Source organism: Rhopalosiphum maidis, chromosome 1 (assembly GCF_003676215.2).
Source record: "Rhopalosiphum maidis isolate BTI-1 chromosome 1, ASM367621v3, whole genome shotgun sequence".
Lineage (NCBI taxonomy): Eukaryota > Metazoa > Arthropoda > Insecta > Hemiptera > Aphididae > Rhopalosiphum > Rhopalosiphum maidis.
This window is the reverse complement of record NC_040877.1, coordinates 24,946,448-25,234,805: the sequence shown is the minus strand read 5'-3', so window position 1 is coordinate 25,234,805 and position 288,358 is coordinate 24,946,448. Positions and strand designations below refer to the sequence as shown.

At 25.9% G+C, this 288,358-nt stretch overlaps 21 protein-coding genes across 34 annotated transcripts in view; 11 read left to right on the top strand and 10 right to left on the bottom strand.

Annotated features, from left to right (window-relative positions):
- The window catches only part of LOC113547885 (eukaryotic translation initiation factor 2 subunit 1), a 2,619-nt gene extending 422 nt beyond the window's left edge, over positions 1-2,197 (top strand). For all 4 annotated transcript variants that reach the window (XM_026948452.1, XM_026948454.1, XM_026948451.1 and 1 more), the window contains exons 2-6: positions 1-103; positions 171-399; positions 1,290-1,522; positions 1,618-1,733; positions 1,951-2,197. The exon at positions 1-103 is cut by the window's left edge. In XM_026948452.1, coding sequence (XP_026804253.1) covers positions 1-103; positions 171-399; positions 1,290-1,522; positions 1,618-1,733; positions 1,951-2,124 — 855 coding nt within the window. In that variant the 3' untranslated portion in view covers positions 2,125-2,197. The remainder of the gene's footprint in view (positions 104-170; positions 400-1,289; positions 1,523-1,617; positions 1,734-1,950) is intronic.
- A 5,459-nt stretch (positions 2,198-7,656) lies between these two features.
- LOC113548019 lies at positions 7,657-12,188 on the top strand. Its single transcript, XM_026948657.1, has 2 exons — positions 7,657-8,266; positions 11,769-12,188. The coding sequence occupies exons 1-2, from the start codon at positions 7,929-7,931 to the stop codon at positions 11,875-11,877; spliced, it is 447 nt and encodes a 148-aa protein (XP_026804458.1). The 5' UTR covers positions 7,657-7,928; the 3' UTR covers positions 11,878-12,188.
- A 12,424-nt stretch (positions 12,189-24,612) lies between these two features.
- On the bottom strand, positions 24,613-31,637 carry LOC113560396 (troponin C). The gene is made up of 5 exons (XM_026966248.1): positions 31,508-31,637; positions 31,041-31,068; positions 26,379-26,522; positions 26,059-26,310; positions 24,613-24,998 (listed from the first exon to the last, which is right to left on the bottom strand). The coding sequence occupies exons 1-5, from the start codon at positions 31,508-31,510 to the stop codon at positions 24,970-24,972; spliced, it is 456 nt and encodes a 151-aa protein (XP_026822049.1). The 5' UTR covers positions 31,511-31,637; the 3' UTR covers positions 24,613-24,969.
- Positions 31,638-40,249: 8,612 nt separating this feature from the next.
- On the bottom strand, positions 40,250-48,491 carry LOC113550620 (ribosomal protein S6 kinase 2 beta-like). Its single transcript, XM_026952572.1, has 16 exons — positions 47,815-48,491; positions 44,292-44,579; positions 44,150-44,231; positions 43,935-44,095; positions 43,725-43,831; positions 43,473-43,650; positions 43,250-43,415; positions 43,016-43,171; positions 42,813-42,961; positions 42,566-42,688; positions 42,408-42,497; positions 41,989-42,147; positions 41,634-41,872; positions 41,445-41,562; positions 41,246-41,383; positions 40,250-41,180 (listed from the first exon to the last, which is right to left on the bottom strand). The coding sequence occupies exons 1-16, from the start codon at positions 47,881-47,883 to the stop codon at positions 41,067-41,069; spliced, it is 2,337 nt and encodes a 778-aa protein (XP_026808373.1). The 5' UTR covers positions 47,884-48,491; the 3' UTR covers positions 40,250-41,066.
- A 17,609-nt stretch (positions 48,492-66,100) lies between these two features.
- LOC113549747 (uncharacterized protein DDB_G0285917-like) lies at positions 66,101-69,475 on the bottom strand. Its single transcript, XM_026951205.1, has 7 exons — positions 69,349-69,475; positions 69,129-69,272; positions 68,899-69,044; positions 68,643-68,837; positions 67,055-67,177; positions 66,847-66,976; positions 66,101-66,202 (listed from the first exon to the last, which is right to left on the bottom strand). Exons 1-7 carry the CDS (start codon positions 69,385-69,387, stop codon positions 66,101-66,103), a joined length of 879 nt encoding a protein of 292 aa, XP_026807006.1. The 5' UTR covers positions 69,388-69,475.
- A 40,588-nt stretch (positions 69,476-110,063) lies between these two features.
- LOC113550190 (ATP-dependent DNA helicase pif1-like) lies at positions 110,064-110,267 on the top strand. Its single transcript, XM_026951891.1, has one exon. It carries the CDS (start codon positions 110,064-110,066, stop codon positions 110,265-110,267), a length of 204 nt encoding a protein of 67 aa, XP_026807692.1.
- Positions 110,268-121,871: 11,604 nt separating this feature from the next.
- Positions 121,872-157,541, top strand: LOC113549286. 2 transcript variants are annotated; one of them, XM_026950513.1, is made up of 4 exons: positions 121,872-122,539; positions 135,887-135,934; positions 156,255-156,415; positions 156,969-157,541. In XM_026950513.1, the coding sequence occupies exons 1-4, from the start codon at positions 121,999-122,001 to the stop codon at positions 157,026-157,028; spliced, it is 810 nt and encodes a 269-aa protein (XP_026806314.1). In that variant the 5' UTR covers positions 121,872-121,998; the 3' UTR covers positions 157,029-157,541. The 2 variants fall into 2 exon arrangements, with proteins under 2 accessions (XP_026806314.1, XP_026806315.1); XM_026950514.1 differs by lacking the exon at positions 135,887-135,934.
- A 13,363-nt stretch (positions 157,542-170,904) lies between these two features.
- LOC113548519 (protein max) lies at positions 170,905-172,928 on the bottom strand. The gene is made up of 2 exons (XM_026949449.1): positions 172,734-172,928; positions 170,905-171,853 (listed from the first exon to the last, which is right to left on the bottom strand). Exon 2 carries the CDS (start codon positions 171,811-171,813, stop codon positions 171,388-171,390), a length of 426 nt encoding a protein of 141 aa, XP_026805250.1. The 5' UTR covers positions 171,814-171,853; positions 172,734-172,928; the 3' UTR covers positions 170,905-171,387.
- Positions 172,929-173,128: 200 nt separating this feature from the next.
- Positions 173,129-179,995, top strand: LOC113551330 (kinesin-like protein KIF23). Of its 3 annotated transcripts, none has more exons than XR_003405115.1 (16): positions 173,129-173,284; positions 175,244-175,798; positions 175,871-176,023; positions 176,090-176,282; positions 176,376-176,514; positions 176,571-176,779; positions 176,843-176,947; positions 177,009-177,109; positions 177,174-177,313; positions 177,383-177,486; positions 177,556-177,660; positions 177,908-178,054; positions 178,751-178,930; positions 179,000-179,251; positions 179,322-179,586; positions 179,715-179,995. XR_003405115.1 is itself a non-coding variant. In XM_026953514.1 (15 exons), exons 2-15 carry the CDS (start codon positions 175,245-175,247, stop codon positions 179,532-179,534), a joined length of 2,595 nt encoding a protein of 864 aa, XP_026809315.1. In that variant the 5' UTR covers positions 173,129-173,284; position 175,244; the 3' UTR covers positions 179,535-179,822. The 3 variants fall into 3 exon arrangements, 1 of the variants encoding a protein (XP_026809315.1); XR_003405114.1 differs by having other exon boundaries at positions 179,653-179,822; XM_026953514.1 differs by having other exon boundaries at positions 179,322-179,822.
- Positions 179,996-180,948: 953 nt separating this feature from the next.
- LOC113551341 (BTB/POZ domain-containing protein 7) lies at positions 180,949-186,861 on the bottom strand. Of its 2 annotated transcripts, XM_026953536.1 has the most exons (11): positions 186,683-186,861; positions 185,911-186,075; positions 185,046-185,831; positions 184,834-184,969; positions 184,579-184,742; positions 184,284-184,510; positions 183,905-184,224; positions 183,308-183,470; positions 183,065-183,243; positions 182,782-183,000; positions 182,522-182,719 (listed from the first exon to the last, which is right to left on the bottom strand). In XM_026953536.1, exons 2-11 carry the CDS (start codon positions 186,057-186,059, stop codon positions 182,522-182,524), a joined length of 2,541 nt encoding a protein of 846 aa, XP_026809337.1. In that variant the 5' UTR covers positions 186,060-186,075; positions 186,683-186,861. The 2 variants fall into 2 exon arrangements, with proteins under 2 accessions (XP_026809346.1, XP_026809337.1); XM_026953545.1 differs by lacking the exon at positions 186,683-186,861 and having other exon boundaries at positions 180,949-182,719; positions 185,911-186,059.
- A 375-nt stretch (positions 186,862-187,236) lies between these two features.
- Positions 187,237-192,520, top strand: LOC113548087 (protein SHQ1 homolog). Its single transcript, XM_026948755.2, has 2 exons — positions 187,237-187,424; positions 190,739-192,520. Exon 2 carries the CDS (start codon positions 190,747-190,749, stop codon positions 192,124-192,126), a length of 1,380 nt encoding a protein of 459 aa, XP_026804556.1. The 5' UTR covers positions 187,237-187,424; positions 190,739-190,746; the 3' UTR covers positions 192,127-192,520.
- A 12,290-nt stretch (positions 192,521-204,810) lies between these two features.
- Positions 204,811-215,379, top strand: LOC113560533 (myophilin). Its single transcript, XM_026966462.1, has 4 exons — positions 204,811-205,093; positions 213,822-213,958; positions 214,360-214,564; positions 214,657-215,379. Exons 1-4 carry the CDS (start codon positions 205,040-205,042, stop codon positions 214,825-214,827), a joined length of 567 nt encoding a protein of 188 aa, XP_026822263.1. The 5' UTR covers positions 204,811-205,039; the 3' UTR covers positions 214,828-215,379.
- Positions 215,380-226,255: 10,876 nt separating this feature from the next.
- LOC113549359 (N-alpha-acetyltransferase 38, NatC auxiliary subunit) lies at positions 226,256-227,495 on the top strand. The gene is made up of 4 exons (XM_026950619.1): positions 226,256-226,334; positions 226,578-226,638; positions 226,972-227,137; positions 227,211-227,495. The coding sequence occupies exons 2-4, from the start codon at positions 226,588-226,590 to the stop codon at positions 227,342-227,344; spliced, it is 351 nt and encodes a 116-aa protein (XP_026806420.1). The 5' UTR covers positions 226,256-226,334; positions 226,578-226,587; the 3' UTR covers positions 227,345-227,495.
- Positions 227,496-229,444: 1,949 nt separating this feature from the next.
- LOC113548711 (cytochrome c oxidase assembly factor 6 homolog) lies at positions 229,445-230,509 on the top strand. 4 transcript variants are annotated; one of them, XM_026949735.1, is made up of 4 exons: positions 229,445-229,722; positions 229,807-229,830; positions 229,957-230,113; positions 230,265-230,509. In XM_026949735.1, exons 3-4 carry the CDS (start codon positions 229,958-229,960, stop codon positions 230,349-230,351), a joined length of 243 nt encoding a protein of 80 aa, XP_026805536.1. In that variant the 5' UTR covers positions 229,445-229,722; positions 229,807-229,830; position 229,957; the 3' UTR covers positions 230,352-230,509. The 4 variants fall into 4 exon arrangements, with proteins under 4 accessions (XP_026805536.1, XP_026805535.1, XP_026805534.1 ...); XM_026949734.1 differs by having other exon boundaries at positions 229,445-229,830; positions 230,265-230,508; XM_026949733.1 differs by lacking the exon at positions 229,807-229,830 and having other exon boundaries at positions 229,448-229,722; positions 230,265-230,505.
- LOC113548708 lies at positions 230,265-241,824 on the top strand. 2 transcript variants are annotated; one of them, XM_026949726.1, is made up of 9 exons: positions 230,265-230,397; positions 230,738-230,846; positions 231,467-232,201; positions 232,273-232,454; positions 232,789-233,813; positions 233,873-234,000; positions 234,066-234,377; positions 239,572-239,792; positions 240,110-241,824. In XM_026949726.1, the coding sequence occupies exons 2-9, from the start codon at positions 230,763-230,765 to the stop codon at positions 241,821-241,823; spliced, it is 4,401 nt and encodes a 1,466-aa protein (XP_026805527.1). In that variant the 5' UTR covers positions 230,265-230,397; positions 230,738-230,762; the 3' UTR covers position 241,824. The 2 variants fall into 2 exon arrangements, with proteins under 2 accessions (XP_026805527.1, XP_026805528.1); XM_026949727.1 differs by lacking the exons at positions 230,265-230,397; positions 230,738-230,846 and having other exon boundaries at positions 231,640-231,760; positions 231,954-232,201.
- Positions 231,726-235,756, bottom strand: LOC113548710. 2 transcript variants are annotated; one of them, XM_026949731.1, is made up of 3 exons: positions 235,235-235,756; positions 234,854-235,077; positions 234,334-234,776 (listed from the first exon to the last, which is right to left on the bottom strand). In XM_026949731.1, the coding sequence occupies exons 1-2, from the start codon at positions 235,438-235,440 to the stop codon at positions 234,882-234,884; spliced, it is 402 nt and encodes a 133-aa protein (XP_026805532.1). In that variant the 5' UTR covers positions 235,441-235,756; the 3' UTR covers positions 234,334-234,776; positions 234,854-234,881. The 2 variants fall into 2 exon arrangements, with proteins under 2 accessions (XP_026805533.1, XP_026805532.1); XM_026949732.1 differs by lacking the exons at positions 234,334-234,776; positions 234,854-235,077 and adding an exon at positions 231,726-231,917.
- A 1,414-nt stretch (positions 241,825-243,238) lies between the features above and the next one.
- Positions 243,239-245,040, bottom strand: LOC113548709 (calcineurin subunit B type 2). Of its 2 annotated transcripts, XM_026949729.1 has the most exons (6): positions 244,716-245,040; positions 244,611-244,650; positions 244,359-244,535; positions 244,158-244,279; positions 243,861-244,034; positions 243,239-243,351 (listed from the first exon to the last, which is right to left on the bottom strand). In XM_026949729.1, the coding sequence occupies exons 1-5, from the start codon at positions 244,716-244,718 to the stop codon at positions 243,864-243,866; spliced, it is 513 nt and encodes a 170-aa protein (XP_026805530.1). In that variant the 5' UTR covers positions 244,719-245,040; the 3' UTR covers positions 243,239-243,351; positions 243,861-243,863. The 2 variants fall into 2 exon arrangements, with proteins under 2 accessions (XP_026805530.1, XP_026805529.1); XM_026949728.1 differs by lacking the exon at positions 243,239-243,351 and having other exon boundaries at positions 243,816-244,034.
- A 299-nt stretch (positions 245,041-245,339) lies between these two features.
- On the top strand, positions 245,340-248,800 carry LOC113556576 (elongation factor 1-gamma). The gene is made up of 9 exons (XM_026961613.1): positions 245,340-245,500; positions 245,574-245,723; positions 245,879-245,942; positions 246,257-246,399; positions 246,473-246,636; positions 246,910-247,218; positions 247,276-247,445; positions 248,396-248,520; positions 248,584-248,800. The coding sequence occupies exons 1-9, from the start codon at positions 245,489-245,491 to the stop codon at positions 248,737-248,739; spliced, it is 1,293 nt and encodes a 430-aa protein (XP_026817414.1). The 5' UTR covers positions 245,340-245,488; the 3' UTR covers positions 248,740-248,800.
- Positions 248,788-259,688, bottom strand: LOC113556568 (protein MMS22-like). The gene is made up of 21 exons (XM_026961601.1): positions 259,415-259,688; positions 259,084-259,291; positions 258,865-259,014; positions 258,656-258,806; positions 257,847-258,005; positions 257,611-257,724; positions 257,431-257,550; positions 256,313-256,530; positions 255,158-255,264; positions 254,328-254,500; positions 254,009-254,267; positions 253,811-253,939; positions 251,517-251,718; positions 251,365-251,449; positions 250,644-250,832; positions 250,265-250,435; positions 250,054-250,201; positions 249,722-249,945; positions 249,458-249,660; positions 249,198-249,389; positions 248,788-248,845 (listed from the first exon to the last, which is right to left on the bottom strand). Exons 2-21 carry the CDS (start codon positions 259,278-259,280, stop codon positions 248,803-248,805), a joined length of 3,234 nt encoding a protein of 1,077 aa, XP_026817402.1. The 5' UTR covers positions 259,281-259,291; positions 259,415-259,688; the 3' UTR covers positions 248,788-248,802.
- A 2,096-nt stretch (positions 259,689-261,784) lies between these two features.
- Positions 261,785-265,792, bottom strand: LOC113560808 (N-acetylgalactosaminyltransferase 7). Its single transcript, XM_026966894.1, has 12 exons — positions 265,607-265,792; positions 265,265-265,455; positions 265,002-265,210; positions 264,772-264,938; positions 264,489-264,696; positions 264,229-264,405; positions 264,023-264,140; positions 263,733-263,858; positions 263,435-263,656; positions 263,276-263,374; positions 263,003-263,128; positions 261,785-261,959 (listed from the first exon to the last, which is right to left on the bottom strand). The coding sequence occupies exons 2-12, from the start codon at positions 265,430-265,432 to the stop codon at positions 261,813-261,815; spliced, it is 1,767 nt and encodes a 588-aa protein (XP_026822695.1). The 5' UTR covers positions 265,433-265,455; positions 265,607-265,792; the 3' UTR covers positions 261,785-261,812.
- Positions 265,793-275,161: 9,369 nt separating this feature from the next.
- Positions 275,162-275,707, bottom strand: LOC113560493. The gene is made up of 2 exons (XM_026966394.1): positions 275,372-275,707; positions 275,162-275,311 (listed from the first exon to the last, which is right to left on the bottom strand). Exons 1-2 carry the CDS (start codon positions 275,609-275,611, stop codon positions 275,162-275,164), a joined length of 390 nt encoding a protein of 129 aa, XP_026822195.1. The 5' UTR covers positions 275,612-275,707.
- Between the last annotated feature and the right edge of the window lie 12,651 nt (positions 275,708-288,358).

The window sequence follows — 288,358 nt, the reverse complement described above, 5'->3', positions numbered from 1 at the left end:
TTGTTATCAGAATTGTCCAGGCGACGTATTCGTTCAATCAACAAATTAATTCGCATAGGCAAGACTGAACCTGTAGTTGTAATTCGTGTAGACAAAGAAAAAGGTAGATTGTTATTCTTAAACATAGTTCTTTTTACAGAAAATAATACTTGAATGTGTGCATATTTTAGGTTATATCGATTTGAGTAAAAGAAGAGTTTCTCCTGAAGACATAGAAAAGTGTACAGAAAGATTTGCTAAAGCAAAAGCTGTTAATTCAATTTTACGGCACGTTGCAGAACTTTTAAACTTTGAATCTGATGCTCAATTTGAAGAGCTATACCACAAAACAGCTTGGTTTTACGAAGAAAGAACTAAAAAGAAGTCATCAGCTTATGATTTTTTCAAACAAGCTGTTCAGTAAGTTGTTTTAGTAATTTTTTTTAATGATTTTAAGGTTTTTATCATTAATAATATAAGTTCATTATCATTATTAATGCCAATTATGTTCGTTCTCTTTTTTCAATAATGTAGCCATTCAAGATCTGATTAATGAAGTGTTTAAACAAACTTATATACTACTTTAAAATTCTTGTAATTTTTTGTACTACTTAAAGAGTATACCCTAACCTGTGTTATATACAAATTTGTTTTAAAATGGAAATGCCTCTTTTTTCTACTGTAAATTATCTAATAGATATTTTTGAAAATGTTGACATATAAAAGTTAAACAAGTTGTTTTTGAGTTTCCTATTTAACTTTTACTATTGTAAACATTTTATTAACTGAGAACGTACCTGTTTTAATCTTTATGAGATATTAATATTTCAAAAAATTATCTTTGATATAACTTATAGTGAAAAAATAAGGGTAGGGGTTCTTATTGTTATATATTATCCTTAAATAGTTGATACAAAAAAATTATAATTTAAAAGTATGGGTTTTAAGAATACATTTTTTGAATAAATTCATTTTTTAAAGAATAAAGAAATACATAGAAGTGACCATACTTTGTGAATCACTTTGTATATATTATCAAATAATACAATTATTCAAATATATTTTGTAAAACAAATTGTTATTCTTTTAAAAAAAGTAATGGTATAAAGTTATGATCTTATATTTTTTTGTATTTTTTGTATTTTGTTAATATTTTACAATATAAATCTGAAATGTAATATAGTAGAAGTCCCTATCATTTTTTTTAAGTAGTTGAAGTACATCATATTGTTATTCATATTTATTTAATTATTTTTATTTTGCTTTTATTTAATACAAGGAATTATTCAATAATATTTTGATTATTTTAGGGATCCAACTATATTAGCTGAATGTGGATTAGACGAGAATACTCAAAATGTATTGCTTAATAATATTAAGCGAAAATTAACTTCTCAAGCTGTAAAAATAAGAGCTGATATTGAAGTTGCCTGTTATGGATATGAAGGAATTGATGCTGTTAAGACAGCTTTAAAAGCAGGTCTGGCTTGTTCAACGGAAGAGCTTCCAATTAAAATCAATCTAATTGCTCCACCATTATATGGTATTTATTTATTAGTTATTTGTTCTTAATCATATGTACAATATGTTAAAATTACTTTTTAATTGATCATGTTTAATTAATTTTTGTTTATTTAGTAATGACAACTGCCACACCTGAAAAAACTGATGGTTTAAAAGCATTGCAAACTGCTATTGAAGAGATCGATAAAACTATTCAAACTCTTGGTGGTGTATTCAAAATCCAAATGCCGGTAAAGCAATATAATATATGTTTTAAATATTCTTAGAATTAATTTCACAAGATTGTTTTTTTTTAATTATTACAAAATACAACAATTTTTCCCTAACAGGTATACTGTTTTATTATATTTTAATATTTTATTTAAATTTTAAATACATTATCATCTATTGTTTTATATAATTCCATATAAAATTAATAATTGAATATTTTTAAATTTAACTTTTTAGCCGAAAGTGGTTACAGCTAGTGATGAAGCTGACTTAGTGCGACAAATGGAAAAGGCTGAATTGGAAAATGCTGAAATCGCTGGTGATGATGACGAAGAAGATGAAGAAGGTATGCAAAATGGTGATGTGGATGTAGATGATCAAGACGGTGGTGAAGAGAATGAAGAAGAATAAAAAATCTAAATAATATTGATTGATAATTGTAATATCTTTTTGAAATAATATATTAAAAATAGGATTTTATGAATTTATACTGTATTTTTTACCTCCTCGGTACATTCAGGTTACTTGGTTACTAAATTTTTTTTTAATCATAAGTTTACAATGATTATTTTATTGTTTATTTGATTCTGTATTATATTAATAATTATTAAACTAATTTTTTTATTTTATCAACAGGTGTTACTCACTACTATATGATAATGAAAAATATAAACGCAGAATTAAAAAAGTCAAACTTGTTTAATTTTTTCATAATTTCTACAACTTTTTACTTTTTTTAAATTTAATTATCTACACATTTGTTTTTAAAACTTGTACACATAACATTATTAGTAGGTATTACAATTTCAAAATTTGAGTACTTGTTAATGAAATTATTGTTAACAGGGCTCAAATTTCAATGCATTTGCATCTTTTTTTGGAATCTTACACGATGCTTTCTTTGCTACAAATGTGTTTCAAGTACTCTGTATTCTAACCACAACATTTTTTTGGATGTTTTTATACAACTTAATTTTTTTTAGAACATTTTTGACCTATTTATTGTATTATGACTAAACAAATTGACTTCATTGAAGTATAAGTACTACATAGTACTTTTATACCTAATATAAATTATTTTCATTTTGAACTTGCCAGGTAATCTGGTTTTAAATTGGACAAGGTTAAAATAATGACACCATTCAATTAGCCAAATGTAATTTTAATTTTTTACTCATTTGTTTATATTATATTTTTTTTACTTAATCATTTGAATAAATAATTCATATTTTAATATTTTTAGAAATTTGTTTAAAGCTTTTAGGTTATAAATGTATTTTTTTAAAGGGCATTTTTTGGTATCTTTAAGTATTTTATTAAATAAATGAATCCAATATTAATTCATTCAAGTAATAATTATAATGTAGGTACCTACTATATAGCAATGAATATACATTTTATAATATAAATGTAAATTATACAATATGGATATTGTTTAATGATTATATGGTCGCGGGTCCAAAAAGGTTGAAGACCACTCGTATAATCAATGGTAGGTTAGGTACCTATTATGTCTATAGCTAGATGGGATCTGAAATAAAAAATTATATTATACCTATTATGTTTTAGGTATATTTCCAATTTCGATTTATGATACGTTAATATGTTAATATGTTAATATAAGCTACCTAACTTAATCTGAGTATAACATGCGTATAAAGGGCCGTACAGTTTGCTGTACACTTTGTAATCTGCAGCGGGGGCGGTAAAATTATATTGTCTTTTACCGCGACTATAAATTGTGTCCGGTTATATTTAACCACCACTACTGACCACTGCAGTGTGTTCGGGGCTTCGGGCCACTGTTTAGTTAAATATATAAACTTATTATTGATGAGTACCTATATTGGGATAATGTGCATTCAATATTTGATACGGATTGTCAAATCGAATTAACTCTTACTTCGGACTTTATGTAGATATTTGTTGTGCTCCAGGATTAAACAATGATGCGTTTAAATAAATGGCTCAATGCGCATTAATATATTTTTGACGTGCATTATTAGTACTTATTACAGTATCTAAAGACCGTTGTCTGGTTTTGTATTTAATTTCAGTACTTAAATGAAAATCGAGTGAATTGAGTTAATTTGAATTAATAAACGTGTTAATGCTCTGATATATCATACTAATAATATAACACGCAATAAGGATAATAGATAAGTCCATTGTCCAATAATGATTTTTATGTAGTAAAACTAGTAATAGTGAATTTATAATATGTTAGTATGTCTATATAAGTACTAAGTAGGTAATCCTTAGTTATTTTGTCCAGCTATTGGTTTAAAGTTGAATAACAATTAACAATTATAATTGACGAACCGTGAGATTCCTGGTTAAGTATGAGTAAAACTGTAGAATTTCGAATCTGTTAGTTCAGTTTCATATTTTTAATTTACTGGGTGGTACCTATAAACATCTAATTGTGGCAATTGTGCTTCAATTCATTTTAGACATTATTATTTGTGTTTAGAAAAAAATAATCCAATTATTATTAGGGAATTTTTCATAAACTCATAACAATAACTTTTCAAATTGTAGTCACTACGTATTTTATGTGATGCCATGTTGGTATGTTTCTGTTTATTAAATTGTAGGTAGGTTAAAATTAAGTGACAAATTCATATAAGTGGGTTATACACATCTCTTAACGGTTTTCTTATTATTATTTCTTTGATAGATTTTAAATTGTTTTTCATCGATTTATATGTGTCACATTACTTACATTTATTTTTGTCAATAGGTACTTCGTACCTACATCGACGAATTTGATAGTGTTAAAACGTAATAAACTTTCACTAAAAAATAATATAAACTATATTACCTATATTGTAAACATTTTTTTTTTAAATTCTTAAGTGAAATTAATATTTTTCATGTGATATTGGTTGATTATATAAGTGTGTTGTACTCTTTTACGATAACTTGTGATTTATATTATTAAACAGAATATCATCATTAGTCATTACATACATAATATTGCTTTAAAATATTTAATTTTTAGATGATAAACTATTAAAAACAATGTTTCAAAAAGTATAAAGAGAAATATTCAAATATGTGGTTTTATAAATAAGTAATAATAAAACAGAATAGTTTTTTTTTCGCGTGCTCATCTATATTATAACGTGAAATTGGCTGAGAACAATCAATGAAACATATTTATTATTATATTACATTTATTTAAAATAAGGCCTTTCTGGTTCATTGAATAATTATGTACGCATCACGCTTACAATCTTTTAAAAAACAAATTTACCCGATACCTCGTATTCACCGTTCATTTTTAAGTGATTGACAGACAATTTCAAATTAATCTAAATTTAAATCAAATTGGTTATTTGGTATTTATATAGTATAAAATTATAAACAATTAGTTATACAATGCTTTTTGTGGAACCAGTTTATTAATTGTTTATACACTAAATAAAATAAAATAATATTAAATACTGCACAAAGCATACCTTTTTCATAGTAAAGAAATAAATATGTTTTATTATTTATTATGGGTACCTACCTATATGGATAAAATTGAGAAATATAAAAATACGCCATTATCTTCTCCGCACAATTATGAGTATACACCGAACTTCTATATAATAGAATATTATATTATATTATGTTTCGGCAAAAAGAACGCGGTGGAACGTGTTGTGTTTAATATTTGGTACTTACGTCTTTTATATTTATGTAGAAACCTCCCATATAAATAAATAATAGTATTTATATATATATAAAAATAATATATGTTATTCGAAACATGTGTAAGGCAGTCATTATATATAATGACTACAGATTAAGTCCTAGCAGGTATTTAAACAATTAATTTCAGTATAACTTTCTTAAGCAATAAATATGTATTTTCAAGAGATTTTTTGTAATGCCTTTACGTTAACACATTTTGGCAAAATATTTAAATAATATTATTATATTAATATATTATTATTTACTTACTGAAAATATACAAATTAAAATATTGAATTATAATATGTATTATTGATAAATTAATAAATTATTATTATGGATAACTATACTTGTTATAACAATTTAAGCAGAATAACAACAAAAGTTACTCAATAGTTTATTATAAACATTTGTCATTTATTACTTTGGTACCTTGTTTTACATGTTTACCTACCAATATTTTGTAAGTCCTTGTTTACTATATAACTGCCTGTTGATTGTTGACCAGCTACAGATTTCAACGTTAACTTATCAGCTGGTACCTTATCAAAAGGCAATAATTATTTTTGACAATCAACAAAATGTGACCTATTATAATATAATTGCCTTAAAGTTTCTTCTTTGGCATACAGTTAATAGACACTATAATCTATAATCTATTAAAAAGTATACTATTAATAATAATTACAAACTAGTTTTAACTTTTAAAGTGTTTTTAATGTATACTTAAATTATAATTGCTAGCATATAACAGGTATCTAGACGGCCTTTGCAAATATTCAGTACCCGGGTAATGGAATACGAATGAACCATTTTAAACAAGAAGTTTTTTTTATCTTATATAATTTTTATTGTTTTTGAAGATCCCAGTATTAAAAATTCTTTTATCATACATTTAATTCTATATAAAACCTTTTGGTTATAAAATATTATTATCAGTTATTGAAATAATATTATTAAATGAATATTTTCTATAACGGGTTTTTATGATAATTTTGTTTTCAAACGAGTTATTCTCATTTTCATAATAACGTGATTTTATAAATGCATATAAATCGCTAAAAAATTGAAAAATCTTAAAAATCTATATGTACGAACACTAATATAGTTTTTGCCATTATATTTCATGTATTATTACATTATATTTTCCCTTAAGAAAAAATATATTACCTATCTAATTTTGATTATGTATTATTCTAGTTCCTAGTCTAACAACTAGGAGATAAATATATTATATAATATTTCACCTGGTAATTTTAGTATTATTGTTATAAAATGCCTAAACATTATAATATGTATTGCTAGAACGTATTGTGTATATAAATACACAATATTGCTAATAATATATATATATATATATATATATTGAATGGGACAAAACCCTTTTTACTTAAATTGCACAAATTTTTTTTCGGCTAAACCTAAAAGTTTATTTATTTTTTTATATTATACATATAGAAGAGTATTAAAAATTTAATTGATATAAGTAATAAATTTAACAAAAATATACACCTATAAAATAATTATTGTTTGACCGGTGCATTAGGTTTGATTGTGACAACAACTATGCACTATAAAATAGGTACACAGTACACATACCAAAACCGATTGTATCATTAGTGTCACTATCGTAATACTATCTAAATCTAAGACACTGATTAAATTATAAATTATTGTCAAAAATGATATACAGTCGAGTCGCGATAATTCGATTTTATTTTGTTCCCTTAGTAATATAAATTAATGTACATTCGAATTATATATCTCGAATAACATATATCTCAAAGAGAATTTTTATCTCTCTTCAACTTCGAGTTATCGCGACTCGACTGTAATATTATTTATGTAGTATTATATCGTTTTTAAATAACTTATATTTTCAACACTATAATAAGTAAATATTTAACTTTTTAGTTCGGTCGAAAAGGGAAGTGTACGATTTTGGTGGAAAACGGTTATGTCCATTAAACTTACTGGATGTCGGACACACAGGTACATCATAATATAAGGTATTATATTATATGCACGTCGTAACGGTCATGTCGTATGGAGGTTACGCGTCAATGACCCGAACTGCGATAATGATATATCATTATTATTATTATATATATATATATATGTATATGTGTATAAGCGCATATAATACACAGGTGGGTACACCGGGCAGCGACCGGTTTTACGCGAAGTAGGAGGCTGCTCCTTCAACACACGTTCTGCGAGATCTCCGCGCAGAGATCCGTGTCCGTTTCTTCCACTTCCATCTGCTCCTTCTCTTCTTCGCCGGAACACGTCGCGGTCGTGGACCCGCGGCGAAGGAGACAGAACACTATTTGTCCTTGCAGCGGTCCACCGGTCCAGTTAGCGCAGTTCCTCCGGTGTAACGTCTGCAGCGAATCTCACGCCGTCACACCCGCGACCGCGATCTGTGCACGACTGCCCACATCGCGCGCATACACTCCTGCACATCACAGACATCCTGCGAGATCTGTAGCGGATCTATACAGGCGCTCTTCTGCCCCGTCGCCGCCATCATGCGCCGACAATTGTTCTGGAGCGGTTGCCTGTTGGCGCTGACCGCCGCGGCGGCATTGACGGCCGCTGCCCCGAAGACCGCGGCACCCGCCGAACCGTCCGACGAGGACGTGGTGACGTACGATCAGCGGCAAAACGGCACGGAGAACGTGCGGATCAGCCTGAGCGATCTCAAAGTGGTGCTGGCCCCGGCCGACGGGCTGTTCCAGATAATGTCCATGGCCGGCGCGCAGTTGCTCAACTCGGAGTTTGCCGGCGCCGCGTCCGAACACCGTCCGACAGAAGTCGAGTGCACCGGGTTCAAGTGCAACAATCGGCATAGGCAGGCCGCCAAGAAGTCAGTGTACAAAACAGTATTATTACCTTATTATCATCCGCATTATATTATTTTGTTGAATATAATATTTTATTGTCACGTCACGCGCGCATCGCCGCGGCACCATAATTAATTGCGCCGTATTGTACGTTATGTATATAAACGTATTTGACCACTGGTGTGTCTGGTGCGTATGTGTACCGTTTACATAGGTCATAAATATTCTGTATACCCATATGCGATTGATAATTATTGTGAGTAGATCATATAGGTATTGTGAAAATTATGCAGATGACGTTTAAATAATACTCCATCGCCGCAGGTATATTGTGCATGTACATATTAATATATTATACGTACGTGTATATAATGTGTACACGACATAATATACGCACAAGGTGAGATCTGTTTAACTGACTATGTATATGTATATATATATTGGTACATTAATTTATAGCTTAATTTTCATAGGCAATTTTGAAGAATAGAGTTCTTACATTGTATTCACATCTAATTTCATACTTGGTTATAATTTTTCTCTAGTTAATTTGTACTTTTTTTTTTTAAAAAAGAAACCTCTGTGACGTATTTGACAAATAATAGTATCATGGTCGAAAGCAGAATAGTTTTTTAAAAACATTGATATTGCTTATGGATATTAATATTATAAAACAATTTTTCTTCTACATAAGCATTAGTGCATTATAAATAAGTAAATAAGTTTAAGCTAGTGAAATAAAGCAAAATGTGATTTTCCGAAAAAGTCGTGGTCCACTATAGCTACTTTAAATGCTTACATATAAATTATAAATACACTATACATAAATAGTTTAAGAAAAATAATAAATATTAATATGTGTTTAACAATAGAAATCTTTTAAAAATATTTAACACATTTTGTGAATTTAAGTAATTGATCATGATTTCATCATAATTTACGAATAAAAGGATAACCTTCTATACTACACATTATTGAATTACGAAAATAACGAAAAAGGCGTACCGGAAACTGGCAGCGATAATAAACAAATAAGTATCTCGAGTAGTCATGGACAAAGTAGACCTACATAGACTATAAAGATTAGTACAGTTTAATTACTACGATTGGTGATTTAATTAAAATTTTTTACACAATGTAATATACTATAAACTTTATATATATATATATATATATAAAAGCGCAGATAGATACTTTTAACGACGATTATTCGTTATTTTTTAAACAGATAATTTGATATTTTATTTTTGGAAAATTGTAGATAAATACAATCTTAACCTTTTATATTGTCATAATTCTTTCACTCTTTTGCTTGTTAGTGAATAAACCACTATATAAAATATTAATTATCAAAGGATAAGCCCGTATCTATATTTCTTTTTAATTTCGTTAATTCAAACAAAATTTTTTTTCAAACATTTTATCAAAAACCTTAGACTAGATAATCAATCTTCAGCTATTAAAGTTGAAATTGTATGCGTTTTTAATAGCAAAATATTTATATATTTTCATAATTTTAACGAATATTTGAACTTCAAAGTTAATAAAAAAAAATTATAAAAACTATAAATTTTGTATAAATATCGTATGGAAAACTTACGAGAAATCTTGTATTACATTTTCAAGCCTTTCGAAAAAAAACTTTTAATAAATATCTTAAAAAGAACAAAAAAAAAAAAAAAAAAATATATATTTTATGTTTAGAAATTTATAGTTTTAATTAAATGGAAATTTTAAGTATCTACGACTCTTCATTTATGAATCACATAATGAACAAAATCGATTTAATCTAAAATTGCTAGTATTTTTTTCGTTGCCCCACAGTTTTTTCAGTTTTTGGTTGGATTTTCTAAATAATTTTTATTTTTGACTTCTCAAAGCTCTATAAATACCAAATAGTAACAAGATCTAATTTTCTATCGTAAATCACTTTCAATGTGGATGTTTGTAATGCTTTTATTGCTCAAAATAAGTGATGACAACTATTAAAACAAAAAAATAAAAACGTGCATTTTTGTAAAATCAGTCCATGCTAATAGTCTAAAATACAGTTTCTAGTTTAAAAATCAAGTTGATAAAATATGGTTAATGGAAAAACAGGTTAATGATAGAAAGGGTAATCAACAAATTAAAATTGTATGAATGGCCCGAAAATATTATTTAAAACAAAGGTATGTTTGTCGTAATGAAATTGCTGTTAGAAGAATCAATTAGGTATCACTAATCACACTATAGGTGATATTAACAATACATTGTTTTTATTATTATAGGTAATTTATTATCTATATTCTATGTAATGTAATATTATATACTCCGTATATAGTCTCTCTAGTCTCACGGTTATGCAAAAATTGTATGTACCTATGATCTATCTATTGTCTACGTGCAAAATATACAATAATATAACGATAAATCGTTAAAATGCGCACCTACTTGCTTAAAATATATTTTATTAATAGGAATTTACCACCTATTTGTGTATAATATACACATATAATGCATATATTATGCATTATTTTAATTTATATAAATCACGATACATATAAATGTCTTATTAACAAGAACGGCATGTAGGTATACACGTGTATACTATATATAGGTACCTACTATATTCCGAGCTGTAAGTTAATATTGGTATTAGAAGTATAACTAGTATAAGCAATTAAACGTTCTGAGCTAACGGGATATATAGTAATTATAAAATAATATTTTATCAAGCTAGATTCATTAGAAATCATTTAAAAAATGTTATACCTATCTAAATGTTGTTTTCATTAACATTTAAAATTTATTTATTACGCTGTAGTTATACGCGTATATGTAATATCACTGCAGGTTTTAATATATTATGCTCAATCGATCCAGTTTAAAATTATTATATCAGAATGAGTTCTGTTTGTATAGATTATTTTAATCAACTAAAATGGAAAAATGACATGAATAAATTATGAAAAATATTAACGGTTTCTAAATTAAAAATTATACTTAATTTAAAATTTTTACGAAAAAATCAATTTCATAAATTTAAAAATATATAATACAACATTTGATAAAGAATACAAGTATGTCCTAGTTTCACTATAGAGTATACAATGTGTTAAAATATGTTATTATTTATTTTTCTATAACTTTTGTGTCTTATACTAAAATAATATATGTATAGCTTTAGTGAAAGTTATTGGATATTTTTCATTTTAAATAAGCTTATCGTGATCTGATAAAATTATTTTTCATTCATGTTATTTATCATATGTTCCTTAGTAATTATTAAATTTCAATAATTCATTGTCTTTTTATTTGCTATTTCTTAAAAGTTATTATAATACTTGGTTAGTTGGTTACTTAGTTCATTAATACCTAACATACCTATGGCTTCTAAAGATGTACTGTAAACGTATACAGTGTATAAACTGTAGACACACGTAAAATATAAAGTCACCATAATATTGATCACTGGAATAATACTTATATACACATGTCAAATATTTATGAAAAATAAACCTATTTTTTTTTATTTATTTTTAGGAATCGTTTCAAACTATCGAGTCTTATAGCACCATTGTTAAACAACCAAGCTGAAAAGAAAATTGCAGAAAAAGAAAGTATTAGTCTCAACCACAATGCTAATTATTAAACATCGAATAGCTTTGAAATACTATTTATAATACCGGCTCAAATAGTTTCATTTAATATCAATACAAGGGTGGATACAATTAAATTACCTGAATATTTTATAAAACTAAAATATTGTTGTGCGTTATTATGGTATATTTGATAATTTCAATATTTGTACTTAGCATTAAAAATATGAATTGTAAAAAATTACGTAAACATTAAGTATACTTAGCTTAGTAATTTATTTGTAAATTGGTCGCATTTAGTGTCTATGTAAAACCATAATTAATGTATAATATTAAACGCAGTTTTGTTAAATATAGAACTTCAAAAAAATTAAATATTTTGTGTATTTAATTTAAATATATATCCTATACACCAAAGGATGAAAAAGGACATCCTTCCATTTTTTTTTTTACATATTTACATGTATCAACGTATGTAAATATAACATATTATGTATGTAAAATACATTAATATAATAATAAAATAAAATAATTATAATTTCAGCCTTACACTTCGTATATGTTATTTATTATTTATTTATGGGCAAGGAACCTAATATAATTCACAGAAGTATTATTCTAAGTCCTAAGTGGGTGTTATACATACCCAACTAACAATTTTATAATTAGTTGTTTCATTAAAAAAATAACAAAGTATTGTAAATAACAAAAGCAATAAGATACAGCTAATAATAATATAAATAATATATACAATAAGATATATAAAAAAACTAAAAAAATTAAATAACATCATCAGTAATAAAATTATAAAATAAATGCGGGTACTCATTGCCAAGGCGGATCATCCTAACAATCGGCTGGTTTCTACTACAAATTAATACATTATAAACTAACTAATTATACAAATAAATAACAATATAGGAATAAACTTATAAAATAACTTATAATTAATAATAGTTATGACTGTTTAAAATAATGGAAATGAAATCCGTTTACAATAGTTATATTTACAGGAAAAATATCAAATAATAATACGTCAATAATGTTGAATATTTAAAACTAGCATGACATTTACATGTTTTATAGGTAGCTATACACGATTTGTCGATAGCAACTGTTATTTAAAACTAGTTAATAGCGATGTATGATGTGTGAAATTATAATGTGTATTTTTTGTATGAAAATAGTATAAATATATGAAATATTTTCTTTTTGTTTTTTATTTGTTATTTTCGTATAAAATAATGATTTGATCATAGTACCGTTTGACAGTTTTTTCTTCATCACGTAGATTGAATATTTTTATAATAGTTATTATTATTGAAAAAATGTTGATTTTTCGAAGCATGACGAAGACGTTTGCTTAGAACAGTTGTTATTGCGGGCTAGCCCTCACCTGGCAGTACTGATGAGACTATACTAGTCTTTTAATGCTGGTACACGAATTATTATTGAATTGCGTTTCGAAGTCGGTGAATATTAATATAATAATTGAAACCACATCGAGCTGGTTGTTATTCAGACTTCTCGACTTCTGCGAGACATCGTGTGTTCATAACTCTATGGTCGGATTTAGTCCCAACGGGTCATAATGTCTAAAACATAAAAAATTAAATAGAAATACCATTAACATTTTATTAAATCGTGTGTGCGGATATATTTATACTTTATAGTGCACATTTTAAATGTTAGAAACATCATTTTACAAAAACACATTATATATTTTTAAATCAACTATTTACATTTTTAGGACGTTCTCTATCATATTGGTTGTTCATTACCATTTACTTTTATATGACACTCAATATATGCCGCAGGTCAACAATACAATATATGTAGAACCAGAATTACTTGTATGTATAATGTTGAGTTTAATGATTATTGAATAATATTTATGTTTCATATATTAAAAAATTATAATATATTAATATCCATTTGACAACATTGTCTAATTTTTCTAACGTAGAAAACACGGATAAATTCTTTATAATATATACACAAATAATTGTCGATTACAATGACCTAGATATAAAAGAGTAGGTATAAGAGAAAAATAGTAAATAATAACATAAACAAAAAGTTTACGGTCAGGATACAGAATTGCTGCAGGGTATCTGGTGACTCGATTCAATCGTCTTATCTAGCGGCATAAACAAGTTGATGTTTAATATTAATTAATCATTAAATAATATTAAATAACTGGTTATAAAATTATTTTCAAATAATTCACTATTTAAGTTATAAATTATAATACAATATTACAATTAAATATTTTCGTAGATTTACAATAACACCTAATATTAAGTACACCTAATAATTATATATATTTTCAAATATTTAGTTAAAAAATAGCACATTTGTCGATCGTATTGAAATTCTTTGAACACCTTATTGAAGTGCTGAGGTCTAAATATTAAAATATCGAATACCCACACTCAATATAATGAATAGTTTGCGATTGGGGTGTATTATAATTAATAATAACTGTAAATAATATCAATTATAAAGAGTAATTTTTGAAGCATACATGTCTCCTTTTTTTACAATAATGCAGTTATTTAAAATCTTTATTTTTATTTTAAATATGTTTAAGGACCACATATTCAAGTTTTTGAGATTTTAAAACCCTCTTTTTTACTACAATTGGATGATTTTTCAGAAAATTTTGATTTATTAAAATAAAAGATCAAACAAGTAATTCTTGGGTTCTTTAAATTTTTTTATTAATAATAGTTCCGAAATAAAAGCGAGTGATTTGAGAATTTTAGTAATTAACACTTATCTATCAACATTTATAGTATGTTAATGGTGTAGTACCGTAGTAAATACACAATTAAGAATAACATTTATTTTATATTTTAGTAAGACCATCTTTAAGGACAATTTTCGTTAATATGCACATTTTAATAATTGAGAAACTACTCATTCATTTGTTCAATAAGGCACAAAAACATTTTTTTTTAAATAATTTAATAAATAACTTACAGTAAAAAATGCAAAGGGTATTGATATAAAAAACCAATGTTTGTATTACCTTTGAAAAAAAATTAGTGGGTTCGAAAAATCTCAAGAATTTGAACAAATTTATTTTTAAAGGAAAAAAAAGCGTGCATGCTTATTGTAACTTGACTAATCACCTTGTATATAAATTATAAATATTGTAAATTAAAATAAATTTATAGGCTTTTTGTTATATCGATAAATCGATAAATATGATTGTACCAAAGTAGTTACGAAATTAAAATGATTATAATTTTTTTTAATTCTAACATAACAAACTTAATTTTGTATGAACCTGTATTCTGCACATAATTATAATCTATACCTATGTATTATTATACATATAATATGTACAGTATAATGTGTATACATTTAAGCTCTTGCGATTGTTCTTTACAATTATTAAAAAAAAAAAACAACCATGAAATGTTCTTTTTTTGCCTAATGCACGAACGTTGTTTGATATACAATATACATATACAACAAAATGATCAACTATTAATATATTGCAGATTTAAAATTAAAACGGTGTTTTGAAAATTGCAATTCAGTATTCGAGTAACCGTGATCTCAATTATTTTTCATTGCTATACGCTTAAGGACATCACGTTTTAAGATTATGTTTTTTTTTATCCGGTATGCTATTAAATTGATTCAAAAACGTTTTTTTTTACATTAAACTGTTTTGGCAATGAATTTACTATGACTTAATAATTTGTTTCTTGCCGTCTACATCATTTGAACACGATCCGAACGTTGTTATCGTTGATTCAGTAATATACGCTGCATGTATATCTATAACTATTTATTATATAGTAAATAACCATTTCATTTTAAGTGTCGGCGATGATATGTTTTAAGCATTCTAAGTACTTATTATGTATATACATATACACATAATAAATTATATTATTATATACCTATGCAAAATTACGAGAAGGGGAAATATGGTATTTGGCAGTACCACAGTTATATTGGTGTATATATAGCCATACCGTTCAATAAAAACTGGAAATAAAATATTGTACAAAAAAAAAGTGAGTGGTTATTGACCTTGGTTGTACTTATATTCAAATAATTTATAGGTGTTTAAAATGAGAATAATTTTGATTAAAAAGTAAAGGTATTTTTTGTAACGTAAACATATATTTAATTTGATAAATAAGGAACACAAAATTATATTTAATCATATAATTATTATATTCTCTATTTATATTAGATAGGTAGTTTTAATTTAATCTATGAATAAGAAAATAAACCAATTTTAATAGTTTTGTATGTTTATAGTATCTACAGTTAATAATAAAAAAAGTAAAAATTTAATTAGATTAATACTAAATCTGTAAAAAGTAATTAATAAGTGTACTTTATTGGATTTGATCTGGTTAAACAGTAGTATTTATTTTATATTTCTATAGTATTAAATACTTATATCGTGTGCTATATACACATACCTATTAAAATCGTATCAATCGATAAATATATAATAATAACAAATATACGAATTACTAGAGGTGTATGTAATATCATTAAATTATAGTGATTCTAACGTATGATAAAAACTAGTGATTGTAAAATTATTATTAGGTAATTCTCACAGAGTAAGATGAAAATATTTGTAAAGAAGAATAGTTGGTGTTGTTGTAAATGATTTTTTTACGCTATATGTATACAGTGTGATATACCGCCGTTCGGTAAATAATACATTTTAATTTTGAGTTACTGAGTACCATTTATTTTTTATTTTTTTGAAAATCACTGTTAAAGCTTATACGTCGGTGTTCCTTGTCCGAATATAACATAATATAATATAGTTTGCGGAATCGTACTGGTCATATGTGTGCGCGCGTAGTGTCGTCGCTAAGTGAAAACACTTAAAGTACTTATACACGTTTATTTCTAAATAAATATAATTAGAAATAATTTAGAAGTTAAAGCGCTTTCGATTCGTTCCCGCGTACCGTTACCATGTATTATATGCTATAAAAGAATCACGGCGAAGGCTATTTTTTGAGGCCTGTGCATCAACCAAAATCAGAGGGTGGATCCGGGGTGGTATCGGATATGCGTATAAGTCTATAGACCAGTACCTATATGTTTGAGGTAATAAACTTATCACAAATAAAAAATGTATTATACATTTAACTTGATGGTACGATTTATGAAAGTGTAGGTTATAGTATAAAAATGGTACTTATCTAGCCATGATGGTCAATCATGATATATAAGTGTTATAACTAACAAACAATAAGTTAGCCCACATGTCTACATATAATCTATTTAGACCAAACTCGGCACATTCTGTGGCTTAACATTATTCAAATCGTTAAATTTTTTTTTATTATATGTTTAAGTTTATTTATGTGGTCTCAATGAGAGTGCTTTTGAACGACGGAGTATCAAAAGAATTAATGAAAAATTATTTTGCAATATTACTCTACTACAGTTATAATGGAGTGAAACTGTTCAAACTATTTCAAAAATATTTTGTTGTTTGTAAATAATTGATACCGATTACGCGGTTTGAGGAATAAGTAAAAAATCCAAAGTATTGATTTGAATACGACGGGGGCGGGGTTGTATAGGTATAGAAAAATGCCTGGGCCTCACCTAAAAGAAAATCTCCTACACGCCACTGGTGTTGCTCGTGATCTGACGGTGAATCATAATAATATTATTATGTTCAAAGTGCCGGACGGCCACGGCGTCAGACAAACTGCATTTGGGCGCTCGCGGACCCGGCGAACTCGTGGTATACCACGTGCTGGAGCACTGTCCTGGTGGCGTTGTCGTAACGGAACGCGTTCAGCCCGTTGCCGTCCGGATTGCCCAGGCAGTACTTGAAGAACAGAAATATGGACAGCGAAACGAACAGCACGGTCAGCGCCGAATAGTCGGCCATAATAATATATTCGGTGTGTATTACGCTGTTCTGGGGCGGGTGCGGTGTTGCACTCGTATGGATGACGTATATTATATTGCACTACCGCTGCACCACACTGGAATACACGTTGGATCGAACCGATTCCGTGCGCTGTACCGTCGTCGTTCAACACCTGTCGGATCGCGTTTATGCCGAGTGTATGTGTGTGTCGCGCGCGTGTGTTGTTTGGATGGTTCGCGATTCCAAGCTCACGGCTGCAAAGCCGTATCCTCTCTCCCACCGACCGACCGACCGACCAACCGATTGGCCGACCGCGCGAACGACAATATTATTATTTTATCGTGTGCTTTATATAATATGATTGACCAGGTATGCGGTGACTTACGCGCGGTCCCCACCCTGTCCACGGACAAAACGCGTGTACAAAATAATAATAATAATAATTATTATTATTATTAAAATAACGCTCGACATTGGAATGTTATTAGGATTTAGAATGTCAACCACTCGTCGTCATTGATAATTAAAAATCGACGATGGATTTTTGTTCGAGCCGAATGTGCATGGCATATTATGCAGTTACCGTGTATACACACATATGTTTTACATGGGCACAGGGTGCGCAGCATCAGCTAGTACACATAATATATTATATACTAAGAATGTACAGTGACTTTTTTAAACGCAAAACATTCGTGGTTTCGAAAACTGTTAAAAGTGTTAAAAACGTTTTTTGCACATAATATGATGAAGTATAGGTATAGTTAAAACAAAACATTTTCCAAAAAACATATATTTTTACTGTTTTTAATCAATATCGTGTGTTGAATTTTGTACTTTTTTGAACAACAGCATATTTTCCGGAGTAACAGTGTAACATTGCGAATTTCGAACGAAAATGAAGCTAAATCTAAGTTAAAAATAATTATTACTATTATATCTAGCTATTCATTCAAAATTCGATTGTTATAGATATACTTATATGATCATATTCTACGTAGACTTTATAATGTATATCGTGTCGTGACATCACGGTAGGTATTCAAAAAAGCAAAAAATAAAACAAAACAATAAAAATATAATTGTTTTTTTGAGAAATATTTTTTTTAGTTACTTCAAATCAAATAAAGAATATGTTTAAATAGTTTTTAAAATAAGTGCTATATTTGATTGCCTTCCGTTAAAAAACCATCCTGTATATAATGCATATATATTATTCTATGTCTTGTCGATATTATTATTTATTAGGAACGTAAATAGTAACTCCATCGACTACGTTATATTGTTCCGGTGAAAATATTATTCATCGTAAAGTGCGCCGATCTATATTAGCGTCTCTGTGACGAATCCACCCGTAAAAGTAGCTTGCATGTTTCGATATAGATATGTTAAGCATTTATTATATTGTCCTGCGCGCTGCGCACGTCTAGGTCGAAATCGAAAACAGTTATTATACGTTATACTTATAATAATATATATGGTATACGAGTATATAACTAATATTGGATTTTAATTTAACATTTGTGCTATTATATCCCGCGAACTGTTACACCATTATAAGTATATGGTATGTCAGCTTTCTTTTTTGATGTCGATAATGAAAAAGCCAATATATTTTATGAACCCATGATATTATGTGTATACATACTATACATACTACCGTATCTTATTATTATTTGCGATAGTGATTTAACAAATACGAGTGGTTGGCTTTTTTAAACGTAGATAAGTATACTGCAGGGTTGGCGGTGAACGATTAATATACGTTTAATTCTAAATCTGAAATCTAAATACAATGATAAAATCATTAAATTGTAAAGGAATACAAGTTAGGTAATCAAGACTTTTTATTTACTAAGTTTCGATAAAGATAAAGTAATATTACTCATTGTAAACGAATTTATCAATAATTTGAAATTTTAAGCTTTCTCAGCTTTCAGTTAAATCGCGAAAAGTGAAATATTAAATTATTTATCTTTATACGCTCGAACGGGTTCAATGTTTGTCATTTCATGGCTGACGGTACTTGATGATTTCTTCAAACATTAAGTGTTCCAACCTAGTCCATAAATTTTATACTCTTCTGGAAAATTACAAATGGCGTTGCGTGCCGAACCCGTTGACTGATGCGCATCTCATGGATAAATTCCACGACTAGTTTATTATCTGAATTGGCGGCGAGATCACTCCATATCGAAATTACGTCATATGCGCATGCTTATTAAAAATATCGACATTATATTTTATTATGTTTACGACATTCGTTATTATATTGATCTACCTGTATCGTACATTGTCTTAATGCCCCGTAAGTTGGCCAACACCTAAATTATTAATATTTCATTATTCTTGTTTGAATTATTATTGTTCAATAATAGCATAGATTATTATTGAATTGTTTTATTAATTGGTTACCCTTACCTTCTCCACAAACCACTAGCCGTCATCTGATAAATCAAATTCTCGTGAATAATTCAGCGATGCATCAGTATGTGTACTATAATATTAAACATTTCTTTTTTTGTAATTATAATAATCATACAACTGTATAGATTTATTTAATTATAATATCAAAAATCACAAGTCGATATTTATTTTCATCTAAATAAATGCTGTGCAATTAAAGATTATACCGCATTAACAATGGTTTATGATTGATTATACAATAATTTATATTTACATGTATTAATAATATGTATATGTGAGGGGGAAGGGTTGAGTGAATATTTTATAATTGGCCCGCGTGCAAAATATATCATAATGAGACGGCAATGTATATATATAGATATAGTTGGTATGTATAATTATAGTTCCATATTATAAATCCAACTCTATAGTAATATTTTCATGATATGTCTGATATACTGATGTACAATATACATAATATATAATATACCGTACATTACCGTGGCGATTTTAATTTAAATGACGATTGGTAGACATAAAAATATTATGTAGTTAATTCGATGATTAAATCGGTATGATTATTTATCTTTTTTCATATTATTTGGAATTTTTTACGTATCTATGGTGCAATGGGAGGATTTGGGGCGACCGTGCAAGACGTGCAGAATTGCAGTAAACCGGACTTACCACAATGAATTTCGTACAATGTATTCTGATTTCTGGCACACATCGTTTCGGCCATTGTTTATTTTATTATTTCTTATTAAATAATAATTGATCTTGTCAATTAAAATAAAACTCATAATTCGCGTGCACGTTATAATATATAAATATGCATACAAAGCGCCTGTTTACGATTTATTTATTTTATTATAATAATATGTATAGTGTGTGCCATGTGGTATACCTACATGTGTCAAAAAGAAATACATTTTTCGGATTTTGCCTTGAAAACAGAGCTATTATCATACAAATTGTGAGCTACAGTGTCCTTCTATGTCTCGCCAAAATGCTAATTATTGAAAAAATTTCTTGCTTACATCATTAGAAATTAGAATAATAAATTCAATAACACGGATTTACAACCGTTCATGTTTGCGTTCTCGAGTGAATATCAACATAGCCCCAATGTACGTATATGTGTGTGTCTATAATATATCGGAGTAATGAAGTAAACATGATTTTTGGCAAACGTCAAATAAATAAGATGAGATTCCATGATTGTGTTTGTAAATATGATATTCAATCAACATTTACATATTTACCGTTAACTTATATCCAATAAATATAATGATTATTATTTGTCTTTGTATAAATTGCGTGCACATTTCAAGGACCATAAAACAGTTATTGTTTTGCAGTTAAATGATAAATTTGCGCAGAGTCTTTATATATGTTTAAGGTTTCAAATAATATCCTACTATCCTAACTATCTATCCTATGTTTCGCTAGAAAAATCGTATAGTTAAATAATTATATATATATATATAGTGTATAGCTGTATATCCAAGGAATATCTTATTAACAAGTTTTGAGCGGAAACTACTTCGTAGACAAGTAAATGTTAAGTAAAACTCATTATCTCCCTTAAGAATAAATTGAAAATAAATTATATCAAATACTAAATATGATAGGTACGATTGTGCAAAACGTATTGAAAAAATATGTAAAATAAGTTATAATGAGTTGAATGTATGTTATTCTGTATTTCTTTGTAACGTTTTTAATGAATATGAACTTATATAGTATGCGTATTATGTTATTGGGCTCGTTTCTCATTTAAATTTAAATAAATAAATCACTGTGCATAGGATGTAGACCAATAAACATAGATATAACCTAAATTTGATCGGAGTCCGGAGAAATATTAAAGCATAATTACTATTATACAAAAGTATTCAGTATATTTGTGAGTTATGACTTAAAATAAATGGTTACAAAAAAAATGTTGGTTGATTATTGACTTCGTATAAGTGACTATGGAGTATTGCAATTTACCAAGTATTAACTGGTGGATAGTCACGGAATAACACAAGTACACAAGGATTATATAATTTACTATTTTGAACAAAACATTATTTTCATATAAATTAAAAAGTTGATTAGATTAAATCATTAATGTATATTATTCAAACTCAAAAATTAAATTGAGATTCTATATTTACTTAATTGTTTGTATTAGCATTATTAAAACAAGTTACACTAATTTTTTTAACCTCGTGGATTTTACGTTTATTATAATACAAAACATTAAATTATAAATTAGCACTATTTATTATTTTAATTCGATCAATAAAATAGTTTAGGCTAAAATAATTAATTCGATATTTCATATTATCTAACATAATATATTTTTATTTATTATTTTATTTAAATTAATATTGAAAGATTACTGGGCCTTACTGAGAAAAACTCGTGTGGAGACTCAGAGTTATCTTAGGTTACAAAAAATTTAGTCTTAAAATATTATATAGGTACAAATAAGGTTTTTCATAAATAAATCACATAAGTAGTTTCAATAATATTACAAGTGTTAATTAGTATGTTACATGCAATATTAAGTTTTAAATACATTATATTAATATCGGAGCCAGGGGTAATTTTTTTTTAATTTAATTTTTTTTTGTTATTATCTAACATAATATATTATATACTATAATATATTTAATCACTCAATGTACGTACTTAAACTGTAGCTTATTACGTACAAAGAGCTTAAGGGTTAAGATTATAACTTTTAAGAGATTATAAAAATGCGTTTAAAAGTGCCAATAGAAGCACTGTATTGAAAATAAAGGTCATTGAAGGTGATTTATTTAAATAGTCTATACTATACCTTTTTACAGAATGTTTAATACATTTTTCCTGAAAATTTATTGAAAATTGTATTACAACACATAGTTATGAAAAAAATCTAGTTATCTAATATTTCTATGCATAATATTTGTACTATTATATGGATAAATAATAATCATTTAAACATAATTTTCTACATTAATCAAATAAATCATCACAGATAGGTATTCAAATTCCTGACAATTAATGCACTATAGCGGGGTTGGCAAACCTTGAAACCTACGACATGTGTGCCAAAGGCGGCACGTTGATCAAATTTCAATGGTACGTGGAAAAATTAAAATTATTAAAATTATTATGCTATTTATAACAATTTGATTATAACTGTTGTAAGAAATTCAAAGAAACAAATTATATACATGTTGAAAATTATAATCAGAAAAAAAGGTGTGCCTACTTAAAAAAACAATGTATAATAAATATGTAACTTTATTTTTATCCTTAGAAAATATAATTGACTTTAGGCACTTTCAAAACCTTGATTGGGAAAATGTAGTACTTAACCCCAAAAAGGTTCGCCATCCTTGCACTATAGTAACTGCAGGTTAGTGAATGGTTTTTTATGTTAAAAAAATGTATATTATATATTATGTTTCTCATTTTTAGATTTTCAAGAATAATAAATAATTACAAAATATTTTAATATTGAAATTAAAAAATTCAAGGCTATTAGTAGTATTAGAATATTATACCGGTATATAATGAAACTAATAAACATATTAATGAATAAGACAAAAATTATATAATTATTTTACTATAACATGTAATTATATATTTACATTCATTTTTCAATAATGATGGTGACCAATCTAAGTTCTGTATGTAAGTTAATTTCTATTAATTATTTCTATTAGCAAACTATTATTAAAGCACAACTGTGTAACCCTATTCGTTTTTACATTTCCTGTGGTTCGTATGATAATTCTAAAATTTGGTCTTACAATAATTGATGTCACAGTTAGTGAACCAATTTATATAATCATACTGACCATGATCCTTCATTTGTGATTTCGTTTACGTTCACACAGAAATTATAATATAAATTGTGAATAATTATATTAGTAAATTATATTCGTTTTTACGTTGACCACGATTAGTGAATTATTTTATTTAACAAAATATTAATTATGAATTTTATTTCATAAATTTATAGTCCATGTTGGAATTAAATGCTTAATTATGAATATATATAGGTAAAGGTAATAGGTATATATTAAATTAGTATAATATAATGTATAATAATTAATAAAGTAGTAAATTATATATTTGCCTAACGAATGGGAAGTGAGGAGGTCGCCTCGATCATCGGCCCATGCTGCAGTATCCACCATTTCAATAAATGTATAATATGGTAGGTATAATAAAAAACCTTATACAAGGATTTTTAATTTTTAGCTTTATTTCTAATAGAGTAGTAGATGATGGATGCATATCAAAATTTCAGTATTAATCTTTAAGAATTTCTATTTTTTGATATATTGATTTTCATATAGTTACTTATAGATATTAAAGATGACACATATAAATGTAAGAATAGGTTCCTACCTATTTTATAAGTATATATATCATACATTTATATGTAATCTGTACTTATATAAAATACCTTGCTGAGGTTGGAGTTTTACAATTTTTTACTACAATAGAACATGATTGTAATTCTTATTTTTTTTTAACAACAATAAATTAGTCACAGTTTATTTATAATAATGGTATTTGTTTCATCCAATTGTTATAACAAGTGATGTCTATCTGAAGAGATTTTCTCCAGTTTCACTAATCGAAAATTTATATCACGTAGCATGATTAGTTAAAACTTAATATTTTATTATCTTTTGTATTTTATAAATATAATTTTTAAGTATGTTAAATTTGGTAGAAGATTATGTGATTTATATAAAAAAATTCTGTTTTTGTACAAAATAAATAACATGCTCTGAAAGGTGTTGACTGACGAACCCATTTCTCGAATGACTCCAGTTTGGTACACCATCAGATTTCCTTATTCTCCAGTCATCATTTCCATGAATTCTAAAAAAAAGTTTTAATGCACATTTAATACTTATTTTAGACTAATATTGCATTTAAATTCACTAAAAACTAAACTATTGATTATTAAAGTATAAAAATTTGTTTTAAATACATTTAACAGTTACTTTTTTGCTTATATTACAGTAAAATATTATAAAAGTAATTTTGATTTTGAAAGTAATTTATTTTGATATTTTAATAGTTCAATCAATTTATCAACAAAGTATTATTATTTTTATGGCGACAACTCAAAACCTAAACTATATATCCATCTGGAATTTTTAAATTATTTATTTTATATTTTTTAAATGTTTATTGCATATTTTAAAATTGTATAGTGATGTATTAATGTTAATACATAACCCGGTCATATTTAATTAAGTATTACTGCAAACAATTAGAATATTTGTTTATTTTGCATGTTTAAGTTTTTTAATTTATTTAAAGTAAAATAATTATTTTTATACCAAAAAATGTAACTGGTTTTCATTATATTATGTAGTTAGATCAAATAAGTGAAATACGGACAAATTTCACAGGGAAATACATTTATGTTGTTATAGATTCCTTTGTAACTTTATGAATAATAAATGTATATCTATAAATGTACTCTATATTAATTCTTCACACAAACACAATATGAAGAAAATATTAAAATTTAAAATACTTTCTATATGATTTGATATATGTTAAGTGCTAACAATAGATATTGTAACATACAATGCTTACATTGTAGATATGTAACTTCCTTTTTGGTTATAGCTTAATAGCTTATAGTTGTAAGGGAAACAAATTTTCCAAACAATAGTGAGAGTTAAAAATGAAAGTATACTTAGGATAGACAATCATGATTGAAATCTATTATTGTATATTGGTATAAATTAATTTAAAAGTATGTTTTGTATGTTAATAATAATTCATTTTATTGAGAATGTGGGTTGAGATTTTATTGAGGGGCTTTAAAATTTACATTTCTGGATTTATATAATAAATTTATATTATTCTACTGAATAAATAAAAATATGCAAGTCTACAGCACATGAAGCCTTTATAAACTTACCATCAAAATCTACTGTTCCAGAACCATCAGAATCAATTTCGTCAATCATCATGTCCAATTCTTCGTTGGTCAGCTGATCATCAAGCTCTCTCAAAATTTCTTTCAGGCATGATGTAGGAATATAACCATTTCCTTCTTTGTCGTACAACCTGAAAGCTTCACGGAGTTCTTTTTGCATGGCTTCATCGTCTTCTTCGACAATAAACTTAGCAGCCAATGTTACGAATTCGTCAAACTCCAAACGTCCAGATTCTTAAAATTTAATTTATTTAGAAATTGTGTTTAAAGACGAATTATTAAAAAGGAAAAAAAATATTTACTGTCTGCGTCAACTTCTTCAATAAGTTCGTCGAGAATCTTCTTGTTGAACGGCTGTCCCATAAGTCGTAAGATATCAGCAACCATGTCTGTGGGTATACTGCCAGATCGTTCGCGATCGAATGCATCGAAGGCTTTTCTGAGGACTAAATATTAACACTAATTAAACATTTTTTCTTTGAAATTTAATGTAGTAGACAGTAGTGATAAGTTTCAAAAATAAAGTTTCACAGTTTTCTTTACTACATATGCCCTTATTGATTTGAACAATTCAATTTTCGAATTAATACTAAATCTTCGAGGAATTAATACTGTTTTTTAATTAATAATATTTCAAAGACTTATCTACAAGTATCAGTTTCTAATATAATGATGGAAATAATAAATACTACGGAAGTAAATGTTGGTTGATTGTTATTTATGGTTATACAATTTTTTTAACAAATGTTTATTTTGTGCTACCGAGATATAGATTTTATTGTAAATTAAATACACTGCATATTTCATTTTTATAGAAATCATTTTTTAAATGAGTTTTTTTCTGTCAATAAAAGATATTACTATATGATAATATATTAACAACGGGTTCTTCGAAATTTGTAATTAACTATAAATTTTTTTAATACAATTAAATCTATAAGAACAAAATAATTTTCATTTTATAACAGCTATTTAAATAACATTGATAACTATATTAGTTCAAAGATATATTAAATCCTTAAGAAATATTAGTTTATTTTTCATAATCAATATAAAGCTTTTGAAGTTTACGTGAAAGTTATGACATTTAAGTTTCAAATGTTGATTGTGATGAGACTTAACAATTCTAGAATTCAAATATTTTTAGTCTACTGATCAATCCATGTTAATTTGTTAAACCATAAATTTATATTATACGTATTATATACATGTTTTTTCGAAATTCGAATGCTGAAGATAAATTCAATATAAATGTCAATAATCATTTAAATTTATAACGTATTCAAAATGAATGTCAACATTTTGGATTTAGATCAATGTTTACAAACATTAGTTCGTATTTAGCATATAACATTATCAATACATTCTTTGATATTGTAAAATACCTAAATAATATTGTTAAAAAATATAGTTGTAAACATGTGTATTAAATTTTAATCATAAATTCATAACATTAACATATAACAATAGTCAATATGATCTAACACGAAAAAACAATCGTAATTATAACTACTGATTCTATTATTTCAAGAACTGTACCTCATATTTTACGTGTTTTGGTGTATGATAATTGATAACAAAACATAACGTAACAATTTTTGACAATACAAAGTTTTAGGTAAATTAGATAGTAAAATGATTAAAATGGATTTTTAGGTATAAGTAAATGAAGTGGTATATTTAGGGTTAATAATCATTAATCACACTGTTTTTTTTATTGTTTAACATATTTTTATTAAAATATTCAAGCATATTAATACAATATATATAAATATATAATATATATATTATATATTATACTTAATACATAGGTACATAAATCTAAGTGATAAAAATATTTTATGACATAAATAAATTGATCAAACTAGTTTTATTTTAATTTTATAATTGGTCAAGTATAGATACTAATATTATAAATCTAATTTATTACAGTATTACCGAAATACAAACCATTTATAACGACACTACTTTTATACATTTTATCTCAAGTTAAAGATTTAAAAATATTGAAAAAAAAAACAAATGAAATGTATTACTTATTAGCGTAAGTTATATGAATCTTTATCAAAACAATACTATAATATTATACAATAAATTATGTTTTTCTTTTTATTATCATATAAGTATTGAATAAGTAGTGCATTTAGAAAGTTGTGGATCAATAGTTATCTATTTTTATTATTTGATGTGTAATTTAAAAAAAAAATAAGGAATGTTTTTACATTAACAATATGAATTAATTAACTGTTTGTAACTGAATGTTAACCTACTAAGTTCTAATAATATCCATTGTGGAAATAATAATAATTATAATAATATTTTTTAAGATAGGTTGAAAGGTACGTTATGAACGGTTTCTAATGAATTGATATATTTAACCTATCGTGATAAATTTGTATAACTACATTTATTATATATCTATAGAATTAATTAATTTTTTTTTATAATTATTTTAATGCCATACATTTAAGTATAAATACGTACCTACTTTAATTTTAATTCATCCGTATACAAAATTACAAAACTAAATGAATTTTGGAATATAATTTGACTAGTTAAACAATAAAAACGAATCTTAGTGATATCAAAACATATTTTTGTGAATGACTATCTAGCCTCTATAAGTTAATCTAAATTCTAAATACATGGAAGTATATTAATTAATAATAATAGTTAATAATCATTTTAAACCATGTGGATGCCATGCTTCTAAATGAGTCATTTTTTTCATTTTTAAATATAGGTCTAATAAATCTAACTATACAACGTTATGTATTTCAACTTAAAGCGACTAAATTACATGTTAAATGTTGCTATTTATTATATTTAATTATTAATATTATGGAATAATTAACAAATAAAAAATATAATGATTTATGGAATAAAAATTTAAGTTGGGATGTTCGTGAAATTAAAAATAATTTTACAATTTTACAAAATGGTGATAAATATTTTCAAAACATTTTAATTGTAAAAGCAGTATCTGATTAAGCAATACGTCGCAGGCATAAGTTATAGGTATATATATATTATGCAATTTGGTCGAATTGTTAAAATAACAAAAATAATCATATGATTGTAATTTAAAGTGGTAACAAGACAAGCAGGAATGCCAGGAACTCATTTGAGTAGGTAGCGCAAATTAGTGTAATCAAATAACGTTTGGATTAATGGAAAAAAACAAATAATATGAGGCATATCAATAATATGGTAAAAAAATATGTGGTTTTTTGAAACCGTTTACACCATAGTCGTATACTGGCTAATCGATAACCACCGTCAAAACCTGAGAATAACAAAAATAGAAACTGAATAACAAAAACATAGGTAATTGAATACGCACAAGTTTCTATTTTGTATTAAGAACTTTGGATAAATTATTTAATTTTCATTAAAATAATATTAATGGTTGGCATATTATTATATCTATTTGGTTTAAACTAATTTATAAAATTAATTATACTTATTACTTATAAACGTATATTAAATAATTATACGTATATAAGTAGGTATAGGTAACAAAATTTTAAACTTCAAAAATATTTTAAATGATTTCAATTTTAATATCGGGTTAGTTAAATTAAAAAACGTCTACCTCTATATATATTTATTAGATTATCTATTACTTTACTCGCTATGAATAATTAAATAGATTTGCAAAATACGTATGTACTTTAATAATTATAATTCTATTACAGTCAAATGTTTTTATATTTATATGTTGTATATTTTATCTAGATTTGTACACTATTATGTGTATGTATACATTATTATGTGGTGTATAGCGTATGTATGTTTTTATCCTTTATTCTAGAACAAAATATTGTAAAAGGTGTTTGATTCAAATTTAGTTTGACTACATGATGTATTTTAATATTTTATGATATAACTAGGAAATACAAGTAACCTAGGCAAATTATTATAATAAGAGCAATGCTAATTTTAGGTTGTGGTCATAACACACTCATTTAACTGATCCAGCGCTCAGCTATTATGGATGTGCCAACACTTGGTACGACTTGTGCCAAGAAGTTTATTATTATTATATTAATAAGCGTGTATATGAGTAAACGACACTAAAAGCTTATCGAGTGAGTGTATATAATTGGAAAAAGTCAAATTTGCACATGTAAAAAAAAGAACAGAAACCTAGATTAAAAATAGAACATAAGTATATCGTTCATAAAACTAAAAATTATAAATTAATATTCAGAGATAAATTCTTTGAAAATAATAATATTACTATCCAATTATATATATATATAATTCATATTAAATATAGTATGTTAAAATATTATTATATAGTATAATATTATTTACAAGACAAAGTTAATTATTTTTTCAAATATAATATATGATTAGTATGTGCATATTATTATTAAAAAAAAAAAAAAACTATTGCTTGATTATTTACACAAAGTAGATTTATTTTTATAATTTTTTATGTCTTCAATTTAGTATTTATCTAATTAAATAAAGTGATTAAATATTTATTACTTACGTTATATAACAATTATTAAGCACCGTAAGCGTGTATATCTATTATTCAGTTCAGTGCTATAGATACTTAAAACTCGGAAATATTATAAAATAATAATATACGTGAATATAGGTAAAATAGAAGCTATTTATATTAGAGTATTTTTTTTGTCAGTAAAACTACATCTGTAACGACAAAGAAAACAATATTTATACATTATAAACGCTAAGAAGTAAAAATTGAAATGCATGTAACCAATTACAAAATATGATTATATAAAGTATATAATCGAAATCTTCTCTATTTAATAAATCATTTCTTTATACTGAACAATCCGTTTATAATTAATTATTATATAAATAGTAGTTGATAATATGTTTTAATTTTTTTTTTGTTTCGAAAATTAATCATAGAAGATAGAACGAAGAAGAGAAAAAATGAACACGGCACATGACGTTCACAAATAACGCGTAGGTATAGTTACCTGAGATTTGTTCTGGCGGTAAATCTTCCTACAAAATAAATAACAAAAAACAAATTATAGATTTCAGCCAAGAACATTTTATACGCATGTACATAGGTGTAAATAGGTGTAAATAGTAGAAGAGATACTGAATGAAGATATTTATTTGGCAACTGAACACATACAATTGTAATTTTGAATCGAATTTCCAACGATTGGCAAAACAATAATTGTCTGCCAATGTGCCAATTTATCTTCGCTCAATATCTTGGCAGATGACAAAACTCATCCAGCAGGTAGAAACGACAATAATATATATGTATATACGTATACGTGTCTTTCTTTTTTTTTTTTTTGACACGAGCTAATAATTAAACAAACAACCATTTAATATAGTATGGTGAATTGCCAAAAAAATTTTCATTCATCGACGTATCTACGTAAACGATACAGAACACAACATCAAACATTATTCCTATTTTACTTACCATTTTTCAAACTAGGGAAATATACTTTAACAATCAACGGGAACGTTTCGAGGAAAAAAATGTGTCGTGCGTCCGCCGCTTGTGAACTGGAGAAGTTAGATTATTACACTGAATCGCAAGCCTGCACCCCCACTGTTTCTGAATTTTCTATCTCCGGGTCTGCGTATAATGTGCTCGCCGAAGTCGAGGAAAGGGACGATGTGAAAATAAAACCGATAAAATTAGAACTTTTGGAAGACGATCGTCTACAACACACTACAACACTGTATTGCCCGCGTGATGTACTCAATGGCATCATTTCAGATTAATACGCGCGTTTGGTATCCGATAACAAGTCTATATAATTTCTAAAAAAATTGCGTTACCTAACTTAAAAACAGATCGAAATTTTTATACTATGCACATAGTACATTAATCTGATGAACCGTCCAAAATCCATAAAAATAAAAATATCCGATTTCCTATTGTCGGTATGCCGTTTTGCATTACGGGAACCGCGAAAATTATTTCCAACTATTCATATTATACGCATTACTTGAATAGGGTTTTTTAAATGTTATTATCAGTAATAGATAGTAATAGGAAATAGGTAGTAACTGTAAAATAGATATTTCAATGTCGCCGGTAAAGTTTTACACCGGTTTATATAACTTGCTTATTAAATATCCAGAACACTGAATAGATACTAATGAAAAACTATTAACCTTTCACATAACATTGAATTACAAATTATATATCGGACAACAACATAAGGTATACACCTTATAACTGTTTTTGTATAATACGTAAAAAAAAACAAAATGTATAAAACATTTTTTACACAACGTAAAATAAAATAATAATTGCGTGTGTCCTTTGACTTATTTAATGATCAATATTGGTATTAATCGCTATGATTATATTTATTTATTTATAAAGTATTTTAAAATAAATTGTTAAAAGTATTTGTATGACAAATACTTAAAAAGTCAAAACAATTATATTTTTAAAAGAAATTGGAATTGAAAAGAGTCGGGATGATGAAAATATAAAATAGGAACATTTCCATAAAATCATATCGTTATAATAGATATGAGGCCAAGTTTTGCGGGTGGCAGTATTACTAAGACTTAATGCGGCAAAGATATACATAAAACAGTTCGCAGAATGTTTATACGATTTAATAATAGATTCTGTGGACTAAACATAATATCCCACACAAACCCATTTAGTCTATGTTGCACTCACGAATTTCACACTGACACCATTTCGTCCTTAAAATATTATTTTAATTAACAATATATACAACTACAATTTTTACTAAAACACGCCTCTAACACTCGTATAATATAGTATAGGTATTATCTGATCTTTTGATTGATTTAAGTTTAATAGACTTAAACATATTATTGGTATAATAAATTATAATGTGTACTTTATATTTGTCTAATACAACATAAACAAGCAAAATATGTTTAAGGTAAATACACCGCATGTTGAAATCAATGAATTATAATACTTAGATAATATATTTAGGTACATTTTTTTTTAATCTCATCAAAGTATTGTTAGTTGTTACATTAAAAATAATATTTTTAAAAGTTATAAGTTAAACTTTTACATGTATTTTGTGGCATAAAATATGTCGTTAATACAATACAAATATAATATACAATACATATAATAGAAATTGTTTATAATTTATGTTGCCAGTTATAAACAAGTTATTTTGTTTATTACTTATTTTTGTAATTTAAACAGAAAACTAGAAAAGGAAAGAAAAACCTTAAACATCAGCTTTTCCTTAGTCTATTATTACGTCAGCAGGTCCGGTTGGAATGATCCTTAAGACATCTGTAAAACGTCTGTACTTTTAGGGAGGATTTTTTTAATAAAGAAGCAACACTTTTACAGATTTTCTATTTTTAAGATGTGTCCACACGAGTTCCAATTTTTCCTAATTATACATATACGTATCAATTATCGCGTCACGATGTAAATCTATCATTACATAAAACATGTCAAAATAACATCACGAATAAAGAAATGTATTAAAAAAATACGTTTGGGTAAAATGTTTTTATTTATTGTCTTACTTCCTTCGAGTATGCCACTAATGTAGCATTTTTACCATCCACAGATGAATAATATACATTACAGTTAACGAACTTCTTGTTTTATTTGTCAGACGGGTGTGGTACATTCGAATCCCACTAAGACTAATGGCTAATACTAGCTAGAGAGCTGGCTCCATTTGGCTGAATTTCATACAGCCGACATGATAAAAGGCCAAATTTACAATTTGATCAAAAAATAAATAAATCAGTAAATCAGTTGTTTTTAAGTTAAATGTACATATATTTATTGTATTGTATTAATATAAAATATGATAATTATAATAATTAAATAATATAGTATGAGTGAAATATAAAAATAAAATATTAATATTACAAAATATAAATATTTGTACATATACCTATTTTAATCTAAAAAAAATAATATTAACTAAAAAATTATGTAATATAGGAAATTGCAGAAAAATTTGTTATTTATATTAGTTCCTATTGGAGCATGAATCGTATAGGTATAATTGTAAACAAATATTTGGACCCGTTTTAAATGTTTCCAAGCACTGCACTAGAATTATTTTCCAGGGGGGCAGAGTGGGGCAAATATTTTTTTTTTTACATGGGCTAAGGTTTTTTCAGCAATCAATGTGGTTATTTAAATAAAATATAAATATTTTCGTATCATATAACATAACATAATATAGCTATTAGCTATATAGTACAAACTTTTGAATAGTTAAAAATGTTTTAAGAATAATGTCATATATTTTTTATGTACCTTATGTAAGAAAAATGTTAATCACAGACCTTCAACAACTATATTAACAATGATGTACAAAAATGACAATTTCTTTATTGCTTTAATATTACATACCTTCGTGAATGAATGATAATTCTTTTTTACTTACGTTTCATAAATATAAACTAAAATGATTGTGTTTAGTAATGAACAGAATTTGTTTGACTCAATTTTAATGCAATGATTTGGGATACATTTGTTTGTTTATTTTTATCCAGTTATTAGTACTCAATAAAGGTAATAATAAAAAAATAAAAGATTTTTTCCTTATTAGACAATACTAGTGGGTCAATCCATAGTAAAAAGACCAAAGATGTTATTTGTTCAAACTTCATTAATTTAATTATTACAATTTATAATAAATTCAATTTATTCCACTATTTATAATGTTTTATGACTCTATTATATATCGTACTTATTTTTCAGTGGGAGGGGGGACTGGCGAGGGGGCTTAACTGTTTTCTAGGGAGGCTAAAGCCCCCCCTTGCCCCCCCCTTGGCGCCGTGCCTGAATGTTTCATCCCTAATCCAGTGCGGAACATTAACCAGTTTATTTATTTTATTTTTTATAGAAAATATCAATATCTTTTTATTAGTAACTGAAATTTCTCTTAGTAAAAATTGATCACCATTTAAGCAATTTTTTTTAAATTATCAATAATATTTATTTCTTCTACACTACTTATTGACACTTGAGGCAAGAGTTTTCTTGCTCGTAATATTATTTTTCTTGTTCCTTCTACTGAAGGCATGTAAGGACGAGAAGTATTTGGAATTGTACAGTGAATATCTTGAATAATTTGAGACGGTTTTTTCTGAGTCAATTTAACTTTATCGTTTATATTTTCAATAGCTATTTCCATAATCGAGCGGTTCACCTCTGGCGCGTGATTATGCATAAGAACTTTATTATCTCCAATCACATGTTTTTTATTTAATAGAAATGTAACCATTCAAGCATTACAATTTTCAGAATTATTATTTTCTTTCTTATGACTACGGTTTTTACATTCCCAATAAAATATATTTTCACATTGCTTATTTTGATCATAACATAACCATTAAAAAATAGTTATTTAATATTTTTATTATTTTTATTTCAATTTGTCCCATTTAAAAAACCACACAATTCACGTGTATTATAATTATACTTAAATTACTACATGAGACAGTGAGAGTGTGAGACACGGCCATAGACATCGCGATGGACATTTCATAATCAATATCACAATAACTGTATTAAATGATCTAATCTTATCAATTGCCTACTTCATCAACGACCAAGTTAACTAATAGTACACCTGGCTATAATGCATTTTTCTTATTATTTACTATTTAGTTTGTTTCCAATTTGTCGGTCGATAATATGGTGATTTTTATTTTTATAATTCCAACATTTAACGGAAATTTTGCAAAGATAGAAAATAATTTATACAGTTGTATAATGTAGAATAATCGCATACATTTTCATCATAATATTTACCGTTGCATTTTTGGCACACGATTTAGTCACAGTTTCCAGTTTGTAGCTAAAAGCATGTCAGTCTGTAGATTTTTCGGCTCTTTGGCTATAAAAAGTTGTCGGCTAATTTGATTCGGCCCATTGTCCACCGCCCTGTCTGACAGCAATAGGATGGAAGTAGGAACAAATGATGAAACATAATATTATAGTGCGCAATTGATGGAAGTATTTTATGTATACTTCATTTCCCTTCACATCTACTAACTATTGCTCCTGTAGTGGCTGTAGTCCTGTAGCTTTATCCTGGGCCCTGGCTATAGCTGACCGGCGTAAACCAAATACGTTTATGTCTGTTTCTTGGCTATTTTTTTGTTAATTTATCAGATTATTATTATGCAACTAAACATTATGACCTATACTCTATGGGTACATGTTCCGTTTCTTACAGGATTATTTTATACATAAGTAGGTTGATATTGACGCGTATCGTGTTTAAATATTTAATCACTTTTAACTGTTACGCTTAAGCATCAACGTCACAGAGGACAAACGGCTAACAAGTTATAGGGTACAGTCTATACTCTAAACCACTAAGAATATTTTTGTATCGACCCGATTATTGTAGATATATCCATCAACCCAATACTGACGTCTAACGGGCTGCTTTAAAAAAGCGAAACATTTGCAGTAAGTGCTGCAGCAGCAAGACAGCCAGCGAACACACGCATCCTGCAACTTTAATCGTCGCTATTGTCCAAAATCAAATATTTGGTCTTATTTGCACGCGCTGTGTGTATAATTTTTATAGTGTTATTACTTATTACGCAAGTCTCTCGTGACATGTCATTGAACGAAGATAAATTATGTTTGTATAAATTTTATAAGCATTTAGTGTATAGATTAGGTACATTTTTAGGACACCACTGTACTACTGTAGTAAAACTCACACAAATACACTGAGTACTTATATTAGATACGACGAAACCGGTTCGGTCGGTTAGGTTAGCATAATATTGCATTTATTTTTATTAATCATACACCTAAGTAGGCATTAGTGCATTACGGTGCATATTATCCGCGATTAATCACAATATGATTCGTATAGTAATGACACAAAAAAAGTAAGTATATAAATATATAATGTTTGCACACAACGGGGTTCAACCACCCTCCATAGACACTTGACAAATATATAGATTATGCATCACTAACAGCTGAAGAAGTATTCGATGAATTGAATATAAAGTCTCGTAAACTTTTTTGATTTTGTTCTATGGTTTCTAGTCCTATATTTTATAAGCTAAATATTTAACACATATTTTGTTTGAAAAAAAATGTTAACCCCTCAATCCAAAATTCTTAAACACAACTCTAGTTGTTCGATACCTATCACGAATATTCATTTTTACGTCGTTTACATCTAAAATCACTTGTGCATGGTTAGATATTTATTTAAAATTAAGCGGCCCATGAAGAGTGCAAAAGTGTAAAATAGCAGTCCTTTGGAAAATTTAAAAATTTCTTTTTGTTTTCTATTTAAATTTTAGATTCTGATCGGAGTGATGAATGTATCGATTTTATAATAATGTATATACAATAATAACCTTGGTTTTTGTGTACCTGTGTATACTGTATACACGAATTGATAAAATGTATCGATTTTCAATATCGTGGAGGATGGTTTTGTATAGAAAATTGAATCTAGTTTGTACTTTAGAGAGATCAAAATTAAAAATTCCCAGTACTTTGTTGTTAAAAATTCATAAAAATTTTTGTTTTATATTATTATTTTTAAGTTTTGAAAATGTAATACAAGATCTCTTACAAGTAGTTAATATTGTTTTAGAACCATAAAATATAAAAAAAAATGTACCTATACAGACAATTATTTTTTAGATATTTCAAATTCAAATCTGGATGTAAGCACTTATTTAAATGATAAATAACGATATTGATTATTTTGTTATAATTTAAAAATATTATTTGAGGGAACTTAAAACTTTTTTCTTCTAACTTCTATGATAGTATTATCTATTTTTACTATTTTAAAGAATTTACATAATAAATTATGTATTAAAATGTAACATGAAATATTAAATCTGTATGATAATATTCCTCTATCTTCGGATATTCCTACACCTACTTATTAAGTGTACAGCTATACTCGTTTAATCTAACAAAAATATTAATAACAATAAATAAAACACTTAAATAGTTAATTTTGAATTTTAAGCGACTTGTAAATAAAAATGTCGATATTTTTTAGTTTAGGTAAACCAAATAATACCTACTAAAAATTAATAATAACGCGTCGATTATTTCTTAAATAATATAATAACACAGAAGGTGTAATAATTTAAAAAAAACTTTATAATTATTACTATTAATAATTAGTAAAAACATTTATATAATGGCGGAACAATCTACTTGATAATGTATTCAAGAGCACCTGCAAACATTTTTCTGATTTGGTCGTAGTGCCAATAATTTAAAATGTTACTCTCTCTCGTCTCCCTCCACAACTGTATCGAGAAAAATTCCTTTTTTATTATAGGTTGTCTACCATATTTATTATTGATTTTAGGATTTCTTTAAATTTTAAAATTTCAAATCAAATTTTATTTTATTACTTAAGAAGCTCCTATATCCGAGTTCTTCTGTTCTTCATCAATATTAATTTTTTTTTATAAATAAATATCCTTTTTATTAAAGAAATCCGTATAAGGCTATAAGGCAGGTTTTTAAGTTTTTTTTTTATCTTGCGAGAACTGAAAAACACGATGATGCTATAACAAAATGAATATTTATATTATAATTTATAAGTATATAATGAAAAATAAAATCTAAATGATCTTTTGATACTCTTAAGATTAAAAAGGTAGGAAAAAAGTAAAATATATTGAGAGAATCCTAATAATATTTTAAAAACCAAATTAAGTTCTATAGTCAAATGACTATCGTCGGTCAATCGTTAACCATTATATCCTTACCAAGGTTAATAAAAAGGTTTGTGTTGCAAACAACTAAATAACTGTTGGACACGCGTAAGTCATTACCTATATTAAAAAATGTATAATGTAATAAAAATATAATTCCTATTATTATATTTACGTAATTTGCACCATAAAATGTACCTCATTTTTACTATAACTATCATTTTTCACATTCAGCCCCTGATTGTATACACGATACACCTACCTAAAAATAATAAATTATTATAGTCGTATTTTTAATAATTATTCGTAGGTAGAAACTAAAAATATGCGTAAATGGTAAAATCGCCATGTTTATGACAATCGGATGCAACACCTATCGGCTAATGTTCGTAAAAATAATTAGTCATACTTTTGCGTCATTATTACAATAAAAACTCTTATACTTTATAGTTGTTTGTTTGCGATCTGCTTGAACATTGAACAACAAATGTCACGGTTTATTTTGTTACGTACCTAAGTGAGTCATGACTCATGAAGAATAATTATCGTCAATTGACACGCAAACCTATCGATTTAGCAAATCACCTTTATTTAATAAATTATTGGATATATCATTGATTATAAATACTAGTAGTATTTATAATCAATGGATACATCTACCGATAATTTGTTATGCATTTTACTGGCCAAGTTCCTTGAAAATATCTTTCAACGATATAATAGGAATTTGAAACGAAAGTATCCACTTATTGGCAATGTACCTACGTCTCGCCTGCAGTTTGTACGGTACATAAAAAAGGAAATAGAAAGGGATACCTGATAGGTAGAACGATGAACGGCAGAATATGTGCATGTCGAATTTAAAACTGAACCCAATTGCAGCGGAGAATAAATTCACTCAAAATAACTTGTCAAGGGCAAGGGCATGCCAACAATAGTTATTAGAAGTATTTTAATTATTAATACCTATAATACTATATTATTCTTGGCGGCACTCCAATGTGTGATCGAACAATATACCGTTTGATCTACTTAATATTAATAAGTAATAACTATTAGAATCTTTCGTGATATGATGGACCACGTATCATCGGTACAATTACTACAGATCTAAAATAAAATTGATGATATTACTATATTACTTATTATTAATATTTAAGAGGAGGCCACACTCGTGTGAATCTAACAAATGTACAATCTATATCAAATTTGCGATCAACCAAGGCTTAAAATATATCTGATTTAAAAGATTCAAAGTCAAGACTAAAACAGTTTAACTAAAGCTTCAAACGACAACAAAAAAAAAATAATAAAAATAAAAAAAATAACATCATTGTAAAACCAATATATTCATTACTTTGTGCTTAAAATCTAAAATCAATGTGAACAAAGTAACAAAGGAACAGATTAGGCATTGGGTATTAAAAACCTTATTAACAAACGGTAGGAAGTATATTTTCCAGGAATAATAACAACAAATTGTTTGAGAAAACAAATGTACCATATCAAATACATAATAATATAATATATTTCTTAAATCTGATTTACCAGAAACTTATCTGATAATACTGATTTTCAAAATATTAATACAAATACAATTTTAATAGAAATATAAACATGTAGTAATTTCAGTAAATTACCTAAACTAATCACTAATTAATACAAATTGACTAAACTATAAAATGTACCAGTATGACATTTCCTTATTGCATAAAATTGGCCATTAGTGGCCCCATACACTGTTGTAAGCCAATAAAAAACTGCAATATGAGAGATAATCTGAGTAAACAATATGTTTTAATACTTATAACAAATTTGTATATTTTTAAACATAAAAAATATAATTACATTCTTGTATACTTTGTAATTTTAATTAATAAACATAACAACAAACTTACTAGGAATGTTTAATACTGTTTATTATAAGCATATGTAAATAAACCAAATGTAAAAAAAAAGTTATGAATATCATAACGTCAGACTTGATAATTGATACTTGTCTGGTTTTTGTCACTATCAGTATATACAAATAATATAATAATTGAAGTCCATTACATTTATATTGTCAATGTTATCATGTTGCTTATATACCTTTTGTGCCGCGGTAAACAAACAAGTTTTCTCTAAACTTTGAGAATTAATAAAATAATTTAAATATTATAAAGTCAGAAAGATATTTTAAAAGATATTAAAATACATTAAAAGATGCTAATTTAAAAATGAAGTATATAACGTATACAATAAGATAAATGTAGAAGTTATAGAAATAGAATAAAAAGGAATATATAGTATCATGTATAAGTAGTTATAAAGTATCATTTAGTACGTGACTTGTGACGTCTTTGAGCCAGTTGACTTAAAACTACTGGTCCTAAATTAGGGGTTGGTGGTGACTGACTAACTGCTCGATAAGTTGCTTCCATTGCCCCCTGAAACAAAAATAGAAGATTTTAATAAACACCATTATGAGAACGTGAGCAATAATTTGAATAACCTTAATCTTGTATGATTCTTGCAATTGTATCTGATACGTTGGTAATTTGTCTCGATTCATTATCCATGGACTTGATAAAACTTGACAAGCTGTTGGTCTTTGATGAGGATCTATATGTAACAACTTTTTTACCAAATCCTAAAAAATAAATTTGATTTAATCATACAAACAAAACTTTTATACTACACAAAAATCGTACTTTAGCTTCAGCTGACACTACTGTCCAGTTGCCAGACTTTAAATCTAAATTACTGTTGCCAATGCGATTTAATATTTCAGTTGGTGTATCTTCAGGTCCATTAGCAAATGGAGTATGTCTTCAAAGAATATAATGATTAAGTCAATTTAAAAAATTTAATATTTATTTTAAGTTTTAAGTAATATTCACCCAGCTAGTAGTGTAAACAACAGTACACCCAATGACCAGATATCACAAGCAGCATCATAACCTTGTCTTTTCAAAACTTCAGGAGCTACAAAATTTGCAGTATAACAAGGAGTCATCAAAAGCCCATTATCAGCACGCAGTTGTTTGGCAAAACCAAAATCACATATTCTTAAAGCCTCAGGTGATGCACTTTCAGTAGCGTACAGAATGTTTGATGGTTTTAGATCTCTATGCACAACCTAGAAATTAAAACCAAATAACGATTAAGTGAAGTTAACAATAGAATAATCAAAATATTGGTTAATTTTTCTTTCATTTAATGTACTATTTCCTTAACAAATAAACAATAACTTACTCCACTTTTATGTAAATAACATAAAGTTGAAGTTACAACTTGCATAATGGCACTAGCTTCTCTTTCCGAAAAATATTTCAACTTATGAAGTCTGTCAAGAAGCTCACCACCTCTCATATATTCCATTACTAAATACACAGACTTATCATCTTCATAAACCTGTAATCAACATAAATAATAAGTGAAAATGTGATATTAATGAGAATAACATTTAAATAAAGTATTTTAATCATAAAAATATATTATTGATTATAAATCTAAAATGTAAACACTAATTTGTTTCAAACTTGACCTAAGTACTAGAGAATAAGTTTCTAAATTAAAATTTTTAAAATTAAAATAAATCCAATCCAGGAATTAAATATTTAAATCACACATTTTATGTTTAAATTTTTTATAAAGTATTTAAAAATACTAACATCTCTTAATGTAACTATATTATTGTGATGTCCATAGCGTAGAAGTATTTCAACTTCTTCTTGGCAGTCTTTTTTTGATTTATCAATTATCTAAAAAAAAGAAAAAAAACATTAATTAAAACAATAAATATAAATATTCCAATAATAAATGTTCCCACCTTAACTGCATACTCAATACGAGTAGTTTTATGAACACATAATTTACATAAAGAATAACTACCACGGCCAATTTCATGTTTAAAATCATATTCATCAGCAGCATTTCTTTTAGCATAAGGTAACTATAAAATTGTTAAAAAAAAAATATATATTAACATATTAAATTATAACTTTTATTTTCTTGAAAAAACATATATATTAATGGTATTGTCTTATGGAAGCATATTAATTATTTATTTATTTTACCTTTGAATAAGGTTCAGTTGCTTTAGTTGGTATTGTCGTTGATTGTTGAAGATTTACTGCATCCTCTTCACCAATTAAACAAGGAGCAACAAAACTGAATCCTCGAAATAGTTCATGGGCATTAGCACTTGGTGGAACACATGGAGAATCTAAAATATAATTGATTATTTCTACATAATTTCAAAAATAATTTAAACTCAAACCTTTAGGAGTTTTAGAAGTAAATTCACTATCAAAATAAAATGCATCATCAGCCCTACTGACAGCTGGTTTAAAAGGTGGATGGATTGTTTTACGATATAGGTTGTCCCAATTTATAGATGCAAAAAATGGATGATCTTTCAGTTCCTGAATACCAGCTAAAATGAAATAGAAAATTAACTGTAATTAGGTACTATGTTTTGTATAATATTTATGCAAATATTTTTGTCACTTACAAGCTCCTAGACGATTACTAGGATTTCTTTTGAAAAGTACACGTAATAGAGCTTGAGCTTCATTTGACAAGAACTGTGGCATACCAAGTTTAGCACGTAATATCTGTGACATTGTTTCTTTACGGTTAGCGCCTTGGAAAGGTAAGGATCCAGTTAACATTTCATACTAAAAAAAGCAAATATTAATTTATAATATTTACAGTATGAAAACTACACAATTTACCATTAAAACTCCAAATGACCACCAATCTGCTACAAATGAATGACCTTTGCGATTTACTACTTCAGGGGCCATATATTCAACGGTTCCACAAAATGAATACGCTTTTTGATCATCTAAAGGTAACTTGCTTAGACCAAAATCCGTCAAGGATATATGACCATCAGCATCTAACAATATGCTAACATAAAAGATAGTTTTAATATTCATAATTAATCAGTACTCTAATAGATTTAAGTAAAATTTACTACTTACTTTTCAGGTTTTAAATCTCTGTAGATAATTCCTAGGCTATGTATATGATCAAGAGCTAATGCTAATTCTGCTAGATAAAACTTAACGTCTTCTTCAGTAAACATAACCTGAAATAGATTTATATATATTTAATAAATTACTATAGTTACTTTTATGGTTAAATTTCACAATAAAAATGTATTAGTAGAAAATAAATTATATTTTAAATACCTCTTTAGAAAGCCTTGTAAAAAGATCTCCACCACGTAAAAAATCTAAAATTAGGTAAAGTTTGCCTTCAGTCTGAAATGCATAGTGTAACCGCACAATGAATGGATGTCGGACATCAACTAATATATTACGCTCCATTTTTGTTCTTATTCTATCCCTCACTAAAATAATTCAAATAATGTAAAATCTTTCAATAATCTAATAATAAACTATACCTTTTAGAGTTGCTTTTTTTAATACTTTCATTGCATAAAGTGTACCATTATCTGGTCCAACAATTTTTCGAACCAAAAATACCTATATTCAATTTAAAATTTAAAAATTTGTTTTTAGTATAAATAATGTATACAAACTAACTTTTCCAAATGATCCTTGTCCAAGAACTTTTAACAATTCAAACTGAGATCGTTCAGCTCTTTCATGTCCCTCTTTTATGAGTTCTTTTAATTCAATTTCGTGACCACTATTCTCATCAGAATCATTTTGATTTTCATCTTGATCATCATCTAATTCATCAATGATCTCGTCATCTTTATCTGGTCCTATATTTGTAGCATCATGTAGACTTGAGGGGTTGGATTGATTAAATGGTATTGGTTTTGACTTAGATGTACCTACAACCATGGCGTTGGTGTTAACTAGATTCTAAAATATTAAACAAAATTATATATTAATAAAAATAAATAACAAATGACTACAGGATAGAACACACCTAAATGTTCAAGAATAAAGCCTTCAATATGAAATTGAATTATATTGTTAAAATAATAAAATCTGTTGTTTAATATTTAAACACACACTTAGCAGCCTATTAAGATTAAGAAACCTACTAATAACATCAGTAAAGAAGCCATTTTAAATATACTTATGACACATAAAATATAATGTCTGATGGGTAGTTGTATGTTATTACTTGCTACTGGCTATCTAAATTTCTCAAAACCTCCTCCTTCATATTTCATTTAAAATTCAATACATGATAAATGATAGTAGAGTAAACTTGTAAACTTGTTTAATGCATTCTAAATGATTAATTTTTATACTTTACACTGCTATTAGCTATGAAATAAATACAGGGAATTTTTAGTGGTTTGTATCAATAAATTATTATTTCATTAAAAATTGTACTACATTATCAAATGATTATTATAGGGTAAATAACAGTGAGTAGATGATATAGCTTTAAACTGAAAGTAAATACAACACACAAATTACAACGAAAGAGAGAGAAAAATATTAGTTGTTTTTTTAAGTTAATCCACAGTTTAAAATTTTTCAATTAATAGTTAAATATTATTTTAGATAGGCACTTCTTAGAATAAGGTATGTAAAAAGCCTACAAAACAAACACCAAGGACAATATTGTATTGTTATTAGCTTTAGTTATTTTTTCAAGCTTTTAATAATATTTTTTTTTTATCAAAACCAATGGTTTTATATAAAGTTTACTTAAAAAAAAAAAATGATATTTTAATGAAAGAAAAACAATGAACCAAAGTATAACAAATATTTATGTTTTTAATACATATAATTTTTAAATATACAAAAACATAAATTATAAACATTATATAATTTTAAAATAGAATGTCCTAGAAATTAACTCAACCAAAAAAAAAAACAGATTATAATTAACAATTATGTTAGACAACCTAGAACATTAAAAACCAATAAATAATAATTTAAGCAATTACCTCGACGATTACCTAGTTTATTGTTATATCTTGGGTTAATTAATAACTTTAATTTTTTAAAACACAGTCATATGGTGAATAAGTACATTATTTGCTTATAATAATCTGAGATGGGCAAGTTATATGCAAAAAAGTAAACTAGATAAGTATATGAATATTTACCTCTAGATACAAGATACATTTTTATTAAATAATCATGTATTTTAGTAAATAAAATTGGTAAGAAGTAAAGTATTTTAATATTCCGGTATCATTTTTATCTAGAATTTAATAAAATAAAATACCACAACATAAAGCAGGGACTATCAATTAATATCTTTAAAGCAGTGTTTTCCAACTGGTGTTGCGCAGAACTTAAGGGTTCCGTCAGCTGGTGCCAAGGGTTCCGAGAAATTTGGGAAAATATTAATTAATTAATTATATTTTTGATTTGAACATAAAAAACCCCAAAAATTATACAGGTGTTCCACAAAACGTTCAAGCTCCTGCAAAGGTTTCACAAGTAAAAGAAGTTGGGAAACACAGCTTTAAAGGTTCACTTTACATTTAAAAATTTTTTGAAAGAAAGAGTATTAAGATATAAAAGGTATCTAATACACTAATATCTCTGAAAATTATGAAAATTATTATTCTAATGCTGTCTAATAATTTTTATGAATTTTTGATGTGAAACATCTAATGGTGCAGTACGGTAGTGAGACTACAAAAAGAAAATTGTTGATGTTTCACATCTGCCAAGCGTCCTGCGACGGCTCATTTTTTTTTTTATAAATAATAAGAAATACAAAAATTTTATCTGAGATAACAGTCAAATTATGACAAAACTAACATTTTATTTCTCCATTGTACAATTAAAATAGAAATATAACTAAAAAAAGTTTCATCTTTGTATTTGATTACCTAGTCGTGATATTCAACTCCAGTTTGTAGCTGGTCATAAGGCGATAAAAAATATTATAACACTAATATGCTTATACACTGTGGAAAAATCGAAAAATCAACTATAACTAATTGATTTCTGGTAAAAAATTAGTCGGGCAAAATTAAATACTTAAAATTTTAATTTTAAAGAAACCAAAAAGTGTTTAGAAATTAACTTAAGTTCAACATTTTTTTTATTTAATAAAGTAAAAAGTATTTATTTCTATACTGATGTAATTTTTTAAATAGTGTGATTAATTATATGGAATAAAGATAATTTAATTTAAAGCATAGTACATTCAGTATTCTTAGACCTACTATTTTTTATTATACCTAAGAGGAAATAGGTATATGGAAGTATTTTAAGGGAAATCACATTTTTTCTTCTGAATTTGATGGAGGGATACCATTTTTGAGATTTTTTGTTTTTTACACATATTGATATTTTTAAGTATTTTTAATTATAAAATGAGTTACTTAATTCTTGAACACGACAAGTTAATAAACAATTAATAATACAAAAAAAAAAAAACAAGGAAAAGATTCCAATTAAAATTTTTTTTTTTTTTGAAAGGTTAGACAGTTTCTAAATTAAATTGACTTATTTTAATTTTGTCTACAGAAACTTTTCATTTTTTAATGTGTTTCTAGATAGTAGTGTCCTTTGGTTGATGTTAAACTTTCAATGATTAAATACTATTCAATGTCGATAAACGTTTAAAATATACAAAAGTATTGTTAAGCCTATAGGTAATATAACAATAATATTTCAATTTGGGTTTAATTTTCCCGTTATCATGTTTTGTTACAAAGCTGTTAGAATAGTTAAGAATATCTATAACCTTATTAATTTAAATTTAATTATAAAAATATAACACGGTACATGCTATCAATCCGAATCATATTGAAGAATTTTTTTCGACTATCTAGGTACCTCGATAATGTAGTAACAGCAAGGTCAGATTACTTGGATTAGGATCATGAGCTTCAGATTGATCACAAAACCACTTTGGCAATTAAACCAGTTTCGGTAATAAACAACAACGCTAATATAAAATTCATTAAGCATTTGAAATAAGTAGGTGTGTATAAAGACCAATGTCTATTTACTTGATCAATCCCACACGAATTCGCCCAAACCCCAAAAACTTTTTCCAATATACGCAAAAAGCATTTTTCACTCCTTTTTTTTTGTCGGTAAACCCCATTTTTAACTGCATTTTAGAACGCCACACACGCTACAACCTATGGATTCGATAAACACTTACGTTGGATTCGGTTTGCAGCGACACTCGTTTCCAAGGATCGACCGAATCTCCGAGTCCAGCGAGTGGCATAATATCGCACTGGAGTACGTCGTCGGGTGCACTGTGGACAAAGCTGTGGCGTCCGCGAATTCGATTCGTGCGGGACGTGGAAGTTCAACGTTGAGGTGACACGTACGGCGAGTATTCTATCGTCCGGAAGGATACGCGCGCGGCAGCACGTCGATCGATGTGTAACTGCTGTTGCTGTTGTTATTGTCGTCGTCGTCGTCGTCGGGCGTACCGCGACCAGACATTGTACGGGTACGACACCAATACCGCGGATCGGGACGTGTCGTAGACGACGGATGTGAAATACGTTATTACCGTGATAAACCGTTTATCACGAGCGGAGCGAAGACTATTATTGGAATCGACTAAAAATTCCCGTCGATCACCGGGCGAGTGTGTGCGGTGCGCGGATGCAAGTGTGGATGGAAGTGGTAGGTAAGGCCGCGCGGTTGACGGGAGGTGGTATAACACCGGAAAAGAAATAGCTATAATGACTTTAATGACAATACGATATTAATATTATTGTTATGCGTTACAACGACGATTTACATGAATGTCGTGTTATCGGGCCGCCGTCGGTGTGACAGGACGTGCGATAGATTCCCCGGAGCCTAAACAACAGGTACGGCTGAATAATAATACTACTCACACTATAGCGCCAACGTGCACACAATATAATACACCCAACACACACAAACACACGCGCACGCGCGCGATCGCTGCAGATGATATCGGTTATCACGTGACAGGTGTTTTCGTGCGTACAGTGTGCCGGCGGCCATGGCGTGTAAAAACGTTTGACGGCAACCGGCGAGTAGGACGTATTTCCGGCCGTCGTCGTAGTATTACAATTTAATATAATCGCATAATATTGTATAAATGTATGAGTAATGATCGTATGTTTGATATTTGATCCTGTTACGATCGCTAACGAAATCCATTCATAATAATATTTTCTACTACTACTACTACGACATATTAATCGTATTATGCAATCGAAACGCAAACTATTCTTTCACTCTTAGAGTGTTGACCGGCATTCCGGAGCAGAGGACGACCTACTATGTATTATGTCAAGTCGCACTACACGGCACATTTGACATCAGCAATGGCCAGTTTTGCGATATGTTGAAAAAGAAACCTTTATTTTTTACTCGATGGTTATTTTATTATTATCACCGTCATATCGATTACAATATTAGCCAACATTTGCCAATTTTTGATAACCAATTGCAGTTTTTTTCCATTTATCTTCTGTGGGTTCAAACATGCATTTAGTTTTTAGCTCCCAAATATTGTTGATTATTATATACATCTCCTCCAATAACACCACTTATTATAGAGACTTGAGATACCTATACGATATGTGAAATGGAGATCAGTAATACGTATTAATAAGTGGATATTAACGAAATTACCTAACAAAAGTTTATGGATTTAGAATTAGTAATTATACAAATACAGTGAATAAAAATATATTAATGTAATAAAAAGTAAAAATAATAATTAATAATGTAATTTATTTATTTTAGAATTTGAGTTTTTTTTGCATATAAAATGAACAAAAAATTATGAAAAATAATGAAATGCATGCCAAATATATTTTAGCTATTTCAATTTTTACTTTTTTAAGGTTTTAGTTAAGAAACTAAGAAGGGTTAATTGTTTAAATTACAATATTATCTAAATAACATTTTTTAGGAATAAATACATCATTAAATTGTACTTTAATCAAAATCGTATTATTTAAAAACTTTTTTAAAAACTTTTTTTTTTTTTTTAAACAGTTGAAAAATTCTAAAAACTTTGGAAAAGTGTGAGGGACGCTAAAATGAAATTGATTGTATAAAAAAAAAAAATATTAAAATCTAGACCAGGAAAAAATAATACTAAAATTTACATGGATGACCAACATCTACAATTTATTTTTGGAATCTTTGACTCAACACAATATGTAAGTAAAAAATAGTAATACGGAAATATTGCATATACAATTATTATATATGATATGGATACAAGCCACAAGGTAAATAAGTTACCTATTATGAAGTTATTTAAAAAATATACATTTTAAATAGGACGATTTTTTTTTAAGCATTTATGTTGAAATTTTGTTAAAATTCGTTAAAATCAAGAAAATTATTCTTTTTCGTATCATAACTCAAATATAAATCACAACGATCCTTTTTATTTGTCACATCAGCAACAGTATTCACTTTTTTTACCAACAAATTCTCAAATACAACTATTTCCAAACGCCTATATCTGTACGGCGATACCTTCTTCAACCTAACTAAGGTAAAACTACTAGTACTTATTATTGATACACCAAATCCTTTATAAATTCTGACGGTTGTAAATATTGTTGTTATTATTCTTTTGCTTTGAATATAATGTCTACATATTTTTAAAGATTATTTGTTTATTTTCATTGGAAAAATTAGTTTATATCTAAATGTTGCAGAATTTTAATTAATTTTACAAGGATTTTTACTTAATAAATAACTAAATAAGAAACTAATTGAAAATTAGCGATATTAGTTGTTTTATTTTATTAAATTGATAAAGCTTTTTTATATATCCATTATTTATTATCGATTTTGTATACTTATCATGTTTTATTTTAAAAATATTAATTATAAAGAAACGGAAGGACGTTTTGATTTAGTTTATAAATATCAAATTTTTTGTTAATATAACATAATATATCATTTTAAATTAAGTTATAAATATGAACATATTTTCACGTAATATAAAAATAATAATTTATTATATTATAACATATTTGTGTTTGGTTGAATAGTTTCCTTTGTTAATTTAATATAACTTTACAGTTACCTAACATTATTTTATCATAACTAAAATATAGGTGATTAAAATTTAAAACAAGCTCACCTGAACGTTACACACAAACGTTTTGCTGCTCTGCTGAAGTTATTGGTATAGGTACTTTGATACAATATGAACGTTCTAAATTTTGCTCAAGTTTATATAGTATAGTTTATATAGTTAGTCAAAACTTTAGACGAACATCCGGAAATAATTAAAAAAAAATTTTTTTGTGCCCTCGGAGATCAGAAAACATCATGAAAAATTCACCTTTTAAAGACCTTAAGGCCATTAAAAAGTGAACCCAGTCTTATTGTATAATTTTTTTGGCCATTTGTTTTTTTTTTTAAGTAATAATACTCAATAAACTGTATAACTCGCTTTTCTTTGTAGTTACTTATATTATATTATTTAAATTCTAAATTTTAAATGATAGTTGACTATACTGAAGCAAAACCTCAAATTACAACATTTCTAACCCACCTAGCCATTTTGAACTTTGATATGTACTCGTTTTGCGTTTATAGTAGTATACTAGTATGGTCCGCATTTGTGTGAATACGTAAGATAGTCGCGTTTTGGATGATTTGATACGCGTGGTATGCGCGAATTCATCAGCACGTACGATACGCTCTCGTGTGAAACGGGCCTGACAGCGTGCGACTGTGCGAGAAAAGTTCTGGGAATACTGAATAAGTCAAAAAGAAATAATATTTATTTATTTATTTGTTTATTTACCGAAGGTCAATCTAATTTACACATATATATACCTACCTATAATTAGATAACTGTTTAGATTAGATAAATACAATAAAGAATAGGTACATCTTCATAGTATTGCTAAAATATTTTAAACAATAAAGAAAGAAAGAAAGATAAAATAAAATAAGTATATAATAATAAGTGTTAATAATTTAAATTAATACAGTAAAATAAATATAATTGATTTACAGAATTCCCAGTAGATAGTAAAATATTTACAGGTGAACAAGATGACATGAGATATATTATATACGTTACCACACGAATGGAGCAATGTGTAAACATTTATAGGTGTTAACAAAAATGAGATGTGTACCTAAGTTTCAACGCGGCAACAAAATGAGATTATTTAATTATAATTTATTCATTTAATTATTATTTACATTTTAAATGCATTTAAGCACTTGAATTAAGCACAGATAATATTTTAAATAATAAAAGGTAAACAGAATTGACACGTTTTAGTTATCTTACAAGTGTACCTATATAAGTTAATATTTTTATTACTTGGTATTATTATTTAGATATTTTTAATTACCTTTAAGTTAATTATAATTTATGTATGATATATTTAAAAGTTTACTTCGAATTCTAATAACAGGTAGTTTGATCTAGATTACGATTGTATAGTTTAAATGTAGTTAAAATTAAATTGTGTTAATTAAAGCAGTTCCTGCAGGCGTAGAACAATTATAAAACAAAAATATTTTATAAATATAAAAAAACTAGCGAATACACTAATCGCATGTTTCGTGTTATTATTACTGAGTTTACACTTTACAACTATTTACTGTACAGTTTGAAAACTGTAAAGTTGTATAATATTTTGTAATTTAGAAATTATATGAATTACTTTCATTAAATTTCATCATTGATGATTTTATAATAGTATAATATTATAAAATCAATGCTTTCATTTATATTATATAAAATTGAACCAATTTAAAAATTGTTGCTTTTTCTGTTCGTATTATCAATAGTAAGTAACTCTTAAAAATTGCCATTTTTGAATTAATATATATATGTGTTTATGAAAAAAATTAAAAGCCTTTTAAACCGTTTTTAATACCTTTTTTTTTGAAAACCATAGTTAAAAAGAATAGAAAATTTAATTGGTCATAAAATTGGTTAAGTTGAATTAGAGCTACCTACTGAGTTTCTAATTAATTAAAATAATTGCATTTTGTATGTTGTATTTTTAATTTAATAATATCGATGTAAAATACTTGATAGTTGACATAAAAGAATTTTTAGTCCTAATCATACCAACGTTGTTAAGTCCTTTTACCTAATTTTTACTACTTTTTTTATTTCACTAATTTTACAAATTCGTCGTGTAGTTTTTAGTTTGTTAGAACTATGAACCAACATATTAATATTATCTATATTTCAATATTTGTCACTTGTAGGAATTAACATAATTACATAATATTTTAATTTTATCACTGTACCTGTAGAAGCTAATATATCACAAAAATACCAATTGGTATATCATAAATATCATAGGTGTCATTTGAGTTTTAAATTTGGGGAAGGGGGCGCTGGGGGGCTATTATAATTTGCATGTATATACTGTGTGTATGCTCCCAGAGATATATAAAAATGGAAGGGGATATAAATAAACTATTTTGGGAGGGGGTTAGCCCCCCGCCCCCTTCCAATTTCGCATATGCCATGTATAGTAACTAATTTAATATGATGACTTTCTTTTATCTGTTAATTGATAAGACTGATGTGCAGTAGTAGATCTAAAAGTTTTTCGGTTGGAGAAAGATTGAAAAATAAAGTACTTCTATGGTAGTACGAGTATATGAGTAATTTATGAGGAATTTGTATAATATAAAAATGTTAAATTCTATTGCCGACAAAAAATATTTTTTTTCTTATTATAGGTTATAATAACATTGCATTCATATTTATATTTTATACTTATGTATAATTATAGTCTATAAAAATTTATAATATAAAAACATGACCCAAGGGGTGAGTAATCGCACTATCTGCAAATGCTTGTTGGTCCCACTGGACTTTTACACTAATTTAGTCAAACTTACCATTTTTTTTTTAACCATAAGAACCTTTTTATATTGGTGGTTTCAATAGCCTTTTAATTTTTTAATAAGATGTCTATTATTGATCGATTTATAAAGAAGAATTACACTTTCTAAAAAAATTACTTTCTTATGGTTATTTATAGAAATTTAGCTCTCACTTATCTTTAGATGCATGATGTTTTTGCTAATTGTTTGCTTATGTACATAAAAGTGTAAGCTTGGTTTAATACAATTTAAGCTCTCTCCTCCCCTTTTAAAATCCTTTTCGTGTATACATAGTGAATATTACTATTAATTATTGACATTAATTTATTTACATCTATTAAATCAATGGCGGTCTTCCGAAATTTGTATTGTTATTTGTTATTATTCTCATCGCGTAGCACCTTCGTTTGAAATGGATTTCTGACGACGCAACGGATGTGTCGCCGTGTATGACTGTTAATAGGTATGCGTCTTACACAACAATATTATTACATAGGCATACCTACGCTACGGTACGCTGTACCGGGCAATACCTGGTTATACAAATACATTCAATATTGCATTAACGCGGCTGAAAATTGTTTTATCGGCATGATATGTGACGAATATAAATGTAATTCAAACGCTAACCTATAAATGTACAAATGTACAATAGACAACAAGTAGTTATAATATTATATATATATAGGTATTTTTGTATATCTATAAAGTATAATATAAGGTGGTAGTAGCAATATTCCATATTGTTATTACAATAAATTGTGAGATGTTATATATAGCTATAGACTTTATGTTTCCTAGCCCCACTTGGAAATTCGATATTAGCAACTTATATTATTGTTTACAACTTCATAAGTACCCTTAAGGACTTAGCTAGACGCTAGCAGGTAACTCACATATATATAGTGAAGTTCTGAGGAATTTCTAATGGGGAGATGGATATACAAATTATATGAAAAGTAATATATAACAATACCTACTTGTTATTAAGCAAATATTAATAAATATGTTATTAGAAAAAAATAAAATAGACTATGGAGAAAATCTATCCTCCGTATCTTTTCGTGAGCATACAGATACACATAATAAATTTAGTAAATCGAGGACATTTAAACAGTCAAAACACGTCTTATAAACGTTGATTTCATATCGTATTCTTAATAACTGCTCACAAGTCACAATTTACCTATATTGTTTAAAATATTAAATAATATTTTAGGTATTTTAGATTGAATAGATCTATATACAATGATTATACAAATAAGAGCCAAGTCTTTTATTTGATAGTTAAAACAAACAAATTGAGTACCTACCTAATATAAAATATGGGCGTATAAAAATAAAATGTATTTTATATTTTTGTAGCTAAATAAAATGCAATGTTATTAAAAAATAAATAATGTTATTTCTTAGCAGTATAAGATTCCACCAGTAATATAATAATAATATGCTTTTAAATATTTTATTTTATGTACCATAAAATCGTTGTGGCAGAATATACATTTATTTAAAGTCGTTATAAGTTTTTATTATTTTCAAATCCCACAACGAGCGCGGAGACTCTCACATGATGATGTCACTGGTCAAAATTGATCAACTATAATTTCGTTAGTTATAAAGGTCACCTTTAGGCATATAGGCGTAACTAGTCCTTTAATTAGGGGAGGGGCTAGATTCCTAAACATTTTTAAAAGCAATTTTTTTAATTCAATTATTATTTATTGTTTCTATTGGTGTTTACAACTGACTTGAATAATTATTCGTTCATATGAAACATTATGTTTTTTTATATTGTAGGTAAAAATGAAGCCTACCCAAGCCCTCCCCCGGTCCCCCCTAGTTACATCTATGTGCTTTAGGCACTAATTAAGTGACGCCTCTGGACACGGGGACATATACATATAATCCGCATGAGCTGTACGATAATCTGACATCTGTGTACTTAATTCGACTAAAATAATATAAAACTACCTACATATTATGTACATGTACGACGTTATACTGTTTAGGGTAAATACATGTTTTGGCTTACGGCGGTGCTAGACGATATATTGTGTTCATATAATAGTATATAAGATGTCAGAGACATACATGTGTTTTGTTAATTAATAAATTAAGGGATCGACTACTTTGTTTTCAATTATCTTACAGTAAAAATCTTCTAGTACACAATGTTAACTTCCAAATTGAAACTGTGGAGTTAGTTTAATAGTTACGTTATAAATCTATACCTATGAAAGAGAGAATCATTATCGCGCGACGGCGTGGTTTTGACCGCTCTCTCATTATAATATCCTTGATTAGTATTTGTATAATAATACAATATGTTAATATAGTGTAAATTAAATATATTAAAATACATTTAAAAACTTGGACAACAATTAAAATACCGTAGAAAAAAAACAACGTCTAACGGTCTAACACATACAATGGTTTTATACCTTTACGTTTGATGTTAGATCCATTCATATTAATAATATTACACATACTTATATACTCACCAAGTACGTTCGCACCCTCACCCATATTTAGATTCTGGGCGGATCAATGAACGTATCGATTTAAAAAATTTAAAGTGTATTATTTATTATAGTAAAAAAATGTATCATTTTTTTGTTTGTTTCACAAAAAGTAATTGAAAACTTAAGGAAAAATTGAAATTTTATGCAAAACAAATTTTTGATAAAATCGATTTTGTCATTTTAACTCAACCCCCCCCCCCCTATATACTTGAAATTTCACCAAATGTTTATATGAACAATTCTACTTACATGATACAATTTTCAAATTATTTTGAATTATTTATAGTCATATTTCCGTTCTGTCAAAGTGTCGAAAACCTTGAAAATTTAATTAAAGGTGTGTCTCATAAGTTGTTCATGTCATGCAGTTATAAATCAATAAGAGATAAATGAGTTGGCCAATGTATAATCTGTCAGATTGTCACGAGACATAAGTTGTTATTTTGTAATTGGTAACTATTTGAAGTGCTATGTTTGTCCGAATAAAATGTCCAATTTACAAAGAAATCGTGTTTGTGAAATTTTTGTGGAAGATGGTTTTATGTACATATATTTAACAAATTTCATTTTAATCGTACAAAATGTTTTTGGAGATGTCGTAATAAAGATATGTGCAGACCTGTCATGAAAAGGCTGCAAGTTTCGAAGTTTAAAACTCCGTGTCGAAATGTCTCATTCTCAATTATAAAGTATCAAAAATACATTAATATCTTTTTTTTATAATATAAGATATGAAATTCAAATTTTTACAAAATTCGTCAAATCATGAAAATTTGCAAAATTATTTTATAGTTAATAATTTATTAAACGCTCAACTTTTATCGCTTAAGGTATGAACATTTAATACACAGTACTCTAAGTAGTTAATGTTTAAACCAAAAAGTCTAAGAAATAAATTAGCACAATTTTTTGTATAGACATTTGAAGTAAAATGATGACGAAATAACATTTTTAACAAAGATAATAACGATATTCATTATTTTGTTATTATACATTCATGAGAACTTTAAAACTTTACGCATGTTATGAATTTTACTATACACAATGGAATTTTCAAAATGTAAATAAATTTTAAGTTATTACCTACCTATTTATATTATGACTAGTTTACGCTGTTTTATAGTAAAGTAGTATTGACTCAAAAGTTAATAACAATTTAAAATATTATAAAATATGGTATTAATAATTAATATATATATATATACTATTACTAGTTGTATACTACACGATTTCACTTGGGTTTTAAAATGTATTTATCCTTCTCGTTTTCCGCTTTGCTTCAGTTTAATTGTTTAAAACTATAAGTATTAACAGTTTAACACACTGCAATTATAATGAATAATTTTATAATTTTCCATAATTGTTTTGGATATATTTACAAAAAAACTAGAGACCGATTCAACAAATGTTTAAAAGTCGACGTTCATTGAATATCGTTATTTGTTAAGATAATATGTATTCGTGTTTATGTGTTTACATCAAAAATATTGCTAGATACTATACAGGGACGGCATTATATAATATTTTGAGTGGACAATGAAAATGACGACTTCAATTTATGATGAATAAATATATTGTTTCTACAAGACTAAAATTCCATACTATATAATATAATATTAATTTTAAATGTGTATTGGTATAACAAAAATAAAATAAGTATTATTATGACTATATTATGTATTAAAAATTATGAATGAAAATACCAAAAAATATAAATTCTAATAAATATCATAAAAAATATTCTTTCTTTTAACGAAGCCCATATTTAATCATATCTGTTAAATCAATATTAGGTACCTATTTATAAATAAAGAAAATGCTTTTTTTACATCTTCTATTATTATATTTAAACTTATAGATACTAATATTAATTTAAAAAGCGGTTGAATACAAACCAGACTGGATTTCTGATGACAAATTTATTAATGTAAAAATAAACTTAAAAAAAATTTTTTTTAAAAATTCTTTTCTATAAAAGTTTTCATAAGTCAAGTATATATGTTATTGTGAATTTGAATACATTTTTTTTGGTTTTAATCTTTTTCTATGATGTTGGCACAATAACAAGGATGTAAATATATATCATTCTATCATGATTAATTATAAATTATATTTTATAACATTATTATTATGTTTATTTCTATCGTTACTACGTAGCTCTGTACGTACGATATTCATTAAGTATTGGTGGTGGCGGGGGTTGGGGACACAAAATTCATTATATTAAGCTTAAAATTAGAACATTAAAATTTTAAATTTGCATTTAATTATATTTATTTTTTTTTGTATTTGACAATGTGCCAACTGAAAATTGTGGTTTAATCAGTGAGGGGTCGTCACTAACCCTTAAACCCCCCTCCTTCCGGCCCCGTAGATACAGTAATAATATGTTACCTAATATGTAATGCGTTAAAGGTGAATGAATATTTCTGAACGAAAAAAATATATAGACATGGCGCTTATTGGTCTTGAGGTTAAAATTTTTAGGTTCTCCAACGGAATTTAAAAAAATGCTATAATAATAAATCAGCCACCCAGTACATGTATGTATAGTCTATACATTATAATTAATTACATAGTATACATATATTATACCTATATATTACGATTTCTAATTATTTTTCAACTACTCCACAATACTTTTGTAATTTTTTTAATAGAGCACACACTCATGACACATGACACAATACCTACAATAATTGGTAAAATATTGCACTACTATAATCAAGCCACGATATAAAGTAAATATCTCTTTTTATTATCCGACTTTTCTTCATTATTACTTAGCATTTGGTGTTGGCTATTGTAAATGTAAAGTTATTAAGCTTTTCTTTTAAACAACTTTTAGGTTAGGTACTTTGTTCCTATTACATTTCTAAACTCCAGAAAAAAATATTATACAAAATAGGTATTGAGATTTTTCGTGTTTTAAATGTTTTAATTTTGGCTCTTGGAATTTAATAACATCTGTATTTTAAAGGACATCACAACACTAAAAACAAGTTTGCTTAGATTTAAAGTATGTCATGTTAAATAATATTTAAGAAATATGGTGTGGGTCTTGCACTTAAACACTAATTATTCAATGAGATACAGGCGTTTGAAAATACCCGTGTGATGTCATAGAGCCGAAGTACAGCAACGTATGTTTTACGTGAAAAAAATGTCTGTTTGGCACAACAATTTCAGTCGTTAAATATAATATTTAAAAATTTTTTTTTTATGTAACCTTAAGCGTTTTTTTGTGTTTATAACACTGATGTGATTATAATTTTGATACACTTTCTAGTTTTTTTTATAGTAGATAAAACAATTATAGTCAATTTCGTAAAATTTGGTTTGCGTGGCAATACAACGTGAGTTGTTAATTATAATTTATAATATGTATGCAACAACAAGATAAATTCAATTTTAAATCACACCATCGTCTTAAGTACATAAATATACTTATAGGATTATAAAAAAAATATTTTGAAATACTATGTTAAGTTATTTTAAGTGTAAATCAAACAGGGACGGATTAGCAGAATTTTTTGGCCCAGAAAAATTATGTAGACCGGCCCTCTATATTACCTATAATATCTAATATTATACATAAAAACAAATATTAGGTATACTAGTGTTTTTTAAGACAATAGGTGGTTTAACTTTTCCCTCCGCCCCCATATATAATTTCAAAAATTAAATTTTAATTAAAAATAACAATTTAATATGAATTCCTTATTAAGTAATGTGCTTTTTTTTTAACTCAAAAAACCTATCCAAAACAAGGGCACCAGGTTTTTTAAAGAGTGATAAACTTAATTCCTTTTTACTTAATTTTTTCTTTAATTTTAACATAAATATTTATTTATTTTATTTATAGCTTGATTTGCGGCTACAACGTTGGTATTATACGTAGGCATATTATACACGTATAATCACCAGTGTTCGGAACGTTTACTTAAAAAATGAATTCGTTCTCGTTCACGTTCAGTCCTTAAAAAAGAACTCGTCCACGTCCACGTTCATGTTCGTGTTTTTTCAAACGAACGTGTTCACGTTCTTTTAAAAAATAAATGCGTTCATTGTGTCGTTCGTTTAATTTTTAAAATTTTTTTTTAATGAATCGTTAACCTGCAGTAAAAACAAAAACTCATAAATATAGACGACTCAACACAAAAATAAAAATACAATTTATACTTTAAAGTATATAAAATTTATTAAGTATCTGAATTATATTTTTAATATTTGACATGTTATTTGAGTTACAACAAAATAAATATCAATTATAATGGGAAAACATTATTATTATTATTTATTTTAAACATATATTTATTAAATTATAAATAAATTGAGAACGTCTTAAAACTCGATCAAATTCATTAAAAATACAAACGTCGTTCACTATACATGAACGTAAACGTGCGTTCATGAAAGACGTTCTTTTCAAACACTGATAATCACCGTAGCCTTGATAAGAAGTCAGAAATCACGATTCACAAGCTAAGATATACTATAAGTTATAGTCTATAATTAATAGTGATGGGAACTATCGATAGTCACTATCACACTATTCAATAGTAGTTCTCTATTCGAACTATTCGATAGTTTCCATCACTAATAACTAATATTAGGTATTAAAGAACTGCAAGGACCAGTCTGGCTCGTCTGAGACTAGACAGGGCTGGGCCTTAAAAAAAAAAAAAGGAGTAGATGGTTTTTTTTTGGTAGAACTTTTTGGGCCAGCCGGGCCGGACTCAAAATATTTAAACCAAGGATGGACTGGGCTTTATTTTATATATTTTTTAGATCCGAGCCGGGCTGGACTTAAGTATAACTACTTTTTCTTGTCTGCCGTATTTAGGTACCATAATTATGTAGAATTCTACATTTTACATTTTAAAATATCGTAAATTATGCATAACAGTCGAAGAGCTACTTAAAATTTTATAAAAACTATTAGAACAAATTAGAAAACAGGGTTTAAATTGAAAGCAAAAAAATTTAAATAAAACCCCATGGACTCCCCCCACACGGTCACACCCGTAAATTTACCACTGAATCAACGTAACTGTGCCAAATAAATCTCTGAAGTCTCTCACTACACCAGTTTCTAACAATGGGTTCAGATTACATACAACCTATACACTACTCTTCTCTCCGTCTTCAAATTCATCTTCAAATAGTGAACAAAAAGAAACATGCTACTTATGTTTCAAAAAATGCTGCTTTGCGGTAAGCTTGCTTTAATGATATGGACTCTGGATAGTTTTTCATCACAGCGTACCATAAATGTAGGATTGATGAGAAAAAACATAAGGAGATTGAGGAGAAGATACAGTGGAGTAGGTAGAAATCGAAGTTTGTGTAAAAGGCCTTCGTGACTAAATCATGACAGACTCGATCGTATGCTTAGGTGACATCGAAAAATACACTTGAACAGAACTTTTTTTGTTTTAGTGATGTGGCTTTTATATGAATTTGATGAAAGGAGGAGTATTTCTAAAATCGAATTGTGTATTTGATAAAAAATTTTTGTTACGTGATTATATATTTAAGTTTTTTAAGTATTACTTTTTTCAAGATGTTTGAAAAAGTGGACAAAAGACTAATTAGTCTAAATGAAGAAGTAATGTTCGAAGGTTTGCCAGGTTTTTGTATGAGTATTATAATGGAATGTTTTCAGGAATCAGGAAAATAGGATAATCTGAGAATCGAGTTGATTAATTGTGTTAGAAACATATTAGTTAAATACATATACCATATACGAATTTTCAAAAAAATATATATGATGATTAAAAAATATAATAAAAATTGTAAAGTGCATTGTCACAAATAAATATAATATAATAATATAATAATAAGTAAAAACCGTAGTTCGAACTTATTGAGACATTCTGTATTAAAATACATTGAAGTGCCACATCACCAAAAGGCGCTATCGATATAATATATAAATATATAATAATTTCAATTTTTTATTGAAACTTTATACGCTTTAAATATAATTAATATTCATATTATTATATTATATTTATTTGTGACAATGCGCTATGCCATTTTATTACATTTTTTAATCGTCATATATTTATTTTTGAAAATTCGTATACACATAATATGTACTTTTTTCTACCGTGTAAGAACTAACGTATATATTTTTAGTACCTGCTACTCTCTTGTAGGAACTTACATTCGCCCAGATTTTTAATTAAATACTGGATTTCGGAGCGAGTAGTATGTACTATGTCGTATGTTTAGTTGGTAATTGGCTTACATTATTTTTAACATTATCAATTATCATTTCTTACATTATTATTACGTAAAAGTATGAAATTATCTTAAGCTGGCCAAGCTGGGTTATTTTTTTTTAGGTTGTTGGGTCACTTGCAGAGATTTCTGAACTAACAACTAAATAACCTCTGTAATTAGCAGAGTAGGGACCAACTACAAAGGGCGAATTTGACTGGAAGGTAAGTTTATTTTTGACAACTATTTGAAGGATGGAGTTTGACACAACGAACGCATTTTGTTGACAGTTTTAAGATGAAGTCTAGGATGGAGAGAAGAGTCATGTAGAGATTGTAAGAGAGCTGAATCCATAGTTAGAAACTGGTGTAGTTAGGGACTTCAGAGATTTTTTTGGCATGGACAGGTTTTTGTTAAATATGTATTTTTAAATATTTTCAGATTCGTAAAAAATAAACTTACTATTATTTCAAATTTGATTGTAAAAAAAAATGGTATAATTTTTTTAATTTCTTTCTAAAATATTTGTGTGATAACAGGAGGGGGGGTAATGTAGGGTACGTACTTTTAGGCTCTCCCTTTTGGATCTTCTTCAGATCAGGGTAGGTAGACGGACATTGAAAACACTTCACACGGGCACACGGATTCTATAATACACGGGTACACGGGTATAAGAACTCTATAAATACAAGTGTACACGTGCACTTCAATTACACGGACCTTAACACCGCTTCTATAAAACCACGTATGTACGTGTTCTTAGATACACGTGAAATAGAGACCTCTAGTTGATACAGTGGTGGATTTACCGGGGTGGGGAATGGGTCCATAGGGTCTGGATCCCGCCCAGCCGCTTATAATATAATGCTATATAATTTCTAATAATAGGTACATATTATAAAATATAATTTTTATATATTATTTTTTAATACCCCACCTCTACCGCAAAAAAATGTTGAAAATCCACTTATAATACACTTTTGGACGAGACTTCTGTATAATTAATGGAGGTACGGTTTTATTGTTGACCATTTGAGTTTATAATTATTACGGGATACTGATAGCAGATAGCGTAATAAGTAATAAGTATATATTAATATAATATCATAGAGGAATGTGTGTTATTGTCTATAATAATAATTGCTATTGTTAATTTAACATGATCAAATAAAATATTTTTTTTGTTAAAAGTAGACGATGACACAGGGGTCTCTCACAGCAGCAGCTCCGGTGGATTTCTCCCGCTCACTAACCGGACCAGTCTGCCACTGTTTAGGTTATCTACGTATAAAATCAAACAGCAACCCCTTAGTCGTCCTATTAATTACTTATTACACTATCTGCTATCAGTATCCCGTAATAATTATAAACTCAAATGGTCAACAATAAAACCTTAAATCAACATTAATGGAGGTACCCATTAGTTATACAGAAGTCTCATCCAAAAGTGTATTTTAAGTGAATTTTCAACATTTTTTTTGCGGTGGAGGTAGAGTATTAAAAAATAATATATAAAAATTATATTTTATAATATGTACCTATTATTAGAAAATAAATAGCATTATATTATAAGCGGCTGGGCGGGATCCAAATTACATAATATATAGAATTTGTCTTAGTAAACATTGTCAGATAGCTAATTACCAATTGAAACAGCAAAATCCGAGAAATATTGAACTCGAAGAACAAAAAAAGGAAAACATTGATTTTGAAAGAAAGTTATTGAATAAGTTTAAAGAAAAGTATAGATAAAATCATATGATAATAGTATAAATATCATCTTCTATTAAATTCTGCTCTTAACCTTTTGTTTTTAAAAGGGACGAAACATTTCAAAAAAATTTGATATGTGTCACCAACCCAGCTTATCTGTGTCATCAAAAATAATTTTTTCTAACCGCACCGGAAACTGTATGAGTTAAAATTAGAATACTTACTATAATTTTATTTAAAAAATATTGAATAGGATATTAGTTATTGCATTTGCCCAACCAATTTGATACATTCGATATAACTGTACATATATTATCGGGGGTAATAATTTTTTGTAAATATTTATTATGTTAAAGATGTATTTAAAATTTAAAAATAATATAGTCAATTATATTTAGTTTTGATTAAAAGTAAAATTATAAATGATTTATTTTTTATATATTACTTAGGTAACAACTACCTAATTATAGAATTGGAAAAAAAAATAAAAATAAAAAATTCTGAAGGCGCAGAAAAAAAAAGAGTAAAGAATCTCAAAAGATATTATTAAAAGACTCTGAAAAATGTTTAAAATATATGATGAAAGTAGGTACTTAAGACTACTAATTTAAGACCTAATTTAACTACACATATTTAGAAACAATTATGTTTATTTAATACCTTACTATTTTTGAAAAAGAAAGCAGACAATACTTCAGATACTGGTTCTTGGAGTTCAATATTTTGCACATTTTGCTGTTTCAATTGGCTATCTGATGATGTTTACTAAAACAAAATCCGTATATTATGCATTAAATATTTTATCCTTAGCTTTAATTTTTTTTCTTATAACAGTACAAATAAACTGAAAGTAACAGCCAGGCCTGTATTTATAAATATTGATGCCAGGGGTATCTTAATTTAATTTTATATTACATCGGTAAAATCATAAGATTGTATTGGTAGTAAAAAAAAAAAAAACCAATGCATTAGATACTATACCTATCTATAATAATATTAGTATGTATGTATTGGAATGGTTTTTATCTTCTCAATAATTTTGTATAATACAATTATAAACAAATATAATAATATAGTAGTAGATAAATAAGCAATAGCTAATTGCAACCAAATCGTTGTGTAAATTACATTATACGGCATACAATTATTTAAAATTTATACAAATAGATAAAAGGTATATGGTTTTGACTAATGTAGGTACTTAAATATATTTTTTAGTTTAAATAATAAGTAATAACATACCTACTTTCATATTTTGTTTGAATCAAGTTAATATTAGATATACTATTTCTAAACACTGCAAAACGACAACATTGATTTTGAAAACTGTTATGATTAAACTCTGCGTTCAAAATAATGCTAAATGATGCATATAAAATCAAACAGATTTCGAAAGAACATCATCTTTTCAACAACATAAAGATATGATCAAATGGATTAATCAAATATTAAATTATAATAATTTGGGCTTGAATGTTATTTCATTAATTAAAAGTTGTTTAAGACTAATGGTTATAGCAAGACTTAGGGACTTAAAATCTTTAAACACAAACAAATACAAATACAAATATGAGCAAATATATACACATAATTATATGTATACTAAATTTTTTTCAAATTAATGATATATTTTTAACTAATACACAAATAATTATATTGTTGTAGAAACAGAAAGTAGGTGCAAATAATTATGAAGAAATCCACTTACATATCCTAGTTAGGTTAAATTAAATCATTGTAGAATTAACATAAATTAATAAATATTTTTCTATTTTCTAGAAAACTGAAAGTGTCCGTAAGTGCCCAAATCCGCAACAAATTTTTTAGACTTACTCAAAATGCTAATATTGTACAAAAATCGAGGTTACCTAACCTAACATTATCATCGAACTCTATATAATGAATAAATACAAATATTACCCAATTAAATTATGTTCATACGTATTAATTGTCAACCTTAAACATTTAACTTTTCTCGACAATTTAAATATATATATCACTCTCATACTCAACCATGGACCCATGATAAGTGACAGTGGCGGATCTAACATGGATAATTCTTAACTTTATCCATCTAAATAAACCTATTATACTATAATTAATCATAACTTATTAATACAACTTGTAGATTTTATATGGTGGTGTTCAACACATGAAATCGGTAATTTTTTCCACTGGAAATCCTAGTCCGTTTTGTTTACATATTCGGCATCGTTTTACAGTTTTTTTCAGTGGAAAGCTCATAGGCTGGGAACACATAATTATAAAATGTATTTCTTGGTTACAATAATAATAATATGTAATATTGACATATAATATCACAAAATGTTAAATCTAATATATATAAATGATTACCGGGCCCGGCCCGGTTAATTAATCATTTATTGTAAGTCATTTAAATTACATTAAATAAAAATGCTGAACCTTATTAATTTAAAGATATTCATAGTAATTTAATATATATAATAGTACAACACTATAATTAAACATTTAATACTACGAGTATGATATAGTTTATTGTCATAAAGCAAATCGATAAGTAATAATTATTATAAAAAATATAATATAATTAAAGTATTTACTATACACTAATAATATGCGTACAAAATTGAGAATAAACTTAAAATATAATAGTTATTAATGACTAATGTTATTATATTTATTATTTTAAACAACTTTTTTTTATGTTTTCATAGACAAATCGAAAAATAGTTTAGTCGAAATTAGAAACGCGTAGAGTTTTTGTATTTCAAAATTAGTTTTCCAAATCTTATGTCTATGACAATAAAATACACTTGCTCGCCGGTTTATTTTCAAAAACCTTAAAAGAACAATATTCATATCCCCTTCTTCGTGTCAGTGATATGCTTTTATAGTAATACTAAACTTACATATGAACCAGGTACTTCGTTTTTATGACGTTCGGTTACTGAGATGTTTAACAATTTGTCTAAATCTTCCTTTAACAATTTTTTTTGGTTTAATTTTTTTTGTATCAAATTTTTTTGAAATGTTTCGTCCCTTTTAAAAACAAAAGGTTAAGAGCATAATTTAATAGAAGATGATATTTATACTATTATCATATGATATTATCAATACTTTTCTTTAAGCTTATTCAATAATTTTCTTTCAAAATCAATGTTTTCCTTTTTTTGTTCTTCGAGTTCAATATTTCTCTCATTTTGCTGTTTCAATTGGTAATTAGCTATCTGACGATGTTTACTAAGACAAAGTCCATATATTATGTATTAAATATTTTATCCTTAGTTTTACATTTTTTCTTATAATAGTAGTAGTAATAATAATAATAATTAAGTCCAATTTATTTAAATCGTAAATCAGAATAGATATCAAATAGTAAAGGTAAACAATACACTAAGTAATGAATTACCGGTGTATGGTTCAATCCTTCAAGGAACTGTCCTAAGTCACTTACTTTTTATTATTTACTTAATTTTGAATAATAAACTCAAAAATAAGGTATACCATGCTCTGATACAATCTATAGTTACATATGGAATTGCCATTTGGGGTTCTGCATATAAATCACATATCAATAAAATAGAGACCACGTTAAACTCATTAATTAAATATCTTTACTACAAACCAAGGCTATTCACTGTATAACTATACAGAGAATTAAAAATATTAAACATTAATTCGCTTCATTTATTGTATGTTTGTACCTTATTATATAAATATAAATCTAAAATTTTACTACCAAATCATTTCTATTCTACTCGTTTTAAGCTCAATACTAATTTAATTATTTCTAAATTAATAACATGTTTCGCACGATTTGGACTAGATTATGTATTCATTCATTAATTGTTATATTTAATTTAAGATTAACCCTCATAACTTTTATAATCTTCACCATTAAAAAAAACTGCCATTATTTTTAATATTATGTAGCTAAGCATAAGTTTATCCAACTACATTAAACATTAGATATATTGTCATTCTATTATTTTAAATCAAAAATTATTTTGCATGCTTTGTTTTTCAATTATATTTTTACTTATATTTTTTAAAATGTACAAACCAATATTAGTATATATTAACTCGTATTATTGTTATTATATTGTTTATGCTTTTCATATAATAATTATATTTTATAAATTTTTACAATGTATTTTTTTTTCTCTTGTTAAAGTATAGTTAGTTAGTCGCTATAGTTGGGAAATAAATAAAATTATTATTATTATTTAACTTCTAAGTTTTACTAAATAATATAATGCAATTTATTTATAATTGACAATTCACATTTGTTTTATAATATGATGATATAATTTTTAATAACTTTAACCTGTTATAATTAATAGTCATATTAGCTACTATATACAAGCTACTTATATTATATACATTCAATAATGAATGTTTTAAAATTATATATTTTAAATATTTTAATAAGATAATAATATAATAACTAATTAACTATTAATTATTAGTATAATTTGATTTTTTTGCTCTAAAGTACTCTGCAAAATGTGTTTTTTCAGAATATAAAATGAATAATGTATATTATTAATAAAAAAAAAAATATTTTAGCGAATGAACTATCACTTGTATTAAATATTAGAGATATTATGTAATAGTTATAATGCAACCTAATACAAATGTTATATAATTTTGTGTTATTATAATAAATTAATAAATTATTGATATAACATATAAATCAACTTACCAATTGTTTAATTTTTGTGATTTATCTTGATCAGGGCCGATAACAAATGTTGTATTTAACGGTAATTTTATATCTTTTTCCTTCTCTTGTTCTATAATTTTGGTTTTATTTTTCAGTTGTTCATCAAGGATAATTAAATAATTTTTTTTTGACCTGTTTTTTGCTTCTATATTTTTTATTCTTTCATCACATAGACTAAATGTAATTTAAAAAGTTTATAAAATATTTCGGGTATGTACAGAATTATATATTTTACTTTTTTAACAATTCTTTTTGTATTAGTTCTTCATTTTTTAAAGATTGAATCTTCTCTGTTTCTTTTTTAATTTTGTTATAATTTATTTGATTTAGTAAAGATTGCTTAAAGTGGTTATTTTTAATATTATTAATATTTTCTGGTCTCTAAATCAATAAATTATCAACACATTTTATATTGAATATTTTCATTAGTACTTTACATAATACTACATAAATATATAATTTTACTTGTTTCAAAATATAATTATCACAATTTTTATCTTTTCGATTTATATTATTTTCATTTTTAATCGCATTTGCTAATTGTTTTGCAGTATTATAATTAAATTCGGATATTTGCTTTGATCTCTTTTTACGTTTATTTTGAGTTTCCTGAAAAAATAAACTTGTGTTATTCACCATGATTTATAACATAAAGTCGGTGATGAGTATAGATTATTTATTTTACTATGTTTAAAAGTCCATTAATTGGATTATCTCCGTTCATAAAATTATCTCTAGATAATTTAGGTTTATATATATTATTTATTTGACTTAAACGATATTCTCTAACATTACACGAATGGCAGAGGGTTTCATCTGAAATACAATTATTATTAAAGCAATTTATAATAGAGAAATACAATTGTATTTTGCTAATATTTGTATATTTTGTCTTATTATTTATTATTTGTAACGAAAATATATTGATTTAATTAACAAATTGTATTATTAAGCTGTAATATTATGATAATATATGTATATATTTAATAATAAATAATAGTGTATGTGTATCCTACCGCTATTAGGACAAAATTTTACTTACCTTTATCAAGTCCATATATAAGTGTGGTTTTTCCATCAACACAGTGCTTTTTTTCTTCAAGTTTCGACGTTAACAAATTAGAATCTAGTGGTGCAGCCGAATCGATTAAATTATGTGTCAGCGATTCTGGTAGTTCATAATCTTTACATTTTGCAATTGATTTAACTGAACACGCAGAAGGCAAAATCTTCTCGTGATGCGTAAGCATGCTGCAGTTAGATCTTACTGACCGCACTGACGTTCTTGACGATGGCCTAATTTGTTTTGACATCCTTGAAATCGGTCTTGTTTGATTATCACAGGACATGGTCTGAGCACTGATGATAGGTATGTTTGATTCAGCTGACCGGGCAGACGTCCTAGACAAGGGTCTACTTAACGGCTGTTTATGGGACTGTAGAGAACATCTAGAATCGGGTCTAGTTGGTATAATCTGTTCATGTGAAGTGTAGGAACGGACAGACAGTCTTGAGTCGGGTCTGCAGATAATGTCGTTGTTGTCGGGGTGTACTGACATACTAGAGTTGGGTCTAGTTGTGCCACAGGTATTAGGCAACACGCCTTCATAACCGGTTCCTGGTCTATATTGAGACAACGAAGATGCCGGGCGAGAAATAGTTGACATTGCAGAGCACGGTCGTTTCTATACAAATTATAAAATGTATTGTATTACATTATAAACACCAGAAAACATGAACTATTCATAAAATTGATATTTTTCATGTTTTAATTTTAATTTTTGGAATTTAATAATATTTGTATTTTAGATGTTGACGATTTAAACATAAATTTAATATAATTTAAAAGTATTCCATTTAGTCGTTAATTCATTAACTTACTTGTTTTTCAAATTGATCAGCATTCCAATCTGGAAAATAGTAAATGGCTTTATTTTTTTTTCGATTTTGTAGCATTTGATTTTTAAAAACCCGATCTTGTCGTTCTAAAAACTCTTGATAATACTTCATTGATACCATTTTGTTTTTTATTTGTAGTTTACCAATTTTCGGGAAAGGAAGTTCACAATTTTTTTCTTCGTATAGTAACTTCTTAAATGCTACAACGACTTCGTTATAACAATGACTCACCATATCCACATTTAATTTAAAATTCTGGGCAACCGATAAAACATTTAAATAGCGTTCTCGTATCTGTATTTATAAACAGTTGAAAATAGTAATAAAAAATTGTGTATAGTTTGTTCTTATCGGTGTAATAATTTTATCAAAAGTTTGTTTTTATACTTTGCAAACATTTTTTTTTCATATTTGGTTAGATTAGGTATTTTGATTTGGTTTAAATAAAGACATGTACTTACAATTCCGGTATTATATTCTCTTTTTCTTTTTAAATTAAAATCATTCGCTAACTTTTCATCAATGACAAAAACTGGTTTCCTTATTGTATATGGATGTATTTCGCTTTGATTTATCACCCATTTAGCCACAGTAAAATAACCGATTCCTTTTAATATTATTGCCTATTTAAAAAAATAATAACAATATATTATAGCCAATGGTTCAATAAGATATATTAAAAATACTAACATTGTAGGTTTAGTTGTATTTCCAGGAGTAGATCACATACATAAAAGTTACAAGTTATTTTTAATTATATAAGCTATAGGTTTCCGGAAAGAAATTACATTTATGTACCTGGGGTACATGCATATGACGTACTATTTTTATTTAAAATTTAAATATTTTACAATTTAATTTTTGATTGAACTGATTAATTATAATTTGCACATTTTTAATCAATGTGTATTTTATATACTATTAATAATTTATGGTAAGAATATAATTTGAAGAACATTATTTTGTTTTAATTCTAAGACTTAAAAAACATTTAACAAGACAATATAACAAAAAAGGTAAATATTGTATTTTACGGGTAGAATGCAGGTAAACGCCAATAGAGTAAAATCTTGATTTTTACAAATCTTAAATTTATATATATAACTACATAAAATAAATGTCTTGATGCAAATAATTTAATCAAACTATTTTATCATGCGTATGGCGCGAGAGAATTGTAAGAGATCTATGGTCATACGGGTAAATAATTTTCTTTTGTAAATATATTTGTTAACGTGATATAACTGATATATAAGAATATAAGGCTATAAAAGTTTCTTCGTCGAATAAAATAGTAACAAAAACGTATTTATAAGCTTTAAATTTCATTTTGTAGTAAAAATAACAAATACTCAAGCATGTATTATATAAGTACCCAGGTATATTATAATCAAAAAATTTACTTTGTCTTGGCTTATATTGTTTTCAATCCATCTAGAAATGCAATCCCATACTTTCAGTAGATCTGTGCATATAAAAATAGCTAATTTACAAGTTACCGTGAAATAAATATGTTTATAATATTTTATATTACCTTTAATTGAGTATTCCTTGCCTATTTTCGTTTTAAAGTTTTGCATAGTCTTATCAACGATTTCTGCATTACGGTGTACCATATTTTTGGTTAGGTAACAGATATAACTAAATTAACAAAAGAATATAATTGAATAGTCAAATCAAAATTCGATAATATTTAGAATATAACGAATAACTATAAATTGTTTACTCGAATTAATCACCATAGATTTAAAACAAACAACAATTTATACTAGTGGTTCTCAATATTTTTAGAACCACGACCTAATTTTTTCTCTGAAAACCTATCGTTACTATATAGTATCTCTTTTACAGGATCAGTAAGTAGTTCTAAAAAATATAATATAATACTATATAATTAAAAAAAAATTACACGACCCAAATTGACTTTCTACCCAGAGTTTGAGAAACGTTGATTTATACGATTTCATAGTAGTTGTTTTTATTGATTTTTATTATATTGATTATTTAATATTATACACTGAGTACTGACTAAGATATAATCATTGATTATAAATACTATAGATATTTACAGGGCAGTTTTTCAGAAAGAAAAAATTTTCGATTGTATTTATAGAAATGCATGTAATTTAATTTATCACCACATTGAAAATGGAACAATAAGAAATAGGCATATTTAATAAAAACAAATTTTTTTATAAAAAAAATCCACATCACTATATATCTATCTAATTTAAAAATAAATAAATCTTTAAGTAAGTAGGTAAAATTTTGTTAGGCATTTTTTATAGAACTAGGTACAACATCCGATCGACTGACAAGACAATACATATTGTAGTACAGGATCATACTCTTCCAAAATGAACTGTATATCACAATTCAAGCACAGAATTTTCGCGATCCATGATGGGTTCAAATTGTTCAAATTGGACAAATTTATAGTTGTGGGCGCTAGGTACATAATACATAATATTATTGTGATACATTTATATTTTATAAACATACAGGTGGTTCATGATGTCAAGGTAAATCTAAATCTCACAAATTTATAGTTGTAGGTACTAGGACGCTAGGTACAATAAGTACATAATACACATCGTCATAAACCGACAGGTGGTTCATGACGTCAGAGTAACGCTGTCCGTGTTGCACACATTTATAGAATGACTCCAGCCACAAGACAAATAGGTAAAAAAAAATATGAATGATAATGTAATATCCCTTTTGAGGTCTGGGATCAACTGGCAGTCTTACCAGCTTGGCAACAAGACGCTTGAGGATACTTTCTTGTGTTTTGATGGTAACCATCATACGAACAATATTATCCAGATCTGGACGAATCTCGAAGCTAAGGGTGATCTTTTCAGTGTATTGATGACGACGGATAAATTTGATGTTTGCTTAAACCACTTCTGCCTTCTTTGTAGGGTGTGTAAAATGTATAAATACTCATTGCTCTAATTGCTCTATCGTCATCGAAATTACTGTTGAGCTTGACGGAGTAGCTGCTAACGACTTAAACGGTTGATTGAAGTGCTCACTACATATTTTTCTGGAAGAGCTAGTAAATGTCGTCTAATCAGAAAATTATCTGCGGTAAACACGCTTAGGTCATTATGATCAACAGAGAGAGGTAGTATCGGCCGATAGTATTACACGCCCTCGATACGTGTTATTAATGTTGTGAATTCCTTGGTAATGTATACTTGAGCACCGATCACTTTCTTTGGATAGGTTTTAGTGCTTTTGACGGCAATCTCTCATATACCGTCAAAATATGGGGCTCCGGGTGGATTAAATTACCACGTGCATGGTACACGACCATAAAAGGTTTGTTGATTGGAGGTTTCGTCGATTAATCGCTTTAATTGTTTGGCAGCACCTACATAATTTCTACCACGATCTGTGTACAATATAATATGTACTATAGTGATATGTAGTATATACATGGTGTTGAGAATACCACGTTGCGCAACAAATTTGTCTAATGTGGCGAGGAATGCGTCTGTGGATAGATCTTACACGATTTCCTAACTTCACCGACGTACATACAAAGAAGGCTAAATATATTTTATTAATAAGAGCACCACGACGTCAACTTTTACGAACCATGAAAGGTCCTCTATAATTCATTCCTATTTCCTACGTTAAAAAATGGTTGGTTTTCTGTAACTCTAGCGCAGCGATACTCAATCTGCGGTCCTCCAACGATTTATATGTGACCCAAACCGAATTCATTGAATTGATACAAAAAATATAAATTTCAAAACTAATATTATTATAAATATAAAATATAACAAAACAATCAAAGTGTGACGCATGCACTTGCGATAAGGATGATTATGGATTTAAGGATAACTATCTCAATATCAAAATGCACACTAATTTAGAATAAATATTTAATTTAATTTTTTTTATAATATATTTTCAAATGTTATGTATAATATACACAATATATAAATTTATTTTTATTTTTATTTTTGTTTTTTATTTCCGTTCCATTCATTTCGATTTGCGGCTCGCGTAATATTTATGTGGCCCAAATAAAAAAAAGGTTGAGTATGGCTGCTCTAGCAGCTAGTAGATCACCCATAAACGGTTGTTAGTTCATAACTCCAAACTCGGTGCAGGTAATACAAGAGTAGGTAAAGCCACGGACCGCTGCTTAGCCAGAAATATTCTAAAATGTTAAAAGATATGATGAAAGTGTGGAAAATCCGATAAGAATTTGATTCAAATCCGGATTTAGATAACCGAATATTCGGATAATTTAGATATTCGGATTTCATGCTCATCTCTAATACCTGGAGTCTTCTATGGTATGAAATGAATGATCCTTTTTTACCTTGTATTTTTTTTTTTTTTTAATTGTTTTACCCAATTTAATTGTTTTGTGTTTATTTTGCATTAAGTGGTGAGTTACATTTGAAAATAAGTCACTGATCAATTTCATACTCCACCCGAATGTATGTGCTGAGTAATAATGTTACGTTTAGCCTAGTATTTATGAATGTTATAATAATTTTATATAGGCATAATAACTAATCCTAACACGCTTGACATTATATTTCCGAAATTTGTGAAACAGCCCCATATGTTATATATTTCTGAATGTATCAATTTACTCCTGTCTCGGATTTTCGAGGAAACAATTAATAGGTTAAGATTTTGCATTGCTTTCGTTAGGTCGGGTGTGTATATTCTTGCAGTCATAAAATTATCTGAATTTTCGTATGAAAGAATTCCCGAAAATTGGTAAACTACAAATTATTATCATAAGTTTTTAAAACAACAAAATTTTAAGAATCGAATGGTAGAAAAAAAAATAAAAGCATTTACTACATATTATTCCGATTAGAATACTGGTAAATTTGAAAATCGAGTAATTTATTATGAAATATAATGACTTCCATGAATACTTTTAAATGATATTCAATCTTATTTTTAATTATAATAAAGAAATGTTTAGATCGGAAAAATCTAAAATCTAAATATTATTAAATTTTAAGGGTCAATTTTTTTTCTTATTTTTTGATATCAGCAATACTGGTTCATGCTAGCGATAACTGACCCATCTTTTTTTTAACAAAATATATCTGTGTTGTTTATTTGGATCCGAGTGTTTTAAATTTTTTATTTTTTGTTAACAAACTAAACTACAGTACAATATATATATATATACAAGTTCGAGTGATCTAAGGTGCATGAGCATAATATACTTAATTTAAATATATAATTTTTATCATGTATTTATCTATTTTATATTACGGTGTACTTGATTATATTCTCGAATACACGACTTCGAAAGCCTTCCGAAGATCAGGTGGAAGATAGGTTATAGTAAGTTGTTATATGAATAATTGACGATTATATAATACTTTTAAATGCTATTTAATCTTATTTTTATCTTTAATAAAATAATGTTTAGATTGTCAAAATCTAAAATACAATTATTATTAAATTTCAAGAGCCTAATTTTTTTTCTCTATTCTTGAATAGTATTTTAATGTAATGGGGACAAAGTATAAATTAAACCTAAAAGTGTTTAAAAAAAAAAAATTAAGTTTTATTTTATTTAATTTATTTTTGTTTTTAATAAAACGCTTAGTAAAAGAAAGAAAAGCTAAGTAATTTTATATTTACAATTGTAAACACCAAATTCTAATATTGAAAAAAAATCCGAGAATAAAAAGAAATGTTTACTTAATATTGCGGTTTGATTATAGTAGTGCAATATTTAACCAATTATTGTAGGTATTGTGTGGTGTGTGTGATCTATATAAATAAAATTACGAAAGTATTATCTAGTAGTTAAAAAATTATCGGAAATTGTAGTACATACATACATTTAATACATCTATAGACCACATAAATGTACCTGATGGCTGATTTAATATTATAGAATTTTTAAAAATTCCAATTGAAAACATGAATAATTAAATCTCAAGGTCGAGTGCCATGTCTAAATAACTAATATTTTTCTCATACATAAATATTCATTCATCATATTACATAGCCACCGTAGGTAATACATAACTGTGTTTATCTAAATAAACTTATTTACTATAATTACTTATAATTTATAAATACGAATTGTAGATTTTATAGGGTGGCAGTCGTCGTGTTGATAATATTCAAATTTATTTTTCAACACATGAAATCGCTTATTTTTCCACAGTAAATCCTAGTCCGTTTTTTACATACTTGACATAGTTTTACAGTTTTTTCAGTAGAAAGTTTATAGGCGTGAACACATAATAATAAACTGTATTTCTTGTTCATAATAATATGTCACATTGTCATATAATACCATAAAACGTTAAATCTACCTAAAATATATCAAATAATTACCTAGTTGTTTTATAATAAAAAGTCCAACTCGACTTTCTATACAAACATGCTGAAAAAACAGTTTTTCATTCTATGAAATAAAGAGAATTTATCGTTTTACACTCGTAACCACGTAGGTACCTTCACACACGCATGCATGTTGTAAAAAAATTATACGTCTCGAGTCTCTACGGTATTAACTGCACGTAAAAGTTGTAAAGTTAACGCCTCTTGTACATGATAAAAGTATATGGTTACAATAACATTATATACATTTATTTTACACTTGACGATCATTGTAACATGTATATCATAATGTGCTGGATTTGCTATAATTAACATAAAGTATCTATAAATAAAAAAAAAAAAAAATGTTGGTTATCGGAATAGAACAATAAGTAATAACTATAATATTATAATGTTAAAGAATTTGCTATAATAATAATAAATTAATAATATGCATAAAAAAATGACTAGTGAAACTTTAGTTATAGTTAAAACTTAGAGGTTTTGAATTATAAAATTAGTTTTCCAAACCTTATTTCAATGAAAATAAAATACACTCGCTGACTATATTCAAGCAGTATAATATTAGAGTACTCATTACAGTCACAGATTTACAGTGATATTTACAATTGGTATATTCTTAAAAACCTCAAAAGAACAATAATTTAGGTAAAATATCTCCTTCTTCGAGTTAGTGATATACTTTTATAGTAATACTAAACTTACATATGAACCGGGTACTTCGATCTTACGATGTTCGGTTACTGACATGTCCAATAATTTGTTTAAATCTTCTTTCAAAAATTTCTTTTGGTTTAATTTTTTTTGTATCAAATTTCTTTGTAATGTTTTGTCCCTTTTAAAAACAAAAAGTTAAGTGCATAATGTAATAGAAGATGACATTTATACTATTATCATATGATATAATCTATATTTCTCTTTAAGCTTATTCAACAATCTTCTATCAAAATCAATGTTTTCTCTTTATTCTTAGAATTAAATATTTCGTGCATATTTTATTTAATTGGTAATCGGCTCTTTGACGATGTTTACTAAAACAATGTCCATAAAATATGTATTAAAATTATTAAGTATTTTATTCTTAGTCTTAAATTTTTTCCTTACAATAGTACAAATTCAGTCCAGAGCAAACAATTATACATAAAAATAATAAACAAAATAATAATTTATATTCATAAATTGGTGGGAAGTATGTAACAATTCTGCTGTACAGTATTGTATCTCGTTATTGAGGTAGTCAAAATGTAATTTAATTATAATGTGTACATTAATAAATCATTGTATATGAAAAAACGATTCTGAGCGAAGATGGACTGTTAGCTTTTATGGTTATATTATAATAGGTACTAAGTAGCATTTTCGTAATCATAATGTTTTTAATATATTATTATTTCATGTTAAAACAAAATAAATATTATTTTAAGAACATAACAATTTTATAATTATAACTTATATAACATAACATTATAATAAATATGGTTTTATAATATTATATATTAACATATTATTAAAAAAATATTTTTGAAACATAATTATAATATTATATTTGTAGCATTATTTTCGTTATATAATAATGGTAATAATAATTAAACGTTTGTACAGAACAACAAATAACAATATTAATATCTTGTAAACAAAAAGAATTAACAACAATAACTGTTATGCAACATCAACTATTAGACGTCACACAATACGCTGTTCTAAAACTATTTTGTATTTTATTAATTTTGTCAGTAAAAACTTTTTTTTTAAATTTTTATTTTATCACATATCATATACTATATAAATCGTATACTATTCAATATTAAAATAAGTACAAAATATATATTATTATAAATCATAGAATTAAATTGTATAATATATGCTTGGGGTCATGGGATTTTATATTTACCTATTACCTAATATATATGTACTTAATCATTTTTATAATATATAGTACTTATAAACATTATATGAAGTCTAATGATATGTATAGTTATCTTTTAATTTATTGGGTTTCTAATTAGGTGACCTTATTTCTTCAATTATTATTATTATTATTTGTATAAAATGTCTATCTATTGTTTTTTGTTCATGTAAAGAAAGTTCTTACCACCAGAAGAAACTTAAATGTAAGTATTATATTTATATACCATATACTTCTTCATGGTCACTCTAGAATTCAAATTTAAATATACTATGTGTTCTTAGTAAATATTTATAGTTTTAGAGCAAATATATTTAAAAGTAACCGGTTAAATAGATGCCAAATTCAAGAACAGTTATTTTCTTATACTTCTAATGATATTACGATAATTTCGCCCAATGTATATAGTATATACTGTAAAAGATTAATCAAGTACTAATAAATAAAAATGTTTAATTGTTATTTATTATTTCTTTTACAGACTTTGTGTAAAAAATATCAAGAACTGTACTAAAAACCAAAGATTATGTTGAAGCTAATGGTGATAGGTTGGAGAAAATTGAAAGTTTTTTATATAATTCTATATTTTGTACTTAAAATATAAATTCTTATGATGCAGTAGAAACGGAAAATATATTTTCAAAGTATTTTCTTATCTAAAATGAAGATTTTTTATGTGAATTTGAAAAGAAACGAAATGAAAGAGCATTCAAATCAAATGTAGTAAGTTTTTCTTCAGTATACAGATTATAGAATATATAGGTAATATATATATATACATATATATTATTAAATTTAACTCACATAATTTAACTTAATATCCATTAGTATTGACCTTTTTCAATTTGGTTTTACCTAAATGAAAGTATGACTAAGTGAGCATATAAAACGATTATTTTTCAATAACTTGTTTTAGATTAATGAAATACTCTAAAAAAGATTTGGTGTCTACAGTTAGAGAAATTTGATAACAAGTGTTTCATGAATGATATTGTTGAAGAAGAATTAAAATTCAGTTAGGCAAAAAGGGGAAAATAAATATTTTCATCTCTGGCTTAATGTACAGTAATAATAGGTAAGAATTTACAAAAAAAACCTATAAGTTATTTTTTTAAGCAAAATATAAAATTATTATTATCTGAAAGATTCTTATTTATCTGAATATCTTACAAATAATAATGCCAACAACTTGATCATAATATAATTTTGAAATAATATTAGTATTATGAGATTTTTAATAATAATAATAAAAAAAAATTGTAAAACAAGTATTATTTATAGTAACAAAATATAATTTTCCTTTCGAATATACTTTTTAAAATGTGTGTTTTTAAATTATTTGTTACACAAGCAGTGAAAACAATAAATAAGCTATAAATACACAATAATTGCAGAATTTATAAAAACATATATGTACAGACACGCCTCACCTTTTTTGAAAAGTCAAAAAATGTAATGCACTAATAATTATTGTTTTATGTATAATCAATTCAAAATTATGTATCTACCTAATTTTATATTGTTTTTTTTTTTAAATTACTGACATAATTGATTTACTATATTTTGTCAAAATAAATATTATGATATAATATACATTATACTTATATGTATTTAATTACTATAACATACAGCTACCTAAGTATAATTAATAATAGGTATATCTCTGGAATATATATACTGTTATTTACTTATCTACATTATGTGTACAGCAGGTTATGTATGGTGATGGCATCTCAGTTTTATGCTGAATATATAAGTGCAAAATGGTTACTTTCTATTACACATAATATGTAACTACAAAATGTTATTACAATTTTTATATGAATAACAATAATCATTATATGCATAATGTATTATAAATAAAACAGTCTAATGCATATTATAGTGTTTATAAAATCTAAAATATATTTTGAGGTAAATATTTTATTATAATATTATTTTGAATGTATGAAAAAATATTTTAATAATATTATAAGATTAATGTCATTATAACATTTTGCTTAAAATGTTAAAATAATGTTTTACAAATGTTATTAATATAATAAGATTGCTTTGGCCAATAAATAAAAACATTGTTATAACATATCTGTTAGCATAGGTAAAGAATTGAATTAATAATATTTATATACTCGTATTATTAGTAATTATTTACACAATATTATAGGTAGTAACATAATAATAACATATTTTTTCTATCTGGAGCTATATCTTATGATACATTTATATTTTTCTCGTTTTTTCTAATTATAATAAAAAAATAACTAAGGATTTTTACTTTTGATCCTCCAAAGGGCAAAGTACCTACTTGATTCACATTCTTACCAAATAAATCGAAAGTCTACGCACTATTTCTACAGTAAAAAGTAGAATAAACAATACACATCAATGTAAAATCAATACATTCGTTGCTAATTCTTTCAAAATCTAAAATATGTCTTAATTCTGTTACAAGTTATAACAAACTATTCAATTTCTAAGGCTTATCTACGACTATGCAATATAATAGAATTTATTTGATAAATGACAATTCACGTTGTTTTATATTATGATGTTATAGTGTTTGAAATTTAACTTAAACCTGTAATAATTAATAGTCATACTAGCTAGTGTAGCTACTAGATGCAACTTATATAGTTATATCTATAATTAATAAAATGTTTATTGTTAGGCATTTTGGTGCTTTTTATAATGTTAATATCTGAACTTTATTCACGAGTCAAAACCAGTTGGTTACTAGAAATATTTTATAACTCTAATAATTGCTAACTCGATGTTTTTATCGGTTCGAAAAGCATCGTTAAAATTACGTTGAAAATGAATGAAGACATTGAAATCACAATTTAGTTTGAAGAAGCCGTTACTAAATTGTTTCCGTGTTACCGATGATATGTAATATGTATAAGTCCAAACATCCACTGAAAATTAATATTAATATTGATATAATTTCTTGTGGGTTCATTATTATCCTAATATCAATTTTACATTATTCCGGAGTAATTTAATTATAAGTTCATATGTGCATATAAATTATAACAATATACAATATTCTATCTAGGAACCTAATAAAATTACGTGGTTAAGTGGTTTGGTGGATGAGTTCCTTTATAATTCACTCAACAAATCTATAATGTTACACAAATAATAAAATTATATAAATATTTTATACGTTCTCATTTTATCTTATTCAAATCTACTAAGTATTTAAATCAAGTAGGTCAGCGATGAAGATAAGTAAATACCAACATTTGTACAGATAATGTTTTATTGAATGATAATTTATCTATCTCAATTCAACATACAAATTTATTCTACATACAATTACGTATAGAAATTACAATGTGGTTTTTAGTGTTTGCACTCATTATTTCAAAAAGCTTTAAGTTGTTTGAAAAAATATATATTCTTCATATTTTGACATTGTGCAATATTTAAAAAAAAATTATATTTTGAAATTGTTTGAGGTTTTACATTTTTGAATAATTATATTCATTTTAAATTTTATGTTTCAAAGCAAAAATATATATCGGAGTATTTTAATAAATTCAAAATATAAATAAAATGTATTGTTAGTAGTTAATTATTTATAGTTAGGTACCTATATAATATACAAGTATTTAAAGTTTTGATCAGTAAGAGTGGAACAGGGATTACTCTACAAAATTTTAATTGACTACTTTGCTCATCATTAATTACTCGTTTAATTCAATTTTTTGTTTTAAAGTACTCTGAAAAATATGTTCCTTAAAAGTATAAAATTAATAATGTATATAACTATCTATAAAAAAAAAAAAAAATTAAAAAAACTTAATAAATCATTATGATAATTTTCGAAAATGTAGTCTTGCAATGAAATTTTATTATGTGTAAAAAATATTTTCATAAAAATGTAAAACTGATATAATGAGTGTAGACATAGACAGATTTTAAATGGATTACCTAGCATATTTAGGTTCTTTAATTACCCGGTGTTCATGATGTGTAACATTATTTTAATGAATGAAGTATTACTTTTACAACGCATTCGAGATATGTAATAGTTATAATAATGTTGCTTAATACATGCAATGTAATATATTTGTATGTTATTATGAATATATTATTGATATAACTCGACTTACCAATTGCTTAATTTTTTGTAATTTAGCTTGATCAAAGTTGAAAACAATTGTTTTATTCAATGGTATATTGTTATATCTATCCTATTTCTTCTGTTCTTCTAAAATTTTAGTTTTATTTTTCAGATGTTCATTAAGGATAGTTAAACATTTTTTTTTATTGAACTGTTTCTTGATTCTACAGTTCTATATTTCTTATTATTTCATCATATAGACTAAATGTAATTTTAAAATTTTATAAAATATTTAGGAAACAGAATAATATATATAAATCATAATAAATTTTACCTTTTTAACAATTCTTTTTGCATCAGTTTTTCATTTTTTAAAGATTCGATCTTGTCAGTTTCTTTTTTAATTCTGTTACATTTTATATATTGTCAACACATTGTATATTGAATATTTTCATTAATACTCTTCATTAGAATATATAGATGTATTATTTTATTTGTTTCAAAATATAACTGTTAATATTTTTATCCTTACGATTTATATTTTTCTCGTTTTCTATCCCATTTGATAATTATTTCGCAGTATAGTAGTCAGATATTTGCTTTAGTCGATTTCATTATCTAAATTTAATTTCCTAAAAATAATAATAGACTTATGTTTATTACTACAATTTATTACATTAATAAATGGGTAATGTGTATAGAATCTTCATTTTACTTTGCTTAAAAATCCATTGATTAGATATTATCTGAAATACAATTATTATTAGAGCACTTTATAACAGAGAAATACAATTGTATTCTGCTAATAGGTACTTGTACATATTTATCATATTATTTATTATTGCTCAGGTATACATATTTTTTTTAATTAACTTATTTTATTGTTAATTTGTAATATTATGATATAATATATATTTAATAATAAATAATAGTGTATGTGTATCTGTATGGGTTATGTTTGACTACAGGATGTTTGAGAATAACGTGACTTTCAGTTATTGGTTTTTAAGTTATTTATAGAGTTAATGCGCACTGCTGAATTATACAACCGTAGCCACTAGCCAGCAGTTTTACGTATACATAATAGCTGAATTATATTTTCTATGAATTTTATTGTAGTAGAATAGATTATTTCTTGAATATTTTAGACTATAGATAAGAAAACGGAAATATGTAACCACAATAAAGTATTAATATTAGTCGATTTATTGATAAAATATGTTCATAGAATTAGTAAATATATCTCATATCTGTATACCTATCCACAACTCATTAAAACATTATACATTTTTTTTATCAATATGTGACAGAGATTAAAACTATTATAGACAACAGATTATTATACTAAACGTGTATTATGCAATAATTGACTTATAAATATTGGACATATTTAAAGAATAATTTTCTGAAACATATAAAAACATCAACATTTGTCATCATCTAATTGAATGTATAAATATTTTTAGTTGTGTTAACCTTTAAATATTTCAGTATGATAACCTCAATAATAATTATACTAAGTTCACTGATTCATTGAGATCATATTATTATAACGGGGCAATTATTGAATGGTTTAATGTTTATATGGCGTGAAAATGTAAATATAAGTTTATAAAAGTAGATACATGAATAAGAAATATTAATAATGAGTTTCCGAATAATTATCATTGTAAGCTTTTCGAAAACTTTAAAGTTTGATTTCAATTTTTAAAATATTTTATTTACATAACTTAAAGTCATCACAGTCAACAATTTGAAAAAAATAATACATTTTTTACTTTTAAAAAAAATTGCAAAATGGGCATCTACTACTCTGATAATTTCAACTTTAAATATTTATAACTAGTCAGTTAACTACCTAATCAACTTGTTCAAAATTCTTTTTTATACAAATGAAATCTTCAAAAAAATGTCTGCTTTGGAACACGAAATGAAAAATTATATTGTCATTCAAAGAAGTAAAATCATAAAAATTAGGAAACAAAATAATTCTTAAAAAATGTATAATTTAATAAATTATGTAATAAAAAAAAATGTATTTTGTTAATAAAATTGTAACTTTCGAAATAACGAGTAATGAATGTCTTGCGTTAAAATAACCACTCTGTATATAATATTCAAATATATTTAATTCAATTCGCCGAGAGTTCCGGTTAAAGGTCATCTTAATACAATGACTATGCGGTTGCGGTGGCTAGTAAACAGAGTCAGTCATATTATATTATATTGTTTCCACCAGCACACGCTTTATAGTTTGTTTGGGGCGTTTAGTTCACGTCACTATGTCAGTGTATAATACTGTAAAAAATACCCTAATTTGATCACTGAATCTACCATTTATTTGTAAATTGTGATTGTTTTCGTAAAACCTAATCCCATTCATCGAATATCCTGTTAAATTATCTTGGTTTATAATCAACAGGTCAACACAATCGATTTATTTTGTGAGGGGGATGGAAGGGATCTAATTGTCTTACAGAAAGTGACTCAAGTAAACACCCACAAGAAAAATTTTTATTTCATCATGTACATATAATAATAAACATGAAATGTTTGTTTCTCGAGAAACATACAAAAATAATTGTATTGCATGACCTGTTAATTAAAATACAAGAAAAATTAATTAACAAGAAATAATTGCGATAAAATGTTATTTTAAACATAGAATTAATATAATATGTTACCTAACAATAAATAACTACCAATAATTTGTGACTTAGTTGTTGGGTAAAATAAATATTTTACATTTTGCAGTGTATTAAATATTTCGAGGACGATGCAAGCAAGTTAGCTTCGTAACTGGTTCCTTGTCTGTATTGAGACAACGAAGATGCCAGGCGAGATAGTTGACATTGCAGAGCATGGTCGTTTCTAAACAAATTATAAAATGTATCGTATTACATTAAAACATCAGAAAATATGAATTATTTATAAAATAGACATTTTTCGCGTTTTAATTTTAATTTTTGGAATTTAATAATATTTGTATTTTATATATGTTAACGATTTAACATTACATTATTATAATTAAAAATAAGATCAAATATAATTTAAAAATAGTCTATTTAGTCTTTAATTTATTATCTTACTCGATTTTCAAATTACTCAGTTTTTTAATCTGGAATATAGTAAATAGCTTTATTTTTTTCTACTATTTGATTTTTAAAATTCTGATTTTAAATCGATTTAAAAACTCTTGGTAATAGGTACTTTATTGTTACTATTTAGTTTTTTATTTATATTTTAAAAATTTTTGGGAAAGGAATTTCATAATTTTTTTCTCCATATAGTCATCATTTAAATGCTACAATGACTTCGTTGTAACAATGACTCACCATATCCACATTTAATTTAAAATTCAGGGCAACCAATAAAACATTTAAATAGTTTTCTCGTATCTGTATTTGTAAACAGTTGAAAATAATAGTTTTAAAACATTGAGTAGGTTCCTTTTTATCGGTGTAATAATTTTATCAAGTTTGTATACTTTGTAAGCATTTTTTTTTTTTATTGTTATTTGATTGAATTAGGTATTTTGATTTGGTTTAAATAAAATTTGTAATTACAATTCCTATATTATATATTCTTCTTGTATTTGAATTGAAATTAGCTAGTTTTTTATCAATCACAAAAACCGGCTTCCTTATTGTATATGGATGTACCTCAGTTTCAATTACCACCCATTTAGCAACAGTAAAATAATTGATTCCTTATTTAGAAAAAAAAAAAATTATAATATTTTATAGAGCTTACAGTCTAATAAAATAAATTTAAAATACTAATATTGCAGGTTTAGTCGTGTGCCCAGAAGCAGATTACAAAGTTAAAAGTTATTCTTAACTATATTACCTATAGGTTTCTGGAAGTATATTACATTTAAGCAGTTGGAGTACACTCATATAATGTACTACTTTAATTTAAATATTTTAAAATATAATTTTTGAATCAACTAATTAATTATTATTTGCGCATTTTTAATCAATGTGTAGTTTATATAATACTAATAATTTATAGTAAGAATATAATTTGAAGAACATGATTATTTTGTTCTTGGTTAAATATTAAAATTAACTAAATTATTCTTCAATTTATGTTTACGTGTAATTATTACACGAACCTTTGTCTTGTTAAAATAAGATATTTTAAAAACAATTACCTAAAAATTAACATATTATATAGTAAGTATACATCTATTTACTTATATTGAAGACTAACAAAAGATTGAACTGAATTCAATACAACTAGAAATTTTTTTATCTTTTCTATTAATTTAGTAAAATATGGTGTATTTATATTACGTTCGAGTATGTGTTAACGATTATCTATAGAACAAATTGTTTAATAATCTATAATAAATTGTCTATGCAACGAAAAAGGTAAATATTGTAATTTACGTACAATTTAAATTTAAAACTGTATTAACTATAATTAAAAGCTTTCATAAAAACATAAAAAAAATATGAACTTAACTATAAAACGCTATGATTGTCATTATATGGTATACCAATTATTCTATTAATAATGTTAAAACAATGCAGATAAACACCAATAGAGTAAAATCTTGATTTTTACAAATCTTAAATTTGTAATAACAATCACAACATAAAATAAATGTCTTGATGCAGATAATTTAATCAAACTATTTTATCATGCGTATGGCGCGAGAGAATTGTAAGAGATCTATGGTCATACGGGTAAATAATTTTCTTTTGTAAATATATTTGTTAACGTGATATAACTGATATATAAGAATATAAGGCTATAAAAGTTTCTTCGTCGAATAAAATAGTAACAAAAACGTATTTATAAGCTTTAAATTTCATTCTGTAGTAAAAATAACAAATACTCGAGCATGTATTATATAAGTACCCAAGTATATTATAATCAAAAAATTTGCTCTGTCTTGGCTTATATTATTTTCAATCCATTTATAAATGCAATCCCATACTTCTAGTAGATCTGAGCACATAAAAGTAACTGTAATTTACCAGCTTTCGTGAAATAAATAGGGTTATAATATTTTATGTTACCTTTAATTGAGTATTCATTGCCATTTTCGTTTTAAAGTTTTGCATAGTCTTATCAACTATTTCTGCATTACGGTGTACTATATTTTTAGTTAGATCACACTTTACACAGATATTTTGATAGATTCACAATACCTATATGTAATATAATAAATGTATAGTAAAAATATTTAAATCAAAATTCGATAATATCTACTAAAATAAATCATCACCAATAAAGATTTATTTATATCATATATGTGTCCCTGATAACTTTTTATTCGAATGCTGATAATGTACTATAAATTGACAATTGTATGCATAACTACAAAAATAATAAAAATAATAATAATAATAAAAGTATTATATATGTAATATTTTCTAATATCTTCATACATATTACACACATATACCTAACATTTTCAATTCCATTATCCAGATTATCTAATGGTATACAACTAAGGCTGTTTGTATACCATTAACACACGACACTAATCTAGGGTAGGTCATATGAATTTGTTTTACCACAGCTCCGGGTGAGTTAAGACCACAGTGTGTTATTACATTTTAAAACAATCAATGTCGCTTCGTCGTTTTTAAAAGATAACTAGAAAATGAAACTTTTAATATTAAATACCACAAATTTCCTATGAACTATAAAAACAAGCGATGTAATAATTTTATGACCTGTTTTTAATATTCTCTACATTTATTTTTTTAGTAGTTCTTAGTTCTTTAAAAGTACATTGTCAATATAACCTAACCTAACCCTAGTAAATTCTATTAAATTAATCTTAGAACCAAAGAGATTTAAGAGACTTAAGAATTAAGGTAAAATTAAATAACTTACAAAGTAATAATAAAGTAAGTAGTGTATAAAAGACGTGATAAGTAAATTCAATGAAAATATCAAATCAAAAAGTATGAAATATTATATAGTATCTTGAAATGAACCCGGACTACAATACTGGCTCAATAAGTGCAGAACAATAGTATATTATTAAATATAATAATTACATGTCATAAATCAAAAAAGTTTCAACTAATTAAATTTGCGATTTTTAAGATTGTTAATATAATATATATATATATATATGCTAAATTTTACAGTAGTAAAAGAAAAATATACGATAGTATTATGTTACGTATAAGAATTATCTACAAATAATATTATAATTAAACTAATAATTTTAATTTAATTTTTTTTAATTTTTTAAAAAATACCCTAAAATGAGAGATACTTTAAAAAGGCATAGGTGTTTTCAAGACTATATTCTATAGGCCATTTGTTGAAATATGTTAGAATTTCTTTTGAAACCCATTATTATTACATTATGCGTGTGTAGTATATTGGCGTTCAATACCAAGAGGTTTGTTTAGTGCCGAACTCGGTATTCCTTAACCTAAGCTAACATAAAGAGTAAAGACTTGAGTTGCCAGTGGGTACTAAAATATAAAAATAAATTTCAAGTACAAACACATGGGAAATATATATTTTATTATCATAATAAAAAAAAAAAATAGTCTGAAACTAGGGAAGGTGTTCTACTGTATAGAGGTTTCGATATAGTGTATCTCGTTAAATAGGTCACTATTATGGATGTGTTAAATTTGAATTGAATTATAAATCATTGCAAAGAAATGACTCTCAGTGGAGTTACTTATTTGTATAACCTACTATTAGATATTTCTATTTCTATTAGTGACACGGTAGATGTGACACATTTTTTCCAAAAACTTTGCATATACTATAAACATATAATGGATAATAATAACACTGTATATTATAGTGTTATTAACAACACTATAACGGAGAGTGAATACGATCGTGATATAAAAACATGAAAATGAATTGAAATATTTTAAAAATCTAATTATGTAAAGTAAATAATAATGAACATTGTGACAAAAAGTTTTATGTTCCTCAGAATAATATTTTTTATTAGAAATATATTAGTATTTTTGAAATTTGTATGGCTTTGTAAAAACATCTTATGAAGAGCTTTTTATTCAATTTACAAGAGTAAAATTGAAAATTCGATACAATTTAACTACAGAATAATTGAAAAGTATCACGACTGATGCATATTAAAATATCATCAAAATGTTAACTTTGTAAACATAAAAAAAAACTCGTAATAATGTATTTTCGATATTTTTTAATTTCCATAAAAAAAATAAATTTATAAAGTTAATAAAATTGAAAAATGTCAAACAAATTTAAATAACTATAAATAGCTTAAAAAGAGGCAATATTATACAACGCATAGAGAACAGTAAAGATATTTTATGAACGCCTTAAGTTGTCTTAAGGTATTTATACATATTCATTTCTAATTTATAACAAGAAAGCAAATTCATTACCTAAACGTTCTCGTTCATTCGTAATTACGTTTTTATTGATAATGAACTTGAAATTGCATATTTAATACTTCCATTATAGTAAAAATAGATCCTATTTGCTACCACTAACACACATATTATTTTAAAACCAACGTATTCAAACATTTTACTCTAATTTCATACTACAATAAATAATTGGTAGGTAAAGATAATTGGTATGATACCTAAATCTACGTTGTTATTTTTATGTTGATTTATTCAATGGAAAACTTATCGAGTATATAGTTGTTTATACTTAATATCTCCATTCTCCGGTGAACAAAGCTTGGTATTGATGTCATTTTTGATTCATATATATATATATATATGTGTGTATACATAGGAGATACCTACGATCTACAACCTCTTTTAAAATCATGTTTTCAATACTTGAATAAACATATAGTGCGCAAATACTCGAACCCGGTCGTTATGCATATAAATATATAATATATATCATTAATTATTATCACATATTATCGAGTATACAGATCGTCGATTTACGGATAATTGAAGGAAATAATAGTTTACGTTCGGACGATATTCTAATACACTGTACTATACTATAAATATAAATAATATGCGTGCATGATAATAATACAACATTTAATAATGTCGTGTACGTCAATCCGTGAATTCGGCGTGACGCGGGGCGTATCTCGTGCCGGCAATCGGATTGGTTTTCGCGAAAAACACATTTCGTTCAAAACCGTTTACCGCAAAAGCCGCGGGCAAATGCAACGTTGTGTGTGAACTCTAAACCCAGTGGCGTAGCAAAGCAGGTTTTTATGAATGGGCCCGGACAACACAAAAGCGTGACGTAGTGTGCGGGGGCGACGGCAGCGGCGGCGGCGGCGGCGGCGGCGGTATTATAGTGGTGTTCTCGAAACACCGATGTATAATATATATATATATATATATATACCTACATACACACGCATGTCTATGTATGTGTGTATATATACAGATGCGCGTACCAACCGGGTACGCACGACGGCGGTCGACGGACGACGACGGTTTGCGAGCGGCTCGGTGGCGGATATAATGGATGAGAGAGGAAACGAGCGAAAGATATTAATATGTAGACAAGACGCGGGGTGGACGGGTTCGAGCGGACGAGGTGACTCGGGGCGCGGCTATCGGAGGGGTGGAATACGCGCGGGGCGGGCGGGACGTCGTCGTGTGCCGTGGGAGGGGGGGTGGGGTTCGGGGGTAACGCGATGGTAGAGCGGTGCCGCCGAAGGGTGACGATGACGGGGTCGGGGGCACAATCCATATTGAGGACGCAAGGGTTGGCGTCCGCGGTACCATGAATGAAATCGGGCTGGTATAGTGCGCAGCATGTACGCCCACGCTGCGCGACACATATCCGGGCGCCCTGGCTAAGTACGCAAGTACAATTATATACATATATTATATATATATAATATATACGATAGCGTGTGCCGCCGCCGCTGAATAAAACGCTGACACACACACACGCACGCACACACACACACAGATATACACGCACACACTCGCCGCGCCACCGCAACCACCGCGGCCACCGTATCGTCACAATGTTATTATTGTTACTCCATAAAAGTGTACCGTCGCGCGCGCGCCAGCCATTTGGGTTCGCGGTAGGTGGGTGAGAGAAAACGACATGCGCGTATACAGAGCGAATGTATTTTTATCCCGCAAATAATATATAGGTCGGAATCTATTGTCCACATTATTATTATTGCTATCGATAGTCGCAAAACGTTTTCCGAAAAGTTATGATTCTCTGCACATAAGCACTGCAGTTCTCTGCAGCTCACCCGAAAAATCCGTCGGAAGCCGAGACGATACAGCCGAAATTTAACTCGAAAACTAGCAAACATTCCAGGGATATACCTATTGCGGGCACTAAGACGAAAACCTCGTCATTTTACACGATCGTGAGACTTGCGCTGTTTGTTTTACGTGCGTCCACGCGTACAACGTTCCAGTAGGCCCAGTCATGGCTATTGACAACAACGGGTTTTACTGCTGGTACGATATTCTTATATAACAATAAATAACAGTAGAGCTAATATTATGTTATGTGTCGGAACGGATATTTTTTGTTCTATTATGATTTATTCCGGGAAACGATTATACTATTTTAGAAAGCTGTTCGATTTATTAATTAATAGTTGAAATATTATGGGTGACCAAAAATTATTATTAAAACTATTTAAAAACATAAAAGCGGATTGAATATGTCGATACTCTTGTAAAATATGTATAATGAATAAATAAAAGAAATTTAAACTATTTCCGTTAAAATAACCACTCTGTATGTATTATTATAAATCCCTTTTCCGGTTAAGTGCACGTTTTATTGTGTAGTAGTAGTAAGAATAAAAAAATGAGGAGAAACAAAAACGTAAACATTAGACATACATACTTACTTGTATATTAATATATGCTGTAGGTTTTTAGGTTTATAGCACACGAGGTCGACATGGGTTGGCGGAAAAGCACTTGGAAATCAATTTGATCAAAATTGATGCATATTCTACGAATTAATACGTATAACTTACCTACACGGCTGTATAGAACTCAGGGCGGAGAGAAACATAATGAACACACGAGAAGTGTATACGATACGATTTGTATTTATGTATTATGTTGTATATGAGTAATTTATAGTGTAACTATTCATCAACACTGTATAATGCTAATAACAGCATTGTGGGCCAACGATGATGACTCATCTACGCAGCGTTCAATCCCTTTTGATTTTCCGCCAACGTCAATTCTCATGTTTCCCTTTCCATCGTTCGTGATTTTCAAAGAATTTTACGCCTTCGACTGAGAAGCCCGTTTAATGGGATGCATTATTTGTTTTTATCCTTACCTCGATTATATTATCACAGAACACAGAATATTTAATATTTTACTTTATTATTATTCTCCATTAATTCATCATGGATTATGTAAGAACATAAATTGTATTTAGTCGGATGGGTTTTTTTTTATGCAATAAGTATGTACAAATCAAATTATTTTATCAGTTAATTAAACTAATGTACTAAACACATTATCTATCTAATGGAATATAAATCCTATTAGCACCTATATTTATTTATGACGTTTGTGTCTGTTAGACGTTAGGTAGTAAATCATATAATATATTATTGAGGATTTTAAAAATGTGTGGGACAACATTTTAAAAATGAGGACCATAATAATCTGTATTCTCTATGACATCATTTGATTCTACGGAACACGTTGATTTTGACTTAATATTTTATGAGAACTGTCTTTATTTTAAGCGATTATATTTGTATTCTGTAAACTGTAATTTTTAAATGCTTACATAGTTCTGTTATTGACAGGTAACATGTTATTTCAATATCATAATGCTAAGTGGACCTATTTTTGTGTTCATGGAAGGTTAAAACTTCAGATGGTATGTAAACATAACTCCTATCAGTTATTCACTTGAGTGGATGACGCTTTTGTTATGCTCTGTGCTGAAACATACTTATTAAGTACCACTTGAATCCACAAAACACAATAAAACTTAAACCCCTACAAAAGTATTGGTCAAGAACCTAAAATAATGATCAATAGCTACTATCCGGTATGAAAAAATGAAGAATATATATTATAGTATTTCACAATACGATTACATATCTTAAAATTTGCATATAACTCATTAGTTTACTAATGCATTTTTAAAACTATTAATAATAACAAATACAATATGACATTATAGTATAGTTAAATGTAAACATTACACTTTATAAGCCTAGAGCTTATGGTGGGAAGCTGAATTTATCTTATATGAGAAACGACAGTATGTATATTATTGAGTATTATCATATTATGTTCTTATATTATGCATAATTAATATGTTATCAAATCACAATGCTTATCTCTCCCTCTGTAACTATAATATTATAAATGTTTTTGTAAAACTATAACATAGATATTCTAACTAAGACTGGTTTTTCCAACAGAGGATGTATTTAATTTAACATTAAATAAAACATATAATATTTAACATTTAAAAAATAATTAAATCGTATTATATATTAATATTAAAAAACGATTAAACTACCTTATTTTATTAAATTGATTTATTTTCTTTAAAACTTATCACATACATCGGTTGATATTATATATTTATGTACATTAAAAATGATTACACAACTGATGTTGTGAGAGCATGTTTAAATTAAACCTAACATTAATGTTTGATACAGAGTCATCATGATTTTAAATTCATGAATGTTATTGATGGTTAAATAGTTTTTTTATTACAATAAAACTACAATTTCATTATTCCGACAATTAATTTATCAGCTGTCTATTATACTTTTTTAATATCACTTGCTAATTTATTATTTTTTGTTAATAATATAATAGTCTAATACAATTTAATAGAAATAAATAAAACGCAGTCAAAACATATTTAAATGGTTAGGGGGGGGAGGATAAAATAAGCAAAATAAAGTTTACTAAAATGTAATCAGAATGATACGAAACGCATTAATATTTTATACATAGGAATTAATCTTTCTACCAAATCCCTCACCCAGAAATAATTTGCTACATAATCATATTAAGTGGGGTTTAAACGCCTAATCTACGGTTATAACTTACGGATAATGAAAATAACGATTACAACTAGTGTTTTTCATAGTCTCTTACAATGGATAGTTGAAAGTCGATGGTATTTTTATATTTTTTTTTTGCATACTTATACTACTTTTGGACTTAAAAATGAATAGTAAATCTTCTCTACAATGCATGTGTGAAATCAAAATCTATTGCAAGCATGTATGAAACACTGCAATAACAAACTACGTATACAGCTATACCTATCTTTAAACAATAAACGGATCAATATTACATTTTTGATTTTGATAGAATCATTCGCTGAAAAATTTTTTTATATTGTATTAACTAAAATATAACTATAATATATTGAAAGATTATAAGATTTAAATTTTACATGATAATTATTTTGTAATATAACCTGCTGAATAGTCCAAAATATTTCAAAATTTAAAAGTGGAATTAATATCGTGCCAAATACCCACAAATCTAAAATCTATCAAACGCATTAAAATTCAGTCAATGTATAATCTATTTAATAAAGTATATATGCTATACGATTATTCATTATCAACAAACTCTAAACTTTTTATTATTATTATTTATGATTCTATTTACGCCCTTTTGTATTGGTACTTATATTCAAATCATTATTATTTTTATTATTGATAATCGGGCTTATAACCCCATGAACATACCGCCTGACGTATATACTATTTAATTTATAATCCAAAAGTAAGAAATAAAATATGAACTTACTACTTTTATTTAGGTAAGTTAATATTTTTTTCATTCAATTAATAAAAAAAAGTAATAAAAATATGACCATAGGTTTATATATATCTTATGTTATTTTTAATCATTTATTATGATAAAAATAATATTTTGGTTTTACCGTGGTTATCTATTAGAGTAGATAACCGTGGGTTTTACATAACAAACTTGATTTGTTTTTTAATCCATTTAAAGTATTGATTATACAGGTTCTGAATACTATGGAACCAATGTGTTAAGTCTCTAGGGCATAATTTAATGGATTTTGAATACCATACAAATGTCATAACCAGTACGTGTTTTTTATTCGCTATGTAAAAAATAATTGCATTCCTATAATCTAACATAATGTTGTATAAATATTTTATAAAAAAAATTAATTACAAATGTTTTATTAACATGATATACAGTGTGATTCACCGTTGCTGCTCATCCCAATTTTATGATTTAATAATGCAATTATTCAAAATCTCATCATTAGAATTTATAAAAATATTTAAAGAATGTACTTTCAAATTGTTAATATTTTTTTGTCTAGTCGTTTAAAAATTCCAAAAATTAAAGCTCGATTTTTAAAAATCATTATTTAATAAAAAAAATATAAGTAAATATACTTGGTAAATTATCCTGTAGACTAATAAAATTACCATACAATATAATATCTATATATTCAAAGTAAGAGCCCATGAATTCACTCTTATATGTAGACGTGTAGTAGGTTTCGAGTGCATTTTGTCATTAAGTACTACTTATTAAGTAGAACACTGTAATGCGGTATTTGGAACATTCATTTAAAAAATGAATGCATTCACATTTATAATTCATAATGTTTTTATTGAATGTACTCACGAATTCATTCATTTAAAAATGAATGTATAATTCTAAATCTTACTATAAGTGACGTGTCAAATTTGAATTTAATGGTAAATCATATGATCAGCCATTCTAAGCTAAGATAGTAAAACAGCCTCTATTTCAAAAAACAATTTACAATTTTTTTATATCACTATTATTTTAGTTAATTTAATTTTTTTTTTTGTAGTAATAAATGATAAATTTATTTTTATTAAAATCTAAAATACCTAATAAGTATTATAATATTATATTATTATTTCGTATTTTATATAATGTATTATTGTTAATTTATAAGTCAATTTTGACGTGGGACGTCACTCATAACGGTATGAATAAAAACTCGTGATGTTCAAGTTTTTTGAGTTAAGAAAAAATCAACCTTCATGAAAAAAGCTTAAAGTTAAACATGTCAAATGTCTGTAAATAGCTCAAAGAGTCCCAAAATATTTTTAAAATTACATTACGTCTAGAAGGTAATATAAATATTTGGTGAAAATTTCAAGTATCTATGGATGTTACTTTTTGAATTACTACAAAATCGATTTTATTACAAATTGGCGTTGAGTAAATATTTTCGTTTTTCCGTTTTTTTTTTATTAAATTTAAAAGTATAAATTTTCTATAGAAAACAACTTTCAATATTGAAAACTGAATCATTTTTACTACTTCGAGATGATGCTTATGAGACAGACATAAAAACTTAAATATTAAAAAATAGAAAACATATATAACTATAAAACCAATACATTCATAGCTCTGCACAAAATGTATAATCGTGCATAGATTAATAAGCATTCGATAAACCTGTGTTAGTTTTTTTTTTAGAAAACTATGTATTAATATAGGTTTACAATTTTCTCTCAGAGTAAATGTAATTTAATTTTGAATATTTTCAAACATTTCAAAATTATAAGACTGATGTTATGTTTAGAATATATTAATATATTTTACTTTTAGGTAATACAATTCGTCAAGTTTATATTAAGATAATTGACATGTAATATAGCGGGTTGTTACACGAAAGCTATTTTACATCCTTTGAAATTTGTTTTTATATTAGGTACCAACATTAACTTGGTCGTTTTGCTGACGTCATATTTGGCAGTGAAGAATATTGATCGCGTTTACGCCAGGTAAGATTTTTAGGTGCAATGTAATAACAAAGACATGAATGTATATTAATATATAATGTATGGATAAAATAATATTGTATTTATGTATTGATAAAAAGATTAAGTTATAAATTACAAAAATACCAATGAACAATTTCATGATTTTAAAGTGTAAGTAAAGGTAGCTAAAATGGGAATAAAATTCTGGGTTCCGTTATCATTATAAAATGTAGACAAAAAAATGCTACAGGTGAGTACTGATAGCAAATAGTAAACTATTAGAGTTAATTTGGATTTGTTTTTTTTAAATTTTTAAATTTTCATAAATTCGTTTATGACCAAATTAAAAATATTTTCATAGTACAATAATAGCCGTATTACAGTATAGCAATTATCACTATTCATGATTTCGTTGATTTTAATAATTTAAAAAACCTTTGTTTTATTGTTATTGATGACATACATGCATTAAAAGTTACCCTTTGCTATGATGGTGTCATATAAAAACAACACAACACTGTCATTGGAAAAAATATAATATTCATAAAGTAAATAAAAACATTTTTGTTTAAATTAGAGTATATTATTTTATTTTAATGTAATGTAAAGATATGATTATTAGTGTTCTTAATTTAAAAATTGTCATCGTTTCATTTATAAATATTAATTATCATAATTGTTTTTTGTATTTATAAGAACATTATAATAGGCTAATCGTTTATGATATTACATAATTCATACTACAATTATATAATATAAAGTATAAAAAAAGTAATAATATATTATATAATTATAATTAAATGAATTTTTTTTTTGATAAAGTGATATATTATTAAACAACAAAAAAAATTATAAAATAATGAAAATATGCTTAATTATGTGTAAAATTAAAAGAATTTTAAGAAATACTACTATAACTTTTATATTCTACATTACCTATTAATACCGACCAAATTAATAAAAAGAACAAATTGTTAAAAATAAGTTCATATTTTTAAATTCGTATTGTATTTGTATTATAATTTTAACTAATACAAATGAATTACAATATATTTTTTCAATCATAACTGAAATTAATTTACCAACAGCTAATCTTTAAAAAATCACTGTATATTTTTATACAAACAACAAAAGATATTGGAAGAATTTATACATTTAATTCAAATTATATTTGTTCAGAAAATATATTTAGACTTGATCCTAATTTTAAATTTTTAAAAAAAGAATACTTAAATATTTCTAATATCATATTATAAATTATAACACGTAATAACATAAATGTTTTACATTTAAAAATTGATTTTTTTTTTTTTGAAATGTTATTAAAGTTTTATTAATGTCAGAAATAAGTACATTTATTTTTAAAACCATGTATAAATCATTCAGTTTTTAAAACTGTTTTTCCTTTGACCTCCAAATTAATATTAAAAAAAATAAAGACGATATTTTGTTGTTTTTATTGATTTAATACAAAGTTGGACTTTTAAGCACGCGATATAATACAGTAAATATTTTGTTCAACAACCAATTCTTATTTTTACAATTATTAGAAATCGATTAATACAATAAAATTTATTCTTTTAGTATTGTTTAAATTCAGAAAGTAATTTTGAAATTCATTTAAATCTTACTTTAATACAAAAACTTCAAAATAACCAATATATTTATCTCTTACAATATAATAAATATTATGTATCTCGATAATACGTTATAATAGTATTACAAATTATTGTTAACACTGAATGAATTTAAATTAGATAAAATAAGCTGTTTAAAGTATTATTTAAAATATATTTTAGTAAAATATCAAAAAAAAACTTTGAATAACAAATATGTATTATGATACAATAAAAAATAACGGTGTACTAGGTACACACTATTCAGTTATATTTTGTACTTAATTTTAAAGTAGTATGATTTTTAAACTCATGAGTGAGATAACAGACTCAAAAATTTAACTAAAAGTTAATATTCGTAATTTATTGTGATTGTCCAAATTGATTAAAAGTGTGTTGATACTATAATATAGTTATATTAAATAATAAAATAAATATTAATTTTTTTATTTATTAAAATAAGTTCAATCTGCCACCGGTATCATTAAAGCAAATAATATATGATATACCTAATAAAATAAAATATTCTTGGAAACATAAGTAAAAAAATTTTTTATTTATAGTCAAATTCAATAGATAAATATATTTTTATAAATAAATTAGAAACAATGATTATATGAACTTAAAAAATATGAAAACAATAAATTTGTTATGAGCTTGACATATCGTTTCCGTGTTAGTGTTTATGTGGTGACGACTGACGACGGCTACAGTCCGATTTACAGTTTCGTACCGATTATTTTGCTAATAATGTTTTTATTGGTGTATCCCAGCCTTTATTTTTCTAATACCGTAAAAATCAAAAAGACTCATTTTGTCTGCAAATGAACAACTGTTTGTGTACCGCAAAGTGTAATTGGTTTTTGAATAATCTTGATTCTAAAAGTGATTAGGACTTCGGAAATATGAAAACAATTTGTTTTGAATTTGACATATCGTTATAGGCTGCTCTGAAAAGGGCAATTTTATGCAATCAGTTGATATGCCGGAAAATTTCTCGACGAAAGAATGACAAAGGTTTTTTGTCGGCTTTGAAAAATTGTTTTCATATTTCTGATGTTCTAAACGCTTTTTGAATTGTGATTATTCAAAACAATCAAAACAGCATAATATGTACTACCTACGTGATAAAATGATGGTTGTTTGTTTGACGACAAAGCGTGTCTTTTTTCTTTTCTACATTACTAAAAGAATAGAGGTTGGGATAAATCAACAAAATAATCGATTCTAAATGGTAAACTGAAGCGTATACTATAAATTATAGTTGTATTAACTAAACTGAATAGTTAGATTTATATGCATATAACTGTAACAATTAGTTGTTTTTACTAGCATCATTAACACGTTAAACGCCAACGTCAATGCGTCGTTGACACGACTAAACGGGCGCCCGTGGCCGATGTCAACGCGTCGTTGACACAACTAGGCGGGCGCGCATAGCCGGTGTCAACACGTCGTTGACACTCTGTAACCTGTCCGTTATTGTGACTTTGTGAAGCTGGCTATAGCCGTACATATTTGAAATTTTAGTCGGCTATTCATTAGCGTGTTGTTTATTACGCAGAATAGTTGGTTTCGATTTTTCGTCATATTTATATTTTATTTACAATTTATTCTGTTATAAGAAATAAAAATGAATAAAAGGTAAGTTCTATTTTTATTTCACATAAGTTCATACATTACTTTCACATTTGAATAGTTATATTATAATATACTTACTAATACAATAATTATCTTCATACAGTAGAAATATATAATCATAATATTAGGTATATACAAATTTTTTTTTTTTTTTTTTTAAATTAATTTTTCCCAATTTTCGGAGTTTATTTACATTAATAAATTATAATTATATATTATCGATAAATACTTATGACCTTCTTTATCACGCATAATCTAGTTAGTTTTGATTAATTTTATAAAAAAATATAAGTTTCATTATTATTTTACGTATTAATTTTTATTATTATACAAAGTAAAAGGTATTATGTTTTATTTTATTTTTAAAGTTTTGTTCTTATTTTATATTTATGTATACAGTGTTATTATTATACAAAGTGTATCATTTCAAACTAAAAGATATGTTTTGTTTATTTTTTAAATATTTTTAAAGTTACATTTTTATTTTATATTTATGTATATATTGTTATAATTATACAAATTGTATAATTTTGAGGTAAAAATATATTTTGATTTTTTTGTTTTAAATGTTTTGAAAGTATAATAATAACTTATGATTATAAATTATAAGTATGGTTTTAGAAATTGCTTACTTTTATAAATTACTGAAAACGGGCGCCCATGGCCGGTGTCAACACGGTGTTGACACGCGCAAATTATACCAATTATACGCGCGGCTACAGGCACCCGCATGTCGATCGACGGCGGCGACGGGCTCGCGCACGTCGAATCGACGTTGGCGTTCAACGTGTTAAACTATTCGTAAGAGTATACACAACTATGATAACAACTAAACAACAAGTTACATCATTAGTTAAATTATAAAATTATTTTTTCTATGTAGTCATCGCTGATGTCTTATCCAGCAGCTTTGTCATAATAACTCCAATTATAATGAAAAAAAAATGTATGATTATATTTTATTTATCGGATTATTATATTTCGGCAATGACTATAATAATGCTCTTTTTGTTCTAAAGTTAATATTTTATTTTTTATAATCATTCTAATAGCAAACTAATTTAAAATATCAGGGCATAATAACATTAACAATGAAGAAATTTATGAAAACTTAATTAATTTATGCCAATTTATATAGCTACAGGTTCCAAATTTATATTTAGATGTGGGTATTAGTAATATAACTTTTATAAAGTTTGTACCACTACTGTAATTTTAATGTTATTTTTTTTTTTATAAAATTACAAAAACGCAAAGATTTTTGAGTTTTTGATAGACAATTTATTTTTTCTATATATGTTTTATTTGCATTAAAATATTCAAACTAATGGTGGCTATTTTTATTAAATGTTTCAACTGTAGTAACGTTTATATTTTTTTTTTAAAAAAAGATAATTTAAATTATTAAGTTGTACAGATCTTTTATAAAGAATATCGTATTTAAGTGGCTAATTCCGTTAAGGAGTACTCACTATCAAATTTCCCATCTCTGCTGTTACGGCCCACGCACAATATGCTTATGAGCTGTAGTACAATACGTATTTATGTTGTACCGAACTAACTAAGTGCACACCGAAATGGGCGGAATGTCTGACATAAAAGACTCTTCCTTTGGTGACGGCGTACTGTTCTGTATCTTTTGTGTGTGACGATTATGGTTCAGGTAGACATCGCATTTAGTGTCGATGACCATGGTCGTGCGATCGTGGTGATGGCCAGGTGTTGACCGCGGCTGGATAGAACTCCATGATCGCCGAGTCCTGGGACGCAGTGACATTGATATACTGGGGATGGCTACGGTCGGATCTTAAAGTTTTGGACCATTGACGATCCGTCGGTAGTCATCATCACGGGAGCTACATCGGTGGTGGGCAGCCAAACGTTGAAAGACGACGACACGTTTCAAGCGTTTCAATTTATTATGGAAAATAAACATGTAGTATACTTGTATGATTGTATACGAGAGCGAGCCGTATTTAATTATATTATTTACACGAATTTACAAATAATAAATATAATATTATATGATAAGTAATATTATATTACTATGTGACGTAAATGTATAATAACGATAATCGTATTTTAGAGATACACATTGATTATTTTTTATATGCTATTGATTTTATTGTAAAACTGGCGCATCGCCTAAGTAACAGAACGATAGTCCGTAATTATATAGCAAGAAATTATACGAAATTGTATAGTTTTGTATTAGCACACGTATATAATTTTAACATTATAATATTATCTTATTTCAGTAGTATATCCAGGATTATAGTACTGTGGGTCAGCTCAGCTCATAAGAGGCCATTTGCTGACTAAAGAAACTTAAGAAACCAATTATTAAATCCAAAATCACTTACGAGTTATTACATATTCGTGAAACCGACATAAACTAATTTGAATGTATATAAAAAAAAGTAAATTTTATAAACATAAATAAAAACAGTTAATTTTAAGAATTTTCATTGTTTGAATTTTAATAAATTGTTAGTCAAAACTCTCACTGGTCAGTTTTAGTCAAATATATTGGTAAATGTTTCTTGATTATTTCATTTTTGTCATGTTTTTTTTTTATTAATCTTTAAAATAGTGGCTTCTATAATTATAGCCATTAGATAATTTATATTCTTTACAATATTATACTCATTAATATAAAGAATACCTGAATACATTAAAAATAAAACAGTATGATAACAGTTTTTTAAATGTAATTCTAGCTAGAATAATTAGATATTTAGATGCTAATTGTACATTTAAAATTTTTTTTTTAAATTAGCTTTATATGTTTTAATATATACACACATAAGAGTCTTATAAAATATGTTAATAAATTAATTTTATTAGGTACAATAAAAATTCATTCATGGGTAAATACTGATTAGTTTCATTTTATTTATATCCGATCTTTGTCATACTATAAGTATGTATAATATATAATATACATAATTCGTTACGTATTTATTTGAAATCGAAAATAATAAACTTTCAGATCGTTGTTTGTTATTATCAAAGTTTTGATTAAAAAAAATATATGTTCTAATAAATAATGTAAGTTTACATCTCTACTAAAATAACTGAGTTGCATAGTGTGTAAAATATATTGGTTTTATGAATGTTACAATAGAAAGAGAGATTATCTTTTTGAGGGTTTTGGTTGTCTGTACCAAATAATAAAATCAATGAATGTTAATTTAAAGAAAAGACCCTTTTACATAAGTGAATATTATTTCTAACTAGGTATTAAAATGTCATTATAATCATATATACAGTATTTTCACCATTCAGTCATTTTCTTTTTTTGTTTATCTTTATCATAACCACGTACAACGATATTAAAACTAAAAAAGATGAATTATACTATCATAATATCTCTGAAATAATCCCTTATTAGTTTATTTCGTTTAAATTAGTCACTATACCTTTCATAAGTGTTCATTAAATTTATATAATTGTTATTATTGCAAAAATTGTGAATACGAGTATACGTATTATAACTTTAAAACGAATTAAACCTAATTAATATAGAGCTTAATTTAATATTAAAAATTATCAATTTAATAAATACTTAGAAATAAATAAATTTTCATTAATTTTAAATATTTTCTAAGATTTTCCCAAAAATTACTTTTAAAATATACGTCTTAAATTATAATTTAGGTTACACTTTTAAAATATTTGAAGAATTCAAAAAGTAAAAACACTAAAAATAGTGCATGATCCCCTAATGTACTAATGTAAATAATAGCATTATTTCTTTACTCAGAATTAAAGAAAAAGATAATAGAAAACAATATTTTCCTTTAAATTATTATAGAAAATGTTTTTTGGCCTTTATTGCTGTCACATAATTCTGATAATAAAATATATAATGTGTAAAACCTAACAAGTACTTCTGATGTCATACCTATGATAATGTAAATTTACTTCTCACAATATAGAATAACTGGCATAGCTAATCACAGCTAAAATATATGCACTATGTAAAATACTAAAATTCTTAAATATGACTGTAGAACACGCTACATTTTAGACGGCCTAATATATGATTAATGTTTCATAATATAATTTTGATTACACGGCGATATAGATAGGCAAATTGGGTACACAACTGTCGCAGGTTCTATTAATATTATAATATCTGAGATCTTATTTTATATTCTTATGGGCTGAGCCTTTTTTTACGTAAATGTAATATATATTTTATATTTACATTAATAGTAGATAAGTGTATAATGACAAAAATATTTTAAAGAAAGAAAAGAATGAAAATAATTGATTATGATATTATTTCAATGTATGTTATACTATTATAATGTTCTTAAAAGTAAAAATGAAATTAGTATAATAATCATAGGTATGCTTTACCCCTACAATACTAAAATTTACATACTATTTTTAGAAAAAAATATAATGCGTGACAGTACAAAATAATTATTTGAACATTATTTTATCATTAAATCATATCGCTTCTATAACACAATGGAATAAAAATGTACTTCTTTTTAGAAGATATTATTTAAAAGTATATGGAAAGAATTCAATTATTTTTCGAGATATTCAATATTTATTCAAAACTTTAGTCTGCCTACTTTAAAAGAAACAAATAATTTCTTTAATAATTTATAAAATAACTTAATCTTTAAGTTCACATTAATTAAGATTATTTACAGTTGATTTTTAAATATAAAATGGAGCGTGCTTCCCACGTGTAGAATACTTCACACCAGTGTTAACTATCTCAAAAATTAAAAGAGCTACTGATTAAAGTTTTAAGCTTTAAGACTTTTCACTAAAACAACCTCCCACGTATTGAAAAATGTCAATGGATTTAAGTTTATGGTGTATAATGCCATTCAAAGTTTTGTAACATACAATTTAAATGTTCTCAAATAAATACTTAAATACCTATTTTATCACAACTTATTATTTTTTATATAATAAAATAACCAACCAATTTATTAATAGCTAGTAAAACGTTCATGATAATCATCTTGACTGTTTTAATAGCGCATACAAAAAAATACTGATAAATAAAAAATATACAGAGTGATTATTTTATCATTAAACATACATTTATTGTCAAATTATGACTTTTTTTATTTTTATTTTTCAAAACATCTTGTGACATGCTTAACTCAAACTGTAGGAAATTTTTATTTTTTCACCCTTTTATTTAATAATGAAATCACTCTCAAATTTTGATTTAAAAATGGCAACCTAAGTTAAAAATTAACTGAATTAATATTAATATTAATATAATTAATATTTTTTATGAACTTTAACGTTTAAATTATTGTTTTTCGTTAATTTTTAGCGATATATAGTTTTTCATAGTTGTGTAGTTTTCGGTTTTTTTTTAATACTTTTTGTTTCTGAGACCAGTAGTCATAATTAGTCAGTTTCAACATCTAATAGTTTTTTTGATAAATGTGTAAAATGTTAGTTCCAATAAAGTAAATTGCTTAAATAGAGAGCTATTAAATCTAATAACAAACATTTTAAAATATGAATTATTTAAACTTTGTAACTACTATCTACCACGACTGATGATGACAAAAGACAACGTTGTGAGTGGATGCATCAATTCGAACGTTTTTAGCCGAGATTAGGTTTAATTCTCTTAATGTTTACCAATACAGAATGTATCGAACCAATAGTACAAATAAATATAATAACCTGGATATGTTTAAAAGAAAAAAAAGAAGACAAATATAAAGGAAGATTACAACAGGTTATATAATTATAAGTGTACTATTCATCGATGTAAGTATGCCTACACAAAAATTGAAAATTGAATATTGTGAAAAAGAGCATACGTGATTCATCATATTCTCCTAGCTACTTAAATTTTTCGAAAAATGTAAACACTATTAAATATATCAAAGATAGATTTAGTAACCAAAAGTCCAGTTTACGCGTCTATAAAAAGAACATTAAATTGTACACGATGGAAATCGCTTGGAAATTAATTAGTTCCTAAATTACTTAAATTAATAGAAAATATTATTATACCTAGTGATTTCGAATTTTACTATTTAATGAAAGAAAAGAAAATATAACTATACGTTTATGCTCAATTAAAGATAAATAAATTGCCACTGAAAGAAAAACTTATTTTGTGGATGGAACTTTTAAAAAATGTAGTAAACTAGTAAACAATATTATCATATTTATATTATTTATATTGATATTAGGTCTATACGAACGTCGAAATCAATGCAATTTCTGTGATCTATATTTTAATTTCAAATAAAACAAAAATAGTTTACGAACGCTTATTTTTAATGACTAAAACACACATTCCAAATTTTAAATCTTGAATCATTTACATTAGATTTCAAAATCTTGACAATTCAATCAATTAAACAAACATTTCCTAATGCTGAAATATACTTGTATGGTTGTAATTTACATTTTAACCAATCGCTTTGGAGAAAAGTTCGAAATATAGGTTAAGCAAGTAATTATAAATATGATGCAAATACACAATTGTCGATTACACGTTAGAATGTGTTATTCCTTAGCTCATATTCTGATCGATAACATAGACGAAGGTTGGATTATTATAATGAGCGTATTGCTCATCAGGTGTATTACCTGATAATGATAGGCTTGAGATATTTTATGATTATTTTATTGAACTATAGTTGGAGAATCTGATTATTTTACGAGGTGCATAGAATTGTTATCAAAGAAATCATAGAACAAATAATATTATTTCGGGATATAACAGTAAATAAAATAAAATATTAAACAAACCACAACCAATTTGTATTTATTTGTATCACTGTCTTAAAAAAAGGTTGAACATTCTGATCTTTAATACGAACGTACTTATTTAAAAATGGAAGACAAAAAAAGAAAAAAAGTGTATACAATTATACCAAAGTATTAAAAAACATTAGTAGCGTATGATTTAGAAAAATATTTGAAAAAATACTTGAACATAAATATTGAAAAACTGTAGAATAAATAATTAACTAATCGATACTAACATGTAAGTCATCGTCTTCTTTTTTGTTTGTTTGCCTTTATAGATGTCTAAATTTTAATGCAATCACACCATACCTAATGACTGCCAACGCCTATTTTCGCACTTTCATGTCACCAATATATCAACTTTACAAGGTTATTATTAGGAATTTACAACACTCAACTATCATCTCAGATATAATTGTTACCCTTTTGAAATTAGATCACTCCGCCAGACGAGTAAGTCGTTAACATTACCAAAAATGTACGTCCACTTTCGCGGTTTTGGACTCAATACCAATATAAAAAAATTCTTAATCTGTTCGTAAAATGTTGTATACCAAAATTAAAGTTGAGTGCAAAAACTGTCAAACATACGGACATACCATTGACTATTACCAATATCTTTCGCGTTACGTTAAATACTGAGAGATCATTCCTCAGACTTTTTGCACCAAAGCTACAAAGACATAACCATCTTGGCCAAGTGCTCCCTTTGCACTGGAGGTCATAATCCAATTGTAAAGGATGTTCAAATGTTCAAAATATGAAGCACTACTCAAACGTCTCAATATAACTTATTTAAATTACCAAAATCCAAATTTTGTACTCACGTCTCCTCTTATCAAATCATCACCTCTCTTTACCAAAGCTTCTTACACTTCCGTCGCAAACTCTAATAATATCCTATTACCTAATAGCTCCATTAACAATAAACCCATTTTCCAAATTTATCTTAAAACTTTCTGCACTAATAAATCTCCTAATTTCTTTCCTTTACTGCTATACTACATAATCAGCTTATTCCATAGTTTAAATTTATCTCTACCTCTTTAATGTAATCATCACAATGTCTTTACTAACAGATTATGTTATCTATTATTTGTACATTTTAAGAGGTCTCTGATCTATACTTATCTAAAGCACTTATTTTATTACTATTTAAATCTTATTACATTTCGTTAATAGTATATTTTTTGCCTAATTATATTTACGTTTTAGATATAATTGCTGAGCTATAATAACTATTTGTTGAAAGCAAAATAAAATAAAAACACATATGTAGAAACTTGAGATTTTTAGTCTTCACCAAGATCTAAATTATAAATATTTTTTAAACATGATATAATTTTGAATTTTCAGGTATAAACATGTTGCAGTAAATTATGTTATACATCAAAATAACGTTTTTTTCTAGTAAATAACAAAGCTATCAAACTAGTAATTATTGTAGCTTACTATTTTTTGGGTTTGATTATCGATAATTTCTACGCACGATGAAAAATGTTATAATGTTATTTTAATGGTATTTGATTTTATTACAACCGCAGTAGATAGAACTACTGGATGTAAAAAAACAACAACAATGACGTCGTTTTCCAGCAAGAAAATAAACTATATTTTTATTTATTGTAAGGTCACTATTGGTTATGATTGAATGATTGAATATAATAGTTGTAAACATGTTGTTATATAAAAACAAAAATAAGAATTTGCGAAATTAGCGAAATTAGTCCTAAACAAAAATTTCTTTCGTAAATATCAAAATCACAGCAATAGAGTTTTATATATGTTATTAACATAACAAGTGATGTACTTGGTTATAAAGAAGAATATAATAGTTTTCTTTAATTTACAATTGAATTTTCGTTTTTTAAAATGCCAATAATTAGACGTACAAACTTAATTCACTGAACTCGCAATGCTACAAGTCAAAGATATACAAGAGCAAGTCAAACTGACGAGCAACGTGAAGCGCGGAATGAAATTGAACGGAATCGATGAAATCGAAATCATTAACATAGAAATGTAGCGTTTAACCCCTATCTAGCTGCATTCAATTATGACGTGGAAATCGATTACAGTGAAAAGCTGCAATTTGCAAAAAACATTGATGTCAATAACGAAATTAAATTTCAGATTCAAAAGAAGATAACTGGCGAATTAATGACATACAAATCGATTGATTCCATTACTAACCAAGATGATGTTGTCAACTATCAAATGGAGTTTTTAAATTCGTTGGAATTGCCTGGATTACCACTTCATATTCTGCAATTAAAAATCGGATCGGTAATCATTATGTTGCGGAATGTAAACCAGCCACGTCTTTGCAATGGCACCCGACTTGCGGTGAAGAAATTAATGAACAACGACATCGGCTTCCACAATTTTGAAAGGGAAGTACAAAGGCAAAGACGTTTTGATTCCACAGATCCCTTTGATTCCGAACGACATGCCATTCGACTTTAAACAGTTGAAATTTCCAGTGCGGCTAGCATTTGCAATGTCGATAAATGAATATCAAGGGCAGTCGCTAAGTGTTTGTGGCATTAGTCTTGAAAATCCATGTTTTTCACATGGTCAGTTATATGTTGCCTGTTCCCGTTTCGGAATACCAACAAAACTATTTATGTACGCACAAGAAAAAAAAAACTAAAAATGTTGTATATTATAAGCATTAGAATAATAAACACTTTTTTTTTTAAATATTTTTTTTCTATTAATTATACCAATTCGAATTCAATATTCATAATTAAGACAGGACAACGTCTGTCGGATCAGCTAGTAATAAATATATGCCCTTAGTAATTAACGTTATAATCCTAGTAAAATATTCATTATTATCTATTAACGTCAATTGCTAGTTAATAAAGTTAATATAAATTTGTCTTTTACTGTAACATGTATATTATGCGTGTGTCGTGTAATTTTTCAAAAACAAAATGTGGTAATTATTGGATTCGAAAAACACATTTTTAAAAAAAAATATATAAAAATATAATAATATTATATAATTATTACAATAACTTATCTTTAGAGTTCAGTTATTATTTTAAATATTATAATTAAACAAATAATTGAATATTTAAATTAAAAATTAATATTCATTTATTGTTAATGAATAGTTACTGTGGTTTTTTTTTTTTTTTGATAAAAGTTATGAATATTTCATCATTTTTCTGATGAAATTTTTCTTGATTTAAATTTCGTATGACTTTATTTTATAATTTATACTATATTATTCTTTAGTACAGTTTTGGGTATATTTACTTATAAATAATCTATCAAAGATTATACCTTTAAATCATCTATAAAATATGAATTATGCTACCATCAAAGTATCATGTAGATATTATATTATGTATTATTTGTTGTCCCTCTTTGTTATTTACACCTTTTTTATTTCTTAAATTCAGGTCTATTTTAATATCCCCTTTAACTTAAACTCGTTTCAATTATTCTATCAAATTTTAATCCTTAACTTAAATTATTATGTGACGTATATACGTTATATGTATGTATTGCTTGTAGTTATTTTAATATTATAATAAAAATGAAATTTATTTATTTTTTAAATTTATTTTCAATATTCAATTGTGTAATATTTTGGATGTATTATTGTAAAACAGAGTTTAGTGATATAGAATAAAAATTATCATTCATTCACTTTTAATTTTTCATTAGTTCTCAATAATAAAAACCATTTTTTTTTTTTTTTTAATAGACAATTAACTAATTTTTCATAAATAATTAGTTACTTACTGTAGTAGAATTGATTTTTCAAAATGTAATGCAAGTATCATTGTTTGGCAACTATATCTAATTAATTTAATGACTAAAAACGAATATAATACTCCTGTATACCTATTTATAATATTATATATCAGTATATTATCAATTAATATAAGTTAATTTCACATTTTCATGTGACAACCACCTATCCCGTCCATCCCAGACGTGTGAATCGTGTGATATATACGTACTTAAATTAATTTTATTTAAGGTTATTTCATTTTAATTATTTTAATGTGCACGTAGGTACATTATTCGGTGACTAATAAATTAACTAATTGTTAATAGTTGCAATAATTAAAAAAAGCGTTTGTACAGATTTTATTAAAATTATGTAGCAAAAATTTACGCAAAACATAAAAATGAATAATAAAACAAATATATCTAAAATATTTTAATTTTATCTGGCCATTGAATTTTAGTTTATATATACTTGTTAATATTATAATTTTTAATTTTAATATTGAACACTAAGTATTATCTCAATAAAAAAATCAACTTTTTTGGTGTCTTTTGAAATGGTTTAATTTAGAAACAAAAAATAAAAGTTTTAAAACCTCAATAAACTAATTTCATCAAAAGAACAATACAAATAATTTAAAACAATGAAGTCTTAAAATTAATATATTTGGCCAAAAATCAAATGGTTTAGTTTTTTTAAATCAATAATCATTGTATTAAATTAATTAATATTCCATTATCTAAAGTTTATTTTAAGTAAAAACTTGCTATTTGATAGTTTATCCACTGCACGGACAATTAGAGAATTATACTTTCATACACAAACACACACACACACACACACACACACACATATATATATATACTAAAAAAAGAAGTATAATAAAAAGGATAAGCAAGGTTACCATCTTAACGTAATTATATTTATCATCATCGGTTGCTAAGAATGACATTACGAAAATTCCGATTAAAAAATAACAAATAACAATAAGTGGTCTTACGCAAAAATTTCAGGTTCAGAATTTGCTAAGGGTTCATTAATTAATTAATATATTTAAATAGAACATAATTTTACTGAAAAATACCATTAAAATCTTGAAAATTTTCAGTTTATTAAATTTATTTATTTTTATTATAATCATAGACATACTTTCTATCAGTGTAGTTGTTTAGAAAAAACATTCTGAATGATAACGCATGTATATAGATCACGATTTAAGATAATATTACATAGATGAAGATGAAAACGAAGATCAGAGATTCGGTTATCCACGAATTACTATCATTTCTCTTACTCAGGACCGTTGTCACGAGGAGGGTAGGGGGTTCACTCCCATGCAACATGGAAAGTATATTAGTATATTAATGTATTTCAAACATTTAAAACTACCAATATGTATATTTTTTTAAATTTTTATCATCAATAATAATAATAAATGTTTGTGATATTATCGGCTATAAGTAAGGTATTTCGTGTATCGTCTGTTGGTCGCATTGACAAATCACCACCACACACTATGCGCATCAACTTAATGCGTTTATATGCACCTAACTCTTGGACTAACTCAATATAAACGTAGTAACAGTAACTGTTGTGTTATTGTGATAACTGATAATATCGCGATTTAAGATATATAATATATTAGTAGTACCTATATAGTTATATACCACGAATATAAGTCCGCTGCCACGAACTAATATATCTTAGTCAGTGACCATACATCCGTTATGCGACGATATAAACCGTTATATCAACCATTGTCAATGATTTTAATTTATATATACCCGATATACTCTGTCCATGATATTTCATTTAAATTGTTATACCTATTATTATTATTATTCTTTCTTCTATAGATCGAAATAAAAAAAATTAATAATGTGTTATTTTTTATTAATTATCTATAATAGGTAATTATTATAATAACCTCCCCCCTCCACCCCAATATATAAAATTCTTTACTTGGCTTACTTCGGCACTGGCCTCACTCTTATGATAAACTCAAGTTAACTCTTTGAATTTATTTGACATGGCTACGACTGCCAGTTGTCAAATTAAATTGCTCACCTAATTGTTTAGATACGCTATGCTTATAGTTCATGATTATGATTAGAAGACTTTTCATTTATAAGACAGATTGATAATATAATATAGGTAATATTATTAATTAAACTGTATTATCTGTATTACTCTGGCTACTCTTATTATTAAATCAAATTAAAAAGCCAATATTATTAATTAACTACTAATTAAACATTAGACACATTGACACTGAGAAGCGGTAAACACGATCAAGATGACTATCGACCAATTCAACTATATCGTTTACGTAAAACACGCTGAAAGTAAACAAATATGATATTTTCTGGTAAGACTAACTATATCAAATAGCCATTGTCTTCTCCGTGTTTTTCTACCTCCGTCTTATCACCATCCATTTCACAATCTCGCCATTTTATGATTTAATTTTTCGTATTTCGCATATGAATGTACTCGTTTATTAATATGTGATATTAAATATTGTACCTATTGTATTGAGCAGTTTGACGAAATTCTCGCTGCAAATCTTGTTTTTTAATCAATGGTTTTCGCACTGCTGTTCACTAATTTTAATTCTCTAGATCTAAACTGTATATCTGGACCTATAGCGAAACGAGTCTTAATCAACTCCGGTTTAATGATGTTTAATGCTGCTTATCGTTTCTCGGCAATTGCGTACAAGTAGCGTTAAGGTAAAATGTTTAAAATATTATATCTTTATTGTTTGTAGGTTGCTTGTTTTACCTAAGAATATAATATAGTTTCACAGTGAAACTTTCACTTCGCGGTCGTTTATTAAGAATAATATAATTATTAGTAAAATATTATTGATATATTACATTAAATATGGATAGATTGTTATCTATATGATTTGATGCTTCAGTACGCCACTATAGCCGTAGGCTATTAAAGTACCTATTATCGTTCGTTGTTTATAAACCATCGATACATATATTGGTGTAGTACTGTAGTGTAACCTTAATGCACAAATGTCACATTTGGTGCACAATATAGCCGATTGGAATGCTATCGGTATTCCGGTTAACATTAAAATATGTTTGTATATGATTATTGCACAATCGTGTCTAATAATCCCACAATTGTGTCTCATAAATATTTGATCAAACATCATATTTGTAATTGTTATAATATTATGTGTATGTAATGAGTAAAATTTAATATACTAAAGTGCTATAACTTAATATTATAAAATATGTTATTTAGACATATTGTGAGTATTCAGAGTATGTGATCATTATACTTATTATATATAATTAAAATTTTTCAAAAAGTATACTATATACCCAATAATTAATAAAATGGTAACCACTACAATTAAAAAAAATAGTAAAAATTTGAATAGCGGACACTTTCATCACTGAAATTTTTTTCACTATTCAGAGGGATTACATTTTTGAAATTCATAAATAGCAAATGTGTAAAAGGAAAAATATATATATAAGTATACTAGGTTAAATTATTATAATATTATTATTTTATGTTTTAATGATATGATGATTTTAATATTTTAACAATACATATTTAAATAAATAAAAAAAAATAATGCATATATACATAAAAACAATTCAATTTGGTATGTAAAAATCAGTTTTTGAACGTGTTCGTTATCGTTATAGTAGTGTAAGCGCATTTTCGGTCGTTGTTTTGTCGTTATTTTTAAATTAATATTCTATTCGGAGGTTTTTCCATTGAAAATTAGTAACAATTTTTCTGTTCCCAAAATAACGCCCACTATTTGGAAATATCCGTTTGAGAAGATTTCTCTGTAGGTATCAGAATTGTTAAATTCACAAGTTTGATTATAATAAGGAAATTGACACATAATATTATTTGATCTAAAGTCCAAAGAGAGTTTTGCGTCTTTGAGCAAGTATTAACACAACTACCTATGTATGATACATAGGTAAACGATAAACGTTAAACCACGATATCATAGGCTATATAACAATAATAAATAGTGTACACGTATAAATCGTGTACAATAAACATGTTTGTGTATATATAATAATATATATCACTTAAAATTATGTACACTTTACGTTATTATTATTATTATTATCTTATACTAAGCATGTTTCTATACATGCTTGTGATATTTGTGTATTGTATGCATGTGAATTATTATGCCAAAGGCCAAACCAACGGTGATAACTGATAATATATTATCCTATGTACCTACGGCTATTAATCTACATTCATGCCCTCGTTTCAATTAATCCACTACATACGTCAACCGTAGTATCCACTGGTTTGTTATAAATTAAAATCATTAGAAAATGAAAAAAAAATGATTTTATCATTTATAAAAAAAAATGCTATTAATATACTCGTTTATTTATAAAAATGTATAATACACGAGTAATATACAAAGAGTATTTACAATATTGTTTAAATAACTTAATAAAAAAAATTTTTTTTTTCAAATTTTTATTTTAATGTTCTATATTTTGAAATATTTTAACATTAAATTTATAAATATCATAATATATTTTTAAACATTTTTGGTAGCAAAATCATCATTATAAAATCTAAACCCGCTACTGCAATAACAGACGAAAATATTTTTATTACTTTAAGAAATAGGTGTTCATTTGTATAAAATAACTAAGTTAATTAAAATTAAACTTTAAAATAATTTTTATAGTATTGTTATCAATTAGTAATTACTAAATAGTTAAACTATATAATTAAATAAGCACAATTATTAAATAAATTATTATTTGAAACAAAAATTAAAACAAATTACTGAATTAAAAATACCACAAAGTTTCGATAAAGTTATGTTATTCAAATAATGTGGACTGTGATAACACTCTCTATGTAGTATGTGTAGTATTAACTTTATAACTATTTGTTGGACAATTTAAATTTATAAATAAAAAACTTCTACCTAGACACCACTGTCAAAAGTTTTTAAACGCAAACAAAAAATTTAAATATTTTTAATTTAAAAATAAAACAACCATAACGTGCCTACCCACCCACATAAAAAATAGTATATTTATTTTATCTACTCTGAATACAAATGAAAACAACAGGAAAGAAAAAAATTGTACTTTCATTTATATGCTGGTTATTATAAAAATATATTTTAAAAACAGCTCTACACAAAAATTGACAGTTTTTAAGTAATTAATTTTAATTGAATATTTATACTTACAGAAATGCACTTTTTAAACTTTTCGAATATACATTATTTATGAAAAAATAAGTTTGAAATAAAAATAAATTTAAAATGTATTATTATCTCCTTATACCAGGGGTGTAGGTATAGGTGTGGCTAATGAGGCTATAGGTTAGGTCACTCAAATATATGTGATAATTTTTAAGAATGAAGTGTCTTGTATGTATAATGATATTTTTTCTTATTATTATTATTATTATTATTATTATTATTATTATATGATTTACAATATATTGTTCTTTAAAAAAATAGACCATAGTAATTTGTGTGTAATCGCATTTACTTATTGTGCCAAATGTTATAGATCAAAAATTATTTTTTTTTTAATTATTAATTTTTTTTGTGGGGGGGTAATTTAAGGTATACATGCAATTGCAACATTTTGTATAGCCCTTATTTTTTTTATGCTTAAATTTCTTGGGAAAATAGATATTGACTCTTAGTTTTTTTTGGGGATCTTTTGTTTTTAACTAGATTACAATGTAAGAATAAAATATAAGTGTATAAATATCAAATACTGTACAAATATTTTTTATATAAATTTCAAAATTTAGATAATTGGTGACTCGTGGAATTTTTGGCCCATTTATACAGTGTAGTTTATTTTAACTTTAAATGTCTATTTTTAAACAAATTAATTTGGGTAAATTATTTAAAAATAACAAAGTTTAATTTCATAAAGTCTATCATAAATTATAATTTAAAAAAAACATTCGTTCCTCAAGTACTAATATATTTATTCCACACATTCCAGAATTTACACTCTAAACTACAAAAATGTACCCTGAAAATATAATTAGGTGAATAACAAAGATAATACTGAGTCACTAACTGTATTACATCAAAGGTACTAAATCCTCGAATTTGCGGAACCTCTTTATAGCCACTTGTAATATAGTTAAGAATAATAACTTATAATGTTAAAACTTATTACAAATCAACATAGTTTTATTTTAATCTTTTACCTACTTTTAATAATAATATTAAAATTACAAAAATACTATGATACAGTGTAAAATGATATATTATTATATTATAAATATAAATCGAATAATCAGTATTAAAAGTAAATAAAATGTAATAAGTATAATAAGTTTAGTAGACCTAAGCGTTTTATAGCCATCACTACGAACTTAAATTATGGTAAATATTACTATTATTAGAATGATATTACATAAGTGGGTTGTTATTTTTATGTTTTTAGAAGTTTTATTTTCAAGGTTTCCATATTTTGTACACTTACTATACAAATATGTATTATACTATATATTTAATATTTTTTGTTATGTAACTTTTATCGTGAATAACATTTATATTGCTACTCTAAAAATATGAAATCTAAACAATTATGAATAGGGGCAATAAATTAATGTACAAGTATAATAAATTTATAAAAATCTAGAAGTTTTTAATTTGAAATCAATTGTGTAGAACGTAGAAATAATTATTTTAAACATTTTAACCTGACAACTGAAGATTTTAAAATCATAAATTATAACCCATTTTTCAGATAAATGAAATATAATTGTATTATTTAAATAGTTTCTAAAATTATAAATATGTATTAACTAAATCGCATGTAATAATTTAACCAATTGTGTTTTGTTAACATACTTCACTTATCTCACATCGTACATAAAAAAATATTATTAAAATCTAAAACAACTGTACAAAAATCTATAAATAAAGCAATGAATAATAAACAGTCAATAAATAACACTAAATATTTATTTAATTTTACTTCAATTTATAATCCAAACCACTCTTATTTTGATATGTCAACTATACTCATTATTTTTTAACTATTTAGTATATAAAAGAAATTTAATTTATGTAATTCTACATATTATGACCATTCTGATAACTTGATATATGATAAAATTTATTGGGTATTACTTTTATGAATTATTATTTATTATTAATGATTTAAAAAAAATAATGAAACCTGTACTTTATGGTATAGGTTTTAAAAATATATAATTATTTTTAATTTAATTTGATGAATATATGATGAAGTAGCGTTAAAGTCATAGTCTTTCACACTGAAAATCGTTTAATAATACTTTATTTGTAACTTGGTATTAAAGAAAATTGTTTGATTTACAAACATTTTAAGTTATTACTGAATTTGAGATAGCAATCTATAATTTAAATATTGTTACTATACAGTAAGTTAAAAAGTTTATTATTTTAAATATATTATTCTATCCTCACATTATTTAATTGCCTACTAACAGTTTGGAATATACTTCATTTAATATATTTATAACTATGATTTTCAAAATAATAAGTTTGCTATAATAATTTGTCTTGTGACATCATTTTTCTCCATTTCTAAATCATAATTTCATTCAAAGATGGGGCGAAGCCAAATTCTCTAATAGGTATTCAAACCATCCAATAAAACCCTTTAGCTCACAATCTCGGCACAATGTTACGCGATTCACAAGGTTAACGGCAATAACGCGACACAGATAATATTATAGTTTCCGTAAACCTACCACTGTATATAAACTATACAACTTATAGTATACTTGAATTAAAAATATGCATGACGTTATAACCTACAAAGGCTCTGAAATACATTGTGCGGCTCTCAACTGATTCGAATGACAAGTTCCTATATTAAAGAAAAATATTAGCCCTACCTCGTAATATGTTTTCAAAAATGTTGGTTAAGTTGCCGCTCTAGGTCAAATGTAGGATCAAAACATAATTAGTTAAATAATTTTAAACTTTATATCAATAATATTTTTTTCATTTTTGTTATATATCAAATATCAATCAATCTTGTGTTTTGAAGTATTTATTACTACATTGTTTATTCTCATAACGTAGATATACAAATATTTCAAATTGCGTTTAAAATTAAAATGTTACTTTCAATACTTTTAAATTAGGAATAAATCATCACACATACATTATTTATTATTATTATTATCATTAATAATAAAACAGTTGATTATTGATTACATTTTGTAAACTTTTTTCATCATTTATTTTTTTATTACTTTGAAGTTTGATTTTCTTTTCACCCTTATTAATAATATTAATTAATGTTTTTTTTTTGTTTTGTTTAAGATCATTAATAAATAATGTTGTTAGTTTTAAAACATAAACCCAGGATCTAAAAATGACTTGGTTAACTCTCAATTCTTAAATCATTAAATAAATTGTTATTAATTTTTCGAAGTGCTCAATAAAAATAAACGTAATTTCTAATTTTTATAATATTCATATATAACATATTATATTAATTCAATAAAAAATAAATTTATCTATACCTATTTATCTATAATATTAAATATAGTACTAAGCAGTTTTAAGTTTATTAGCATTAATTTGAATAATTATACTGAACTGATTTTTCTAAATTTTTGAACAGTGATTCCTTACAATCTCCCAAGGTTTTCATATCTATTTTTATACCATTGATATCCCCTCTAGTATCCTCTTAAAACAAGTTTTTATTTAAAAAGTAATAGTAATAATTTTTGTTGATTTACCTTGGTAACATAGCTCAATAAATTATTTTATTATTTTGTTGGCATGTGTCAAATTTTATCTGTGTGTTTTTCGTTACTGAGCGTTAAAAAAAACTATTATTATTGTTAATTTATATACGTTTTTTTTTTACATAAATTTGCAGATCCTACCTATCAGATCGAATTAAAAGATTGTTTGAAGATGCACATGTTGAATTCAAACATTTTCTTCATAATTTCAGACAGTACTCTCAATAAATAACATCTTTCGATGCTAAAGAAATTCGTAAGGAAATTTCAAGCCTACGTATAATTGCATGACCAAGTTTTTTTCATGAAATCAGTAGTTTTTACCTGAAATTGACGAAAATTCTACGTTCATGATTTATTAACGTTTTTTTTTTTTTTTTGTTTTTGTATTTTCGTGCAATACTATGTAACGGAAAATCCATGCGGGATAACTATAGATATTAAAATATAGCAAGGTTAGATTAGGTTAAGTTGATTACTTGGCATCAATCTCATTCGCTGGTTGCAGATATCATAAACGATAAACGGTAGGTACTTTTATAGCTATAAAAACGAATGACAACTATCTAATAGGTAGGTAGGCAATAATATAAATTACATATATATATATATAATTCTATACTATTTAGTGTGAAATTGATTTCTAGGTATTATTACACACGGCGAGTTTGTGTATTGCACTATGTGTTTTAAGTATTTTGAGACGGTCCATTCGATATAAATCCAATTAACTACAGCCTGTTAATTAACTTTAATTAACCCCGGTGATTAACAGTGTTGTCACGATACACCCACGGGCTTTTCTCGTCGGGCCTAATGTAGATAGTTCGTCGCCCGTACGTCCGTTGTATCATCCACGGGTTGAAGAAAAGGCGGTTGGGAAAATAGAAACAGAGGGCGAGAGAGAGAAAGTGAGAGATATAGATGAGTGTGCGTGCGTGTATGTGTGCGTGAGAGAGAAAGCGAGCGAACAAGAACGGGGAAAAGAAAAAAAATGTATATATACATATCTCCCACACGGATGACCCATTTCCTCACCCCGTGCGCTGCGCGCGCACATTGAAGCCGGGCAATTTTAAGGGATGTCGCATGCGAGTAGGGTGTGTGGGTGTGTGGGCCAGCGGCCTGCCGGCAACATGGGGCAACGCACACGCAGAGTCGTCGTCCCTTCAGTCCGACACATTCCAAACGAGCCGGTAGACGCGTCATGCCAACGACCGCGAACGCTCCGGAGGACATCTGTTGAAACCGTCGAATACGCGTGATTTTGCGAGCACACAACTTTTTCTCTCTCAACAGATTCTCTGCCACTCATTCTCTTTCTCTCTGGGCTTATTTTTTTTCTCGTCACCTTAGTTGGATTTTTTTTTTTTTTATTGCCATTATCGTTATTATTATCATTTTTTATTCTCACGCTTTCTGCGGGAGTCACCCACTCATCAACACGAGACAAAATCCCGTCGCCTTGCAGGTTCCAAACATTCTGATATTTATACGACCGCGAATTGATATTAAAAAAGAGAATTTTCTCTTACCCAAACATTTGGATATTCCGCGGCCACCGTTGCCGCCCTAAAATTATAATATATATATATATATATATATATAAATTAACGCCACTGCGATTAAGCGGCATTGATACACCACTGAGCGCGGCCACTCGGCGACGACGGCGGCGGCAGTGGCGGTGGCGACCGGCAGTAAGCCACTCAGTCAGTCAGTCGTTTACACCGCGGGCTGCGTAACCGTCGTGCTCCGCGACTAGTATCCCGCAACTGTGTACAATACAATCGCACGTAAGCGCCGACCGGTTGCAGCCGCCGCCGCCGCGATCTTCGGATCGCCGTCCCGCGATCATCACTGCGGTCGCGACATGCTGCTAAACCAAAGATTGCGGCTGGGCGGCGGCCTGTTGGCGCTGGGTGTCGTGGCCCTGTTCGCGGCCCACCCGCCACTGGTCAGGGGCGGTAGCTCGCACAACCTGGAGAGCCACCAGTACAAGGACTCCAGGAAGTGTCTGTTGCAGCTGACGGCCCGGACATTGGGTTGTGGCGGTGGCGTCAGGCGAACGGTCGTGACGACCAAACGTCGGCCAGACAAACGCCAACATGGCGGCGAAACCGACAACGATTTGGATCAGAACAACAATAATTTTGATTACAATTACGACGACGACGACGGCGGCGGTGGCGGTGACGGCGGCGATGATTCCGAGACACGGCAGACGTTTTACGAACCACCGCTGATCACTGACCCGAGGGACAGGATGTTGCCGGTCATCTACAGCCCGAGGCCCATGTACGCGCCGCCACGCCATCAGCAGCAACAGCCGCAGCAACAGCAACAGCCGTACAACAGGTACGACGACCAAGGCGTCGCCCCGATCAGCCCGTTCGAGGTGCCCATCATCATCGGTGAGTGTGTACTGCAGCTTGGACACGTGTACTTACCGTTCGTTTGACGTGCGCTGCTCAGGCGATTTTTTTTTGTTTTGTTGTTTCTTGCGTATGTTAACCTATGTCCTCCATAAAACGGGTTTTGCCGCCAAACGTACACGGATTCCGCGTAAACCGCAAATTCGTGGTTCATCTTTACATCCAGAAGCATATTTTTCTAAAAATCTGATCTTGGAGGGAGGTTGGTGAATTTTCCACTATTTTTATTTTTATATATTTTTTGTATGTGATAAAAAGGCTTTCTAAAACCTACCAAAAATATAACGAAAGCGGTATAAATTATATTGTCTATCACGTCATAATATAATATAACACTATGTGCCTAATAATGATTTAAAAATGACGTGCTAACATTTTGACATTGACACCGGCAACTGAAAATTTGAAATGACGTGCCTGCAATTTACTCGTCTATAATATATAATATAACGAAAATATAATTTTATCAACAGTCAACTTATTATAACCAAAACACGAATTTAGAATGAAATCGTTTATTTCTTTTTGATAAATGAGAATAATATAATAATTTTCGACGCCCAACATATTATCATGTTATTATTCGTTTGAGTTTATTCACTCAAAACCAATATATCGAGAATAAAAATGAAAATATAAAATATTACAATTTAAATGACAGACGTATATTCGAATTTTAAATTGATAAAATTTAAAAGTGTTTAGTTTTCTTAAGAAGTAACAATAGAGAAAAGATACTTTTTTCTAATACCTGTTGCACGCGTAATATCAAAAACCGACTACTGCAATATTATTATGACCGTTATAACCATATTAAATTATATTTAATGAATTTTATAATAACCAATAAAATAAATTGTTCATATTCAACGTAATATACTGTATAATACTTATACTTACCAGAATAAAAAAATTAATTTTATAAAATTTTTCAAACATCAATAACAGCATAAAATAGTTTAATAAAAAGAACCCTATATTGATGTAATATTATATTAAAACTTTTTTTCCAAAAAATTGTTATTACACATTTACATTTGTCACTTGAAATTATGTCTCGATATAATATTGTTGTAAAAATATCAGTGGCTTACACAAATAAATTAAGTACAGTACCTATTAAAAAGTTTCCGTTGATATTTATACAATACTTGTAAAAAATAAAAGAATACATACAATTCGTATAACAGTGAAACAAAATATATCCAAGTCAATAATTTATATAACTATCCAATAAATTGCAAAAAATATTAAATTGTTAAACATTTTAAAGCTAAATTGAATAAATTATTAAATTAAAATATGTATTTAAAAATAAATATGCTCAATGAACCGCTTAAAATTAATTTGTTCCAGTAATATTGAATATTAAATTTTGTTATCTTCTTAGTAGAAAAACTAATTTTTACATTATCACTCAACAATAGTATATGTAAGAACCTATTTAACTGTATCCAAATAGCTTAATATTTATCTAACAAATTAACAATAACGAATAATTCAGAAATGTTAAGATTTAAAATGTTTAAATTAATTAATTGTAAAGATTCTCGTGTAGGAATTTATAAATTTATAAATATTTTTCTGAAATGAAGTTTCTGTAAATTTAATTTGAAAAATTAATTGCTATTCATTAAGTGTCGATTGGAACTTTGATAAAGGTGTGTAGATTTTGAACTCAGCAAGAAATTTTTAATCGGCAATTTAAGAAAAAAAAATAATAAATTGAAAATGTATTATATTTATAAATAGCTTAAGTATAGTCAACGTTTTTAAAAAAATTTTGAAATTTCATTATCTACGGTCATTTGTTTTTAGTAACACCAAACAAAATAAGTTTTCTCTAAAATTAGATTTGCTTAGAAATGTTCGTTTCTCCTTTTTTTTTGTTTTTTCCAATCATAAAAGTTTCATCAATTTTCATCTATCCATTTTACCCTCACAAATAATATCAACTAGATCCAATTTTCAACCAGAAACCTCTCCCATTTTTGAAAATCAAAGCAGTTTTGTTCCCGAAAGGTGATGATTGACATAAAAAACACACATTAATGTAAAATAAATATATTCGTCGCTCTGTTAAAAATCTAATAGTGATCAATTTGAAAAGTCAGTTTTCGTGGATGTAATAGATTAGGAAAGACTACCAGAAAAGAATTTTAGAACTTGAGATTTTAAGATTTTTAACACAATTTTCAAAAATTAAAGTTGTTATTTTTTTCAATTTTAGGTGATTTGAGGAAATAAACTGCTTTTGCTATTTTTTTTCTATGGCTACTTTTTTAGTTAGTAAAAAAAAGGCTAGAACCAGTAGTTTACCAGGAAACTTGAGCGGAAACATTGAATAGTATTTGAATTTATAAGCATTTTATTTATTCTTTGCATAATATTCCTCTATCACTACCAAAAAATAAAAAATAATAGACTATAAAATATTATGTTTCTGTGTTGTTATTTGCATTTTACATATAAATAAATATGAATAAGTAATTAATGCCGGAAAAAAAAATCAGTAAGGTAATAAGTAGTTTGTTATGTATTTTTGAATGAACCAATACTATATTTGGCTCACTGTGGTAGTGTCACAAACATAAAAATCATACACAAACACCATATTAAAACGAATACTTTATTCGCTTCACTCAAAATCTAAAATTTTAAATAGTATATCAGGGTAGAAGTATTATTTTAAATTTCTGAAGGCCAAACTCCTCCAGTTGCACCTATATTAGTAAAATCCGTTACGTATACGATCTGCAGCACGATTGCGTATATTTGTTTTATACCAAATAAATCCCTTAAATATGACATGACTGTTTACTAAGATGACAATAAGTAGGCTTAAACGTTTTCAACAATGTAATTAATGATTACAAATATAATTACTAATTATACAATAACACCATTTAATTAAATTTTTCTCTTCGGCTAACAAGTAAATTAAACAATGTTGCTGAATTAAATTAAATTAATTTTACTCATTAATCAATCTCATTATACTTATTGACCACTGACCACCTTAAAATATTTTTATGAATTTTACATTATATCATATTTTAATTTAAGTTTAAATACGTTTTAAATATAATAGAGATGTCGTTTAAAGATAAATTTTCAAACTGAACACATTTTTGTGCTAGTATAAAAATATTTATTAATATTGATAGGTACCTTGGTACCTATCATTACATACATCTTGTGATCAGTGAACTCTAAGAAATTAGATACTGTGTATTTTACCTAAAAATTCCAATCCGTTCGTAGTCTAATAAATTGATTTATTTTTTTATTGATAATAACTGTAAAATACTTATAATTTTGCAACAGCTCTTGATAATAAATTTAAATCAACGTACAAAAACGTAATCAGATGCGGATTCAGATTTATATTAAGGTTGGCGGTGGGCGAATATTGCACATTCAAAAATAAAATATCTGTCTAATATGGTATGTGTAGGTGAACGTGTACGTGTGTCACACACGGAGTATGTTTGTTTGTTTTAAAATAACTTATACGAAATAGTTATGTTTAGTACAACATTTTAATCAATTAATAAATATCAAAGAGTAAACTTAAAACAAATACTGAAACCAAATATTTAAAAAATAATGAGAATGCATTATCATTAAATCCAGTCGTTTATTAGATTATATAAACACATCAATCACATCCTCAGAATTTAATGTGAATCACAATGATATAGAACCAGTATATCCAATCGAACTTCGATATTCTTGATCTTATCCATGTTTTTATCTGCCACAGAAATTTAAAATTGTGTTCGGCCGATACAGTGGTTGCTAATAATGTTTCAAGTATATTTAACAGAATATTAATTGTAGGAAAGCAGTTGTAGTTACAACGTTTCAAAGTATCAATAACATAAGTCGTAGATAGTTGAATCTCGTTGAGCCATACTGTGGTTGAGCCAACTCATACAAAAGGCTAATTTTTCAATTATATTTTTTAAATACATCTCGAGGTATGTTTGACCTTTTCACTGCTAAGTTTTTTTTTTCCTAAAATACTAATCTCTGCTGAATTATTATTTTTTTTTTTTAATATTCCTAAATGACTAATTTAGATTAATTGAACCATATGTTGATGTAAAATATATATTTATATATATTGACTTGAATTATAAGTTTTAAGTTTATACGATCAGGGGTAACCAAGGGGTAACAAATAACGTGAACATAACACAGTATGGCACAACAGCGTCACTTTAGTAACCAATGAAATAAATAATGAGTAAAATTAATTTCCATTGCTACCACAATGAACATAGAAACGTTTTTTTTATACCGTTAAATTCATTTAATTTTTCTGTATTTTTCAAAGTAATCACTGAAGTGATAACCCTCGTATTTTGTTTTATAGATTAAGGAACGTAATAGTACGTCCGTAGCAGTGAAAAGGTTAAATAGTTGGATACTTAGCTATATGAATTTAAAATCTTATTTTATATTTCATCCGTAATCGTAATCGCAATTCCAGTGCTGGTTCAGAACGTATGTACATTATTTCGTCCGTATGCACCATAAAATATTATTATATACGAGTAGATTACACTTAATAATTCAAAAAAATTTTGAGTTTTTTAACAGTAAGTAAAACACAGCCAAAGAAAAGGCGGCCGCCCCGGTCTCTGCCTACCATTGAATCCGCGTCTGACCGTGATATGTAAATTTTGCGCCGATAAGCACCAACCTATCGTATTTTACCATAAAAGATTAAACATATTTATGTATTGTGTATTTATATTACATAATATAATATTGCATTAAACAGGTCATTTATAGACTATTTAAATAGTATTTTTACTGGTGAGAAAAATGTATTATATTGAAAAGCAAAAATACAAAAATAAAATATCGAACATTTGGTATTGTAGTCTTATCAGTGCTCCGATCAGAATTGTTTTTCAAAAAGAATTAATTTACCATTAAATGGCATTATGGCCCATTACTCCGCAGTATCGATGTGAATTGTCAGCAAAAAAGTAAAATTTCAAATAATGGTCACTATGATTTATGTCCTATCTGGCTTATTTATTTTTATCGTCAATTTACAAAGTAAACATCTTGGTTATCGTATTATTATTATTCATTTATTAGTTATATCAATTTGGTTTGAATCTTTGTTTCTTATTATACACAAATTTCAGTAATGTCGCTCACTAAATTTTAGAATAATATTCATTAAATTGTATTTTATATCAGTATATGTATGGATTATCGTAATAAAAGTTGTGCATTTATTCCTATAAACGGAATCAGAATAGTAAATATAGTAAATTATATTTATCTCCCTTGTATTATTTTAATTGATATAATCAAAATTAATTATATTATTCTTATAATTTAATGTATTACGTATCTTATAAAAATATTTACAATAAAATTAAAAAATATTTTTCGTCTTAATAAAATATAATGTATAATATAACACATATTAGATTTTGGGTTTGACTTAGTTTTGAATTCAAGTTTTCCTATATAATACATTCTGGTTATATTTTCTAAATACTTATAAGCGCAATAACATATTAATATATTTTAATAAATTTTAAAATGTTTATGATTTTAACAAGTAATTGTTCTAAAATTTTCCACTGACAAAGATTTTCTCATATAGTAAACCAATAATTTAACTTTCCAATAATAATTAAATAGTAAACAATTAACAAACATATTTCATTCATCGAAAACTAAAGTTGTATTTCGCCAAAACTTTTACTTTATAAAATGGTTAAAATGTTTACAATTAATAATATTACATGTATGGATATTAGGCTACTATAATTTATCTAAAATATACTGTTAATTTACTAAGTACAACAATTAAATATAAAATGTACATCCACCTTGGCATAGGATACTATAATACTTAGTGTCTACCTTCATTATTGTTGAGCATTTTACTCGTACAAAAAAAAAATATGTATTATTATTACTAATTTATTTCTAACGATTATTCAATTTCTTCTATGTACAAATGTATTAATAATTAGGTAGATACACAAAATTTGAAATTAGATTTACTAATTATTTTAGTATTTATAGTAAGAATATGATATTATATCAAAATAACTTTTTACAATTAAAATGAAATTTTAAAATTTTAACTTGTATACATTTTAAACAAATTTATTGATTCTCTATTATTTATATATTATACTCGAACATATATTTTGATATGATCAAAAATTAATATAAACTATGCACAAACGTATTTGTGACGGTATATTTTATAATATACCTATTTGAAAATCTTTTTCAAATAATTGAGCAATTATAAATTCTCCATCTATGTAGGGACTTATTTAATATAAAACATTTAAATTTATTTTATATCGATTATTTCATATTTTTTATTCTAAAATTAATTTAAAAGGTATTTATGAGTATATCAAGAGTGCTATAATGGAACATTTTCCCTTTCTTTATTTAATACTTAAGAAAACAAAAAATCACGACTGACGTCACTAAAGAAAAAAAATAGATGCAAAAATTATAATATAACTCGACACGCAGAAAAACAGTAATTATTAATTTGTGTTATGTTAAATATATTTTTCCATTTCTGCATTTCTTAAATTTATTATTTATTTCATTATAACACACTGTATGTATACAAACAATTTAACACAATATTACGTTTAATGAAAATATGGATATTTCGATAGTATGTTCTACATTTTAAGCCTGGAAAAGTAAAGTGAAGTTAACTTTTCTTTTATAAATCAAATTAAATTGATTAAACTTTGATTTACTACATACTATAACGAACGTCACTAATAATAGCATTTCATATCACCATTATTTTTCAACAACAGATGATAGACACCTAAAGTATATTAATATGACACTGAGGTTAGCTTCTTAATTAATATTAATAATAGATATTATTTTGTTATGTACGGTGTCTAATAAAATAATAATATATATACCTAATTGTCCTAATTATACTTATATTTTAAATTGAACTTTATTCATTATTTTAACAAATTATAACATAATAATATAATATATACTAATAAATTATAATGCAATAAAACATTTAAAATATTTTCAACAATTAAATACCTATTAACGATTTTTAAAGTAATACATATTAAAATGCTCGATTTGTAACTATAATGGCTAACGAACATTTTAATACATAAAATTAAAAATTGTCGACTTTGATTGGATTAAGTATAATAATCACCGTCATTGAAAAAAAATGTGCTACCTTAAGTTATTTTGTTTTAAATTTATAACCATAGAGTATCGGTTTAAACGAAAATCACTATTCAACAGAAATATTTACATGTTTAATCAAAATTTGATCACTATTAAAACAATAACACCATGTTGGTTTCAAATTAAAAATGTCTTTTCTAATAAATCAATACATTCACAGAGTATAATATACAAGTATTAGGTACTTAATTAAAAATTTACTATTTAGATTTAATTATCATTATTGTACATTTTAACAATACATATATCCACACTTATTCGTTTTTGAGCCATACTAAAAAAAATAATTCCTATAATAATAAGCTTTATATTAGTTAGATATAATATAAAATACTACATATAGATTTATTACTTATTATTTCGTTAACATAATTGTATATATATATATATTACTAATTAAATCACAACGTGTTCAAATAAATACATTTACATATCCATAATTACATCGGGATTATATTTATATTTTAAATAAATTTCCACATCAGTTAGTTCAATATTTTCTTAAAATAAAATTGAATAAATTATTGTCTATATAAAGTTAAAAATAAAAACTAAGTTTGAAATATTTCAATAATTTCATTTTTTGTACTTAAAAAAAACAGTAACTGAGTAAGCTTACAATATTGTTACATAAAATATATGATAGTGATAAAAATTGGGAAGAGGGCTACAGTAAAATAGCACCTCTCCATCATCAATTTATATTTACACATTTCACTTTCATCTCTACTTTAATTTTTATAAAAACGTAAAAATCAGAAATCTATTGTAAAATGTGTATTAAATAATATTGATATTAACATGTGTACTACACATACCATATTACTTTATAGTATAATAATAAATTATATACATCAAATCGTTTACCCGATCTATTCTAAATTTATTGATTCAAACGAATCTTATTGCGAAATTATTTCACAATTAAAATATATTGTAATGGACCGAGTAGTTAATTATATTGTTATTACTTGTATAATATTATTTATTATATTATTGACACAATATTCTTAAGTCGTAATGTAATATATTATTAAGAACCGTGTTAATTTGTGAAACAAAAATCAGATATTAAGTTTAATTTATTGACAAGTTTTTAAAAATGTTCATCTCGATCATCCTTCCTTATAGTTTAATCGTTTAATGTTTCAACTGTATGTAACGGTTTTATCTCACTTGTTGCTTTGATCCGGGTGACGCTCTCACAATTACATAGATATTACGCAGCCCATTGCGTCACGTTGAACTTCATTCGAATACTTAATACTACCACCAATCGTGTTTATTTATTTTTATTAATACTTAAAAAAAAATCAATTTACCTAGAAAAATATAATAACAAAAGCACGTTATCTATTTGACATCAACGAAGAATAATATTAATAATAATAATGATGATGATGATAATAATGATAAAATGACCACAGTTAAGATTATATAAAACATAAAATAATATATACCCAAACCTACCTAATATAAAAAGTACGAACCCGACGAGCTGAAGAAGAGAATTCAATCAAGCCGAATCGAGGTCAACTCTTATACCTACTATATATCATAACGACGGGGATGCTTTGATGATATCATATTAAATTTTTATTTTATGAAACACCTACCTACCTATGAAATTTATATTCCATATAATATTGTATAGCCATATATGTACGAAATATCACATGACATGTAACGTATTGTCGGTTTTATACGAGGTAACAACGCTTAAAGATTTATTTAATATTTTTAATTTTTTTAAAATCACTAATTAATATATGTCATATAAATGTACGAGGAAAAAATAACACCGGATTACCTCTCGTCTTCACGGCTCGTGATCAGCCATCGTCGTTTTTATAGTAAAATTCATACGTATTAATATAATATAATGCACTTATACGTATTATATATAGACGTGCACTATACACATAACATATTTATTATTATAGGTATTCATAAACACAAATACTTATACCGCATATTTCCAAATGGTGGCGGTGGTTTGTAATATGAAACGACTTTGAGTCGGAACGGTGGATCGATAGTCGCGGGGAGGGGTGAGCAGTCTTTGGTCTCGGGCGTGCGGGAAAGACTTTGCTTTCGGTTCGTTCCCGGCAAGTACAGCGGCGGCGTCGGCGGTGGTTATAGTTAGGGTACTCTTGCGACGCCACACACAGTTCTGCTACACGTCGTCATCGGCGTCGCCGTCGATTCTCAAATGAACAACTGTAGAGACTCGGCAAATGATACAATAATAAAACGACCAAAGACAACGACAGCCAATCGTATATATAGGAATACTACATCGTATTTTAAAATATGTTTTATATATAAATATATAAAACTTATTTCAAAATATGACGACAAATATAAAAAAAAAATATAAAAAAACCCGTTCTTCGCCGCACGGAAATAATTTTTTTCTATCGTTCCTTTTCATTCCGTTTGTTATTATTTGTTGTTATATGATTTTCCTGAAAATGTATAACATATTATTACACACGTGAAATTTAACGCTTTTCGAATAAAACGCGATGTCAAACAACTAAATTTCATTGAAAAACCGATAACGTCTTAGACATTATATAGGTATATATGTATATATATAAGATTTTCACGAAAATTTTGAATTAAAATACAAAATCTCGCTGTACGATAATTACAATATACTCATAATCGATCAGATTGTAAGTATAATACAATAATTTTTAATCAAAATACGTATATTAAATTATTAATCCGTTCATATAAATCATGGATAATTCCGGTGTTTATCATTCACCATATTATTTTTTGCGTTAAGCCATGAAACTATTTTGATCTATATTTCGCAAAATATAAATATTATGGATACACGTGTGTTCCACATGCGTTTCTATACATACCTACATACGTCACGTTATATTATTCAGCTCAGCACGCTTGTTTTGTTTATTCGATCGCGTGTTTAATTATTATGTATGTACTTTTATACATTTGTCGCAGTAGTCAAATATGGTTAAGTGTAAATATTGCACAACTTACCTATACTATCGCAATTTTCTAGACATTTTCAAATAAAAATATTATATGCATAGCCATTAGCCAAAGAAAGTTTTGAACAGAATTAAGTTGATTCATAAGAAATTGGAATATTTTGAAGCCTTTTAAATCAAACCAGTGTCTTAAAATTGGATATTATTTAACTCCTTGTCATCCTTAATCCACAGATCAGTAAACCATGATATCGCGCATAAAATGTTACTTAACTCTTGAGTCTGACACTAAAGAAACTTGGAAAAATATTAGTGTAAATACTTTGAAATAATTCCTGTAAAAAACTTTTTTCTCATAATCCTTTCTTACTCGGCTTTCCTAAAACACTTTTAAATAATCCTTTTTGAAGATTAAATGAAACAAAAAATTTACCATAATATTAAATTTAGCAGTTCATACAATATTATTAAAGTTCTTAATTAAGTTAAAAATTATATAAGATATATTTTTCTTCGCGATAATATACATTTTTATATATTATAACCTATATATTAACCTAACTTTTTAAATTTTTCTGATGATTTTACAGTCGATTAATCTAAGGAAAACATAAATTTAATGATCCCACTACGTGAAATGTATCCAATCTACAGAATTTTAAAAATGGAAATATTTATAAAAACAAAACAAAAAAAGGTTGATCTTCGTGAATAAAAATATTGTTCTCAATTAAATAGGTATTTTTTATTCAAAACTTATTAATATAAAAATAGATTTTGATAGTCAATATTTCTTTTTTCTGTAGCTAGACGTTAAAGTTACTTAGTCGCTATTGTCTTGGATTGAGTTTTGTATTTTTATGATTGACTTTTTTAATAATATAATCTTTGGAAAATAATCCAAAAATAGAATTTTGTCCTTAAAATTTACATTATTTGTACAAATAATAAAGTTCTTAGAACAATACTATTGGTATTTGGTATAGATAATATAAATATATTTAGATAATGAACATTAAAAATTTTTAAATTAACACATATGGTTAATAATTAGCTAATAAATTATAATAAAATAGTAACCAATGATGATTGTGGTAAAAATTCTGTATAAATATATGATATATTTGTTAATATTATTGATGTATTGAAAATAAATTATGTACTAGTGTTTGAAACCGATGATTTTGATTTATGATAGTTTCAAAAATAAATAATAATGAAATCTGTATCTTTAGTGATACATATACTACATTAACTGTATCATTTAATAACTCAAAATATGGGTTAGAATAAAGGGTTGGTTTAGTGGTGGCTGTACAAATCGATAATAATGTATTAACTGTAAAACAATAAGTTTATAATAACAAAAGAACGTATTACTTGACAAATAGTTTCATTTTCGAGTGGATAAAAATATTTTTTCTTACACTTTAAATAATAATTCTTGTTAAACAACTAAATAAAAATGTATAGAAAATAAAAACGTATAGGGTAAATATTATTCAGTTTTCATATTATTGAATTAAAATTAAAAAAAAAAAATTATATTAAAATGTATTAATATGTTATGGATACCCATAATTTATAATACTCGTAGTTTCACGCCATGTTTATATTCGTCAAATACTTGTTAATCTTCTGAATCTTACAAAATTATTTAAACGGAATTGTATGAATCTATTTTTTAAGTGCTTTTTTAATAAATAAAATTATAAAATATCGATGAAAAAAAATACGGTTGTAATATTTTGAAGAATGCGATAATTATATTCATATATTTTGTGAATGTAGTAGTCATAAGCAAAACAATTTCAACATGCGTGGAAAAATATAAAATATTAATTTCGTAAAATGTTTTCCATGTTGTATAAACATTTTTGCTATTTAAAAAAATTTTTACAAAATTAATGTTAATTTTACGAAGTGAGTGAAAATTATAGTCCATACTATGTAAAAATAAAAAACCAAGAAAATTATTCTGCTGTTTATTATGTGTCGAATAATCAATTGTACTTCGTCATTAATAGGTCACATTAATAAAAGTATTAAATTTAAATTCAATAATAATAATTTTACACGAAATGACTGGATACGGGTTACATGTTAATACGATAATACCGACGTATCATTAAAAAAAAGTCTACCAATAAATTCGTGTAAATTCAATAAGTTCACTATTATTGCATAAAACAGCTAATATAAATAAAAACTTTTATTTCGTTTTACATCTACTAGGAAATAAACAATTTATATAATATTATTAAGTATAAAAAACAATATATGAGTGATTTTAAAATAAACCAGCCATGACATTTACGAGAATTTGTTTTTCATGTAGGATTGCAGTTAATTCATTTTAATGGTTTAGAATATAATTTGAGGACGAGAAGATAATTAAAAGTGATCGAATAGTTATACGGCATTTTTTTCGATAAATTGCGTGATAACTTTAGTTAAAAGAGAAATTAACAACGTCATAGTTTATTTAAATTCTGTTATAAAATTGTTTAAAATTGAACTAAAATCTGTAGAAGTTGTAATGGTAATAAATTGATGTTATAGTTGTTGTAGTTGTATAGATAAATTGTTATTAGCATAACAGAAACTTGTGGGTATGATTCTTGGGTATGGTTATAGATTGTGGAGCAATTTGATATGACGGAGAAAATGGGGAATCATGTTTAGGGAGGTGTTGTTTTTTTTTTTTTTTGAAGGCTGACGATGATATTGTTTGTGAATTTGGTAGCCTCTTAAATTAGCTTAGTGGATTTCTTTACATAAATTTGGAGTTATTTTGATTTTAAGCAAAAAGTTGATAAATAATTTTCTAACGCATCTTGGCTGGTAAGATAGAAACTAACTTTTAATTAAAAGAATTAACTAATTTTCATAATATGAAATTACATACTCGTATCACACTTATAAGATTAAAAATAAAATGTTTTGGTGATAGAACGCTGTTAAACCGTAACAATGCAAAAAAAAACTATCTTATATGTGTGATAAATTCATAATGAAATCAAATATTTATTTGGTTTTAAATTAAAAATCTAGTAAATATGCTTTTAAACGATTTAGTGATTTTAATTGTACTATATAATGTTTCTAGGTAGTTATCAAAACGTCGACGTAAAATTGAATCAAGATATGCTCCCAGGTAATCGGTTTGAATGTTTAGGCTAACTAGTGATGTAAAAATATAGCCTTGTACATAACTCTTGTATAAATACACTAGATGAGAACCGTTTTTAAACGTAGTTCTGGTTTTAAATGATTTATTTATGTTAGTAGAGCAACCTATGCTCTTTAGAATGACAATGTTCTGAATGAAAGCATGCCGATTTTTCACATTTCTCATACTAAACAGAAAACATGTATTTTGGTTTTTATATGATTTTTTTTTAGGGCATATGTATAAAACATTTTTTATCATTTAATTTTAGTTTATATTTACAGGTTAAGATACAAAATAATAGTGATGGACATATTAAATGTTTAAATAGTGATTGATTATATTATGTAAATAAGTAAAAATCACCATTGCAATCAAAACATCAAATTTACTGAGTGGTGTAGCGTCCTCTTAAACTAAAAATCAACAGTGTTAATTTGTTAATTCTGATGATAAATATTAAAACTACACAAAAAAAAAGAATAATTATCAAATTTCGAAAAAGTTGTTCTAAGTAATATTTAATTAACTATCTGTTTAATATTCTAATTTTATAAATTACAATTCTCAGAAAAAGGACTAAGAACTGCTTAGTATTAAGAAATTGAAAATAAATACAAAAATTCAAAAAAGTAAAAACTTAATAAAATTATTACAATTAAAAACTGTCATTTTAAATCAATAAATAGTATTTATAATAATTCAAATTCAAATATTTACTCGATTTCAGTATAGTAGCAAAATCGTATTTTTTTTTAAACTACAATAATATATAATTTAAATATATGATAATATTTCATAAATAATAACAATTCATAGTTATTTGGTAAAAAAAATATAAGAAAGCCTTAATTAAAGCATTATAAGTTAAGTAGGTTAATTTAGTTAAAATTAGGACTTTAAGAGTGAAAACTTAAAGTACGTAAATGAAAATTTTTAATTCTAAAACCTAGTGGATTAAATTATTTTATACGTTTATAATTTATCGTAGTAAAAATATTAAAACAGCATCTTTTTTCAACTTTATATTTATAAATAATCAGAGTAATTTTACTTAATATATTAAAATTTTCTTATTTATAATTAACATGCTATTCAAATAACAACAAAACTATTATTTTATTAATGAATTATATAAACAAACACTTGTTAAATACATTTTGTTCTAATTTAAATCTTATTTTAATACAATTTAAAATTAATTATTAACCCATGCTCTATAACGATTTTTTTTTAATATTATTTGGACATTTTAAATAGTATTATGAGTTCATTTTATATTTGCTATTCAATATTCGAATGTTATTTTACGTTATTGTATTGAACCATACCACGAAATTTTCCAAAATATGATTAAAATATTAATATATCAATTTAAATGTTTATTAAGTTTAGAGTGTAGACGTATAGCCTATAATATGTTAGATTTTATTAATTTATTGTCTATTGAAAATAAATATTTTGTAGTTTAAAGTAGGTTAACTCAGTTATATCTAAAATAAACTAAAATTCATTCTAAAGAGAAGAACTTTAATATTTTTCCTTTATGACATCATAAATTATTTCTAGTAAACAAATTTTCATTTTGCAAAAAATCCATATAACAGCGTTTATTGGTTTTATATTTATCGATCTTATAAGTTAATATTTTAGCGTATCCAAGATTTTTCTTCAGTGGGGTTTTAAATAACCATTTCTAATATACTTAGTAAGATGTTTAGGTTTATTATTCTCAAAAGAGATAAACTTTAACTTTTATATGTAATATACTTAATTTTACAATCGCCTGTAGGAGTCTAGTTAAAGAATTAAAAATTAAAAATCTAAGAAAAACTTGACTAGCACCAATGCGCCACACAATAAAATATTAATAACAATTAATAGCTTAAAGGGTTTATAGAGATGAATAAGTTCAAAAAAAATATTTGAAAAAAATACAAACAAAACATTAAATCCGTCGTAACAAACAAAGACTATTCAAATATTTATGTTTCCACTTGTTCGCAAACCATAAAATAACAAACAAACAATTAAAATGTTTTGGTTTTTACTTCCATTCTAAACAAATATAAATATAATTTCGTTTATCATATGTTTTTTGACTGTTGCTTGTGATTTAATCGATTTTTTTATGTCAACAAAAATAGGCACGTCAGTCAATAATAGCTATGTTATGTACAGAAGCAGAATGATTAAATCACTAAGATTATGTTTCGTATAATATGATATGAATAAAATCAAATCATTTTTATTAAGTAAAACCTATGGAGTTATCCGCTTGTGGATTGCAAAATAATGTTAAATAATATAAGCAACTGAAATATAATCTAGGTATGTTTATAGTTTATACGTATAAATACAACATTAAACAAAATATTTATGGTATTATTTTATTATTCCCTCGAGAGCTTATAGCTGTATATCCTACTTATATTGACCTATCCTAATAATATCTTTCTTTAATTCAAAATATAAGCTAATAAATCACGGAAATTCGACGACAAAAATACCACAATGGCTATGGGGAGAGTAGAAATAAGTGAAGCCCAAAAATGTTGCACAACAACAGTACATTTCCAATAATCTACCCTTATAATAGATGTTATATAAACTAATTTTCGACAAACTATTTATAACCTGCTATTTAACCCTTGAACAGGTAGTAGTAACACTCATAAGTTATTCATGCGAAGCCTTTTAATTCTTTTTCTTATTATATTTTTACCCCTGAAAACTAGTTTTTCATAAAATATAACAACGTGACCCTTTTGAAATGACATAATTACTATTGCCGTTATAAACTTAACATTTATTATCAACTATGTCAATGCAAACACTTTGTTAATTGAAATTGCATAATGAGTGGTTAAGAAAATAATGTAAAAATAATTGTTTGTGTTTCGAGTCAAAAGTTATATTTATCAAATGTATAATTTTATAAACTATGGAATCTGCACTTGTAAGATATATGAATAACCACAAATCTTTCACAATGTAGTTTTAACAACTAAAAAAATTATAAAATACAATTTTAACCAATTTTCAAAACAATTTGTTGGCCATTCTAACAATAATGGACAATGTTATATATCTATATTAATTAAATTCATCGCATACTTGTTGGGTCCCGTAATAAAAATCATTTTGTAATAGTCAGATCCTGTATTAAAAATTATTTTTTTATCCATTTTAATAAACTTAAAACTGTCAGTATATATTATCTAGTTTTTACATATATAGTTGGAAATATATTTTTTCTTTTATATGTTTTTTTAATAAATTTAATTATATATTTAATATTTCGTCTAGTTGTTAATAATGAGGTTGAAATTTTGACAAATTCGTAACAATTAGGTAATTTTGCTTAGATTTTATATAGTTTCTTATTATATTATTTTATCATAAATTTATAAACAAGAGACTATTTAATCTTTTAGATATATTGTGAAGTACAGAATCTGTATTATATTTGTACTTCATATTACTAAAATAAGATAAATTAGTTTATTTACCTGAACACAATTCGCACAAAATTAAGAATTGTAATTATTTTTGGACAACTCGTATGCGGCCATATTAAATTATAAAATCAAATTCTTAAAATTATAATTATCATATTAAAAAGTATGACGAAAATTTAAAAATATAAATATTTATATTATTAATTATTATTATTAATTTTATAAAAATACAGTACACCATTAATAATAATGATGGGGAATTTGTTTTTATTGTAATTATTATTAAAATCCAATAATATTAATTATTCTCTAGCTATCATTACATTTAATAAGTAAAATAGTTGCATCCTATGTAATCGCATTATTAAATTAAATAATAAACAATTTCTAGTAGTTACTACATTGTTGTTAAGCTTGTTACTGTCTCCATACTATATTAATCATTTTAGTCATGACAATATCATAAACCATAATATTTAAAAAGCTTGATCGTGTCTTGAATATTGACACATTTTTCCAAATAAATTAACGTTAACATAAGTTATGTTAATAAAAGGGAGTAAAAATAAGCACCTACCTACAATTTTATAGTTACAAAAAAATAATCATAAACTTCCTATTAAAATGTCTGTAATTTAATTAGAATTGTTATATTCTATCTTATTCATTACTATATTTAAATATATGGTAATTTTATTTTAGTAATGCACAATTATAAGAATGAATAAATAATTAACAGAACAATTAACTTTTCTCACACCAATGATAATTATATTTTAAAGTTAATAAAATCAAATTAAATATTAAGTACCCATTCTAAGTAAAATTAAATTATTATATTAAAAAATTTATTTAAAAAGTACATTAATTACAATAAAGATTTTTCCGAAATGACATTTAAGTATCTAACAAATAAAATGTATATTTTATAAAAATAGTACCTAAACTATATTATTTATGGGAGTTATGTATAAAATATATGAATATATACACATTAGTGACATTTTAATGGTTTAACTAATAACATAAAAAAAAAAAAAAATGTTAATAAGATACAGTAAACAAAACACATGCAAAATAAATTATATAGTTACCTATACTATTTTTTTAGGTCCAGTAAAAATAATAACTTATAGAAATTATAAATCATATAAATGTAATTCTTAATTAAAAATTATATATAACCTTCTAATAATAAATTTTTAATTTTAAGTTTTCCTCATACATTATTGATAGAGTAAAGGTATAAATAATTTATGTAATTGTTCGAAAAATTTAATCTATTAATTAATATTTTCCATTAACAATATTAAATAAAAATTAAAACTGACATGACATATTTAAAATTATATGGTTCTTAATTTTAATTAAATTATATCTAATTATATTTTTATTTATTTTTTGTAAAACTATAAGATACAATAAAACATAATTTTTAGCTATAAATAACAATAACAATATAAAAGATATTATATTTATCCAAACATAGATACTTTGAAAAATACCATTAAAATACTATTTATTTTTAAATTAAATAAAAAACAAGATTAAAATTTGAAATAAATAAATAAATTTTATTTTTGTAAGTTTCTAAAAACAAACTTTAAAAAATTTCTATTTTAAACATTATAATTTTAGTAATACTCAATGAAGTACAAAATATACGCTTTTAATATGTTTTTATTATAATATGTTAACTTCTACAAGAACGAAAATAGCTCATTAGTTATTTATAAAATTATTGAAAATATATTTTAAGCATTAAAATTCAATAAATATCAAAAATATTTAATTTTTACAAAAAAAAAAAAAAAAATGAAAAGAAATGTAAATATAGAATTTAACATTTAAGTGTGAAACCCTTCAAACCCTTCACTAATAGAACCTAAATTTAATTTTTAATTTTACATTTTGGTTTCCAATAGGTTTCTGTATTTAATGCAATAACATTTTTTTAATTGTTTAATAAATATCAAAATTAGTTTTTGGTTTGAATAATGAAACTACCTTTCATTATCATAATAATAAAGATAAACAAAAATTTGGTAAGTTTAAATTTTCTTAAATGAATTTATGAATAAAATTCGTTGAATCACCATATGCACAATTTTATTTTTTTCTTGGGGGTGGGAAGGCTAAACAAATTTATGCTAAAAAGTCCTGAAGGGAGGTAAATGAAGCCTACAATACAATAAATTACAATTTCAAATAATAAGCGAAGAAGATAATGCTAGCTAAAATCAAACAGTAAATAACGTCTAATGGAACGAATTAAAACAATATTATATTAAGAGGATTTTGATACACTTTATTTTGTTTTCTCTTTCTCATTGACCTACGCGCAATATAGTACGTTTCCGTTTAGTTGAATCAATCTTGTATTGTTAGCTTTAATCCGAGAGTGAATTGACTTATTATCAAATTTAAAGAACTTAATGTTAAAAACATTATCTCCATTATCTGTGCTTATACGTTAGCATTTTATGATATTTTGATTTTTCTATGATATAATAACATTTTAAATCGTAATGTTTTACACATGTTTTACAAAAATTTGAAACATCATAAAAATCTAACGAATAAACACAAATAATAATATTATTAACTTTGTTTGATAAAAGGTCTATTCACTATAATATTAAATCTAACAGCACATGATTAATTCTGCTAAACGCAAATGTTCTATATTACACGTAGCTCAGAAAAAAAATATATATTTCGTTGTCTCACTAACATTTTCTTAATCAATATTAAACATTATTAATGGACAACAATGAATAGTTAACAGCATAATATTAATATATTTATTTTCAAATAATTTTCGTGCTGTACATAGATAACATAACTTATTGAGTATAATATATATAAAATAAAATAAAAATAAAGATAAAACTTTTTGCACCGAAAAGTTTATTAAATTTAGTATTATTAATATTGATATTTTCTTTGTATCTAGTACATTATTCACGAAGGACGTTTGATATTGTATTAAGTCTGTGTTTATACAATGTATATTCCTTTTTAAAAAACAAGACTACAGCAAGAAAAGATTGTCTGATCAAATATTTTCACTAATGGATATTATTTATTGTATTATTTATTATTGGCTGTTAAATGTATAGTTTGTTAGACCATTTTCAAAAAAGATGTATGGTTCTTAATTTTCTTTATACATTTTTCAATCAAAATATATTTAGTTTGTCAACTGTGGTTGGAGTTTGTTGGTTTTAAACTATGTTGACAAAATAAAAATTCTCATAAATTTTAAAATACTAATGGAGTACAAAACTATGGTTTTTGCCACATCAATTATGTATTTGGGATGATTGTTGCAATAAGATCTATTCTTATCGTAGCTTTGAAAATTTAAATTACGTGATACTCAGTATCTTGCTCTAACTACTTCAAATTTTATTTTAATAAAACATAGGTATTTTAGTTTAAAAATATCTTTGTTATTTAATGTAGGTTCAAGTTCTATATAAATAAAAAAAGATATAATTTTCAGTGATTTTGTAGAACATTTATAATTTTTCAATATTTGCCGCTATCAACTTGTTTTATTAAGTTCATATTTATAATTTTTATTGATATAACAATAATATAAATTTTAGATAATTCTTAGGAATATAACTGTCTTTTAGATTTCAAATGTAACGATGAATGTATTGATTTTACAATAAGTGTTTTATAAAATACTTCGATTTTCAAATTTGACGATGGTATTGGATAGCAAGTTAGATCTAGTTTGTATTTAGTTAAAATCATTTTTATAATCTTGAAAAATAAACAAAAAATTAAGTAAAACGAGAATTATTGAGTTTAATAAATTTTTGACTACATTAATTTCTTTATTTTGTTATAATTAAAAAACAAATAATTGCAAAAAAATTCAATTTTAACAAAGCGTTTATTTAATCATTTTTTCTGTATGATATAATGTTTAAAACTTTATTCGAGCTACTTATAAACAAATTAAAATTTGATTTGTTTTAATAAATGAGTAAAAATATTTGACAATTTAATACAAGATTCCTAATAATAAATGGTTCATTTCCCATTTAAAAAATATCGAAAATGTATAACTACAACAATTTTTTATAAGCATTTATTCTTATTTTTTTTATTTTTAAAGCAAAAATATCTTATCTATACAACATTTTTGTACAATAAGAAGATTTGATAAGCAGTTAATCTAATATAAAATATTTATAATATGAATTGGAAAATAACCCAGTGGTAACACCCAGCATGTGTGTTAATTATTGAATTATGTTAAAGCAGGTCCTCACACCATTTTATATTTAATCTTTATAGAGGGTTATCAGGTAGTATGTTCGTTGATAGTTTAGTGATCAAAGGATTAGAGTGTGATTAGAGTTTACTGTAAAATCTAGAGTACTAAATACATTTTGAAGATTTGATTCAAAGTTTGAACTTTAAGATCTTTGTGAAGGTTATTGTTCATTATGTACCAAGGTGCAAAGAAAATTAGGTGGAAACAGATAAATTGGAAAGCTTTTATTTATCTGGTATTGGAGAATATAGGCATTTAAATTAAGAACTTTGATAAAATTCTTCAAAATCTAAAAATAACAAATTTTTTTGTAGCTTAAGATTCATAAAAACTTTTTATTTTAAACCTAAGTTTTAAAAATCTAATACAAGATTCCTCATAATTAGTTAATACTGAAACCATAAAATCTAAAAAATATTTAAAAGGAATTATTTTTATAGGTATTTTAAGTTAACATTTAGAAAAAATTACTTAAACAATAAATAACAACATAAGTTATTTTTTGTAATTTAAAAATATTATTCGTGAAAAATTAAAACTTTTTCGTATAATATATTATTATAAATTTTGCTTTAACGCAATGACAATTTTGATTTATTTTAAGATATTATCTGTTCATACTAAAAACCTAATTTCACTATCTTACGATATTTACAGAAAGATGCTATTAAATTTTAAATTATTTAAGTGAATAAAATGTAGTATAAATATATATTATTATAATAATTTAATACTAACAATATAATAAATGCAATATTTTCGGAAAAATATATCAATCTACTGTAATACTAAAAATAAAATAAATGAATTAATTTAGGTCTAAATTAACATACCATGAAATAGGTATTTTCAATTTATATGATCTGAAGTTGATTTATTTAGATATTTGATAATAAATCTAAACGAGTTAGATAAAAATGTATTTAGTTTGAATAAATTGATAGAATATTTTAAAATCAATTGTTAAAAAATGGTTCTATTATTTTTTTTTATTTTTTTTGTTATATATTAAAGGGGGTTGTATTTCGATAATTATTTTTTCAGCATTAGTTTACTTTTGGTATAATTATTTTTAGAGAAACAGAATTGAGTACTGTTTTTATGTGATTATAAATTTCAAAATAACTCAGAGTTTGATCTTTAAAAATTATTTGGAAGAGATGACTTCAGAATAATTTTTATCAAAAGCCTCGTAGCATTTTGAAAAGCTCTCAGTAGAGTTTGGTTGATAATTAAATTGTTTCGATATAATAATGTTTGTTACTCATTATTTTAATAGGTAAATAGACCATTAGTTTTGTTAATTTTAAATTTGAGTAATTTACCATACAATCTTAATTTGTTGAAGAAATGTTGACTTCAATAGAAAAACTAGATGTTTATTATAAAAAACATGATATTTTTCAGTTATTTTGACGTACCACATAAAAAAATAAAATAAATTTCATATCAATTTCCAAAGAGTAATGTAAAGCAGTGGATATTTAGTTCATTAATCCCTAGAGAATGTAATATATTGTTTGTAATAAATTGAATAAACTTCTTTATTATGCTTACAAGATTTAAAAATAATTTAATGTGTATTAAAATATTACAAATAACCAAGTTGTGTATATTATATTATTTATACAAGTGTTATACAACTCAATTCGAACAAAAAAATGTTTATAATGTTTAAAAGAAATCCATATAAATATTTTTTTTATAACCTTTCTAATTAAAAATTATAAATAAATGTTACACAAATATAAAAGTGTATATACTATAAAATATACATATATATATAATTATTTTATGAAATATTTTTATTTGTATGAAGTGTAAAATTAAATGTTACTATTTAAGGAATGTGGAAAAGTTTTTCGAATTTTAAACTCACTTGTTAAATTGTTTCTTATAAAACATTATTATTGTTTAAAACTTATTTGTTTTTCAACATTTATCTACATTTTTTTCCCATGGGTTATACATTTTTTTTTTATTTGAACAAAATTAAACACATAGAAAGAACTAACCAAAAATCAGATAATACATGAAAATTAAATATATTATAATTTTTAGTTTGAATAAACTCTTTTTAAAATGATAATAATAAAAACATTTTTATGATTATATGAATAAGACTTAATGGCTTTAAATGATCGATCTAATAACATTTTGAATAAAGTAACAGCGTAAAAAAAATTTAAATTGAAAACGTCTAGACACTATAGCAAAAACTTTGCCAACATGTCGTTTATTTACAATAATAATTGCACATAAACTTCACAACCATATTTATCAAACAATCGTTCTAAATATGTTATAATAAAAAGAAGCTTTTCAAAATGATGTCAGTACTTTCTATGCATTTATGTTTTTTGTATAGTAAACTATAAATTATAATATATCATAAACCTACCACTAAATTTAATTAACAATAACTGTTTCAGTATTAAAATTATTTTTCTTCATTCAATTGCGTCGGATTCAATAATAATATATTTTCTAAAATGTAATCTAGGTTTTAGCTCTATCCGTCACAAATTCGCGTCACTAAATCAACGGTACCTGCAGCATTTTCACTCTGGTGTGCTGTGTCTTGATGTTTTCCACTTTAACAATTTAGAACATAACGACATTTACTCGCAGTGAATATAATCCCATTAAGGTTGACATAGTGGTAGTGGTTATCCCATTACAACGCTGACAAGTGAATTCGTGTCAAATGATGCTAGATTTAGAATTATTAAGACACCTTGAATGTTTTAACAACATACTTTATTTCCCTTCCTTAGTAAGTAGTAAGAAGTACACAAATTTAGTACTTATTACTTCATTCGTTATATTGAACCAAATTAACTCTTTGGATTGTATAAATTGTATTAGTTTATATTGGTTAATTAAATTCGACCCATAGAATTGTGACATGACGAGTATTAAATTATAATATTGCCAATACTTTTTAATTTCAATTTTTAAATTCCAAGCATCAATATTCTATTTTTGGGGTAAAAAGTAGACAATTCCCACTATTATGATTAATGATAATTAAATAATTTAGAATAACATAGGAATATTAGTCACACCTATTTTTGACAAAATGCTTATATTTAAAATAGCTGCTAACATTTTTAATAACTATATACGTTACCATTTTCTAGACAAAATACAATTTTTAAAATAATTTTAGCCTTTTTAGTTTTTTATTTTTATTTATATGGATGAAATTTTTCTCCTATCACAAAAATCTATAAAATTTATAAAAATTCTTCACAAAAATTGATCTTAAAACAATTAAAATTCTAAAACACACAAATTTTCCATTTTTTTTGTAATTGTTTAAGTACTCTTATTCTTCAAAATCATGAAAACGTGAAAATATTTTTTTGTTTGGAATTAATCATGTTTTTAATTTTATTACCTAACTTTAAGTTATTTATACCATGTAATTATTATTCACGCCATTCTACGTTAAGTCGGTAATTATTTACAAGTTAATCATATAATGTTATATCTTAACAATTTTATAATAATAATTACATAAATATATCATGTAACAATAATTTTGTAATGTTTTAGTCAAATTCCGTGAATCCTCCCGTATAATTAATAGCACTTTAAGTAAATTGTAAATATTCTATATTATAGAAATGGAGATAAATATTCCATCTCTACTCTGAACCGTTTTTAGTATCTACCTTTACAATGATCCATCATTAAATTAAAATTTTACAGGTCCATTTCAATGACCTATTCAATCATGAAATGCACTTATATACTATACAACAGAAAAACTTCTCTCGTTTTTTAAGTTAATTTACTTGAATCTCACATTTATTAATTATCATTTTATATTTAAAATATTACATAGGTATATTGGTATATAAAATAATAAAAACTATTACTGTTATTCGTAATAATCAATAATTCTACGTTTTAATTCTGATATTTTATAAATTTAAATATTTTTTTGATAAAATAATGTTTTATGTTATTATCGACCGTTTATATAATTACTATTGTACATAAAAAATATTTAGATATTATTATTTTTTATTCATTTATTCATACAATAAAAAATAGCTATTTGACCTTTTCAGATGTTTTACTACTCAAACTTAAAATATTTTTCAATGGACATAAAAATGAAATGAAAAGATAATAAAAACAAACACATTAAAAAAATTGTTTTTTTAATTTTTAATAAATTTTAACACAATAGTCATACCTTTAGTTGCGTGAATATAATATTAAATAAATTTAAAAAAAATATGTATAATTTATAGTGTAATAATTCAATATACGGCACTATATAAAATATATCATGCCTATAAATACTAAAATGTTGATTTATAAAAAATAATATTCTAAAATTTTTAAATCTCTCATATATAATTTTCATAAATGTGTTTAATACAATATTAATAATATCAACATTAATATATCTATTTATTTAAATACCATATACAATCAAGTTATCACGTGTTTTTACTTCTTAATATTATACTTATAAAATTTCAAAATTTAATTTTAAGTATAAGTTAACTTCTAGGAAGGCAGTGGGAATGTATAGCACAATAGTACAGTACATTTAACCTATGATGCGTCTAATTTTGAATACATAAAATATTTAAAGTATTATACCTATGCATAATGTAAAGTTTTATACCTACGTTTCTAACCAATAGAAAAGAATATAACTTAGTATTTGTTTACTTTATTATCAATGTTTTAAATATTAACTAGTATCTTTTATTTATGCTCCTGAAATAATTTATGTTTTGAAAAGGTTTTAAAAATGTAATAAACTTTATAGTTAAAATTATTTATTATAATGTGTGATCTTAAATTTTATGATATTTACGCAGCGTAGATACAAAATTATATTCTCATTAAAAAGTGATGTTTTAAAATTTTATGAAAAACAATAAATATTGTGTTATATCAATTTAAATTTGTGAACTAAAAATTTCAAGTAACTCAAAAATATTTTAAATCACGCTGTTTTGTTTACAATATTAAGTTTTTAAACTATAAAATACATTTATTATGATAACTCAACTGTAATACAACTAAAACGATCGTTTTTAACGGTCATCTTATCACGTTATTGTAAATTTGTCTTTATTCTTAAATGATAGCTATACCGTATTTTGACATCCGCGAATTTGGTCCGATAACATCGCGAGATACTGTTTGAAACCACCTACGTGTCAATGAACCGAAATTGCCTATACATCGCGCCGGCTATTGTGTATTGTAAAATGTACACACAGTGTGACTTGGTTTACCCAAAAGTCGATCTAAACTTTTACACAATATATTAAAATCCAGCCAGATTATTACGTATTTAATTTTTTTTAACAATTTATCAAATTTTAAAATATGTTATTCTTATGGGTTGCTAAATTATGTTAGCTTGATTAGCTAACATAATTATTATTTGATTTATTATTTTTTTGTTCCCGCTAAAAATGTAGGATTATATAACTATTATAATCTATAATACTTTAATAACAATGAAATTAAACACACGCAGATATAACGTAAAGTGATTTCTTTAGCGTAATAATTCTATAATAATACTAAATAAAATGCAGACTACTCAATTTAAATAGTCTCTCCGTGCTTCCCATCTAATCTTAACTTCTATAAAAAATTATTCGGCGGGTAAAAATATTACCACACTGTTCCAGTTTTTGATTATATTTTTTAAAACTCTCGGACAGCGTATAGGTATACTTATAGCAACTATGTACAGTGATAACATAAAAATACAAAAAAAAACTGAACACGACCGTAAAACCAATAGATCCTTTACCCTTCTGTCGAAATCTAAAAATCGACGGTCATCAATAACACATAATACATATTTTATAATGATTATTACTTGTAAAACAATACTTTTGCACGTAACCCTCCGTCGCGAACACGCCCACACGCGAAATATAACTCATATAAACGGACCGGCGCAAACATACACCAATCTGTTCTATATATAAAACCACCACCTCCCCTCACGATACACTCTTTCTCGACGAACGCAAGCACTACTGCCATGTGTGTATAATTGTTCTGTGTACTATACATATATATATATATATACGATCAACAAGAAAGTCACCCGAGAAACGTGGAATAATAGTGCCTATTTAATATCATCGCGACGGAGTAATAATAACAATGCGCGGTACGATTTTAACAGATGAAACGTGAGGAACGCATAATTATGGTACATAATACGTATAACTTATAACAACCGTACGCACGCCGCCGCACGTTCACGCGGTGCTTAGTGTTGATAAAAATTAAAGAGGTAGGCGACGTATATATAGGTACGTTTATGATGGGTAAGGGGGTACCGACGTTTTATACATTTAGACGAATCGAATGAACGAACACATTCACCACAACAACCGAATATATATCCTACTACAATATATATATATATATTATATATAATACAATAATAGTAGGTACATATATAGCTGGTGTTTTATTATATGATATAGTAGTCGTGACGTGTGGCATACATCTTACGCGAAAACCATTCGCGTTTCTCGTATCGCTATATTATTATATTATTATATTATCCAACACTAACGGGACCCTCACTCTCGCCCCCCCCCCCCGCCACGCCAATCGCTATATGTAACAACACCTGTGGCACTCACGCGTACATATTATATAACAATGAGACTGCATGAAATCCACGGATGTCGCGAGTTTTCTTCGCCGGGCATGTGAAACACTTTCAAAAGCTCCTTGGAGTTCTGCAGAGCTATAAACGTTTTCTTTTGTGCGTTTGTTTTGTGATATCGGTGGTAGCTGTTACATTTGCATGTAAAATGTTAAAATATATTTAATTGTAAATAATAATAAAAAATAGGTGCCCTATCGCGGGTATTTCTGACATGACATTATATATATATATATATTGTTGTTGCAAATTGTGGCCTTAACGTACTATTTCAGATGTCTCGCTGACTGTTTTTGTTGCGATAAATAAACGATTATAAATAATTATAGGTATCTACTATAATAATATTAAAAGCCAAACAGTAAAATGGCAGTTAAATCAACAAGTAAACATTAGAATATATTACTTTTTTCTACAATGTCCAATATTTTTGCTGTATTGTACTACCCACTTAAAACCAATTTTACAACTATAAACGCTTTAAACTAGAACGCACTCGTACTACTATATTAACTACTTAACTTTAAATTAATTTTCGTTTTATTTTTTTAAAATATTTGTGATAAATCGATTAATGGATTTTCTTAATACTGATACACCGAAATAGATTTATAATTAAAATATTTACACACGTGTGTTCGACCAAGCCCCGCCCCACACATATAAATTTAAAAAATAATCCCGTAAAACTTTAGCGGTGAATATACCTTAACTCGGCTGAATTTTCGACATGTTAGAAGTAAAAATTATTGTAATTAAAATCTCTACGTCAATTGCAATTTGTATGTATATAAAATATTAGATAATAATACATTATGTTATTTATACTATATATACACTACAACAAAGCGCAGTGTGAGCAAAATAAACAAAAATTAGTAAAATAATGTAAACATACGCATGTACTACGTTCAAACAAAAAATTCATTTACACAATAGTTAATAATTGATTGCAAATTGTTGACGAGTGACAACATATCGACGTGTGACCAATAAACACCAAAAGTTAGCCGATAGTATCTATGGATACTTATTATAGCCTAAAAGGGTCGTCTCCAAACACAAAGTATATAGGTACGTATAGTTATTATGATAATAATTATATGTACGTGGGTGTGTTATATTATGTGTATAAGGTTAGGTTACATGTAATGTGTTTGCCTGTGTAATACTAGTAATTTAAACTGAACATTAATTAAATATTATATTGTAATTTGTAATCATGCCCATTTGGTAGAAATGACGAACTAGCAACTATAATATATTATTATACCGATACGGGCGCATCGATAACACCGAGTACACTAATAATATATTTATAGTGTGTATGTAGTGTGTACACGTATAATGTATTTCGCAGGAACTAAATAACCATTTTTTTTATTATTATTATTCACTGGCTGGTAGGTGGTGGGCATTTTTGTTTAACAACCAATACATATTCGTCGCTACTCTTCATGGTCAGGTGCTGGAGGATTATAAATTCTACGATTGGAATTAAAATCAAATAAACGCGTGTATGTAGGTAAGCGAAATTGCCGCAACAAGTATTTTCATAAACCATTGGACGTTATATTTATTATTATTCTTTTTTTCCACGTATAATATAATACTTTTTCATTATTTTTATTTTTAGATTTTTCCGCTTACGGTATTACTTAGAAGTATCATGTAACATAATGCAATATATAGGGTGGCTCAGCAAACGGAAAACATCATAACCTTTTTGTTTTCTTTTGATAATGCAGCCATTTAAAAATCTGTGTTTGGAATTTTAAAATATACTAAAATACCATATTTTCAAGTGCATGAGGATATTTGTATTACTAGAATGTGTTTTGTGAAGATAAAAATCTATTTTTTAAATAAGAGCTACCCTTTTCTACTGTAAATTATTATTTTGATGATGTAGATGTATCTAAATCAAAATTTAAATAAGTAGTTTTTGATTTATGATAATAGATTTAATATATACTATTTAATAATAGTAGCTTTGTGATAATATTTGGGATAATATAAATCTATGATAATTAGTTTGAATGATATGGCAACTAACGGCTGTGACGATTCAACAATTTTAGTAATTAATATTAATCTACTGACATAAACAATTTGTAATGATAGCCAAACTTTATTTTTTATAAAAAAAACATTTTTAATGACTATTATGGTCAGTATAAATATTTTAAAACCTGAAAAACTACTCATTCAAATTTTGTATTTGATACATCAAAACTATTCACCAAATAACTTATAGTAAGAAAAGAAATTCTATTTTGAAAATAGAATTTTGTATCGGCACAAGACACGCCTTAAGTAATAAAAAAAATCTCAATGAGAATAAGGTCTTTATGTAAGTAGGTATGTGTATTTAAAACTTCAAAAAACAAGAATTTGAATAATTCCATTATTAAAAGAAAGCAAAAATGAGAATCATCGTGCTTGGTAGATCATGCTGTTTATAGTATGTGTATATGTGTGTGCGTTTATGGCCCTCCGCGTACAAGAATTATATTCTTACAGGTAAAAAGTATAGACCATAGGGTATGCCATATACGCATTTACTTACGATTAACATAACGGTATTTATTATTTGGTAAAGAAAAAAATAGAAAAAACACAGTATCCCTGGTATTATGGTAAGCTAAATCCCAAGGGAAAATCTACCACATTTCATGGGACTATAAGCTTTGAAGAGATGTACGTATTATCCTGCCTTTAGTATGAAAAGTATAAAGGGCCTTAGCACACTCGAGTCTCAACATATACTCCTTTTAAAATGAAAGACAATCCTTAGAATACAATGTACTCAAATCCATTGCGTTAATACTCCTCTTACATAATAAAATTAGAATTGCTCTCTACGTTTAACAATAAAACTATATGAAAACAATATCTTCATTATAATCGTGTTCATCCGATGGAAATAAAAACTACTTTTATTAAAAAAATTAAACTTCATTAAATGTAAAAAGAATAATGATGTATTATAATTTATTATCCTAAAAATTAAACCAAAAATAATATTGATCAAAATTAATTTGTAATTATCTTAACTTGGTTACTGATTATTATTATTATACTAACACAAACATGGAATGTTTTCAGAACAGTATATTTTCTTATTATAATATATTCTGTGTTCAGATTTAGAGGTATAGTACGTTGTTTTTTTACAAAATATTATTCTAATAAAATACATAATTTTTGTATAATTCTCATTTTCCTAAATTATATAGAATGGGATATTCTAATTCAACTTGATGAATTATACAAATTATTATTATTATACTGTATAACTGTTGTTAATATAAATTAATATGCATTTAAAACTATGAAAATGTATTCATTACAATTATTCTTAACTATTGTTCAAAAATATATATTTTATTAGTCATAAGTAGGTATTACTGGCATATTATCTATGTGATAAAATTATTTATTTTTGGATTAATGGCTGGACAATGGAGAACTATACTCCTTCGCCATAAAAATTTTGGTTAAAGCACGATAATCTTTTTCAAGTGTAAGAAACTCCCTACTTATAACAAATTCCATTCACCTATTGCGATCTTAGTGAAGTAATTAATTTAAAATATCTGTACGTTTTCTGGTTCATTTAACACTGCAGTATAATCATATATTAGCCTCTAGGTTATATGCGCAATTATTTTCTATCTTAAATAATTATATGAGTATGTACATTTGTACTATTATCAAAAATTAGTACACGTCATAGTGATTTTTTTTTCTTTTCGACATTTTAATATGATTTGTTTCATTTTTAATGATAAATCTTTAAATTATTATAGTTAATAAATAACAACTTCTCAAAGGAACAAAAATATTCAATATTTTCTTGCGTATCGAGTAATGAGTACTGTAAGTAAAAATATCCAATTATAGTTTTAAAGTTTTTCATATTTTACATTGATCACCAATTTGATTATTTTTAAATTATATTATGTACAATAATGAATCAACTTGTGTGGGTGGATTGCAGAATACCTATCTTATTATAACTTCAAATCGGTATTATAAATATAATAAGAAAAAAATATGAAGCATCGTATATAGCATTTTATTGAACAAAGGTGGCCACCATTCAAGGTGCTGTTTAACTTTTTACGTATGTACTGAACTATATAATAAATATACTTAGATACATCATTATATATTATGCAAGATGCAACATCACAGCATTCATAGCATAAAAAAAAAAGACTCGTCCCTGTATATTCTTCTAATTACGACTGCCGTCAAAGCGATGTGTAAATAAAACGGTCGTATTTTTAACACCCTTAAATTTAATCAAATATAATGAGCGTTACATTAAAAAAAAATTCCTCATTGTACCATATTATAGTTAAACTTTTAAGCGAGCACAATGCGTAACTAATCGTTTGTCTATAATTACATTATATTAATATAATTGCGCTAAACCGTTACTAAACGTTTGGTGTGAATCAAGCGTTAATGATGATAGTATATTTCACAGAACTCGGACATAAATCGTTGCCAGCCCACTCGAACCTTTTTGGCAGGTATTAGTTGATCTTCACTCTCTCGGTGTAGACGCTCCGCCCACCGCTGCTATCGTCGTCACTAGATGTTGCAAAAGTTACCGAATTCCGCCCGTCCAATCGTGATCGAATTCGCCTCGCAGCGTTCGCATTTCGCTCTAAATAGAAATCCATTGTTTGCTTTCTTTTCCATAAAGTCGAACGGTATTATACATATAGGTAGGTACGCGTAAACCGCGAAACCCATACTGAATATACATAGAAAACCAATTAAAATTATTTCCCTTGTTATGACGACTATCTTCGAAATGGTAAATGATTATTGATTATATTATTATTGTCTTTATATGCTAATTGCTAGTACCTACATTGTTATACCTAACCTGTAATATAAACATCATAATATATTGTTGGTTTGACTTGTTTGTGTTGCAAATTTCAAGACATATACTAAATGTATTATGCATACAATGGCTTTAGTTTGAAATAAAAAAAAAATGTTCTTGACGAAAATATTATAGTCGAATACGTGCATCATTTGAATAGAATCCAAATATATCACGAAAAGCGGTTATATTTACAAAACAACCATAAAGCATTTAAACTATAATAAGTAGCAGGCAGCTACCTAACTACCGTCAACCTAACAATATAACAATTTCAAAATATTAATCCAATGAAATTAAAAATATATAAATGTTAATCCATTAACTATACCTTGCTTTGATATATTTTGTATATAAAAAAAATCTTTTAATATTATTAAATAATGAAAGATACTTAATGTATAATTGATATTTTGCACATAAAAAATAATAACCGAGTTAAAAAAATTATTATCTGTATATCTATTATAATAATAAAATGTCATAAATAGAAATATTTTGTTATTTTAGATTTTAAAATTAACCATACTTATATTAATGTACAGTGCAACAATATAACACTTCTGTAGCAACCAATTGATTTGACCTTAAAGAGTAAAAAAGTATCCACAAATAACATTACCCTAGAGACTAAATTAAAACATAAGACCAAAATAAAACGAATATAAATTGACCTTTTTCACTGAAAAATGTATAGTTTAAAAATGCTATTATGTGTAAAATACTTTAATATGTATCATGTATATTATACATTACATAGTAATTTAATAAATATATTTCAAAAATTACCAAATTTAGTATTAAAAAATGTCGAAAATTATTATATTAAATTGTTAATAAATATTATATAAGTTCTCGCCGTTTTAAAAATCCAATCAACGTACCTGTACGATATAGATTTAACAATTTTGACATCGAAATGGGATTACAAAAATTAAAATATTTCATTATTACAGAGTGTCCACCCACCGAAGATGGATTTGAACGGTTCGCATGTCCTTCTCCTGACAAGGAAGGACGATTCAGGTGCATAGACGATCACGTTCTATGTGACGGATACATTGACTGTCCAAATGGTGACGATGAAGATAGAAAGAATTGTTTCTTCTTCAAAACAGTAAGAACAAAAATAATAATTACAAGCTTAATCAAATGCAATTTATTTTGGAAAAGAGAGGGTAAAACACTATCACATTAATCAATTTAAGAAAACTCCATTTTAACGCTAAAATAATTTAATCTCCTATCCCAATACTCGAATTGTAAATTTTGAAAATGCTATAAAAAAAAAAAAAAAAAAAAAGAATTGCTTAAATAATTAAAGAGTTTTTTATCAAAGCCCTTCAATTTTAACATACAAAAAATATATTAAGTATACTTTTGTTTAAGCGTTTACAGGTTACCAACTTCACTATTTATACAAATTAAAATATCAATGAAAATATTCATCGATAAAAATATTAAAAATTAAGTTTCAAAGTTAAATAAAATTTGTAAATTAAATACTTAACATAATATATTTTATTCTCATACTTTTTTCATAAACTTTTATTTTCTATAAAACTGTTACTATTGCTTATTGTATTGAAAGCTGATGCTTTAATAATTATCTATCATGGCTACTAAATTAAATTAAATATTCTAAATTTTTTAAATTAACCTTTTTTCAGACTAAAGCTCATCTGGACATACTGGCAGACGCTCTTCTTCGATGGGCAAGAGGACGCTAATCCAAAATTTAATTTAAAATAATATCTTGATAAAACACGACAATTTTAATTCAAAAACCATAATTTCATTCAACAAAATAACTCTCCTTCTATAGGTTTGATTGAAAAATATTTTTTTTCCCAGAAACTAATTTAAGTTACTTATAAAAATTGTTCGCATAACATGCGCGCAAACAAACGACAAAAACAATTTACAGGATAAAATGGAGGCCTGGAATACAAAACGCTTTTTGGCGTACTACTACTGATGTTACACCGGTAAACATTTCAAAAGTCTATTAAATTATAATATTAACCACGTTTTCCTTTTTTATGTGCTCATAACATTATAATTTCATTTTAATACTACTGAGTTCCTACAATAGTTGTTGTTACCAAGCATGTGTCATGTTGATGTATATTTGTACGGGTTGTATATTAAGTTATTGGTTTTTTTTTAAAACTCTATCTGTGGTCACTGGTCAATCAGATCTGTGAATGAGATCGCAATAAATCATTGTGTGTTTATTTAAATCGTAAATAATAGAATTTGTAAATATTATTATTACTACTACTATATTATTATTATTACTATTACTATTTCTATTATACTATTAATTATATTATATTTATTACTAAATTTTATTGTTCAACCTATATGCTTCCGCATGTGTTTTTATTGTTCCCACGGCCTTTTTTAGTTAATAATACACTAAAAAGAGTTTTTTTTTTTTAAAGGATACAAAATATTCATTTTTATTAAAATTATATACGACAGTTTATTAAAATTATACACGACTTTTTATGAAAAAAATCTAACTCTAACCTTACAACACTTCTGCATTTATTATTATCATTTGTATTTATTTACCCAGACATTGCATGTGCCTGTTTTACCCGAGTTTGTTTAACCCTATTTACCATAAATATCACATCACCTAAATCCTATTTATTATACTTTGACGGTACTATGGCTTTGGATATCTTAAATATGGACGAACTAAAAACACAAGATATACCTATACCTATGTATTTTTAATGAACTATAACAAATTTATGAAAATCCTCGCAAAATGATTAGTTTCAATCCCTGTAGTGTAGGTATGTGTATTCAACCTGTTTAAATAGAATGAGACATGCAGATTGCACATTTTTACATGATGATAAAGACAACATCGTAAAGGTAAGTAATCTATAATTTATTCAACAATTGTATTACATTTTGGCATTTTAATGTTTTAGTGTACGTCGTTATTTGTTTGTGTGCTCTTGCAAAACCTCATTTCTTTATGAGAATCATAATTCATAGCTACGTGTTAGACGTTATAGTACCAGAACTATTATAAATTATAATTTAACATAAGAATATATAATAATAATAATAATAGTACCATAAATATAATGAAAGTAATATTCTGAAATTATGAAAGAAATTTGAGATTAACTGATAAAAAAATTTCACTATTTAAAAGCACATCATCTGAGTGCTGCCTCTACAAATTATATTTGATGAACTGGCGTACACACATTACATAATAATATACTCAAACTCAATTCCATAATACTACTTTTACATTTCGTTTAATTCTTCATATTATATATTTTTTATCATCTCTACAAGCATTTAACGGGATTAATATATTACGTCATCATAACAGTATTTCTTCCGTAATTAAAAATCAGTACACTGATATCATCATTTATTTATAATAGTACATTTAGTATTAAACTCTTTTCTCGTTTAATTATGTTAATATTAATTTAAAAAAATAAATTATTTCAAAATTTTTAATATTTTTCTAAACATATATAATTACAGTAAAACCTGTCTATACGGAAACGGTAAGGACCTGATATTTTTTCCATTCTTGACACTTTGATAGTTTTCCTTTTAATACAGAATCAAGACAACAATAAATTACAACGATACATTTTTATTATTTTGTTTTTACATATCATTATCTACTTTTACATTTTACCTACTTTTTATTATAACTAAAAATAATATCAAAATCAAAAATTATTACAATATAATAATTGGAAATTGTATTACGTACTCTTTTAGAGTCCTTCCAACATTTTTTGTTTTATTCCATAATTTGTCATTTTCAAATTATATTTAAATACCTTCATACCTAGAATTTTCAAAACATCACATTAATTTTTCATTGAGTTATTATTTATTGTTTTATTATTTCATATTTTTGATTCATTATCTACATTATACACTTGGCTTTTTCCAAACTTAAGAAGTTCACAAATTCGTTTTACTCGTTACTATAATTTAGTTTAAGCAGTGGTGTATTTAAAGATTTGATGCCCTAGATATATATATTCTATTTCCCCCAAAGCTTAAACATTTTTAATACGTTTTTTCTATAATCATTAAAAAAATATTGAGATAAAAAATTAAAACATAAAATTTTAAAGGAAAATTTAATAATATAATCATTAACAGTTAATTTAAATATTTAATTATTTAAAAATAAAATGAAAAAATTATCTAAATAAAAGACACCCATAAATTTAAATTATTTCCTGGTATTTTTAGGGAGCGATTATCGTCAAAATTATTACTTTCGCCCAAAAATATAATAGTCCGTTTGGTGGATTATTATTTGTACCGTTTAGGCGAGTGAATTTATTTTTACCTATATGCGAGGTAAAAACCTGGTGACAGAACGGATGGTATTATTGCTAATCGATGTAATCATTATTAATCACTATTATCGAAAATTTAAATAATTAATTGTTGAATGAATATTATGAGCATTTTCATACAAAGCCAATAGATTACTTTAAAAAGTACTAATTTTATTTATAACTTGTTGACTATAGATTACCTACCTATATAGTAATATTATTAATATCAATAATATCTATACAAATATTTTTTTTTTTTTTTAATAGGACTTATAATTAATTATTTATATTTTGTATGATTTTGTTTAATTAATTGTTCTGTATATATTATAAGCATTTTGATACAGCCCAGACGGTATTTTTAGTTGAATAAACCCTCGCCCAAACGGGCCAAACGCTAAATATTTATTCGCCCAAACAGACCATATTTTGGGTCGATTCGCCCAAACGGTCTACGCCATTTTTAGGTAGCAAAATCTTTAATTACCTCTACATAACTAATTTATTTGGTCATCTAACGTTCTTTATTCAAAACGGCTATATCATTTAATCTGCTACCATTCATAGAAGATCTTAAATAGAATTTTACTCTTTTTAAAACACAAAATGACTAAATTCAGCTATCTAAAAACCAGATAATAGTATAAACATATGCGTAATACAATATCTACATGTGGATAAATATCTGATATATCATAATCAGACCCGTATTCAGCTTTTCCCGACCTCGGGAAAACTAAATCTTATGGACCCCCTTTTTTAGGGTTAGGCATGATTTTATTTTTTTAGGTCTAAGTCCCTTAAAAATATGCTTAAGGCCAGACCTCGGACATATGACTTAAGAAACCCATACTGAATACGATGATCACAATACTCGATGATCTTAAATGGATTTTGATAATAAATTTCCTGGTACACGTTTTAATTATCTATAAAAATGAATATATTTATTTATAAATGATTTTTCGATATCTTCAGGATAATGATATTGTAATCCGATAGCGACAGGGTTTTTTGATTTTCCTATAGGGATATAGATAATTACTATGAATAAAGTGATTGCTACTATAACTTCTGTCGTATTTTATAAATAACAAAATGTATTTCCAAAATTCTAAAAATTATAGGTATACTTTAAAGCTATGCAATAAGCACAATTAATAATGTATTACCTACGTAAAATTTTTTAATCACTATATTCAAATTAAAATTAGATGCCCCTTGAAATTTTCTGTTCACCCCCCTCCTTCTACCCCCACACACATATAAATAAACCACTGAGTTTAACACTACTACAACTCTAAATGAAAAAATAAACGGATAGCAATATTGGCAATAAAATAATTTTTATGATTAGGAAATTGATTAGGTTAGGTAGATAAAAATAAATAATAATAATTAATATAAATAATACTAATTGACTAATAATTTAAAATTTATATTTTCATGATATACAGCCCATACAGATGCATGACCAAATGTCGTTTTCATTACCTCATTTGATAGGTTCTATCTTATTCAATAAATTAGGTATTTAAAAATATATTAGAAATGCCGGTACCAAATAATTTTTCCATAAAAGACAGGTTTTGATGTTATTTTGTAGGTTTCATATTACACAGGTTTTACTGAATTAAACGTCCTTATATTTTAATTATTCAAACATATTAAAATATAAAATATTTTCTAAAATAATTTTATATATAAAAATTATTATATGTGATTTTTAGTAATCTAATATCTAATATGTATATTTGTATACAATAACATAATTATATCATTATAAATATAGCACATTATAACCATAAATAATTATATTATACTTATAGAGAGGGTATTAACGCTTATCGGGGTTTAAGGCTTAACGTGACAAATGCACCTATGATGCACCTAAAATGTATTATTATACAAAATTAAAATATAATTATATGACTTAACTAACCACATAAGTCAAATACACCAAATATTAATGTATTCTGTCACTAACAGTATTATAGTATCGGAGAACAATTATTTTCATAAAATTAATATAAATAAATTAAAAAATAAATATATTATTAATTATTTAAAAAGTACTTGTTATTAATTTTATTCTATCAACATTTTATTTTTAATAAAATTAATATGTGTGTTACAATGTTGTGAAACGTATTTTGGTATTTTAGTATACATTTTCATCATAATGTCGAATTTTATGTATCTACCTACTCAATATGTTTCTAAATCAGATCCCAACTAAATGGATAAACTATCTTCTATACGACGTAATGATATGATACATGAATAACATGATTATTTCGTCAAAGAAATTGACTCAGCACTTAGTGTATACTAAATCCTACTTAAATATTAACTTTGGTCACTCTTGCTTTGTTTAAGTTGAACTCTTATCCCTCCCCAAAAATGTCCAATCACTAAGCTATACACATGATTGAGTGAGTCTATTTAAATAATTGGGCCTGGTGCACGACAGCATGAAACTCCGAAAATTAATTAACGCTGTACATTAAAGTGTAGTGATAGTCTTTTCTAATACTATTATTATTATTATTATTATTAATAATATTATATTATTTATAGTATTGCGTATTCACATTTCACATATCAATAAAAGAAACTCTGAAGTCACACATAGATAATATGAGAATATATTTTATACTCGGATCGGTTTTGATTGTTGGCCGACGATAAATTCAAATTTATTTTAGAAAACCCTTTTTAATCAAAAATTCATCACGAGTATACTATTGAAACTGGTAGTAAACATTATTATAAATTGTTATTACTCGTATTTACAATCGTTTTATTCATATTAAAGTAAATTTATTATCATAGAGATTTGGAATTTCAATGTAACATACACTTTATAGATTCCATAGTTATTATTTTATTAATGATAAATCATTTCCGCAAAATGTGCAAGTTATCCACTGGTTTTTTTTTTATTTTATTTTTTAACGGAGAAAAGGCTGTAAAAGTAATTTAATCCAGAATTGTTTTTATAATGTGACAATAAAGGCTTTTAAATTAAACAATATATATTTCTAACTCATTTGCCGCAAAGCACAGTATACTAACTAAGTTGTAATATGGATTAAAACTTGCATGCTAAAAACGTATATATTATTGTTTATAATTATAATATATTTTTTTTTATTTTTTTATCACTTAAATGGAAATGCCTAATTAATTTTAACATCAGTCTTCCAATTGAACATAAAATAAAATCGCTTCTCAAGCTAAATTTCAATTCCTGTCCCCAATGTAATACAAATATATTTTTAAATCATTATAGTAATAATTAAACAGATATTTTAAATTATTAACTTTTTGAATGTATTGTTCAAGTATAATCGTACCTATGCGTTTAAGCAAGCCAATACAAAATTTAATATACTTGTTGAAAACTTTTCATCATTGGTACCATTTTCAAAACAAAATATTTTCAATTCACAACATTTACTTCGTATTTAATTAGTCATAAACTCGTAAATATATTATGCAGTAGATTTCTAAAAGGCTCGAATAGTCAATTTTGGATTTGAAATATTTTCCTATCTAAATAACAATCTAAATTCTAACATAAATGAATATAAATCATAAACTTATTTAATTCACATATTTTATGAATTTTAATATTTTTTTCATTTTATTAAAAATAAGGGTTTTATTAATTTATACTTTCTTGGTATTCTTAGTAATCATTTTAGCAATGTTTTAAGAATTAATACTTGAAAAATTATGGTGATAATTCTAAAAAACCCTTTCCAGTTTTGTCTTTTTTTCATAACCAATTTTAATGTTTATTAAGTTTAATAATATTAAACGTGCTTCATTATTTAAAACATATGTATTTATGCCCTATAAATATTAAATTCTAATTTCTGAACTTTAAAAGAGTTTTAACATAACGTATTTAAATAAAATAATAAAATAGGTAAATTGTTTAAGACCTATTATTATGCACAACTATACAGATAAATTAATATACTCGGGTTTATATTTCACGATATCCAATTATTAATCATCATTTAATTTTAAAAATATTTACGTAACTATAGTGTTACATTAATTTATCATTAATATTCACACTTTATATGCTAAAAAAATAACGAAAATACGAATATATTTGTTTGTTTGCTTATTTATTGCACGAATGATGTATTTAGGGTGGGATTTTTTTGTATATATTATTATATATTTTGGACCAAGCAATATTTCATAACTATTTGAAAGATTTAGGATTTACTGTTGTTTGAAATTTTAAATTACAAAAAAATCTAAACTTTTCCAACAAAATACTACATTTTATTCTATAAATATACTGTAGAAAGCTTAAACAACTTTTATGCTGTAAAAGACTAAAACGGTAATCCATATAATTTATTCCAAAAGCTATATTTAAAAATCTAATTACGATTTTTTCAATTAATTTTCGTTGACGTTCACAAAATAATATTTATTCCTAAGGCTAATGCAATTCGAGTAAAATAATGTCTTGAATTTCACAATCAGATTCTGATTTAATTTTATAATTTTATTTCAAACAATATAATATTCAAATATTTTTAATTATCGAAATTTAACGTCCTTTTATTTAAATGCACATCAAATTCATAGCGCTAACATTTAAGTGGACTTAATAAGAACAATTCGAAATCACTGTCGCATAAGCTGCATGTGGACCAGCTGTAAGTATTTGTTTGGACCGTATATGAATAATTAATTATTACGTATTTTTTTATAGTATAAAATTATTTTTAAATAAATTATAATAAATCTTGTTTTTAAAATAAATTCAGCTAGAGCTATATAAATAAAGGGCCTCCATTAAACACTTCATAGTATATTAAGTAACGTCGAATGGCATTTATTCTAATACATAAAAAAAACTTATTATGATATTTTTCGGGTTTTCAAATAAGTGAAAAGGTAGTAAATGTATTATGTAATAGGCTGTGTAATCGAATCGTTTAGTTACCAATTTTTATCATTATAATATAACACATTTTTATTATTCACTCAACACGATATAAAATATTTATTTTTGAATACGATTTTAACGACGACCGCGGTTCACACATTTTATCATGCACGACGTTAAATACGATTGATTTGAATTATTTAAATTGTAAAGGAACGGCTTGTCATCCTAATGTTAACACCGTAGAAGTTAAATATAGCAATGTCATAATGCGACCATTGACTATTATAGGTACCATGAACATATACGTATTTAAAAAATACTTTTAACAAACGGGTTCTAAAATAGGTAAAGTTCAATTATATTCAATAATTCAATATGGTAATTTTTCTTTATAAATCGGATTAAATACATTCAATAACATCAAAGTGTATTTCGAAGAAAAACGACGAGATTAATCAAAAAACTATTAATATTCCACATAAAATGTATATGTATATATAGTATATACACTTCAAGGAAAATAATAATATACTATAATTGTACCTACAATTATATTTCAATATTTTATGTAATTCAATTGATAACTAGATGGGGGAAGCAAAATAATATTAAAATGTACAACTTTATTTTTATATTATAATTATAATTATCAATGGCTTAAATTAAATAGATCATTTTTTTTTTTTAATTATCTTATCGAAATATAAATTATATTATTTGTTATTATGAACTGAAAATCTGACTGAATTAATTGAAATTTATGAATAGAATCGATTTATACTTGAAAGTTCAAATTTCCGTTTCCGTATGTTATTTAATAGAATGACAATTAGTATATTATTATAATAGAAATTGCGTTTACTATATATGTAGTATGTGACAGCAAAAATCGATAATAAATTAATAATATATTAGTACCCAATATACTAATAGTCTTAACACTATTTTTTTTTATTAAATAATTAAAATGACATTCACCATATAAGTAAACTTATTCAAGAAGACACCACGTTCGCATGTGTATCTTAAAAACTTGTACAACATATCATATCAGAGTTCAGTAGTTATAGTTTTGGATAGTAAGCTTTAATAAGCTTTAATAGAGTGAATAGACCTATTATTAAACTTAAAGGTAAGAACATTATCAGTGTTTTAATTCTTAGTAGGTAAGTTAAATAGGAATTTAAAATAGTATTACAATTTAAACATTCTCATAGGTAACTCACTTAAAAATTAAAACATCGTAAAAACCTATGAAAAAAAAACATAGACAATAATTTTCATACCTGTAAGTTTAATAATACGTAATTTCATTTTAATATTAAAATTATTTATACGAAATTAGAATTAACCACAAACTTGCTTTATTGTACGTTTGTAAGACGGAAACAACAACATAATTAAGTATGTCCATCGAGACGACAAAATTGTTTACATACACAATCTCATTGCACTCGCATGAATACATGATAGCAATCAATTTACGTCATTCGAAATTAGATTACTTTAGGAACGGAGATCAGGTAACAGATAATAATATATATATATATTGAACTTAATGTCGTCGTGGTATAAGGTAAGTGAGTACTTGCGAGATTTCAAGTGTTATTATACCATGGTACAAGTTATATGCGTTACCGTATAGAAATATATTTAAAAATAAAGGTACAGGAGAAGATTTCTACCATAGGCAGAATTAAGTAAATTTGAGTTAGGTGATTTCAAATTTTTTACTATTTTTTATCAAACCAACTTTTTTTACATTTTTTTTTTTTTTAATGACCTATGTTCGTGAATTTGTGATTTATTGATCTCGACCAAAATAATTTTTTTGAAAATGTCGGTGTATAAAATATTGTTTCTGAACCAATATACTTAATATTTCATTTACAATCATTGGAAATTAGCATTAGATGAGCGAAGAAGTGTACAAATATTTACGAGTAATGAGTATAGTGGACAGTGGTCTTGCTACGCCATTCCACTTCACTTATAAAAGTATTAAATGCTTAAAAAAAATTAATTAATGGTTCAATATTCAATATTTGCACATCATTTTCACATAATTTCCTTTAAAATATGTTTCCATTTTAAAAATTTGATTATTAGTAAAAAAGTACTACGAACGGTATACACTGTACACTGTTTTAAAAAATAACAGAAATATGCTTAAGAGATGATGATAGAAAAAAACAAATGTACCTACTAACTACTTAAACTTAACGTTTTTGCCAATAATCGCTGGTTCACAAAAGTTCTTTCTCTATATAATATATTATTATTTCAAATAACTGTGGTACGAAAATATAACATTCCAACTAAAACTTAGTACTTATTATGGAGTGTGTACCTAGCTAAAAAAAAAAAATAACAATTTGAAAATTTACAAATAAATTATCTAGTATAAAATTCAATGTCCTTAAAAATTTAGAGTAGGTACCTACTGTAAATTTTTACGATTATTTCCCCCATCTGATCGTCAATTATTACAAATAAATATATATATATATATACACTTTGAATGTTATAAAATATGAATAAACGGTCTTAACCCATTAACAAAATGTGATTTAAACGTCCTAAATAGAATTTTGACTAATTTTATTATTCTTATTGTTATAAAATTGAAAGTTTTATGTGTTTTTTAATATAAAAATTATCATTATATTAATTATTAACAGTAACATTTAAGTAATATTATTTTGTTTAATTATTTTTAATATTGTGATATATACGCCAAAGCATTATTACTATACATTATACAATATATATTATGCATATAATATTGTTTGTTAAACCTATACATATTCTACCATGGTTAAAGGCGAATTTACATTGCTATAAATATTTATTATTGTTTTAAAATAAAATGCTTTTTATATTAAACCATAATAGGTAGGTACATTATATTGTAGTCAATAAAATTATGCTCCTTACTGTGATGTGTAAAATTAATCTAAGTGCACCGACATTAGTATATAATAATCTTATTTTATATTACTATAAATTATATAGTAGAGATATTAATACATTTATTTATAATTATATTCTTAGATAATATATGGGTACCTCGTACCTAATACGTATATCATGTATGTGCATTAAATTTCACGATACAGCGTGTTATCTTTTTACTTGTAATCGCTTCAAATATTAAGATATTGAGATAGTTTTAATAAAAATTGTAATGTTATATATGAGTTTAATAGATGCAATGCACATTATTATATAAAGTGCTGTACAAGTTATACAACACTAGTTTACAGTGAATTCGCCAATAACCATGTGCAACTTAATACATATCAAGTCCCTCGTAAACATATCAATAATGGAATTTAAATTGTTTTTATTCTTTGAAATAACTTATTTACCTATAATATTGATACTGATAAATATTATAAATCGTATCATTATATTTAAAGTATTTATTAGGTATTTATGTATTATTGTATGTACTAAATAATAAATGATAATAAATATTCAAACTATAACCGTGTATTTTTTTTTTAATACTTATTGTTCAACGGTAATTGTGTAATGTATTTATTGCATTTTTAGCTATGCTGCAGTGCAGATTTATTAGTAGATTGGTAACTGTATATAAATACTAAATAGCGAATTTTACAGGCTTCAAAATCATTGTTCGTTCAGGCAATTTATAATTTATTCTCTCTTATACATGTATTCGTGTGTTTCAGAGCTGATGAGTGGAACTATGAAGGAGGCTATATAAATATAGTGGTCTAACAATTTTATGATTTCTTAAAATAAACTTTTTTTCTTTCTAATTAAAGCAAAATATGAAACCTTTGAAAATAAGTGTTGAATTTGAATAGCGTCAAATGAACAATGAACGCGTGGAGGGGTAAGCTGCTAATTAAATTATTTGTTATATACATATTACATATTATATTATATAATTATATTGTAACATTTGTAAAATTAAAATTCATAATTGTATTGTGGGCAGGGCTTTTCACTAGAATTAATCGAAACTCGAAAAGCCATAACATCCTAAAAAAATACCCTTAGTAATCCAGCACTCGAAATCCATATAACCGGCTATTTAATTTTTCCCAATCCGAGAACTGGTGACTGGTGTTATGTCATTTCGTATATATTTTTTAGTTTTATAACTATAACTGCTAATTTAATACAAAATAATTATATAATCAATTTAACTATAAAATATTCTCCTTATCAACAGAGACATATTTAAAATTAAATAGAAAAAAAAATACATTAATAAGTATTAACATTAATATAAATATACATATTAATTAATACAAAAAATCTGTAAGGATAAAATGTGTATTAATTATATAATTGTGTTTGTAAAATTCTAGATTTGAAGTAATTGATTATAGTAGGAATATCCAGGATAATTGTTTGAAGGTCAATAAATGTTAATGTTGTATGTGCTCAAGTGACTAAAATTTTAAATTGTAAATTATTAATTTGTTTTATATAACTCATGGTTGGAGAGGGCATATATTAGATACACTACTAATGACTAGTAGGAGCCACAATTTTTGTGGTGACAGCAAATGAGCGTCTCAAATTATATTGGCCATAGCTTATTAGATCCCCAAGGTAAGAAAGTGTTCACCACGCCCGCCACCAGGTCGGTGTATAATACAATATTATAACTTATATAAGTTAGAACAGGCAACAGCGTCGATTGACAATGTCATGTCCCTAAAAAGAATTTAGACGACAAGCATGTTAACTCGAAAATACGAATTTCTTCGGTATTCACATCACCATATCGACTGATTCAACTGTTGTCTGTTAGAGTGTTAAATGACTGACGACAGCACTACAGTAGTACAATTTACACTTTTACAGCAGTGTAGTACTGTAGTTACAAGTTAAGAAAAAGCATCTATCATTCAAAAGTAATTTCCGCACTTTTTCTGTCTTTATTAAAAAATGAAATTAATAAAGATAAAAAAAAAGATATAGCGTTTTTAACACCCACTATAATTGCATAAATAAATACTTTGAATAAGTAGAAATTATTGTATTAATTAATAATTATACTTGTCTTGTTGTCTTACCTACCATCCGCGGCTCCAACACAATCACTTCGATGTATTGATCGATTTAAACATTTTCCACTTTATATTTGTTCTTAATTGTTATCAATGTTATCATTTGACGAGTAAAATTAGAAATTTAAAAAAGTCCGTCATGTTCATATTGCACTCGACTTTTTTTTTAAATATTCAAGTTTTAAAGTTTTAGTATTATTACAACAACCATATGGAAAATTTGAAATTCAATACATACATAATTCAAATTATTGAAAACATTTTAAAAGACGTGTAAATTTTAATACATAAATCAAGTATTTATTAAAATACTATTAAAAAGACTTAATGTTGAAAGTACTTAAAACTATAATCAATATTCAAATAAGTTTTTAAATACTTTTATCAAATACTTAACAATCATAAACCCATAATTGGCAACAATAGATCTCACTCTATAGAAGATAGACCTATAGACTATACATTTAGTTTATAGGTTTATGTCTACAAGACTATAGGGCACATTGTGGTAATGATGGCTATAATTATTATTGCAATAATCCTCGAAAATTAGTATGCAAATTATTATGTTAAAAATATAATAATAACTGGATGATCAAAATTTAGTAAAAAAAATAGAAAACAAGAAATGTATAAAATGTATCATTAATATTTTACTGCTTTAGCATGTGATTACAATTGTTTTAAATATTAAGGTATTACTACATGACATTATATAATATGATTTTATGAAACTATATTATGCTATGTTAAATATATTGCAATGTTTATTTTATATTTTATAACAATTGTCAAATGAAATATGTTTATCAAAATATTAGTTTGAACCAACTACTTAAAAATTATATTTTAGATTTATGATTTGTACAAGGTTAATATCAAATATTGATTTAATCATAAATGTGATACAATTTTAAAACAAAAATAATAACTAACAACCTAAAATATTATATTATAATACATAATATAAAAGCTTAGATATAATTAAAAATAACAATGGACAAAAAAATGTTTAATCTACAGTTCAAGTATTTTGTAATTATAAGTATGCAAAACAAGTAAAAACATTGAATAGCAACTTTTAATATATAAAAAATAATAACGAAACTAACTACTTATCAATTTATAAAGACATTTTAATTTATCAAAAACAAAAATTATACCAATTTTATTTAATAAATTAAATTTTAAGCATTATTATAATATATTTAAAATATTTGGTTGACTTACCATGCAATGCAAATAGTAACAATTTTATATGAAATAAATTCATACCTAATCTAAAAATCTATATTGAATTTAATAGAAAATTATGAAATTTTGAGTAACGAATAATAACTGAAAGTGTTTATTTCAAATCCAATTTCAGTTTTAATTTTATTTTATTCAACACTCATAATAAGTGTATAGTCAAATTAAGAATATACATTAGGTACAGTGCATATTGGTAATTTATTAAATATAGGTACATCTTATTTAGCAATTTTCTTTGAAGTGTATTAAAGTAAAACCACAATATTAACCGTGGCAATCAAATCAATTTATAAATAATAATTTTTTATTTTGTTCACAATAATCTGTAAATATTTTTAAGATGATGTTTCATATAAAAAATATATAACAAACAAACCTAATCTCATGATTTTCCTTAAAATTTTAATTTTAAAATTTGTACCAAATAAGATACTATTTAAATATTTACCTACCTCATACATAATAAATACATACATAATTAGACATTAGTAGACATTTAAATCTAATAACCAAACTTTTGTTTTTTTAGTCTTCTTTTAGATTTTTGAAGTTCTCCATCCGATACATCAGAATTTTCTGATCCTGATACATCTAAAGCTAATTCACTAGACTCCATAGCATAATTGCCAGTAGCCTTAGCTCTTTCTAACGTCCTTATTTGAGATTCCAAAATGTTATTCTGTCGCTTGAGATCATCAATGTCTTGTTGATGGGAAACATTTTTGCGTCTCATGAATTGTATGTAATCAGCTGCTTTTTTTAAAATCTGCGCACGACTAGCAACTTTTTCACCTTGTAGTGATGGAACTGAATCTCTGAGACTTGTAAAGCTGTCTTTAATATGGTCACGTCTTTTGCGTTCCAATGCATTATGGTGTGCACGCTTTTCTGCAGTCTCCAACTCAATATCTCGGTCATCATCACTCATCTTGACTCTAAGTAACCAAATTACTCTTTTGGAGCAAAATCTAAAAAAACAAATCCTAATTATTATAAGAATATGAAAAAGAATTAATAAATAGGTACTTATCATCATTTAATAGATCAATTCTTAATACTCCATGATTATTTTATGGGAAGAAGTTAAATATTTTATCATACATACATACAAGAACTTATTAAATAATATAACTAGAGATAAACATACAATCATTGTTTTATAATGTCAGAAAACATTAAAACAAAAATATATTATTGTATTATTAATAAAATAATAATATTATAGTAATGTATGATCAATAAAATCTAAAAATAACTTTATTTGGTGATCATTACTTATCAGTTATCATGTATCTTCACTATAATAATATGTAAACTGAATAGATAATAATAGTTATTTGATTATACCTACCCTGCAACAATGAATATAACTGCTAACAAAATTTATATTATACAATATACATATTTAATACGAGTTATTGTTTATTTTTCTTTCTAATCGTATATGAATAAAGCATAAAACGAGATGTACACAGACAAATATTATTACGAGACACAGTATGTTTGAAAAATAATCGGGTAATCAAAACATTTATAATCCATCAACACAAATACGTATGAATCGTATGATTAGGTATATTGTCGTTTTCCCATAGCCCTCTACTATATCAGCAAAAGCTAAGATCGTCTTTGGCGCTCACAACTGCTCGAGGGATTTTAGACATTAAAACAATAATATAGGTCAAAATTCTATTTTCTACAAGCGAAAAACCATTACGACAATAAAAATGATTTAACAATTCTATGGCACGGTTAAGTATCAAGACCCTAGCGTATGTGTCTTTCGATTGTCATTGGCATTGAAACATGCAAGTACACAATGAATGAAAAAAAATGTATCACACTTACATCAGTATTGTCTCCGACGAGGCCTTTTCGGTCAAACTACACTTTTCGTTCGGTGTACAACTGTGTAGTCAGCTGTTACGTTATTCGAAAGATTGTGCGAAACAAATAAAAATAGTTAAATTTATTCGATTTTAAGTTGTAAATAAAATAAAATACCAAAAAATATCGCATTTAATTTTAATCAACAAACAATGTTCTTATCATCATACAAAAGAGCAACCCGATTAACGCATTGTGTATCAACATCTCACCGGGCTGACCACATTGGCGGTGTACTTAGTGTATTTCGGTATTTTTGTATTTCGTTTTCGACTCGTTGTCACCACTGACCCAGTAGGGAATGCGAACAATGCCAACCGCTATAGGCGCAGAAGGCTGAATCGTTCAAGCCCTTCAAAATATTAAATATTACGATTTAACGGTCGTTACTCGTTTCTTATTACTGATATCTCATACTCTCATTCCTGCATATTAATTATTAACTGTTTCGTCTCATTTTACTTATTACTTATTATTTTTCAAATGTCAATTAGTTTATGAACAAAACCAATGTAAGTATACAACGATTAAATAATTTGATTAAACATTTTATATTAGTTCGATTATGATACTAAAATATCTGTCTTCTACTTAGTGTTCAGTCACCTATATATTTTTTTCATAGAAATAGTTCGTATGTAGATACTTAGTAAATAGATAAATATAAAATATCTATCCTTACTGTTATATTTCAATAAATACAGCGTTTTTAATAATTATTATTGATTACTTTGGCCTGAATGTTTATGCAAATGCATACCTACTCTACTACACTTAGAATATTTCTAATTAATATGTACATTTTTTGATATAAATCAATTTTATAATTAACATTCTTTTTACTTATTTGAATAAAAATTTAAACAAGTTATATAATTCTAGGAAATTGTATTCAAGTAGCATTTATTATCAATACCTATTAGATAAAATAATTTAAATTTTGTCCACTTTAATAACATTTAATTGTAACCGAATTTTTAAACTAAGATTGAATGATCATCTAAAATAATATATTGTTATTTGAGTACTTTGTATAGTAATAAATTAATTTTATAATATGATTTTTTTTTATAAGTTATTTACAATCATTTTAGAGAAAAATAAGCAAATAATATATCCGATTTATAACGATAGTGAAACTTTTAGAAGAAGAAGCCATTTACTAATGTCACTTATTATTTTTTAGTTTATTAGATGTATATAAATAAATAGTAATTAATTAATAGAAGATTTTGGGACCAATTACGCTTTAGACATCATAAAGAGTTTCTTTGGATGAATAAGGGGGATACATTATTTATAAGAGAATTATGGTGTAATTTTTTATGAAATATTGTAGAAAAATTTAGTTTCTATATTATGATATAAATTAATAAAAAAATTTCACTAATTTTTATTTTTATTATTTTTGTATAACAATCATTATTTACTAAACATTTATAGTAGAAAACCCTATATTGTTTTTATAAATAAATAATAATTTTATTACCTACTTGATTGATTAACAAAATCTAGTTTAAAATTATTTTTCCTGCTTGTGGTGACAATTATTAATGAATACATTCATTATTAATTTGGTCAATCACTTGTTAGAACAATTTTTTTATCATATCCCTTTTTAGTAATTGTATTGATTATTCATACCACATTGTAATATTGAGTAAGTGTTACCTTATAAACAAGGTTTAGGACTTAAAGTATTTTCATATTCATTATACATGTAGTAAAACAGAGCGATATACAAATGAGTTTTATAGTACAGAAAATTCAAATTTAAATTTGTATTTTCTTATCTTAGCATATTTTTCATATTGACGTATATTCAAAGATCTTTAACGATTTATGGATAATATAATTGTTCAAAATATATTAGTTAAAATGTTGAACGATTAATTACAAAAATGTAGTTCATTAACAGGATCTATAAATACTCAACAAAAGCAATTTGAAACATTCAAAAACAATGTAGTTATCTTAGTTGGATAATACTAATAGGTGAACTTTTCCTATTTGAAAACATACGAAAATATCTAATAGTTCAATGCGATCACAAATGTTAACATTTTACTAACAATTTTTTAGTAAATTTTTACCTGTATTATAATATTCATGTATATATATTTTTCAGAACATTCATAAACCTTATTTATAATAATATAATATAAAAAAAAAAATCTAATAAATCTTTTTTGTTAATTATTTTTTAAGTGCTTTATACATATTTTTCAAATTGTGTATGCATATTCTACAATATTTATAAATACAAATTCTAACTCTATTGATTACCAATACTTCCACTTAATATCTAAATGTATGATTTCATTTTTCCTGATGTTAAACTATTATTACCTATAAGTACCTACCAATACAATAGTAAATTAGTAAAATTATTAAAGTTTATAGCTGGTTACAGCTTTTATTTACAATATATTAACAATTCCAACTTTATTTGTTGATGTATATTTAAATAGAATGAAGAGAGTTGGGAACCAACCAGCAAAAATTCAGAAAAAGTACCGAGCAGAAGATGACGCTAAAGATCCTATTCAAGTTTATTGTCGAATTCGCCCCGTCCAGTCTAATTTAGAATCATCATGTATCAAAGTTGTATCCGACACTGAAATACAAATATATTGCTCGCCAGATGAGAGAGGAATATCTAGGGAAGGACAATTCAGTTACAAGAAAATATTCACTGAATATGAGACCCAAGAAGTGGTCTTTCAAGACTTGGGATTGCCACTAATTGAACAACTTTTAACTGGAAAAAGTAGTCTAATATTTGCATATGGAATATCAGGTAGTGGCAAATCGTATACAATGACTGGTAATCAGGAAGATGGCGGTATTGTTGGAAGATGCTTTGATGTAATATTCAATTCTATTCAAAATTACCAAGCTAGAAGGTTTACTTTTAAACCTGACAAGCTTAATGGATTTGATGTATATAGTATGGAAGATGCCTTGTTTTTTAAATCTGAGGATTTCAAAAATAATGTTAAAAACCCTTCTAAAACATCAAAAAAGTAAGAATTAATAAATTTGTTTTTCATCCTCTAAAGATTATTTAATGTGTTTATGAATTTAAATATTTCTAGGAAAGATGGAGATACAGATCGTATACCATTTAATTATAAAATTATGGATATAGAACAAGATGTAGCATATTCAGTCTTTATAAGCTATGTAGAAATATATCATAATTACGTGTATGATCTTTTAGAAGATGTATCTGATGGAGAAATAAGACGGTGAATAAATAATAAATTTTATATTAATATTAATATTTAATTTTAAATTGTATGATTGTTTAATAGCAACAGTAAAATAATAAGGGAAGATTCTAATGGAAATATGTATGTGCATGGAGTAAATGAACAAGAAGTATTTAACGCAGATGAAGCTTTTGAATGGTTGAGAAAAGGTCAGTTAAGAAAGCGTACTGCACCAACATTTTTGAACATGGATTCCAGTCGTAGTCATACAGTTTTTACTATAAGAGTTGTGCAAGTAAGTTATTTTAAAAAATTTAATTTCAAAATTGTTATGTATGTACTTTAATATCATTATTGTAATTTATAATATATATAAATGTTATAATAGGCACCTTTGGATACTGATGGTGTAAGTATAATTCAAGATAAGAAATATACTGTTGTGAGTCAGCTGTCACTAGTAGATTTAGCTGGTAGTGAACGAGCTGGGAAAGCAAAGACCACTGGACAAAGACTTCAAGAAGCTGGTTAGATTTTTTTAATTATTTTTTTGATACATAATTATTACTATACATTTTTACAGGAGAAATAAATAAGTCACTGTCAAATTTAAAACAATGTCTTAAGATATTATATGAAAATCAATCTTCTAGCAATTTAAGAAATATTGCTGAAAAAATACCGTATAGAACATCACGTCTTACCCATCTGTTCAAAAGTTTCTTTGAAGGTTCTGGTTCGATCAGAATGCTAATTTGTGTTAACCCTATGTCTGAATATACAGAGCTTTTGGTAAATAAAAACTAAAATAATTTAATTTAATGTATATTTAAATATTTTGTTATAAACATGCAGCCTGTACTTCAATTCGGTGAAATGTCTGGAAGTGTTCAAGTAAAAAGAACAACTCCATTGCGTATGGATATAGGTTTAACTCCAGGAAGAAGAAAAGTTATTGATGTATGTGTTAATATTTAATATTAATTCTTAGATATTTGTTCTTATATAAGCACAATTTTAGATTCAATCTTTAAATCGCATTCCATGTGTAATTGAGGAAGGTACTAAATTTCCACAAGACAATAAAATAAATTATGAATCAAAAGAAAACTGTTTTGGAAGGTAATTTTAATTAATTACAATTGTTATATGTATATAAAAGATAATAACTATGTTTATTTTACAGTTATTTAAATTTGGGGCCTCCTTTGCCGGATTTAGAAGTAGATGATTTATTAGATGACGAGAAGAGACAGCAATTAATTACTGCTCTTGATCAAAGAATAAAAAAAAAGGAAGAACTTCGTGAATTGTTGATTACTCAGAGTATAAATTGATAATACATTTTTAATAAAAATAAAAAGCAAAATAACATTAATTACTTTCTTTTAACAGGTAATGACATACGATCACAAATAGTAGTTTTAGAAAGCAATTTTGCGGGTGCTAAACAAGAAATAAATTCATTGCAAATTCTGAGAGACCAAGATACTAATAAAGTATTAATAATCCAATGTATTATTAATATTGATAGTTATTACTAATAATTTATTTAATGTTTTATATAGGTTAAGCAATATCAAAACAAATCATTTTTATTAGAAAATGAATTGGCCTCGTTAAAAAGAAAATTAGAGTTTATGGATAATGAAAATAAAAGATTAAAATCAGATGTAAGTAACAAAATACATAAATATTTTTATTTACCTAACATTGACTGTAGAGATGAAATTGAATCTAGTCTTGCTTTGTTTTATCCTCATACTTTTACCTGCCCATATTGTATTCATAGACTATATCCAGGATTAAGAACATATTTATTACACTATAATACAAACTAAAAAATATGTATGCATACAGTAAAAATGTTATTAGTTTATTGATTATATCAGTTAATTTTCTTACCTTTTTAATTCATAGTTAAATGCAAAAGACAACATGTTAAATCAAGTTTCAGTAGATAAAGATCTGTTAAAACAAAAATACAATACAAAAATTGTTAAAAAACAAGAACAGTTATCTAGAGAATTCAAAGATAAATGGAAAGTTCAAGAAAATGAGTTTGAGGTTTGTATAATATTTTTAATTAAGGTTTTTAAATATATAATTGTAAATCATCCAGCTTCTTATTATTCCAACATCCTTATACAAAATGTTATATTATGTGTATCAAAATACATGTAGTATGTGTCAAAGCCTGTTAATAAAAAATAACAACTAAGGCAATTATTAGTTATGTTATTAGCATCCACATAAATACACAATTAGCTCAAAAGTAAAATTATACTGTTTCAACCATCGAAGTATACACCTTATTGAAGTTAGATTTTGATTCTAGTCAAGTTGGTATTGAACTAATTCTTTAAATAACTCTTAAAAAATAGAACTTTTAAAATCTGTCATAAATCACAATGTGACCTGTCTAAAATCTTCATAGTTCATTCATAATATAACTATACTTTATCCTACAATACAAAACATAACGATTCTGATCATCTCTATGCCACACCATGCCATGATGAAATCAATCATAATATGACAAAGTCTTAAATAAGGATATACAGAATAATCAATTCTTGATTAATTGGACATAGTGTATATCTATTTTGGTAAGGCTTAGAAGTTATTCCTGTTAGGCAAGTTTATAAACAAAAATATGTTGGATCCTACTTTTTCAACTACAATAATACAATAAGATCTCACTCCAAAAATAACTTTAATTTTAAAGTCAATTTTTATTTTTTTTATATATATGATAAACAGGCAAAATTACAAGATAAAAAACGCAAATTAAGACATATCAAAAATATTGTGGAAAGCACAGAAAATATTCCTGGCCATTTCTCCAGGCGTATTGTAAAAAGAACTCTGTCTGACGAAAGCTTAAACAAAATAGAACCAGTTGTGAATAATGGTAAACCCTCAGAGTCAAAACAAAACGAGGTAACTGAATTATTTTAAATATTAACACACATAATATTATCCTTGTAAAACATTATAATGAACATTTAGCCATCACAAGCAACACTAAGATATTTACGTTCAAGACGATCTAAATCGTGTGACCCTCATGAACGTTGGATCGAACACAAACCACCAGTGCCTATTCCTTTACAAACTGTTATGCAACCTAAATTAAAGAAGCGCAAATCCATTACCAAATTAACAGATGCCAAAACAGTATCGAATAATGGCGCATCAAAATATTGTTTATTGACACAAGGATCGGATGAACAAGGCATTCCAGAAGCTAAACTATATAAAGTACTTTATATCTACTTTAATAATAACTATTATCAACAAAACTTGTATTAATTGATTTATAATTTGTTAGGCTGATATTATACAAACCATGGGTGGAGGTGCGCAGGTTGTGTTCAATGATGTCGAAACGCTAAAACAGGATTCACCACTAGGTGGATCTCCTGTGAAAAACCGTATCCAGGCTTACAATAATGAAGTTAAGGCTCATAGAGGTAGTTCCGAAGATATACAATCAAAATGTTATGGAATACAAGGAGGCTATACTCCAACATCTAGAAAATGATATATTAAAATATAAACGTTATCCATTTTACATTTAAGGAGAATTGGCTAACGTATGTGATATCTTAAATTTCTTTTATTATTATTATTATTATTATTATATATATACACAAATATAGATTGTACATAACTTTACTTACCAAAAACTTGGGAATTTATGTTACATACGATTTGTAAACAGAACAGAAAAAGAGATCAATCTAACTTTATTTGACAGTGTAAACAATCGGTTCAATAAAAAATAGCATCTCAATCACAACTGCTTCAATGCTATGTCAATATGAGTGTAGTCTGCTTTTTTACAATTGAATGTTAACCTTTTCCACTACAAAATCAATTGTTTTTATTTATTTTTTTTACATTTTTGTACTATAAGTTTTTTTTTTTTTTTGATATATAATTTTATAATTATTATTTATAACTAAATTTTGCTTGCAGAAATGTAGTGACAAGATTATTTTCTTATAATATATTATACTTAGTTTTGTGTTTTAAATGAGTATTTCACAATCTAATTGGTATTATTATTTTCTAGTTCAAATTAAAATAAGAAATATATTTTTAATTTTTAAAATCAATGACTTATTAAGATCATCTTATTGAGGAAGTTGAGAGAGCCAATATGGCTACAAATGTATTTTCTAATAATATTTCCTTTATATTACAAATTAGATATACCTAATGTACCATAAAATGTTCATAAGGATATAAGGTTCTTGTATTCATTAGTACTGAATGACAAAATGTGATAAAGAACTAACAGCATTTTAAACGCAATTTTATGTATATGTATTTTAATCACAAAAACAAATTTATTGTAGCTAACATCAAAATATCGACAGAACAGATTTGTACAATACACGATAATGATATTGTTGTTTCGATTGGTATATAATACACAATTTTAACTTAACCTAGTCCTAAAGAATTTTTTATCATCATCCATTTATATTTTAGAACTATTATTAAAAGAAAATGTATACCATACTCAAATAAGTTAAATTAAGTACAATAATAATAATAATAAAAAAAAAAACAAGATGGTTCTATTAACAATATAGTTTTCTTCCATATACACCGTACAATAATGAAAATTATAAAAATTAAATGCTACCATAATTTGAAATATATACATTTTTATATAATATATATATAACAAACCCATAGTTGTACAACTATAGTAACACCGTGTAAAGGAATAAATTAACAATAGATATCGTAAGCTAATAATAATATAATGTAGAGCCAGTTTTCATAGAAAACAGACAAGACTAGAATCACAGACGGGCAAGGAAAATCAAATAATATCTAAGGTATACACAGAAAATTAATAAGTACACATATAATAATATTGTATAGCTAATTTAATATTCTTAACTTAATTTTGTTAAATATCTCATTTTTTATTTTTTTGATAAGACGGGTTGTTTGGTCCCTAAGCATTAAAACATAATTAGATAAAATCAATTATTTTTTTTTTTTTGTTATTTACTTTACATGTAACGGTCAGTTTGTTTTGAGCGCAAGTGTATTACACATTTTCTAGGACAATTGAAAAAATAAGATGGATTCATGTTAGTATGTGTTCGTATTTTTAGAACAAAAAATTGGTAAAGGTATACCTTTGGTTAATAAAATGGCTATCATTAGAAATAGAAATTAATAAGAAATATGTAATATATATACAGTTATTGTTTTGGATGAACGTCCCCTTTCAGTCACTAAACACAAGTTTGATTTTTAATCGACTTGTTTTTTTTTTTTTTATTTGTATTCCATTACATACAGCTGTATCTTTAATTTTAGGAATGATTTTCCAAATTAATACCACCATAATTACAATTTCAAAAAAAAAAATACATCGATTAAAAACTGGTGCATACAATGCACATTATGTTATTGACACTTATTGGGATGTTATTTTAAAACTGTATATACAAAAATATTTAAATTTCATAATTTTCAATCAGGTACAATATAGAAAAAGAAAATAAATGGATACAAATAAATGTTAATAAATAATTTAGCTATTAGTTAATAAATTTAAATATATATATCAATGCCAGTCATATTGCAATATTCCCAACAATTTTTTATCAAATACTCTTTCTCTAGAGTGTGCGAAAACTAAGAAAATAAAATTGATTTTAAAACGATTTGTGTACTAGGCAGCTGGCAAGAATATAATGGCGGACGGAACAAGCGTCGCATTCATATTTTAATACATATAGTAATATATTTACAATACACTGAAATATGTGTCATAATTGAAAGAGATAAAGAATACTAAAAATGGACAAAGATCATTTGACTTACATAAGCAACTAACAATAATATATAACATGAAAAAAAAACAATAAGATATTAATTAACGACAGTAAAGAAGAATTTGTACCACTAACAATGGATACAAAATAAAATATAATAAATCTATGCACTTAACTGAAGAAAAACATAGAAATACAATTCAGTAGAAAAGCAGAAGAAACATATATGCAACATATGAACACAATAAAAGCTTTTTATAGTCTAAAGAATTAAAACGAATGAGAAGAAATTAAAGAAATAGATAGAAACTTAAGTTTTTCAGTCAACTGATTTTTAAACACTTAACATAATAATTAAAACATTATTAATGAAAAATGGTAATAATAGCAATAGCACTCAATCAATATCTATGCTGCTCATGTTTAAGAAGAATACTATTAAGATATATTTGAGCTTGATAAAATTTAAGAATCAGCAGCTAATAAAATGTATACATATGAAACTTAATGAGATATTATCAAATTATTGATTATAAAATAGCTCATACTATTTACAATCAAAGATAATTTTAACAGCAAATTTCTGAATTTCTCTGTAAAACTAATACTATAATACAATTGGTTTGAAATAGTTTGCTTCCCCCTCCCTTATTATTAGCTCACAGTAAAAATGAATTCTATAAACTATAAATCTTATAGATGAAATTACATTTAGAATAATCTAAATGAAATGTTTAGGAGGAGGAGGTGTTTTATATGGCGATTGATTGGGCGAACTATCGCCCAAGTCTAATCTCAACTCAACTTCGGGGCCAAGAATTGGACATATGTTTAACTGGTCCAAAGAAAGTGATACGGCTGCAACATCAGGCATAATTACTTGCTCTCCTCGGCCATCAAAATCTTCATCGTCATCATACTATTAAATTGATCACCAAAAATAAGTGATAAAAAAAGAATTTATAAATCAAATTTACTTACTCTGATATTATTAGTGTATCGTAAAGATGAGGCCATATCGTTTACAACATATGGTCTATGTTGTTTTCTCAATTTTTGCTGTGCGTACACAGACGGTAAAGTGCTAGTTCCTAAACCTTTTCGTTTTTCTTTTCTTGTGCGACTACTTCGAGATCTTGTACTTTCTTTTGGTTTCTCATCAGGACCTCCACCACAGTAGCATACAGAACTGGCAGCTTTCTAATTATTAATTATTCATTAAAAAATGTTCTTTTTAATAATTTGATTAAAATATTGATAATACTTCTAAAAGATAAGCAACAGGGTCTGGTAAATTGAACTCTCGAACTACTCTTAATCTTATTTGATGATTGATTTCCTGTCGACTAGATAAAGGCAGTGATATTGCTCGTTGACAACCAGGGGCAGATCTCAGTTTCTGGTCACGTTTAACCATAGCATTCATGGTTGAAACATCTGGTGCTATATACAAATTCATAATTTTAGAAACAACTTGGTGGGTTAAAATAATATATTATTATTATACTTGGTATTGAAGCTGTTAAAACATCAAGAGATGAAAGGCCATATGATAATGGAGTTGGTTTTTCTTCAATCATGTATAAAGTGTCAGGTATACCATCAGGCATATATCTTGTTCGTCGTACAAGCTCTTCATCCTCTCTTAACATTTGATCTTCAAATAATGACTAAACCAAACACAAATTGAGTGTAATATATTAATATAAGTATAAAATTAATATACTTATTACAAAAAGCTTTTGATTTAATTTACATTTTATAAAGTTTCAAATTCTCAACATAATAAATGGACTATAATTACTTATCATTTCAGAAACCAAAAATAATAATAATAATAATAGCTTATAATTATAAAATTACAAAAACAGAAATGAATCCATGTAAAAATATGAAAATATCTTTAATTCTTAGACTTAATCTTAAGTTTAATCCAATTGAAATTTGAAATACTATTCTTTATTATTTATTATTATGGTATGAAAAATATTCAGTATGTTACTGATAAAAATTGCTTTTAATATTGTTGTCTTTAATATTAATAATAAACAATACATAAAATTGTAAATTATCAAAACAAATCTTACTTATCTTAATAACTTACTTTAATTTCATCATAGTATGGAATAAATAATCTAGGTCTCACATAAAGCCCAGATGGATGTCTAATCCAAGCATTGATTCTGGACATATGATGAGATAATATTGGTGAATCATTACCAATCATATGGCTTGGAGGTGAACTCACTAAACCTCTTCTTATGGCTTGGGTCAAAGTCTCGTGTTCTGTGGGGATAACATGATCCATACGCACCAAAGGTAAGAGTTCAGATAATATTTCACGAAGTTCTACATCACTTAAATCTCGTTTCTTTACACCTTTTCGGCTAACAGAATGTGTAGTTTGACTAACTAAATTTGGTTCTAAAATCAATTAAAAAAATTATATATCAATTATAAAGTTGAAAATTGAAATATAATACCTCTATCTTCCATACGTCTAATCAATTCATGTTCACCCCATTTGAGAACAGCTTGTAAAACTTCAAGTTCACTTGTTTGTAAGAAGTTACTTTTTAAACAGTCTATTAGATGAGGTTTGTCCAATTGGTACAAAACAGGACTATTAGCCACTTGAGAAAATTCTTCACGTAAAAAATGCTTAGCTTGGCGATGAACCCATGCTGACCCATGTGGCAAACTTCCCCATCTATTTATCATTTTTAATATTATTAAATAATATATAAAATCAGTGTCATAATATTTAAGTAAAATTACCTAAGTACTCCTGGAAGTGACTCTAGAGTAAGCCATTCTAGGATAAGATCCTCACAACCTTGAGATACTATTTCTAATTCTAGAAAACGACCAATCTGATACAATTCCATAGCTTCGTCCAGAGGACTTGGTCTAACTCGTCCCGTATTAGTCAGAGCTTCAACCTAAAACAATAAATTGCCATAAGTATTTGTAGACGAATAATAATATATAAATAGTATATACGAATAGTATATAAAACTGCATTATATTTACTTCACTTAAACTGCCAGCAGACGAACCACATCCTGAACCTCTCAGTATCAGAGACAAATCAACTGTATCTAAATAAATTGCATGTAATAGTACTCTTGCATATCGTTTTGGAATAACTGATTCATCTAGCACTATCCTGAAATATTTTTAAAAATAAATAATATATAATAAGCAAATAATTGTTAATAAATATAAAAAATCATTGTTAAAACCTTGTAGGAATGTGTAAAGCTCTTTCAGTATGTTCTTCACCAGATTTAGTCCTTCGTTGAATAAGATTCCTAAAAAATGGTGACCTAGCACTAAGAATAGATTTATGGCAAGGCAATTCCAGTTTGGGTTGAAAACCATATTCAGATCCAGTAGATTCTGGCCTTCGATCTGAATATCCTTCTGGGATAAATACAAGTGCAGCATCTGCATAGTCACCAGTTTCCAACAAGTATCTTAAATCATTTTCTAATACATTTGGTGTACCAAGTTCATCACCAAGTCTTCTTAATAATGCTAAATCAATATCTCCATCTCTTGGAGCTATATCGCCAGTATATAAAAATCGTAATAATGCTGAAAACATTTCTATATCTACACCAGGTGTTCTCAAATCTAAACAAATACGTGCCCCATAACCAGGACACCCCAAAAGCAATTCACGAAAATATGGACATCTAGCTGACAGTATTGCTCTGTGTACTGGAAAACAAACACCACGGAAAATGAGATCAACGTCTGTACAATACTTATGGTCATATAGAGTAGATAAATCTTGTTTAAATGTAGCAGCTGGAGGCCTCGCTAGTTCTGCTTGTACAGACAAGTCTTTAAGGGCAGCTAATGCTTCATATTCTTCAAGTAAGGCAGTAACTTCAGCTGGTGACCAATCAGATATCAACTCTCTTATGACACGACCATGATTACACACCTTGGAATATCGACGACGCTTAATAAGCTTCTTTCGTAAAGTAGCAAAACCAGACATACGCATCTTACGTCTTTCCCTATAGATATAAATACATAAAGAATTAATATGAGTACTAAAAACAAAATATATTATGAAAATAAATAAAATATACTTACTTAATAATAACTCCTGGATAATTTTGAACGTCTACATTTGGATATTCATTGGAAGAAACCCCGGCACCCATTCTGTCGTCTGGCCAAATCCTTTTCGTCATCCCATCATATGACCAGACACAAGGTAACAATGTGAAACATAAGTTCATCACATAGTTATTTTCTCTGAAATATAAAAGTTAATTTGAGAAAATAGCTATAATAACAAAATGTTAGTTGAAGAAAGCTTTTGCACTCTTTATTTGTTATCTATTTTACCATTAACTCCATTATACATTTACATCATCAATAAAATGTTCAATAAAAATGACTAAAAGTTAACACATAGTCAATTAAAAACATATTCTAAATTGTATAACAATTAATAAAAACTTATTTACTCAGCTGTTCAAAACAATAGACTAGGTACCAAGGTATTTATTAGAATGTATGGCTATAATTTACTCAATTATTTTAATTAACTGTACTATCAAAATTTTATACTTCAAATAAAATCATAGTTGAGTTATACATTGTATACATAAATGACAGATTAGGTTTACAAATTCAAATTCAAATTGGGTCAAGTCAATAAGTTATTGTATACAAGAAATCAGTATTCAATAGTATCAATAACAAAAGGAAATCAAACGATTATGATAAAGTGTATTATTTTAAATCAACACATTGAATTAATGTGAAAAATACACAAAAAAACGAAACAAATATGTAGTCAAAAAGTGCTTCTTGAGCAGGTTGTTTTGGGTGTTCAAGAAAAAAATTAGCCACTTACATTAAATAACCCTTTCATGACCTGCATTCGTGGGATCATCGAGACGAATTGACTGATTTGAATACTTTGTAATAACAAATCTTCGGAAAAGATAACTTTCTGGATGAAATTTTAAATCGGAACTAAATTTGTATTTTGTAATAGAAATAATTGAGATCTAAATACAAATTTTGCTTAGCTGAGAATATTTTGTTCTATTGATAAAAAAAAAAACATCAACACGCCTACAAAAATGGTTAGAAAGTCTTTGGAAATTAATTTCCTAGTGAGAACACAAAATAATCACAACTACCTACGAAAAGGAAATTATGTTGATTATTCAAAAATTAATAATTTCAAAATGTATAAGTATTGACAGTATTGTTGTCTACAATTTGGTTTTATTTTAATTTAATTTATCAATAACAATTAATTATTGTTTTTTATAATTTATTTAATCACAGAAATTCTGTGACAGAATCATGATTCGTATTCGCTTTGGAAATTTCAGTCAAACTAAACATAATGATAACAAAACATGTGATCAAAGATTGAACAAGAACACGCCGATGAATAAAACAATAAAAATATTATCTATTATGTATTTTACTACTTTGTGTTTGTAGTTGGTCGTTCCAGTGAAATTCTTAGTTACAGCCACGAATTAAGATATACATATTAATTAATTTTCTGTAATCCGTATTGCACCAAACTGCATTTTATTAATTGATTATACATTTCATTCAATCAAATCATAACAGTTGTAAGTATTTTAATAGATTAGATATTTAGATTACATTATATCTACACAATACACATTACACACCGACTAACCTAATAAAAGTTATACTTACTTGAACTATGTAGTTTTTAAAAAATAAAAAATAAATAGTTAAATCACTGGTTTATAGGTTTTAAAGTGTTAATTAATAATTTGTTGTTTAGGTTATTTTTAGTAGTAATATAGTATAACCTTTATGTTTATACTTGTAAGTAGAGGCGTGCGTATGGTGGGGGTGGTGATTGGAGATATAATCCCCCTCATGGGCTTCTTTTTTTTGGCAATTTTTGTGTTTAAATCAAATTTCCTGACACGCCACTGCTTTTAGGTATATTGTAATACATTTTACAACAGGTAATAATACAATTATTAAGAGGACGCCATACCCGCATGGTTGTCTCTGCCTTACTTACGTGCATTATAACAAATTTGTTCAGCAGAATGATGCTTTTAATGATGTTATTATTTTAAAGTGAGTTATAGTTATGTAAAATATTACAACTTATGTTTATAATTCACTTTATAATGATATTATAAATAAAATCGTATGTCATTGTCTAGATAATATTCTTACCTTTAAATGTAATAATAGGTAAATTTACCCTAATATTAAAGCTAACATCACAAAATGTATTCTGCTGAATGAAATTTTGTTTTGATATACATTAGTAAGACACGGGCAACACATGCAGGTATGGCATCCCCTTAAGTACAAACCATATAGTGTTATTGACTTATTGCATTAAAACTATATTTATTGGGAAAATTCTTAATGTATAATAAGTACAGCTTGTAGTTGTATTGAATAAATTATAAAAATTTGACTTTGTTTTCTTTATTTTTTTCCATAAAAAATAACTTACATATTTTAATACAATCGATTTTTTAATTTTCAATAGTAGATAAATCTTAATTATACTTATAACCTAAGAAAATACATACATATATCACATTTAAAATATGAACGTATTAGTCCAATTTTTGCTCATCTATAACTTCCTCCTCCCCACCTAATATACCATAAGTATATCTACTGTGTAGTAAATCCATACTCCTGCGCACAAGTTGGCTACAACGTTTTCCTTACAAATTAAAATTGAATTGATATAAAATATCATTTCTACATTTATAAATATGTATTGTAAATTGTAATATTATATACTATTAGAAGAAAAAAATGTTGTCGATAATGAGATAGATATATCATTTTTGATGTAATTTGCTACTCCTGAAATTTTCAAAAGGCGTCAGTCAACCGAGTTTTAAATTTAGTGGTTTACAACCTCTACTTAGAAAAAAAGCCCACAGAAATTTAAAGGAGGAATGGGGCATTTTTTGAATCATTAAGGTGGCGCCGGTCATTAGCTAGGCAGACTATGGTTACTTAAAATGTTCAGGTACTCAATAAAATCTCATGAGATAAAAAACAAATTTATTTAGTTCTTAAATTATATTAATTATTTTTATAAATATCTAAAATACATATGAATTATGAATTATATGATATTTATATATTTAAATTTATTTGTCTGGAATAAAACTAATCAAATTACTACTTTTACAATACAATTGTATAACAGTCAACAGTTTCTAACAATTTATCTAGTATCCTTAAAAATAATAAATAGGTATTACTCACCTGTTGTTGAAGTTTGAAGATGATAACAAATCTTGAATAATATAAATTCAAATTATCTAATTATTCTATTATTTAGTATCACAAAAGGTAAATTAAAAAATTTATGTTTTGGCTATAGTTGTTGTCATGGTAACCTATTATTGTACCTAAATACCTAATAAATGACTATAAAAAAGTGAAGATTTTTTTACTTTTTATTTGTTTAGTTCTTTACCATAACACTAAACCTCATCTTATACCTATTTTTAAATTAATTTAAAAACAATACAATAAAATGCCACCTTAATTTCGATGTGTCACTAAAGTGATAGATATGATAAATAATTTTTATAGTTCGGATTATATAGTGTTTTTAAACTGTATAATATATTTACAAGTATATATTATATAATTCTAGTCAATATTTTAAGTACGGTTTTATTATTATTATTATTATTTAAATTTCTCTTGGATACAATTAGATATTTTGATATCTATATGAGTGTATATCTTAAATATTAATTTTATATTACAATGTAAATATTACAATATTATCTTATAATAATTATTTATTATGAAACTGTTAGATACAATAAAAAAATAATTTAACTTAATATCAAATATGTAAAAAAAATTCATTCTCAGATTATTGAATCTATGCAATATATTAAATGATAATATTTTCTATAACCTACTATTAACAAGTTAATAGTTTTCTTAATCTTTATTGTCATTATTATAGTTATTTAATGTATTAAAAAACGAAAATGTTTTAACACCAGTAGTATGCTCCTAATTGCACTAATGTTTGTAACAGTTTGTTATAAACTAATTATAATAGTTTTTTATAATTAACAAACGATTTCCAACAAATGTTAATTTTACAAGAGTTAATTATTTGTGTATTTTATTTAATTTATAAATATGTGTGATTATTAATTAATTTGATTAATATTATGATCCATAAAACTAAATTAATTAACTTTCAATTTCAAAGTGACCTTGTATCAATAATTTCTGAAAATAAAATAAATATTAAATAGTTTCTATAGTTCTTTTGTTATAATTTATCTTCTTCTTTTAGCTTTTACAGCACATTTAGGGTCATAGTTACTTCAACTATTTCCTGCTACCGTCTTCACTCCCCTGTATAGTCTTGATCCTAGTGTACAATTTCATAGGTCTGATTTGATTGTATCCATCCACCTTTGCCTAAGTCCTCCTCTAGATTTATTTCCATTTATTGTTTCTATCATTACTTTTTTTAATATCCCATTGAACTTCAGGACTTCCAGACAGTCTAATCCATTCCAAACATTTGGCTCTTATATTGAGTGTTTGGTACATTTGGTAAATTTCCTTATTGGTTCTAACACTGTATTCACTATTCTCCAAGATACAGCACAGTATTTTTCTTTCAAAAGTCATTAGTATTTCTACGTCGCTCTTTTTAACCAACCATGTGTCACATCTGTAGGATAGAACTGGACGTGGATAATTTGAATATAGTATTAATTTGGATCTCTTAGGATAGTAATTACTAATTTGGACTTAAATATTTTTTCTTAGGCAAAGTATCCTGTATTAGCTGCTAACATTCTTAGTTTTATCACATTATGCATGTTATTTTTATTATTTTTACTATAATTTTTTAAATAAAAATAACTTGTTTTTTCAGCTTTTACAATGTTGACTCCAAATTTTGAATTGGATCAAACCAATGACTATTTAATCCTAAAGATTAAAGCTAGATTTGCTAATATCAACGATACAGAAATTGATGTTGATGGTACACAAGTTACATTTTATTCCTCTCCATATTATTTACGTCTTCATCTACCCGGCGAAGTGGCAGAAACTGATTCTTCATCTGGATTTTATGACTGGGATACATCTATTTTTACTTTTCAATTAAATAAAGTAAATCCAGGAGAGCACTTCCCAGATTTAAATCTTATTAACAAATTTCTAGCGCCAAAAAAAACTCCTCAAACAATCAAGCCGTCAATTGAAGTTCTTAAGGAAAATGTTCAAGGTGACAATAAAGATGATGATGACGACGACAATAACGATGGCAATGAAGATATAGATTGTAACTTTTTACAAGAACCTATATTAGACAAAAATAATATATGTGTAAAATATGGATTTGGCAACCAAACTCAAGATGGATTTAATCATTTTAATCGTGAATTTTTTGAAATTATTGAGATTAGTGGTCTTGACAGTATGAATTTTGAACAAAGAAAATCGTCACAAGCTGGGACAGAATTTTTAGATTTTTGTGAGGATCATTACATGGCGGATTTGATGACGGAACCAGATGGTTTCAAAGATATATTAAACTTTAAGCCATTTTGGTATAACACAATGCCATTTACATTAAATGATTCTCAAAAAAATATTTTAAAATCACTTGGTAATAAAGAATACTTATTGAGTAAAGATGATATAAAATCTACCTTATTGTCATTGGTAGATATCATTTATGCGTATTGTTTTTGTATTCGAACAAATTTGGGTGAAGAAAATACTGAATCACCATGGTTAATCAACAAACTCTCATCTACTCTTTCATGGTTTCGTATTTTTGAAACGTTTAATGAAACCATTATAGCGTGCATCAGACGAGGTGTGTGTTATCCTCTATACAGACGATGGGATTTAAGCATTTTAGTGCTCTCTGATGTTCGTAAGGTATTTGAAAACGGATGTGTTTGTTTACTCACGTGTTTGTTGGATATTCACGAGTTATTTAACTCGAGTGAACCCAGATATGTATTGAACCAACTATATATTAAAGACTATTGTATTTGGATTCAACAATTGAAGAGTACACATTTTGAAACCATCGTCAAACTCTTTGATAAAAATAAAATCGTCAAAAAGCAAGTGGGATTTGATTTAGAAGTATTGGAAGTTGCTGCAATGAGCGTAGAAGAAGACGTGGCCAGTTTAGAACGTGCAGAAAAAAGTAATAGTATTGTATCTAAATTACAAAAATTACAAATTTCATCGGAGAGTAGTTTAGATTCTGATGACGACGAGGAAGAATCTGCAAAATAATATTTTATTTTTATCATTTTGAGCCACGTATTAATATTAATGTCTATAAATAATCATTATATAATTAATTTTATATTTTCAAAAATTATAAATTTCAAGTTCAAAGAAGAGTTAAGATTCTGATAACGACGAAGTTTTCAGAATAAAATTTTTTATTTTTATTATTTTATATTCCGAGTATTAATATTAATGTATATTAATAATAATTGTGTAAATAATTTCATTTATTTTATACTTGCAAAAATTACAAATTTCAAGCTTGAACCACTCGGAAAGTAGTTTAGATTCTAATGACAACAAAGAAGAATCTTCAGAATAACATTTTTTTCTCTCATTTTGTACCAATTATTAATATTTATGTTTACAAATAATAATTATATAATTATTTCATTTATTTTATATTTAATAAATATATTTATAGTTTATCTACATTTTTAGACAAATGAAAATAATCCTAAATTCAATCCAAAGGTGCTAATTATATTTTATCGCAATGTCTAAAAAACGAATATTACTTAGTTATTAATTGATAATTTCAAGAATCCGTAATATGTAAGTATACATTTTATTAAAACATAATGGATAATCTATACATGATCATCATGTTACGTATATAGTATTTAGGTTGTGAAGAGCTGTGTTAATCGTTTTTATCCCCTGCTTCATCTTACAATAACCAATACATTCCTGTAGCATACGTGTTCATCATACTCTTCTACCAATCTAATATAATATTTCAATAGGTCATAACCTGTTATTGAGTGATTTCATGGTCATGACTCATGTCCCATGGTATTACAACATATTATTGATGATATTTTAATAACAAAATATATATATTTATATAAAGAAAAATATTCTATTAGCCTAACTATATTATAGAAGTACAACTACGGATGGATTTCATTCTATGATTCGACTATAGTGCATAGGTACCTATATCTCTATATCCAATGTACTGTAGTTGTACAACAGTATATCATTAAATATTTATTGAAACTGTCGAATTGAATAAAATATTCTTAGTTTATTTTCTCATTGCCTTAATAAATAATTTGGGTACTTACCTATATACCTATTATATTTAATATTGCTTTCTCCTCTCTGCATTAGAAACACGGAACATTTTCATTTAATTAGAATATACATTTTCATCATTCCGTCAAAAATATAAATTTAAAAAAATTAAAACCCATATTCTCATTTTTAACTGTAGACATTTTGATTTTTATACGAATTAAAACAGTAAAAAAATAATTTTAATTTTATCTCAGAAATTTACAAAAAAATATTACCCTATGTCCAATTTAAAATGAAGTGATACCTAAAACAAAACATATACAAGGATATTAGGAAAAATAATTACAGTATTAATAAAACAATATTTTCCACTTTATTTGTTGTTTTATTTATAAAATAAATTGGGTTTACAAAACTTATTTGTTGATAGTAAATGACAATATTGGCACATGATACGAGTTTTATAGTTAGACGCACGCTAATAAGTAATAACTATTCACTATATAATAAATTTACCAATTATAATCCTGTTTGTTTAGAGTTGTATTGGTATATGAGTGTTAAATAATTAAGTTCTTAAACCATCTAAAGGAAATCCTAAAATTGCACTACGTGGTTATAAGTATACTATACTTAGGAAACGCTAAAATATAATTCGATGGAATATTATTCAAAGAATCGCCAATGCAATTTACTACATTATTAATTAGAAATTTAAACTACACGCAGAAATTGTACGATTGGACATGATTATTGTTATATTGACACTGCTAATAATAGGTTTCAATATGAATTATGAAAATCAATTGCCAACAAAAATATATCAAGAAGTTGATACGAGCAGAACAAGGATTACATTGGCTGAAATAGGACAGTTTAATCGGAAAAAAACAAAAGATGGTAGTTCAATTAAACACATATTATGTTGAAATTTTGCCAAAGGCAAATAATACAATATTCCTAATTGCATAAAGCAAATAAGTCAAAATATAAGAAAGAAATCTTTTATATTTGAATAAATTAATTTTTCTTTTTAAAATAATAAATAATTTTTTTTCAATTTGTATTTAATGAAACATTTTCAAATTATTATCATATATATACATGTTTTACTATTATTTAATTGATTATATCTAATTATTACATTTCATGTTTTTAGTAATTTTTTTTGTTTTTGTTTATCCGTATGCAACAGCTAAATTAAATGTGCTATTAAGGGTTTTCACGATCTGCAAACACTCAACATTTAAGTCCTGGGGTTTTGTACTAAATTATACGACTCATCGTCATAAAAAGTACAAAAACATTTTTTTTACATTTCTTAAATAATTAACTTTTTTAATAATCCTAAGATTTCAATAAACGCCGATGAGCCATGAGAGATTTCCTATAATATATTGTTGTCTACAAAATGTTTTGAATATTTTTACTATACAACAGTGTTTCTCAACGAGTATGACGCTGATATGCAAACTATGTCACAAATGACACAAAATGTACAAATATTTTGTCATGATTTTCAAAAATTAATAAGTATAGGTAAATATTTTGATTTAATTTCTATGACGATTAAAATAAGTTATCTGTTATCGACATTTATTTTCTTTTTTTTAATTTTTAATTTATTATTTTTAAGTTAACATATTACATTACTAATACATTACATTAGTAAAATTTTTACCTATTATCCTTTTTTTAGTGTGTCACTAATTCACCATTATAAAAAGGTTGAGAATGAAAAATACTACCATGTTAGTGTAAGCATGGTTGTATACCACTTTTTAATGTCGTTTCGTTCATTTTTCGTGGATATATTTTTACCCCAAAAATTAATGGTACGTATAACGTTCTTTTAATATAATAATGTATTGATAATATAATTTTATAATTAATCGAATGGCAAAAATCAATAAGATTATTATAATATCTTGGGTACCTATTGCCCGGGGCCTAAGACATAGGCGGAGCTAGAGTGGGGGCTTGGAAGGATAAGCTCTGCGTTTTCGATGAGCCCCCCCCCCCCAAATGTTATCCCTAGTTTTGTATCATTATTCACGAATATACTATTTAAAAGGCATAATAATAACACTAATTTTTTTTTTAACCTACAATTTATAATATTATTTAATAAAACAAGTTATTTTTTCTCCATCAGTTTTTTTATATTACTGTTAATTTTTATATTTGTAGTAATATTACAATACATTAATACATTTTAATTAATTTGTTCGAATTTATATTGAAATATAATTAGCTACCATCACACGCTGAACGCTGGCCGATTTATATTTTTAAAATTTATTTTTTTGTTTTTACAATACATAAACAAGATTGTTTCTAACTAAATAGGAAGTTATTAATAATTATTTTCATTAAGTAATCTGGGGTTTGAGCCCCTCAACTAAATTTATCAAGCTCCGCCTTAGGCTAAGATAAAATACAGTAATAAATACGGAATGTATAATAACGAAATATGTAATATACTAATATCTAGTATGAAATGCAAAATAGTGGTACGTATAATAATATATATTAATATGTTGTATGTTTATGATATATAATTGATATAATAATAACCGTGTATAGATTTCATTTTTAAATAAATAAGTGCAGTATTTTTTTTATTTGATTAATTATTTCGAGTGCAATTTACAGAACAATAGTAGGCATACATAAAACAAAAATATTTATTCTTATTATCATGGAAAAAATAAATCTTAAATACTTAAAAATATTCAATATTTTATTATTAACTTGCACACTAAATTATTTTATATTTGTAACTTTATATGGTCAACAAGCTGTTGTTTGGTTCATCAAAATTTACTTTAAAGTATTTAGAAATTAAAAAATTAAACTATTAAATCAAAATAAACTATTATGTGTTTTACTAAAACACTGAATTAAATAATTATACACTAGATTGTTAACCTTATTAGTCCACAAAAAAAGTTGTTTGTATATTGTATAGATAATTGCATAAAACGACTACTTGCCATAAAATCAACTATTTTATTTCATTGAACTATCATATGAAAACTAACCATCAATGGACAATGAATCAAAAATAAATCTTAAAATGTAGGTCATAGAATGTGTTATATTAAAAAATAATTATTGGTTTTTATTATGTGATAATCTATTGTATTAGTATTTACTTCTAAATTAATTAACAGCATTGATAAAATAAGTTATATTATTAAAAACTTATTATTTGTTATTCTATAATGTTTTACGATTTACATAACATAACACTTCAACATCTTAAATAATTAGTCCAATATAGTAATTTTGTTTGTAAATGTGTTCATTTAAAAACTTATTGTGCATTTGTGCTACCTATTTGTTCTTCATACATTACCTTTACTTTTAAGTTATAATATATTATGTATAGCTTCAAGTTAGTTCGTTTTTTGTTGATAATTTTATTAAAAACAGTAATTTTACTATATAACACTATTAACACAGCCAATATTTTATATTAATTTATAGTTTTCAAATGATCGACTTACCAATATAACTTTGTTGAATACACTATATTATATAATATTGTTATGATTTTAGTTTCCAATCTATTATTTTTTATTAAAATATTATTTCTCAGCTTCACAAAAAAAAAAAAAGAAAAAAAAGTAGTATCTATGTATACATAATACATAATATAGTAATTAGCTACCTAATTATGATTTATAATCCTCGTGAATCTTATAGTGTACGACGTACCTACGTGTAACGTGTAAGTACCTACTGTTAATACATAATACATCATCTTAATAGTTTAATACCTAAATGTATCTAAATTTTAAGTTTTATTTATATTATGCATTTATGCTTAATATATAGTTGTTTTATTTCTTATACTAGGTACCATAATTAGACAATAATTTAACTGAAAATCATATTTTCCACACAAGAATTAATAAGATTTATTAAATAATGCATATATCGAGTGTTATAGTAGTGTATAGTAATTATTAATTATATGGTTTTAAGCCGTAATGTATATGAAATTTGACGATAATACTTACATGTAGGTACCTATACATTATTATATAATATGTAGATGTGTTTATATATAATGTAGGTAGATATCTACCTATATTATGTTACGTTTTACGGGATAACATTTGGATAAAAGTCGAAGTTAATCAGTTCATGTAACATTAGCAAAATGTTACACACAACACATTAATAATATTAAAATCTTAACTAATGTTAATCATAAGTCATAATCGGATAATATAACATTACTAAATTACTTGCAAACTCTTTTGGCTAATGCCATAAACAATAATATTATGATACAGTTTAACAGATATATGATTCATCATTTATACATTTAATTATATTAATTAACAATACACTATAGCTATTGAATATTGATCATAAATCATGATCAACGTGTTCATGTAATATAACATTTAATATTTAATGCTAACATACTCATACTTAATGAATAGTATTTTATTATATGTAGATACCTAATTGAAAACATAATAAAAAACAAAGAATTATTTATTTTTACGTGATATGCTTCCGTGGCATTTTGGATGATTTATAGACTTATAGTTACCTACCTATATCTGTTACTTATAAGTTAATAGTTATAATATTACAAAAATAGAACTTAGGAGAACACCTTTTATAACCATGAACCGTGACTATCGTGGAATACTGCCATCAATTGATGGAAACTTGTGTTTGACAACAAGAACACGATTTCCCTCAATGATTTAGAAACGTCGTGTGATACGCGTCATCCAAAGATATTAAAGACAATGGACAAACTGGTTTCTGGTATATAATTGTGCCAAAGTATCAAATTTATTACCTAGTCTATAGAATTCTTCATCCTCAGTTCACAATTGACACAAAAGCAAATATTATATTTCTTGGGTCCGCTCGGATTCTGTCATAATCCATAAGCTGGAGACGTAGCCATCATTCTGCATGTAGTAAGACAATCAATGTTCGCGGTGGACTCTGTGGAGTATGCAAGCAACTTATGGATTAGGTTAAAACTCGTTATTACTTGATAATTTTACGTTAGTATTTACGTAATTCGATGATGTTATATATATATTATACAAATTACAAACATACAATTTACCATACATTACATAGATACCTGTATTGAAAAATAACTTAAAGGGTACAAAAAAAAAAACTAAAAAAATATCTATTAATAACATGAAAAGTGCTGAAAGTTTGAAAATTAGATTATGACTAGAAAATAATATAAAATATATATACTATAACTGTTTAGTAAAAGTATATGTTTCTACGGCTATTTATTTTTTAATTGATTTTTTCAAAAACTGTTTTTTAACAATAGTCCCGTTTTTTTATAATTTTTTTTTGTTTTGTTTTATTCCGGTTTCTGATATTTATGACCCCTGTTTTAGTTTTAAAAAAGTATCATTAGAAATCCACTCTAAAAGTTTGAAATCGAAACATTTTTACTACTCTACTGGTGATGATAGATTGACAGATACAAAAAAAGTTTAAGAATAATACATAGTTGTAAAATCAAAATATTAATCGAAATTAGAATCTAAAAACAAATTCGTTTAAAAGTTGCATTTGCAACTTGGCTACAGTCTTATTGGCTTATCCTACATTTTAATCCTGGGCATGAGTACTCTAAATTATTGGCTATTTGGCATTTTCAAAAATTATTTTGAAAATACGCTTGTTCCGTTTCGATTTCCAACTTTAAATTTAGCTTTCTCAGCGACACTTCACAATATTTTGATGTGTACTTACCGTATGATTAATTTATAAGTAAACGGTTTTACAAAATATTTTTTTTACATAATGTAAAATTTTTATTTCATATCTTAAAACACAATAGATATTAGATAAAAATTTCTAGCTTAGTAGAATATTTTTATAATTTCTAAATTTTGTTGACCTACTCGTCCTTTGTTATACGACTCCGATCATCTAAATTTTAAAGAATAATTTTCTAAAAAATTTAAACAATAGAATTATAAAAATAATTTTTCAAAAATTTTGATTCATGATGAATTTAAGTTGAATAAAAACCATAAATGCTATAACCCTATAGTAACTTGAGACTTGAGTTAATGACTGTCAATCTATTTAGATATATTTATATAGTTTAATAGTTTAGTAGGCCGTATGAATTAAACGTGTATTGATGAGTATTCTATAACACCATAAACCTATTATAATAATATAATATATATTATACAGTTAATATGAACACTTATAAATTATAATAGTATATATATATTATATAGGCTATTACGTATTAACGTCTAGCCGCCAACTTAAAATATAGCCTATAACAGTTGCATCAGCAGGGTATAAAATTACTACTGTAAACACTAAATTGTAATCTATATAAATATTTTCAATTCAATTAAATCCTATTATAGTTTTTATGGTGTGAATATATTTACACATTAGTTGTATGACCTGTGAAAAATAAACTACTTATATACTGAAATTTAAAACTTATAATTTAAGAGTTTGGGACATGTATCTATTCTATAATTAAATATATAAAATTATACACATAAAAATGAAATTTTTTCTAAATTTATCTACTAGATAGATAAATATTGTTTTATTTTACAAACTAGATATTTTCAGCAGTTGACAATTCTATAAAGTCAATGATAAAAGTGAAATATATAATTTAGTGCTATATATATATATATATATATACAAACATATTATATGTAATTTATTGATTGTAACTTATTATGCCCATTTTTGGTTCGAAAATTAAAGACGCCATAAGCCAGAACTCCAAGGACACTAAAAATATTAGACATTTATTTAGAACGGACTTTATAATTTGCTTAGTATGATTTAAAATGAGAAAAATATGCTTGAAACAACGTGTCATGATTAATCGCTGATTAAAAGTATACAAAAACATAATATTCAATATTCATGAATCTAAGTAGTACCTAACTATACCTTGGTATACCTAGCTAATGGCTAATTTATATTACTTTAAACAATACGCTAATGAAATATTTTACAGAATTCCTACTAATAAATAATACTACAATAGGATTTCTTTTCCAAGGCCATCACGGCCCACGAAACTTAATCCGAATTTTGTTTTTAAATAATATTTAAACATATTTTGAAAGCATTTATAAAAAAAAAACAGTCACAGCCGTCACTCACGTACGTCACACGCATTATTTTAACTTATAATTTATAAGTTATAGCTACTAGTATCTATAATATTTCCAATACAACTATCTATCTATATAATATATATAGATACATAAATTAATCACGGATCTACTTAATTTTCAGTATAATCAATTTCTCTTACATAATTATTTAATTACGGTGGTTGAGCTTTTAAGTTTGAAGTTTATAACATGAAAGTTGTCGATTCTAGAGTTCTTTTATTTTATGCAAAAAAAAAAAGTATAAAACTTGGTACACATATAGAAACACTATAGAAATATAAACTAAAAAGTGCCTCGAATAACATCAAATAATACTTTGCATAATTTCATAATATCTGTATACTACTGTTATAAAAAAAAAAAAAAAAAACGTTTATTTAAACGTTGTGTAAATAATAACCTCGCCTAATCCGTTTTTGTGTGCGAGTGATGAGTATATATACCTAGTATAATATATATGTGTTATATGTACTGGGTGACTCTTTTAAAAGTAAACAATCATTTTCTCGAAAAATTCTAATTTTCTATTAAATAATTATAATTCGTGACAAAACATTTTATTTTTACTGCTTTTTATCTTCACGAGTACATAATGATGTGGCAATATACGGCCAATCCGTAAATTTTCGGTTCACACTATATATTTCGCTAGTTAATACTTTGAATAGGTACTTGCTTATAAGTTATAACTAGTTCATTATTAATTTAAAATACAATTTGTTTACATTGAAAAACTCGGGAAAGATACGGCTTCGTAATATTTAATTAAAAAATGTTGTATTGACTTCAAATTATCAAATAAAAAGTTTTCCTAAAACCTTTCGAATTTTATATTTATATCAAGTATTCAATAAGTTTGGAAATTCTTAATATTATTGTATGCATATTTTAATACCTATATGGAGCAAAAACACTGCTATACATTTATTATGTAAAATATTTAATAACCTCATTTATTAAATTACATTTTTGTTTATCAGTTCTAATATTAGTCTAATGACTCTAATGACAGTTTCAAAACTTAATAAACACCCTGTATATATATAGGTACACCTATTACCTATAATGTAGGTACCTATACTTTTGTCACATAATATAATAATATATATTCCGCGGACCACAACAGCACACTATACACATCCCAAATCTATATAATAAAGTTTTAAAATATGAATAGTGCTATACTGCAGTATACTACCTATGCCCTATATCTATAGGTATTACTTATTATCGTATTATATTATATAGGTGTTCATTTGTAATTCGAATACGTACTCTTCAATTTTTTTTTACTTTGTTGCGTTTAAATATAGACGAATATAATGTAATATGTTTATTGCACATTGTATATTCCTGTACTGCAGTATATACGGTATACGCTTTATTATTTTATGTTTACACCTATATATATAATGCCGCTAGCTGCTTGTGTATACAAATAGCACACTCCAACACAATAGTGTGACACACGGCAGTCAAGTTTAATTCATGATAAAATAATATGAATGAAATAATTAATAACCACATACAATATATTATATTAATATAATATCCATTACCTGTGTTCAGATGCTGCGGAGGTTTCTCGTTTCTCGAGAAACGGCATCTTCGTGCTAGCGTGCTGAAAAGAGGGCGGCGATACCTCATAATGCAATGCTTTCTGTGTGGTGAAACGGTTTAACGTTGAGACTCGTCAGTGGGAGTAACTATTTTATGATGGACACAAGCACATATTAATATATTATAATACATAAACGGACAAACATTTCTGGTTGTCTGTGGGCAATTTTGTGCCACGATTATAGTGTCTGCATTGATATAATAATTGTGTTAAGATTCGAATACCCGATGAGCATATATATATATGTTTGGATTTAAATATTAAACATATAAGTACCAGTGTCCAGTTATATCATAAGTATAGCGTCTAGCATGGTGAATCGTCCATCTTGATCGGAATTTAAAGAATAAGTGTGCAAATTGTGCGATATACACAGATAGGAAAAATGTATAGGTATAAGTTAGGTACCTATAACATAATAATGCAGCAAACGGGATAAAATGTCGTATCGTCACTTGTAGAACCCGGGGTCCCCATATCAATATACATATATACTATTTAGTATTTAATTTTATAGATCTTGGTGGAACCTATATGCATACATAATATATACACTATGCATGTATACATTGATATATGTAAATATGCAATAAATATTATTTAATATTTATATTGACGTGGCGGCGTGGCGCGTGTTTTAATAGTCAAAGGCGGCGCGCAATTCAATGTAATCGTAATAAACAAATTGAACAATAACGATTAATCCTTGGCACGTACGCCAGCTATATATGATATAAGTAATGAAGTGAGATACGACGATGAGATCGCAATATCGCATCATCATAAAAGGCGTCACATACTGACTACATGTAGTTACACTCGGTGAAACGTATAATTTTATTGCCGTTTACTAGACACCGTGCGCTTCGAAAGGATTGTATATAATATTATGCCTATATTTATACGATAAAATGTTATATACCTATATATTTTGATACATTGATAAATAGATATTCATTTATTATTATACCAAAAATAAACTATAATGAGTATAATGCATATATTTCAATTTATAATATAAGTGAAATGGTTTGTTTTTAAAATCTTTGACTTGTAGAGAAGACAAGATTTGATGTTTCATACTTTATTATAGACAGTATAGTTACTTAAAATTCAACTTAATATCCTAGTTCACGTAGTATAATATAAATGACTATCAAAAATGTGTACAATGAATTAAAGATACACCAAAAATAACAATTTAATATAAAATAAAAATATTGTCCAAATAAATTCTAATTAATTACCTATCTATTCTTAACATAGATAAAAAGGGAAAAAAAGAAAATGCTATAACATGTATTTAGTATTGATAATAGACATTTAAAATAATTTATATAAATTCTTTTAATTATCTAATTTTAATTATAAAGTATTTTTTTATAAATAAACATTTTGGAAACTATTTGAATTAATACTTAATAAATTACAGAGGCAGAAATTGAATGTAATATTAAATTGATATTTTTTACCGAATTCACTTTTACAATATAAAATAAATGTGTATCATGTAGACACTTATGTCAAATGTGTAGTAAATAATAACTACCTACATGCAGTATTGTCTATCAATGTCAAATAATATAATATTATAATTATTATTTATTATCATAATCATTATAACTATATCATAATAATTTAATAATTTATTTATATATATATACCTATTTGATAAAAAAGCTTCAACTGCAACTTGCAACAGTTGCAAGTTATAATATGTTTATATAATTCAATATTTCACATCTGTACCTATGTGTTGTCCGTCTTATAAACGCATATACCAATTTCATGTTCACAATAATCCATTTTACTCTGTTATTTTTAAAATTAATTCGAATTGATGTATTGTAAAATCTAAATCAAAGATTATTATTTAGGGTACCTACCTATCATGGATACTACCATAGACGGACATCGGGAGGACATAGGGGGGCTTAGCCCCCCAAGTATTTCAATAGACCCCCCCCCCCCAAAAAAAAAATTGAATGTAATATGTTATACTTGTGTACAGAAATGGGGTGCAGGATCACTTTACATTGGATTATTATAGCCCCCTAAAGATTCAACTAAATTTCCGCCTAATATGGATACTATTCGATCATATTATTGAAATTTAAAAAAATATACAGTTTTAAATCCTCATAACTTAGGTACTTCGTAATCAACATTTCATTAGAAGCTTCTGAAATTCTCTTGATAATAGATCAATTCATTCTATTTATTTTAAAAATCACATAGTGAATTGGCGGATTATTGTGAACATAAAATTTGCTATATACTATAAAGTATATTATGTTATTCGTTTCAACGTTTGTACATTCTAAAATGGAGACAACACTGATGGTGGGTGCCCTTTTAAGAGGATGCCAGCGTACTATTTACATTTTTTCTCGGGTAGTCGTAGTCTAATCCAGTAATACAATTTAAAAATATTTGTACATCGGTATATCGCAGAAAAATTGAAATAATATCATAAAAGCCGATGTACAAACAAAGTTATAAACTTCGACTTGACAATAGGTAAATATCTTAGGTATATTTTTAATTTAACAAATAAACAAGACTACAAGAGCATAAGACATAACATATGAAGACGTAGTCAGTAATAACTGTATTCTGTAATAATTAAATAATAATAATGGTCATTGGTCGCACCACAGAATAGAAATAATAAAAATAATATAATGGTCGTATACTCGTATCCCGTGCGGGCGGCTGCTGTGCAATGTGTTACCCCGCCGCCACCGCCACGGTAGTTATAATCGTCGTCGTCGCCGTCGTCGCCGTCGTCGTCGGTAAGGTTCGGCTCGCAACGTACGTAATAAAACTGTACAGAACAGTCCGGTTCACACTCGACAACCCACCGCCGACGCCCGTCGCCCGATCAGTCGTTATCTTGGACCAGTCTTGTACGAACCTCGTCCGTCTCTGCTTCGATTGTAGTATAGTCACCGAGTGCTGCACAATATTATAAAATTAATAACCGTCGATCACGGTCGTGCATAAATTAACAATTAGCGATACACTCGTCGACGACGACTAATTTCGCTCAGTTCCATTCCGATATCCCATAGATTCTCTACCAAAAATGGCCAATAACAGAGCCACCAAGTCTGGTTTCGCCGCCGAAGCGCAACGCAAAGTGAGTAACCCCCGACTTATTATTTTTTTTATACATTTTTAATTATTACTATCGGCTATCCTTGTTCATTGGTATATAATAATTATTATATTTTACTATGATTTACGTTCCGCGAGCATAAGAACGCACGACATTCAATTCCGTGTCGATAGTTCGTGGTACGTTTAATCACGATATTGAATGTTAACAACCTTATACAGCGTAAGCTATAATATTATGCAGCTGCTATATTATTATAATAAACGTTAATTTTAGGTAACCACTGTGCATCTAGAGCACCTGTTCGATTCCGACAAGTGCCGTCCTTTACACTGTACCTACACCGTACACGTAATAATATTATTATGAACATTATTGTGTTTGATGATATTGATGATTAACATTACTGTAATGTCTGTAATCGCCGTTTGAATCATTTAATATCTGAATAGTATAACCATACGTTTTACTATAGTACTGGATATCTAAATACTATAACTTTCGACTTTTCGAGTCTACGTCAGTTGCGATTTTCGTGTAAAACATATTCGCAAAAAATCGAAGGTTGTAACACTGCAGTGTGCAGATAACCTGTAGCGTCTGTTTGGCATTATAGCCTTTTAGACAATTTGAGTTTATGTGCGCGTATGCATTATCGTATTATAATCTCTGTAGCTCTAGTGCAATATGATGCAGGACATTTATATACTGTAAAAATTACTACAGCCTACAGGACATCGTGTTTCGTGGAACCCCACTGCTGCTGGTGCGATTGATCGTTATTTTACCAACAAAATCTATTATTGTAAATCACAACCAAGGTTGGTAGGTAGTCAAGTTTTATTTCAACAGTGTAACAAAAGAACGCGCAACAGTATGACGAATTTTTTGTTTTCCGACCAATACCGAATTCCAAGGTTTCAAATTCGTTGGTACAATATAGATAGGTATAAATTGTACATAATATTATACATATAAATAATAAATAGATTAGCATCCACGGCAGATCGTTTGATAATAAATATTATTGTTATGCCACTGTGGCAAGAGCGGGTCACACAACGTCTCTCCCTTTTCCCTACTCACTGGCGCTTGTGGGTTGTGCAAGGAAAAAAATGTTTTATATTATATAGGTCAAACGCACCTAGAACTCGAAGTCCATGCTCGTTCCGGCAAATCCAATTAATTAAATGTGTTTACATACTGTCGCTGTGGGTAAATTAGCTTGCGTATGCACTATATTTTATTATTATTTTGTTGGCCGTTGCATGTTTCTAATTGAAAATGATGGAAAAAATATTCCGCGAAATAACACACTATATCGAATTTAATAAGTGTATGCTTATATTATATAACATACGCATCTAGTATTAAAGTATAATGTTGTTTTTAGATTATGGTATTGTTTGTCGTAAACTCGTAACCCGTAAATAAACATTGCGGTAACCTGATAATCGAGCTGAATCCAATTAAATGAATTATTTCACATCTTCCATTAGTAAACTACGAAAATAGAACTTTAAACTTTACACTCGTTTTTCGATCGATTCTAAATTATTCTAACCACATTCTTTTTATATATTAGGTATATAACTTTTGTAAAGCTCGTACTTTAAGTAATAAAACACATTATGCACAATACGTAATACTACCTCTACCTAGACTATTCATAATATATTGTACACAATTCAAGACACGTGATTTCAAAATACCTTTATTATTACTAATTACTTATAAGTTATTAGATATATACCAAATGTTGTTATGGTATGATGAATAAAAATTCGATGGTACTAAAATTCCTGTGCGCCGATAATCGTTAGTTGATTGATTCTATTTGTTCACCACGTGCTATACGTACTTTTTAATGTGATCTACAACTAGATAAATCTAACAAGAAACTTATGTTCACAAAAGGAAAATAAAATGACGAAATATTTTTTTAGCGGAGCTCAATTACTAAACTGTACACATCATACACTACTTTAATTGGTAGGTACTTGCGAATTACGGTTCCAAACTGTCTGTATTCGTTGTAATTTTGTAAATAATTAATAGTTATTACTTATTACTTATTATTGATATAAGTATTATAGCTAGGGCTTGGATTTATATGCGATAGAAATCCATGATATATACAGATTCATATCATAAATATGCTATAATAATAATAACATTTACGACTTTGAGTAAAATTATTAGATAAATCTAAATATATGTACGAAAAAGTCTATTAAAAAAAAAATCAGAATAGTATTATTTTTATGAAAAAGTACCTATTATACTATTTATATTAAATTATTATTACATGACGACTACCACCATGAAGTAATAACAATCAATTTTAAGTTTTCTAATTAAAAACTTCCACGATCATTTCGAAGCATGCTTTTCTAATTGGAAAAATTTCATTCCACGTCACTAGATACAATTGACGCATATTTAAAACGAGATAACTTCAACTAACAGTTCCTCACATTAGTCACATAATGTTACTTCGTCAGTGATTATATACAATCGATTTTTTTCAATGTAGAAAATCCTCAATTTTTTTACAGAACATTCGTAAGTTTGGGTCTTTTATAAATAAAAATGTTAAGGTATTTAAATATCAAAATTATTCTGGGCGAATTGCAGAAGAATATACATTTGCATATAAATCCAGGCACTATAGTTATAACCTCATTATACTCATTATATTGTACACGTATATTTTATTATTATTATTATTATTATTTATTATTATTCACTTACGTGGAATTACGTAATTTTCTTTTTATAAGCTTCAACATTAACCCATTAATACAAATTAGTAGTATTGCTCTATTTAAATATGGTTTGTTTAAATGTCTATCCAATATTTACTGGCTAACAAAACAATATTCCATACAATAAAATATAATAGTGTATTGGTAGACTGTATCTTCAAGAATCAAGAGACGACTAACATACCTCACTGATAAAATGTCGGTTAAAATACGTCTTTTCAGATAATTCCACTGCACCTACACTAACATAATATTATGCTTGTAGCAGAGACCGAACCGGTTTTTCCTTCCAACACAAAGATAACACGTCTTTTTAGAATAACTCCTTGACAGGCTCGACATACCGAAGTTAAAAAGTCATTGCGTAGGTGTAATTTAAATCTCTACATATTTTCCCTGTCTCACGTTTATCGTCATGGTTGTACCTAATTAGTCTGTATAAAATAAATGTAATAGAGATATAAATAATAAAATTGTGATATATGAAATTATGATCGTAATTTTTGTCTCGGTTGATTAAGTTTTTAAAAGTTAAGTATAAGTGTTGTAAATTATAATCGTGTAGTCGTGTAGAGCAATTTTCGTTAACACTAAAAACTAAACGGTCGTATTCAATTTCGATGCATGACGCATACGTACGTCGTCATACCGTTTAGCATTCCATGTGAAAAATAATGTTTTTATTATTAAGTGTTTTTTTTTTTTTTAGATAAACCTGTAAACTATAATCCTATTACTAATGTATATTGTTATATGCGGAATGACTAAAATGTAACCACAATTATAATCATTAAATATATTATCTTAACAATATGTTTCAGAATATTCCATAACGTATGATTTATTTTTCTTAAAAATTATTAGTGTGGCAATAATAAATGTGTTTTAGTTGAGATTTTAAAAATGTTTAAGACGGTATAATATAACTTCAAAATAATAATTTTAATTTATAAAGCTAAATGTGTGAGTTTTACATACATTTTTCAGCTCGAGCGAGAGTTTATTTCTTTTGTATTTAGACTTTGAGACTAATATCTGTAATGTTAGTTAGATATTTAATATTATTTTAGTATATATATCTTTGATCTGCACAACATATAATTCATTTTAACACACAATGAACGTACAATTGCCATAAAGATTTCATTCTAATATTTTTTTTCTACATTAATAACACGTGTAATTTCTCACATCAGATTCTGGAAAGGTAATTATGTTGACAAGTCTTATAATTAGATAAAATACTATAAAGAAATAACTTTTATAACTACATATAATTAAACTATTCGATATAGTTCTTTTTGCAATTCCTTATTTAGCTGAATATTTTTAAATTATAATAACCAATTATATGTGATGAAGGGGTTTTTTTGACGAAATCCTTGATTCCAATACATGTATTGTACAAACAGATGGCCTCATGTATCAATCGATGATTCATCTTTGTGTTTCTTCTATATATGGTCGTGTCGCTTTTTCAAATAAGATACCGTATATGGCTAATGTGGGTCGATTGGTTTTTGCTTGTATGCATTGCCATCTCGCTATCACATGTTGTATGTCTATAGGTCAATAGGTTTTTGAAAATCAAATGCCTGGAATTGTGTGACTAAGTATGATTACTGATAAGATTAGGTACGAGAATATAACCAGGAATACAAGATTATTTTTTTACCTGAGCTTTTACTTTATAATCTAAACTTAAAAAAGGTATAGACTAAGTTAAAATTATCAACTTTTATTAATTTTCACTGTATTTCATCTTTTAAATTATATACTTTTCTAAATAAATTAATGTTTATTTGTGGGGTACAAAAACACTACTAAAAATTTAATCATTAATTTTTAAACTGCACAACATTTGATTGTACATATTACAGATTGTTAAGCAGTTTTTATTGTTATTATTAAAACATTTGAAACAATTAGCCTTGACAAAAGTGGTTGGTTATTATTGTAAGGCTAAGGAATTCATTCTCTAAGAAACCTTAAAATATGCATGCATTTATATCCTTGAAAAATATCATTTATGCTCTTGAAAATATTTTATTTTTCATTAAAAACCAAAAATTGCAAATTTATTTATTATTATTTAATAAGGCATTTTTAATTTAATTAAAAAAAAATGTATCTAGTTTAGAATTATTACTGGTATATTATTATTATTAATTATTATACTAACTATATTAACACAAGACGAAAACAAATATAATACCAACTTGACCGTATTCGGCGTATTTCTTATCAACCGATTTTATGTTTTTCACAACACAAATAATTTGGAAAACACTCAGTAGATAGATTATTTAATAATTAATATTTAATCATTTTTTTCTTATTTCTAGAAAATGCATATGAAATATTCTATAGTATATATAAAATATTATTCTCTGTTATTTATTTATTGTTTTTTTTTTTGTAATATACAATTTTTATACAATTAAGCACAATAAGTATGTGTGAGATGAGAATAAAAAAACATTATTAGAATTTCGTGAATAGGGACTTAAGGAGCCACCCACTACTCACTAATAGCACTTAACTTGGAATTTAAGTTATGGGATTATTAAGTTAAAAGGTTTTTACACTACTTTCTTTTGAGCCTTCGACAGGGGTTTCCAGGAAGTGAAGGGGTATGTATGTAAGCTTTTTATTAGAGGATTTTCGTGACCTTCTAATCTACCAAGATTTTTTTTTAAAATAAAATATGTGAAATATATGTACTTAAAATACAAATATAACAAAACATGCACTTATAAGGAAAAGCGATCTGAATAATATGCAAAATATACAAAATAAAAGACTTCTATTACTACGCAACAAATTTCTTTATTACTTAGCTATGGTTTGGATGATTATTGAAGAAAATGCAAATTCCTATAAGTCCCTAACATTAGACTTATTAATTGTTAAAATATAGAAAATATAAAAAACAAAAGTTAAATGATAAAATCTGTTTGATGTATATTATGATATAACCTAACTTATACGGAATATAATTTTATAAGTGGTGAGATGAAGAGTGTGATTTTCAAAAAAATGTTGAGATACAAATTCTTTTTTAAAAAAAAAAAAAAATTCTATTAGTGTCTATAACTACGTGTTTACTTCTCTTTTATATCGACTTCCATCTTAGTCCGTATATTATTATTATACTTTATTATTATATTAGGTATTACCCTATTATATTATAAATGTATAACTCTTTATGCAAAATTTAAAAAAATAAAAAAGTAATAACAACCAATATCATTGGGTCATATTTTAAATTCGTCAAATTCTTAAAGGGAGACATACCTAGAAATGACAACTGGAAACTACTTATAGAATTTATATTTTTCTTATGGTAGTTATTTTATCGTAAATTATAGCAATATTTCGATTACACACAATCTTTAACGTCTTATTAATTTTGTTTATCAGTTTACCGCACATACAATACTTATCAAGTGAAATAATTATTTTGATAAATCTAGGCTTAGCTACTATTTTGCTTTCCAGTCCAAAAGCAGCCATTAGTTTAGAGAACAATCTTTTAAATATCTTTTGTCAAACAATTTTAGAGACAATAACCCTCAGTAGATTAATTGTGGAAACAATTTAAAATAGTAAATGAAGATTAAAAATATGATTCTTATAAACTATGTCTTAAAAATTATATTATCAAATGACTACTCTGTCGATGATAGCTTTTAAAACTAGTAAGGCGTGTACTACTTTAAATAATTATTTATATTTAATAACATTAAAAGTAACACATTTAAAACTTAAACCAATTTGTATAAACACTACGTCCTCTTTAAATAAAATACACTTATTATTGTTTTAATTTTTCATTATTATAAAATATCTGTTAAAAGTTCTATTGAACTTAAAATTCAATCTTCATAGTCATAATATGTTTTTATATTGTAACATATTGTAGATAGATCAATTAATCATGTCATATTTATATAGAAAATTATAGTTAATAACATTGTAGTGTTAACAGTGTTGTTATAGTATATCTATACTATAATATAAGTATTAAATGTTTTGAATAATTATTTCTCAAATTTTCCATTGTTGTGTACTCACGATTTCGCATATAAATGTTTATAGATATACGTGCTTCCTTCTTGAACCTTGATGGCTAGAAATTTAAAAAATAAACAGTAGGAAAGAATATTTGTTGGCTGATTATAGCGATGACATCAGCAACTAATTATTCCACGTTCAGCATATTCTCGAGAAATGTATTGGGCACTTGAATATAAAGTATATTGTCCATTGGCCGTAGTTAAAAGGAATAAGTATAAACAAAATACTTGAATAAAAATACTTGATATCAATGTGTTAATTGTAATAGTATACTATACCAAAATGTTTCAAGCAATAAAGTGGAGATAAACCCATTAATTATATTGTTTAAATTTTTAAATGAAACGATAATATTTTATTTATTCGGATGTTAAAAATTAATTTGAATTATGCTTTTTTACTTTCTTGTAGATACTTATAGTATTCATTTGTAATTTGTATCTTGGTTTTTTTTTGTGTTCCAAAAATAAAATTAGTTTGGTTGAATGTTTTCAAAATACAAATATTATTTAAGTAATTATTTAAAATAAATATCAATAATATATATGAGTGAATATAATATGTTGAAAAAATATAATTTCCGTAAGTAATACTATCAAACAACAAATCTATAAAATAAAATATAACATAATTTTTACAATTTATTATAATATATTATGTTTAAATAACAGTATTATGAAATATATTTGTTTATACTATTTAATTTACAAGCTTACAGAAATGATATAGGAAATAGATTAGGAATTCATTAAACAGTTATATATATGTTTTATGTCGATTTCATAATAATATATCACTGTTGTAAAATATATTAAATATTATCATAAATTATTATTCACATACGATTACATTATGTTATTTCAGTAATTTTTAAGTATCGTTGGTTGTCGATGTTTTAATAAATAAAATCAAAATATATAAAGTAGATATTAATAAATAATTTTATAGTTGGTCTATAGACGAATAACTTAATGAAAAGTATAATATGTATAAATTTAAATATAGTGTCTTATTTAATACAAATGTTGAAATATATAATATTATATCAAAACTATTTATCAATATATTTATACACTATAATAATATTTTACTATTATGAGTTATAGTACTGTATGATGGTTTCTATAATATAAGATACACCAATATTTCGAAAACTATAAACATTTAGTCATTAAAAAATAATAGGTATTTTTGTAATATATATTTTTTTAGATATTTTTTCGGAGTGTTTCAATGTCTAATAATTTAATTTTGAACAAGTTGTTAATTAGTTATAAATATTTAAAATTGTTTATGCACAAACTAGCAGACCAACACTACGTAGCATGTATTAAGTGCCACTATTTTAATCCACTTTATACCTAATCCAACGGTTCCCAAACTGCAAGATGTGTCTCCCTTGGGACACACGATGTAAATATCGATATTGTACCTATCACTATAAGTATATTTATAAAGTACTATATTGCTATATAGTATATACTAATAAAAAAAATGTTGTTTCAATTAATCGTAATTTTTATGCATTGAAATATTTTGCTTTGGAATATAAAATTAATAATATTTGTCGTAATTTTAAAGAGTTATAATTATTATAAATAGTAAAAATGTTTATACCTACATAGTTTTTGAAATAATTAACGAACGTCTGTAAATAACATTATTGAGTTTATTATTTATAGATGAAATTATTTAAATTAGATAAAAACTAATTAAAAGGTTAAGTTCATTAGAATATTTTTATATTCTTAGTTGGTTCTATTTACTATCAGTATTAACTATAGCTGTAAATTTAAATAAAAGTCGTGAGAACAATGGGAACAATTTAAAGCATTTAAAATATGTTTTATATTTTGTTTAATGCCTCGAGAAATAACCTTTAAAACATTTTTTTTTTATAGATCAACAGCAAATACAGTGAAGAGCTAGCTCAAGAATGTTTAGAGTGGGTGAGCAGCGTCACTGGTTTGCCATTGAACACATCTGGCGATCCCGACAACTTTTTTGAAGTTCTTAAGGACGGACAAGTATTATGCCAGTGAGTCATATTCTACGTAATAAATGAAACATTACTTTCGAACTGATAAAATATATCCTTGAATTTTTCATAAAGATCTCTCGTCACTTTCATATTGTTTTACTTAGATTAATCATTTTTTTTTTATTAATAATATTGTATGTACCTATTTTATTTACATAATATAATATAATATATTATAAAATAATTTACTATACTCTATACTATAGTTTTATTAATCAAAAATATGGAATATTCCAATATAATTAATATTATACCCGCAATGAAACAGATATTTCCATTTTCTTTTCCATAAATTTCTAATATATATTTGTGTTCAAAATATAGATTTATTTATTATTATTTGTCTTTTTATGTAGCTTCCACAGAATTTTTATGTAATATTCCTTTATTTCCCGTAGATTGGTTAACACTCTAATTCCCGGATCCGTTAAGAAAGTGAACACTAGTACAATGGCTTTTAAGTGTATGGAAAACATTAATAACTTTTTGGCTGTGGCTGTATCGATCGGCGTACCTTCTCAAGAAACCTTTCAATCTGTAGATTTATGGGAACGCCAAAACTTGAACTCTGTGGTGATTTGCTTGCAGTCATTGGGTAGAAAGGTAAAGTTGAGAATTATTTTTGATTATTAATACATTTACAGATACTGAAATAAAAATGTACCATTTAAATAATATTTATATTCTTTATATAGGCTGGTCAATTCGGTGCTCCAAGTATTGGACCGAAAGAAGCAGAGAAAAATATTCGCAACTTTAGCGAAGACAAACTTAAAGCCGGCCAAACTATCATCAGTCTGCAATACGGATCCAACAAGGGAGCAAATCAAAGTGGACTTAACTTTGGAAACACAAGACATATGTAAAGGCTCGTCTTACCCTCCACATTGTTCCATGCCCAAATTTATATACAAAACTGATGCCGAATTTCCCAATATCCTCAGATTTTATACACAAGTAGCAAGCATACTCATACATTCCAGCGTAACATTTTAAACTTCCTACCTTGTCATAACCATTCCATAACACCAGTATTATTACGTATTTATATAGGTGTAACTTAATTATTATATTTTACACAAACAATCTACAATTTCACTTTGGGCATAAACTATCTTCTGTTATTATAATACGCGTTAAAGTTTTGAAAACAATATAATGAAACAAATTTTCGCGTTGAAGATATTTTGGAAATTTTCGTCTTTTTTTTTTTTAATAATTATTAAACTATATAAATTAACAAGTTCATTATTTTTATTTATTTATTTCTTGGTACATAGTTGAAATATTTATTTTGTTTAATATATATTATTCCCATGTAAGGTTTATGCATTTGTTCGGACATTTTTAATACTCGAATGATCTATATATTAAGTTATTAAATTAACATTGAATAAAAAAATTATTATTTATTTTAATTGTGTGTTTATGCTTTGTTGTATTATACCAGTCTATAAAATATATTACTTAATATAGGTCCAAATATATTATCTATATAATAATTTATATACTGCAGTGTGCAGTAATTGGACGTGTATACGTTATATACTATAGTGGATAATTATTATTTTTAACTGGTGTCTTATAAAGGCTTAAAGATTCTCAAAGTATTGAATGGTAATAAATTCCTAAGGAATCTATATTAATAGAGTATATTAGTAATAATATGTTCAATGAGGTATTTTTGAGTCATTCAACTTTCAGTGATAAAAATTAAATAAATTTAAAAATATTTGTATACAATTTATATAACTTGTAGACTTTTATAGAATTTTATAGATTCTAAACGGAGCGATGAATGTATTGATTTTACAATAATCAACGATTTTAGTTATTTTATTGTATTTAAAAAAAAACTTATTTTTATTAGGAATTGAAACTTGCATACGATACTATATTTTATGCACACAATGATATTTTCAAATGAAATGTTTTCAGATAAAACGTCTGTTTATGTTAAAGCTATTGATTATTTATATTGTACAACGCCTATTCTATTACTTATAGTAACATAATAGATTTCTTTAAATAGGCATAAACACTATAAAATATACTTGGTAATATAGTCTGACAGGTCTATCGCTCATATTATTCGATTATAATGATCTATACTGAATTCAAATTTAACACGTCAACTATAATGACGTGTTACACTCGATACCTACCTACTGTACAGCAGATCAGTTACATATTTAACTTATTTTTTTATTTAAAATTGACGATTATAGAATCTGTTTTATCATTACTACTTCGTTTGTCATTATTTCTTATTTTTACTAAAAGTATGCACCATACAGTTGATCTTCCAAACAAGCGGAGGGAGGCTCTCAATTTCTATACGTGCGTGGGCCTATTTGGTTGCTTTCAGCCCACATTCAACCTAATTTTTTGGTATGTATTGAGATTTGTGACGTTTGCAGTCCGATTTAAAAGGACCATCTTTGAATATCTTACTCTCATTGTCTGGGCCCTCTTTAGCTATGCAACTTATCTACTTTATTCTAATATTATTTGAAATTATGAATATAATTACTCGGAAGTACCCAATTATGCTAGTTATAGTAATATAATAATATACTATAAGTAGGTACTAAACACTACTATATTACTGTTTAATTATATATGTATATATATATATATATAATAATAATATAGTTTAAATTAATTCGGTACTAACATATAATAATGTGGCACAAATAATAAGTAATAGTTTTTAGTAAGAAGATAAAAATAAGCCTTTCGTTCTAAAACATTCACTGGACGTGAAAAAAAAATTGAAGTCATTACATATTTAATTATATAAAAAAAGTTCTTCGGAAAAAAGGGAGAATGGTAAAATCCTACAAATTTAGATATTCTCTTAAAAATGATAGTACTAACTCCAACAAAATAATATAATAATAATAATAAAAAAAAATGGCTATTTTGTCAGGAAGCAAAGCAAAAACTAATAGTATATCATTTTGATTTTTAAAACCATGAATAATAAATAACTTTGCAAAATATTTTGTACAATGATTAAATGTACCGTTTAATAATATTTTTTCGTTAGAACAGAGAAATTTTAAATTTTCCATACAAGAAAATATTATAGTATGGTTATCTTAATCATTTGATAAAACAGATTGTTCAAAGCAGTTTGTTTTAATGTCCATTAAATTTATCGTATCATGAACTTCGTCAATACTTTTAGACATAGATTTACGCATATTGTTAAATATAATTTATATCAATTGTATCGAGTCATGATCTTTTTTTAGCTTTTTGAGCTTTCAGTTCTAAAATCATCTACTTACTCAAGAATTGGTGCAAATTATTTTTTTTTTTAAAGGTATAAAAATAAACTTGAATTTCTAATCAAATAACTATGCAAACAAATGCCAATCTCATAAATCAAGAAATTCAATAATGTTATTAAAAATATCATAAATGTAATGGCGGAACTAAGATTTTTTTTTAATGGAGGGATAAACACAAAATTGTTCATATTATATATGTATAATATATAATTTTGTAAGCACAAAATGTATGATTTTATGTTAGGATTTACAAATATAATATAAGAATATAACTGAAAGTGTGCCCCCTTAAATTTGCCACTGCATGTCTGCATAAATAAATAAAACGTCAGATAATAACACGTGGTCACGTCTATATCTTCATATGGCCCATATGGCTAAATATAAATAAAGTTCGCTACTTATGACAATCGTTACTTATCACTAATATCACTCATATCTGAAAGGCTGTAAATGGGTAAATTTAAATAGAAAACTATCTTCTTTTGGAATTTATACTGAAAATTGTCAACTAGTTATTAGTCGAGTTATGAGCCCATATCAATGATTTATATTCTATAATAGGTACTCCAAGTTAGACCAAGGCAGCAATTAAGAATTTTTAAATTAGAGTTATCGGTGAACATTAACTTTTCGACTGAGGAATTACTGCAAACAGACGGTAAATCATTTATGTAAAGGTTACCTTAACTAAACCTAGCTAATATAAGTAAATATCGTTAAAACCATTTGTTATTGTATTTTAAATTATTATTTTTTTTAAATGTATATTGTTTTATAAATTAAGTACCTCGTATATTTTATTAACATTCTAATTTATTATACATAGATATCCTATTACCCTCAAGATTTTAAATAAAATTCTTATTCTTATAATGACGTAGGTACTGGTAAAAAAATAAGTATTCATGAATACTTTTTAAAACTATCAAAAACAAAACTAAGCATTTCTCAAAAAACTAAATATTGAAAATGGTAGTTTATAAATTATATATAAAATATAATATATATAGGTATATATGATATGTAATCTAAATATTAAATTTTAGTAAATCATTTGATATCATTTTAAAATAACAGTCCCTTTTTAATACAGTATTTAACTTAAAAACTAATAATTATAAAAGCATTACACCTTTTATACCATATTTATTTAGTAGATATTCGCCTATTATAATTCAATTTTTAAATATATCTACGTCAGTGGCGTACGCAGAGAGGGTGTCAGGGAGTTTTTCAAATTATGAAACGATGACTAAAAAAAAAAGTCAATTCGTGCATATAATTATGATTTACTGCGTACGCCAATGGTCTACATTATACAATATTCTAGACGGTTTTTATTGGTAAATAACAGTTTACACTTATGACTAAACAGTTGACATATTTATCGCTAGAAATATTTAAGTGGTTAAGTATGCTATAGAATATAGACGTTGTGTTAACTGTTTAGACGTTTTTCTTGTCGTTCATTTTTTACCATAATTCTCTTTACAGTTTGTTAGTGTAACCATAATACATTTAAATCAGTGGCGTAGTTACTACAGAGGCAACAAAGGCAGTTGCCTCGAGACGCAAAATAACAAATAAAATAATATTGGTTTGTGTACTTCAATATAAATTTAATTTTTTAATTTAAAACAAAATATTTAATATGGAATACGAGCGCGTATTAACTTTTTAGGTATACGATTGCGCGCAGTGCCAGGAATCAGTGCTTGAATTGGGGGTGGACGTGAGGGAACGGAGTCCGCCTTCTTTTTTCTTTTTTTTTTTAGCATACTCCTTCTATTTATTTGAAACGGAACGCTGGAAACGCAACATTTGCTGTAGTGAATTTGTTTATCATCAGTTTTTTCTGATGCAAAATATATCTATAGCCATAATATTTGTATATTTGTATAGACTATGGAAAAAAAAATTGGTTAATAATAATGGGTAATTAATATAATCAATCGCTTGACTGCGGTGACCACACACCTAGACCTTTTTTCTATGCGACCGCTGCGATCCTAGGTATTGTGAACGTGACTAATTTTCAGGTTTTATTATAATAATATATATAAGAAGAAGATGTCAAATGTATGAGTGTATGGATAAATCACTATTTAATAATACGAGTACAAGCAATATAATGTGCAGGCAACATAATATGTTAAATATAAAAAAATCTTTGACAAAAAAATATAGATACCTCATGCCTTTCCTACGACGGAGAACAGACGGTGAATATCAATGCTGGTCGTCTCGCCGGGCCTTTTATGCCTGATTCATTAGCGATTACACATGCAGGACCGATATAGTGTTCTGTGACAGATAACAAGAAACCGCCGAAACCCCAATAGTGCAATCACCGATAAACGCACAATTTAAATAAAAGTTATTATAAGAATAAAATAATTATAACAATAATAAAAATAGTAATATTAATAATAAGAATAAGATTAGGATAATAATAATAATAAAAAAAAAGTGGGTATCGCTCTGCTGTATAGTAGAAATGGAGAGTAGGTCACTGGTCACTATAATGGATGTGTTAAATTTGAATACAATGACGGGTATCATTGCTTACGAAAAACGATTCTGAACGGAGATAATTTGTCAGTCAATGATAATTAGTTGAATATATTATATTATTATCTATATTTAAATTGTAATATATCGTTATCTTACGCGATTTTGTACAAAATTAAATTTCATACGCTCATAAAATGTTTTCTATATTGACAATGGAATTTTTTTTTACAGTTACTTGAAGGAAAACTTATGGATAACCTAGTATTGGATTTTTGAACATTAAGTATAAATCACGAAAATTTTATGAATTTTCAACCTCAAAATTCTTTGCAAATTTTCGTGATTTTGATATATTTCTTAAACATTTGAACTTTAAATGCTTATAAACAAAAATTGTGACTAACGATTTTTGATTTTTTTTTTACTACGATAAGTACAACTTATAATAAACCTTGTATTAAATTTTAAAGATTTTTTGGATAGCCAAATTTTAAGAAAAAAAACTTAGAAAAGTCGAAAATTTCAATTGTTTATATAAGTAGCTTAAAAAAGTCAAAATATTTTGAAAATTTAATCATAATATAAACATTTAGCGAAAATGTAATGAAAAGTATTTACAATGATTAGTTTTTGAGTTACAGCAAAATCAAAAAATCGATTTTGTCGATAAGTGATTATGCGTAAAAATTCCCGTTTTTAAAAAGTTTAAACAAATGAAACAATAAAATTATTTTCAGAATAAAAATTTGCCATATGGGCTATAAAATACATTTTAATAAATCAAACATTGTACAAAATAGAATAAAAAATTTTGGTAAGTAGCACAATGAAATAATGAGATGAAAAATTAATCCGGAAAAAAATTTGCCATGTGGGCTAACAGTTGAAAGAAAAAAAAAAGAAAAATGAAAATTTGAACAAGTATAACAAGAAAACAATAATGACAATGATAACAAAAAAGGAAAAAAAAACATCGACAGGACGACTCGAAACTAGGCGGGGGGGAGGGATACGAGATGGCGATTCGGTGCCAAAATGCAACGTGTTACAGGCCTCTGGGCTCTGGTCACCTCCGCAACGTTTTCGGACCGGCCCACGAGCAGACGAGTGACACGAGATCGTTTCGCTCGGACACACGGTACGACGACCACTGGACGGCAAGGCGAGGCCCGACAGCTTCGGCCGCGGGAGCGATGGTTGACGGCGAGCGGCTAGTGCGCGACGTCATGCGCGCGTCAGACGGCGGTGCAGACGGCGACTCTTTGACGAGCGAAGATTTGAGCCTGCGGAATCGGCGGCCACCGGATGGACGCGACCCGGCCCGTCTTCGATTCGCCTCGCGACGAAAAAGATAATTGTGCTCTCCCCCTCGCCACTGCAAGGCGTGTCCCGCAGTCGGCCGCGTCTGTCGTCCGCACGGTTTCCACGGGTCCGGCGCCGCCGACGTCCGTGTTCCTAGCTCGAAACAATAAACCGTCACTCACCTCGTGCCAAAAAGTCTCCGCCGTGACGAGTCGCCGACTGCGCCGCCATCTGATGCGCATACAAGTCGGTGTACCGCCGGGGCGGGATCGTTGCCCACGCGGTACCGCTAGCCGTTCGTCGTCGTCAACGTCCACCATCGTTCGGCACACGAACCGAAAGCTGCCCGACCGTCGTGATGATCGACCGCATCGTCGACCGAACTCGCGACACCCGCCTGTCCGCGAGTGGCCGGAAAACGTGCTCGGGCAACATACCGCTGCTCACCGTCCGTGCTCTGTCTCTAGTAATACCGAAATTAGCTCAACACAGTTTAACTTAAGTAGTTATGTAAAATCAGTGAGTTTAATATATTATACGCGTTCCTACGTCGGGTATTTCCGCGGACTATACAATGATAAATGTATAATATATAATTATATCATCTGTGAACTATTTCCGATCGATTGTTGGAAACGAAAATATAACATCATGACAACGCGAATGTGTTTCGACGTCGTTGTTGTTTGTTTATTTAAAAAAGTATTTAAATTTCGAAAAATTACCGACGGTTTTTAATTTCTTAACCTCATATGTATATGATGTAGATGATTTTGTAATTATACTTTTACTTTATCTTTTCATTTAATAACTCATATAATATATAATATAACCGTCGAATACAATAAGATAATTCACGTTTACGGAGATCTATTAATTCACCGTATTATAATATTATTCTTAATTCAACCAACTGCATATGGTTCGTGTTTCATTTTGGGACACTAAACTTTTCACACTACTACTGTATTGTATTCTATTATATAGGTAATAATGTATGACGTAGGTGGAGTATTTCACTACACAGCAGGTCTGTAGACCACTACAACTCATTCTTTTGTCTGTTCGTAAAATTTACGAGTGTCTACGACGTGCAAAAGTTTGCCTGTACCACGGTACCACGATATTCAATCTATGCGCCTTTACTTGAAGCTACATTAACATCGCAATATAACAAGGGTCACCAATTAATATTTTTAAAGGGCCACATTGCGTACCATTAAGGTAATAACCTATATTTGACAACGTTGCTTAAAAGTAAAAATAATATAGCGTGCGCAATCGTACGCCTAAATAGTTACCGCCGACTGCGCGCAATCGTGTCGAGCCCAGTGTGATTGGGTTAATTTGGGACAAAGATCGAAGAGTCTAATTTATATAAGGTAGGGCAAAATTTTACCTCGGGGCGCTACTAGTTATGCTACTGATTTAAACGTATATATTTATGTAATTATATATATATATATATATATAGCTCATAAATCTCATTGGTTTTGTGAAAAATAATAAAGTAACCAAAGCGATCAGGTGCTTTAAATAAATCTTCACCACATAGACCTCCTTACGTCTCCACGTTTCGGAATTAAACTTACAATTTTGACAAAAATGTATGCTTCAGGAGTTCAAGATAAAAACTAGCCCTGTCATCTTGATATTAGACATTAACAGATACAAAAAAATTTTTGTTTGTATTATTTGAATAAGACTAATAGATTTTTTAGATATTTTTGGTAAACAAGCTCCTTAAATATTATGTTAGATATAGGCACAGGATGATTTACCAACTATGCTCGCCTCGATTTTATTTTACAATATTACAGTTAATCAAAATCTAATTTTAGAGATTTTTAAATATAAATTAGATAGACCAAATTGTTCAATTTTTAGGATGTTTTGTATTACTTAAGGATTGTCTTGAGGAAATTCAAATTTCTGTTTTTCAAATGGTAATTCAACGTTTAATGTTTATACTATAAATTATTCAACTGATAATTTCAACATGTCAAAATCAAATTTAAAACGAGTAGTTGTTGAGTTATTTAACTTTGTGTATATTATGGTTATTATCCATAAATCATAATATACACAAAGTTAAATACATGATAATAGGTTTGAAAGATCATTAGGCTATGGGTATTTTGTAATTGTTAGTAATTTATATTATTCTATCAATATTTATAATTTATAAAAATGGTCTAAGTATTAGATTCAATAGGCAATATTACATATTATTTTATAAAGCTATTTTTTAGAAATATTATTCTTAAATCTTAATATCAACATTTTCAAAAAAAAAATATCTACAACGGAATTCTAATCTGAAAAATAGAAATTTGTATCACTACTGACACTATTTAAGTATTACAAAAAATCTCTAGAATTTGAATATATAGCCTTTAAGTTTATTTAAAAATTCTAAAAAATATTAGTAGTATAATAATTTTAATAAATAATAGGTAATTTATACTTTTTATGGGGTTTTAAGAACAAGTTTTTATACATATTTAATATTTTTGCATGCATATTTTACATTTTTTTTAATATTTAAATACATATATTGTAACTATAGTATATATATATATTATTTTAACTACTGTTATTTTCGAGCTCTAATTATCATATAATAAACAATTTAAATGTTAGATAATAACCAAAATAATAATACGTGTGCTTCTCGTGACTTAATCTAAAAGTGTATAGCCGTATAAGTATACCTACATTTAGCTATGCCTTTCTGCTTGAAGGTTGACACTTAACATTGTAGCATATATTTCTAAAATTTAAGTGGGTAATATATTATTATTTATTATTGTGTATTTTTGTCATACTACTCGTATTTAATGAATAATGACAGATTGACAGGTATTGAGCCCATTGAGGCTGTTTGATTTGCATTTTAAGTTCTTAAAAACGATGATAATAATAATTAGCAATCTATAATTTATATAATATGGACATAGTGAATTATTAGAATAACATTATCATTCTGTACCTAGCAATGTATAATATTATAATTTATAATCAATATACATTTTATATGTGTATGTATAACTAGCAGTTACTTGAATATAGGTAGTGTACATATTATAAAAAAAAATCAATGGTATTGAATTATTAAACTGTTATAACGAAACAATCTGAAGAATAACAACACAACTACATTTCTCCACGTGGCTACACTTTACTGAACTAAGTAGGTACCTACTACCTAAGTATCATGTTTTAAATAATAATAAATAAAATAAGTAATACAATTTGTAGAACGCAAAGTTTTTAGTTTATACTAAATATCAAATAATATATAAATAATTTAGCCACATTACTATCTTTACATAATATTACAATACCTATAGGTATAATAAACACACGTCTACACAAAACTAATTTTATAATACTATTATTTTTTTTCTCAATTTCGTGAAAATATTAAATAATAAGTATTCAACAGCCTGTAAGCAAATTTTGGATCAGACACCTGTCGAGAGTGTTAGCTGTCAATCTGTTTGCAATGCGAATATGCGAGTAGATACATAATATTATATACCTATCATTGACACGTCATATTATACATTCTATAATACTACAGATACATAATATTAATATATTACAGTAGTATACCTACTAGTATATAAAAGCAAATACTCGTCAATTTTTCAATGGCATTAAATTAATAAACTATGAACAATATAATACAAAATTTAACTATTGTAGTTAGCCAGTTAATTTAAATATTGGAAGTCTGCAAAGACATTTAGACATATAATAGATAACCTAGAATGGTCCTAAGTAATTATTATGTGTGCATATTTGAAGATGATCTTACTTATATTAATTTTGTTAGTTGCATTTACAAGACGTGTTAAAGGAAGGAGAGTATTTTTAATTAATAGTGGATAATTGGATATATAAAGAACCTTGGAATTTGATATTTTTTTTTATCGTACCTAATCGTTGTTTTAAATCTTTTATACAATATTTTTAAAAGACAAAAAGAGACATGTTTCATTTTAAAAGTTACAACTATACTAAAATTATGATTTCCAGATTTATGTACAGCATTTTAGGATACCTATAATATACAGTTTCAAGTTTCAATATTAATGTATTAATGTATGTATTATTGTATTGAATATTCATTGAAAAAGTAAGTATTTCAATGGTTCTGAACACACGTAGGTAAACTATAGAGTATATGGTATATAAAATATAAATATAATAAATATTTTTTTCTTTTTGAGTCAAAATATAATATAATATAATAGAGGAGGAGGCATAGACGCATAGACCTATAAACTAAGTTTTTTCTTTTTTGATTACCATGTCATTTCCAGTCCATAATGTTAGTGTAATCCCAGTTATAGCACTATTATAAATGTATATGTATAATATAACAGTGGCGTATTTGGGGGGGGGGGTGTCCACGATGTCTGGCCACCCCCCCCTCCAAACAAAAAAAAATTTAATATTTATTGTAGATAAATTCTGAAGGGAATTTGGCAAACAATAATATGTAATTCGTTTTTTTTGACTATTTTAATATTATATAAAGTCATAAACTAATTTTTAATTAGTTTAAAACGAATCACACATATCATTGATAGCCAAATTCCCTTCAAAATTTATCGATATTAAATGTAGTAATATTATTATTATTATTATTATTATTATATATATTAAATTATTAGTAATAAACTAATTAGAAAAGAAAAGAAATTTAGTTTTAAATAATATACTTATTAACCTATTATATTTTTAATTATTTATAAAACTGCTATTCTTATAGCATCACTGGTATCGAATTTAACAAACAAAATACATTGTAATAATTATGTTTATAGTAGGTATTTTATACCTGTATGATTTAAATTACATAAAAATGACTACTTTTAATTAAATAAATAAAAATGTTTCATTACAATATTTGATGAGTATATAATGATCTTTGTGGTAGTAGATGTAAAACAGAAATATTGCAATCAATTAACAAATAAGTTTGTACCTATATTATCTGGACACCCCCCCAAAAAACATTCAAAATACGCCACTGTAATATAATGTATATTATCATAAATTGTGGTTGTAGATAAACCATACAAATAATAATAAATATTATCTATGAATAATAATAATAATACTATCTTCGCAAGTCAGAATCCAACAATGATAAATTGATAACAGTGTAATTGAAATTAAAAATATTTTCAAATTTACCTGCAAATTGCTAACATTCATTATATTAATTGTAGCATTTGAAGGTAAAAAATGCATTTATTAATTATAATTTAATCTTTTATTTGGTTACTAAATGGAAATTTATCTACAATAACAATATTTATGATACTAGTATTAATACTAAAAAAAAATATTTATGTTAAATTTATGATTAATTTTATTTGTACTGTATTTGTGTATTGTGTGAACATTTGTCACTTGTGCATTTTCTATTTGCTAATCTTAATTTATATTATTACTAAAAACTGAATTTATGAAATCCTCAGGCTTTTGAAAATGGAAACAGATAATCAAAATGTTCAGAAAACTCAATTATGCAACTATTTGGTAAGTCAATCATAAAAATTAATTATTTTATTATATTGATATATCAGTGGCGTAACCAGGATTTTTTTTGGGGGAGGGCTGATCAATTTTTGTAAGGTACAATTTAAGATTTTTGTAGCGATTTCCATAGACCATTAAAAATTAAAATAATTTTTAAATTTTCTTGATGCCCTCCCCCTGGCTACGCTACTGTGATATAAATTATTACTTATAAAATACTGATGTAATGGATTATATGGATGATTACTGATAAAAAGCAATATGTATAATATTCTACTTCAAAAATAGGATGTCAATATTAAATTGAATGTATGATTGTGTTTTTTATTTCAGCCAGAGCGAGTACATTCTGAAGGAAGACGAAAACTTATGTCTTGGTTGAATCAACAAATGAAAGTCAATTTAATAGATGGTCGCATTTTAGTAGGAACATTTGTTTGTACTGATAAAGATGCCCATATTATACTTAGTACATGTTATGAATACTTTAATGAAAAAGGTAAGCTTCTTAAGAAAACAAATTAAATCATTTATGATTTTAAATTTTTTATAAATTATGTTTATGTGTTTAGATTTAGATACTGGAGAATCTCGACTTTTAGGTTTAGTAATGATACCTGGACGACATATTGTTTCAATTCATACAGATGTACAACAAATAAATGAACAACCTATAAATGCATCAAACTTTGAAGAAATAATATGATAGCATAAAAATTAGCATATTGCAGTTATGATTTAATCATTGTGTGTGTTTTTTTTCATTGTTAATATTTAATACAAGTCCTAAATTATTTTTTTTTTTTTTGTCAAAATATTAACAAATTTTTAAGTATATATGTAAGAAAATTACAAATTATACAACTTTGTTTAATATATATTTATTATGCAAATCTTTTATTCTATTTATAATCAATGGTAATACAATGTGTTATGCTTATTGTGATCACTGGTTATAGTATCGTTTATTGGAATCAAATGTTATTTATTTTTATTAAATTTGTTAGGATAGTTAAAAAATTAAAAGATATTATGTTTTGTGAAATCGGCTGGTTACTAGAATCAAAACAAGTTTTACAGAAGATCTTTTCTATAACATAAATTAAAATTACTTGTACCAGGGTCCAGGTTTGTATGATATTATCATTGTGATTGTTTTAGATAGATACGGGTAGTACCTACCATAAACAAATATACTTGGTATTTAGTGGCATACAAATGATGGGGAGTATAACACTATTTTTTAGAAAGAATTAATTTCTTATGAGATGTATATTTTTAGTCATCCAAATTGTTTATTTAAAAATTCTCTCTCCAAATTCAGGTCTAAGTATGTCACTGCTGGTAAGTGGTAACTGCTAATACTCCAAATGACTTGGAATATAGTATTCCAAATACTTTAGTTATTTAACATTACTCTGTATCTATATTATTAGTTTTAATAAATAAGCTCACCTTTATATTTAACAAAGTTAAAATTCCTGTCAGAATAAACCAGTCAACGGGAAATTTGATTACTCAAATCTCAATGTGGAAAGACATTGGTTTTTTAAATATTGTTAACAACCAAATCATTACATAATATTTTTCTATATAGAAGTAAAACATTTATTTTGTCCCATGAATTATATTTGGTGAGTAATTTTTGCAGAAGAAAAACTTTTTATAGACATAGCTGATAAAATATTTTATGGCATTTATTTGTATGCTTTTTAATGTCTTTTTAAAATTTGATCGATTTAAGAAGGGAGAAGCAGTTAATAATTTATATAGTTTTCCTTTAAAAATAGTTTTTTTTAACATTCAAGCTATTTAAGGCTACTAATTTTTCTTGTTCTTAAATTTCTACTTGCATTATTTAATCCTTACTTTTTTGTAGTTATGTTTTCAATTTATATATTATAATTTATTCAAATATAAACAAATAATACCTATATGTTCAAGTTACTATTATTTAAAATTAAACTCACAAGCCAACTTAAACTATAAAACACAAATAAATATCAAATATCAAAAATATTTATATTTTACATATTATATTAAATTATTGATTTTGGCAGGTTATATTACTTAATTATTTTACATCTGTCACCTTTCTAAATTGTAATAATTTTAACAGTATAAAATACTTACCCATGTTTGTCAATTGTTTGAATTGTACATATTAGGCTACTAGGCATAATTTTTGTTTTAACATCAACACCCATAGATTAGATATCAAAAAGTATTTATGTAATTATTGTGTTACATTTTAATTTAATTATGAGTATCAATGTAACCTTGCATGTAAAGTGTTATATACAATTTTATTAGGTACCTACTCTAGTATTTACTACATTATTATACCTTAGGGTAGCTATTAATAAAGCTATTATTTTTACATTTTAAAAGGACTATTTTAAATTCTTACCCAAATTCAGTATATTCAATTATATTCATCTATCATTATAATATCTACTTTCAATATACATATAATAATAGTTTTTAATAATAAAAAAATTTCAAATTCCCATTTTATTGTTCTACTTGAACAATAGAACATAATATCACAGAATAGATTAAATTATAAGATAGCTATATTTTTTGATGATAAATTAATATAACTATTTCTATGATAATTTGTTATGCCTACTTCATATATTAAAATAAATATTTTTAAATTTATCTACCGTAGTACAGTCTTATTTTTAAATAATAATTTTAAACTGCTTGTCGACGAACAACAAATGGCGGGAAAGATGATCGAAATCGTGATAAAATTTGATGCGAATATTCTATGAAATTACCATAGAGTATACTCCGTAGTCTATAGTTCTGTGGATTACATTAAAAAGTTTAATTTTTTTTTTTATTTATAAATGCACAAAAAAACTAAACTATAAAGTGTCAATTTGTAACCACGATTTAACTTTTTTAACTTTCTGTTGTTCCAGGGCAAGGTATTATCTAGTGATTAAACCATGCAAAAAACCACGATGTACTATGATAAGATAAAATTATAATCGGCCTGTAATTTTTATTTTTCGTGCAAGTGCAATGTTCTGAATTCTGAGGAACCAAATGAACGTCATAACTTATAAATAGGTATACGAATTAAGTAGTTAAATTATTCTAATTTAATAATTATTTCTTATATTTTATTAAAAAACTTTAAATCAATGCTTTAAGACTTGATTCAATTTTTATATATAGGTAAATTATTAAAGATTATATACCTTGTAAGTTATGAATAGGCTGTATTATATTAACTTGAATACTACACTTGTGCCATAGACATTTGTAATCATATTGTACAACGTTTATTATTGTATTTGTTAGAATGAGCTCCAAAGAAGAATTTTTATCCAAAACTGAACGCACTAAGTGTTGGCTGTCTCGTGATAATTTTTGGGAATGTTTGCGTTCCAACAATGATAACGCCGACAAATGTACTGATCTTAGACTAATCTACGAATCATCTTGTCCTGTTCAATGGGTAAATTTATGTTCAAATATATTAAAATTGCTATGTTACAATTTTATTGTAATTTAAATTACCTACTGATTCTAATATTTAAATTCAGTTTAAAGAATGTTTATATATTTTATTTAAATTGAAAAAATGTATAATTAATTGAATTTTTCAGGTAAAACACTTTGATCGAAAATATAACTACTTGAAGTTTAAAGAAAAAATGGAAAAAGATGGTTATGAACCTTTAAACGAAAAATGATTTATTTAGTATAATATTATATTCAATTATAATGTTAGTTTAATTGGTAGGTAACACACTAGTTAATAGTTTATTTGAAATTTGTTTTTTTTATATTTAATTTTATAATATTTCTTCATTTTTATCTTTCTTGTGTTGAAAAGTTAAATATAATATAATAATTACTTAAATGCTATGTATAAAAATAACAAAGATAATAATTGTTTAAATTTGTATTATGAAAAGAACAATTGTTAAACCAATAAATATTTATTACAGTTATTACTTATTCAATTATTTGATTTTAATTAACATACTAAACCATTTGGATTTCACATCAAATGTGTTTTAATTAAAATACCTTTGTTTATATTTTTACTATCTAAAATAATCTTATTTTATTTCAGTTTTAACTATAATATTCTTTCAAATATGTTGCCATTTCAAGAATTACTTAACAAGTTTAGTATCGAAGTATTTGAAAACAATTTTCATTACAATTATACTTCTATGACTGTAAGTATTTAGTATATTATATAGTTTGGATTTTGGAACACTATAAAACTATAGGAACCATACTTGTACATGAAAATAGCTGTTGTAGTAATGAAAAGGTCTCCTACCTATAGAGCTCTACAGAAATATAGATTAAGAGTGGTCATTGATTACCACTATGTAGTCTGGAGTAAATAACAAAAAAAGTATAAAATCCAAAAACAACAAAATACAATTATATACATATATTTTTTATTATGTAAATCATATTTACATCTAATTGAGTATCATTTTGAATTAGCAAAAATAAAATACCAAAAATATCTTTACTTAAATTTAAGTCTATGTTTTAAGGATTGTTAATGTTAAAATACATGCCAATTTAAAAATTAATAACTTTAAAAGTTGAATGAATTTTTTTAAACTATTTTGCCTAATATTTACAATGATACAAAGTATATAAATTAAAATCTATACATTTTTTTTAAATTAGTACAATTATAAAAATATGTTTTATTTATTAACTATTTTATTACCTAAAAGTATTTATATTTTGAACATATTTTAATCACTATTTAAATCAATTTGTTAATAATAAAATTGCTATATACATATTTTATTAAATAATATTTATTTTTTAGGAGTTAAGTACTTTTCTTCAAAAAAGTATTAATGGTGATGTAGATTGTTGTATAAAAAACCAAAAATGCCTAGATATTTTAAAAAATATTCATTTTCATATAATAGATATAGTTGATTATAAAAAATATGCATCGGACTATCAAAGTTTTCTTCCTCAAATTTTATATCAAACATATTATTTGTGTCATCAAAATATATCAAAACAACAATCTAATAATAAAGAGAAGAATAAATGGACTTTACCCAAGAAAATAGATGAATCAGACAATAATGGTATTAGCATTATTGATTTTGTAAGTCTAGATAAAAGATTTAGATTACCATTAGAAAAGTATGATCAATATTGTTTGCTTATTCATGTTGGTGCTGTTAAATGTTTTCAATTTGAAAAACAATTGAATTGTATAAATGATTCAATTGAAACTATTTGTGAATTGTGCTTCCGCCATTCTGAAATAAATTTAGAAGCTTTAAAATATTTAACAGAATGTATGACCGTTATAACAAAAGATCAGTGGAAAATATCATCAAAATATATTTATAAGGTCTTAATGGGTCAAATGAATCATTATTTACCATCAATTCATGACCAATGTATTTTACTGTTAAAAAAGTGTTTAGATCTTGAAGATTTAGATTATATACTAAATATAGTTATGATGGAAATATCGTGGTCTCTGAGGATTAAGTTTTATATGTTGACTGTCATCGCTTCAAAATATGGTGCCAAAAAGGTATATACTAAAATATTTTATAGCTCATAAATTGTAATATATCATTGGTTTATTACTTAGTATAATTTTAGATTTTAGAGAAATATGATATTTTGTCAATTTCAATGTGGAAATGTTTGAATGAACCATACTTGATGTCTCCTTGTATGGGTCTATACAAAACATTTATTAAAGATTTAAATGAAGATGATTTTTGTACTTTAGTTATGCAGCCAATTATTAGTTATTTGATTACTAATAACAGTATTTCTGAGTAAGTATTATAATTAACACATTACCCTTTGTGGATATTATAGTCACAAAGAAATATTTGAATTTAAACTACACTTTTATTTTTATTTCCAATAAAAAAAATGTTATGTGGTATTTTCCATTAAATTAAAGTTAGATGTTAAAATTGAAAATTTTATGAAATTGTAATTACAAAGTAATTTATATATTTTGTAAAATTTTGAACTTGAATGTTTATTAATAATGTAGATTTAATGCCCTTTTAACTATTATTTAATTTCTAAAATTTAAATATTAAAGTTGTCTAAAAGTATATTGTTTTGAATTAAATTAGATATTAATTAATTACATTTCAGGTTAACTAGATACAATTTTGTGACTTATCTATTACCTCTAATGAAATCTAAACATAATGGCAGTTTATTGATGTTGTATGAAAAGATGAATAATCAATCAAAATCAGATTTATATCTTCAAATATCTGTGATAAGAATGATTTATAATACTGAAGTAGAAAACGTTCAAGAAATACTTGACTCGTCTTTGAATTCTGGTGATACTAAAATAAGATCTGTAGCATTCACTATTTTGTGTTCTTCAAAGTTATCAACTGATGTATTGAACAAAATTTATAATTTTATTATTGACAATTTAAATAGCGACTGTTCAACTTTAAGAACAAAGATTATTTTTGGATTAGAAAATATGTTACGCAAGTGTAAGAAACAAAATACAATTATACTCACATTTTTGAACAGATTGCATAAATTCATTTTATCAAATTTGGTGCCTGGTTCAAATTACCAAAGAAAAATTACATCACTGAAAATATATTTGGTTATACTTAAGTATAAAAACAATGATTATGTTTCATATTCATGTAGACATTTACTTTTTACAAATTTATTAGACTCCGAAGATATAAGAAAAACATGTAGTGAAATACTAGTGTCATATTTTAGTGTTGTAAAAGAAGACAAAATATACTTGAATAATTGGATGAAATTTGGTTTAAACTTGTGTTATGATCCTTTATTTTATAAAAATGAAAGTGGTTCAACTATAATATATACAGTAACTACTTTGGCTTATAAATCTGGACTTAAAATTGATATATTCAACATAAGCAATTCATCTATGTCTGCTCATATATTAGATTTAGCAAAAAAACAAGAGAAACGACTTAAAGATAATTTTGTGAGCAATGTAACACATGGTACACTTTATGGTTTATTAGATGTATTAAACAATTTATCGTTCGAAAAAAATTCTCCAGAAAAAAATAAATTAAATGAAACTCAGATTGAGGCCATGTTAAATTTAATTGAAGACAATTTGAATCTAATGCTGGACACATTATCTTCTAGGGTGGACGCAGAAAGTACATTTTTTATTTATAAATCATAATATTGTTATTTTTATTTTAATCAACTTATTTAGGTAAAACTGAGGCACCATCTTTTGCTCAGATGGATGATGCATTAAGTAGTTTACGTACATCAAACCAAGATAATGTTCAAATACCAACAAACCAATTTCTATTAAATTTCATTTGGATAAATATTAAAGTATAAATGTGTCATAAATTTACAATAGTTTTTTTCATTCATTAAATATTGATTATTATTCTCAGATTTGTTGTGATGTTGCAAGCAAATATGCAGTTATGTTAGCAATTAGTGATATTTCAAATAAACATACAAATACTCAAATAAAAAGATGTGCAGATATGATAGCAGATGTATTAATTAGGTGTAGACATAAAGGTGCCATGGAAGCCACTTGCAAATCACTTGGAACAATAATAAAGCATTGGAAGGAATCACTAAGTTGGTGTCAAAATATGTTAACTGACCATATTAATTGTATGAAACCAGAAGATGAAATATCAAGAAGATCAGCTGGAGTAAGATATCTTATTCATGCGATTGTGACAAATAACAAAGTGAGTTTATTTTAGCATTCATTTGTAGACATTTGATTATATTTTAAATTAACAGGTATTGTAGTATGGGGATTGAGTATAAAAAGAATTTTAAATTGTTTTAGATTTTTTATTTTCAGTATGTACTACTTGTGAGGAACCTTGTAGCTTGTATTATATTTTTACAATTTTAACCACAACATTTTTTATTTACATTTATAGAAAAAAACTAAAATATATTAAGAAATTATAAATGTCTATTCTGTATACGAAGTTGTCATGTAAGTTTTGTATCAGATACAGCACTAAGATATAACGTTAATATAGCATCCTAGTTATTTTGCAATATATCTTCACGTTTCCGAATACGATAGTGCCGTGAACGTTCTGCATCTGACATAGATCTAAGCAAGGTCGTAACTGAAAAAAATTTCGGGGGTTCAACATTTTTTTTAAATATAAATGTTGAAAATGTTTAGTCAATAAACTATATTCACCACTAAAATATTTCTACTTTTATAAATTTCAGGGGGGTCCGGACCTCTTGGACCCCCCCTCAGATACGGCCTTTGGTGCAGGTGATATCAATGATACACCACTAACGCTATACTGCGATTTTTTTTCATTTTGTCGATTTCGATATTGTCGAACACGTTCTGCATCAGATACAGGCATAGGCGCCGCGAGGGGGGTGCAAGGGAGTGCACTTGCACCCCCCTGGCTTTACAAAAAAATAAATTAAATTAAAAAAATTGAATGGTATTAAAATTATTTTATTTTGCATAATTATCTACATTATATTATATTATATTACGTATTTAACTATTATTATTATTATTACGTATATAAGCATTATTTAGAAATTAGCGTATACCTACTTGCACGATGCACACTCCCCGATAAAATTCTTGGCGGCACCTATGGATACAGGCAGATGAACTTCAGCTTGAACGACTACTCGGTTATTTTGTTCTGTGCTTTGACTAGCTAGATTATTTTGTAATGCATGTACCATGACCAGCTTCGTCAGCAGTGTTGGCCATTGAATCTGTAGTTTTAAATTTTTTTTCGGTAACTTGATCATCTTTGGGCATGTTTGATTTAGCTAAGTTGATGAGTATAATAATAAATTTTTTAATAATATAATAGATTATCGGTGCAAATAAATTCCTATTACATAAACAAGCAGTTGTATTTTCATTGCACATTAAGCCGATTTGGTTTACTATAGGTAACAGTCTATCAACCAAACTTAAAGTTAAACAAAAAAAAATTTACATTATTTTTTGTTATAATAATTCACAAATATAATACCGATAACACAGAATTTATGTATAGTTAATAATATAATAATTATGTAAAATGTAATGGTACTCACACAATGAAGAACGACAAATCAATTGGAAGGGTTGAAGGCTACTAAAATAAAACAAACCACTGGCAAGGGTTAATAAATATAATAATAATTAATATTTTTAATAACATAATAAATTATCTGGTATCAGTCGTTCGTGGTGAAGACACAATACGAAATAAAAGCTATAGAAAATTGGGCGATGTAAACTCCGCCAGTTATTTTTGTTTACCTGGTCAGTACTCACATTGCCATGTGCCTTCTCACATTAAATACGTTAACATCTATTGCGATGGTATATGTCGAAATTGACAAAAATATCATATCAAGGTGAGATCGATTCATTTATTAATAATTGTATCTTCATATTATCTGAAATCAGTATTTCCAATCATGGTGGAGGGCAATTCAAAACTTTGGACTGAATGTTGAGTATAAAAGCGAATCAGAAATAAGTAAGTGGCTTCATCTATGTTTCGGATTATTGTTTTCATCTCCCGAAAAAGTTTCCGATGTATTTGCATTTACTTTAGAAGCAATCATGCCATCCGACCCCAGAGTAAAGATTACCTTGTTGACAATTACATAAGTAATGACACAGCGTTTCCTCCTAATTTGTGGGCTGATCAGAGTACAAATTTAAATCTTGCTACAAATGCCTGTGGAATCCTTTCACAGTCATCTAAGAAATTCATTTTTTAAAAGTCACCCGAATGTTCACATTTTTAGTAAAGTTCTTATCGAATTTCAAACCCAAACTTATATTAAACTAAATGGCATAACTCAAGTAAATAAATTAAAAAATTCAAAATAAAAAAAAAAAACGATTGTATTACAGAAGGCTATAAATAAGAACACTAAAGGAGTGATATAAGACCTAGAATATTTACAAATTGTATCACATAATCTTAGTTAACTATGTATATTTTTGGATTATTAAGTATAACGATTATTATTATGAAAAATATGATTTTATATGATTATTTATTAGGTATAACGATATTTTTACTATGATTTAAATAATTAATGTGAACGATATGATATTATGTTATATTATAATTTTTTTTTAATAATATATCATATTAATTTTATACTACTACTTGATTTTATTCACTGGCGGAGTTTACATGAACTTAATTTTACCTATTTTTTTTTTCTGGTGGAGTTTACAGTAAAAAAAGGTACTTGTGGCGGAGTTTACATGCGCTCAAAAAATTTTAGGCCGTCGGTCCGTGACGACCGTGTCTGACCGTCGTCTTTTTTATTGTACCCTCTGTAAAGAAGTTTCACTTCAAAAAGGATCGAAGAAAAGTCACTTCAGTAATAAAAAGTAATTCACTGAGTTAATTGATTAAATTAAAAAGTATAAATTTGTTTTTGTATGTACTTACATTTACATATTGTCTAAAAAAATAATATACAATAAATTACTATATGAATAATTAAATATTTAACTAAAGAATTATGGGCAATGTTTCTTAAGTAATCTTATGTGTACTTCTGTGTTATCTCGACTACCAAAATATTTACAAGATTACTTGTTAGAATCATCTGGGTTATCTCGACTATCGCAATTTATTAAATATAAAAGTATATATTCGTATTATATTATTGATGTTTAATTAACATTTAGTTAACAATAATAATTCCAAATTTAACCTATTCTGAAACACTATAAAATGTAATCAATAAAAATAATAAATATTGAATGTAATAGTTAAAACATGTAGTAAAAAAATATATCTTGTATTATAAAACATTTAGTTAGATTTAATAATTTTTTTACGGGGGGAAATAGGTTTTAATATCCATTAAAATTTTGTTAATTGGTGGATCGTTTGCAAGATTTTATCGCCAAACAAATTCAGTCAAGTATTTGAATCCAAGTGATGGCGAGCTGTTTTTTGTTTCGCCATTTAGCCGATCCCAAAGGCGTTCAATCGTTTGAGTGTGTGCTCCTGTGGTTGAGTCTATAAAATTATACGTATGATTGGCTGTATGGTGATCGAAGCTGGACGATTTTATTAATTCGGTGTTATATGCACGCCAACAATCTGAATAGATCATGGTCCCTACCTGAATGTTGCTTAATCGTCGTAAGCAGAGTTCCTGTTTTTCTGTCAGGCACTTTTATTAAAAATGACTTTTGTCTTGCGACAAATGCCTCTAAAAATCCACTGTTTGGGAAGTACCCTTCCAACTTGATTTCACGTAAATAGTTATAAATAAATCGCATCTCAGTAGTAAACGAAATTCGCAAACCAATTGCCGTTGCATACCTTTTTTTGGCATTTTTTGATATTGCATTTCCAAAAGATCTCTTTTCCAAAGTATAACTTTGCCAAGTGATTGGACAAATCCGTACATTTGGCAACACTCCACGTTCCTGGAGGAAACAAACAGCTTCCTTCTCTGACGATGGCAAATTAAAAAAAAATGCGTACTGACTAGACGTTGAATAATATCTGTTCGACTGATTAATGAAATAAATATCGACATAAAATAGTTAAAATACCTAAACTAATTAGTTTGTAGTAAGTTTGTATAGTACACAGTATATTACATAGTACATTACGATGATATAGATTACAACGCGGGAATATATATTTATAGTTTCTTATACGGAGGTATACGGAGGTGGGTTAGGTATTCTTGGAAATATTATTTGGTAGTCGAGATAATACAGAAGTACCATATTTTGTAATTCTATTTTGATAGTCATCGCGCACAATTTTTAATCTTTCAGCATAGTCACAATTTTCTTTTTATGCCCATGGAATACTCAGTTATATACTGTTCAACTTTGCCTATCATATAATAAATACTCTGCCGTAATTTAATTTATAGATACTAACTGAAAAATTAGTTTTATAAATTTATGATAATTAGTATATTGTTTGAAATCATTATCTATGAAATAATTATGAGAATTGTACACACAGTGAATTAATTGCGGTGAAATATCTGGATACCAAAAAAAATTACCAATTACCATGTATTTAAAATGCTAATATAAAAAAAAGATCAATTTTATTAAAAACTGGTACTGTTCTACAAAAATGACGTATAAAAAGGTTCATTCAAATTATTAAAGTTACTTAATTATTTATTAATTTCTAAATGTTACATGAAATATTTATAAAAATGTATTTAAAAAAAGGTTGTTTGACAAAAAGTTATTATTATATTGGTTATTCACAAAAGATTACTTTCGTTTCATTTAAAAACTCATCAAACATTATATTTTTTGATGGATGTATAGATTATAGATCTCCACCATTTCTTTTGTAACCTTTTTTAAGCAAAAAAATATTCTATTGAATCAAATTGAAGTTTTGTTTAGTAATACACCATAAACATCACTTTTTAATCTATGTACAAACTACACACTAATTGTCATTTTAGAATTGGTTGTATGAGACTATGAGAGTATAATTTTGCAGTGTTTCTGTATATTCAATAAATTTTTTTTTATATTTAATATCTTATCATATTTATCAATTTTTTAAGTGTAATAATAATTGTCTGTTTAAATTTAAAATAATAATGTCACTTAAATTTGAAACGTAGCTACTTAAGAATTTCTATACCAGGGGTTACCAATTAATATTTTTGAAAAGCTACATTGAGAATCTAAAAATTTTTTGTGGGCCATCAAAATTCTTAGTAGATATTTACATTATTTAAAAAACAATAATATTTAACAAAAATAATAATTTACAATAATAACACATATAATGTTGTCGTAATATGTGTTATTTATTCTTTGTCTGCAGGCTGTCATTTGGTGACCCATGTTCTATACTTTTGAAAATTAATTTTATAATAATTAATAATATCCATATATTTTTGAAATTTTAGGTCACTGTTAAAGATTGTGTTAAACAGTTATACAATATAGCTAAAGAAAGTGTGTGTATTGGCATTGATACAATTGTTGATTTACCACAAGCAAGAGCCCAACATCTATTAACTGCAATTGTCTCAAATGCATCAATTTCTACAGGTAGTTTATATTATTTCATGGAGGATATGATCATGCTTTGTATTGATAAACTCAATTCCCCACTTTGGACCATCAGGTAAATTTAAAATTATTGTGTAAATATAGAGGACTGTTATACTTGCACGTTTATAACACATTTCAAAACTAAAATATTAAAAAACAACTTTCAATGTGCTCTAAATGATATTTTAAACTTTTAATTTGTTAATAGGTCAATTCATTTTAATATTTAAAATAGCAATGTAAAACATTTTTTTCTAATCGTTAAGTTAATTGTCATGTCATGTTTAAGACCAAGAAAACGTGTGTATAACATACTCTAAAATGTTTGATAAAATAATATTTCTTTGTTCTTTGCCTGTAATTATTAATTAATGGTATAATTGTTTTAAGAAATGCTGCTCTTCAGTTCTTCAGTTCTCTCCAAGTAAGATTGATTGGTCAAAATCGGTTAAACAATGATTGTTGGCTATCTCATTTACCATTAGAACCATTACTATACCATTTTCCACGATTGATGCAACGTTTACAATGTTTATGGTCACAAACAAACTATAAACTTTCAAGCCAAGCTCGTTTAATCCCTTTCATGTCTCTATTAAAGAGCTTAAAGCTACAATCATGGAGTTTGTTACCATCAGACCATCAACAGTTTTTACAAAATCTTCGTTTTAATTTGTGGTCTACTGGTTTCGCTCTTGAAATATATACTGTAAGAAATATGGTAGCTCAAGCTTATGCCAACACAATACAAGTTAATGAAATATCATCAACTCTAAATAAAATTAGTAATGAAATATTAAAATATGATGGAGAAATTTATTTTTCAGAATTTAAAGGTTTTAATCATTTACATGGATTGATGTCAGTATATAAGTATTTAAAAGATGTTTATTTTATGGAATTAAATCAAGAGTATCAGGTTTTTAAAATTGCGCATGAACATTTACCTCCATTATGTAAATCAATGTACATTTCAATTAACCGTGAAGTATTAAATCCACTTCCTTCAAGTTCATCAATTGACCATATTCTTGTCAAACAATTAATGATAAAAAATGACATATCACTATCATCTGACTTGTCAGGCTTATTAGAATTTTATATGAAATCTGATAAACATACAGCAATATGTTTTTTGAGATGTCTTAAAGATTATAATAAAAGCCCCAAAGATGTGTTGCTTTTAATTAACAAATTGGTCAATTGTCTTGATGTTGATGACAAAGACATATTAAAAGAAATTATCATGAACATTGATGTACTTTTAATCATGCGTCTTGAAGATATTAAAATTGAAGTAGAACTAGAAAATAATTATTTTTCTGCAATATTACAAAAATGTACATTATGCTCAGAAAAAGATTTTATTGCTATGCTACCAGTTCTTAGCTGGTTATGTCCAAGTAAAGCTTGGTTAACTTTGTTGCCAATTGTGTGTAAATACATTGATTGTGATTTGTATGATTCTACTGATAGATGTAGTTCTTCAAGAGCTCTATATTATTTCAAAAATCTAAAAGATGATGTCAGAGTATGGCATGCAGTAGTTGAGTTATTGCAAGATGAAGATATTGATGTACGGGTTGAGATGACAAGGTTTGTGAATTACATTTGTTATAACTGTTCTTCCCTACTAAATCCTTACACATGTCTAAGGAAAATGTTTGAAACAGAAATAGTGTCTTGTTTAATAAACTCAAGGCTTGCATTTACCTGTTTTTGGAACCAGTTATCCGAGATTAAACTACGCACTGAATTTGATGAAACCATAAATCCATTCTTTAATGATCAGTCGAATGTGTACCAAGAACAATCCAATATCATGAAATTGGCTTTTGAAGGCCTAAAATCTTTGATTAAATCAAATGACAATCTTATTTATTATAAAGAAATAGTTAAAAAGAGCCTTAATACTTTAAAACGTGAATGTGAATTTAAACACACATTTATGGATGAAGATTTAATGATTTTAGATACATATTCAAGTATACATTACCAAAAATTATATTACAAGAGAGAAATATTAGTTTTATTGAATTTAAATGATTATTTGAATATGTTTTTTCCAATACTAGAATTTATATATTTACCAACTAAATCTTAATGCTCACGATAATTTTAATTTAAGTATTTGGTAAATTTTAGGTATTAATTTGATAATGTTTTGTACAAATTATTAATTAATTATGTTCCAATTGTCAACTATTAAAATGTATTGATAAGTACATTATAATAAATTCTATGTTGTAATTCTATTTCTTGTTGAATTATTTATCATATCTTTTGGGTATAATAGTAAGTTTGAAAGACTTATAGAAAAGCACATGTTTTATGTATTTAATTCAAAAAGTGGTAGATTTAATGTTCATTTAGTTAATTATTTAACATTTTATATTTTGAATTGAATCAGATAATTATATTATAAATTAGCAATATCATATGTAAAGATTTAAATTTTATTGTCAAACATAATATTTTGCTAAATAATTATGGAAAAATGTAAGTCAATTGAATTGTACATCTATATTACATATAGACATTTTTTTGTTTAAAAATTAATAAATAAACAAAAATACAGACAATAGATAATTTATTTTAGATATAAATTAGGGATTTATCTACATAATAATTAATAAATGATATACATTTATTAAAGATAATAAAAATAAAAAACGAATATGTTAAGACAAGTATATTGTATTCAATTTGACAAAAAAAAAAAATTAATTTACTAAGTAATACAGAATATGAACGTAGAAGTCTCATTTATTTATAGATACCAAGATTTTTAATTATTTTAATATACAAGTACTAACTATACTTCAAAGGTAACAGTGTAAGTTAAATATAAATATATAAACAATAAATAAGTATAATCAAAATTTTTTTTAAATTATAATATTAAACATTTTAATTTAAAGTAAAAAAAAAAATATGACAAAAATTTTAACAGGTCTACAAATTGTTTTTTATACTTTTATTGTAGAATAAATATGATATAGATAGGTACTGACTGTCTGTATATATTATATAAATATGTTATTTTATAAATCAAAATAGCTTTAAAATAAAAATTTATATTAATTATGGTCATCCAATGATAACATTTGGTATATTATGCATTGTGTATCTATCATAATTTAAATTATGCTTGTAAAAAGTGAATTAACTAAAAAATTAATGATGTGCATTAAATCTGAAAAATTCAAACGCTTGACTAGACTGTAAGGCTGTTCATTTTTATTTTTGTTTGAATACTATTGGCACTCACACTTTAATGTTAATAATATTAAAACAAAATATTTAAGTTTAACTATTTTGGTTTTAGGAATTTGATTAATAAATGTTATCCAATTAAATTTTACTACTTGGCATCATTTTAAATAATTACATTAATTTTTTATTAAAAGATTTTTTTTAAAAAAGTTGAAATATCTTCAATAAAATATTATACCAAATCAAATTTCTAGTAGTTAGAAAAAAATAAATTTATTCTCATTTATTTTTTCATTAAACATTTATAAATAAAATAATAGTAATAAATATAGTACAAAGATCAACATAACAAAAAAAAAAAAATAAATATTGAAAAACTTTAATTCTTAAGGTTTTCTTTCATTGTTCAGTGCCAACTGAAATAGTAATTAATAATTATACATAGAGATTTTATGAATTATTCTGTTGATAAGAATTTATCAGAACAGAGTTATTCAATAGTATAACTTTTAATTTACAACTCTTTCTCGTTAGAAAAAAAAAATTAATACATAGACTTGATAAAACTAATTAAGAATATAACAATAATTATTTATTTGTATAATACATTATATGTATGCAGTGACATGTGTATGTTTATTGTTTATATATATATAAATATAAAATATGTATATTTGTATTTTTGATTGTATGTATTATACATGATTTAGAAGGAAGAAAAACAGTGCTTAGTATAAAGAAAAAAGCAATTGTGAGAACAAATTTTCAGTAACCAAGATTAATAATGTATCACAATGCCGGAAGATTACTAAAAAAAAATTTATAGGGAGATGAGACAATATATATATATATATATATATATGTATATAAACGTGAATTGTTTTTTTTTTACTGTTAACATTAATTGAAGTTGAATAAAACTTACAATTTAAACATCAACAACCATCTTTTTGTGTATATCTGTATTGCCAACGACAGAGCAAAACTCTTCAAAATTAATCTTGCCATCTTCATCTTTATCCGCGAACAATATAGTTTTGTCAACAATTTGCTGAAGCTGAGTATCTTTTAAATTATTTCCTACCATCATTTTCAAAACCTTAAAATAAAATTTATGGACATAGTAAGATAATTATTAAAATGAATGAGAACTTTTAATGGACTGAGAAAAACCTAGTTCTACACAAATGGAAAAAACTGATGTAAATTATTAGATACTTACTTGAAATAATTCACCATTTGATATGTAGCCATCGTTATCCATATCATAGATTCGAAACGCAAACCGCAACTTTGATTCTTTGTCTCCCTTAACACTGAATTGAGACACTCCTTGAATAAACTCTATGAAAAAATATAAACTGTTAGCAATGTACCTAGGCTGAGACGGTTATACCAGGATCCATCTAGGCGTAACCATTACCTTTGAAGTCCACTTCACCATTGCCATCTTCGTCGAATATGTCTATAACTCTTTGAACAAGCGGGTTTTGTTGAAGCTCGGGTAGTGATAGGAACTCGTCTAGACTCAAAGCACCGGAGTTGTCCAGATCGAGTTTGCGAAACCGTTTGCCCAAACGTCTGATCTCATCGGCATCGACTATCAATAATAAAAACACAACAAATTTTAGTCTTACACACTAACGGTTGCATGTCAGTGCTGATAGGCACTTACAGTTTGAGCACAGCTCCATCGGCAGCGAGTTTTCGTTACCCTAGAAAACATTACAGGGCACAGGATTAGTTTATCGTCTGCTAGCCAAGCACAATCATTACGTACCATGTTCGACGGTGAAATACTGCAGGGATATTAATTTCTAATAGAGCTGTAGTAGACAGCAATAGTGTGTGGCCTAGTCGTCGAAATATGAAACGATCACGGACTTCGGTACGAGTTGGTCCGTTTTGGTCGGGTATGAACGTCGTATGTGAATGTATGTGTGTGTGTGTGTATGTGTATGTTAGAGAGCGCGCGCGCGTAATACAGTAATACTAAATAGTATATACGAACGTACGCGTGTGTGTGTGTGTGTGTGTGCGTGAGGTAGGGAGAGAGAGCTTTTATTTTTCGTCGCTTACCACTGTGGGCCCCGGGGAGAGAGCCTAGCACCACCGACCTCGTCCTACCTACCTATACGTAATATATAACGATATATACGCAGAGATTGCACCGAGCAACAAAACTATCGATTTTGATAACATGTGAAAACAGCTGAAACGACTTCGGGCCAGCTTGCGGTCTCGCCTCCGTCGATCGACGGCGGTCGGCAATGCTGGCCGGCGACGATGATAACGCGTCGTAAGCACCTCCCACCAGCCGATCATTTTCTCTCTCGGACGTGCGCGTGTCATGCACTGCCATCTACCGTCGGACGCGTACTACTTGTCATCGGTACTCCACGTCTCTACTCTCCGCTTCACCGCGCCTCCACTTCGTCCGCCGACAGAATTACGTTTCTTTGCTTTCTTTCTTTTATCACCGAACGGCCGCCGTGAACGTTACGCTCACGTCATAATTTCTACACAGAGACACGTACAATCGCAAGCGGAAAAATGGCGTCAGGCGTAAGTGCACGTTCCGTATCCGGGCTTATCCCGGCCATCTCGTTGGCAACGCAGTCATCCTGTTGTTTTTCAGACCCTGTACACGTATTTGAACAACTTCCGAGCGTACAAGGTGCTCATAGCGGCTCAGTACAGCGGAGCCGATGTCAAAGTCGACCCGGCATTCGAATTCGGCGTCACCAACAAACAGGAGGACTTCCTCAAGAAGTTCCCCCAAGGAAAGGTGACTGAATTAAATTAAATACACGCCGAACGACGGCCAGCCGGTATTTTCCCATCTCAACCCCCCCCCGCTTATCCACTAACCTTTTGAAATCCGTCGTCGTCGGTGCGATCTATGAACCGATAGAAATTATAATACGTTTTCTGTTTTTCCAGGTACCGGCATTTGAATCCAACAAGAAGGAATATCTGACCGAAAGCAATGCCATCGCCTATTTTGGTTAGTAAGTGACTGTGTCACAAAACACTAGATTCCTTATATAAAAAATAGGCATTGGGGCTGTAACAACTAATGATAACATACTTAATTTTAAAAAGATTCAATGGACATTTTAAAACTATTATTTATTCCTTTTGTTATACCTATAGCAGTTAAATCTATTAGTATGGTGGTGTTTAATATTTGAGATAGAATATCTCATTAAAATGTGTACTGCTATGCTCAAATTTGTATATATTTACTATAATTAATGATTATATTTAAGTATTAATATTGTTTGTTATACTAATTAAATTATTTAATATATAATTTAGTATCCAGCGAGCAACTCAAAGGATCTACTCCATATGAAAAAGCCCTTGTACAACAATTCACCAGTTATGCTGATAATGAAATTTTACCAGCTTCTTATGCTTGGGTGTACCCCTCTCTTAGTATTGCCCAATTTAATAAATCGGTAATGTTGATATATATAAATATTTTATAACTTAATTTTGCTTTTCAAAAATATAATTATAATTTATTTTTAGTCTGTTGATAGAGCTATTGAAGATGTCAAAGGAATTTTGGAGTACTTGAATAATCATCTTTTGACAAAAACATACTTGGTTGGCGAACGTATTACATTGGCCGATATAGCTGTAGCCTGTTCATTACTACAATTGTATCAGCATGTTGTAAATCCTGAATTCAAGTAAATAAATTTTTAATTGTTAAATTTAATTATTTACATCCTCAATCAAAGGCGAACTTTTCAATTTAAATTAGTTAAGTTCGTAACAAAACGAGGTACATTAATGTGTTACAAAGTATTGATTTGATAATTTGTAATCACTTATCAGACGGGCCTATGTAATCAACAAATCAATATTTAACTTTTTAATTTATACAATGTTATACTTGACCATTTTTCTTAAGTAGTCTATAGTTTTTTTTTATTTATAAATGTATTTATATATATTTTTAGAAAGCCATTCACCAATGTGAACAGATGGTTTGATACCATTGTTAACCAACCTAAAGTTGTTAAAGTCATTGGAAAGTTTGAGTACTGTCAAAAGACTGCTGAATTCAACCAAAAGACTTACTCAGATTTCCAAGGTGGATCAGGAGAAAAGAAGTCTCAGGCTAAAAAAGAAAAAGTAACTAAAAAGGCAGCTGAACCTAAAAAAGCAGCACCTAAAGTAGAGGTTCAAGAAGAAGAACCTGATGCAGCTGAGCTCATCTTAGCTGCTGAACCCAAATCCAGCAATCCTTTTGATGCTTTACCTAAAGGGTAAGTGTATAAGTATATACTTAATTGCTTAAAGTTAATTTGGTGTATTTAAATTAGAACATTCAATATGGATGAGTTCAAGCGAGTTTATAGTAACGAAGAAGAATCTAAATCTATTGCTTACTTCTGGGACCACTTTGATAAGGAAAATTATTCAATTTGGTTTGGTGAATACAAATACAATAGTGAACTACAGAAAGTCTTCATGAGTTGTAATCTGATCTCTGGTAAGTTTGTACATAAGCATATTAAAAAGTCACCTCACCCATGTGTACTATCTCCGTTTTACAATATAAAAAGTTTTCATTCAGTAAAATCAATATTGTGTGTTTAACTTAAATATTAGAGTGTAATGACCTATTATCAAACTTTAAGATAAGAAAATTATCTATATTGTTTTCTCTGTTTTTTACAACCCTTAAATTTTTAAGTGTATTATGAGCATTTTTAAATATTAATATTTTACATACTTATATCTTGCTGATAATGTTCTTACTTTTTAGTTTGATAGTAGGTTATTTTACTCTAATATTTATACTAAACATACAAAATTGGTTCTACTGAACGATATTTAGTTTTTGATATCACTAATAGAAAAAAAGTTATCTCATATTATATTTTTAAATTCCAATCATTTTTCTGTTTTTTTAAACTTGAATAATTTCTTTTGTAGTTCTGATATTGAAAAAATAAATACATTAATGCCCAAACCAAAATCTCCTATTTTTATTGTAAAAATTTGGTTGCTTAATTAACTTGATTAGTCCTTGTCTGCATGAAATGGTTTTTACTTTTATACGTTTGTAAAATGGTGACCACTCTCGTCCTTTAAGATTGTAATCTCATAGTTAACTGAGGACTTTAGTTCAATAGTAACACAACCAATGAGAATCCATGTTCAAAATTAAATAAATTTTGATCTTGTAAATTGGTATTTTATGTCATTGACATTTATATTTATTTGTGCGTTTATTGTTGTATCAATAATAAAATAGATTTATGTAGATTGTAATTATTCGCTATTAATACAATTTTATAAATTTTCAAACTATAGATATCTTTTGGTTTCATATTTTTTTAATTAAAAATAAAATATTAACTAGTTTAATTCGGAACTGTGTACTAATAAATGTTTTAGTTTAATTTTTTTTTTCATTAGAATAAATTATTTTTTTAGGAATGTACCAGCGATTGGATAAGATGAGAAAGCAAGCTTTTGCATCTGTATGTCTTTTCGGTTCAGAAGGCGATAGCACCATTTCTGGAGTTTGGATTTGGCGAGGACACGATCTTGCATTTGAAGTAAATATAAATTATTTTATTTTTTTTTACTTATTTTATAAAATTATTTATATTGTTTTGTAGTTGAGCAATGATTGGAAAGTCGATTATGATGTCTATACATGGAAGAAACTAGATGCCAACACTGAAGAAACTAAGAAGTTGGTTAGCGAGTATTTTGCATGGACAGCCAAGGACAAGGATGGCAGACCTTTCAACCAAGGAAAAATATTTAAATAAATACTTCTGTATTTATAAATTGATCATATTTAATAATATAAAAAAAAGAAACAATTGTTTATTTCATATTTTTCCAAGTTTTATTTGAATTTTTTCCAATCCTTTCCTGAAAACAATAAAATAATAATTTTTAGTGGAGTTAAGTTATTATGAGAATGTTTACACAATATTATCTTATAGATCATGTGCAACAGTAAAAATGCATTTTATGGGTCAATTTTTTTTATGATTTTTGAGAATAAAGATAGGTTATTAAAATAAAAATTTCATTTTGATGAATATTAAATTGATTTTAGACAATCTAAAATGTCTACCCTTACAAATGTTCTCTATACATTTACAACTTTTTACTAAAACAGAAAAAAATAATTTTGAATGAATGCACTTTGTTTGCTTAAGTTAATATAGTATTATACATCATATTATTAGATATTAAGATTTAAAAAAATAGACACTACCTAAGGGTATAATCTGAGCCGATGCCTCTTTTCCATTCAACTTTTTCTATGTGTGCTACAAGTTTGGGTAGAAAACAAGTAACAAAATCTGGCGAAATAGTTATCACATGATTAAAAAATTCAAAGACTAATTTTGAAGAAAATGCCAAGTGTTCTTCGCAAAAAGTATTCAATGATGACATGACTTCATTTCTAAACAAATTTATCAACAATTAATAATTGGACATGAGTAACAAAAATTAATAATAAATTATGTATACTTGATTTCTTCATTAGATTGTGGTGATACACTTAAATTAATAAATGTATTGATAATTTCATTGGTGATTCTTTTACAAATATTAGTTTCTTCGCAGAATATTGATACTGAACAAATGCGCATTAATGAATGTTGAATAATTGATAAAATCACTAATTTATTGTTACGGTTTATTTTTATGATGTTATTTATATAATCTAAAACCTAAAAGTAAAAAACTGTAAATAAAATATAGTTAAACTTGTGGTACCTATATAATATATACTTGTGCAACACTACTGTCTGGTGTTCGCTGACGTTTATTTAAAAATGTTGATACAAGTAATTCTAAAAATAAGGCACGTTCAGGAATTTCGTTGTCTGGTTTTTCTTCAAAGAATTTTAATAATGGCAACTCATCTGACGATTTGATTCCAACCAAAATCTTTGGTAAATATAATGAAATCAACTCACGGAGACAACGAGCAATATACATATCTGTTTTTGGATCTACAATTACAAATAATAAAACACAATAAATCACCAACAATTCTTAAAATACATAATTAGGCATTGCTGCCTTATAAATAAATCTGTTACAACAGCTATTATACTAACTAAGGCGAAATAATCCTATAAAGTAACGATGTAAACAAGATAGTAGGGCAGTTAAAACACTTGGATGTGTCTTGGAATTGGGACTTCTCGAGCTAATACCCAAGAGCATAGAATCCAATAACTCTTGTAGAATAGTGTTTGGTTTACCCTAAAAAATAAATAAATTTTTCTAAATTCTTATATTAACAGGCAAAAATAAAATTATTCCTACTTTAACATAAATTAATGGTGAAATTTTTTCAAACATATAACCAATGACCATGTATAACCTGTATATCTCGTCATTTTGTTTTTGTTGCTTTATTAAAATATTCACCCAAATTTTGATACTGTAAAAATAGTCTGACACTTTTTCACTCATTTTTTGACGTAATTTTAAATCCTAGAAATTATAGAACATAGTAAATTATACATAATTATTTATAGTTTATATACATATATTAAATATTTATTAAAAAAATATCAGTAGTAATATTTAAATATTAAATATAATTATAATACATTTGGAATTTAACCAATAATAATTTATGAACAACTTGTATTTATTTTTTTCCTAAGATAAAATAAATAAAATGTATTTTTTAATTTACTTGGCTATGATGATACTTTATGCTTAATGAATCTAAAAATGTGATAAATGGATCCACACTTGTTTCTAAATCATTTCCAGAGCTTGTAATTAGTTCTTTAATTTCGCTAATATTTGAAACAAATTGAGTAATGGTCATTGTTTCATTAAATGTCCAGTTTGTGATTAACATAGAACTATGTAACCATGCCTAAATAATATAAATACAGGTCAAATTAAAAAAAAAAAAAATACAAAAAATGTTATGGTATGGTAATATAATATGAGTGATAAGTAACAAATAGTAATAACCAGTGGTGTGTCCATAACTTTTTTTTGTGGATGGGCCACAAAAGTTAAGTTCAGAATAGTTTTATTCCCTCCTCATATAATAATTTGATCTATTTAAGTTTTAGTATTTTTATTCTAAATGACTAATTTTTATATTTTTATAATAAATGGTAGCTTACCTTTTATTAAAACATAAACTCTTTAAATATTCTTTAATTTTATATATAATAAATCTTTCATTTTTATTGAAATATCTAATCTAATCAAAACTAATTTTTTTTCTAACTATAAATCATATCTTCATTTTTCATTGAGCATCGAACTTATACTAGTCTAGTACTTATATAAAAATGTAGATGGGCACTGGCCTACTACAGGCCCATCCCCTAAAAATGCACTGGTAATAACTAAAAATAAATAAGTTAAAATTAATGCAAGTGATTTGTACTAACTTTAATTAGAGCTAAACTGTTGAATCCATGAATATTAGCAATGACATTTTCTTTAATAACAGAGGATAAATATCGATTAAGCAATCTGAAAATTTACAAATGTATACTTAAACAGAGATATAAAAACATGTTTTCAATTAAATAAAATTTACTTTATATTAATTGCTTGATTTACAACAAAAAAATTGAATAACATCACTTTTGTGTCAGAAAATGCTGGTATAGATGAAATAATTGTAAACGCTGCAGCAATATCTGCTATAATTGTATCACAGTCAGCTGATAAACACGACTTCTTTATGAACGGCAATAAGTAAGTATATAATGAGTTATAGAGTATAAATATTTCATTTTCTACAAAATAGAAAAAATGAAGATATTATTTTGGAAACATAATATAAATCTAGTCATTGGTTTTTAAAATTTTTTTTTTTTAACCTTTGTATTCATAATTAACATGTTATTTATTTAAATTTGAAATAGTTATTACCTTAGCACCAAGAGTTTTCAAGTTAGTAATCATACTTAATTGTATTTGATAAATAAAATATTAAATAAAAACATAAATAAATATGGCCATTAAAAAAGTAAAAGATATGTTGGGTTCACAAATAAATAAAAAATGTAAAAAAAATAGTGGCAAAATAAATTATAGATAGTACTGTCTAACATTATATTTCTATAAGTATTTCTTTGAAAGTTTGAACATTAAAAATTATTTATTTTTGTATTTTTTACATTGATGTGAATATGTGAAATATTAATATTTAAATATGTTCATTTTCATTCACTTAAAAATTAAAAAATTATAAAAGCCAGACGAGAGATCAGAGATAATGTTCATACCTTTAGGTTTAATAATATGTCATTACATTTAATATTTAAGCTCAACACATAAAATTTGTTTGGTATTCTTGTTGTACGCAGTCTACCACTATCTATGGTAAATTCCAATGATTTGATGGTGATGTTAATTGAGCTTTATCTGATGTAACTCAACTTCTATATTAATAATATAATATAATAATAAAATCTGGGTCTACCACAATTGTGATTTTGATCATTAAAGTATATGATAATCAGTTGCAATTTAGTTTATGCTACAACACATTGAATGTTTTTCAAGATATATAAATTAAATTTTACTTAATGTAAATAATAAAAATATTAAATAATAGTATTTTAGTATTTTTTAAATTTTTTATACCTATACTCTATTCGGAATGAGATCGTACCTCGGCGGCAACCAGTTTTCGTCGAGTGGCAGTCAGACAACACCCGTTTGTCCACCCTACCAAGTCAACTATCTGCAGGCCTGCTGTGTAGTAATGCCACGCCCATGCGCACAAGTTGGCCACCGACATACGATCTCATTCCGAATAGAGTATACATAATGTAATAAATCATTTTTGATAATTATTAAGGTACTTAGTATACATGTTTTTTTTTTTAATTTAGGATTAGATTGTGACATCTATTATTGAATTGTTATCATGATTGTGTATTATTAGATATGCTTTAATTCTACATTTATATATTTATTCATATTTTAATTAAGCATAAAATACCACATGCATGGTAGACGTAGATCGCAAATAATATGTAGAAATGTGTGATGAACCGCATACAACAAGAATACCATTGGTTCACTGAATGAAAATTTCACATGTCGAACGTTTGTACAACAGGAACAACTCTTACAGGTATGAGTCTTCTAATGATATATACAGTATGTTTCCTTTTGAAAGTAACATGAAATATTTGAGTCCAGCGACCTCAGAATGATGTGGGAAAAGAAATAAGAAATACAAAAATGTACAATTTTTGATGGTTTTCATATTTGTAATTTTTTAAATAAGTGCATGCAAAATACAACTTGTATTGTTTTTAAATAGCAACAGAAGTTTTCAATACCAAATTCAGACGAATAAAATTTTTTTAAGTAATTTTAATTTATTGACCATGGCCTTAAACCAAAATCAACTAAATTATAACAAGCTAATGTTTTAATTTAAACCATTGAGTTGTTCAACAATGTTCAACCTATGATTTTACAAATTTCCATGTGATTCTGAATATTTTTTTTTTCACTTTTTGATTTAAATTATAATATAATTTGTTGTTATTTAAGTTACATATGTCATATTGCCCATGTGCACATTTAGAGAACTACAAATTTGAAAATTATCAAAAATTTGTATTTCTGTATTCCCTATTTTCTCCCGGAAACTCCATATCAATCCTTGTTCACCGAACTGAAATATTTCATGTTACCTTTATATCCATAGACCTATTAACATAGTTAACAGGTCTATGTTTTTTATCTTTAAAAATTAAACTGTTTATTATGTATATGTATATATAATTTGTATAATATGAAACAGATATTATACATTACAACATTATAATTTTATTTTAAATAATTATAGTTAAAATATAATATTACCACGTGAGAAAGGCATGGATTGATCATTTCCTACTTTTTTTAGTTTCTCCAATATAAGTAAAACTGTTTGCAGAATTTCATTGCTATCCAATGGTTTTATTGTACTAAGATAATTTTCAAACCAAGAACCTTCAGAAAAAATGTTAAATTAAGTGAAATCATAAGTTAATGTACTATATTTATTAATTTTAAATTTACCAATAAGAGTATGTTGTCCATAAGTTAAAGATTCACTGAATATAAATACTTCTTTAAGACCATCTAAATAAACAGTAATGTGTTCTTGAGATGTGGTATTTAATGTATCTGAGAGTGCAATTCCATATGCAGTCATTGAAGTGTTTCGTTGTGAATGCAATATTAAAAAAGCCACAGTGCCTTTCCAATATGTTGCTCTAGTATTAGGGTCCAATTTTTGTTCAGAAATCAAGTTTATAAGATGTTGATATTTAAGTGCCTAAAATATAAAAAGAATAAAATTGAAAAATATATTTGAATAATTTTATTTTTTACTTACTATTTGTGATGTATCATCTGACATAATTGACAACGTCAAGAACAATGTTGTAAAATTATAAAATCCAACATCATTAAATGACATAACTTTACTCGGTGAGAACTTTGAAAATATTCTACCTTTTATTTGATTCCAATCTTTTGAGTTGTATTTAATGTTTTGTAAGTGAAGACCTGATTTAATATTATTTAATGAAAAATAATTTTTTTTCTTTAATAAACTTAATATAAAACCATTAATTGGTTTTGAAAATTACAATTTAGAAATATACATCATTAAATTAATACTAAATGATCTATTATTTAAATTAGGAAAAAACTTAGTTTATAGATTTTAAATCCATATTTGTGGAATAATTAAGTATAGGATAAATGAAAAAGTGTTATAGTAAAGGATGGATTGAAAGTTAGCTGAGATATTTAAAGAATTAATTAAAGCAAGAAAGCTTTCACATTGGAAGAAAATAAGTGGACTGTAAAAATAATGTGTGTGATATCGCAGATAGCTAGAGTTATAAGGAGTACATGGATGGGAGATCCTAGACCAGCTAGAGTAACAAAATGTAACAATTTTAATTTCCATAATAAAATATAAGTAATTCATTTAGTTCTATTAATTATGGTATTTTTTAGATTATATTAATAAAATAATGCAAATAAAAGTTGCTAGTACCTAATAGAATATTTTTGCAATATAAATATATACGTATTTCATTTGGAATGAATAAAGTGAATTAAAATTAATATAGTAAGTTATTTGTTTAAAAAATATATAAATATTTAATAGTATAAGTTAAATATTTTAACTACTAATAAAGGGTAGTTACATACCAAGTAATCTTTGAAATAATTGAAAACTATTATAATTAGATAATAATTCAGTTTCTTGAGCAGAAAATAGATTGTTCATTTGAATGAGAAGTTCAGAACCATTTTTACTAAAATACCAATACATATTATATGACAATAAATACTTTTTTATTTATTTAATAAATATATATTAAATTTATATATCAGTGGTTTTCAACATTTTTAAGCCCACAGCTCCTTTTGATTATAAAATTAAATACGAGACATATCCAGAAAGTAAGTGCACTGAGGCTCTCACAATCGCAGGGAATATATTTTTACTATGTTCGCTACACTTCTGTATAGCTTTACTCCTCTTCTTTATAACAAGACTATAACAAGTTCAGTACGTTGAAAACTGTGGTCACAAGAATTTTTCTTGTGAATAATGTCGATCGAGTCTGCCGCCACCTCCTTTGTCTACTTCTCGACCGCCCCTTCACCTCCTCGTCAGTAAACAATTTTTTTCCACCCGTGTGCTTCTTCAGGGAAGTGAACAAATGGTAATCTGAAGGCGCCAGGTCGGGGAATTCGAAGGGCGGTTCAAAACATCTCATCTAAATGAGCCCAAAAATTGTTTCACGACATTGGCTGTGTGGGGTCTGGAGTTGTCGTGCAGCAGGCTTGAGGGTGAACATTAGTGGACTGTCTCTTGGTTTCAGGCATATAGTGTGCAACCCAAGTTTCATCTCCAGTAACAATAGACTTGAGAAAATTATCACCCTCCAGTTTATAGCGTTCCATAGAGGTAATAAATGAGGGCGCGGATTTCGCACTTGGCGGCAAACTCAATCGACATGTTTCACAAAAAAAATTCTTGTGACCACAGTTTTCAACGTACTGAACTTGTGATGGTCTTGTTATAAACGAGAGGAGTAAAGCTATACAGCAGTGTAGCGAACATAGTAAAAAAATATTTCCTGCGGTCATGAGAGCCTCAGTACACTTACTTTCTGGATATGCCTTGTATATGGCTATCATATGAATAATGATAATAATAACATTTTTTTTAACAATTTTATTTTCAGTTCCTATTGGGGATGTAGCTCCCTTGATAATAACTGACAACCCTGTGACTGAGGAGCTGTGACTTACGGGTTCAAAACCATTGCTATACATAAAATATTCTTTTATTACCTGATACAAGCAATATTCTGAATCTTCATATCGGATGAATAAAATGTGGAATTCAGTCTTTTATGAAAATATTCCCATAACACAATTACTGGTTCAGTAATTAACGACGATATTACAATATTTTCCAATAAACATATAGATAATTTCAATTGAACTTCATTAGGCTCATTATTAAGAAATTCTTTAAGAATGGATACTAAACCACCATCTTTTAAGTCCTAGTTAAAAATAATAAAGAGTTCTATATTTATCTCTTTAATCTAAATTTAATTACAATAATCAAAAGTTAAGTATTAAGTTGTTATGTGTATAAATTGACTCAATAATATTAAAAAATAAAGTAAAATATTGGAAAGACCTAATAACAATGTATTGGAAAATTATAATTTTATAATGTTTTTGACAAATTCTTCATGTTTACTTTAACTGTTAATCTTTATTCTTTTCTTATATTTTTGTCTCTGCTTTATTCTTTTAATATCTGCTTCAACACTAAAAATACTTCATTCGCCCAAAGTATTTCTGTTACTGTTCTTACCTCACCTAATTTTTTTAAAACTATACCGTCTATACCTACCATATCAACTTAAATCAAATACTTATTTAACACTTTTAAAACGTTAATTTTATTATTTTCAAGTCTGGTTGTATTTACGACAATACAAAGAAACACTTTGTTTACTTCCAAACACTAAAAGGTTAATAATGTAATATGAAAACTTAAAATTCTTTTCTCTACATTTTTTACTAGTGTTCAACCAAATTATTATAGTTTAACAATTACAACTAATAAAATACAGATAAACAAATATATAAAATAAATCATAATTATAATACAATTTTTAAATGAAAACCAATTTTTTTCAAGACAGGTATACTCAAAATATCCTTTATATCAAAACAAAACAAGTTTTCAAAAAAAAAACAAATATTTGTAAAACTCGTTTTAACTTTGATCTAATATTATATTCTAAAATAATTAGTTTCATTATGTTATATGAAAGGAAGAACTTTAGTTCTAAATATTAATTATTTACTAATGATTATAATGAACTTAATTTATATCATTATAAATTATTTACAAATGGGTATTTAAAAATAGTATTAATGAAACTTACTATTGATGATGATTTGTCAGATCGTTGTAAACTATTTAAAAGCCATAATCGAAAAAGAAGTTCTTCACAATCAACTAAATTGACATTTGTAAAAACTGCATTGAAATACTGCCAGAAGTTCTAATAAAAAATAAAATAAAATTGTAATTCTTCTAAATTCTATTGAATTAATGAACTTACATCAGAATTGTATAATAATTGTTGTTTATTAATTAAATATTGTATGAGTGTCAAAAAATCATAAGTGCAATCACAAAGTAATGCATCTTTGAAATGAAGATCTTGGAGTTTTAGCTACAAAATAAACATAAATTAACAATGTAGATTAGTAAAAGCATTAAGTATAATTTATACTTATACCTATACTTTATCATATATTTAATCAATGATAAAAGTATAAAATAAAACCAACTTACTTTTTTAAATCGATTTCTGGCTAACTGTACTAAATCATTCAAAGCATTATGTAAAGAATGTTTTAAAGTATCTTTACTTTTAGGTAATTCTGAAAGCAAAGATAATTGAAACCACCTTACATCCAAATGACAATGATATAAATGGTAATAAATGTTATTCTGTAAATACAAGAAGAAAAATATACATTTTAATATTCATTAATAAGTTAAAAAACAGAATAAATCAAAATTGAACGCGTAGAAACAATGCAAGATAGATACTTATTTAAATCCCTCCATTTATATTAGAATCATCATACATTTACATGTAATTTAAGTGAGTCTCTTAAAAATTTTATACTAGAATTATTTCTAAATTCTTGCCAATATCTCTGTTATCTATGAATAAGACATAAAACAATAGACAATATTTTTTACATTATGTAGTCAATAGGATATCTATGATAATAATCGGTACCATTTACTTATTATTCTATTTATGTACATTTTTATTTTGTAAAAAAAATTATATAGTATGTTTTAATATAAGTATATTTTAAAAATAAAGTAATAATTAACGGCTAGTATGTTAAAATAATCACTATATAATAGTAATTAAATGTACAATTTTTTAATCTTATTGGCTATATTAAGCAAATAATTGTTTGTTTTTTTTTTATTACCCATTTACTTATCAAATGTTATAAAAATAAACTAAACTCTACCTTGATAAACAAGTACAATTTAAAAAAAAAAGTATTTATATGGATTTTACAATTTTAAAATAATTTAGGTAGCAGGTAAAATATACTTTAAAATTAAATAATTACTGTGCAATCAGATGAAGTTAGTGCATGTTGTATAATGGTTTCAGATAAATTATTAAACTGTCCAAGAGCTGAATATAAATTATTTAGTTCTAATTCAATTTTTTTCCCATGAGATTCCATTAACCAATTATGGCTTTCACATGCATTTATTCTGAAAAATAAAATAAGTTCCTACAATTATATTAATGTTTATAATATAAATAAATTACCTTTGAAGACAGTCTCTTAAAAACAAAAGAAATCCAGAAATTTGCTGTCTAATATCTGAAAAATTAATTGTCTTGCAATTACTTTGGTCTTGAGGTCTAAATGTTTTATATTGATCTCGCACAATAGAACTTAAGCTTAACAAATGTTTTCTAGACAGGAAAATAGTAATAATTATTAGTCAAGCGTTTGAAGTAACAATACATTAATTGTATACATACTTTGCCATTCGAAATAGTATAGGTATATCATACACTAAACTATTACCCTTATGAAACGAATTACCAAACAATACATAACGGTCAGATTGATTTTCATCATTATTCATAGTAGAAATATTGAAATTCTGTTCACTCCTAACAAATTGTTCATTCGAAGTATTTGGAGATCCCTTGCAGTTAAAACAATTAAATGACATTGTGAACTGATCTATAAGCAAGAACATTCAATATTATTACATGATATGTATATTGTATACAGCATAATTTATTATAATAAACACCATTCAAAAACATTGAATATATTACACAAATATTTTCAATGTTTACTTACTGATCGTCTTACTAGCGTTTTCTATATCACGTTATATTGAGAACAAATGCATAATATGTAAGATATTAAATCTACAAAATTAGTAAAATTACATAAGTTAGTGGAAACTAGTTTGCTACTCTCTGCGATTGACCTAAAAGTGGTTGACACTCCTTGCAGTCTGGTGTCTATGTACTTAGGAAATTTAAAAAATAATTGAAAGGTATAAAAACTATTAAAATCCGAACATTATAATTATTAATTATATAGTACTATAATATAATATTATGTACTATTGTCTATTATAATCTGTATTCTGTATAACATATTATTATTATTATCAGTTCTTTTATAATGTCATCTTCGTACGTACAACATTCTGGCGGGAAAATTTTAGTTCATAACGTGACCACTTATCGCTAGTAGTAACTCTATGTCAAGTGTACCCGCGGACCGCGGTTATTAATTTAGTAATTAATTTTATTGTAAATCTATAACAATAAACATTTCTTAATTTATTATTCTGATATTCATGTGATAGACGATAGTAAATAACTTGTGGCTTGCGGGTTTGGCGGTTTGGCCATTTATTTTTATAAATATTGTCTCAGGTATTGTAAAATACTTTAATATCTGATACACTTGTTTCCCTTTTAAAATAACTACCAACAACCAATAATAAAAAAATGTTAAAATAACATATTACCTTATTTTTTAAATTTAACATTATAAGCTAAAATACACAGGAATTAGGTATTTTGGTACACGATTAAATAAAAACGATTATAACTTAATATGAAAAATAATAAATGATTTGATAGTAATTATTATTTAAAAGAGTTGTTGCTCTTTTTTAAATTGGAAGTTAAAACAAAAAGATTGAAAAAAAAATGTTTACTAAAATTGTGATAAGTCTCAGTGTATAATAAAATACGCTGAATATGATGAAATAAGTAGATTTTAATCATAATTTTGACTAATCACGAGGTGCATGAAACTAATTCACACTTGCTAAGTACAAACAGAATTGCTATTATACTTTGGTACTATGGTTGTTGTGGAGGGGAAGAGTAAAAGTAAATTTTTTTAGTAAAACTTGAGATAATCACGATTCATAAGTGTTTATATTATAATTTTATCATTTTCTATACATGGTATAATTTTCAAAAGTGTTTGACTCTTTTTGAGTTATTAAGAGATAGTTGACATTGCGTTTTTTTTATTTTATTATTTTTAATATCAATAAAAAATTTTTGATTGGTAAAAATTCTATAGAAATGTTAACACAACTAATACAAGATCTTACATAAATTGTTTTTAAACATGTTTAAATTTTTTAAAAATATGAGTGTAATTTTTTTTTATATGCATATGAAATTACAAAAGTTTACTAGTTAAGTATTTTGCTATAAAACATTTATAAAATATTCAATTTTTATAGGTAAAGTTTGGAAATTAAATGGTATAACATTTTCCTCATAAATTGTATATATTGGAACTAAAAAATCTAAAAAGTTAATAGATAATAATTTTTATAAATTTTTTAAGTTCAAATTTAAACAAAATTACATATTTTTACGATGAATAACAATGTTAATTATTTTGTTATAGTTTAAAAATATTATTCTTTAGAGCTTTTATGTACATCATGATTCATGAATTTTACTATACACAAGAGTTTCCTAAACCATGGTCCATATGTATACCAGAGGGGTCCATAAATGTAAATTGAAAATATTATATATTAAAAACAAAAATACCTATGCATTATTAGTATCACAACAAACAATTTACTGTTAAATATAAGTATACAGACAAGATTGAGACAGCACTATCTAGAAATATCAGAAGTAGCAATTTATTATTACTTATATATACCATAAACATATTCACTGTTTAAGGTGGTATTAACTCAACTCAAGAGTTAATAACAAGACTAAATAACAATTTTAATTTAATGTTTCCATTTCAGTGAGCCACTTGATGTCTAATGTATAATAGAGTAGTAACCATATTCTCACCTTTTATTAAATTCTATTTTATCATTTTGTAATCATAAAAAAAAAAAAATGCATACACAGTGTTAGATCATGTATAGATAAAAATTATATATTTTCTAATTTTCAAAGATACAACTTATACAATGTATAACATGCCATGTTATTAGCAAAAGAAAAACAAACATGGTAATATATTATATTATACTTTACACATAAAATATTATTAATAATTTACATGAAGCCATAGATTAATACTTTTGTTATAATATAATACATAAATTAATACTTTTGTTTGATTCCTTGTTGTTTAATGAAAAATATACTCTTAATTTCTTAACAACAAATAATCTTATTTTATTTAATATAAAAGATATATAAAAATAAAAAAAAAAACAGTTATAAAATATTGCTTTATTCATTTAATTTGTCCAACTTGGTACAATTTGTTTAAATAACCACTGTTGATTAGCATTATTAGAATCACAGGGTGTTAATATAACTTGATCAGATGATGGATGAACACTAAGACACTTTCTTGTTATTGAATGTAGTAATAACTTGTTAGTCTAAAAATAAGAAAATAAATATATTACTTCTACATTATAATATATATATTTATAACTTAATATTCTATGGTTAACTGCTTTGTAGTATATTAAGCGATTCATTGAATCATAGTCTTTTGACTTCAATGGCACAATATAGATTTAAACTATACATATTTTCATTAAAAAAATAACAATTACAATTTATACATAACGAGTACATTAAGTCAATTTTGATTACATTTTTAATGATTTTTTAAATCAAATTTAATTGGGAAAGCACTCAGAAGTGCCAGACAATAAAAAACTACATTCTATACTCTTATTTATAACTAAACAGTATTTAAAACAGTGGTAAAGTGTGTATTAAGAAATAGTCATTGTATAGTGACCAATTTTTTTTTTTAATTGGAGTTTTTAATTATATTAAATGTATGTAAAGATTTTTACTCAAAAATTAAAATGCTATCACGCATAGGTTGAAAAACACCAAATTTTTTTATGTCAATGAAAAAAATAATTAAATATCTTAATATATTTAATTAATAATAACATTTTGATAAAAAAGTATAGTTTTAAATACCTATGTATGAAATTATGTATTTAATAGAAAATATTAAATAAGTATGTATTGATGTAAGTACGATTATTTTATTCTGTGGTACGATTAAGCCATTAAGGACAGGTTGATATAAATAATTTTAACTATAGTTTATTAATGTTTTTAGTAAAATATTTAAAAAATGCAAGGACCTTAAAACTGTTCTCAGAGTTCATATAAAAATATAAGATCTTAGTTCATATTAAAGCATGCTTTACTTTATACCTAATTGTATATGAACATATGTTAATATATTTTTAATTCGTAACTAAGTTTTAATTTATCAAAATAAGTTTATTAAAACAAATATATTTTTGAGTTTATTGGAAAAATGGACAAATTTAAGAAGTTTTGCAATTCAATTTGTTTTCAATTACTTAAAAATAAAACATAAATATAAAAGTATCTATGCAATTATTTTGTTTTTAACCTCGAAGGCACCAAATAAATATATTATACTTACGGATTCATATTGCCATGGCCCATCAACAGTTCCTAATGGACATACAACTAATTTTACATTTTGTCTATCAGCAAAAATACAACGTTCACCAACACTAAGCTGTCCTTTTGTATTCAATCTAAAAAGCTGTGGCAAATTTAAAAATACATAAATAAATATAAATTTAATTAGAGCAGTGTCGTATATTATAGTTATTTAAATTATTTTATAAGGTGGCAGTATAAATAGTATTAAACATCATAAACATTATAGATTATTATTTTAATTTTTTACCTGATTATTTCCTTGTCCATGACACAACTCTAAACCTATTAATGATGGTGGTTGATGACCTCTAGTATCTAAGCAAGTAGTTTTGCCAATATTTCGTAACTAAATGTAAAACTCGTGTTAAGTTTAAATATTTTATATACAATCAAATAAATTACTTACTTCTCCCCAGTATAGATTTGGGGGAAGTTCAGGAAACTTTGTATATACATCATATGCAACATTTTCCATGAACCATGAAAAATCCTTACATTGCAGTTTATCTTTTAATTCCAATTGTTTAGATATATCACCCATATCTAAGTAACGTGCTAATGGTTCACGAGTATAAAAAAATTCTTTATGTTTATTATCAAACCATGTTTCAATTACACGTTTGTAATTCTAAAACATAAAATTCAATATTGTAAGAATAATAATATTTTAAAATAAAAATAATTGTATAATATTTGATTCATACATATGTTATTAAAGGTCCTTTGACCTTCTTGCCAAGTTCTCCAAAATTATATGGCATAAATCCACGGTAAACATGTCCAACCCGAGAACATGGAACCCACTCAATGCTTCCACCACATTGCCAAATCTAATTATAAAACATGTTTAATACTTGTATTATAAACATTCAATAAATTTATAAAATTATGCTCTAACTGTTAACTTTAAATTTGAAAATATGTGATAACATTTTTATCAAATAAAGCTTAATTTGAAATTGTATTAATATATTAAATGTAGTATAAATCTTACTTTAAACGACAATTCAAAATTTTCTCCTCCCCAAACAAGTAGCCCAGGATCATATGCTCCTAGTTCTAGAAAATAATTTCTATCAATGGCGAAAAGACCACCTGCATGAGTTGGGGACCTTGAAATAAATTATTAGAATTAATCATTAAATTAAAAATATATTATTTACAAAAAAAAAAAAAAATATAAAAGTATATAAATATTACTTATAAGGTTCACTTTTGTAAATTCGTTTTCGTTCTTCTTTAGCAGGTATTTCAATTTCTTTATATAGCATGCCCCATTCGAAAATACCACGAAATAAATGATCTTTTTCGTAAACTGGACGATACTCCCAAGTATTATGATCAATTCCATCAATCACAGGTACTGTCATAATTTTTCTGTTAGAAAAAAAAAATATTTTGATAAAAATTCATCTTAAACCTTTTATATAAACAAAAACTAAAGAATAAGTTGTAAGTACCTATCTCGGGCAATCGGTGCTATTAATGGTGGTAACCAATTGTATCCAACTTCGCAATGAGCATCTAAGAATAAAATAACTTCCCCCCTAGCATTTGAAGCACCCTTTGATCTTGTTCTAATCAGTCCTTCGCGTTCAGAATTTCTTATTAATCTTACTTTACCATTAAATCGTTCAATATAATATTCTAATTTTTTTTTTAAATTTTCTAAAAACAGTTTTAATTTAAAAATAATCATTTTTTATTATTTAAGTTTTTCAGTACCACAAATTACTAAATTACCTTTATTACTAAAGTCATCAACCAAAAGAATTTCTTCTAAAAATTGAGGTGGAGTTCTATTAAGAATACTATGTACAGTTCTTAATAAAGATGACCAACCTTCATTATGAAATACTATTATTACACTAGTGCGTGGCAATTGTTCTGGATAAGTCCAATATTTACATCTATGGAATTTAATTAATTAAGTAAAAGTTGCGATACATGAACTGTATATAATTAAGTATTACTCTTCTTCGCGGTGATCTGGAATTGATCTATTTAGAGAGATATCGTCTGAGCAAGCCATGTTCATGCCATATTCGGATAGAGACTGTAATGCTTCATTTTCTCTGTCACTTGGTACATGATGAGCTTTACCTTTTTCACCAGGACCGGGCTTATTAGTAGAAGTAGAATACTCAAAATTACCAAGGATTTGATCACGATAAATTGGTATCTAAAAATGATTAAATTTTAAATAAACATTCAAATTACAAGTATGAGTACTTACCTGATTTGAAAATCTAGAATTTCTAGGAAGTGTTGATTCATGTGAGTTTTGTATACTTTCTGAACGTTTATATAAAGCCAATAGTAATAATAAGATAACAAAAGTTCCAATACTAATTTTGGCAAATTTATTGCGCTTTAGCTGAATAATTCTAAATCTTAGAGACATTTTTGATGATAGAAAATGAATACCTAAGATTAAAAATATGATTAATTGTATGAAGTATTATATATATTTGAATTTTTAGTATCTGTTTTGTGACATACAATAATCTTTAGGAATTCTAAAATTTTTATACTTGTTATAGAATTTTATAGAATAATTATTAATATTATTACTTACATTAGCAATACCAAATGTATAAAAGGTAAACGAATATTATTAAGTATTTAAGTCCAGGTATTATATAATCAATTGCAAATCGTATTAATGTATGCAATAATGGGAAGATGACATTATATGTGAATACATTTTTACATGTTTAGATATGTTTATTGTTGACGTATTAAATTTTAAATTTTATGGTTTTTGTTTGCTTGATATTGCAATTAATGATAAGAAAAGTACTATCTTTAAGATACACGTCGTAAACATAGATTTTATATTATCTACATAGACCTTATTATATATAGGTCATAACCATATTTTTAACCATGGTAGTCACTAAAAGTTGGTTACCAAAAGACCACAAGTAATGCCAATATTATTCAACAATGGTAATCAATGGTACCACCATTTTTAAAATGTTATCCGGGGTACCATATAATATGATGGTACTCATAATATAATTATATAGAATAGAGACAGTTTAGTTGTATAGTGACTTATTGGCTATTATATTAAATATTAATTGAATATTAGATGTATGTCCACGGGCAATGGACATAACATAGTTTTCGTCTAAAAATGTGGAATTCATAAATTTACGTAACTTGTATAAAAGCTTCATAAGCGTACTTATAGTTCAAACCAATTTGGAGTATAAAAAAAAAAAAAATCTAAAAATAATACCTACCTATATTTTTTTCTTTATAAAGTTATATGTACAGCAATGACCTTTATCGTTACTAAAAACAACTTCAGTTTTGTAAGTAAAAATTGTCTTATGTTATAGTTTTAGTTTAAAAATTTACCTAATATCATAGTAAAAAATTATTAGTTATTAAAAATATCTAGTGTATTTTGAATGAATAATGAATAATTAATTTTTTAACGTATTCCATAATGTTTTATAATATCATATACACATTTAGTCTTATTTTAAGACATCTTGACAATTTTCGAGAATAATTTATCGCATATATTTTTTAAGTTTTTAAATTCATAAATATTCTAATTCATCGCCACTAGCGATGAAAATAATATTGACTAGACTTGTAATTAGATTTTTTTTTCAATTTTTACAAACCATCCGGTCAAACTTTACAATAGCTTTGATGTTTTATATCTTAAACAAAACAAGTTAATAAATACTTAAGTTTTATTTTCGATAAACGCCCAATTTGGAAAGACCACATATTCGAAAATATAAAACAATCGAATACCAGATTCCACTTACTTCGATCTCTATTACGTTCCAAACTAAATATTAAAATACCAAACACAAAATATTTATGTGCTTATGTGCTTTATTCTATCCACATATTATGGTATACACTATATGGTATCCGAATTTGGGGCAGTGCAACTCCTTCCAACATTCAAATAATTCTATCATTCCAATCTATATGATGCCTACGCACACTAAAAAATATTCCTTATATATATAACTAACAAAATTCTTCACTCTGACTCAAATCATATCCCAGGAAGGTTAAAAAAACAAATGTGTAGAGACTTTCTTGAGTAAATTTTCACCACTCTTACAGAAAAAAAAAGTAATGAAAATCAAAGTATGTAGTTTCATTGGGTGCCCTCCTACATCATGTAATTTTATGTTTTTGTAGCGGAATTCGCTACCTGTAGATGCCCCCCTGCCATCCTATTCCGCGAATAGTCGAGAGTACACTGTACTTAGATTATTATATTTAATGGCTTTCAAAAGGCAATAGAACTGATGTTTTATTTTCGTGAACAAATCCTTCATTTTCCAAACATTAATAACTTATAAAACAAATCAACACAATTTTACAACTCGATATCACAATATCCCTCGGCAGTAACTACGAGTGTATCGGTACTCGTCGCTACGCTTCTCGGCGCCACAGCTCCGCTCCGCTCCGCAAATTGAAAATATCCCTCAACTTGCTATGCAAAACCACCTCATTTAGGTCACAGGGTAAAAACTAAAACATGTTTATTAATAATAATTAATATTGATACAAAAACGTAGGAAAGCATAGTATACAGCGTTTCGCGCATGCATGTGTAAATGCGTAAAACCGTAAACTTTAGAAAGATATAACTTCAAAAATAATGATTTACGAGAATTTTTGAATCAGGCTTTTCTATTCAGTGCTTTAAAACACACATTTTGAAGAAAAAAAATCGAAAAAAATCGAGTGGAAACTAAACTGCATTTACACTGAAACATTTTTAAAAAACAGCTATTAAAACGAGAATTTTAAATGTCTATAAAGCTTAAAAAGAGCCAAAATGTTATTGGCATTAAACAATTTCAAGTCTATGTTAATATACATTATTGGTAGAAAATACAAATATCTACGGTTATTCATTTTGATTTAGATGTACAACAAATTAACAACATTGATTTTATTTTTGGAATAAAAAGTGTCCATTGTAAAACCATTGTAAAACCAATAAAATATTTATAAATTCACTGAAAATCTAATAAGTAATAATATTAATATCTTACCACAGTTGATTTATCTGCATAATAATATTATTCTACGACAGTGTGTATTAGATTAGCCTATCCAAAACGCCGCGTTATCATAAATTTATTATTGATGCATATCGATCAAAACATAAAATCGTCCTGTTTCTTTATAAATATGACTAATATGATATATTACTTTGTTTAAGCTAAACAACATAACTAGGTTTTCTATAACAGCTTGAGTGAAAGAAATTCTTTAGATAAATAATGTATAATATTTATAATTTTATTATAAATAATTCCACTTCTATTTGAAACATTTAATAGCTTTACAGAGAATTTTATTATTTGATATTGAAATTTAAAGTTCAATTTTCTAAAAATAAAATTTTTAAATATATTTTACTGGTAATATATTCTAGATCTAGAGTTGATTGACTTACGTATAACATTATATATTCAATAGATACACGATTTAGAAAATTGTATTATTTTTCAATATTATAAAATGTATTTTACTGTATATAGGTATGTATAATGTATAATATAATAGTAAATTTCTATTTTTAATAGTTTAAATACTTTAAACCATTAAATGTAATAATAAGATCGACAATTTGTATAGTATATTGTATTTATACGTGATTATGACGTGATGTAAAAGTATTTACCCTAGATAATGAGTTTAGGTTTTTGTGTTTCATCATTTCGTCTAAAGTTCATAATCAAAATATTCTCTCAATTAACCGTGTCTGTGAATGACAGAGACCTTTCTTTCAACAAAAAATTAATTCAGTGATCTTCACTAATTATTGTTATATATTCAATATTAAATGGGTGCTTTTGTGAGAATTTATGGCAAGAGCTTATTTTATTTTTTTTGAGTTTATAAATATGTGTTTCATTTATATAAGTTACATAATATGTTTTGTTATTTATATAGATATTTCATAATGATAAATACAAGAAAAAAATCTCTTAGTTATAAAACACCATCGCGGAATATAAATTTATAACACGTCCTATTATATCTAAATGTATTATTATTTCATTGTTATTGGTTATTAATGGGAAAATACAATTGTACAATTAAAAAAAGTGGATTTATATTTTTAATATAACATAAATATTTAGTTTAAACTCTAATTGAGAATTTTTAATCCAACACATTATATTTTTATCAACATTCAATTAATATTTAATATTTACTTAATAGTTTATCACCTATTATAAAATTAACTAAAGAAAAGGTATTTAAATTATATATGCAGATGAGTTCTGATGGAATCGCTTAAAATGCTGATAAGCCTAGTTTCATTCTTCATCAATTTTTAAGGTTCTTATTTAGTTGAATATTGATGCTAGTTCATTTTTACTGTAAATATAAACATTAAATTCAATAAAGTATTCTTATATAATATTATCTAGATATTAAACCGTTATTTATGTTTATGATAATTTATAAAGTTATTTTATCAGTACGTACGCCATTCATTGATAAAGTTTATTGAAATCTTTCTATACAGTTTATATGTATATTATTTATTATTTCATGTTGTTTACAATTGCTTTACACGTATTTAACACACAGTCTAAGTAGAATAATTCAAGTATTTGATATAAATAAATGTTTATTAGTTACCTATCAAGAATTACTAAAATATTATAAAATATATAATACTATGGCTTATGAGGTGATTCAGACTAATACATTTTTCAAATTTATAATCATTGATGAGTTTTAGTAAATTATTAACAATTAGTTATATTTACAAAAAACCAAAAAGTTGTTATATACATGTATACTGTATAGATATGATATAAAATTATGCAATACATCAATTTCCATTTATTTTATAGTTATTATAATTTTATAGGTATTTTATTTATTTAATTATAGATATAACTATGTTTTATTAATTATTTTCGACTTATGGTACAATCATAATTAATTGGACATATTCTACAGATAACTCAACTAGTCAACTAGCTATAAATATATACAGAATAGGACACATTTTACCAGTTAAATCTGATCAACAATAAACAGATCAAAGTTTTCACAGTTTTTGAATAAATAAAAAATAATACAACAATCTGCTAAATTAATTTTAAAATCTATCAATAAATTTAAACTAATTACGTTTTCGTTAAACTCGTTTAGATTTATTTCAACAACTACTTTACGTATAAAATAAAAAAGGTTTGATAAGTGGGACCGCTCTACTATAAATTAATTGTTGAATGGGTGTATTAAATATGAATTCAATGATACGAGTACATCAATTGTACATGAAAAATGATTTTAAGCAGGGACAGTATGTCAGCCTATTTTGTTAAGTATATTCCATGATGTGTTTTTTGATATATCTATAATAAGATTTTTTTTACTAATACTATTATGGTACCTAGGTTAATTTAATTTTTCCCAAAAAAATTGCATTTATTATATTGTTAGTATTTAATTATTATAATAATATAAATTTATAAATTACAAAATATTATTATATTATTGTTATTAATGTTTGAGATTAAACCATCTTACCGTAAAAAGTGTGAATATAGGGCCATACTTTCTTAGTGCAAATAGATTTTTATCTTGAAATGAATCTACGTACATTGGAAATATCGTAGAATATAATAAAATTCATAGTATACGTAAAAGTTTTGAGTATCCACGAATAATTTTTTTGAATTATAATAAAATAATCAACACCATTATTCATCATTAAGATATGTGATTTCGTCCACTTCAAATATCTATAAATATAATTGTGATAATATATTTTTTAGAATAATTATTAGTTCCAGTATGAAACATTTTAAAGAAATATTGTATTACATTTTCAAACTTTAGATATAAAAATTAAAGATTTTACAAATTATTTACTATAAAATACTTATATTTTGTGAATTTTTCAAATTTTGTAGAATAATTAAACTTTAAATGTATACAAAAAATAAATTTGACTATGTATTTTTAAAATTTTTACAGTTATAAGACATTTTGTCGAGTTTTGTATATAATTTTCAAGAATTTTGACCTGGTAAATATGTTTTATCAACATTTATAAAAAATAATAATTTTTTTTTAAATTTGAAATATCTATACATTGTTCAAAAAGAGTTAAAATATTTAGAAAATAAATGTGTAAGAAATGCTAATATAAAGTTATATGAAAATTTTAAGTATTGTGTATATATATATAGAAAAAAAATTGATTTTATAAACCCTGGTTTTGCATACAAATTCCTGTTTTCCCTAATTTTTTTTAGTTTTACTTGGAATATTTTACTTTTGTTTGATTCCATAAATTACCAAATTGATCTAATTTTATACTAGAAACCATCTCTAGTATTGAAGATTAAAGCATATTTTATACTGCTACAAAATATGACGAGCATGACGAAAATACACACATCATTGTAAAATCAAGTAAATAAAACTATTCTATTTTAAGGTTTTTCGGTAGGTATATCTTCGAATTTCATAATAGTTATAACAATTCCTAGATGTATTAGATGATGTATAGAATATATTATGGGGAATTATGGTGTACGGTAATTACAAATTATTTTATGTATTTTCCCATAATATATCGCTCCAAATTTTTGCTTTAATAGATTAAATCAAATATTCAGTTATATTTAGATCAATGTATTATGTGTTTATATATGTTGAAGTGAAATTGTTATTAAATATTATTAGTCAAATTCTCACAGTTAATTTTAGGTATAAGTGTAGCGAGAAAATATATTGAGATTTAAGGTCATTCACCAATGGAATTCTTGACCTTCAGATCAAGTACTCTTTCATATAATATACATCGTATAATGATCTAAGAACAGCATTTAATATCAAACAATTTTACATTATTATTTTACAGTAATATAAGTAATTATGTTCTCTACTCAATAAACACTACGATTCGATTAGTTTATATATATATATAAAAAAAAAAACATTTTATAATAATAAAAATGAAAAAAAAACTTAAATACTAGTCTGTGCGTATAGTTAGTTATAGTTAATACTTAAACAATACATATTTTTCTATATAATAATATTATATAAGATATTAAAAAAATTGAAATAATATTCACAGTTCACAATTAAGATTTAAAATGTTCTACCCAATCAAGTTATATTTGTCTAATAATTGTTTCTTCTATTAAAAACTTAAATTGTACCTATTTGAATTTATTCATTTTTATTGTACGTCAATTTTTCTTAGTGTAACAATTTAAATTATTATGATATTCCAACTAATTTGACACGAATAGTAGTAGGTAGTAACCTTAGCAACACTGCTGGTTTGATTTATCGTTACTTTGCTAAAATGCTCAGCATTATATCAATTGATTTTTTTTATTTATGTAATTTTTTATACCTATTTTGATAGAATTCCAGTCACATGTACTTTAAATATCTATATGTGATTATTTTATAGGTTTGTTCGTTTCATGTACAATACGAGCATTATTTCGCTTCAGCAGATTTCTTTTATCTTCAATTTTTCGAAGAATTTTTAATAGCAATATTTTGTACATTAAGTACAATACAAATCTTAAAAATATCGATTAAAGTTTGATTTGTTATACTTAAAGCAGTTTTTTCATATATTTATCACGACTTTGCTTTTACCAACTGATAGTATTTGCCATTTGGTATTATGTTTAATATATATTATGTAACCTTCATTTTCATTTCACACACAAATGCCTCAACATTGGTAATGTAATAGTGTGAATAATTATATACCTATATCACCTATATATATAGTTGCTGGTTAAGTATGGCATAGCTGCTGTCCACGGACGTTTCTCGAAATATTCTTCCTTGTTCTGGCGTTGATCACTCAGCTGACAGCTGCTACATACTGTAGGTTGACCCTTGTCGAACCCAAATAACAACAACCCTCGAGCTACACAGTTTTAGAATTTTTTTTTCCATTGTGATTCATCTTAAAAATTACTTTTAGTGGTAGTCTATATTGTTATGACGATCTCACTAATGAGCCTGCATATAGGTTTTCTATGTATACCCTACCGTACTTAAAGCGAGACTAAGAGGAAGTGGGATAGCAATACTATACCCTCGGGTGCAAGTGTCAAAAAAGCGGACGATTTTATACAGATTTTGATGCAGTAATTTCTTTTTTATTTTTAAAATAAATGTTTATAAAAAATGCTTAATGAGCGTAAGAAATTATGAATTATGATATACGTATACTTAATATTACTATATATTTTTTACTCATATAGTAGTGCTTAATACGTTATAATATTATAGTATTTTGAATTAAAATGTATACAACTAATGTGAACATATTTTCTATGGTTGACAGTAGTTAGTATAGTCGTAAGATAGTAATAACTTAAAAGTTATATTATGATATATTACTAAACGCCTGTTTAATTTAGTAAGTAGGTAATGACTATTAGTTTAACTACTGTTATTCCAAAAATGATTGGATTGATAATTTGTATTCTGAGTTTTAAAAATTTATAATTAAGCTTAATAATTGTTGAGAGGTTAATGATCTGTTTATAGTTTTTTTTTATCATCTTTTTTTTGACAAAAAACTACTTACCCAACTTTGAGTCCGTTGTCTTTCAATTTCATGTAGATTTTAGTAGTATAAGGTGCTGAGGCAAAGTCAATATTTGCTTCTTAAAAATGTAGTTATTGAAATTATTTGTACCGTTTAAAGAATATTAAATTAATTACTCATTCAACAATTTTGGTATTACTTATAATAAATTGTTATACGGTTAAGATTCTATATTATGCAATTGAATTGTCTTAATTCGATAATAATTTGCTCAATTGAAAATATTCGCGTTGCAATCACAATCAACATACTGGATTTTTTTCCAAAATATTTAATCTGGATTGACTGGATTTCTTAGAAACTATATGTCAATGACCGCATGATTGATTTGTTATCTAACCTATAGTATATGCGTAATATGTTTTAATTTATTAATGGAACAGTTTCTTTGTGTTTATATTGTACCTTGATTTTATTTAATCCAATCTATCAATTAGCTTAATAATTTGTTATTTTTTTTGTTTTTAATTTATCAATATATTTTACCATAATATTTATTGACAATATAATATTGTTATTTGTCTTTTTAAAAAGTAATACATCATATTTTTTGGTGAATTTACTATAGTGTATTGTGTAATTTGCTAATATTTAATTGCAGATTCAATAAAATATTACAGAATAAATTAAAAATTATATTTATTTTACTTTGAATACGGAATAAAATATGTGTATAATAATTGTGCACATTTTGCAGTGTGTTCATCATTTATATAAATGTTTTATTTTAAATATATAACGAATATTTTATAATTTTCATAAAACCTTAATATTAATTTAATATTTTACATAGAAGGTACCTATCGTACTATCATGACTTTAGAAGTCGATAAAAAGGTCGTATTTTTTCCGTCTGTATTTTAGAAAACTTTTGAGATGTCATTGAAATATACAACAAAGTCATTTTTAACAATTATTTTGATGCAATTTAAAAAATAATAATCATAAATAGAGACTGGATTTTTTTAAAAACTTTTTCTAACATACTTACTTTAACAAATGTGATAAAATGTTCACCTTTAAGGATTAAACAAGGCTAATAATTTTTTTTCTTATAAAACGTTCAATTTAAAATTAATAAAGTTTTGGTATTGTATTTAATATACGTAGCCTATATAAGTTAAAAAATGTATCTTTTATTATCTATCATTGATGTTTTCTTAAAATATTAGTTCACACATTAAAACTGTATAAATTATAGTATACACATACATACTATGGTTCCATGTCATAATATCTTAGGTCAAAATAACTCGGTAAAAATATCTTTTGTAAAAATATCTTATGACAAAAATATTTTTGATCAATATATCTTTTAAATTGATTTAAAAAAAATTTTTTATTCATATAATTAATTTAATAAATTGTTACACATATTATAAATATAAAAAATAGGTAAAAAGTAACATCTCTTCAAAAGCCAAAAATATAGGTAAAATTATTATTATCATTAATATTAAAAACTTAATTAATTAAATTAAAATTAGTACCTATTACTTAATACTAAATATTGTAAGATAAACCCCTTAAATATTGAACTGTTGGTATTTTTGACCAATTTTCCACAATTTTTTTTATTTTTATATCATGATCGTTGTACTTTTTACGGCGTGGTGGACTTGATTCTTCCGATAATCGTTTTTCCAATCGAACCTGATATCACGTAATTGTTCTATTTGTTAATTAAATTTAAATAAGATAAAATATAAATACCTCTTGTAACACTTGTTCTTTTTTTAAGAAGCGTATGAATTTCCATATTGAAACATGGTTTGCTCCAAGTGCTGCATTGAAAGCATCATGCCATCCTTCTACCGAATTATTCGTGCGCGGAAGATCCTGTATTACTGATTCATAGAAATTCCACATATTGATACTAAATATTGGCGGGCGTCGACCATTTCGACGATTGGGACGTCCGATCCACATATCCTCAAAATAATAAATCATCATGGATTAAACATCTTCGTTTTCAACAAAATAATTTGATTCAATTAAATCATTAAAATATTGTACACTTTTATTTATTGGAACATAAGCAAGTGCATATAGATGTCGAATTTGTAATGCAAATTCTGCATCTTCAGCATGAATATTTTGTAGTCCATTTTTTTGTATTTTACGCCACATACATTGTTAAAAATGAAAAAAGTACCCTTTTATTTCTGAATTGGGAAACACGTCTTTAAATACTAATATAAATGATTGTTCGAAATCAATCATAATACTGTTCGGATTCAAATCCGGTTCAAATCTTTTTAAAATATTTAAAAATTCTATATAGGATTGTTTCGTACGATCAATCATTAATACGTAAACAATTGGATAAGTTGTTCGGTTATAACAGACATGTATAGTATATAATTGTGAAAATAATTTTGGAACTGTTCGAAATGTTTCATCTGCCATCCTAGTATTACAGTTTTTTTAAGTAAGATTTAAGTATTTTTAAATTATAAACGGTCGAAAAATTCTTTTTCGTTTTTATTGTTGTAAAGTAAAAATTGTTTATTATTAACTATCTGATACTCGAGAGGTATATTTAAATCGTTAACTGTTAATGGATTTTGAGGACAAACTTGAACTTTAGATCTCACTCTACAGATTGTTCGAGAAATCAATGTCTGGCTTGGTAATTGAGTTGCAACAACTAATGGAACATTAGTAACAGCTTCACTAATCAAATTCCTTGTGCACACTTGATTACTTTTAGCATCGTCTTTGATTTTTTTCCAAAATTTCTCTTACTTGAATTTTGGTACCGTTTGTAGCATAAGAATAACAGGATTCCTTTAATATTATGCCTATAATATATTATGTATATAAATAAGTACACTTCGTAAATAATGATATTTTTATAATACAATATTTACCTGTTTCATCTTTAGTACTTGTAAAACATGAAGTGCATTTATATTTATTGTACTCAGTGCAGCGCCAAATATATTTGTTTTTACCATTATTATAAAATATGTGGAGATATCCGTTATGTAATAATAGGTTATTACCTTTTTGACTTTTAATAAAAATAAGAGTCATATATAAACAAAAGTCAAAAATCAAAAATTATCTAACAAGTGACAAGTAAAAACTCTTATAGCTTAATGATGTACAAACCTGCTAAAATGCCCAGGCGTCCAGCTACAATTAAGTTACGAAAATTCCAACTAATAAACAGAATATAATGCCTCCACCATTTTTATCTTAATGGCATAATATGAACATATTGTACATTTGTACATGTAGTAAATACCTCGCAATCAGTAAACTAATAACTATTTTAAAATACTATATATTATAAAATATAAAATGTCGATTGTAGATATAATCATAATGATATAATATATAATATCTAATAAGTTTATAAAAATCAGTATAAAATATATTTTGTTCAAAGATATTTTTGTTTAAAGATATTTTGACCAAAGACATTATTTCGAAGATATTTTGACTGGTCACCGATACTATTTGATTCAGAATGTGAATACTATACTTGATACTTGTTAAACAATTTCTTATTCAACAATTTTTTTTGATCGTTAAAAATTGAAAAATAACATAAGACTATACTAAAATAAGGATAGAAAATAATTGTATGACAAATTCATATAGTTTATAATATTGTTTTAAAATTTATAAAAATCATATTATGAATAACACTTAGTTTCGCACCGAAGTTAACGAAGTGAAATTAATGCCCTGCTACACCTTAGTGCACTGAATCATATTATTTTATTTTCCATTGAAATATTTTAAACGTGTACATATTTTTTAAGTACTATAAAATAGAAATTATTCAGGAGAAAATTTAGTGAATACTGTTTTTCGTGTTTTAATTAAATTATACTTATAGTTAAACGTAGTTAATATTTATGAATTTTTAACCATTTAAGGTTATTTTCTAAATAAAGGTATCTTATTAATTTAAGTTATATTCAATAAATTAAAGTTTAAAACTTAAATCTTTAAATGATAGTTATTAAAAATAAAAAGGCATGATAAATATCTTTACTAATTATGTGAAAAAAAATATAATTAAGATTGATAACTTTGAATTTTAAATAATAACAATTAACAAGTAGGTATTTGTAATGAACCTTAATCCCTACTGTATAATGTCTACCATTAATGCTAATATTTTCATATAATATACTTTATTCACTTATTGTTTAAGATGATTCAAATTTTTTTTTTAAGCGTCTTAGTTGTAAGTTTTTGTTTCTGTTTGTCATAATAATATTACATAACTAAAATAACTTTTAGATTTGAAAACAATAAGATTCAACTGTAATTATGTCAATGATATTTTACTATTAATAATTATGATTTTATGATTGTTTAGTTTTAGATAAATGAAAGGAATACTATTATAAAAAAATATTTATATTATGAATAATCATAGGAATTCCAGTTATAACCATTTAAAATTTAAATACAATATTCGGAGCAGCTGAAAATAATATTACTAACTCTTGTGTTTTTTTTTATTATACCACTTTAACTATAAACTGTTTTAATTTAATTCTTTTTTTTTTAGCTTATGGCTTGAATAATAAATTATTAACTTTAACTTTAAATTTAATTGCGTATATTAACTACTGTAGCTGGATATTAAAATAATTAATAAATTTATTATTTTTTTGTTATTATTTTAAAATATTTACTTAATATCTACTTTAAAACTATGTCACTTAATTGATATTTTTATTTTTAAATTGAGAAAAATAAAAAAAATATTTAAAAAGTTAAAAGTTAAAATGATTCCAATATTTTAAATACAAGTCTCTAAATAAGACGTGAACTAATATTTATGCGCAAGTTTAGCATAATATCTTAATTTGTAATCGTTTTCCTTCAATATGATCAAATAATATTTATTTATTCAAATTTATACAATACGCAAGTTTTGTACGGCCGCAGTTTACTGGGCATTTTTAAAATTTTATTATTTCATTTAAATTTAAACATTCTATTTTACACGAAATTGTCTTTAATATTTTCAAATATACAAAAGTACGTAGAATTGCTTTATATTCAATATATTCTATTACAATATTTTTAAAGCTATTTTAATTTGAAATGTTTTTACTAAAAATAAAGAACAATTTAAATGTAATATGTGTATAGCCTTGTCCTGGCACTTTTTGTAAATCATAAGTTATCAATGTTGAAAATATTTAGATTAAAATACATATGCATGTATGTACACAAACAGATAGAGATAAAAAGTAAGTAGGTAAGACAATAAAGAGAGAAAAAGTTAAAATTTGAGTAATGAACATTTCAAATAATGTTTTCGTAAACATTTATATAGAAACAATACATTGTACGTTGTATTTCTATAAAAATTTGATTACAAATTTTATTTATTTTAAATTATCTTAGTACTTTCATACACGGTAGTAGACAATAATATACATTTTTAGTCAACTTTTAGCGTTACGTTACTGTATTAAGTTTAGCGGACTTTATAGTAATAATTCAAGAGACTTATTAATTTTCAAAAATTGTGTCATCAAAAGTAAATTATTTTAAGACAATCCACAATATGATCGGAAAATTTGATAGTTACTGTCGTGAATGCTGCTATTATGTCAGTATCATCGTGTGAATAGGTCGATAAAAAAAACTATCAAACTATTATGAAAGCGACTACCGTACTATCATAGATGAATAATATGAGAGTAGAGTAGCTGTCATGAAAATCATACTGTAGACCTCTTCATTAAATGTTTTAGTTAATATTATTTATTTTTTTTATTGTTGTATGTTTTTATTCGATATACAATCGATCATTTAGTAATAATTTAGTTATTTTTCTGAACTTTCTTGACACACATTAAATCAAGGTTCTAATTATTGATAACTAATACTTACATTATTTTAAAATTAAGATATTGAAAAAGCTGTTTAGCTTAATTTTTGAAACGCTTACATCTGCTTAATACAATTTATGCATATTGCATATAAAGATTATAGACATTCGACAGTCATTAGACATACAGATTTCAATTCTCTGAGTACACATTTTATGAAAATGTTCAAGTATGTTGAATAAAGCTTAAAAGTATTTAAGCATATATGCTGTTAGTTATATGTATTTATTAAGTACAATGGTATAGACTAGAATATTGTAGGTGATGTGATGGGAGCGAATGCACTATTGGATTTCCAAAGGAAAGCTTTTAGGGGCTTTATAAATGTTTTAGAAATCCAAATGTAATATAAAAAAATGCTTTAATATTATATATTTTACAACGTTGATAATTGTTTCGAGATCGTTCATCCAAAAATGAATATTTAACAAAAAAACTTAAAAAAATGCAATTATTCATTTAGTTGCTTACACGTATATAGGTAGATTTCTTTTACTTCTTTTCTTAAGAAAATTTAAATCACAAAAAAAAAAACAGTGGGCAAGTTGGTACCGCTCTACTGTATAGTAACGAGTGAGTCATTGTAATTGATGTGTTAAATTTGAATAAAATTATACATCGTTATATACAAAAAAACATTCTGTGTGGAGATGATTTTTTTCATTTTATATCACTTAGTAAATTTTATGAAATTACGATTTTTTGCTATTATTATTAATATTGATAGTAAAGAATTGATTTTAATATTAATAATTTAGTAGGTAAATTTAATTTTTGACATCAACTTCACATTTATTATATTATTAATATTTAATATTTAATTATCATAATACTATATAATTGTTATTAACTTTTGAGGGGCAAGACTCTGTTCGCCCAAAAATGACTCTTCGTTTTTCGCTCAAGAATATTATAACACTTTTTGCCTACATTTTTATAATACACACTTTGGGAATGACTTTATTATTTATTTGTGTAGATTAGTTTTATAAAGCCAGGCGGCTTTTATTACTCTCCAAAAATATATTGTGTATTGGTACATATTATAAATTCAAAAAAAAAAAAATATTACTAATGGCATGTAATTATTATAAATTTAATAACTATAATTTGACGATTTATATTTTTTATACTAGCATTTTTTTTTTGAATTTACAATATCTACAATTACACAATATATTTTTGTAGAGTGATAAAAGCTGCCTCCTTGTAGTACTCTCTGGGTAATGCTAAATGGCTTTATTAAACTAATCTATACAAATAAATAATAAAATGATTCCCAAAATGTGTATTATAAAAATGTGGTCAAAAAGTGTTATAATATTCTTGGGCGAAAAAGAAAGTAGTTTTAAAATATTTGGGTAAAAAGAGACGTGGGCGAAAAGCGAAGGGTCATTTTTGGGCGAAAAGAGTCTCACCCCTTTTGAGCGAATACCACCTAACTATAAAACAATGTGAATAGGTTCAGTGTTCATGATATAAATAGGTAATCACTTAAAATTAAATTACATATTTTAAAATATTTAATTGTGTGTATAAAATATAATAATGTATGTGAACGTTTCAAATCCCTAAAGAAATGATAATTAAATTGTTTACAAAACTAACTAAAATTATTTTTCGTTTAAAAATGTCATCCAATTTTTAAGTTGAAATGTTTATAAAAAATATTTATGTTTATATATTTTTAAATTTTTGATTAAAGTATATGAGCTACTCATGAGACTACTACATTTCCGAACCTTGGTTAAAAAAAATAAGATTATATAAATATTTAATTAGAAAATAGTTTACAATAAACTTTCCTGAATTGACAAACTTTTAAAATATATATTTATTTTTCAAAATTTGATCTTCAAATGCATATAAAAAACGCTTGCCAAGTCAGACATCGGCATGTAAACTTTCTTGATTTTCAATTATTAAAAATTTATTAGGTATTTTATTTTCATTTTTATTTAGTGAAATAGATATCAGAAACTGGAGAGCGGATTTTGTTGTTTGGGGTCTTGTTAGATTCACATTGGCTAAGAGAAGTGCAGTGAAGATTTTCAAAATTTCATCTCTTATAGTTAATTCACTACAAAGCTTCAAAAAAAATTGAAACACATTTTATTGGGCGTTTTTTTTATGTTTTTCAGCTTTATAGCTTTGTAGTGAGTTAACGATTGAAGATAAAGTTCACTGCGCTTCTCCTAGCCAATGTGAATCTAACAAAATCCATTTTTTAGCGCTACCACGCTAAATAAAAGTTAAATTAAAGAAAATTAAATAATTTTTTTTGAACATTTTTAATCCCACATTTTATATCTACATGATAATCCCTTTTTAATGAGCTATCAACCAACTTTTTAGCTATAATATTTTTGAATAAAAGTTAAAAAAATAGCAATTTTGGAACTGTTCACGCTGACGTTTTTGTGGATTAAAAACGTTAAATCGCTTGGGTGTGATATCGGATCTCTCTCATTAATATTTTATATTAAAGCTAGCTTAATTATCTACCTACTCATTACAATTGAGTTAAATTTTTATCATTTTCCTATTTAACACAAGTTCTTGAAGTTTTAAAAATTCAGACTTTTTTCGTTTTAATTACCATACTTAATTACTTGATTAAAAATCAAGAAAGTAAAAATTATGTCAGTGTATTTTTAATATTTTTATATAGATATAAGAAAAACTTATATGGGATCTTGTGATAAAGTTTAAATCTTTTGATTTTTATACCTATAAATAGCTCAAAAATAATTAAAGTATATAAAAAATGTTATAATGTATATAAAATCCTAGTATAAACAAATTTCAAGTATTTAATGGTTGTTCATCTTGAATAAGGTTCACTAAAAAATATTGTGTAATTAAAAGTTATAATAATTTTATTTAAACTAGTAAATAATGTAGATCAGGGGTAACCAACTAATTTTTATGAAAGTCCGTTTTGAAACTTACCATACTGGCCGTGGTCCCTAACAGTTTTAATAATTTACACACGTTAATAAATACATTTTTTTTAAATTAGTATTTATATTGATTTATTTATACATTTGTTCATTACATATTAATTTAATTTTTTTGTCGTGATATAAATTTTATATGATACACTTATAATTTTTATTTACTTATAATATTAATTTTTTTAAATTTACTCTGCGGATAAGGGTACGTAAAAACGCGTTGGCGGTCCCCCAGTTGGTGACCTCTGATATAAATTATAGCCATTTATAGGTACTCGTGCTTTCTTATATAATTTCATTTATTATGTCAGCTACGCATAGATAAATCTGGTAAACATATTAATTCATTATTAGGTAGTTTTTACCAAATACAAAATAAATTATAAATGGGGAATGAGTGGCAATTAACTGTACTAATAAGGTAGGTTAGTTTACTAACTCGTAAGTATAATTAACTATAGTTAAGGTAACTAAAGTATAGGTAACTAGATAATATGACTTGCATATAAGAAAACATTAAATGCTATAGGGAAATATCCGATAATAATAAAAACTTTAAATTAAAATAGTGTATGTTTTATTCCAGTATACAATACATTATACATATAATAGAGATTAATTATATTTTTTTCAGCGTAATATATTAGGTTTGAAAATAATAGGTGATAAGAAATGTTTGTAGGTATATTTAATGATCTAGGTACATATTAGCCAGTATCTACTAGGTATTACTAATACAATTTGTATAATAATTCCGTTATAAGTTCTATGACTAATTTATAGCTTTGGGTGAGCACTAAGTTATTGAGAGATAATCGATACATATACATAATCATTTTACTAAGATTTATAATAGTCAGTAAATATTAGTAAAATAAAGTGAATTTATAAAAAGGTGTCGTATGAATGATTTCTATCATAGAAATTATCATATTACTACTGTTATGTCTTAACACTTTATTCATATAATTTATGGAGGTTATAAATTTCTTTATGATTTAAAAATTAAAAAATTTCTGAATTAATAATTTATTGTTATGAAAATAGTATACCGTTTATTATTATACTAATAGTTCATGAATCATGAGCATAATGCATAATGTACGATTATTTTTCATAAATAGGTACCAATAAATAAAATTCATTATATATTTATTGAAGTTTATAACCTATTGATATAAAAAAGTATTCAATAGTGTAAGGCATACGTTATTCATTTGGAACACACTATGGTTTTCACACAATTTACAATTATATGCTTAACCTACTTAAAGGGAATAGGATTATGCAGATTACATTAATACCTATGTAAAGGGTGTTTTGTATACACCTTATTACTATTTATTGACATAAAATACAATTATAGTTCCTAATCGTATTGAATAGTTATAAATTACTGTGTATTAAGCCGTTCATTACTCTTATTCAATCCATGTGATTATATTTATTTATTTTTATCATTCAATTAAAATTACGATTAAGTTAAAATATTTAATATTGTCATTTATATGTTTGATATTTAATTAAGTACATACATTATAAACGTATTTAATAATGTATTGATAATATTTTTAAATAAAATAATAATTAAGAGAGAAAAACTTTAATTTTTAATTAATTGAAACTGTGTCATGATATCTTTTTATTGTTTTTAAACAAATATGATATTTTCTACCTTGCGGCTGATATTATAACAATGCATACTATTTAATTTAGGTAAAATGAAATATGGAATAAGTTGATTTATATTAATTGAGAAAGTTATACTATTCAGATACACGTGTTTGAACAATCTTATTAATTAATTATAATGTATGTTTTAAATCGGGTGGCACAAAGTCCACTCAGTTTTAGACTTTATCTTTAACTACCTATATCTTATAATGAATCAAACCCATCCTAAACTCATCCTTATTATTATTTACTAAGATAGTTTATGATCATTAATTATCGAACAAATGCTTATAATACTATAGGGTACATATTCAAGCTTAGATTTTATTATGCACTGCATTTTTAAAACGTTTAACAAAATTTCAGTGAAGATTATGCATTAACTAAAAACTATTTATTATCTTACAGATGAAGGAATATTGGATAAATTATTTTTTGGCTTAGCATGCTATTTAGGTGAGAGTATTTGCTATATAAAAGAAGCTCCGAGATGAGTTCAGATGACCATTATTGAATGAATATAAAATTTAGTTGAGGTATTGCTGAAGATGCTAAGATAAAATTATTTGAGCAATTAAATTTATCATTTTTGAAAACTATATTATAAATTATAAAATGGTTATGTTTTTAATTGTGAACCGTATGAAAAATTAGTACGTTATGTACTAATTTAAAATAAACATTTATTGTGTAATTGATATTATGTATACTTTTTTTTTATTATTTTTATAATTAAAGCTGTTAAAACTACCCATGAGTTAATAATTATAATTATTATTGTAAATAACTGGTCTAATAATAAGCAATCATTTATAGAGACAACTACTATTATTTAGAAATAAAGTGAATAAATACAATAGAAAAACTTTATCATACATTTGCATATTAATTAATATATTTTTTTAAATATTACTAAGTATATAATAATTGAAAATTTTGAAAAATAATTTTAATTCAAAAACTCATTTTCTCAAAATATTCATTTTTACTATACACTATACTATTTACTATATTTTGTGTTATTTATAATTTCGCAATATCCATTTAATGTAGGCATTTAAAAATGATTATCTAATTAAATCGATATTTTTAAATTTATTTTACTTTTTGAATACTGGTTATTTATGTTAATGTATTATTGAGGTTATAATGACACCCAACGACCCAACGCAAGTTAGCAATAATCCTTATAACTTTTTTTTGAATAATAATGTAAGTATTCTTATATCCTTCAAAAAGTGCTTAATAGAAACCACTATTTGACTATTGCATGGTTAGATAGTAGACATTAGACATATATTAAACATTATTTATGTATTTTTGTTTAATAATTGAATATAAATTATAATAATATATTTATATAGTTAATACTCAATTATTATAACCAAAAAAAAAAAAAAAAAATAACATATGAAAATTGTATTGTAAAACAACACTTAAATTATTTCATACTTACTCAATTTTCAACAATTAAAATATATTAACATAGCTAGTTATTTTAGCCTTTTTAAAGTGAATTAAATAATAATATACAATAAAATATTGTACGTTTCCATATTTCAGCATCGTAATGATTGTAATAATTTATTCGTATAATATTAATAGAAATGTTAGTCTATATTTATATTTTAGTAAATAATTAAATCATATTTTCATAATAAATATTTATTGAGATATTATAATTTTGCCCGTAAATTAAGAAGAGATTTAAAGGGATTTAAAGTTTGTAAAACAATAAGATATTTTAAAGTAATAATAATAAAAGATAAAATATATTATAATCTACAAAATATATTACATCTACAAGTATACCTATAAATAGCCTCTTACCTATAATAGTCCTGAGTAACTTATTGGTTGTTTCATAAATACGAAATATATGATTTTTGGAACGGATGGGTGATTATAAAATATTAATTAAGAAAATTATATTGAGTTGTAACAGTGTAAAATATTACAGTTTTAAAATGCTCATAACTCGCTTCAAAATTATTATAATATAAATAAAATTCTACGATATGTCCTTGATAATATTATTCTTATCTTTACATTTGATAACAAATTAATTAATTTAAATATTATTTTTAATAATTCAAAATTTATTTTAATTAATTCATATTTGTTATACTTACAAACGTAAGACAAAGAGTATACACATGTGGGTGTGGCTTCCTAATATCGGCCACTGGCGTGGCGTAGTTACACAAAAATCCATGTATTATGTAACGCAACATAAAAGTACCTTTAAAATGTAGTGCCAAACTATAGTAATAAATTGATAAGTGAAAAGTTACTTCCAGTCTTGAAATTGGGGAATTACTAAAATAATATCTACATACGTAAAGTGTATTTTCATTAAAAAATAAACGCATACAATTTTAAATTATATATCTTTAATTTTGTAATTAATTAATTAGGTATGCTTATATTAATATTGCATGGCATGGATAAGGCTATATTTATAATCCATACATGTACGCAAGCACATATATTAAGATATTATATTAATAATCATTATTATTATTATTGCAGTCAAGAATTATGTTTTTGAGTTTTTCCACTTCATTTAACTGTTAGTGTTAGCTTTCCTTGAAAAATATCAAAGCAGTGAAAACTTTAAGATTTTATAAAATATAAGTACCTACCTAATATGGTGGGTTTAACATTAACTAATGTTGTAATATATTTTGTATTGTTCTTAGATCACATTTATTATTAAAATGCAGTTTTTATGTATAGTGTATATATACCTTAGAATGCAGTTTCTGATAATTTTTTTAAGCACCTAAATTTAAAGCACTAATGAAGGTTTTATTGTTTATTGGAGGTTCTAAATTTTAAACAATCAAAAGTTTTAATTTAAATCTCATATTATGGTTTTTATAATATTTTTTTCAAAATTCATGCGAATTTATAATTGATAATATTTATAATTAATAAATTGATTTTCTTTTAAATATGTATAGGACATTTATGTAGCATATAGGTAGGTAGTATATGCGTAGGCTGTAAGCATTAACATATTATTGTTATCATTTAAAACTTAAGTGTGAATATGTATCTATCAATATAAATGATGTACTATTGTAATGTATTTATTGTTTATAGCTTTAAAGATTGTTAAGTATATTTTTATTTTTATTTGGAAGAAAAGCGAATAATTATTAAGTAATTATGAATCTTATATCCGTAAATAATATTGAAATATTGAATACAACTAAAAATTACATTTGTGGTGATATAATTATTATTAAAATGATTAACATTGTTTTTATTACAAATTTACGTAAAATGATGATGTATTTTTTGTGGCTAATTATTTTACTGATTTGTGCATTGTGCAATGTCTACTATGTTGTTTTATATAAACTAAGTTATTTAATTGTAATAATTATTTAAATTTATTAGTAAAATACATTTTATTTTATGATTTAAACTTTAAAATATTTATATTTTCTTCATACATCAACCATAGATATAACCTTTAAAATTATAAAAAATATGTATTGAAAGAAAAAAAATATCCGTATAATAAAATATACCATGGAAACAAGTAAAAGGATTTCACTGAAATGTTAATTATGCAACTTAAGAACTAAGGTTTAATGAAGCTTTTAAAAGGATAAATTTTTTTTACTAAGTGTTTTTTAAATGCTTCAACATTTTTCTTTTAAACATATTAAATATTTGAAATATAGGATTGTTGAGAAAATATACCTGTAGTATGAAATCAAATATTACAGATAATAATAATTATTATATTACAGATTAAAAAACTATTAAGATTTCAAAGTTTATTTATGTTTAAATTTATAAAATTAAATTTCTACTAATGTAAATACTTAGAAATTTAAAAATTATTTATGCAGTTATAGATAGTTTGATAATCATGACCCAAAAATTATATGAAACCCCTCAAAATTATGAAATATATTATTGAAAAAAATAATGTTTTTAAAACAAAAGTATTATTTCTTCTGAAGTCGCGCCATATATTTTAAAAAACATGTATGAAATCAATATATCATAATATAAATAATGTAAATAGTCAAGAATATGGTATATACATACATGTTTATTTATACTCGTTTAATTAACAAATGCTTACACATATATTTTTATATAATCGGGATTTTTATGTGCTTACTATTCAAAGTATGAATGTATATTAGTTTTTTTTTATAATTTTACTT

Bases quoted from the DNA above. Each gene is read 5' to 3' on its own strand.
- LOC113549359 (XM_026950619.1), top strand. From the start codon at position 226,588: ATGGAAACAGATAATCAAAATGTTCAGAAAACTCAATTATGCAACTAT. The intron at 226,639-226,971 runs GTAAGTCAATCA...TTTTTATTTCAG, and splicing joins CTCAATTATGCAACTATTTG to CCAGAGCGAGTACATTCTGA. The intron at 227,138-227,210 runs GTAAGCTTCTTA...TTATGTGTTTAG, and splicing joins TGAATACTTTAATGAAAAAG to ATTTAGATACTGGAGAATCT.
- LOC113548087 (XM_026948755.2), top strand. From the start codon at position 190,747: ATGTTGACTCCAAATTTTGAATTGGATCAAACCAATGACTATTTAATC.
- LOC113556576 (XM_026961613.1), top strand. The intron at 245,943-246,256 runs GTTAGTAAGTGA...TATATAATTTAG, and splicing joins CAATGCCATCGCCTATTTTG to TATCCAGCGAGCAACTCAAA. The intron at 247,446-248,395 runs GTAAGTTTGTAC...TTATTTTTTTAG, and splicing joins GAGTTGTAATCTGATCTCTG to GAATGTACCAGCGATTGGAT.
- LOC113548519 (XM_026949449.1), bottom strand. From the start codon at position 171,813: ATGAGTGATGATGACCGAGATATTGAGTTGGAGACTGCAGAAAAGCGT.
- LOC113560533 (XM_026966462.1), top strand. From the start codon at position 205,040: ATGGCCAATAACAGAGCCACCAAGTCTGGTTTCGCCGCCGAAGCGCAA. The intron at 213,959-214,359 runs GTGAGTCATATT...TATTTCCCGTAG, and splicing joins GACGGACAAGTATTATGCCA to ATTGGTTAACACTCTAATTC. The intron at 214,565-214,656 runs GTAAAGTTGAGA...TTCTTTATATAG, and splicing joins TGCAGTCATTGGGTAGAAAG to GCTGGTCAATTCGGTGCTCC.
- LOC113549747 (XM_026951205.1), bottom strand. From the start codon at position 69,387: ATGAACGGAGATAATCCAATTAATGGACTTTTAAACATA. The intron at 69,273-69,348 runs GTAAAATAAATA...TTATTTTTTCAG, and splicing joins TTAATGGACTTTTAAACATA to GAAACTCAAAATAAACGTAA. The intron at 67,178-68,642 runs GTAAGTTGATTT...ACTTTGTCTTAG, and splicing joins TCACAAAAATTAAACAATTG to TAAACATCGTCAGATAGCTA.
- LOC113549286 (XM_026950513.1), top strand. From the start codon at position 121,999: ATGCTGCTAAACCAAAGATTGCGGCTGGGCGGCGGCCTGTTGGCGCTG. The intron at 122,540-135,886 runs GTGAGTGTGTAC...TAATGTTTCTAG, and splicing joins CGAGGTGCCCATCATCATCG to GTAGTTATCAAAACGTCGAC. The intron at 135,935-156,254 runs GTAATCGGTTTG...TCATTATTACAG, and splicing joins GAATCAAGATATGCTCCCAG to AGTGTCCACCCACCGAAGAT.
- LOC113548709 (XM_026949729.1), bottom strand. The intron at 244,536-244,610 runs GTAAGTGCCTAT...TATTATTGATAG, and splicing joins GATGGAGCTGTGCTCAAACT to TCGATGCCGATGAGATCAGA. The intron at 244,280-244,358 runs GTAATGGTTACG...ATTTTTTCATAG, and splicing joins TGGTGAAGTGGACTTCAAAG to AGTTTATTCAAGGAGTGTCT.
- LOC113560396 (XM_026966248.1), bottom strand. The intron at 26,523-31,040 runs GTAACTATACCT...GTTAATATTTAG, and splicing joins ACCGCCAGAACAAATCTCAG to TCCTCAGAAAAGCCTTCGAT. The intron at 24,999-26,058 runs GTAAGTTTATAA...ACTTTTTTTTAG, and splicing joins TGGAACAGTAGATTTTGATG to AATTCATGGAAATGATGACT.
- LOC113548708 (XM_026949726.1), top strand. From the start codon at position 230,763: ATGTTGCCATTTCAAGAATTACTTAACAAGTTTAGTATCGAAGTATTT. The intron at 232,455-232,788 runs GTAAGTATTATA...ATTACATTTCAG, and splicing joins ACTAATAACAGTATTTCTGA to GTTAACTAGATACAATTTTG. The intron at 239,793-240,109 runs GTAAATTTAAAA...AATTGTTTTAAG, and splicing joins TCCCCACTTTGGACCATCAG to AAATGCTGCTCTTCAGTTCT.
- LOC113560493 (XM_026966394.1), bottom strand. From the start codon at position 275,611: ATGATGATTTATTATTTTGAGGATATGTGGATCGGACGTCCCAATCGT. The intron at 275,312-275,371 runs GTATTTATATTT...ACGTGATATCAG, and splicing joins AAGAACAAGTGTTACAAGAG to GTTCGATTGGAAAAACGATT.
- LOC113560808 (XM_026966894.1), bottom strand. From the start codon at position 265,432: ATGTCTCTAAGATTTAGAATTATTCAGCTAAAGCGCAATAAATTTGCC. The intron at 264,141-264,228 runs GTAATATTTATA...ATTTATTTCAAG, and splicing joins TACAAAAGTGAACCTTATAA to GTCCCCAACTCATGCAGGTG. The intron at 263,129-263,275 runs GTAAAAAATTAA...AATTTGCCACAG, and splicing joins ATGGACAAGGAAATAATCAG to CTTTTTAGATTGAATACAAA.
- LOC113550620 (XM_026952572.1), bottom strand. From the start codon at position 47,883: ATGCCACTCGCTGGACTCGGAGATTCGGTCGATCCTTGGAAACGAGTG. The intron at 43,416-43,472 runs GTAAATTGTGTA...TGCTTTTTTTAG, and splicing joins GGTCATTTGGAGTTTTAATG to TATGAAATGTTAACTGGATC. The intron at 41,873-41,988 runs GTAAGTTATTGT...TTTAATTTCTAG, and splicing joins GTTATTTACATAAAAGTGGA to GTTGTGCATAGAGATCTAAA.
- LOC113550190 (XM_026951891.1), top strand. From the start codon at position 110,064: ATGCCATTCGACTTTAAACAGTTGAAATTTCCAGTGCGGCTAGCATTT.
- LOC113548711 (XM_026949735.1), top strand. From the start codon at position 229,958: ATGAGCTCCAAAGAAGAATTTTTATCCAAAACTGAACGCACTAAGTGT. The intron at 230,114-230,264 runs GTAAATTTATGT...TGAATTTTTCAG, and splicing joins CATCTTGTCCTGTTCAATGG to GTAAAACACTTTGATCGAAA.
- LOC113551341 (XM_026953536.1), bottom strand. From the start codon at position 186,059: ATGAACTTATGTTTCACATTGTTACCTTGTGTCTGGTCATATGATGGG. The intron at 184,743-184,833 runs GTAAATATAATG...TTATTGTTTTAG, and splicing joins CTGCTGGCAGTTTAAGTGAA to GTTGAAGCTCTGACTAATAC. The intron at 183,471-183,904 runs GTAAGTTATTAA...TGTTTGGTTTAG, and splicing joins CATACTATGATGAAATTAAA to TCATTATTTGAAGATCAAAT.
- LOC113548710 (XM_026949731.1), bottom strand. From the start codon at position 235,440: ATGATCAAGTTACCGAAAAAAAATTTAAAACTACAGATTCAATGGCCA. The intron at 235,078-235,234 runs GTAGGTATACGC...TTTTTTGTAAAG, and splicing joins GGGGAGTGTGCATCGTGCAA to CCAGGGGGGTGCAAGTGCAC.
- LOC113548019 (XM_026948657.1), top strand. From the start codon at position 7,929: ATGCGCCGACAATTGTTCTGGAGCGGTTGCCTGTTGGCGCTGACCGCC. The intron at 8,267-11,768 runs GTCAGTGTACAA...ATTTATTTTTAG, and splicing joins CATAGGCAGGCCGCCAAGAA to GAATCGTTTCAAACTATCGA.
- LOC113551330 (XM_026953514.1), top strand. From the start codon at position 175,245: ATGAAGAGAGTTGGGAACCAACCAGCAAAAATTCAGAAAAAGTACCGA. The intron at 175,799-175,870 runs GTAAGAATTAAT...AAATATTTCTAG, and splicing joins CCTTCTAAAACATCAAAAAA to GAAAGATGGAGATACAGATC. The intron at 176,024-176,089 runs GTGAATAAATAA...ATTGTTTAATAG, and splicing joins TCTGATGGAGAAATAAGACG to CAACAGTAAAATAATAAGGG.
- LOC113556568 (XM_026961601.1), bottom strand. From the start codon at position 259,280: ATGTCATTTAATTGTTTTAACTGCAAGGGATCTCCAAATACTTCGAAT. The intron at 257,725-257,846 runs GTAAGTTGGTTT...TTTATTTTGTAG, and splicing joins CCAGAAATCGATTTAAAAAA to CTAAAACTCCAAGATCTTCA. The intron at 254,501-255,157 runs GTATGTAACTAC...ATATTAAATCAG, and splicing joins ATTATTTCAAAGATTACTTG to GTCTTCACTTACAAAACATT.